Source organism: Dermacentor variabilis, chromosome 6, assembly GCF_050947875.1.
Source record: "Dermacentor variabilis isolate Ectoservices chromosome 6, ASM5094787v1, whole genome shotgun sequence".
NCBI classification, from domain to species: Eukaryota; Metazoa; Arthropoda; class Arachnida; order Ixodida; family Ixodidae; genus Dermacentor; species Dermacentor variabilis.
The window spans coordinates 173161658-173437139 of record NC_134573.1 but is presented as its reverse complement, the minus strand read 5'-3'; the positions used below and the strand labels follow the sequence as shown (position 1 = coordinate 173437139).

General features: G+C 45.4%; 4 protein-coding genes and 2 long non-coding RNA genes across 12 annotated transcripts; 3 read left to right on the top strand and 3 right to left on the bottom strand.

Annotated features, from left to right (window-relative positions):
• Positions 1-3184: 3184 nt before the first annotated feature.
• LOC142585819 (uncharacterized) lies at positions 3185-27290 on the bottom strand. Of its 2 annotated transcripts, XM_075696840.1 has the most exons (8): positions 27156-27290; positions 26119-26292; positions 23601-23689; positions 16650-16857; positions 12972-13103; positions 11802-11893; positions 4587-4794; positions 3185-3335 (listed from the first exon to the last, which is right to left on the bottom strand). In XM_075696840.1, the coding sequence occupies exons 2-8, from the start codon at positions 26215-26217 to the stop codon at positions 3237-3239; spliced, it is 927 nt and encodes a 308-aa protein (XP_075552955.1). In that variant the 5' UTR covers positions 26218-26292; positions 27156-27290; the 3' UTR covers positions 3185-3236. The 2 variants fall into 2 exon arrangements, with proteins under 2 accessions (XP_075552955.1, XP_075552956.1); XM_075696841.1 differs by lacking the exon at positions 4587-4794 and having other exon boundaries at positions 27156-27289.
• A 36635-nt stretch (positions 27291-63925) lies between these two features.
• LOC142586367 (uncharacterized) lies at positions 63926-92341 on the top strand. The gene is made up of 21 exons (XM_075697617.1): positions 63926-64158; positions 65593-65714; positions 67069-67183; positions 67755-67925; positions 68793-68909; positions 69889-70018; positions 70122-70163; positions 70256-70300; positions 72019-72156; positions 74366-74607; positions 77646-77764; positions 79192-79306; positions 80216-80371; positions 81986-82105; positions 84507-84636; positions 85633-85680; positions 88704-88838; positions 89565-89800; positions 90719-90840; positions 90950-91064; positions 92153-92341. The coding sequence occupies exons 1-21, from the start codon at positions 63937-63939 to the stop codon at positions 92339-92341; spliced, it is 2829 nt and encodes a 942-aa protein (XP_075553732.1). The 5' UTR covers positions 63926-63936.
• A 27644-nt stretch (positions 92342-119985) lies between these two features.
• LOC142585813 (uncharacterized) lies at positions 119986-201731 on the top strand. Of its 6 annotated transcripts, none has more exons than XM_075696836.1 (26): positions 119986-120007; positions 139687-140067; positions 147679-147826; positions 154104-154170; positions 154816-154897; positions 158483-158578; positions 160903-160974; positions 166573-166650; positions 166765-166827; positions 169457-169594; positions 170294-170392; positions 171671-171728; positions 172003-172089; positions 172367-172426; positions 174105-174173; positions 174274-174339; positions 174930-175058; positions 180509-180571; positions 183045-183188; positions 184292-184417; positions 185526-185588; positions 187718-187780; positions 189635-189779; positions 192515-192698; positions 193773-193907; positions 198009-201731. In XM_075696836.1, exons 2-26 carry the CDS (start codon positions 139765-139767, stop codon positions 198111-198113), a joined length of 2643 nt encoding a protein of 880 aa, XP_075552951.1. In that variant the 5' UTR covers positions 119986-120007; positions 139687-139764; the 3' UTR covers positions 198114-201731. The 6 variants fall into 6 exon arrangements, with proteins under 6 accessions (XP_075552951.1, XP_075552946.1, XP_075552947.1 ...); XM_075696831.1 differs by lacking the exon at positions 119986-120007 and adding an exon at positions 132068-132298; XM_075696832.1 differs by lacking the exon at positions 119986-120007 and adding an exon at positions 132072-132298 and having other exon boundaries at positions 174930-175046.
• On the top strand, positions 147839-150094 carry LOC142585818 (uncharacterized). The gene is made up of 3 exons (XR_012829131.1): positions 147839-148934; positions 149038-149090; positions 149407-150094. It is a non-coding gene; the product is annotated as an uncharacterized LOC142585818 (long non-coding RNA).
• On the bottom strand, positions 183053-260508 carry LOC142585817 (uncharacterized). The gene is made up of 3 exons (XR_012829130.1): positions 260238-260508; positions 192471-192665; positions 183053-183181 (listed from the first exon to the last, which is right to left on the bottom strand). It is a non-coding gene; the product is annotated as an uncharacterized LOC142585817 (long non-coding RNA).
• LOC142585816 (uncharacterized) lies at positions 245260-246887 on the bottom strand. The gene has a single exon (XM_075696839.1). It carries the CDS (start codon positions 246625-246627, stop codon positions 245545-245547), a length of 1083 nt encoding a protein of 360 aa, XP_075552954.1. The 5' UTR covers positions 246628-246887; the 3' UTR covers positions 245260-245544.
• Positions 260509-275482: the final 14974 nt, after the last annotated feature.

Sequence of the window (275482 nt, the reverse complement as noted above, 5' to 3'; positions counted from 1 at the left end):
TATGAATCGGCGAAGCAGGAAGGAGGCAACATCGCGCGCTGTAGCCGATGGGAGAGCGGCACTTTCGGCGTATCGGGTGAGGTGGTCAACAGCAACCATGGCTCAGCGGTTATCAGCAGATGTCAGGGGAAGTGTCCCTTACAAATCGATGCCGGCGCGACCGAACGGTCGGGTAGGGCAAGGTAACGGATTCAGGCGGACTGGCGAGAGGCGCGGTGAAGATTTCCGGCGCTGACAATCGGAGCCCGAGCGAACGAACTTCTAAACGTAGCTGTGCATCCCGCGCCAGTAGCAACGCTGTTGTATGTCCTGGTAAGTTTTGAATACTCCCGAGTGTGCACATTTTGGGTCAGAGTGGAATGACGCGCATATTTCAGAACGCAGACTGCGGGTATTACTAGCAACCACTGGCGGTCATCGGCGGAGTAATTGGGTTGGTGGAGTAAGTCGTCGCGAATGGCGAAATGGTGGGCTTGACGACGTAACGCGCGAGTGGTTTGTTGTGCCGATGTATTGGAGGGCAAGTCTATGTGCGAGGCGATCTAACGATCATTGTGCAATTCGGAAGCGATGGTGCGAAGGTCGATGGAAGAAACGGCAAGCTGGGATATGGAGCAGCGGACATTGACGTCGAGCAAGGGAGAACGCGAGAGGGCGTCGGCGTCAGAGTACTGGCGGTAGAGCACGCGAATATCGTAGTCCTGCAAGCGATGTTCCCAAAGAGCGAGGCGGCCTGAGAGGTCCTTCAGTGACGACAACCAACAAAGTGCATGGTGGTCCGTGACGGCATCAAATGGGCAGCCATACAAATATGGCCGGAATTTATTAAGGGCCTAGATGAATGCCAAACGTTCTTTTTCTGTCACGGTGTAGTTACTTTCAGCTTTCGTAAGCGTGCGACTTGGCCCTCAAGGACTGGAAGAAGGCTTGGTTTGGAACAGCGGCTTCAACCTCGACGAAAGCACCCAGTCGTAAACGAAGAAATAGAAAGAATTCAGCAGAGGCAGTTAAGGCTGCTTACGTGTGGGAATACGAAACCATTATAATAGCTTAGCTTAAATGTTTTCGATTGATGTTTTCGATATCCATTAAAGTTCTTTCTGGTGAATCGGTGTGTGTGTTTGCGTACTTGTTGGCCAAAGGCTGTAAACATTCGGACCATTTTGCTGCAGAGCGTTGAACTATGTTGTCTTCTGTGTTCACTTCATCATCATCAACCACCAGTACGACCAAAACAAGGGCGCCAACGCGAGCGGCATCAACTTCGGCAACACGAGACACATGTAACGCTCCTCCCGCGACATCGAAAACGAAGGAAGATCCTCGCACTTTCTCTCACTCAGCAGTTCGCCTCGCCTTTACAAAAACGGGCGATTGCATCGGCGTTCACCATACCCTGTTCTCGCTCTGTCGTACAACGATCTCATCGCTACCCAATTCTTGACCAGTCGCAGGCCACCAAGTGATCAAAGGCGCGTTAATAATTTTCAACGTGCCGTACCAAATTTATTACCGAAGAGCGTCTCACTCAAGTGTAGACGCGTGGGATAAAATAGCTGACTTTCGAGGAAGTGAGAAAGAAAAAAACGCAAATAGTCTCCTTTTTTTTTTTTTGGTATCGTCAAACGTAACCAAATACAGCCCAAGACTTCATCATACTTCATATGTGTGCAGTGAGGAAAAGAATATTGAAAAAGCGGCACTAACATACGCAAATGTAGCCCGAAATAAAGGTGGCTCATTATAACAACATAAAATGCTTTTACTGTGACTTTGTGATGGTGTTACACTTCTTTTTGGACTACCTCACCGTGATAAGTTTGAAACGGAGTTTTCTCAGAAGCCTATATGTCCATCATTGCTACCAAATGGTGCGGAGAGCAATCCACCAACGCCTGTCATATATCGTTCTTGTCTTATTTATTTGCAGTTGACTATAGCCCTCTCTCATCGGCCTTCAATTAACCTGTCCGCCCTCAACCGACTACATTATGAAACACAATCCGCACAAAATATGCGCGCTTAACAGTGGACACCTTATAACCGACAATGAAGTCACGTGTGCTGTTACACTTTCAGACCCGTGCTTTTTCGTTTTGCCGGCACATTGCTTGCGACTTCGCTATGCTGCACTATTATAGTTCCTGCGTCTCCATGACAGCGTCCTGTTTAGAATTCTGTATATAATATAGCAGCACATTTCGTGTATGGTGCACCGGTTTTCGTTTCTTAGCATGGGCCGGGGAAGCAACCAAGTTGTAGAGACATGAATAGATCAATACAGGGAAAACTACGACAGGAAATGGGGTTGTGGGTATGAATGTTAATGCGCGGATGATACTGTCACCTAAGATTAAGGACTAATTGCGCTTTTGTGCATCCGCGTGAACATTCCGTGAACACCACGTGAACGATGTTCAGTTTTGTACCTTAACAATCTGCGAATAGAAGTAAAATTATGCCAGTTCCATGTCCAGACTAATTCAATAACCTTTCATGACGCTCAGACTTCAGACGCAACATTAAGTACGTCAGTCCACCCAAGCAGTAGCTTCACTGATAATGTCCTCACGTGCATCGCTTATCAGCCTATGTTGTATTCTACGGGCTGTTAAACGCCCGATGTTTAAAACTTGAAGCACATTTATGCGCTTCTTCTGAAAAGTTGAATTTTATTTACTTTAGCTTAGAATCGCCGATACCTCGTCACATACTTAAAGTGCGCTTCTCGAGGTTTTAGCTGGGAAATTAATGCCTCAAAAACCACGGCACTCTGGAAGGACGGTACACCATGCACTGCATGAACGAAAATCAACCCATTGGTTTCAGAGTGGATGCGTCTACAAATCGCTTAGTGGTTCAGCCGTCGATTTTAACGTCAGATCATGCCGAACGTCGCATTGTTGTTTCCCAGGGACACGCACGTTATATAACATTGGGCAGAGTCCGGAGCCCGTCATCTCAGCCTCAAAACTTCTACTCATCTTTTAGTGCCCTTTCCCTCTTCCGCAGTGACGGGTAGCCAACCTGGCCCTGTCTGGTTAATCTCCCTGCCTTTGTTTTATTACCTCTCTCTTGCTCTCGCAAAGCTACATTTTTCATAAGCTGAAGCGCATAATATTCTCGGAACAAATGCAAATGTCGCGTTTATTTTAGTGATTTAGACAGTTTGTTGATTCCAGCCCTAGTTTATTTTATTGAGGCAGATATGCCTTGCTGAAGCCGCAACTGTCGTGTTAGGCCTTGGAGTCTTCATCTTTCTCCTTGGTTTCCTCCTCTGCTGGATCCTTTTCTTTACTTTCTTCGATTGCTGCTTCAGGCCCGCCAGGTTTGGTCTGTTGAAAGACATATTTATTTAAAAGCAAGGCGCGGGAAGTTTCAAGCAAAGAAAAATGTATTTCATCATGAGTGCCATAACATGCTACAAAGGGACCCATTTCAATGTGTCCGAGAACTCAACTTCGCAGTTACAAAAATTTCATCCGGGCATCAAACCCGGGACCAATGCCTTTCCAGTGCGGTCGTTCTTTAGCTGATGGCTGAGCGAGGCCAGATTAATTGAAACTTCGAATCGTTAGAAGCTTGAACAAACCTTGAGTATTCCCGCAGTTTTTATTTCAATATAATTTACTTTTTCACGCTTCCATCGCTTGAAAAATACAGACAAATAGGTTGGGCTTATGCGTAGAAGCGCTCGATACTGACAAAATAGAAGCAATATTCCCAAGTGTCACTACATTTGGTGCCAAAATATTTACAAGTACACCGAGAAAACAGCCACGAGTTATACCGTGAAGCTTGTTGTCATACAACACCTAGTGGGAAAATGTAGAAGAGAGAGAAATTTATTTACCGAAAGGCAGAGAGCTCGGTCTGAGCTGTAACTTGCTCCGGCCTGCTACTCTACACTGGGGAAAAGGGACGGGGAGGGAAAGGGCTGATGAATGATGATGGTATAAGGACGAGATGCGTATATAAAGATTCACAAAGTTGTGGCATGTCTAAAGCCTTGCGTCCAGCCCAGTGGCTTGGAGAAAAGCTATAGCAGCACTTGTTACCAGGGCTGCGCTGTTTGCATTAGGCCAAAAACCTAAAAGAAACTCGTCTGATAGCGGTCTCTTATGGATCGCTGCAATGGAAGAGACAAGTTGCTTTCGTTCTTGCGCGTACGCGGTACACACGCAAAATATACGTTCAAGTGTTTCTGGCACCTCACAGTATTCACAGTTTGGGCTAATATAACTGGTACCTATCGTATGTCTATAACGGTTGGTGAATGCGACACCAAGGCGAATCCAGTGCACCATGCTCGTGTGGCTTCTTTTGAACTTGTGAGGCATACAAAATTTCATTTCTTGGTCCCATTTGTGTAATCGCTTGTGTCGTCGATCAGGTTAGGCCCAGTGTTCCAACGTACGGTTGCGTATTACGCGACGAAAACGTAGAATCTCATAGCTTCGTTCTTATACGCCATCCATCTTTTGATCGCAACGAAAACATGATATTTCGCGGTATTCAGGTACATTTTACCAGAGCGCAAAAGCCAGGAGACAAGTTTCAAAGCAAGCTTCGCGAAGCTTCCTTACAATGATGACCCAGTGGAAGTCCACGTCGCCCTCCAACACCATTCTGTCTGCGAGGAAGGGACCCTTGCTGATGACGCCCGGCAGTTCGACACCGTTAAGTTCTGCCGTGCAAAGGCCATCTTCTTCGCCCTTAACTTCCAGGACGAAATCCTCGTGCTCGGCGCCGAGAGGAACCTGCAGCGACTGGTCACCGAACACGAGCCGAAACCTGGTGTAGGATAGACAGCGCAATGAAACTGAGTTGGTGTTCGTCCAAAGACAGATTTCCATAGGAAGATGGACATTTGAGGTGACCAACAGTATCGTACAAAAGATGGCATGGAGCCAACTCGTTTTATACTCAAGTCACCGCAGGCACTTTTGATCGCAATCAAGTTCGATTAGAATTGAATTTTTCCATTGCATTTGGCTCCCTTCATTAGCTTGCAAAGAGGTGGCAATCGCGATAGAAAGTGTCTCGCGCCACTGAAGCACGGGTCAGACAAGTTCGTTTCGTCGAAACGTCTGCTCCGTCCTCAAGCATTTCTTGTTCGACTGCACTATAAAAACGCTTACACCCTTCGGAGCTTGTTTCCATACGAGAATCGCGTCATCTGTCCTGCTTGTGCTTTCTTGAAAACTCTGTGATCATTTACAAATTATGGAGCCTTACGTGCCAAAACCACTTTCTGATTATGAGGCACGCCGTAAGGGGGGCACCGGAAATTTCGACCACCTGAGGTTCTTTAATGTGCACCGAAATCGAAGTACACGGGTGCCATGGCCGGGATTCGATACCGCGACCTCGTGCTTAGCAGCCCAACACCATAGCTACTAGGCAACCGCGGTGGATCTGTGATCTTTGCTTTCCTGTCAAAAATGCTATGTTACGCTGATAACGCGAGTGCCGCTCGTGACCTGTAAGTGCCAGGCCTTCAGCGCTAAAGAAATAAAGGTACGCTAGATAAGCGACGAATACTATTCGTGGACAAGATAAGCTCCGAAGAGTGCAAACTTTCCTCAAAGTGCATTGTTGATCATTGCATGAGTGTTTGTGAAACAAAATTGTTCTACACGTGCACAGTGGAGGAGTCCATAGGCTAACCAGCTTAGCTGCATGGCTGTGCTAAACACGCATTCCCGGGTCTTGAAATAGTTCGTTCAACTTGACTGAACACACTAATGCATTCACGCAACGGACCGTGCATCCAACCGATATTTCTGTTGCTCTCGTTTTCATGATGCAGTTCGGCGCGATTCAATCGACGAACTGCTGCTTCAGAGGCGCCTTGAAAGCAGCGTCCTTGCAACACTGTGCGATGAAAAATTTTGTTCGTGCAGCCCTTCACTAACACACATCAACCAGGTTTTATAGCGATTGGTGCTCAATTCCGTGAAAAGCGTCGAGTTTGTCGAAACTTCATACAGTAATGTCCGCACAAGATGGAAGCTCGAAGTTACAATTAAGCCGGACTGCGGCTAGAAGTCCGAATTGTGACCGCATTTGTTAACAGCGTTAACAAAAGCGGATTGCAAAGCAAGGCGCAATGCCAGTGTATTCCTCGCTTCTCGTCTGTCATCGCCGAGCGGTTTTCAGCAAGCAAAATTGCCAAAGGACGTTTGTCGCCGTTACTAGGTTAGCATTACGGCGTTATTGCGTCAGAGATTTTCGCTTCAGTGTTTGCGCCATGCATCATGCAGTTTCCAAGACTGCGGTGTTGCTGTTATATAGGTACTCCTGACCACGCAGATGACGCAACCACTCTGAAAACCACTGTCTCTGCCACAAGCCGCCAGAGAGAGGGTGATACAAGCTTCAATAATGTGGCGGAGTTCTTAGCCTGGCTGATCACCTGACATGCTACTCAAGGTGTTGGGTGGTGCTTGTGATGTATACAGTGATAAACACTAGGCTGCGAGTAAATGCATCGGCATTCGAAACGACAAGAGATGCGGCCATATTTCACAGCTTGTCTGAGTTTTACTTGACAAGATAGAAGTCCAATAATATTGATTTAGCGGCAAAAAGAAGATGACAGAGAGGGGAGAACATAAGGACATCGTGTCTTTGGCACCAACTAGCGCAACATCAAGTACTATTTAAATCGAAGCTTGGAAATGTTCGTGCTTCAGCGCTCGATAGCAGCCATGCCAAGTCATCGCATTTAGCGCGTATCTGGAAATTTGCCGGTGGAGGGCACTCTTGCCTTGCGATAAGCAATCGCAGTTGCAATCGCGAATGTGAATCGCGTCTTTCTCATCTTTCTTTTTTATTTCAAGGTGGGCAGCCTTAACGCATAGTAAAAAAAAATGAAATTATAAAAATGAATGTAATCCCGCATCGTTCGGAAAGTTCAGTGACGCGCTGCAATGACCGTCATCCGGAATACGCCTGCTGCAGTGAGCGCGCCGGTCACGGTGGAGACCAGACCGTCTGCTTGAGAAAAGGCACCCGGATGCGCCGTTCTAACTTCCACCACGAGCAAGGGTACGTGTCCTAGATCTTCTGTCGACTGTGAAAAGCTTCAGTGCAAGGTGCGTATATCATTCTGGAGAATATGGGGCCCTGTGTTCGTTCATTCGAACAGTAGTTTTGAAGTCAATTGCTGAGCATATTCGCAAGGCCAGTAGGCGGTAGCGCCCTGTAGTGATGAGGGAGAGAAACGGCTCGAGGAGGACGAGCCGTCGACAACACGGTATGGCCAAGTTCTCACCTGGCTATAGTTCGGGCTGTGCCAACACCTGCCGTCCAGGCACAGGCCTTTGTTTACCTCTTTCGCACGTACGATGGTCAAGAAGTACAGTAGGAAGCGCATGTGCTGCGAGCCCCAGTGCACAAAGCGAGTTTTCCCCAGCGAGATGAGTCTTCTTTCTGGCAAAATCCGGAGAGAAATATGTCGCGATGCTATCGAGAGCCAAGCTTGGGGCGGATTATATGCCGTTCCAGGAATTGGCGGCCGGAGCTTCCTTTGAGAACGATAAAGAAGGTCGAACTGAACAGAGAGTATAAAGAGACCGACGCGGGCTCACAGGGCTGTGTCTATACTTCCTTTAGTGTTTTTTCTTGTGTTTGTCGGCGCACTGGTTGTATGATCCTGGGCAGTCAAATTAGGCGAATAATATTTTAGAGCGCAGCTCTTTGGCGTCCGTTCCTGGGTTTCGCGTCGTCGTCGGCGTTGTCGTCGGCCTCGTAACCAGCTCCGCCCCCCTTTCATCCCCCCAGCGCTAGCAGCGACCGACTGATACCGCTGGATGCCGCTGACGCCGCTAGAGAGTCAAGATAACGTGACTGCATAGAGCACCGTCGCCGCCATGCAGAAAGAGGAGGAAAGGGTCCCCCCCCTGTTCTTGTGTGGCGGATAGGGTGCTCTTCAGTTGCCGACGCGCCGGTTATTTCACGTAGGCCCCGGCACGTCGACGAATACGTGACCACCTTCCCACGGCTAGACCTGGTTCTTAGCGCTGCGGAAGCGAGGGTATCATATTGTTTGTGTCGGCATCGGCGGCGTTGTCCCTGAAACCAACTCCGCAGCTGGGGTTGACTCACTATCGGCGTCAGCGGCATCAGTCAGTCGCTGCTATCTCTTCCCTCCTCCCTTTATCGTGTTGTCCGCTTGCTGCGCGCGCTTCTGCCCCCATCGTTTGCCGCTGGGTGTACACGCCGCCCCCCTCCCCCCTCTTCCTGCGAGTCTCCGGTTGTCAAAGCGCCGGCTCGAACTTAATTCCTTTCTTCGCTCCTCCTCCAATGCAACCCCTGTGCGGTGGCAATCAGAGAGCCAGATCGGTGGCGGCGGATCTGTATATGTGCACCGCCCGAGCCGAAATTGCCGCTGCCGTTCGCCCTGTGCGGTGGCAATCAGAGAGCCAGATCGGTGGCGGCTTGACATAAAGACAAACAGCAATTTCCTAACACTTATGCGGGAGAACATCCCGTTCCTCTCGCTCGTAACGCGTCCCACGGCTGTGACAACCTCGCGAGGCACTTGTATACATCTCGTCTTTGAGAATCAAGCATTGGTGTACCAAGTCGAACATATATCAGTCTATTTCTCCGACCACAAAGCTTCCTTCATGACTGTCAAGAACTGTTAGTGGAGTCTTTGTTAAAGGAATACGTGTGAAAAATAAAAAAAAAATTCTGTGATAGCGCATACATGTGTTGCTCGATTTCTTTGCCTCAATCTATCGAAAAGGTGAAACAGCTTATTTGCTGCGCTCAAATTTCGCATTAGGAAGTAGCGTAATCGTCGGCAATTTTTTTCTAGTGTGCTTAATACGCTTATACATGTTAGCATATGCTCAACTCATTCTAATTTATGCGGCATAAGAAAAGTTGCATGCATTAGGTTGAAAGCTGCTTGTTTCCTGATAGCCTTGCATGAACTCGAAGCAATATGCCTTCCTGTACGCTGCAGTTCTTTCTTTAATTAGTAACAGTCACATTGTGCGTGAGTTGCACTACATTTGCCCGGAGTACAAGCGTACAATAATGAAATATGTGAAATAATGATTGTTCAGAAAACAAACATTACTGAGAACACCGGTTAATGACTTTCCTCACCTGCGTAATCTTCACAAAGCTCACATATGCAAGTGTTTGAATAACCACTTCATGCTTAAAGGGCGTTTGAAATAGCTGAGATATGAAAAGGTATTACTTGTCACGTATTGCAGCTTACAGCGTTTTTTTTTTTCTCTGAGTGACAAAGCGCGAAGTACGGGACGGACGGTGGTTGTTAAGCCACTACCCTTAATATCCTCCCGATGTACCGTCATACACACCACTAGTAGCAAATGTGTTAGCCAGTATTTATTGTTGCACTTCTTGATGCGAAAGCGTCAAATGACCGAGTGAGCGAAAAAAGCCGGCGTCTCTAGTCTGCAGCAGCGGAACGGCGCCTAAAAATTGCGTTGCCGTAAGCTGCGACGCAACGCCACGAGTGCGCCTCGACGGATCAGAGCGGGCGAGAGGGAGCCGCGATAGCGCGCCAGGGCCCGCTTGCACAAAAGCGAGCCTCTAAGTCCAGACTTAAATCCGAATCTTGTCTTAGTGTGACCTAAAATAAGACTGGACTCAGGTGTCGTGCGAGGGGAGAGGGCATCGCCACGACGCCGTGTCGCCTTCGCTCTCGGAAGCCCGTTTTATCCTCGCAAGCTCTCGCTTGCGTTTTAACTGCGCCTCGCTAAAGCCAAATCGGAACGCACCGAGCGCTTCATCGCGCTCGCTTGCGCGCGAGGAGTTCATAACTCTAAGGAACACTCAGCGGCATTCAATTGGACATTAATGCTTGCGCGTTCACAACTCACAAGTGCTTACGTGTCCTCGGATTTCTCACTCTTAATTAGGTATATGATCGCGGTTCCGTTTCGAAAAAGCTCATAGGGTCACGCAGTGAAAGCGGCATGCTGTAGTAGTAGTAGTAGTAGTAGTAGAAAACTTTTAATGAGATCGTTTAAGAGATTCGCGGATTCGAAGCCTCCGTCGTCTTTCTTGGCGCCGGCGACTTGAGGCTTCTCGTCAGCAAGGTTGGGCCCCTAGTCCAGGGCTCCACTGAGTCGCGCTGCATCAGCAGCGTGCCGCACTAAGGCCCTTTGGGCCGCGAGCTCGCTGCTGGTGAGCCGGCTCTCCCATTGCTCCGCACTCGGGAATTCGTGTTGGTGGAATGCTTTATTTCGTTCGCACTCCCATGTGATGTGGTATAGTGTGGGTGTGTCGCCGCACCAGGGGCAGTTTGCTCTGTATTGTGTTGGTGACATCTTGTTATAGATGTACAAGTTGGGGAAGGAGTTCGTTTGTAGCCTACGCCAGCCGACTGCTTCCTCCCTCGTGAGGGCTTTGTGTGGTGGTGGGTACTTGAATCTAGTCCCCCTGTATAGTTGTAATGTCTCTGTGTATCCCCCCTCGCATGCCAGTAGCTGAAGCTCCAGAACATCTGACATGCCTGCTCGGTATGTAAGCCCTCGAGCTAGGCTGTCTGCTCTTTCGTTCCCCGCTACGCCTGCGTGGCCTGGGACCCAGATTATGTGTTGTATGGGTGTCTGCGCAGCAGAGGCTGCTGCCCCACTGATTATCCTGAGGGCCATGCCGCTAATTCTGCCCTTTGTATAGTTTTTACACGTGTCTTTCGAGTCTGTTAAGATGTTTAGGGATCGGCCTTGCCTATAGCCTTCTGCTACCGCCAGCGCGACGGCAATTTCCTCGGCCTCCGTTATGCCCACGACCTCCACTGAGGCGCATGTGGCCATGTCTCCTGTGCTATTAGCTACCACCGTAGCGGCTAAGCGCTTCCCTGCATGTACGTACATGGAGGCGTCCGTATAGACTGTGTTCTCTGACCGGCCTAGCCTCCTTTCTAGCTGCTCGGCCCTTGCTGTTCGTCTGTCCTCGTGTAGGTTAGGATCCATGTTTTTAGGCAGGGGTCCTACATTAAAGGTCTTTCTAAGGTCGTCCGGTACGTCCGCGTATCTGTCTACCAGTCCGCACGTGTTCCGACCCAACCTTCTCAGGAGCGCCCTTCCCGTAGAGGAGCCTCTGAGTCTGATGAGTTGTGCCCCCAATCGAGCCTCGGCAAGCTCATCGAAGGTATTGCTGATTCCGAGTTGGAGTAGCTTCTCGTTTGATGCGTTTCTGGGTAGGTGTTGTAACAAATTCGTCACAGCGTGCTATACAAAACACTCCCGTGCCCTCACCCTCACTCGTGATCCTCCTCCGAACAGCCATCTTGGCTTACCACGCGCGCCACCTACAGGTTGCGGACATTGCGAATTCACATATGTAAAGTTTTGGAATAACCACACTAATGTCTAAATCATGCCTCAACAGATGGGTGCAGACACCTGACTTCTGTACTGCATCGCTTTCAGTTCGTTCGGCGATCTAGTCACTTTTGACCATACAGGAAAGCAATTTATCATTCGCAGAGCCTCAGACCGGACTAAGTGAGAACGCAGTAAGTTATTGTGCATGCTGTGTGCTTATTGTATGCACAGACCACGCAGCCAATATCCGATAACACGCCTGCCATCTAGTCTATATTGTCTACTAGCTGCAGCTCGCAAGCACGTCTCGCATGCTTAGAACCTACCTCAAACCATCCAAGCACCAGAAAAAGACTAAGTAATATGTCACCAGAAAAAAAAGAAAGAAAAAGAACAGGATCTTGAAATGGGGTAATGGGTGGGGGCTAACAGATCCTTGTGGCAGCCACCGTGTATTATGTTGTCAGTGTACTCAACTCTTCGGCGTTCCTTGGATTCTTCCCTTTTATCTCGTAAAGGTCACCTTTCAGTATTCCCGCTGAGGTGAGAGGCAGGGACAGAGGCACCGGCTGCGAAGAAATGCACAAGAATGAAAAAGCGTATTCGCAAACAACGCGGACACGTGGGGCTGCGGTAATGACACTGACGTGTGCAGCTCCGCCCAGCAGTCTGGTCATCGCTAGTTTATGCCATGCACCATGCTCATCAAGGAATCTCGTCAACTGGATGCAGAGATACAGCTAGGGTCCTGTTTGATTACTGCTTAAATGTTGATGGTTCGGATAAAGAATCGTTTTAAAATATAAGTGTAATATAATGAAGTCCCTTTCTTTCTTTTGACAAGGCTGACGATCTTTTCACGCAAAAGCCCGCAAAGTCACTACCATATGTGTCAACCTGCAAAGGAGCTTGTTTCGAGGCATTCCCGCATTTCGATCACTTGATCTTTTCGACTCTAATGTACATTTTGTATTTTGCGCTGTTGATTTATGCTCCCTAGAAGCGCAGTGTTCGTCGAGGCTTACAGGCCCTCATCACATGCACGCGCATACAACTTTTTCTTGTATTAGTCTACCAACGCACGTACTGGTGGAAATGTTAACTGAGTGCTGAACTACACATAACACTAAACTCTCTCCTTTCTTCTTTCTCCACATACACCATGGGAGAAAGACGCGAAGCAATGCCCTTCCAAATAACCTGCAAATCAAAATTGTTTTCTGTTACCATCAAGCCCACCCGAAAGCCATAATTAGCCCAACGTGGTATGCCACTTTGGGCCTCATTTGTCATGTCAGACCATACCACCCCTTATCTTTTTCTAAATCATCATTCTTTCATCATCGACTGGTCAAGACAAGGTAGCGCACATCTCATTTGCGAAGGTGCAGGACAGTAGCAAACAATTCTCACAAAGAAAAATGTTTAAGTGTTCGTCGCATCTGTTGTTTTGATTCAATGTGATTAAGGCGCCTGAAATGGAAATAAACATTTTCGACCACGTGTCATCTGTACAATCATTCGCAGCCAAGGTGAATAAACGTCAGAGCGTTTTATTATTTGCGATACAGTTACAAATATCTCCAACAAAAGCACAGAAAACAGTCAAACATGTGGCAAATAGTACTGGGATTCCGTTATACTTACCAGAGGGTCTTCGTAAGGAATTCTGATCGTTTTTATGTCGAGGCCACCTTTTATGTAGAAGCGGTCGTAGGGTGAGGCATCAGGGTACCTTTCGAGGAGCTCAAACAGAGAATACCTGCCGTCGATTCTTACCTAGAAATACAGTAACTAATTAGGTTGCGAGAAAAAAAGTAGGATCCACTAACCACTAAGGACAAGTTAATTTCAACCAACGTGACGCCAATGTCATAACTTTTCCTCAGCAAATAACACAAAAAAACGAATAACGCACACATTACCCTACGCGTTTTTGCCTTACATGCGGAATACTACTATAAAACGGCACAGCGTATAACAGACTGTCATAAACTGCCTCGCTTCCTTCGTACTCAGTGGAACCAGAATCAAATTGTGTTGAAATCTGGCCTCGTACCCACAAAACATCTCTCACGTGACGTGTAGTGCAAACCGCGCACGCAAGACGACCGAGACGTTGAAAACATTACGCACCCTCCTTTCATGAACAAACAAAGGCGAAAGCCCACCAAGCATCAGCAGCACATCGTGCGAGCAGTCTGGTTCGTGTGCGAATAAAGGATAGCGAATGCGAGCGCGGCACACCGAGGGCGGCAAACGAGATGAGAATTCTTGGATCAACAGAAAGAGCTGTCGGTATATTCTAAAAATGTTTACACCTTTAAGAGCGTTCTCTTGTCGCACTGGTAACACAATGACCGTTAGGGCCTTACGAAAATTTATAGAGCCCGACAGCGGAGCTGTAACTAGACTTGCGATGTCAAGCACGTAGTTAAAAACTATGTATTCATTCTGGCAGCCTTGGGAGCACATAAATATCAGACAAGAGAATTTCACAGGGAGAGATATGTAACTCTCCTGTTGGATATTTATATGCACCCGAGGCTGTCAGAAAGATGTCAACCATATGTTTCGTCATCGCACGTCTAGTTAAAGCTTCGTTGTCGTCCTCTATAAATTTCAGGGAGGTCCTAATGGGAAAGGTGTTGCCAGTGCGACAAGAAAACACCCTTAAGGGTGTAAGCATTTTGACAGTGTAGGGGCCGTCGAACTAGAAGCAGTTCCAAAGGACGTACTATTTAGCTAGTTGGTACTGAATTATGTGATGCAATACTACATCACACAATAGAGCGCCAACTCACCTAACAACAGCCTGTCCTTTTAAAGTTTGTTGCTCTCACGTGCGTGAGAGGATCACTAGGTGTTCGGGCACCCACCCCTAAAGGCAACGACTGACATGACAGCGTGGCGACCGCCGCGGCGGTGGTCAATCGTGCACATAACGTACGTGAGAGAAAGTTTAGGAATATGGCAAATCCTGTGAAAAAAAAATCTTCATGGAAGGTCTTCAGTGTTCAATCACTGGTGAAAAGCACAAAATGATGTCCTTATGCAGCCACGGCACCCACTTGAATCGAATTCGTCCATTTAAAGGCAAATGCTGAATGCGCTCACTATGGTTAGTTTGGAATATTAAGTATTTTTATAAAAGTGGGTGCACAGTCTTGACATCTCAAAAATAATGAAAGTAGAAGTTAGCGCATCTAAAACGGACAAAAATGACATATCAAACGTGACTGAAGATGACAGTTGCGCAAAGTCTGTTGATACACCCTTGTTAAAAATTTATAAGAAGCTCAGGTGGAACAATTGCCGGCTAAGCATGCCAAGCCATTCCCGCCTGCTGCTGCTTCGTCACCCCCCCCCCCCCCACCTCCACAACATCGCTTTTTCTGTCGATAGAAATAGCTTAAAAATCAAGTAACTGCAAAGCGGCCGTCTCAATGCATTTTTGTCAACTTTTATGCGCTCTGTGTGGACATCACTTCACATGAAGCGAGACAAATTGCTAGCAAATTGTTCCTACAATATTATATGTGCTTTCGAAGCCTCTAAGTCACGCTGCGATCCAATCTCCTACGGCCAGTCAATGACCTGATCGGGAGGCAATCGCCAATCATCATTATGGAGTTGATAGCAGCTATGGAAGCAGAGAAATACCACACAGCGCCATGGCTGGAGGTTTTGCCTTATGAACTATTCTGGAACTTTATGAAGACGTCGCTAGGATATTTTCTTGATATCACCAAATCACACTTGCATGGGAGTCACTATGCCAGCGTCATACATGTGCACATGCTGAATTTATACCTTATAAAAGCGTCGGCACTCACATCACTGCTTTTAATATTGGCGTCACGTTTTAACCTTAACTTTATCTAGAGCGTCATAACCACCTGCAGCGGCAGGCACCTACGTCACAGGAAACGCTCGATATAGCCCACGCATGGTGTCAATAGGTAGGTTTGACACTTTCACCAGAGAAGACGTATTGCATGCCGCTTGCGAGCAACAGCTCGGGCCGTCGACTGTTTCTTAGCACGCCTGCCTACCTGCACCTATTTAAATAGGCTTTCCCGCTGTGCATTATCTGTGCCACGGTCACGGCAAATGTAAATTGGGCAGCTAACGCACCATGCGTGTACATTATATTACACGACAATCTTCCTCAAGGTGAGGACTCGCCGCACCAAAGTTGACCAGTTACTTGGCTATTCCGCTAAATCCTAGCACTTCGCAGTCAGAGATTTTGCCTGCATTGAGTGTACCAACGAGGAAGCAGTGAGCATTGCTTCCTCAACAGAAATATCCTGTTACCAGGCTTCTACGATAAACACCAGTTTCTTAACTCTAATAGGCTTTACTCAACACGCTGTGAAGCTGCGGACCTTAAGCCATTCTTTATGCAACCTGCAGCAGCCGGTAAGCTTTCACGTAGTTGACTAGGGGTCCGTCTCGACCCCTTCGGTATAGAACTCCCACGATCGTGGGGCCGAGTAAATCACACTCACGGACAATATATTCTTCAGCTTCTCTGGATATCCGATCCCTGGTTCATAGACGCTCTTCAGGCGAAACTTAGGAGCAGTAGATTCTGTGTCCTCGGAAAGCTCTACAGGCTCTTCAGGCTCTTCAGGTTTTCCATGCTCTTCAGGCTGTTCAGGCTCTTCAGACTCTTCATGCTCTTCAGAATCTAGCGGCTCGAGCTGCACGTACAAGTGAGTGGTTAAGGCTTTCTTGCGCGCCTTGGAACCTAACCTAACCTAACCTAACCTAACCCAACATACGTGTTTATGAGATACCAGACATCCACTTTGATAGGGCAGTTTTTTAGTGCTAGATCTCTCGAAAGTAAGAGTAGCATACAGGGTAAGCACGTAATCCTGCAAGATACTTTGATAGCACTTTCTTTGTTCATAAAGTGTGTTCGAAGCAGGCCTGCTTCATTTCATTTAATGACCGTATTATTCCGCGTGGAAGCCTGTAATAATTAACGTAAAAACAATATTTTAGCAGTGTGCAAATGTTCTACAGTGTCCAGAGGAATCGCCTGGTAGCCTCGTTTAATTAAGGGTATTCCTTCAGTACCTTTTTGTTGAGCTCAATAATTGGACCATTGAACAATTCATCTGGTCTTGCACCCATTAGAATGAAAAGCTGCCAGCCGATTCTTGCTGCATGCTAGTCATTAACGTGCACCGAAACAACTGCCTTTGTGCCACAAACGCATTTCCCTCGGATGAAAGTACAGCCTATCGGACACCACACGTGGAAGAGCGAGCGTTTCCCTTCTAGACAACGCAACATATATTGTGTACTGACCACGAGGTAGCGGTCCTTGACGTCGTAATAGAACTTGGTGCGCGTTTCCTGCCCAATGACGTAGTAGAAGTCGCTGTTGCCTACGTCCTTGGATTTGGTGTTGTAGTCCTCGATGTAGTACTGGAGCTTGTTCTCCCTGTACTGTTCGCTCGTCACTTCGAACAGCGGGAAGTCCATCGTCTTACTCCACCACCACTCGTACACGACGCTGAAACGTTTCGGGTTCTTAAACGAGGTAGCACTTTGAACATACGTGTTCACGGGCGATCGGGTGTCGTTTGCTTGAAACTCCAACACGTGATGTGCGCGAAGCGTCAACATGAAAACTGTTAACAAACACAAAGAATGGCGTGTACTGGTAGAATATATAGGAGATGACACTGAACGCTACACCCTTCACCTCCGTAAAGCTAACAAAAGTAGGACTGGAGTCAACGAAACCACGTGTCAGTTCCACGAAGCTGTTTGCAACAAGAAAAGACGACTAGCCATCTCCACGTAGCGCCTTACTAACGAGGCTAATGCTGTTTGCTTGACGCCACCCGTGGCAAGCCGAGCGTCGTTTTTTCTATTGCCTTCTAGATCGCGCCAGTCAAGAACTGCAAAAGATGGTCCGCCGTGAATTCTACGCTGTCTACTGCAATTAATGTCATTACAAATCTTTCGCTATTCAGTCAGTACGGTTTGAGATTCTCATCTTCATTTTTCCTCTCTCTCTTCAATGACTCTTCTTCATCTGCACGCTGTTCCCGACAAATCTATAGTCGTACGAGAGCGCAGGTAAGCGGCGCATGGGTCGCGATTCGTGTTGACGCACCGGTGGCGAAACAGGTAAACGCCTCAATATTATTTCGATTACAGCAGCCTGTGGCTTCGCTTTACAATGAGCTTCGTTGAGACTGAACAACTTTAGCCATCAATCACCGCTAAAACCTACAAGAACACAAGTAATCAAACTGCATCATCGAGTATTGTTATATGTACTGTTTAACCGTGTGGTAGACCTTCCATGCTTCAGCCCGTTTATTTCGGAAACAGAAGTGTATCCTCACTATGTAACTTCGCTTTAGGGATTATTTTTTTTCGCTGTGTTGTTGCTAAGGTTACGTGTCCTTTTCAGTATCATAACACAGACTATAGGTAAACATAGCACTTTTTGTATATGCCCATAAATCTTGTGCGTGATTCATGAGCACAATATTTCTGCCTATTTTTCTTCTTTATGCTGATAATTCAACTAAAGAATGTGTCTTCAATGTATTGTCTATTGCCTCTTCCAGGCAAGGTAACCTAATGCCTTACTTGGATGTCCAAAGGGGGCTCATATTAGGTTCACCGACCTCTTGACATAAATACGTGTCCTGAAGAAACACCCCTTGACTGCGAACAGAAAAGCGTTCCAGCAGCTTTTTTTACAAGTGGTGAGGGTGCGATGCCATAGAAGACGTTGGAAGCATCTGACGCATGAAATGAGAGGTAAGTAATCAGAAAACAAGTGCAGGGTTGGCGTGAAAATCGCCGATGTAAGCTGGGGGCAATCATTTCATATAAGAACTGAGACAGAAAAAAAAGCGGATTCAACAATTATCATTTCTTTTTTTTTTTTGCTGCAATGACGACAGTACTTCACCAAGTTCACTACATTTCATAGCCACAAAGTTTCCAGCAAAGGATTGGCAGAAGCATAACGTTGGATAATTGGAATCTTGTCTGCAGATGATGGAGACGTACAGCGATTTCATGCTAGGACGTTGACTAATCTCCACTGCGTGCTGCATCACAAATGGCAGTTTTCTGCTGTGATCTTGATGTGCCACATCATCTGTTTATTTCAGAATACAGACATGTCACAATTTCTGGGACTTAGAGCGCACAGCAGTGTTTAATTGAAACGATGTCGAGGAAGGAGCCCTTGACTGCGCTCATGGAATTTAATGCAGCAACGCCAGAGCAGACGGGCCGACGCCTCTTGTTGCTAATATTGATTTACCCTGTCGAGCGAATCTCTAGTGTTCTGGTTGTTCGTCAATAACAATGTTGTTGTTGTTCTCTCTTTTAATTAAGATGTGAAAACGTCGATATATACAACAAAAAAAGATCACTCAATACCGACCTCAATGTCCTTAAGTCTACCGTCAAGATCTATTGAACCCTACTGTCAAGAACTGGCTCTTTGCGCAAGAGTCCTAGAGTCACGCCAAAGCATAGTAGACTGACTGATCCTTCAATGAACACAAAATCCGACTAGAACGCTTGGTTTTTACCACAGCAGCTTCTTCACTTTTCGTAAGTCACATAGTTACAGGGATCAGAGTTGCGCTAAGAGCGAGCCCATTTCTTTACAGCACGTGCCATATTGCATGCAGAGTTTAGCACAGTGCGGTGGTGTCAAAGCCTCGCAGTTCGGCTACAGCAATGTTTCGGTGCACGTAAATGAACAGCAGGCCGTGCCAAGGTTACGTCCATGAATCGAAATGTGCTCTCTAAACAGAAGGCACCAGCGTATTATTACAGATGATATAGTTACACATTTACACGAGCCTACTTCATCTGCTGCACTTTACGAACCAAGAGAAACGTAGCAGTGTATAGAGATAATTACTTTCACCATAATAACTATTTGAACATGTTAATTCCAGGAACAAAAGACATAAACGCGCACCTCCTAACTGCTGCGAGCTTAAACAAGCATGACTTCTATGGTAGTATTCAACGCAGAAGTTTGGGAAAGTTAGGGATAACTGAACGCGGACAGCATAACAAGCGCTAGGGAACGCGAACACAAGGAAGAGACATATAGACAAGACATGTGCTAGATATCAACTGAAAGTTTAATTACGAAAAAACAGCGACATACATACTTGCGCATAAACCTACAAAAAGTAGGAGAAGGCGTACTTGTCAATCGAAATAATTCGTGTGCCGCTTGAGATACTCTTTTTCTTGCGCATTCAAGCCCAGTGAAGGTGTCCTCACGCATTTATGAGTTTGTTGTTAATGCTGTTAGGTCATTGGCGGGGAGGGGTGGGGCGGATATTTGGCCGTTCATCGCCGGCGGTGCTCGTGCATGCATGCCAGACTTTCAGGCCATCCGTGTCCAGCGCAGCTTCGCTATGCAGCAAGCTAGGGAAATCTTCGAGGCCTTGTGCGTTAACAACGAAACTGATAAATGTGTGAGTATATATACATGTACCTTCACTGGCCTTTCATGCAAAAGAAAGAATATATCAAATGGCACAGGAATCCTTTAGTGATTTGTAGGTTTCTGCGTAAGCGCGTATGTTCTGTTTTTTCGTCATTAAACCATAAAGAAATCAATTATTAAACCTTCATTTGATGTCTAGCGCTCGTCCCGTCTATATGTGTGTCCCTTGTGTTCGCGCTGCTTAGCGCTTGATATGATGTCGAAGTTCTATGGGACGGCTTTGTTTTTCTTTTGCATATATGTTTAGTAAATAGAATATACGTGATTAACTGCCACATGATGCACGAATGGTGCTACCTTTATTTTTTCTCGGCCCAATACATGCTTTAAGTTGCATGATTAGTCTTTAAGCACATCTGAGTCTGCGAAAGCAGTCAATTATGGAGGCATTTTTATGCAGATGACAAGGATTTGCGGTCAAACTAAAGCGTCAATTGTAATTTAGCCCGGAAGTTATAAGACTCCGCTTTGCGTTCGCGACAACGGGGCGCGCTGAGACGACAAGTAATTTCCTCGAACTTGAATTATCTATAGAAGAAGCCTCAAAAATCAAACGTGAAGTTATGATCAGTAAGTACATGGTGGAGCGCAACCTGGAACACGGATAAAGAAAGAGGTCTGGACGAGCTACTGCTTCGCCGTCCTCTTTCTGCGCACGTCTTCCAGTGAATGTGTAACAAACAGCCCAGTGACAAGTATACTGCTGACTGAAATTATAAGCCTGCCCATGGAACCGGCGCGTCCGTTCGATAGATGCGAACGAATGGCCTCACTGCGACCAAACTCACTGTTAAACTCGAAACGTAAGTTCGCCGATTCGATTCCGTTGCGCGGAGTTTTGACTTTCCGTAGTTACTCGCCGCAGTTCAGTCATTGACCGTACGTAATAATTGCGTCACTGCTTGCGTCATTGCGGGAATACTTAAAATGAGAGCTCGCGGTATCGCCGCCTCGTGGTGGAGCGGCTAAATTCCTCTGTAACGACGCTAATTTCTCACATTATAATAATAAGCATTACTAAAAAATGCAATTCGTTGGTATACTGCCCTGCAAAAAAAAGCAGTATCTTATAAAGAGAAAATCTTTTTTTAGGAGTGGCACGTTACCGTTCTTATAAGCATAGTGGTTTGGGTTTGAGTGGGTCGGTATGGCGAACCAGGGCTGGCCAGAGGGCGCTACAGCAGCCTTGAGTGTGCAACTGAAGTATGCCTACGACGCCTGGTAGGGATGGCACGGAAAATGATACGACACTTTGACCAATAACAGACGCGTACCTCATTCAACGTTTGCTTATATAGGGCATATATATGCATATTCTAACCGTAGTTTAACTCTGTCCACAGCCATGTGCGTTGCCAGAAGCGCAGGCGCTTCTGCGGTCTAGCACGCCGTTTCCCAGTCAGGTGAAGAGCTGGGCACGTGCGCGTTCGGATAAACGGCGAATTCGTTGACGCGAACTCGGAGCTTTTGCTGTACTGAAAACGCTTTCCTTCGCTCACTGTGCGGCGTGTTACGGCGCTGCTGTTGACATGCGAAGTCAGTTCCGCTGGTTGCCCGTTGTTATAATTGAAGTTATTTTGCCCTGGATGAGTTTCTGCTTGCCGAAACAAGGCAGTATTATTAGCTGGAACCCAGTCGTTGATGATAAGGTTGCAAAAGTTCTACTAAGGCACAATTGCTCATGCCTACTTGCAAGCAGACAATAACAACTGTAATCCCGCTTATATGGGCGATGTTCTTGCGTAGCATGGGCGGACACCTTATAAATTCCCTACATGATTGCCTGCTTTTTTTATCATTGAGCTGGTACAGTGTTCACGCGCCTTTCTTTCTTTTATTTTTCTCGGGTAGAATTGATTTTTTTCCCTTGGTTGCACTGTTATTAATGCATTACATTTTGTGCCCGAACGCTATGGCTGTGGTATGTGAAAGGAATGGGCATAGAATTTTGACCTTATACGCTGAATTGTTTTCAGGCTATCCTTGTCGATTAAGTACGAGCGCTTTGGCAGAGACACGAACCAACGACTTCGCGTGCAGCAACAGGACGCCACTTAATAGGCACTACTTCGGTACACTATACCTACCAGGGTAACATAAACTACTCAAAATTTCACATCCCAAGGAGTGGAATGTTCTTAATCTGAGTACCCTGCATCGTTTCTCTAACACGATTCTGATTGATTGATTTTAACGTCCAAAAGCAAATAGGGGGACTGCGAAAGGAGTGTATAATAGTGAAAGCTTCGAATGAATTTTGCCTCTTCCCCGCCGAGGTATTTTGATATGCCCCAGAATCTCAGATACCGACATGCGAGCCGCTTTGCATTTGACTTTTGACTCTTGACCCCTTCAGGTACTTTGACATGCGCCGAGATCTTGGATGTCGGTGCGCGAGCACCTTCGCATTCCACCCCGCACGTGAATGCAACGGTCGATGCCGAGAATCCAGCAGGTTGGGACGCCACAGTGACTGACAAAGCCATGCATGCTGCTAACACACACGTCTGTAGGACGACCGACTGACCGAGTACACTGGGAGTCCTTCCTTCATCCCGAGGTGGAACTGCAGCTCGTGCCTCTTGCCGAGCTCGAACTTGTAGCTGACCTCAGGTATCATGTAGCGCCTGATGTCGTAGTCGTCCAGCGTGTTGTTCAAGACCCCCGGCCTGATCTGCTCCGTGATCAGCTCCAACAGCGGCATGTCCATCCGCGCACTCCACCAGTACTCGAAGGACACGCTGCGCAATGGGCGCCGCCGCGATGCCTTCTAGCATACGTTCCGATGTGCCCCCACTTCAGGCATCGCTGTTACAGTTCTACAAGCCGAGATAACGACTCGAAAAAACCTCGAGAACAAGTGAAAATAATGACCTCTAGAACGCATCGAATACATCTTGGGACACTAATTGGTTCTACATGTTCTCCAATGTTAATACGAGTCAAGTGCTTTAGAAAAAAAAAGAGTTGCAAGGCAGATATAGATTTTGGGGTAATATCACTGTGTCGTCACATGATGGGTTATCTTCTATTGTTGTTTTGACATTCACTGGGCAAATTTATGAAGTGACTCATTGTTCGCTAAGCGCAGGTTCACAAGTTATGGTCGATATTGTTGCCGCACCTCAAGTATTCTTGATAGTTCCTGCGTGCACATATGCAGGCACATCCAAACACTCTTAAAGTGAAAATTCTTTGTTTTGCTGCTGTATATTTTCATACACGCTGAGGCGCAAAACCGTAACAGACGTGATGCATACGGCCAGTGACGCGTATTTTACCTGCATGCATGTACCGATAATCAGATAAAACAAAAGAAGGAACGACGGCACCACTGATGAACGAATGACGCAGACTTTAGGTATCGTCGAATTTGTGCTGCCAATTTTTCTTCCGGGATAGAAGGGGCATGTCGGAATAAGAAAGAATACACCCTGTCCTGTCCTTTAAAGAAGAAACGTTAGTGAAAGAACTGTAATAATTGAGATCGTGAAATGACGTCTGGTATATACAGCGATAACGAAAATTAAGTCCTGAGTGAGAAGCCGGTGAACCTAATATCACCCCTCTACAACGCAGCAGGTTCGTAAAGTAAAAGCATTTTGCCTGCCACACTAAGCACTTCGCTAAATGCACGAATGTCCTTTTAGTGCTCTGCAAAAGCGTAGTGTAACGTGCATGGTGGGTTAAATAAGTCGCACATATTAAGCGAAAAAGAAAGACTGAAACAAATGTTGCCAGTATACGTCTTCATATCCTTCCGAAAGGTGCATTCCATGAAGACGTCGTTGAACTTCTGTATTCCTCCTGGAAGATGCAGTTCTACCGGTGTTTTCTGAAAAAGAAAGAATGAAGGAATGACATCTTTATTGCAAGGGCCTGTGACCAATGGTAAGGGGCTTAGAGAATTCAGGTATGGGAATCGGTGGAAAGGGGGCGGGGGATGGATGGCGACGTTCAATCGCGTGTCTTCTTACGCATCACAAAAGAAAGAAAAGAAAGAAAAAAAGTCGGTGCTCGGGCACTTCTCAGGTGACCGAGGACAGGTAATAATAAAAGGTGATAAAGCGACTTGTCGCCTGGATTGCTTCAACACGACTGCACAAATTCGATTTTTCTGGTTTTCTTTGACGCAGGAGTTCTCAGTAACTTGGTTCGCTACTTGTCCTTTCGCTGTCGGTAATCTGATCAGCTTCTTGCCGTGCGCGGCCGCAGTTAGGCTTCTGTGCTGAGCAATTATTTATAGTGCGCATGAATGGCCGCATTTTATAGGGCTCTGGTTCTGTCTTGGCGGAAAAGCTACAGGAAGCGCGCTTAGCAGGTGTGTTCATTTCCTACGCTATCAAAGTGGATACGGAGGTCGCACCGTAAGAGGCGTTTGCAGTGTTTCATCCATCGTGTGCGTTTCTCGCTGCCATCTTGTCGGCTCACAGTTTCCTATCCCTAATACGTGTGGGCGCACTGCAATGAGCCTTCTAGGGGCCTAGTATGCTGCAATGCCAGAAATCTAGTGCATGGTTCCCTTTACCTCGCACCTCCGGAAGCAACAGCAGTCCAGCCTGGTATACACGCTCACGCCCACTGTGAGCTGATCTAGGCTCGCCGCTTTGGGCAAAACCACTTTGCTGGGTAGTTGCGCATGCGGATTTGTTTTACCGATCATCGTCCCATCAGCTGTGATATTTTCCTTGCGCTCTTCAACTTCCATCGCGGACAGGCAAGTTATAGGGCACGCAAGCACTGTCAACATCTTCCGTATCACATAATACTAGGAAGGAAGGAAGAAAATCAACTTTCTTCAAGGTCCTGCAGGCCACGAGAGCTTTGGGCTCTCATGGAGTGGGCGTCTCCCACGACGGAACCGGGAGGTTGAGTTTCCTGGCTGCGTCGTGGACCTGCTGGACGGCCCAGAATTGAGGAGCGAGTTCTTCGCTCCGGATTGCTTCTTCAAACTTGCACTTGCCCGGTTCGGAGTTTATGTGTGCTTGCGAGCCCTGCCAGAGAAGTGATAGACGCTAAGTGAGGTATTGCAATTAGTGCAGTTATACTTGTAGAGCTCCGGTGTGTAGTGGTGTAGTCTGTTTTGCGTGGGGTATGTGTCTGTTTGTAGCATTATGAGTGTAACCGCTTGAGCTCGAGTGAGCGTGCGGTGTGGCGTGCTATACTCTCTACGTTGTAGGTAGTAGTGTTTAGTGATTTCATTCTATGTAGTGGGGGCGTTCTTGCTCTCCGAGTGGTCGGGTGAAGCCGCGTTGTCTGTAAGTGCGCGCGCAGCCTCGTGTGCTGCTTCGTTAAGGTTGGGGACGTCGCCCATCTTTGGTCCTAAGTGTGCCGGGAACCAGTATATGACGTGGTTCTATATGCTCAGCGTATGACGTCATCCAGAGAGGTTTAAAATCTGACTGAAAACCGTCACTTGGGAAAATGACGATCGCTCTAGCAATCCCTGACTGAATTGTGTGACCTTCCCCACAAATAGAAGCATGCACGGTCTCACCCCTTGTAGGCGTGATGCTTATCACTTTATCCTTGAGCGAGTCCACGTACACCGCCATATTTATCGCGCGTCTGATACGAGTCGTTCTTAATTGTAATTCTGAGCGCGCCTGCATGGGATTTCACGACGTTTTATACATTTTAGTGATACTCTGCTGACAAAACAAAGGCACCTCACCGCAGATAAATAAAATTGCCTTCATTTTACCTAATTGTCAACGTCCAAGGCTGGTTTTCTTTTCCCTGGGCAATCCACTGTAATGCTCTAATTATTCCACCGCTTAACTCCCCTGTGCATCACAAGACTTGCCCTACTCTTTCCTCCTAATTCTGACTACACTATCATCTGCACCTGTTTGTTCTCCAAATCATTGTTAGCTTTTGAAGTTTATTATTTTATGTCATTTATTCAATTTAGCTTCTCCAAATTCTTTCTTGCTTTCTTTCTTTCTTTCTTTCTTTCTATCCGCGATGGTTGCTCAGTGGCTATGGTGTTGTGCTGCTGAGCACGAGGTTGCGGAATCAAATCCCGGCCACGGCGGCCGCATTTTGATGTTCACGTTCAAGAACCCCAGGTGGTCAAAATTTACAGAGTCCTCCACTATGGTGTGCCTCATAATCACAAAGTGGTTTTGGCATGTAAAACCCCATAATTTAATTTGATGTTCTTTCTTTCTTTCTTTCTTTCCTTTTTGTCAAGCCCCAAGTTGCAACCCTAGAGGTGGGGTGCTGGTGTAGCACTGGTCGTGTATGTTCAATTCTACTTACGGGATTGTAGATATGAATGCCGGGCTTGTCCTTGGCACTTTGAAACTCTTTCTTGCTCTCCTCGTTGTGATACGCGGCATCCCCGAGCACGTGACTCATTTTTCAAGATGAAGATGCGCAGCCGTCGACAATGACGCTGTTAACTGTCCACACGCAGGGACAAGCCGCTGGCACCTGGTGGTGGAGATGAGACTCAGTGTTTGTGACCATGCGCGAAAATCCCGCGAAATCTTTTAGCGTATATCTTCAACTCAAGGTGCTCGCTTCAGCTGCGCATAGAACGAGTCATATTTCTCCGAGAATCTCCTTAATATAGGAATGTGTGACGCTCTGAAAGCGGCAAGCATCGGATGCACCTTGAGGTTTCGGAGATGGCACGCTTATGCGGGATCGCGAGGAGTAGGACCTATGCGATGTGTTCGATAGTATTTATTATAATAATTCATTAGAATGTTTTAGGAATATATGCGTAATATTATTACGGTTGCCAACTATTGTAAGAGGAAAGCCATGATTGGCGTAAGTGGTGTGGCAGGGCACATAAAATAAAACTACCTCTGAACTCACGAGACAGTATTTCGAGTAAGACGCATGCCTGTATCATAAAACACCCAAGAACTCTCGTCCTAAGTACAGCCGTAACGTACAGGCGGCTTTCGTACGGACCCGCTTTCTAAAATTCTGAATTCCCACGAGACATATTCATGATTTGAATGCACTGCCTGAAAACGTTGTTCTGTCATCACTACCTTTTCAATTTTCTTATCTATTCTTCACTGTTTCATGTGTTCTCCCTGTGGCTATTTTTAGGAAGCCAGCACTCCGCCGATTTTCTTTTGTCCATGATCACTACTTTCCTGAAATGTGCTAAGCGAAAAGGAGTAAATAGTAAAGCAAAATTTTGTCCGTGATCGCTACTTTTCTGAAACGTGATAACAAAAAAGGAAAGAATGGTAAAGCAAAATAACTTAGCAGATAGCACTTCTCGTTTCTTTATGTCGAACTTCCACGGCACAGATTTCTTTGGCAACACTCACAGTTTCCCTCTGCAATTCTTGAAATAGCGGTCCCGCTATGCCCGATATTGAACAAATCTTAACCAGTCTGCTCCAAGGAACCGCTCTTTCTTTCCATTCGAACTTTCTGGAAGCAACCAAGGAAAGATAAATGTTGGTCTCCTTTCACAGCTGCTGAGGAAAGAAACGAGCAATACGTCGGCCTGTCATCCAGTCAAATAGGCTCGCTTTGGGAGGAAGAAGCGCAGATAAGTCATTACGAACTCCATGTCTGGTTTTATACGACACGAAATAGTGAGAGGTTTTAGGCCGCAACTCGTAGGGAAAAATGGAAAGTTGATTAACAATCACTCAGTCAGGAGAAATGCACCTTTAAGCAGACCTTCCACGCAGCTAACAATTCATTACCTCGAATTATTAAGGTACATGTTTGAGGGTTGTGTACTAAATGTCACCGTTGGTCGGCGCCAGTCAATCACGACACAGACGCCGACTAAAGGCTGTTTCACATGCTGCGACTGGAACGACGAAAATCAGTGGAGTCGCACGCGTCGCAATGCGATTTTGAGAGGGCCCCTTTCACGTGATTGCGATTTCAACAATGCGACTGGTGCGACGCCCAGGGTTGCTTACTGCAAGGTTTCGTTGCACACGCTGCATAATTATTTTATTGTAATGAATAAAATGATTGCATTATAGTATTGTTGAGTTTTCTTTGTTAGGAGCAAATAATATGCGTGTTTTGTAATTTAAAAACGTGTTGAGGTTAAGATTTGTTTTGGAGTGCGCAACGGCGGTTTCTTAAGTTCAGTGCGACACGGGCACGTAAACAGCTGTTCGCGGCTGCGGCATGCTTTGGTTCATGATCTATCAGATGACCTATCAACAAGTTCCTATCAACAAGTTCATGTAGCTACCCTCACTGCATATATGCAGTATTTGCATATATGCAGTACATATGCAGTATTTGGAATTCGGCTGCCACGAAGTCGTCGTGTCAGCCCCTACAAGATCCACGTGCTACCCGTGCTCAGCGTCAGCTTCTGAAGAAATGATGTGTGCATATTGTTCGTAATTGTGCATATTGAGCATATGCATATTGAGCAATTGTGCAATTGAGCATATGGCCTGCTCCTAGCCATATTCTTGCACCAGACACAACAACAAGCACCAACCCGAAAGCCTGCGTCTGCGCCTGGACGAAGCCGCAAATTATCTGTATGAATACTGGACGTGGAATGAAAATTGCGTTGCGAAATTCAACCTTAGCGCTAGTATCGTTAGTCCATAACGGTGCGTGTGCTGTGAATATATATATGGGAGTCCTCTCTGCATATTTCTAAAGACGCAAAAGCCGACGCATCAAATTTGTTGAGCAGTTACCGTCACTTTTGTAGAAACCTGTACGTGGTATCATGACATTCTAAAAGACACGCTTCTCGTCCACTTTGTTGTCCTCTGTCTCGTGGCTAAGCGCTTTTAGCAGGCTAACCACTCACGGTTAGCCTGTTTTGTGGAAATAGGTCACAACCTTAATGTCATGTAATGTTTATGCAACACCTGTTCACAAACTATACCAAAATGCAAACGGCAGTTAATGTAGATGCACACTGCGAGACATCAACACAATTGCGTTTGTTGAGGAAGGGATGGTGCGAGGTTTATGTAGATGAATTAATGACATGTGCTTATTTACTTGTCTATTTCTATACATCGCAGGCTGCAAGGTTGGAGTATTAGGTGCGGTGGAATAAAAAGTAGTTACAAAAGGAAAAAAGCACAACATTAAGAAAAAACGAAAAAGAACTAAAAAGCAGCACTAATACATTGCACGAACTAGCCCAGCAACATCTTTTACTGACATAACATTACACAATACTTAACAAACAATGACAGAAAAAATGACCGCCCATGCACCCTGTACAGATGGTAAACCGGTGAAGCTGAAATATGCTCCCCCGGTGGTTATCACTGGGTTAATTTTGACAGTTTATTAAAGTCTTTCTGAATTATTGGTTATGTCTGTGTTTCTTTATGAGGTTCCGCACACGTTTGGCTTGGGTTTATCACATTGTTTATTTGAAATGCCACACATTGCGCTTCATACTATCACCATAATGGAGAGTGCAATGAGTGGTTCCTCGTGTTAATCGAACCGGTCCATCAAAGTCTTCCTGAATTATACTGCACATTTGTGTTTTGTAATGCGTTAATCATAGCATTTATGACTCGGTTATGCACTGTAGTTACCGAGTGACACACAGGGGCTGCACAATTCTTTTAATGAAATACAGGGACACATTTTTGAACCTATTGCAAAGCCTGAGAGAGACCGATGCATGTGCGCTCTGCTGCGAGAAAGAAACGACTTCACTATCGGTGTAGCCAATGGCCGGCCGCACCTTTGCTGCGAGATAATTATGTCATCATGATCTTGTCTCAACCCCGCCCCCCTCTGTGTCCTTTCCCTGCAGTAATACGTACATAAATGTATATGTTTTAAATGCATAAGCATATCTATGCCTACCTAATGAGAGAGAGAAGTTTAATGATACGAAATGCTGAGAGGTCGGCCTGAGGTATATTCCTCTAGCCAGCTACTCGGCATTGGGGAAGGGGAAGAGGGAAAGAAAGAGGGAAGAAATAGGTGCATGATTGGTGACGATGACGATATAAGGAAGATGTAGAAGATGTGGCAAGCAATTTGGCATGCTCAAAGTCTGCAATCCAGGCCAGTAATTTTTAAAAAGTTCAGTAATGCCTGGATGGCCTTCAACCTCAATTGAGCATCTGGCCAAGTGCCTAAAATAACATTCTCCGACAACGGTGCGCTGTCGAGACGCGTAAGGTCATTGTCCAACCTTTCACACTCTTCCACGTACTTAGGGCAGTCACAAAGCACATGTCCTATAGTCTCAATCACATTGCACACCTCACAGTGTGGAGACTCGGTGCGTCACATGAGGTGCACGTATCCGCGCGTAAACGCTACCCCCAGCCTTAGTCTGTGCAGAAAACTGGCACAGCTTCGTTGAATTTTCGGTGGTACCCTAAAATTCAGGGTAGGGTCCAATCTCTGGAGTCGTCTGTGGCGATTATCCGGATTGTCCCAGTGCTTTGCTGTCAATTTTCGGATGACACTGGAGAGGAGACAGTTGGCGTCCGCTCTTGAAAAAGGAATTGAAAGCAGTGACTCTCGTTCTTCGAGTGCTTTCTTCGCTTCAGCGTCGGCCAGTTCGTTGCCCTGTATACCACACTGACTGGGAATCCACTGAAATGTGATGTGGTGGCCGTTTTCTTGCGCTAAAGTGTAGAGCTCGGCAGTTTGAAGAGCCAACACTCTGTAAGCGCTTTCTTTCAACTCCACTCTAAGTAGTTGAAGAGCCGATTTTGCGTCAACTGAAGACTGTCCATATTTGAGGAGGCTGTCGCGAAATATACTGAACGGCCTCTCTGATTGCCACTAGTTCCGTAGATGTTGTAGTCGTCTTGTTATACAGACGAAACCGTCGAATGACTTGATGCGCAGGCACGACGAAAGCCGCACCAGACGCATACGACGAGACCGATCCGTCTGTATACACGCTCACCGAGGAGCCATATTCTTTCGACATATATTCAAGTGTTAAATGTCTGAGGCCGACGGTAGGTATTCGCCATTTTCGACATATATTCAAGTGTTAAATGTTTGAGGCCGACGGTAGGTATTCGCCATTTTTTAGAAATTCCGGGAATGGATAGACCTTCCCGTATTTTGGACATTACCCATGGGGGCATATGTGGAAGGTCAGCCGGGGCAAAGTATGCTGGTATCGCAGATTCTTGGCATTTAACGGCTCTTGAAAAAGTGGAGTCCGGCCGTATATCGGGTAATGTCGGTGAGGGATGGCGTCCATGAAGGCAAAGCAGTCGCAGGAATACTCGAAGAGGTTCGCATCGTAGATAGACAGGTAAAGGGGTGACGCGAGCCTCCTCAATTGTTCCGTGGGTTGAGGTGCAATGTGGAACACCGAGACATGTTTTCAGCATCTGTGCCTGGGCCCTTTCCAGCGTACGCAAACATGAAGGGCTCATACTTGACAAAACTGGCAGACTATACCGAATGTATCCAACGTAGAGAGCCTGGTACAGCCGGAGTAGCGAATGCTCAGATGGACCCCACTTCATATCGGCAAGAAAGCGAAAAACTTGAGCAAGCCCAGTTAATTTTTTCTTTAACATTTCCACATGTTTCGACCATGAAACACCGCGGTCAATGACAACGCCTAGGTATTTGTGGTGGGTGACATATGGGATGGCATTTCCATTGATCATAATTGGATACCAATGCATAAGCTTCCGTGTGAACGCTATCGCAGCGCACTTGTCTGGGGCCAGTTGCAGTCCTTGGCACTGCAGGTACTGAGACGTTAAAGAAACACCTCGCTGCAACCTGGCACGAATTTGCGGTCGCGTGACTGCGGATACCCATATGCATATGTCGTCTGCGTAGGTACTGATGCGTACTGTATCTGGAATTATTTCCGCAAGGCCAATAAGGGTAACATTGAAAAGAGTCGGGCTGAGAACTCCTCCTTGAGGCACTCCACGGACCACAGCGTGTCTTGTCGTTTCGCCATCATTCGTGGACATGAAGACTGTACGACCATCTAGGTAATTTTCAATCCACATGTAGAGACGGCCGCCGATGCCTAAATTACTGAGGGCATCAAGAATGGCTTCGTGCAGTACAGTGTCATAAGCTTATTTTATGTCTAAGAAAACTGCTCCTACAAGTTGGTGTCGCTTTTTTTCGTGTTCGATCATGGACACGAGATCAATGACCCCATTTATTGCAGACCGGCCACGTCTAAATCCGGTCATCATTTCAGGATAAAGCTCATTCTTTTCCATGAACCATTCTAATCTAGTGAGCACCAGCCGTTCCATCACCTTACTGACACAGCTAGCTAAAGCTACTGGCCGTTTGGTGGCCGTCCTAAAGCCAGGAAAATCGCCCTACCTAATGATGATGATGATGATGATGATGAAAAACTTTATTTATCCCTCTTTAAAGGGAAGGGGGCAATGGAGTAGAGGGTGGGAGGAGGAACTACTTCAAGTAGGCCTCCTTTATCCTCTCAGCCCACTCGAGGATGGCCTCCTGAAGATCGGGCCTGGAGCTGCGCAAGGCAGCCTCCCACTGCTCCTCACTAGATAATAATTGCTTAAGGAAAGGGGGTGCTTAGGGCACCCCCCCCCCCCATGATGTGGTTTAAGTCTGCTCTGGGAGAGATACAGAATTTACAAGAGGGAGAAAGGTAAATGGCGGGATGAATGCGGTGGATGAGGTAAGGGGACGGAAAGGTGCGAGTCTGCAGCTGTCGCCACAGAACTTCACACCTACGCGGGGATTTGCCCATGAGTGGCGGAAAGGTTAAGCGGTCTAATCGGTAGTGTGTGCAGATGTCGTGGTAAGTAATAAGTCGATCGCGCGCTGTAAACGGCGCCTCCTCCGTGGCGAGGTCCGACACATCTGATGCCTGAGCCCGGACTGTAAATCCTCGGGCACTGGCATGAGCCGCCTCGTTTCCGGCAAGGCCCGCATGCGCGGGAGCCCAGATTAATGCCACAGTTTGATGGAAAGGATGGGCCAAGAGGAGAGAAAGGGCTAGCTTAGAGACCCTACCCGCTCCGAAGTTATGTATGGCTGCTTTGGAGTCGCTAACGATAACTGATGAATTTGGAATTGTGAGGGCCAGGGCTATGGCCGCTTCCTCCGCCTCCTCCGAGGAAGAGCCAGGAAGGGAGGCGGCCACAGCGACCTGGCCGTGAGAGTCAATGACTGATATTGCTTAATGATTTCTGTTCCCATATTCGGCGGCATCAACATAGAGCACGTCTTTAGAGGTGGAGAATTGTTTTTGGAGAGCCTTTGCTCGCTGCCTCCTGCGCTGTTTCTGATGCACAGGGTGCATGTTTTTAGGAAGTGGGGGGATGCAGAAGTTCTCGTGTATGTGAGATGGAATGGTGTATTTAGTCTTGATGATGGGTGCCGGAGTGATAGAAAGAGTGATAGAAAGAGTTTGTAGAATGTGTCGACCTGTTGCGGTGTTAGAAAGTCTGCTATATTGGGATGTGAGGTGGGCTTCTGGTAGTTCAGTAAGTGTGTTGAAAGTTACAGTAAGCATTAGCCGTTCAGTGGAGGTACGTATGGGGACCCCCAGAGCGAATTTATATATTTTGCGTAAAAGAGTGTCGATCTTATCTGATTCTGATTTAAGGAAATGTAGATATGGTGTTGCGAATGTAATCTTACTGATAACGAAGGCCTGAATCAAGCGGAGAAGTTCGGCCTCCTTTAGTCCGCCATGTTTATTGGAGACTCGCCCTAGAAGACGCAGGTTGTGATCGACAGTGGTGTGGAATGTATGTAGGGTATATGTGTTGAGCCGGTTGCTTTGAATGTGTAAACCGAGCACCCGGAGTCTGTCCACTCTAGTAACGGGGATGTGGTTTAGGATTACCTCTATACTAGACGTGTTTTCCGGCCCCCCGGTGGGATGGCAGAAGAAGTAGCTCGGATTTTTGAGGGGAGCACGTGAGATTCATAGCCCCGGCATGAGCCACGACGGCGTCTGCTGCGGCCTGTAGAGTGTCTTGAATCTCTCCATCGGAGCCGCCAGTCGTCCAAAGAGTAATGTCATCGGCGTAGAGTGAAAACTTGAGATCAGGAATAGACCGCAATGCTTGCGCCATCGGCATCATAGAAAGATTAAAAAGAAAAGGGGACAGCACTGAGCCTTGGGGCGTGCCGTAGCTACCTAAACCGTATGAAGTGGATTGCTCTGTGCCTATGTGTATCGTTGCGGTACGGTTGGATAAGAAGGTACATATGTAGTCATATGTCTTTCCGCCAACCCCAATGAGATTAAGCTCTCGGAGGATGGCGGAATCTGAAACGTTATTGAAGGCTCCGTGGAGGTCCAGACTGAGAATTGCTTGCGTATCTAGACTGCAATTGGGTGTAATGATGCCATGCTTCATTCGAAGCATGATACCTTGTCATGAGAGAGATTTTCGAAAGCCTACCATTTCTGATGGATAAAGGTTGTTGTCCTCCATGTATTTACTGAGTCGGTTGAGGATCACGTGTTCGAGTGTTTTACCTAGACAAGAGGTTAGTGATATAGGCCTGAGATTAGAAGTGTTGAGTGGTTTGTTTGGCTTTGGGATAAAAATTACCCTGGCATCTTTCCACGAACTAGGGAGGGTGCCAGAGTCAAAGCAGTGATTGAAGTACGCCGTGATGGCTGTGACAGAGTTGTCGTCTAGATTGCGGAGTATTTTATTGTTAATAAGATCGGGGCCTGGTGCTGACATTGTGCGCAGGGTGGCGAAGGCATGGCGAACCTCTGCTTTCGTGATAGCGGCGCGAAATAGGTCGTTGGGTTCGCCAGTATATTTCGGCATGTCATACTTCTGAGCGGGAGGCAGATGTTTATGGCGGAGGTCATCGAAGAATCCGTTGAGATTGTTTTTGTGTGCATGTAACAGCTTGTTTATGCTATGGTTGTGGTGTGTGGTGCGCGATGTGGTAGGGTCTAATAAGTGTCGCAAGAGCTGCCATGTGCGCTTGTTATCGAGGTTGTCAAGCATGGTTTCACATATCTGGCCCCACTGCTGGCAGGCCAGTTGTGTGGCGTACTCCTGGATCTGCAGGTCTAACTTGGCAATTCTCAGCCTTAGTTTTCAGTTGAACCGTTGCCTCTTCCACCGTTTGAGAAGGGACTGTTTGGCTTCCCACATGTGTAGAAGCTTGGAATCAACCGTAGTGAGAGCGGTTTCGGGGGGCAGAGTGGTAGTGTGCGTCTGGGCGTCTGAGTGTAGTTGCTGAACCCATTCTGAAATGTCTTGAATGTTTGTGGGAGCTGATATCTGGCGGGCCTCTCGAAAATTGTCCCAATTGGTAAGGCTGAGGCGTTTGGGTGCAAAGGGTTCGTGTTTTAATTGTAGTGTGATGGCAATGATGTAATGGTCGCTGCCGAGGTTAACGTGTGAGTTGTGCCATGTGACGTGTTGGATTCTGTGTGTAAGCGTAAGATCGGGGGAGGTGCCCTTAGCTACGCTATTGCCTAGCCTGGTTGGTGCATCGGTGTCGTTATGTAATGTGAGTCTGTGGTCTTGTTTGTGTATCCATAGGGATCTGCCCTTAGGAGTAGAAACGGAGTGACCCCACAAATGGTTGGGTGCGTTGAAATCTCCAAGGATTAGGAGGGGGTGGTGGGTGGCAGCGGCAATAGCTTGAGCGAAAAGGGAGTCAAAGCGGTGATGTTTCTCTTGTGGACGACTATAGATATTGAGAATGTAAAGGCCAGGTGCATTATTTTTGCGAGGAATAATTTCTAGAAAATCGTGCTCTATATCGACGCTGTCGAATTGGGAGTGATTGGCAGTGAGGTGCTTTTGCATAAGAATTGCCGTATCGAGCCGGGAGGCCTTATTGTTCTGATAGACATTATAACCTGGGAAGCTGATTAGTCCGTGAGTTTCCTGAAGCGCAATGACAGCTGGGAGATTAGAAGAGGAGGCTAGAAACTGCTGGAGGTGTGATTTCTTTTTTCGAAACCCCCTACAGTTCCACTGCCACACTTCAAACTCGGAGCGGGTCGGGTTATTGGCCGTTGTTAAGCGTAGCTGGTGGGGAGGCGGATCGAGCAGGTGCAACTATGTTAGGATGATTCGCGGTGACTCCAGCTATCCAACTTGTAGTTTGTTGGATGTGTACTTGTACGAATTCAATAAATTTGTCGAGCTTTTCATTCCTGGCTGTGTAATTTGTATTCATTTTTTCTATTGCAGTGAGTATATTATGGAATTTAGTCTCCAGAGCGGTTAGCCTGTCGTTATAATTTAAGATTGTCTCGTCCAGGGTGTCCTCTGATCGCGGAGTGCTCGGAGTTTTACGTTTGCTGGGGGGAGGGTGAAGCGGTTCCCGTTCAGTGGAGGGGCTAGTGTCCATGGGGCGGTGTGAAGAGGTTTCAGGTAGGGCTGATCGATGATGAGTCGAAAGGGTCGTGTTAGAGAGAGGGGCTTCAGAGATTGAAGTAGAGGGGTGACGAGATTGGAGTTCTAATTCAAGTCTTTGAATTTCGGCTTTTAGAATTGTATTTTCTTCAAGGAGGGATTCATTATTAGCAGTCTGGTTTGAGGAGCAGCTGGAAGAGGCTACCTTAGCCCAGCTTACCTGGGGTGGGTTGCGCGAGGAGTTGGCGAGAGTAGGGCTTGATGATAGAGCTAGCCAGGCGACGTCTTGGGTTGCATAGCCAAGCCCACGGTCCTTGCTTTTGCTGCGACTTCTTCGACGGCTTGAGTCGCGAGTACGGTCGAGACTGGGAGTTCGGTTGGTGGGTGAAGTGTCTTGTTTATGCCTGGGACGGGTGGGGCGCTGTTTGAACCTTTGTTTGCACAGTGAGGAGCCGGTTTGATGGTTTCCGTTGCACACAACACATATCGGGTCACATTCGTGGTCCATGGGTGCGTCTTTCATTCCACACTTGGGGCAGAGTGTGTCGTTGGCATTTGTGCAGACGTCCTGGCGATGACCAATCCCGCGGCATCGGGTGCAGGCTTCTACCTTCTGCCTGAAGGGGTGGCATCGAAGTGAACAGCCGTCGTAGTTGACGTAGAAAGGGATGATTTTGCCTTGCAATATGACCATGATGGTTTCAGTATTGCCCAGGCGTCGTTCACCCCCAATAATCAATGTTGGGTTGCATCTGCGGAGGGTTGAAGCGATGTCATCTTCTGAGTAATCTGGGGGCAAGTGAATGCATCCTCTGCAGGTATCGATGGGATCGGCCACATGGGTGGCGACTTCGTAAGGGTTACCATTGAATTGCAGACTCTGGATGTTGTGGTAGAGATCTGCACGTCCCATGTCTGGTGTGCTGATTAGAACGGTATTGTTGATGGTGTTGACACGAATTTGGTCAGAACTGGTGCGGTCGGTGATGGGGAGCCCCGCAGCCTTGAGGATGACTTGTCTGAGGATGCATGCATGGATTCCAGCGCAGTTGAGGCCCCCACGAACTCTTAGGATGATTTTATAATCGCTGGGCGGCAGCGGCGGCGGCTTCGGTTCAGCTCTTAATTGAGTCTTATGAGCCACTGTGGGGTATTCTGGTGGCGAAGGATGCTGACGCTGTTTCGAGAGGTTATTGTGGATCTCGCGCCAGGTGCGCGCGCCATCGCGCTCCGTTCCTGCGCCCATTCTAGGCGAAGCTAGACCCAGCAGCGAGACGGTCAGCCGAGAGCCCTAAAAAGGGCTGCGGCTCGCGTAAGGGACGTCGGAGTTGCTAAAAGAACTGTCAAGAAGTGCCGATAACACTCACATAGGTGCAGGCAGGAAATCAGGCTCTTGAAGCGATTGGGTAGGCACAAAAAGAAAAAAATGCAGGAGCCGAGGCAACATGCGACCGCTCGCACCATCATCGTCTTCCCCCTACCTAATGAGAAATTTGTCTGTTCGTCATGTAAGACGAATGCAATGGCTCATAACCCCCTAAACAATGGCTCATACCCCTGCAGTAGGATTTCTGTAGTCGGACTATGAGTGTTTCGCCTAGGCATAAACAACTTTGCTATAAAAAGAATCCGAAACATCTTTCTGCTAGAGACCAAGACGATCATAAGATGCACTAAAAAATGAAAGTTTATTGAACATGCCAAGTAAATGCTCGTTGACAAGCAATTAATCGACGTTACACAAAAAGGAAAAGCAAAAACAGGTGTCTGTCCACACAGATCCCAACAGGAAACGCATCCATCTGAAAGTTTAACACAGGCCATGCTGACACAAGATTCTCTGATTGTCCTTTTTAGATCTACAGCTTCCATAATTTCTCTGGGCAGCAGATCTCCACAGAATGCTAGCTTCTTCCTCTACAACCCACTCTCGACATCTGAATATGCATTGTAGAGGAAGAAGCTAGCATTCTGTGCTGATCTGCTGCCTAGAGAAATTATGAAGCTGTAGATCTAAAAACGCTGGGAGAATCTTATCAGCATGGCCTCCGTCAGAAATGGATGCATTTCCCGTCAGGAAACACACATTAATTTTTGCTTCTCCTTTTTGTGTATGTTCGGTTTATTGCTTGTCAGCCAGCATTTACTCGGCGTGTACGTTAAACTTTTGGTTGTTAGATCATCTCGGTTTTCTTGTTTCTCCTATGTGTTCTCTGGTGCCGTTCGCAGCCAGGCAATTCTTTATTTTTTTAGACTGCAAAAAGTCACTTTAATAGCCCTTATGATGCTTCTGTGTACCTTACATAATTTTTTTTTATTTTTGCAATGTTGCAAGAGGGTACAGTGTGAAGCAGTAAGAACAGGGTACGCTAACTTCTAATTGAAAGGCCTATTGTTAAAATGCAGTGACTTATAAAGGTTACCAGAAAGTAGTACAGCAAGAAAACTTGATAAAAACTAATGCTTTATGAAACCAAACATAATCAAAAACAGGAAAGAGAGAAAATACAAATAAACATACAAGTCCAGAAAAGAAATGTGATCACTAAGTGCGCATGCGGCTACCTTCTAAGAAACTCGTTCTGTTTTTTTTTTCCAGTGGCATGAAACTGGAAACGTGTGCTTGCATAAGCAAGCTGTCAGTCTGTCTATTGGAATAAGAACAGTGTTTCTAGAAATGTGCTGGTATGCACAATTGGCGATTGTAATGCTTTATTTCCTGCACTTGCAATTTTTCTGTATTTTCTTTCTGTAGCGTTTTTATTTCTGTTTGGTTGCATCAAGCACCAATATTTATCTTGCTTTCAAAGCTGTCTTTTTTTCTGGTAAACTGTGCAAATCGCCATGTTTTTACAAGGAACCTTAGTTGTAAGTTAGCTCTCATCTGTCTCTAGTGCCATCCTGTTGATACTGCTTGTGTGTGTGCGTGCGTGCGCGCGCGCGCGCGCGTAGATTTCGATGGGAAATCGGACCTTGGGTGGGTGTATCCTTTGTCTCCTGTGCAGCCTCACGAATTCATTAACTATAGTGCAACAGAAGCACAATGGGTCAAGAATGAAGTGAACGCACAGAGTGCTTTGTTCTTGTCCGTTGAATATGTGTTGCGCTTTAGTTATTAATGAATACATACTAACTCGTCCAGTTTTCAGTTTTTATGCCGGGATCGTAAGCCTGCTTGTGTCCTGGAATATCTGCATGGCTATGTTTCCTGTAATTTAATTTTTGGCCATGTGCTTGCAAGCCACGTGTCAATCTCCTGATTTTTCTGACAATATTGTGTGATGTGCAGGCCCAGAAAGTTTCTGGTAAATCCATGCAGGTGTACAGGGTGTTGCAGTCTAAACTTTGCACTAAAGTGCTGCTTTGATTGCTTTCAGTTCAGCTTTCTAGGTGTAGGATGACCTGGAATGGTGCTCACTTGTATGGGCTTTATTTTATGTAGTGTCGTACTACTGTTACGCTGCTATTACCACATAAGTGAAACTATATGTGCCTGATGTTTGCTTACATCTTCATAATTAGAAACTTCCTCTGTGTATTTGGCAGTTGCATATAGTCTCCTGGCCTAATTGTTTAATCCAATATTGCATGGTATGGGCCTGTTGTGTTTCAAGTTCAGGTGATTCTGAGGTTGTGTTTCTGAAGGGAGGGGTAGTTGCCTTTGCATCTCATATGCTAGCTGTCATAGTACCTTGGGACCAGGCTCTGAGCTCTTGAGGCAAAGAATTTGTGCAGCAGGCTGCAACTCTACTCTGTCTAGGTGCTTGTTCGTTTTCTCTTTCTCATAGAGGTCTTCAGCCATGGTAAAGTTGGAAAGACCTGTTGTTATACCCGATGCCTGTATTCAATGAGTTGTCTGTTTTGTGCGCTGCTGGTAATTCATACCGCACAATACCTTGGACACAAGCATAGCATGTGCAATTTTCCATAGTATGCGCTCCCCCCCCCCCCCCCCCCCCCATGATTTCGAGATTATTCTTTTCACCAGCTGTAGAATTTGCGTCGAGGCATGGCATAATTGTTTCACCCACGTGTTGGCTCTGCCGTCATGGTCCCACACTAGCTCAGGATTTGCGGACGTTGACTTGCGGATATATTTGCCCAGCTATGTGGAGTACAATGTGCAATCTGGGGTATTTCTTGACTCTAGTCATTTTTCCGAAGGGGGTGTAAGCTTACTTATCAGAATGCGAGAGGCCAGACTGGCCAAGAAAATGTGCAGTGTTGTGGAGAGCTTGTTGCATCGCTCTTGATTTCTGTATAATATAGCTTTCCCATAGACTCTAGTACTTCTTTCAGTATGCCTGTGCTGTTGGTGTGGCTGGACTAAATATACGTACAACTCTTACCTGGAATTTTCTGTCTCAAAACGTCACTGTTGAGGTGAAGTGCTCTACCAGAAATTTTCTTGCTCATCGTTCCTCTTATTAGAGTAGCATGAGGTACTACTGTTAAAAGCCTCTTCACTCTCTTCATGCTTTCATAAGCAGTATTGCACAATGCCCTGGTGTAAAGTTTCTGCTGCTTATGGCCCACTCATATCTGCCAGAAGGGAGAACTCTTGAAGAAGGTTTACTTTATGCTGCCTGCATAGTGTAGTACGAGCATTCATGTATTTTGACATTTATACATCTGTACAATCAGCTACCTGATAGATTACCGGAATACTGATCATGCTTATTTGGTAATTATGGGGTTCTCCGTGCCAAAACCACTTTCTGATTATGAGGCACGCCGTAGTGGAGGATTCCGGAAATTTCGACCACCTGAGGTTCTTTAACGTGCACCTAAATATAATACACGGGTGTTTTCGCATTTCGCCCGCATCGAAACGTACTTATTTGTGCAGTGCTGTTGAACAATACATATTCATGTAATGAATGTTTCCACATTCGAAGTATCAGAAAAAATTCTTGTTTTACAATTGTGCCCATTGCTTTCGGTTGGTGTTGCTATTGCTTGTTAGATTTTGCATATGCATGCCCTAATTATGCAATGACCTTTAGGTTCAATAAAGGATGAAATAAATCTAAGTGCAAGAGCTTTCTTTTTACTTGTGACTCCCATCGAAAGGTGACTGCCACGGCTAGCAACTTAACCCCTCACCTTGTGTTAGCAGCAGAATGCCATAGCCACAGTGGCAAGTGAACAAATTGAAGAACAAGACAGATTTGTGTTTTTTCTTGCCTGCGTATAGGTAAGAAGTGCAATAAATGAGTGCGTCAGAGCAAAAAAGCTGTTTGTGGCCCTTTATTGCATAAACTGCATATTGCTTATAGTTGAAATGCCGAAATTTCTTTTAAAACCCCAGTTCTTGCAAGTAGAATGGTACTTCAATACTTATAAAGTTGTAATCACAGTGGACATCGTTACATGGGTTTACACACTTATATATGTGATCACAAACTTTTTAGAAAATGCTATTAGAAACATGTAAGACATGGATGTTTCTGCACACTTGATCAGCTGTGAACGTGCAAGAACCACTTGTACTTAAATTCAGATTCACAGGAAGGGATGCAACTGGCTGTCTTCACTGCATGGTTTCGATTTACTTTTCTTTAGCACTTTTCTTTAGCACTTTAGCACTTTTCTTTAGCACTTTAGCATTTTTGCACGAGTTTTACTTGACGCTACGTTGTCACTGTGTCACTATACCAAGCGAATAATTCACTTAATTTACTAACTGTAGAGGTGATTACCGTTCAAAGCAAATGTTTATACAGGTGCAGTAAGGATACAAAGTCCGCAACATATTCAATGTTTATTGGTTTTTGTGCAACGAAAAATATTCTCCAGAGATGTAGCTTAACGTGCATGAAATATTCAAAAACAAATTAACGACGCTGTTTATTCAAGCCACAGAGTTAATGCTATCGTTGAAAATTCATTACGATAGCCTACATGTTTGCTCTCTTACATTTAATAAGTAAGTGAGGTAAGATAACCTTCCAAGATGCATAGGGAAATTCACGCTTGAAAACCGACAAGAAAATGCAACTGGACGGTACCGCGTTGAGCACAATGTTCAAACTTGGGCACTTTGCTGTCTTGTCATTTGCCCTGCCGAGGTTGAAATTACTTGAGCTGCTCCGTACGCGCGATTTTTGTATGCTGTTCAACAAGAGAAAATTGTTAAGACCTCAAAAGGCCATGTCGTCTCGTGGCAACTCGCAAAGGTGTAGGAAGCAAACGTGAAAATGCACTTCATTTGCTGCGTAGCGTGTCACCGGACGCGTAGAAATGGGAGAATGGAATCTGCGGTACAAGTCTTTTATTCTCCCTTCGCGTACGTACCGAATTCAGTAATCCACGTCTCCACACATTGCCCTTGTCGTGCTAGACGCCATTTTCCAAAACAAACGGGCGAAATAGCTCCACGACAGCTCTCCGCGCAGTTTCGACAGAATATCGCAGCGACGGTGCGACGGTGCGACTGTGCGACCAACCGGTTGGTCGCAGCCGAAAATTGGTCGTCGGCACTGCGACTGCGATTTTCATCGCAAATGACGGAAAGCGCATTTCCGGTGCGACGAAAATCGCAGTATGTGAAACAGTCTTAACAGGTAAACCTCGAGGAAAGCAGCGGGCCCACCTGCTTGTATACTATCACATTGTGTGACGTGTTTGCAACACATGTCGCGAGAGGGAGCTGCCTGTCGCTTGAACGGGGTGATTGAAAGCGCAAATAGGGGACAACCTGGAGTCATTAAAACGAAACTGAGAGAAACAGGGACGGTAAATTGGATGTAAAGGTGAAAAAAAATACTCCATGGAGATCTACAAATAAGCAAGGGGAAGAAGGAGAGAAAGTTCGCAGGATAACTCAAAGAGAAGTGCCTCGCCTGCCACCGCAGTCTCCTCGACCACAATTTTACTCGTCCCCGTATGATATCTTTTGCTTTTTATGCGCCGTGACAGTCGAGTATACATAGTATACATGTACGTCATTCAAGGATTCTCCGCGACTTCCGGTTTACGGCGGTGCCATGTTGGGGAACCTATAGGCCTATGCGCGCGCCAGTTGATAAGGTTCCCCAAGATGGCGGAAGCAGACGACATCAGAGGATGTGACGTCACGTGCATACTATGTATATATGGCGTTCTACTAACAACTCCTTTAAAGCTAGCATGCATTGTGCCCCTCTGGGTGACAGGTGCCCAGCTAGCTCTCTTCCTCTTCTCTGTGATTGTTTTTACGTGTGCAAACCAAACATTAAAGAAAAGTAAGGACAACAAGTACGAGTCCATGGGTTGAATTCGCAGCTGCTGCTGTCTCACTTCTACGAGAACGGAGTGCCAAGGCATTAATATGATTATATTCAGCCGGACATTTAAAATAAACCCAAGATGGTTAGAACTATCAGTGCTGTGGTTGAGGAATGCGGTGGCCCGGGCTAGGCGGCTGCCTCGATTGTGTTCCGGATGTACGTTTCGCGGAATGGGTGCGATCGTGATCAGGTCGCGGAGCTCGCGGAAAACCGGCGGAAACTTCGGTGGATCCTGGGTGTTTGGTGGGAAGTAGCCGAGCTCGCGCAAGGTGTGACGGCCGGTCTTGGTCATCGTAAGTCGTATCATCTGCGCTCTCTCCTGAGCCTCAGCGATCTCTTCGAGCGTATTGTGCACCCCGAGCTCGAGTTGTCGATAGGTCGGCGTGGTGATCGGAAGCCCATAGACAAGAAAGCAGACGACGTCTCTTTCATGGACGCCGCCGCCTACCGATGCAACCGAGCATTCGCCGCGGTAGCGGTCTCGTCCCCGCAACAGACTTTAAGCGCCGCCACGGTACGCAAACGTGACCCCAAGGTGGCGGAGCAAAATGCCATAGCCCTAGCAATGCTCGATGAAAAGCGAAAGACAATATTCGGCGACTCGAGACCGGCCATCAAAGCGTTCGAGAGAGGAGTCGTCTCCGACCAGGCGTTGCGCGCCCTCCGCGGCGCTGATCCGAGCACCCTCAAACACCACACCGTCATCTGGTTTCCCGCCTACCTGGGTCGGATCACGGGCGCCCGGCCCAGCCTTACCGACCGCGCCGTCGCCCCCGGGCAACCGCGTCTCGATGAGCTGGAGGCGAACAGGGGCGCCCCAGTAACGTATAATGAAATCACCAAACACTTTTGCTTGGGACGACGTCTCTTTCCACCCCCGCTCTCCAAACTGAACAGGCTGCTACCAAAAGGCCGCTAACTGAACGCTACGCTTGTTACAGACACATACTTATACAAACCCCGTCACTTTACACCTCATCTACCCGGACGTCTACCCCGACGATGCGTGCCCCTCGTGCGGGGTCACGGCGACACTCGCACACGTGCTCTGGGAGTGCAGAAACGCTCCGCCCGACTCTACCTCCGACAAGTGGGAGAAGACCATACGAAGCCCGCTCCTACAAGACCAGCAATGAGCCGTCCAGCCGGCTCGCGTAGTGGCCGCCAAGTACTCCCTGTCCGTCCCGGCGTGGGAGACGCCCACTGCGCGCTGACGTACGTCCTGCAGGACATCTATTAAAGTTTTTCCAATCCAATCCAATTAGTGGTGCGGGCTCACTGTAAACGCTCGAGAGGTGAATGCAAAGATCATGCATGCAACGCTTCCATAGCGCACGCGCCATCCAGTGGCATGCAACTACTCTCCCAACTGCGTAAACTATGCACTGTGGGTTCGATTCATGGTGGTGTTTCATCATCTCGCACCCTCCTTGTATCTTCCTTTTCCTCCTCACTCTAACGAGGAGCAGGGCAACAATAATATCTCTTCGGCTGACCTCTCCAGACTTCCTTTTCATTCTTTCTGCGGAAGCTTAACGCTATACATCATCGTCGTCGCCGCCATTTTCCTTTCTCCTGACTTACTTAACAGGTGTGCACCACTCCAGATCAGCAGCTGATTTTACTCCCCTTTTTCCTAGTGGGTCTTACCAAGCACACTAAGCTTACACCCTCGCCGCACCCAGGAGTCCAACAAAACACACCGAACGACTCTCTGGACGTGACGTCTTCATTGAAAATAGTGGCGAAACCTTGGCTGGGGTCGAAGGTAATTCAGGCATGGGAGCGGATAGAACTTTGAGGACGGTCGGCCCGGTGTGCGTGTGGGAGTCTCACAGTTACAGAATAGCGGATCGGACTCGACGATGAAGGCCAGGAGCACGTCACACGTAAACGCTTGTGGAGCCCGTCCTCCAATCGGGGGGAGGCACTGTAGTGCGTGATGGTCGTCCTGTTTCCTGCGTGTCTCTTTATGATTCGACACTCTCAGAACACGTGCTTGGCCGTGGGACGATGTGACTTGCGGAAAACTAGACACTGGCAGTGGAACTGCATGGAAGTCTTTTCATCTTCACCGTTCAGTTCCTTTTCTTTCCTTCAAGATACAGCACCTGCAGTGATCAGTGACGTCAGAATTAAGAGCAAAGTTTGCAGATGATGGTGAAATACCAAGGCGGCGTCGCGTATTAAGACGCTTTCACATACGCACCGCCACTACACGTGCCCTCTCGAACATTCCAGTTTTTCTGCTTGTTGACGACGTAGATGTATAGGCATATGTATCAATTGCACGTACCCACTTTGGGAGATTGGTCAAGCAGCGGCTAACTCCCAAGATAATATATAAAATTACATTTAGAAACACTTAAACCACTCAAATTAGATAGTTTAGAAACAAAAGATCCAGAACTTGTCGTACGTATATTTATAGAAAGGAAGGATATCTGAACAAATAAATACAACACAAACCAAAACTAATTTTGGCAAAACGAAAATTAACATACTGAGGTCAGAATTTAGACCTATAGATAGATTTTATTTGTCTCAAAACAAAGTACAGAAATGAGACGACGGAAGGGAAAAAGCTGCCGAATGCAGCTTGAGGACCCCCTGTGCCCCACAGAGCAGCAGTGTGGCGAAAATCAAAGGCAATGCGACAGTTTGCAATGTATACACAGAAACAGAAATCAAAATCACAATAGCTGTAATCTATTGCATAATTGTAATTTTACACGTAAGCTATTACATTGTCACGATTTTAAACAATTGACGCAATTACACAATTTTTCGCCAATTCCCATTAAACAGTTCTAACGCCAACGTAGACAAAAATACAGATAAATAGAATTTATTCAAGTCCCCTACAATGCACTGTCATAGAGTTACACAGGTGAGTTATTCGATCGAAGGCTCGGAAAGATTTATCAATTCCATGAAGGTTTGTGTAGAAAGCAACCTAAGAGAAAAACGATTATCTTCGAGAACACTTAGGTAGCTATAGGCAGATTGTACGATAAAGATTGTGTGCGGTATTTGGTGCAACTTAACGGTAGGATCCATGGTCCACGGTCCAAAAGGCGCAGGTCTTCTGTATATAGCGATTCAAAGTCGGCCGTTAGGGCCTTTGAGAAGGGCTCGGTGGTTAAGGTTGCTTTTAAAATTATGCAGACATGTGAGATCTCTCAACACTACTTATGTTGGTTCCCTGCTCACCTTGGGATGATTGGGGGAGCCCCTCCGAATCTCAATGAGTCCGCTCATGAGGCAGCGCGAGATCTTACCCTCCGCTCTACCCCGCGCCGCGACGTGGCGGTACTCCCCGAGGACAGAGACTCCCCTTCCACATACAATGATATCACGAAGTATTACCTTCTTAATCGCAGGGTTTGCGGTTTGCCGCGTACTAAACTAAACAGGGCTCAGGCACTTACATTACGCTTACTACAGACTGGTACTCATCCTTGCCCACGGAGACTGAACATGTTTTATCTGGAGACGTATACAGAGCCTTACTGCCAAGATTGTGGTGCTCTAACCACGTTCGAACGCATGCTCTGGTCTTGCGAAAGACTTGAAGACTCAGCGATCAAGGATGCGTCCAGGTTGGAGACTGAACTTCGTAGCCCGGACCTGGATGAACAATACTGGGCTGTCCAGCAGGCTCACGACGTGGCCATGAGGATTGGCTTTCCGGTCCCGACGTGGGAGCGGCCCGCTTAGTGGTGAATTATCACTACTTGCAGGACCAAATAAAGTTTTCCATCCGTCCATCCATCCATCCATCCATGGTCCACGGTAGGGTCCATCCAATTTAGCAAACATAAATAGCGTGGAACCTAAAAGAACGAACTTAATTGCAGCGCAAGTTTACTCATCCCTGTGTCGGCGAGTCGAGGCACCCAACAAAATAAAACCAACGCTCGTTTTAAGCCCGTGGTAAACTTCGTGCGCCGTACAGTTCTTCCTCTTCGCCTACTTCCGGCATCGGCTTCGTGCTTCCTCCTCTTCGCCAACGGTGACCGCGCGGGAGGCGAGGAAGTAAAAGTTTCCGGGCTGCCCGCGTCGTATCCGCATCGCCATAGCCGGGTCGTCCGCCAGCGCAGCCATGTCCACGCAGAGAGCCCCCGGCTACCACAAGGGCAAGTGTCGCGCTTCCCCTCCGTGCGCCGCTCTCTCCCCTAGGGCGCAACCGAGGCGGCTGTCGGGCTCCGCGGTGCACGCCGCAGCGTTGCCCCATCGCGCGCACCGCGAGCCGCCAACTGCATTTGGGACCCGGCACACGTCGGTGGCGAACTCGGATCGCGGGTCCCTCGGCCAGGCACCGGAGCCCGGAACATGGAGCGCATCGTGGGCAAAGTTCGCCGGAGCAGCTCGTCTCTCATGGAAGTCGCGCAGCGAACACTTTTCGGATCGAGTCAGTCTCTGCGGTATTCTTTGCGACGGGAGTAGCGAAGTTGTCGGTGTGTAGGTGGTGCTTGATAAGCGAGTATATGTCTGCCGCTAAACAGAAAAAAGAGCTCACGGAGAAGCGAGAACACTTGTCATTCATGTTCGGTGTCCTCGCGCTGATCATTCTTAGCGGTGAGCAGGTTATTCGGGAAGGGATGCGAGTACACCTACGCCTGGCATAATGAGAGCTAGATTGTGAAGGAATCATTGTAGAACCATGTAATATAGCGACGTCGTTTCTTTTTCTTTATTCCTTTTTTTTTTCTTTTTGGTAAACGAGAACATCGACCAGTATGCCTGCGACCTGCGGGGCCCAGTCGATCGGTGCCTTTCATAGGGTGTTGAGTTACGCACTACAGTTATACTGACTCGCTAAATACAGATTTTATGAAATTCTCCGTACTTACCATGATCGCTTCAGCAGGCCCTTCGCACTGTTCCACTACGCGTTTGATTTCAATTTATCGCTTCGAGTAACGCCGTGACAACGTGCTACCACGAGATTAAATGTTGATAGTATACACGGTTACGTCGCAAAAAAAGAAAGCAATGCAGAGAGCGGGCTAATAAATTTCTTTGAGAAGTTTATACAGACAGTACCTTTGCATTTTGTTTACGAAGGTCTTTCTTGCCCATGGACAACGCAATCTCTCCGTCCACCCGTACCAAGCCATTGTTTTTCTGATTTCCGCACCCGTTTACATAAACTCATAAGTCCGCCCCTAATTAGGACTTCACAAGTCGAAAAAAGTGTTGAAATTTACGGCTCTTCATCCATACATTGCTTCCTTTCCGAATATTTCGCGCACTTTTTTTTTTCTTCCGATGGCACTTACTGTGTATTTTACCAAATGATCACATTTCAAAATGTACGATCACGTTGTTAACACGAAATGAAATAAAATAAAATAAAAATAAAAGAAGAGAATGGGTGAGAATATTTGCTCAAGTTCACTGGCCGAACAGTACTATATTTGGTAGTTTCTTTTTTTTAATTTCAGCCTTCGATGAAAGACCGTAAGTATTCTCACGATGACTATTAAATGTATACTAGCGTCCGCAACGGTCTCTTAGTAAATTGGAAACCATATTTAACAGCTAACCTAAATTGTGAAGCTCAGAACGTCGCTAAAGTTCGCATGGACGTGTCCGAAAAATATCTACACCGTTGTACCAATTACATATGTGAAAGTAAGTATACGTCAATACCATTTCTCTGAACACTCACATGTTTTGGCATAGAAACGGAACAATCCAAGTAGCTTCGATATTGATTCCATGAACGGTTCCATATGTTCTGTCACACTATGATTAACGCACTCCAACAAAATGAAATATGCAGCTCACGGTGCATTGCTGTCTACGTTTTTATTCTCCCTAAAGGTCCTCTTCCTTTATTTTCTAAATGTCTACATGCTTGCGTTAGCGCTATAACATTTTTGCACCAATATGTTCGAATGCCTAAAAACATTGACCTATTAGCAGAGGCACAACACTGTCCAACTCACTCAAATAAATCCAACGCAATCCAATTTAAGATTCCAGAGGAATCGTGAGTGAATCGTGCATCACGCAGTTCCGCATTGCAAGTTACCGACGTGGCGTCAATCTATCGCAGGTCTTCGCTCCGCCACTTGGTCACGTGGGAGAGCACGGTGGTGGTGTTGTGCTCCCTCGTGCTGTCCGTCATATTTGGATTCTTAATTCACCAGAGTTTCCACTCCAGAATGTCAAGTATGCCAGATCGTCGCGGCTTCTTATGTCCTTCTTTCATAGTGCTAGAGGTGGTACCAATGAGTCAACAGAACCAGAAGACGTAATTTAAGAAGCTGCGAAACACACGTAGGGCGGACATGAGTTGCAAGTAAACATTCATTGTTAGCTGTTTGGAGGAACTCTTAACAAAGGGACAAAGAAAAAGAATGCACCAACCAGTTCAATTTACAACCTTTCTGCATTTGGTAAGGCGCAACGTCCACAAAAGACGAGGGTCTCAATTAGGTCAACAAACGCGCTTTCTCTCATCTGTGTTTGTAAGACGCAAAACGGGTGTGGTGTAGTACATGTTGCCATTAACTAGCAGTAAAGTACACATCGACAAAACTGGTCGGTGTGTTAAAACCCGGCCAACGAGCATCTCCGATCACTTGGTAAAGATGATTACTCAAACTTAGCCAACCACTGTAAACGCTTCAACTGTGAACCTATTTCTTGTGACACCTTTGTTCTGTTAGCACGCGAAATAACAGGTATATTTAAACACCACGTGACGTCCGCGCTATCTGTTGCTGTTTTTAACTTTCTATTCATTGTTCTACACGTGTTTATTGCATTTAGCTGGGCTATGTATATATCACGTTTTCGAAAAATAAGAATAAACTGAGTTGTGAGTCAGCACCTGCGTGTGAACTCTAACTGTGAACTCTCTATTTTGTGCGCACTGCAGATTAACAATGAATAATTGCCAGCTCGCGCCCAACTTTCAGTTCTGTTGCACGTAAGCGGCCACGTGTGTTTAGTCTTTTCTTTTATCGCCTCTTCTAGCACTGTTTGATTATGTCCCGCCATCAACTATGGTCCAAGCAGCCACTGTTGCAGCAAGTGCGTGTTGTCACAAGAACGTTCCAGGGAGTTCTGTCGCTAAAGGCTTCAAAAGCTTTTCCGGCTCTTCGTGATGAAAACCTTCGGAACTTAATCGCAAAGCGTTACTTATGCCACTGAGGGCCGCAAACATACATCCTAGTAGACGCAAAGAAGACGCAGAGAAGTCCCCTATAGTGCGTGTGTGTCCACGTTCCTCAGGTGGCACAAACAGCGCGCTTTGCCATGAAGCATGGCCTCCGAGATTACAACGGCCACCTTTTACGCCATTATGATCTCGGAGACCACGCGTGATCTATCGCCAACGAGTCCCGCTTAAAACCTAGCCCGACGCAGTTCGCACCTGTGGTTTAGGACACACGCCCAGCACGAGATTGATTGCGATGAGCCTAGCGTCTGACGTGAAAAGGAGCTCATGCACCATGTTCTGACAGTGCTCGTAAGCCTTTTTCTTTCTGTAGTAACTGCATGACCTAAATTAAACTCCATATATGTTAGCGTGCTCGTACAAATTAGTAAATTACATTTACTTCAATTTAAAACAGAATGACGATGGTAACCGACACGCCACTGTTCTTAAGGAGATGTCCCTCTTGTCTGAAGAGTGACTATGACCAAACCTAATAGCACATTGAATGTTGCAGTATTTTTTTTTAACAATTGAACACCCCATTCGCATACCGGTCGACCACTGCACAGCTTTGCAATGGTCACGATTCCTCTTTTGGCGAACTGTATATCCGTCTCTGAGCGGCGATCGACACTACAACGCTTTATTTGGACTAGAGTGAGCTATCGACAGGCATACCTGATACGAACCTTGGACAAGCGTTCGTTATTGACAAAACCATTGCATTCATTCCAGGCGGACTCATGGCTGACAACGACGGGCATGAAATGCAAGACAACGTCGATGTCCCTAATTGTAAGCAATGTCCACACTATTTGCATAATTTTCGCGGTACCTGTACGGCCAGTGCTGTTTTATATAGAAATGACGGTATTCCACTTGTCGTTCCAGTGCCCTCTGGTAGCACCGTAATGATTGCATAAAGGCAGCAATTAATGTGCGCTGCGATCGTAAGCCAGCTTCAATGGCGATGAAGAACTGTAATCATCACTGGTGGAACTCAAACGGCGCATGCAGTCGCCCCCAGTACTTGCGCACTTCGACGAGGACGCCGATACCGAAATCCACACTAATGCCAGTAGCCTAGGCCTCGGTGCCGTCCTAGTCCAGGGAAAAGACGGACTTGAACGCCTGATAGCTTATGCTAGCCGGTCGTTATCAAAAGCGGAAGGCAATTATTGTACAACCGAAAATAAATGCCTCGCCATCGTTTGGGCTACAGCAAAATTTCGGTCTCACCTACATGGCAGGCCATTCAAAGACATCAGCGACCATCACGCCTTGTGTTGGCTAGCGAATTTAAAGGACCCTTCAGGGCGGCTCGCGCGGTGAAGCCTAAGACTGCAAGAATATGATATCACTGTAACCTACAAGTCCGGACGAAAACACTCAGATGCCGATTGCCTATCAAGCGTTCCCGATTGACTCGCCGCCGCAAGATTACGAGGATGACGACGCCTTCCTTGGAATATTAACCGCGGAAGACTTCACTGAACAGCAACGAGTAGACCCGGAGTTGAAAAACTCCGTCGAGTATTTGAAAGGGCACACTGACGTTGTCCCTAGGGCATTTAAGTGAGGATTGTCTTCGTTCTCGCTTCAAAACAACCTACCTACTCGTAAAGAAGAACTTCTCACCAGTCCGCGCAAACTACCTTCTTGTTGTTCCGTCAGGGCTGCGTCCGGAAGTATTGCATGCCCTACATGTCGATCCCACCGCTGGACACCTCGGATTCTCCCGGACACTATCGAGGATACAGGAAAGGTATTATTGGCCGCGCCTGACGGCCGACGTCGCCCGTTAAGTCAGGACATACCGAGACAGTCAGCAACGCGACACCAACGACAAGGCCAGCGGGATTTACAGCCGATCGAGCCTCCTTGACGACCATTCCAGCAGATCGCGATGGACTTGTTGGGACCCTTTCCGACGTCAACAACCGGAAATAAGTGGATCGTCGCAGCAACGGACTATCACACCAGCTTCGCTGAAACGAAAGCTTTGCCGAAAGGTAGCGCAGCCGAAGTGTTGAAATTCTTTGTCAAGAACATCCTGCTGCGACATGGCGCCCCAGAAGTCCTCATCAGCGATAGAATAACGGCCTTTACAGCGGAGTTCACCCAAGCGATTCTGCACTACAGCCAGACAAACCACAGGAGGACAACTGCCTACCACCCGAAGACGAATTGTCTCACGGAGCGCCTGAACAAGACCCTCGCCGACATGCTAGCATTGTACGTCGACGTCGAGCACAAGACGTGGGATCGCTTACAACACGTCGGTGCAAGAAACAACACAGATCACGCCGTTTAAGCTGGTTTATAGCCGGAACAAATCAGGCTGGAGACAAGTCAGTGGGGGAATATGGCATAGGCTCTAGAAATAGCAGAGGAGAGTTATTAGTAGAGTTTGCAGAACAGAATGATGTGCGGATAATGAACACCTTCTTCGACAAGCGGGATAGGCGCAAGTGGACATGGAGGTGCCAGAATGGCGAGACTAGAAATAAAATAGACTTAATACTCTGCGCTAACCCTGGCATCATACAAGATGTGGACGTGCTTGGCAAAGTGCGCTGCAGTGACCATAGGATGGTTAGAACTCGAATTAGCCTAGATTTGAGGATGGAACGGAAGAAACTGGTACATAAGAAGCTGATGAATGAGTTCGCGGTAAGAGGGAAAATAGAGTAATTCCGGATCAAGCTACAGAATACGTATTCGGCTTTAACTCCGGAAGAGGACCTTAGTGTTGAAGCAATGAACGACAATCTTGTGGGCATCATTAAGGAGTGTGCAATGGAAGTCGGTGGTAACTCCGTTAGGAAGGATACCAGCAAACTATCGTAGGAGACGAAAGATCTGGTCAAGAAACGCCAATGTATGAAAGCATCTAACCCTACAGCTAGAATAGAACTCGCAGAACTTTCGAAGTTAATCAACCAGCAAGACAGCTGACATGGAAGTATAATATGGATAGAATTTAACGTGCTCTCAGGAACGGAGTAAGCTTAAAAGCAGTGAAGAATAAACTAGGAATAGGCAAGACTCAGATGTATGCGTTAAGAGACAAAGCCGGCGATATCATTACTAATATGGATGAGATAGTTAAAGTGGCTGGGTAGTTCTCTAGAGATTTGTACAGTACCAATGGCACCCACGACGATAACGGAAGAGGGAATATTCTAGAGGAATTTGAAATCCTATAAGTAACGCCGAAACAAGTGAAGAAGGCCTTGGGAGCTATGCAAAGGGGGAAAGCAGCTGGGGAGAATCAGGTAACAGCGGATTTGTTGAAGGATGGTGGGCAGATTGTTCTAGAAAAACTGGCCACCCTCTATACGCAATGCCTCATGACTTCGAGCGTACCGGAATCTTGGAAGAACGCTAACATAATCCTAATCCATAAGAAAAGGGACGCCAAAGACTTGAAAAATTATAGACCGATCAGCTTACTGTCCATTGCCTACAAAGTATCTATTAAGGTACTCGCAAATAGAATCAGGAACACCTTAGACTTCTGTCAACCAAAGGACCAGGCAGGATGCCGTAAAGGCTACAGAACAGTAGACCTTATTCACACTATCAATCAGGTGATCGAGAAATGTGCGGAATATAACCAACCCTTATATATAGCTTTCATTAATTACGAGAAAGCGTTTGATTCAATCGAAACCTTACCAGTCATGGAGGCATTACGGAATCAGGGTGCAGACGAGCAGTATGTAAAAATAGTTAAAGATATATATAGCGGCTCCACAGCCACCGTAGTCCTCCATAAAGAAAGCAACAAAATCCCAATAAGAAAAGGCGTCAGGCAGGAAGATACGATCGCTCCAATGCTATTCACAGCGTGTTTACAGGAGGTATTCAGTGACCTGGATTGGGAAGAATTGGGGATAAGAGTTAATGGAGAATACCTTATAAACTTGCGATTTGCTGATGATATTGCCTTGCTTAGTAACTCATGGGACCAACTGCAATGCATGCTCACTGACCTGGAGAGGCAAAGCCGAAGAATGGGTCTAAAAATTAATCTGCAGAAAACTAAAGTATTGTTTAACAGTTTCGGAAGAGAACAGCAGTTTACGATAGGTAGCGAGGCACTGGAAGTGGGAAGGAAATACTTAGGACAGGTAGTGACCGCAGATCCGGATCATGAGACTGAAATAATCAGAAGAATAAGAATGGGCTGGGGTGCTTTTGGCACGCATTATCAGATCATGAACAGCAGGTTGTCATTATCCCTCAAGAGAAAAGTGTATAACAGCTGTGTCTTACCAGTACTCACGTACGGGGCAGAAACCTGGAGGATTACGAAAAGGGTTCTACTTAAATTGAGGACGACGCAACGAGCTATGGAAAGAAGAATGATAGGTGTAACGTTAAGGGATAAGAAAAGAGCAGATTGGGTGAGGGAACAAACGCGAGTTAATGACATCTTAGTTGAAATCAAGAAAAAGAAATGGGCATGGGCAGGACATGTAATGAGGAGGGAAGATAACCGATGGTCATTAAGGGTTACGGACTGGATTCCAAGTGAAGGGAAGCGTAGCAGGGGACGGCAGAGAGTTAGGTGGGCGGATGAGATTAAGAAGTTTGCAGGGACAACATGGCCACAATCAGTACATGACCGGGGTAGTTGGAGAAGTATGGGAGAGGCCTTTGCCCTGCAGTGGGCGTAACCAGGCTGCTGCTGCGGCTGCGGCTGCTGCTGCTGCTGCTGCTGATGATGATGATGAAGGCAGGAACCCGACAACGACGCTCGCCGCCATGCTGCCGCACTTCACTGACGAAGAGAATCTTGGCTCGCCGAAGAAGCCCGACAGCTCGCCCGCCTACGGATCAAGAACCAGCAGCGTACCGACAGCCAACACTACAACCTCCGACGACGCTTCGTCGAGTACCAGCTCGGCGACCGTTTTTGGGTTTGGACCCCGATACGCCGACGAGGACTCAGTGAGAAACTATTGCGACGCTATTTCAGACCCTACAAGGTCATCCGACCTTGTAGGGCACTGGACTATGAGGTCGTGCAAGACGGCGTTTCGCATTCAGAGCGGAGCCGCGCATGATCTGAAGCGGTCCACGTGGTGCGTCCTAAATACTTTTACGCTCGCTGACGAACTTCCTTACTTTGTTGTTTCTTTGCTACGGGTGTTTTTCTTTATTACTTTCGTTCGTTGGCAGCATTTTAAGAGGGGTGTATTGACACGTGTACTTGCTTATCTTTATCTGGCGACCATGTTTCACCGCCTAACGATTGTTATCGCACAGCGCAGGACGCACCTGCATGTATCAGGTGTCTCTGGAATGTTATCGATGGTTGCATCTGATGTCTGTCACCGAACCTTGTGTAATCTGATTGCATGTATGCGCGACGCGAATAGTGTAGAACTCTGTGGAAGACTCGTGGGTCCCAGGGATTACTCTGGAACATTCGATGAGTGATGTATAAAAGCCGACGCGCTTGGCCCGCTGCTCAGATTTTCGACGATCGCCGACCGTGTTCGCCGTTTTTGTTGATCATTAAGTGTAGCCGGTTTTTTTCTGGGCACAGGTTCGCCCAATAAAGTTGGTTTCGCCATCCACAGTTTTGTTGCTGTGTCCTCACCCGCCACTATATATATATATATTGCAACTTTTCTATACGAAAACTGTCACGGGTGGTTGTCATCATCTGCAGATCTTGACGTAGTTCCTTGGAATCGATATTGATGATAATATTAGCTGAGAGGCACAGCGGTGGCACTATGTCAGTCCATCTCAAAATCATTGTCTGTTGTAGAAATATAGGTATTACCTGTCGCTACTGCTTAAAATTGATGTAGTTTCTTGGAGTCGATATTGATGATAATATTAGCTGAGAGGCACAGCGATGGCACTATGTCAATCCATCTCAAAATCATTGTCTGTTGTAGAAATATAGGTATTACTTGTCGTTACTGCTTAAGATTGTGTTATACCAGTGGCTTCACTATAGGGAGGGAGGGGTGAAATGGCAGATTTTTTCCCCAATGAAGCAAAAAAGGCGCGGGGCGCCTTTCGCTGAATGGAACCATGGCGCTATGGGATGACTACAGAAAAGAAAGAATGGGAATTTGTAGGAGGGTGCCCTTAGCAAAGCTTAAATTACTTAGAATGCTGTAGAACGTGGAGTTGGAATGTACATTAGAAATGCCAGCCCTGAAAAAAGATACATAATATGTTTTTACAGATATAGCCGCGCAGCGCTCGTTGTAACTACTGTAGGAATACTTTAACACCCGGGCCGAGTGCACTAGCGGATAGCGCGAGATCAGCATACATGTGTGCTATAATTTTCTTACGAAAGCCTCTTTAAAATACCACACGGTCTGCATAGACTGTATTCTTCTTCACCAAGTCACCTACCATTTCTGTCTCGTCTTCATTTTGCTTTCCTTATTTCCGTTTTTTTCATCATCTCTCCAAACCAGGGCCACATAAGGACGGAGAGGCCGTGGGCATGCAAGGAAGTCTCGACATACGACGCTTAAGTACGTTTTCAAAAGCTGAATGCCTACACAGAAAGATGTATGCGAACTCGGCTGTTCCGAGTTGTAGGGATGGCTTGCAGTCAGTATGAACATCGGTGACACTGAAAAAGATCACCCTCAGAAAAGACGACGACCTAAGAAAAAAGAAAAGGACAGGAACGACTATAACTGGATTAAAGACTCGTACATTTTTATTCACAAAGCCGGCTCTTCTGTCTGAGATTCACAACAGAACAAGATATATCCGGCCGTGAATGCATGACTACATGTAGCATGACCACTTATAAGATGCAAGGGTCTCGAGATTCAAAGGTCCGAATTCACATCGAGCGGTAAAAACTTATCGGCATGAGAACTCCTACAAGCGGTTGTCATCATCTGCCGGTTTAGGAACTTCTCTACTTGATGCAAAAGAGCCAGTGTTACCATCTGTTTCGTAGCTGTCCTTCTGGCTCGTTTACATCCCTCCAGCATACCTACGTACCAACCTGTGGGCTGGAAGATTCGTAAAATTCACCTGCCAGAAAATTAAGAAGACTGAAGGAGGGGGAGGGGGATAGCACGCGCGTGATTTCTGTTTGTTTGTTTGCACTGAGCACTTGCGCACACTTGCTCGCTCGCGTCACGTACATCGCTAGTGGTGGTGGTGCTTGTGTAGCGCCTGCAGCAGGTTCGCTGTGCATCCACTTCAAAAAAATGAAATGGAGGCGGAATTTTTTTTTGCATACTGTTTCAAGCTTCCCGTGAAAGCACTGTGTTGCTTGGACCTAGAACTTCGCAGTGGTACAAAATTGATATTGTAATGGTTAGTTACGTTATGAATAGGATCATTTATCTTATGACTACATAATTAAAATACTTTAGCAAGACTTGAGAGCGGACTAGTTATTATTCCATGATAATAAACTTCAAACACTTGAAGTGTTCGTTCTGTTGATACTGTTGTGTCTTTTGCGCTACAAGGTTTATTATTCTTAAAATGCTTCGTTTCAAACTCTGCACTATACGTTACCACGTTTATGTGCGTTTAGAAATAGCTAACCACGTGGTCTGCACGCCTAAAAATGGTAGGCTGTACGCTAAACCTTGGTAGACATGGCATATGCGTACTGACGCCATTCTGCCGCCAAGATGACCATCGACTACCTCAACGTTCTATTGTTCTCATAATCTCTGCTACTTACTTTCTGCCCCTTAGCACTAGCACATCATTCTTGTTAGCGCTGCTTCACCTTCGTTCAGAAGACCTAGCGAAACGAGGCTTCCACTGTGCTCGCACAGATTCCCCCTTGACGACTTCTGGTAGCATATCATGCGGCACTGGTATACTAATGCTATTTTAGTCTAAAGGCGCGTAAACAAGCTAGTGTTAAAAAAAAACAATGCGAAATGCCTACGTTATTGTTATTAGCGAAACATACCTATACTAATTTTGAGCCACATACGTACGACGTTCCCGGCACAGGCTCCGTGCAGCTGTATTTTGCCTCAGTACAAGCCATTTCACTAACCCAGCCAAGTATTTTTTTTTTTTCAGATTCCTAAGCTCAGCCTCTATTGCCGAGCGCGGATTAATTTTTTTCATATTAAAATAATATCTCTTTATTGGCTTTTATTTCTTTAGAAGCTCCAACCTTCAAGCCCAGGATGTCAAGGACTCGTAAGCGGTCTCTTTCACACGATTCTTTTGCGATTTTGAATGGACCTGCATGGATGTAAGCATTGTTCCCTTCGCCCGTACCGCTTGCCTGTTCCCCATGTGAAACACACTGCCGACGTTTTCACGACACGGGATCGACGAAAAAGACGAGTATCCCCGCAGCCTAAGCATCCAGCAAAAAATCGAAAGCGTCCTTGCGAGTGCTACCTAAGCAGTGCAGTGCACTTCACCGAATGTATGCTTAATCATTTGAGGCTGTCGTGACTGAAATCTCCCGTGCATCAGTGGGCATGCTCATGTGCGCGCGCGTACGTGTGTGCATGCGGATCTAGTTTGTGAGCGTGACGCGTGCGCCATCGACAAGTTTTCGTATGCGCGCATTGCAGAGTATATACGTGTGCGTTTGCATGCGTGCGTGTGTACGTGGGTCGATTTGCCCGCATACCACTCCTACTGTATTTATCGAAAATTTATGTTCAATAATCCAGTCTCCTTTAGAGACGCAGCAGTCTCTTCATAGGGACGTAATATCAATAATTTTGCCAGGAAAGAAAGGCAACCCTTCGTTAACACTCTTGAAGTGCAGCGTTCTTCCGGTAGGTTTCATGTTAATCACAAAAGTGCTTTTACAGGGAAGCCCAAGTCTTCAAACGAACATGCAACAAAGACTACGAAGAAAGACACAAGGACACGTAAGTCATTTTGTGTAACGAAGCATTTCTTCAATACTTTAGCCAATCTCCCGAGGCGATATCCTTATTTTTTTAGGAGATAAATGTAAGACACCATATACATTACGCTCACGAAGTAAAGCGCATATCGTACTATTCTCGTTTCGAGATTCTCATATACATTATGCTCATGATGTAACGCGCATATCGTACTATTCCCGTTCCGAGATTCTCATATACATTACGCTCATGATGTAACGCGCATATCCTACTATTGCCGTTTCGAGATTCTCATATACATTATGCTCATGATGCAACGTGCAAACCGTACTATTCCCGTTTCGAGATTCTCATATACATTGCTCATGATGTAACGTGCATATCGTACTATTCCCGTTTCGAGATTCTCATATACATTATGTTCATGATGTAAGGCGCATATCGTACTATTCCCGTTTCGTGATTCTCAAATACATTATGCTCATGATGTAAGGTGCATATCGTACTATTCGCGTTTCGAGATTCTCATATACATTATGCTCATGATGTAACGTGCATACCGTACTATTCCCGTTTCGATTTTCTCATATACATTATGCTCATGATGCAACGTGCATATCGTACTATTCCCGTTTCGAGATTCTCATATACATTATGCTCATGATGTAACGCACATATCGTACTATTCCCGTTTCGAGATTCTCATATACATTATGCTCATGATGTAACGCGCATATCATACTATTCCCGTTTCGAGATTCTCATATACATTATGCTCATGCTGTAACGCGCATATTGTACAATCCAGTTTCGATATTCCATATACATTGTGCTCATGATGTCACGTGCAAACCGTACTATTCCCGTTTCGAGATTCTCATATACATTATGTTCATGATGTAGCGTGCATATCGTACTATTCCCGTTTCGAGATTCTCATATACATTATGCTCATGATGCAACGTGCAAACCGTACTATTCCCGTTTCGAGATTCTCATATACATTGCTCATGATGTAACGTGCATACCGTACTATTCCCGTTTCGAGATTCTCATATACATTATGCTCATGATGTAACGTGCATATCGTACTATTCCCGTTTCGAGATTCTCATATACATTATGCTCATGATGTAGCGTGCATACCGTACTATTCCCGTTTCGATTTTCTCATATACATTATGCTCATGATGCAACGTGCATATCGTACTATTCCCGTTTCGAGATTCTCATATACATTATGCTCATTATGTAACGCACATATCGTACTATTCCCGTTTCGAGATTCTCATATACATTATGCTCATGATGTAACGCGCATATCATACTATTCCCGTTTCGAGATTCTCATATACATTATGCTCATGCTGTAACGCGCATATTGTACAATCCAGTTTCGATATTCCATATACATTGTGCTCATGATGTCACGTGCAAACCGTACTATTCCCGTTTCGAGATTCTCATATACATTATGCTCATGATGTAACGTGCATATCGTACTATTCCCGTTTCGAGATTCTCATATACATTATGCTCATGATGCAACGTGCAAACCGTACTATTCCCGTTTCGAGATTCTCATATACATTGCTCATGATGTAACGTGCATACCGTACTATTCCCGTTTCGAGATTCTCATATACATTATGCTCACGATGTAACGTGCATATCGTACTATTCCCGTTTCGAGATTCTCATAAACATTATGCTCATGATGTAAGGCGCATATCGTACTATTCCCGTTTCGAGATTCTCATATACATTATGCTCATGATGCAACGTGCAAACCGTACTATTCCCGTTTCGAGATTCTCATATACATTGCTCATGATGTAACGTGCATACCGTACTATTCCCGTTTCGAGATTCTCATATACATTATGCTCATGATGTAACGTGCATATCGTACTATTCCCGTTTCGAGATTCTCATAAACATTATGCTCATGATGTAAGGCGCATATCGTACTAATCCCGTTTCGAGATTCTCATACACATTATGCTCATGATGTAACGTGCATACCGTACTACGTAATATGACACGTTTTCGTTACGTGCGGTTTCGACAAGCGACCCCCTATGCTGATCAAACTGAAATACGTTTCCCGTCAAAAAGATTACGCTTTTCAGTATGGACATAGCAAATGTCTTCAGATTTCGCAACTCAGTCTGCAACACGAACCCATGGATATGCTGAAGGAAGCTGCACATTCGACCATGCTCATGTGTAAGGAATAAAAGCAGCGTGTACTTTGGCAAGCTTAACGATATGGTCACTTTATTCATCGTGCTTTTTTTAATGAAAACTTCCCATCTATAAAGAAACCAGGAGATTTTATCAGATTCGTAGCAGCCCTGCCATGCAGCAGAAACTGATTTCTCAGTGTTCCGCGCATTGGGGGCACGTTAAATATCCCCTGGTGGTCAAAATTAATCAGGAGACCCCCACTATGGTGTGCCTCATAATCAAATCTTTGTTTACCTCGTAAAACCTCAGAATTCATTCATTCATTCATTCATTCATTCACAAACTGACTTGACAAGGTGTTGTGTGTCTGAACTTTTGTCGAGTCTCAGCTTGGAATAAATGCAAACCTGCAGCCGACGTAGACGTCTTGCTTAGTCAATCGACAGCGCGAATGTGCATAACTTGTACAACATTTTCAGGATACTAGCGCTCGCTGTCTCAATTGCTCCCTAATACATTATCATTATTATTTTTTTGCGCACGTAGATGGCTCTCGTGCCCAACAGCGCGTCCCCGAGAAGCAGAAGTGTAAGTGTTCGAATACGGGCTTGAAATTTCAGTGGAACGGGACATGCGTGGCCATTTGAATGTCTAAGGAATCACGTTCGCAATTTGACATGACGTCGTCTTTGCAGCTCTCAACGAGAAGCTCAAGAATACAAAGAAGAAAAACAATTACGCAAAGGCCCTCAAGCCTAAAACGATTCCAAGCAATACCGAAGAGTCGAACGAGCCTGCAAAGGGTTTGAAACCAAGCGGTAAGAGAGATGTGGTCAGTCTAAGGTCTATGACTCAACAACGTACACTTCTCCACGTACATAAAAAGGAGGACTGTTGCCTAAACGAAAGCAAAGTTTAGAAATTCACTGCACCTGCGAGCGCAGGTCACTTGTATCTAGACGGATCAAAACTGCCCTGAAGTGGCCAATGAGTCGTATTCGAGATCTTATTTTCGTATTTATCGCTGCGATTGAATGCACGAAGTAAAGGCTTCGCGCACAGCAATATCAGACCCAATCTCCTCATCCTTCACAACATCCGCTTCACTCCACTCTCCTTCTGCGAGGAAAAAGAAAACATGACATTATACTTCTCTTTGTTTGCAGCAGATGACTTAAGCACGTGATTTTGGGTAACACGTGAGTAATTACGTGCTTGCTTTCCTGTGTCAGACAGTTCCAAAACTAAATCTTGTGTGTGTGACACGCCCAACGGCACTCATATACTTACGGAACACTTACACAACAAAGCAGCACGCATTGGTGATATTGTTCAGGGCTGAAACTGTTTTACGCGATTTCATTTATATTTTCGTTGCACGTAAGACAAAGTAACTTCACAAAGAATACTTATAAACTTGAGATCGCTTGCTTGGGAAAGCAGAACGCATTCTGCCTCTATGATACGCTGGAACTTCGCATTTCGTCCTTTATATTAGCGGGTTTCGTTATGATGCTTATCGTGCAGCAGAGCACTGAAATGGCCGCGCTTTCAACTCTGCGTGCAGGCATTTCCAATCACCTGCTGTGTTTCATGTCGGACAACGCCACGAACAAACTACAGATGCCGGCCGAGTACTGTACCCATCTCGTCTACAGAGACATGACCCTGAGCAAGCAGAGTCATACCTTTGTGCCTGCCAAGAACGGTGAGTCTGTTTCACCCGGAGACTTCATGTTTGTTTGTCTGAAAATGAACGCTACCTAATCAACGCTAGCCTATTTTCTAGAGCTCCTCGATTACATGTGGCCAGCGCCCTATAGACGCGTAAGCAACAACTGGATATGTTTCAAGACGCATGATGTCTTTAATCCATCATCATGAATCCATATATTAAAAACAACGAACTTAATCAATGATCAACGTTCTTACGGAGCAGTTAAAGCTAGGCTGATCGCCTTTGTAAGGAGAAGCAATGTGCGTGGTAGCGCCGTACCTTCTAACTCCATTAATTAAACAAAAATAGTTAACGCAATAAAATTGGCCTTAATACACACAGTCACTAAACACGTCGAAGTCATTGCGATATTCTCTACTAAAGCTTAAGACTCTGCAAGATCACAATGCCTGTTTTTAGCTGAGTCGATATTTTCATTTGATCTGTGGTGGTGGCGTTTATTATTATTATTATTATTATTATTATTATTATTATTATTATTATTATTATTATTATTATTATTATTATTATTATTATTATTATTATTAAACTCTACATTGTCCACGTAGGCACCGGCTTCGACGAGTTCATGTCCCTGCGCGAGCGCTTCGTGACGACCAAGTTCGTGGTGTCCCTGAACCCGGCGATGGTGCGCGAGCTGCTGGACTACGCGGACAGAGACGAACGCAACCTTGCGGCCGTGTGCACCCAGCTGGCCAAGTGGATCTCGCAGAACGAGCTCAACGGCGTCGCCTTCACGGGACAGCTCATCACGAGCACGCGACACAAGAGCATGCTGGCAGTGCTCAAGGTGCGGCCCGCGCGGCCTTTGTTCTACAGCAGCCGCGGTGGCGGTTTGCCCTGACCGCATGCAGACTCTGCCGCTCTAGCTCTCTGGTAAAACGTTTCCGTGGGTTCGTGTTGCGTATTAAGAGGTGTGAGCACCGATCAATGCGCACTCGGTCAAAACGCTTAGCAAAGTTGGATGAGTTTGTTCAGCAACGCAGCACTCCGGGTGCGTGTGTGCAACAACACGAGCATGAACACGCCAGCCGTGGTGGTTCAGTAATTATAGTATTATTTTGCTGGGAACGAGGTCGGGGGCATGATTCTCGACTGCGGTGGCCTCACTTCGATGGGGGCGAAGCGCAAGAAGTCTAGTGTGCTTACATATATATGCAGGTTAAGGAGCCCCATGTGGTCAAAATTAATCCGTAGCCCTCCAGTGTGGCCTCTCTCGCAGCCCCGGAGTTGCTTTAGGACGTTAAACCCCATGAATCAATTAATCAACAAGCTTGAACAACGACGTCCCAGGTTCTCGATCTGATGCACGCAATCAATTAAAAAAAGAAAGTGCCTCTGTTGGTGCTGGTGAACAAACACTAAAGTTATCGTTCTGCGTTTTTTATCCTTACGACATGAGAGTGCGAGTTCAGATAGGGCGCAGGGGAGAGCGAGAGCTGTTATTAATTTATCCACTCCTTGCTTATGGGAGACACCGCAGAAGAGTGTTCTGGGGTAGCTTCTGGCATCCCGGCAAAGACTCTAATACCTAACTATATACGGACTTTTCTCTATTTCAGCCTCTTCAAAATACGGCTGCAGTATCTGAGAATCGAACCCATGTTTGATGCTCAACAACATCATCGCCACTAAGTTTTGATTGCACTGTATTGAACGCGGCTAGTGTGACCATTATTGCGACAGTAATTACACACTCCAGATGAAATTTCCCAGTCGTCGTCAGGATCCGTATGAAGCCTGTGTGCGATCAGATGTGGGGGGTAAGGAAACTGTGCGAGGATGAGCTGAGAACGATGGTGGGATCGTGGCTTGATGCACGCCGTCTTGCCTTGCACCCATTGTTGCATTTCACGTGATCAAGCACGCGCTAGGGGGCGGGGGATACGCGGCCCACGCGCCATATCTTGGAGGTAATCTGCAGCGGGCACAGAGTCTAAGGGCGAGCCTAGACGGCTGGTGGCTTCATGCGTGCTGCGTTCCCGCGCGCCTATTGTTGGAGGTCGCGTCATCACTAGCTTCCGAGAGGCAGTGAAGCGAGAGGCAACATGAAACGTTCACTCGCCTTTGTCGACACTCTTTTTTTTGTTCACTCGCGTAAGCTATAGCTGGATCTATGCCAATGTTACTCCTTTCTGTAAACGACAAGATTCTAGTCCAGCAACATGTGGCGTTTATTGGTTAATCTATCCTTCGCCGCTCTCCCTCTCTGTGGCTCGAGCAGAACGTCCAGGATGCCTTGAAGCAGTTGGGAGAACCTAAACCTGCCCTTATCTATTCTGGCTACGCATCACATGACCCGTACACGCAGAAGAGTATCGTGGGCAGGATTAAGGATTACCTCCGGTAAGCACTTCTTCACAGCCCGTTTCGATGTGATGCGCGTAGGCACTGGTGTAAACAGCGCGAGTAGTTTGGTGACGTTGTTGTTAGCCGCCCGTTGTTGCATCTAAGTCAAAGAGACGGTGGGACATACCCCATTGAATGGTTGTTCCCTGCAGTCACAAGTAGATAACGAAAGCAAAGATTGGAGAATCATTGCTAGCGACAATACGCAAGAAAAGTCTGGTGAATCGAGGGAGAAAGGCGATAAAATAAATTTGTCAGTGCATGAATAAAAATTTAGGTCATAGATATTTCCATTTATAGCAAGATGACACATGTCACTATGCCTATACGAAAAGCTGATCTTCCTAATATCTCTTAGTTCCTATAACTGTTTCTGTATCTACCATCCCAACTACATATATAGCTTGAAGCCGCAGTGATGATAGCAACCTCTGGAGGTCTCAGCCAAAGTCTCCTTGAAGCTGTCATTCAGATGCGCGAATCTGCATTGCGGATTCATGATTGGAAAATGTGTCAGTCATCCAACTGTAGCGCCTTGCTAAATGCATGGAAAACCCGCAGGGGCTCCTCCTAAAGAAACCTTTCGGAATCGAACCTGCAGCCATTGCCTGACCACGGCTGTCGCTCTTCTGTCGGAGCTAATAAGGAGCCTAGCAAATGCCAATATGACACTCAATCAATCAACGACTATCGGTGCCGAAAGCTTTCTTGGTAGCGGAATGAAGTGACACTACAAGGATTGCATCGGGGGCAAAACATTCACGTCGCCAAACAATATAGATAAGCAGGACAGCTGGTCTCGTTACCTGCTATTGCATGTCACCATTGCGACTAGCTTCAAATGGGTTAAAATAAGTATAGTCGCATGATGGGTGTTTGCGTGGCACACGATGGGATTAAATTCTCAAGGAGCAGAAAGGCACTGTGGGCCCGCGGCGTGTTGATACAAGAATGCACGATGCAGAGGAAGAAGCGCTGCAGTAATTGGCAAAGCTGGAAGCAGGCTCACTCCTCCCATGAACAGCATCAGCACACATTCAGCAGCATCAGCACACGACTGGCGTTCTGGTTGGCTCCTGTTGAGACAAGTGCCGGCGAATACAGCCTGACATGGCTGGTGGTCGATAGAGAATGGTTGCGTTCAAGCGTCAAGAAAAAGAGCATGCCTCAAGGGCAGCGTCATTTTGTAGTTCCACGTAACTTCACTTCGAGATTGAGACTTTCGCTGCGAAGCCTACACTTGAGCTGCATACATTGCCAGCTGCAAAGAAAACACGGGACAATTACCGAAGGATTTGCGTAAATCGCGGCATGACACATTTTATACCTCTTTTTCACTCGCATGCCTCAGCGCCGCAGACATCTTCGTGATAGAGACCCACTATCACGAAGAGGAGCAGTTCTGCAAGCTCGTCTATCCGTCCATCTTCGTTCGGATCGACGACACACCCAGCAGCATTCCTGTGGTAAGTGCCACGTGCATGCAGGTAAGGCCGGACGTTGTCGTGGAACCTATGTACAATCGGTTTCAATGGTTTACAGATATGGGACCTGAGGAAACGTTGAAATACTTAGCAATTCATGACCATAGCCAGTGAAACAGTGCACCATTATGCTGTTCGCGTTTACTGCTATACGTTTGAAATCTGGATTTCACTTTGCCAGCCCAGACTGCGGAATTATTCAGCTTTTTCTCAGGTCCCGCGGTCCGTAAAATTTCGGCACCGACCGTATACTTTGATTCGCTATCACAAATGCGCAATTTTAGAGTGACCCGGCAACACGCCTCTAGAAAGCGGCCATTTGCTTACCCCTGAATCATGTACGTGGCTCTTGCATCTACTCGTACCTTCTCGGTTGTTGTTCAGATAGACTGGTGTTTACTGTTGTCACGTCACGTTTCTTCGTAAGCTCCTATTTACGACAGTTGTCACGTGACTTTTCGTTGAAAACTGCCCGTCCTTCCTCGTCGACTGCACTGGCGTCTCCCAATTCAAGTTAACAGACTTCCTCGCCCAATGTCCGCGCGTACCGCAGAAATCGGCCCTACTCTGGATGGAGATAGTCAAAGAAGACGGCGGCCTGAATGGGACGCACAACATGTGCTTCTCGCTCGACATGTCCACCATGTCGTTCGACGTAGCAGCCAACAGCCGGCCGACCGTTGGCGGATGGTGCACGGGCCGCAAGTGGATCAATTACGGACAGGTGAGCAACAAGTACCCGCGCAGTCAATAAAAACGCATTTCTGGCATCTTCACACCCGAAGAGAGCTAACACACGCAATCGCTTTCAAAGTCGCAAGTGGCTGGAATGTTACAAACGTGAAAAAATCCCATCTTTTGCTTAAACACACTGGTAAAATCCTGACAGCAGCATCCCCGTGTACGTGGTGAAAGTAAGCGTCTGCTCATATTTAAGAAAAAAATTACACTTTTTTGTTTTTCTTTCCCCACCCTCCCCCTTCTTCTTTTTGCTTAAACAACGATCATGTGGTACCTTCGCCTGTTGATCGTATATCCTGGAATGTCGTGTCATCTCGCGGGTGTTTCCTACTTCACGGGTACTTTTCTTTGTTTGAGACGACACACTGAAAAATAGTAATTTTTTCCCAAGTCTGAACATAACAATACGATTAAAATAATATCCATGCACAGCTCCATGTGCATCTGGCTTCATATCTTTAATAAATATTTTAGGTAATCGAGACGAACGTGCAGTATAACTTCCCACGGACCGAGGTTAAAGGGACGCCAAGCACCAATACTGAATCGCTTAACGCTGGTGGAGCATTCATTCAAGAGTGTATTTCCATTTCTTTCGCGGAAAAGGGCTAGCTACTGCAATGGAGAAAACGAAGCTCAAAGCTACTTATCAAAATTCTTTTCGTCCGAACCGCAGCGCCACACTTTCTGCAAATGTATTAACAGGATGTATATGGCATGCAGATAGCAAACAGTTGTCCGCTTCTGAAGATGTCTGTTCGTGCGGGCTGACTTTTCGGGACGCGTCATATGTTCGCGCATGCTCGATGCACGCACAGAAGGCCCACTATAGCTTTTCGTTTACTCCCAGATGTGCGGCACGAATGTCTGGGTGACGCCCGACGAGGACCGCGTAGCGCTGTCGACTTCCAGGCGCAAGCCGCAGACGTGGCTCGCCTATGACAGCGAGGACGCCATCAAGAAAAAGGCACGTCTTTTTTCAGACACTTTGACATCAACTTGGTTTAACTACACGAGTGAAGGTGCAGCCCGGCAATATCTCAACATTGCTCGAGTCCACTTGCAGAAAATCATCCCTCTTATTCCTGCCGGTAACTTTGACAAAATTTGGCGACGTAAGATTACAAAAATTTAGAATTCGCCAGATGTTCAGCAACTCTTGTTCAAGCAGCACAGGTACACCAACAATTATATGTATACGAAGGAAGATACCAGTAGGGGTTGCGAACTCCCCATATAGAGTGGATTCGAGAGTGCGTACGGATGATAAGCAAAATTCTGCAATGCCTCAACTGGAATGTTTATGGAATTGAAAACTGTCTCCTTCCTTAAAGTAGTGGCATGCTACAAGATAAGCTCATGCGGCTTTCTCGGAAAAAGGGCTTCGTACTTCAAAGGTAAACTTGTTTCAACGCCTTTGCATGGTCAAGAGCATCGGTCCCGGGTTCAGTTAGGCCAGGATGAATTCCTTATGACTGCGAAGCTTTCTTCCTGAATAAACTGCATTGGTTTCCTATGCGGCTTGGTTCTGCCGTAGGGTGGATGACAATTTTCTTTTAAGGAAACCGTATACGTCCATATTGTAAATTTTTGCAGGGCTGATTTTATTTTTCCACCATATGTTTACTTTGCTGCCAACCTTATGAGGAAAAAACAGTTTTACCACTCTTTCAGTTGAATTGTGCAACTTTCCCTGAGAATGGAATTTCTGAACTACGTCGCTTCTAAAAGTAACATTCTCAGTTACACGAGAAGGACCGCGGATTCATTAGAAGAATGCAAGAGTTCGCCCGGCTGCGCACCGCAGTATAGCAGCAGCAGCTTGCTCACGCTGTACACTAATTCATTGCGAAGCATTTTGCGTTGACACCAACTCTCGATAAGAATCTGGAAGAGCACATTTTTTTTCTATTGCTTTACACCGCCTCCCCTTTTCGCGTCATTAGGTGGGCCGTGCGATGGACGTGTTCCACGGCGTCTGTGTAGCCGTCTTCCATGTGGACCACGACGACAGTGCCGCCATCTGTGACGGCATCAACCGCTTCCCCAGGCTGCAGGCCATTCGGGAAGTTCAGAGTACGCCATATTGTCCTCCTAGTTCTCTCTTGTTTAAACTATGACACAAGAAAGTACGAAAATTTTTCTAAGACTTCTCTCCTGCTCTGCTTTATAATTTCAGAGCACCACGTGGAAAAGGAATTCTACGGAGTTGAAAACAAAGGTAAGAAAAATTTGATCGGCACATTGGTGTCGAGATGCTCAGCTTATGGAGATACAGCTCCTGAATAAAAGCTGCTTCTTTGCTGTTCATAGCGCCACCCCGCTCTCAAGATCGGGAAAGGTCCAAAAGTTTGCCGAGTAAGTACGCTATTTTTATGCTGGCGTGCGTATTCCCAGTCTTCTAAGAAATGCCTTTTGAGGGTTCACTGAGGCGGAATATGAAGTTAAACCCCGACAGCAAGCTATGCTTCGGCAATTGCAAAGCGTGCACTGTTACCATGGTAGGAGGCGTGAAAGCAAAAAAGAATTCTGGCAGAAGTCATCGAAGATGATAGTGAATGTAAGTGATAGCTATCTTGTGTAACCTGCTTTATATCCCTATGTCATCTGTGATTGACGAAACGTAATGTGCACATCAACAAGACACACGAAGTAGCTATCTCACTGCCGAAAACAATGCCACGTGATATCAAGACACGGTATATCTCGTTGCAATCACAGCACCCAAGTCAAAACTCCTTAGCAACCAACCCCTACTATCCGTAGTATCGATGGTTGTAAATTCGTTGCGATGGCTGTGCATCAAGCGGCAGAGCTCGACACGCATTACCTGTTGCTGATGGAACGCTATCGCTTTAATATGCTTATAAGTATATGACCCTTGTGTCCCCTTGGCACATTCATTCTGGTGGATTGCAAAGAATGGACACATCCAATGTCACATACGCCATTCCAAAGACTGTTCGAGCACATTAAAAAAGTGTTAATTCTAGAATTTTACTTGTCCAAACCAGGAAACGATTATGAGCTACGCCATAGCGGGGGACTCCGAGTTAATTGTGACCACCTGATGTGTTTGGCCCCCCTAAATATACTGCCGCTGCGGCCGGGACTCGATACCGTACCCTCGGGCTTAGAAGCGCAAAGCCCAGGCGACTACGCCACCACAGCGAGTGGAGCCCACTCCCAGTGACCCATGTTGTCTGCTCGAAAAAACAGCAACCAGCAAATACGTAAAGGTTCAAGCTAGTAGACAACTTGGGTCATAGGGCATGTGCCACTATTGTTTATGCGAGATCGTCCAACCATCCAAGGTGGCCGAACTAGCTAGCTTAAGAAATGTATGTGTCGCTTTATAATTGAAAGCGGGTGGCAACGCCTCACCGACAGAATGTCACAGATTTTGACAGCGTTCGCTGAAGTCCAATTGCTTATCGCTAAGGTAGGTCTGCATTGCATTGTAAACGATCCAAAGGCCCAACCAATAAGTTTCAAAAGCTTTTCCTAAATGTGGCTGAAATCTGAAAGTGCGCTGAAATGCGTGATGTCACGGTGGCGCACCACCACAGTGGTTTCGATGCGAAATTCAACTAACCGAACTTTAGCCCCCATTAGTTTTTCTATTAGTAATGAACTATTTACTACGAAACTATTTAAAGTATACTTTTTAATTAATAGCGTATCAGTATAATAAACTTACTGTTGCTCTTTAGTGTACATTCATAGGATGGCCAGCAATTAAAGGCCACCTTCTATGTTCTTCAGATGTATGGACGCAATGACTAATGCGTTTCATTTACAGGCAATTACTTACACAAAAGTAGGTACAAGCACTACCTTTATTTTTAATGCAAAAATATGCAATTAGGAAATTACCGGGATTTAACAAAATTTCTAGAAGATCCCAACCCTCTAGCAGCATTACTAGATGTTTTTTGGTACGTTCCAAACTCAGTACGCCTATTCGTTTGGCCGTTTACGTGACTCGGTTTCACGAGTTTGTTGTCTCGGCTGGAATGCTTTGCGAACGAAGGCGTTGCCCGATGTGTGCGCGTAACAGGCGACCGGCGGTGCAGGTGAACCGGCGGTGTTGTGCGTCGCGGGCGATCTGCTCTCTGACATGGACCACTATCCGACCGAATACTGCACGCACCTCATCTACCGGGACATGGTGTTCTTCTCGGAGCACAAGTGGTTCATGCCGAAGGAGGACGGTGAGTGTTTCCAAGAAAACTACGTTAATAAAATGATGTCACTGTTGGCGGGCCATTTGGTGGTAATAAAAACTCGAGATTCGTGAGCATGTGCCGCCTATCTATAGTCCGTTTAAACCGAGCTAAGTGAACACGGACGATGTTGTGGTGGTTAGGCGAACGAATTCGAGAATGCGTTACAGGTTCTTGTTGTGTATGTGACTAGACCTGTGTCTACGGCAGTTGTTATGGGGTTGGGATAGCACCCTAATTTACTATTAACCTAATATTCCGGTTGTTTTGTTATGCCTGGTGTTCCAAGAAATATTTGCTTCATATATATAAACCACAAACAAGTATAATGGGCCTATTGATTTCTCAGAGTTGTCGCTATCGTGACAAAATTCGCGTAGCATGTAGCCCTTCAATATGGCCGCCATAGGCTTGAAAAACAGCAGCCACCACGCCCACCCTACTGCCTCCGCTGAAAAGGATTTCTGGGTACATACCTGTAAATGACTAAAATCAGTGCCTCACATGCAGTGTGTTGAACGTAACCTCAACCCAAAGAACAGTTTTGGCGGTATACTGTACCCGAACACGAACGAATATTTTTTGACACGTGCCAGAAGCCGAACCGAACCTGAACCGAAAAAAAATATTCATGCTTACCGGTTCGGAAGGAAATGGTTCAGGAATATAATTCAACAGTGGGCGCTCAATAGTTTGCACGATTCTGCGAGAACTACTACTTCAGTCGGAGCACCCTATACTAGCCGATTGTTACGACTTACGACTTGCATTGCGTGCGAGAATGGGTATAGACGATGGGTGCGCACCGATAACCTCGACAGAGACGCTTGCACTTCTGAAGTCTATCTACCATGCCAATTATGTCATGCGGCCGAAAATCTGTCACAGGGGCTCCACAGAATCAACATTTCTGGTGGCGCTCCCAATTCGGCACTTACGTCAACTTGTTACTAAAACTAAATGTACGAGACAAACACGAAGAGTCACAAAGACGACCTCCTCGACAAGAGATATCTACGAGTTCAGCTGCGTGACTTACTGTAACCGTAACACTGCGCGGTCGCTAAAGAATGCCGCAACCTCTTCTAAACGGCATGAAAAATCTGCTTTTGTTAAGTGCCATGGCCCAACGCACGTTTGGTGCTTAGCTAAGCAGACTACAACGCTCTTAATGTAGTAGGAATTATTCGTGGGCCACATCGTGCGTTCTTGTGACTTCTTTGTACGCCCTTGGCCAGCGCAAGAGGACGCACTACGGGCAGATGCGCAAGAAAAATCTACGCATGATTTAGCACTAACCATCCTCGTTCATCTGTCAGAAGGATCAGTGTCCCCACCAGTTTCTAAATAAACACCAAGCTTAGCAAAATGTTAGATGCTAGCTTCTGTTTATGCTGTAGACTAGAAGCTTGAAGTTATAGTTTATGTAGTACAATGTGAATTCGCTCTTTCTTCGGCACCATAGATGATGCCACAGTTCGCTCACCATCAGTCCTGCAGTAAACACCTGAAGCAAACCAAAAATTAACTTACTGTGCTGCTGTCAAAGTAGCGAGTGTTGGAGCTACGCAAGCAGGGATTCTCACTAATTATCTCCGTCTTTGAAGTGTACGTGAAAATTTCCACGCATCTTTATAACTCCTTCATAAATTTCTGCCTCCTGTTGATGAAACTTGCACATGTGCCCAGCGGACAAGTCGATAGTACATCATTGGGCAGGATAGAATGGACTGCGCCGAACCGGTTTTCGAACACGTTCGCTAACCGTTATAAATTTGTATTTCTTCGAAACGGAACTGAACCAGAACAAGAACGGGGAGCGTTGAACCCGAACCGAACCGGTATATTTTTTACACAATGCTCATATCAGTTATATGCTATGTTGATATTCACCTTGGTTTGCGATCTCAAGCTGAGGAGAGAAGGAAAACGTTGAAGGGAAGCAATGATGAACGAGGAATGAGGAAAGAAGGAAAACAGGCAGAGTGATTTAGGATGGCTGGCTGCATATAGAAAAAGACGCCAGTCTCTAAAAGCTCATTTATCTATGCCTCGGCTTGTTAGACCTCGGCATCGCGACCACGCGGAGTTTTACTCAATTCGGAATTACGTTGTAGCGGTGCCTCTCGATGTAGTTCTGGATTCCTGGCTGCGGTTCTTCTCAGTTCTCGATACCGGCGGCTGGCGCGTTTTGCAGAGCAAAGCTTCAAGCAGTTCAAGGAGCTGCGCGCAAAGACATCGCTTCCCCTTCTCGTGGGCGTGTCGGCCGAGCAGCTGTCGGACTTCTACGCGCGGCTGTGGCGAAACCCGCCCAAGATGGGCCACTTCGCGCGCAGCGCCATCGAGTGGCTGAACCTGCAAGGTTTCGACGGCATCGCGCTGCTCGACCAGGAGGTCAAGGCGGCCGACGTCGGCAGGCGCTACTTCCACATCGTCAAGGTGCGCCCGCGTATGCGCTGAAGGTGCAGAGGCAGCGCATCGTTGCACCATTTCACGCAACGTTATTCCTATTTAGTATACCCTCTGAGTGCCCGCTCCCCTAATCTCGGAGGTCATGATTTTCACTGCGAATAACTAAAAGTCACTCACACACACACACACACACACACACGACGCTGGTACACTCCGCTTGAGCGAGCCTCGATCTCTATGGGTTTCGCTTGTAGCTTAGTACACGGCTATAATTGAAGCGCGAACACAGAACGGTAAAATCGTACAACCTTCCTCCCAACAATTTATTTCGGCCCATACTTTAATTATGGGCTCAGGGAACATCAGTACAATGTAATAAAAACGGACCAAGGGCGGATTTCGTCCCTTGGAAAACGTGTGGATGCTCCCCATCACTCCACGAAGCTGTCATTCTGCGCAGAGATAAGAATCGCCTCACGTGCAACCTGAGGCCGAATAAAAGATAGCCCGTAAGCGGCACGTGTGTATCAGTGCCCTTGTGTAGCCATCATGGAGAAAAAAGTCGGGTGTAGACGCTTCTCGTAAAATACGCTGGTCTTTACCGAATACCCCTTTCGCATGCTTCTTGTAGCCTATAGTTTTTATTATAGGTAATTATCAAGTGCGAGATGCCCTTCGCATGTGTTGTACTAACAGTTGAGATTTTTTCGCTCGTTTTTGATACCACTCGCTAACTTTATTGCGGATGTGGGATGACTGCGGCATGTGGCTTGATTATGTGGCATACTTATTTTCTGAAATAATATTGGCACGTGTACATGTTGATCTTTCTCGGATTACCACGTTTCACTGCTTAACAAATTTATCGCACAGCGCAGGACGCGCCTGCATGTATAGGAAGTTTCTGGAATGTTATCGATGCTTCTATCCGCTGTTTGTTGTCACCGAACCTTGTGGTATCTGATTTCATCGCGTGACGCAAATGGTATAGAACTTTGTGGAAGACACGCGGGTCCCAGCGATTAGTCTGGAACATTCGACGACTGGTGTATATAAGCCGACGCGCTTGACCCGCTGATAAGATTTTTCGGCGATCGACAACTGTTTTCGCCGCTCTCGTTGTACTTTAAGTGTAGCCTATTTTTTGAGCACAGGTTCGCCCAATAAAAGCTAGTTTTGTTTTTCACAGTATTGCTATTGTATTCTTTGACGTCACTACCACGTGACAATATTGTTGATCGTACAGCGGACTGCGGTATCCTATCCTGTCACTTCGTCATTGTTTGTTAGTGCTTGATTAAAATAATGCAGTGCCAATGAGCCCAATTCCCCACAGTACTATGAACTTGGTGCTGCTTCAATGTGGCTGCCGATTTTCCATGTATATGCGCTTCATCCATAGCGGAGTCATGGTGGAAAAATCATTAACAAAGAAAGCCCCGTCTTTCTTACTGCGGTTTCGGACATGGCTGAGTGCTGTATTCATGGAAAACTAAGGCAAGGCTGAGACTAAAAGATTAGGCTGGCAAACATAGACTAAACAAACAAATGAATGCAAGACTGAATGCATGATGAATCCAAAAAGGAAAAAAGAAATGCACAACAAGGTATGGGAACGCCCGAGACAAAAAGCGCGCGTGACAAGCTAACGACTCTAACGACTCTAACGACTCTAACGACTCTAACGACCGAAGCTTATTCGTCACATCATAATCTCATCTCAAGCATCAAGCTCATGATCCAGCACAGAAGCAATCCCACATTCACATACTTATACCAAAACCAGGAAGCCTCTTATACATTAGCGTGTTTTACAGCAAGGTGTTTTGGTGCACCGTTTCGTATAAAATGCGAATGTTAATTAACTGTTAATGAATATACAGTGTATAAGCAAGTTTTGAATCATTGAAACTGCGTACTGCAGACTTCAACATCCACCCCTCATTATCAGAATCGTGAATATGCTGCGCCTATTGAGATGACTGAAGATACGAAGATAAACGTATCATTGCTTCTTCTTTTATATAGAGTGTTCTATAACGGCGCTATGCGGAGTTACATACGATCGTGATTACCGTACGAGTGCGTTTGTGATGGCGATAGCACTTGGTGCTATTTTTACAGGCTTTTGTGATCAATATACGCTTCAGTTAGTTCAGTTGTGGCCATGTGTACATTTATCTCTCATATGTCTGCAACGGTTTTCTTTGGCTTTTGTCTTAGTCCTTCCGTTTCAATTTGTGTCAGAAACAAAACGCAATGAAATAAAGACTAGGGAGAAAATGTTGGACACATTTCACAGCCACATTGACAAATAAATGCAAGACTGAATGCATGATGAATTCAAAAGAAAAAAAGAAATGCAAAAGAAAGGATCGATACGCCTGAGACAAAAACCGCTAATGACAAGCGCTGGTCTAACGACTGAAGTTTATTCATCACATCATAATTCCGCGCGGTCTCAAGCACCAAGCTCACGCTCCAGCACAGAAGCAATCCTGCATTCACACACTTATACCAAAACCAGGAAGCCTCTTATACATTAGCGTGTTTTACAGCAGTGTGTTTTGGTGCACCGTTTGGTATAAAATGTGAATGTTCATTAACTGCTAATGAATATACATTGTATAAACAAGCTTTGAATCATTGAAACTGCGTACTGCAGGCTTCAACATCCACCCCTAATTATCAGAATCGTGAATACGCTACGCCAATTGATATGATTGAATACATGAAGATGCACGTATCATTGCTTCTTTTATACAGAGTGTTTTAGAACGGCGCTATGCGGTGTTACATGCGATCGTGATTACCGTGAGATTGCTTTTGTGATGACGAAAGCACTTGGTGCTGTTCTTGCAGTCTTATGTGACCAAAATAAGTTTCATTTAGTTCATCTGTGGCCGTGAGTACACTAGTTCTTCCGTTTCAATTTGTGTCAGAAACAAAACGCAAATAATTAAAGACTACGGAGAATATGTTCGACACATTTCACAGCCACATGCACGAGTACATCGTACTCTAAAGTCCTCGTTTAGTAATGCTACCATCATGTTTGCTTGCAGAGACTGCACGATGAGTTCGCGAGGGTTGAGCGCAAGCTCCTCATTGTGGTGGGCCTCAGCATCACGGACCACGAAAAGACGGCGGAGGACGTGGCCGAGCAACTCGAAGACATCGCGAGGTATGTATACCACCAATCTGTGTCGTAATCGTAGCGAGTTTTCCGCTATGTTCGTGTCGGCATAAGTGCGATTTTGGCGGATCTATAGATCTATAGATCAATATATATGGGGATTTCAGAATGAAGCTTTCCTTAGCATTTTAGCAGATTTGTGGAAACTTTGAGCACAAGATATTTTTGCAGCGATGTGAGAGTAAGCTCTTGATATCATCTTTCGGACACACCGCATTTCTTGTAAACATGGATCATGCGCTGGTAAGACGCATCACCTGCGAGCCATAGGTATAGCTTGAGTGGGTGAAGTCGACTCTAGCGCATTCGCGTCAATGGCTAGTTTGTTAGATCAAGGAAGTGAGCGCGGCAGAGGAACACTTGGCGTTTGCTCGCGTCCGCTCACGGGCGAGGCGCACTCTGCCGAAACAAGCTGTAGCCCGCTGTAGCCCGCATCAAGCGTCGCATCAAGGTTGATGCGCTACGTGTATATAGTAAACGGCGTGGCGTTGGCACTGTGCTGACGACCTAGAAGAAACGATGCGCCGCTGTCCAATTCGTGGCCTGATTGTATCGAGTTTCGAATGTGTCTTTAGCAGAATTCCCACACACAAAAAAAAAAAAACAATTGCAACGCTGTTAAAAACAGCGCGCGGAAAAAGACCATACGCCATCTGGTATCGAAAGCCGTAAACCGAGCAGAATGCATATCAGCTCTGTGTTAAGAGATTACTCATAGAAGAGCGGACGCAAGCCTTGTTTTAGATTGCATGATTGCCTGATAACTGGATAATTGGTTTGTTTCATCGTTTGTTATCACAAATACGAGTGTTGTCCTTATCCACGCTAAATTGAATCATTTGGGTATGATTATGTAACCTACGTTTATTTCATTTTGAAAAATTTAAAGGAACAATGAAAACGAATAGTAAGTTAGGCCGTGTTTGTGAATTATGGTTGCGCTACAGAAGAACGGCCACTGACCCCGCGAGAGGGCACCGCGTATGTCAGAGAAGACGCAAAAACAAAAAGCAGGCAACGACGTCGCCCCGACGTTCCCGCACCTTGCCGTGGCGTCACGAATTTTCACAGCGTGCCTACGGTTGTTAATAGGTAAATAAGTATATTGACATTTTATGCTGGAACCAGATATTCAACCTAGCACGTTTCCTGCTGCAAAAATGCCAAAATGCGCGTAAACTTTTTGAAATCCTTGAGGTCGTATTGGTGTACATCCGCTGACATATCGCACGAAATTAAAAAAGAAGGAAAGAAAAGAAGTAGCTAGGCTATGTTCGTCTTCTTTTGCAATCAACCGCTGCCCATCGAATTAATGAATATGTACTTTTTAAGTGCCATCTCTACTAATACGAACTGATCTAAATTGGTGCGCGCTCTGTAGCGCGTTTAGCGGCAGCCGTTGCCCGGCCTCGCAGGTACTCGGACTACCTGATCCTCGAGACGCACCGTGTCAAGCGCCAGGGTCAGTGCAAGCTGTCGCTGCCTTCGTCTTTCCTCGAGGACAGCACACTCACATCTTCCGTTCCAATCGTAAGAGTTCCGCTGTCTGTATGCCCCTTTTCACAAAATACAACGATGGGCGCCGTCCTAAAAAATAAAAGAAAAAGAAAGCCTTAATTAGACAGCCTATAGACATACTACAGATGTCTCCCGGCGAGTTCTATAGATTGTTTATAGACAGCATGGGTAATCTTTAATGTAGACCTCACATGACAAACTTTATCCCATTTATGGAACAAACTTTATCCCGTTTATGATGCTGCCCATCATTGAATTGTAGACAGGATAAAAGCGTTGTTGCGGCAAAGTTTTCTTTTTTCTCAAGGATTGTCCATGGTGAATTACGAAGGGCAACACCATCCGATAAGTAAACCTCAGTTGAATGGAAGCGTACGCGTCCCTCTCGTACTTTTGTATTTGCATTTTTGTTGTTCTGCGAAGTGTTGGCTAATAAAGTCGCTGCTTGGGTTGTTAGCCCTAATAATAGCCGTCGTCATATTCAACCCGAACAATCATGACACATTCTTAGTGGCCCATTTCTCGCCAACGCAGGCTTCAAAGTTAAACAATACTGAAACCCTTGCAAGGAATACGCAACAAGTTATCAGTTTCAAGTCACTCCAGTCAGGAATATCCAGAAGCGAGAAACGAAAGAAGTGCTGCAGGCTTTTTCAGAAGTGTTCCTGCTGTGTTGGCTGGCTTTTAGAAAGACCTCCTAGGTATCTATGTCATGCCGTGTCGCGAATGTTGATTTGGGATGGGTTCTCCCTTGGCGTTTTTGGCGAGTATCGAAGTGACCTGAGATGCGAGCTTGTTTTTCTGTAGATCCTTACAAAGTCACGAACAAGGGTGTTTCAGAGAACGTTCGGGATTTCTTGAGTGAATTTATTTTCTGCTGTTGTTTTCTCTCTCTCTCTCTTTCTCTGTCTCTGACCTCAGCGAACGGCCCTTGCCTGGATGCGAATCCTGCATGTGGAGAACGACACGTCAGCGCACCTCTGCATTTCCTTCAACATGGCCACCCTGAACTTCAAGACGAGAAAAGGAGACACAAACCTGACCTGCAAGAATGAGCGGTGGTCCAACTATCGTGACGTATGTTTCCGATCCTTGAAGAAGGATGATTCTCTGTGGAGAGAGCTTTTTCTAAAATTACTAGAGAGAACCCCAGTGCAAGCTATGGGTACTACATGGATTTCGTCTTATCTTCACGCTTGTCGCTCCATTTTTTTTTACTTTATTCATTACGCTATATTTGACCTAATATTGGCATAACTTGTTTCTATACTATTTTCCTAAACGCATTGAAGCAATACGTTCTGCGCAGACTCATAATTAGTGCGAATTGTTGCATTTATAACACAGTAGTTTGTCGAATATGATCAAGTGCAATGCGGCAAAGTCGTTTGAAGCAGGAAAGACGTAGTTTGGGCAACTACGTATAGCACCCCTCATTCTCAGGTGGGTAAAACCGCGATGATTGCAACTCCCGCAGACCACGAGCGCCACATTTTCGTGCGTACAGACTCCCACAACTGTGTTAAAATAGTAAATGTTTATTTATTTATTTATTTATTTATTTATTTATTTATTTATTTATTTATTTATTTATTTATTTATTTATTTATTTATTTATTTCATATACCTCACCGGCTCCAGAAGGAGTATGCGTGAGGGGGGCGGTACAGATAACAATTGTGGAGCAAAAATATAGTTTTTGTTACATAACTATGAGCACAACGAGAATCAAATAATAAACAAAGAACGCGGAATAAACAAAGATAAAAACTGCCATCATAAATCCCATCGTAAAATCGTAAACGTTGTTGATTATAACAACGATGATTATGGGATGGCTGAGTCTATTGGGACCCCGCAATAGCATTGAAGACCAGCGCGACAATTGACTTCGGAATGCGGCCCCCAACAAACACACCGTGCGCAGGCCCGCCACTGGGAGGACGGTTAGGGGGTCCTGAAACCTCCCGAAATTATCGCCTCGGCGTCATACTGTCCAGCACAATTTACATATACGTCACTGTATTTCCGTCTCAATGTACGCATTGTACGTTATTGTCTTATGTATGTCAGCGATGTTCTTGGTTTACACGTAAAAATAAGTGAATAGAAATCTTGCCCGCCGCTACGCGTACCCCGCGAAACCCCTCCTGAAAATAATTCCTGGGTACGGCCTTGGCAGTTTGCGATTCGCTTTACTGGTGCTTCTTTGGTCACGCACCACATTTGTCGTTCTATAATGCGTCGCTTTACTATATTTTGGATATTTGTCGGCTACCTGCTTGCGTAGAGCAAGAACCCATCTCCGGAATTGACGAACGCTTTGTGTCATTTTGAACCACATAGCACACTATAGTGCTAGCGAGTGGATCTTTGTTCTTCGTTATCAAGCAGTAAATACGACACAATATCCGTATATCTTGCACGAAGTCGGCATTTGGGTACCTCTGGAGCACACAGATGTGTTAATCTAAGACCCCATGATATCGAAAAGCTTTATCATCAAGACGTAAAGCCTAATTTGTTGCAGCACCATAGGTGCAACATAACGAACTTGTATAAATTCGCAGAGGATAGACAAATAAGCGCTCATGTTACGGGTTTATGGCACTGATATTATAACGAGACTAGCACATTATGACGCTAGAATACTCGTTGACGCAGATTAAGGGCAATGCGTGCCCCTCGTAGGTATGCTCGGGCAAGGACGGCTACGAAGTTCCCGTGCACGTGGACGGGGCGCTGGGCATTTATCGAAACAACCAGAACGCCTGGCAGACGTTCGACGAAGAGGGCACACTTCGCGAAAAGGTGAAAGCACAACCTTGTACCATATAGCAGTTTTCTTTTGCAGAGCGGATTTATTAGGTGGCGTAGTGGACGGCGCCTACAAATACATAGCGCTTTCCGGACCTCGCGCCAACCCCCGAAATGTTTAGTCAGTGTACTGAGTTCTTACGTGGTGCAATCTGTTAAGAGGAAACTTTAGCTGGAGACCAACTCCTGTTTAGCTATTCAAATATATGTCAAACGCAGAACTGCTTTTTTAAACAATCGCTTGACCAATTTGATTGAAATTTCTTGCATTTAAGAAGCGCCTGAATTTCAGTGATGATAGAAGCACAATATTGAATTAAGACTAAGAATGTTTCACTAAAATTGCTGAAAATCTATGTTCCAAAAAACTATAGGAACGACGTTTACAAATCTGTAACTCTCTACAAAAAAAAACAGGTATCGTATTTCTGTAAGCTGCATCAGTTAGGGCACCTAAATCGGACAAATTTGATATACGAATCGACAGCCTACGCAAAATTGTTACAATGTTTACGTGGGTTTTGCAGAAGTCCTATTCACAAATTAGGGATATATTTTAGAGCACTCTATAAGAAATCAAATTTGACCGCTTTAGATATGTCATTAGGTGCCTTTAACAGAATTGCGCTAGCGTTTTGTCTTTGTTTTCTTTTGCTTGGTAGTCGAGTCTTCTTCTTATATTGCAATTCTCAACAATTCTTGTAACAAAGAATGAACGCCTAAATAAGTTTCCCACAGACACAAAATTTTTTGCCTAAGTGTAGCAAACCTCATCAAAAATCAGTGGATTCGTTGCTGCGAAAAACGGTTTGAGGTATTCCAATGTATCTAAATCAGAGCGGTGCTAAAGCTTGCTCTTAAACTGTGCTTCCGAAGTTGGCCACTCTATATCCCCATGTGTGTGTGTGTGTATATATATATATATATATATATATATATATATATATATATATATATCTTAACAGGCTAGTGATTTGGGAAAGTAGGTATTATAACGTTATGACAGACAGGTACCACGATAATAGGCGCAGGAATTACAGGACAGAAGGATCGCAAACACAGCGATGTCTAGCTGCTGGAAGACACGGTAGGAAACTACCAAACCTCAGATGGTCAAAATTAATCCTGAATCCCCCATTACGGCGTGCCTCATAGTCAGATTGTGGTTTCGGCACGTAGAACGCCAGAATTTATTATTTTTTTCGTGATAGGAAATACGTGATCGCATTCACCCGCCACCATTCCCGTACCTTGTCGTACTGTCCACGTGTCAAACGGACAACATCGTGTCTCGTTCGTCGCTGCTGTCGTTTCAGCGTCAATTCTGCTCAGATGTACCGAACGTTGGGTGTACTGGTATGCTGGTACGCATTCAAGACAGTTCCAAGCAGGGCAAGAAAGCGCAGGTAAAGGGCAGAGAAAACACACCGGATCACGTGTTGTTTCAAAAAGATCACGTGTTGCTTCAAAACACTTGTGCAGCGTTTGTCCGGTTTTTTTTCCTCTGTCCTTTGTTTCTCCTTGAGCTGCAAAGAACTCACTTATATATGAAGGACAACTCTGCGTTCACTGACCGATTTGAAGACTTCCGATACGGGAAAATATAAGTGCATTTTTATAGCAAGAGACAAGAAGCAATCATCTGCTGCCCCGGCAGTCATTGGTGACGGATAATTATCTTTCAGTGCAGAAGCGTTGTTCTATGGTCACGTTTCCAAGTAAATACCAGTAAAAATAACACTTAGTTCTCGCCTCCCCTAGAAGACGCTGAATCAGCAATAAAGATGCAAAGAAAAAAGGCTGTGCGAGAGTTGAGCCTATAGAGCCGACTGGCTGCTTTGTTGCCGCGGTGTATCGTGTGGCTAGGTTGGCTTGGTCGCCAAGACACTTTCCGCCCAACATCTGTAACGGAACTGTCGTCCGCAGCTGGCGTACAATTGCGCCGTTGTGTAGTCAACAGGTGGGACGCTCAAACGATGTCCACGGCGTCGTGAAAGCGCTCATGAAGTCTACATCCGGCTAATCTAACCAATTAGAAAGATTACGCATGAGCCAAACGTTTGGATTAGCCACCTGCCTTAATCCACCCACCGACACTCTCTCTCTCTCTCTATTTCTCTCTCTCACACACACACGCGCACGCGCACATATGCGAGCACGTTGCCGCTTATACGCCGCCTCTGAAATGGATGCCTGTAAGCAGATTTCTCCCTACAATTGCCCTTTTTGTGGAGAAACCGACCTCGGCGAGTGCTTTCTACGAACTGCGCCCACATTGAGCGACCACTTTCGAGTTGCATGGAAAGTCTACACGTACGAGTTATTTTTTGCCTGTTAAAAAACAAAAAGAAGAAAACAAGACGTGCTTGACTGTTAATGGGAACTTTTCACGCAGGTGGAAAGGGCTGTAACCCTGTACCCTCGTCTGTGCGTGGCTGCATTCTACCTTGAATACGAAGACTCCATGGGCCTCTGCCGGCCCAAGTTCTCACGGCTATCCGAAATAGCCCAAACACTAAACAGAGGCGAGCACTCTTGCACTGTTGTAGCGTAATGCACACAGAACGTTGTCCGATTAGTTGGTGCATATGCCGAAATTTTAGGCGACTTGGCGAACGACTAAGGCAAAGCGATATTTCTATAAGAATTAGCGCCGTACATGGATATTTACCCAGCCACTTGGTACACATTTACATGTACAATGCCGCTTCTTGGACGCGCGAAGACGTTGATGAGAGAAAGGGCGTAATTTGCGCTCGTGCTGACAGAAACCTACCAGGCTGATATAAATAGTGCGTAACGTAATACTGATAGTAGTTCCATTGCAGTGTATCGTGGGAAGTTCATGACTGACAATAAAAATTCCTGGACGGTATGTTTATTATCTAAAGCTGGGCTTCTCGCGTCTGTTGCGTGTGCGCTAATTGGCCCTGCGCATGCGTACTTACTTTGTGGTAGATTTTCACGAAGATAGCTTTAGCTCTGTTCCGGTTCCGTGTGTCCTCCTCGCGCCGTATTTCGGCATAAAGCTTCCGTAATAAGCATCATTTGCTGTCCAAGAACAATGACATTGAAAATGCTTTGTATAGTTTGTAGAGAAAAAAGAAAAGGACCTCGATCTCTTGCACAACAAACTTTGTCAAGCGCCTCACAGCGTTACGCTTGCCGTCAAGTTATTGATTTCTTTTTCGTTACATTTGAAATGCTGCAAGATACTCGAATCATTAGCCCTAAAAGTTTATCTTTATTAATTTTTTGAAGGGGGAGGGGGTTTAACGTGGTATACAAAAAAGTGTTTAGATGTACAGAGGAACGAAGAGCATTTACAATTGTTCTTTCTTTCCTCCAGCCTATTTCCAGCACTCCTTAACAACAATGATTGCCCCCCTAGTATCACTGCAAATGTTGGTGTCTAGAGTATCCAAACACGCAGCGGTACGAAAGTACGCGTATAAGCGGAAATACTACGCAACCATGTCATGTGGTGCAACGTTTAGTCTAATAGCAAATGCTTTGTGCAGGTCCTGTGGAAAACTTGGTCGAACTGAAACCACCGATCAACAACGGAGGTAAACAAATCCTTCGATACCTTTTGCATGCCTGTGTACTCCGCTAAAAAGAAAAAAAAAGTAGTCCGTACGACGAGACATGCTCTTTTTCTCAATTTTATTAAGTTTCGCAACTGCGAATTATCACTTCAGCTGGTTTCGCACTCTAGCCTGTAGCTTGGTTTGTCCAAAAAGAAATGACCGTTGTCACCATTTTAAGTGCATCTACAGATTGGTCACCGTTCGGTAACACATCCAGAGCTTTTATTGAGACGGCGGAAAAGATGGGGTGAGGTAGAGGGGAGTGGGGGGGGGGGGGCAACCTCGCTCCTATTAGGTGACTAACTTGTCGTTCCACAGTACTCAGGACCAATCGATGCGTTAATTCAAAAAAGAAAATTAATTTTGGGTTTTATTTACTTGCCAAAATCACGATCTGATTTTGAGCCAGGCCGTACTGGAGGACGTCGGATTAATTTTGACCATCTAACATGTGCGTTAATCTAAACATTGCTTTTTTTTTTTTTTTTGCCTTCCGCTCACGTCGGAATGCGGCCACCTGGATGATCGAACCCCGGATCTCGAAGCTCCGCTTTCAGCCGATGCCGGTTTGGGCCTGTTAGGTTGGATCGGTTTGGCCAACATCAATGCGACCACACTGTGAGACTGAGTAATGAAACACACCATCGGCACAATCTATAAATTGTTTATGGTTATTTGTCAGGGAGGAGACGTGTTTCCCTCGGCTATTGTCGTCTCGTTCACTCTTACAGGAGAAAAGTGTCGCCGTAATGTTTCCTTGCAGTATGTACTGGTAAAAGCGTAAAAATCTGTGGAGATAAAGCTTATAAAGTATAATACTGCAATGTACTAGATCTAGACCGGTCCGCTACGTGCACATCAATGGAAGGAGAGAAAGACTGCACTTAAAAACAAAGGTAGCGGCACACAACATACCACTAAGAACGCCTTGCATTTCGTTTGCAGATTTTCGTGCTCGGCATGGAGCAGGTAAGGAACTATCGATGTCGTTTTACGTACCGAAAAGGGAACCGCGTCATGCTCTCGTAGTAGTATGCAAAGCACGTGTAGTTGGCTTCAGAATTCACGTTCCGCCCCTTTGATTTACACTCGCGCGGGTATTCACAGCATCTATACTAAAGGACTCCACACCAGGTTTGAGCATTTTAAACGGGCGAGCGCGGTGCCTAGATCATGCGGTGACGATCGTGGTTTCAAAAGTACTGCACCCAAGTAAGCCCCTGAAACAGCTGAAAATCCAAGCAAAAGCCCACGCGTGCTCTCATTCTCAAAGCAGCATCCCTCCCTTTCGGAAGAAACGACGTCAAGGCAGTTGCCTCCGCGTCACACGAACAGCCTGCATAGAGTGCAGAAATAGCCAGCAGCAATGCGAACTTTGGATTTCCCGCGAAACCCCGCCAAGTGCGCGACACCGCCGCTGGAAATGTTACCTTAAGCAAGTGCACATATAAAGTGGGAGGGGGGGTGCAACGATCGTGACATGAATGTCACGTGAACCATCTTCTGCAATATGGAGAAAGGCTTGGGAGGATTGGGAAAGGTAGGTCGCCTCCTCGCACAAGGTTTTTCAGATTTCACTTGCAGCTATCTCGGCTACTATTAAACCTTTTATAGTTTGTTTGTTTGTTTTTTTGTTTGTTTGTTTGTTTGTTTGTTTAATGCTTGCAGCAGAAAGCTCCCATGACGCCGCTTTACGATTTCTAGTGAATAACCATTCTTTATGTCCATGTCTGGTTCGGGACGCTTAAAGTGCGAGAAAGCCATCAAATCAGTCATTATCTCTGGCTCGGTATTTTACGACAGCACTTTAGTGTCTGCGGTAGTGCGATATTAGAAGTGTGTCGTATCAACGTACCTCAACTGAAAAAGCGGTGATGGTGCGAGGCAAGAAGATGCTAACAAAAAGAGAACCATAGTGCTGATCTTGTCAACCAATTCGTCTCGCATCTTCCTGTTACCGCTTTGGTTTGCTTGGACCTCTCAGCACTGCCTCATCATTCTCTAATGTATCCTTATATATCGGTTGCTCGGCGCTGCAGTGATGAGTTGCCCTGAAGGTTAGGTCGTGGAAAAGTGAAAGTATGCCTGAAAGTGATCAGCTATATGGAAATGCAGCCGCGTAGTTAGATCATTAGTAAGCGCCGTGTTTTCCAATGCACTTCCAGAGGCGACAACTGACAAGCCTGAAGAGCGAACGGGGCGCCGTAAGTACATCCGACTGAAAGGAAGGCGATGCTCGCGATTTAAGAAGTTTTGTACCTCGGAAGCTTGTATCTAAATACATGGTAATTGAGAAATTGTATTTCTCCGCATTCAATGCACTATATTCGATATGGTTTGTTATGTTCAAAGGAAGAAGTTATAATCTACCTATTCTATGAAGCAGATCTCTTATTGAGACAATCTATTTTTTAATGCATTTAAATTAGGAGTGCCAAAGTGGAAAAAAGTATGTTTGTGAAGCGTGGAAAGGCGGTCACCTGGTACAGGTAAAGAATGGATGGGAGAAGTTGGAGGATCTCGGAGTTAGGCGCCTCGACGTGTCAACACCACTGCGAAACAAAACATACACGACCAAAGTATAGGACTGTCTAAACTGTAGATTCGCATGTCAAACACAAAACAATATGCGCAGGAGTGAACAAAATATCACCCAATGTATTTCATCTGTTTCATCGTTCATGTATTTTTTCAGTCGGCACAATATTGCTTAATTGACAACGAAGTGGCTGCTCGTTGTGATTGTTGCTGTTGTTAATTGTTAAACAATTTGCGATGATGCCAGCTTGTACCAATCCTCAACTCGCATGTTACCTTTTCGGTAGCTTAGCGCGGAAACTTGGGGCAGAACAGACAGAAGTCGAGACACGCACAGACAAGTTCCTTCGCGCTAAGCACTAGAAAAGATGTCGTACCAACGAGTTCGAAAGAGAAGTATCTTAGAACGTTCTTCCCATCTCGCTCGCTGACTGACGTCAAGCCCGCCCACACGTGTTTTGCAGCGCATAACCTCATTTGCGTGATGACGGAGAAGACGAGCGTGCAGCAGCAGTTCCCGAATGAAGCTTGCGACTTCGTGGTCTTCATGGACCTCACGTACAATGGTCAGGAGGACAAACTTGTGCCAAAGACCAACGGTTCGTGGTAATCTTTCCCAACCGCAGCCTCTGCCTAAAACGTCGCTAAACCGCTGCATCGAAGTCCCGTTGCATGCAAGCTGATCACTCATCACGGTGGCTCAGCGGCCATGGCGCTGCGCTGATGACCACGAGGTAGATGGCTCGATTCCCGGACGTGGCGGACGCATTGTAAAGGGGGTGCAATGCAAAATCGTTCGTGTGTCGTGTTTTGTGTTAGATTAAGGGAACCCCGGATGCCACTGTAAGGGGACAGGAATCAGCACAGGAATCGGACAAAGGGAAGCACAAGGAAGACATACTAACCATTTCGTCAGATTCCTGCACCGTTCCCCTGAAACGATGAACAACCAACAGGACCAAATCGCAACGCTTTCGCGTACCGTGAATTGGGTGCAAGTTAAAGAGCCTCAAGTGGTCAATATAACTCCGGAGCCCTCCACCACGGCAAACCACTCCGCAAATTCGGTACATTAATGTCCATAGTTAATAATTAGACAAACTGATCGCGCGTCGCTACCATCTCTTCGAGACACGCATCGAAAAATGCAAAATCAACGTCATGCTCTGCAGTGGCTTAGCGTGCGAAATCCTAGCTGTGTGGACCGCATGAGCAACACTCAGCTGAATCTGTCCTCCATAACCCCCATACCAGTTCACGGAAATAAACTTAAGGAGTTCGTTCACACGAATGAGGTCACTCTATCTTCTCACGGTGCCTTTCAGGCTCGGGCTTCGAGCTGTTCAGCGCGATGGCGGCCAATGGCTCTGGCAACCACCTGGTGGCCGTCAGCCAGGAGGACATCCGCGAGTGCGTGGACAAGTGGAAGGACCCGCTCCCGCTGTCACACTTCGTCATCACTACCTCGTCGTGGATCACGAAGAACAATTTCAACGGGCTCGCCTTCCTCGGGGTGCATGTCCCCAACGACCGCTTACCTACGCTGCACAAGATGCTTCAGGTGAGGCTCGCATGAGTAAAGCAGGGATAAAATGCCCTGGCCCGCAGTTAAGGGTGGCAGAGATCCACTGATTGAGGAATTAGAGCGAGCTTAAATGTTGCTGGAGCCTAGTACTGTGGTTTCAATGCTCTTGGAAAACTCCATTATTGTGATGGTTGGAAAGCAAGGACGATGAAAATTGCAAGCACGTGCTTGCGGCCTGTAGAAACACAACCGTTTACTCTAAGTGCTCGGAGGAAGCCTGGTAGGAACGCTAGAAAAGTCAGACTTATATATAGCTGCTCATTCAGGTAGTACTTGGTGACATTCGTGTTAGCGCAACTATAGCACATCTATGTGGCTGTTGTCTTTACTTTGTTCTGTCTGAAGCGCTGTTCGATTGCCTTCTAAGATTGCACTAACCAGCCCAGTTCAGCACACTCTTTGATACCATAACGTACGTTTGTATGTTCCGGAAGCGTCTCAGAAGAGATGAGTATAATGCTGATGAAGTATTTCGACATGTCATTATACCGCTGCCACCGTCTGTAAGGGAGGCATTCTGTAAGAGTCCACCTAGTGGACTCGTCCATTTCTTCTGCTGTTGAAGCTCTGATTAGCTGGGGATGGGCTGCCCGACCGCAGCAACAAGACGCCACAGCCAATCAGCACTTGATCAGCAGACGAAATGGACATGTCCACAGGTGGACTCTTACAGAATACATCCACAGTTGTTAGCGGGTATGAAAAAGAAAAAAGAAAAATTTTCGCATATACGCGAGGGACTCTTCGTGGTATATATGAATCTAAGATCGTTAATGTGACTCCTCAACTCGGCGCCTCAACAATCAGGTCTTAGCATACGAAACGTTTATTGCACTGAATAATAGCAATCAATCTTTTTAATAGAAACAGCGCTGACTGCCACTTTCAATGCAGAAATTCCACGAGGCGTTTAAGGAGAACCAGCCGCGGTCGCTTTTGCTGATGTTCGCCATCCAGGTGAAGAACTACAAGTCAGCTTCCGTCGAAGTGCTTCAGAATCTGCAGAAGATCGTCAAGTAAGATTTCTTCACTACACAAACGCGGAGCAAAGTGGGGCACAGGTACCTAAGCCTGCGTACATAACTTCCTGAGGCACCGGGTTGACGAAATGGCTTCTCTTTGCAGGGTGGTCGACTACACCATCCTCGAGACGCACCACTCGAGGCCTTTGACCACGTGCAGTGCTCTTCTACCTACGTCATTTAGAGAGTACAGCGACCTGTCCGACAGTGTGCCCGTGGTAAGTATCCGAATAGTGACGACCGTCACGACCAGCGCAGCGAAGGCCACATCGGGGCTAACGGAATCGTGGCCTCCGAGATTGCAATGGCGAACCGTGGCTCCCGTGCACTCTCGGAGGCCACGACATAATATTAGTGGAAATAGCGAATCTAGGAAATAAAACCAGAGCAAGCCCGATACTAACCACGTTGAAAAGAGGCGCATATTGTCACGTTGTGCTGACGGTTAATAACCCCAGTGATACAACGCAAGCCACAAAACTAACCGTTCATTGTACGAAACTGTGCCCAGCAAAACAAGCTACAGTCGGCGCAACGATAGCGGTGAGCACACTCGTCGATCGTCGAGCTCTGATGTGCGGATCAGACGCGCCGGCTATTTACGCGTGGTTCAATGAACCTTCCAGCGCAATCGCTGGTGCTCGCGTAAGTGCTAGAATGTGCATAAATATTCACGTCGCGCACACAATCTGGTTACACACGGCTTGGCGACGACACAAGCAGTAGATAGAGCCAGCGATAACATTTGAGAAGCTTCCTATACAGAAAGGTGCGTCTTGCGCTGAGCGCTAACGTTGGCAGTTAATGTGTTAGGACGTGAAATGTGGTTCCAGGAAAAAGGACAAACGAGCACGCGTGTCAATATACGCAGCGCGGTATCTAATTTCGTTTTACTTTAATCATGCACACATGCATAACGTTGAAGGTAAATACCATCAGGTAGCAAAGAAAGAAGAGAGGCAAGAAAAAGAGAGAGAGAATGCACCAGCGCGTGTAAAAAGGGATATGGTACAGAAAATCACCTATTGTACCCTCATTACCTAGAACAACATCGAGCTCCTCGACGCCAAGTCGCACTGACACCATGCCTACGAACAAGCAGCCCAGCCGCACTATTGCTGGTTCTTCAATAATTTAACTAGTAGCTTGATCGGCGCTTTTCTCCGAAACGATACACGCTCCTGCAACACCGCTCCGCAGAACTGTCCGAAATGAAGTTGAATGTAGCACAAGCAGCTTCGAACGCTCCGTTGCCTTATAGAGTGATAAGGCACGCTGTAGTGTCGTGTAACGATAATGCGCGCAGGTGACGGCGCTCGAGTGGACCAAGCAGCTGCAGAACGGCGTGGAGCCACTGCCCAACCTGTGTTTCTCGCTCAACCTGGCTTCACTGCATTACACGCTCAAGACAACCACCAACAACGTGGGCGCGCCCTGTGACAGCGAGACGCTCATTCCCTACAACCAGGCACGTGCTCTACGACGCATGCCTTGACTTTCAGACTAAACAACGAAGCGAGGCTTTAAATTTTATTCTAAGACCAGGCAAACCGAAAAGCGGCTGTATTCGAGCCGTGTGCCGTTTAGTGCATTGAAACATACATTTACAATATATATATATATATATATATATATATATATATAATTAAGAATAGACAATAAGAATATAAGTTGAGTGCAGAAGTTCTCACAAACCATTAAACACGAAAGAGTTGAAGAATTGGTTGTGCTTAACATGAAGAATTGGTTGTGCTTAACATGCAACCAAGTGCTTTACATATCATGTATATTAAATTTGCAGTGCATAGCTTGGTTCATGCAGAAATCGCACGCGCTGGTTTGTAACAGTCATTTGCGCGAACTCGAATACCTTGCGCTCGCTGAGGCATTACGTCAACAATACGTAAACACTTGAAAAGCGTTCTACAGCGCCGAAGAGGTTTACTCTATGCGCTAGAAGTGCGAATGACAACGTATATAGAGACGTCACTGTCTTCTGAGAACACGTATTAAAAATCGTAGTCACCATCCCTTTTGCCACGCGTGCTGTTCAACTTATTTTTACAGGTAGACTGACAAATGGAAATGTTTACAGGCTGTTTGCAGGTTGTATGCAACTGTGAAGTCAAAATGAATTAAGACCCCTTTGTTGTATTCGTCGTCACAATGCATAACGTTCTATTATCGCAATGCTGTACTATGACAGCAGTATGATATGATTGCACGTCGAGAATCTTGAGTTTACGAAATCGCTACGGATACGACGCAACGGAAATGCATATTAACAATAAGTTACATGTTCTCAGATATTAGGTTATATGTCCCAAATCAGCGCTATCTTGCCTTGGTTAGTTCTATAAGTACAAAAAAAAAATGAGACGGATATTGAGACGTGTGTCCATCATCAAAGGCCATCAACCGTGTGATCACTTAATCTAAGCAGGTTTGTGCTTCGTTGGTGAAGCCGTCAGTTTGACGGCAGAAAATATGTGTGCGCTTCCGCAAGAGGAAGGCCTTATCTTTACACGACGCCACTTTGCGTGCAGACATGTTCCAGAGACGACTGGGTGGGCCCCATTCAGGACGAGCGGGCCATCGCGGCGTACCACTACCGAAACAACCAGTGGCAGTCTTTCCTCACGCCGGACAGCATCACCAAGATGGTAAGATCGATTAACGCGTGCGGGGTAAAAAAAATCTGAGTACAACAAGAATAGGAGGGGTAGCAGTAAACGGAGTTACTCTTATATGCTAACAAATTAATGAAAGGGTTCTCTATCTCCGTCTCTCTACCAAATGAATAATTAAAGTAAATCATAGGGTTTTACGTGCCAAAACCACCATCTGATTATGAGGCACGCCGTAGTGGGGCACTCCGGATTAATTTTGACCACCAGGGGTTCTTTGACGTGCACTAAGTACACGGGTGTTTTTGCATTTCGCCTCCATCGTAATGCGGCCGCCGTGGTTGGGATGTGATCCCGCGACCTCGTGCTTAGCAGCGCAACACCAAAGCCACTAAGCAACCACGGTCCATCATATGCTACTAAAAACCTTACAATAAATATACAGTAACTGTAGGAGTAAACGGAGCCCCAAGTTACTGCATAGGCTCGAGCTTAAGTGTCGATTACGGGACTGCACCACCGAATGCACCTTTCAGACAAAAATTCGCAAGAGCAGCTCGAAGAAGAAAAGAGCTTAATTGCCTGTTGCCAGTGCGTGTTCTTGAACTTGCTAATGGATCGTACTTTTTCTTTTGGTATTCTTATGGGTGAAATGCTTTAGAAAGTAAGTAATAAGCTGCAGCGCATAAGTAAGGGGAAACGAAGGACCGAATGTATATTTTAGATCGTGGTTGTGTGTTGTTATCGAATGTTACAAGGAGATTCTTTTTCTACAAAGGAATTGAATCACGCGTAAACAAACTTGAAAATGTTGACCACAACAATCAGTGGTTTATTTTATGCGCCTCCCTCAATGCACTGTTAAGTCGAATTCCACACTAACCTCTCCTCCTCCCCCCAACCAACTCCCCCCCCCCCCTTTTAAAGACGACCCAGGCGGTTTCGCCAGGGGATTATGACATATCGAGTCAAGTGTACCAAAAGCTATACGTTGGGCTTTGTCTGCTTGACGTAAATTCTTCGCAAATTGTCTGCAAATTTACTTAACTGAAGTCGCTCTTTCTTAGCTTTAGTTTTTCTTTTTTTTTTATTTTAACCAGATGCGACTTGCCCTGAAGGTGAACCCGAGCGTATGCGTAGCGGCCTACTACGTGGACTACGAGGATTACCAGGGCCTGTGCAAGAAGAACGAGACGTTTCCGCGACTTACGGCTCTGCGACACGTCCTCGATCAAGTCAGGACGCGCTGAACGGCATCCGTCACCCAACCGCATCAGTGGCAGTCCTTGAAATGAAAATGCTGACATGTCTCTCCATGCACGACACTGTCTTTCTTTCTTTTTTTCGCACTTGTTGGTGCACAGCTGCAAAAGAGCGGGCAGTTCGAGAACAGTACACCGTAAATATTGTACTAAAGTTACTAGGGGGAATTATGGCGCTGGGATCGCTCGGCTACCATGGGAATAATATATAATGATGATCAGTGCATGAACATGCGTCTGGTCTTTGTGCCTGTAGCTTCGTACGTACTTGTAGATTTACTTACAGCACAGTATCTGCCTTTATCGTTACAGCGCGGTATCTGCCTTTGTCGGCCCATATTTCGAAGCCATACTTTTATATGCAGAAAATAACACTGCGCGCACATGCAGAATTATGGCGAAATGTAGCATTTATAACGCAACAAAGCTACAGGGTCTCAAAGCCGTTCGAAACCAGAAGGACGAGAAGTTTGGGAAAGCCAATGTACTAACCATCATTCCCATACCACCAGGCTTGCAGTTCCCGAATAGACAGTAGTTGCCTCTAGTAATTATTGTATAGGAAACTTGCAGTACTCGAGGAAGGTGGCACTAGAGGAACTGATCGGACGGCCCCCACACGCACCATGGAAGCCCATTAAAGTCAACCAAACCCTTCCTGTTGACGAAATAAAACTGTTACCACCACCACCACCTACACATTCGAGGGAGACGCCCTTAATAATTGGCAAGCCGACGGCGTTTCAAGGAATATTTTGAGTAACATTCTATGGACGCGCGCAGAAAGAAAAGGGAAAAGATGCGTTATTACATCGGCACCCATCTCAAAGGTACTCCAACGCATGTTCACTGTAGTATGAATTCTATACAAATTGGAAACATCTTCCTATATTGGTGACCTTATCACTCTTTGGTCATCTCGTGCATCTTTACTTCAGGGGACTTAGAACCGTGGGGAGGGGGAAATGCCCCTACATGCTCAATTTTAGGGTGTCAGCGCCCCCCCCTAGCGCTGACGGCCCTTCGATACAATAACATACGAAAAACAGAAAGAATAAGCAAAGAAGGTCGTGGCCGCACGCACCCGCGAGGCGTAGAAGAAGAAGAATTGACCCAGCTGCGAACGCTCTTACAAGGCTCCTCGGACCTGTCTGCGGTTCCCGTTGCTTGGCCAGGTTTTTGGTGGTATTAGGCTTTTCTAGGCTTATTGGTTAATCTTCGAATTATTGTTGCGCATGCTTAATCGTAGGATGATGTCCAAAAATTACCCCAGTAGGGTTTTTCCCCTTGGACAACACCTATTCCTACAGACGAATTACCCTTGAATTTGTTTACCCGCAGTGGCGTGAGCAGCATCCCTGTGGCTCTGGTTCCTTCCAATGAAGGCTCTACACGGTTGACCAACCCCCAGGCTATCCAGAAATCTCTCCATGCGGCTACCTCTGCATGCCGGACCATCACAGAAGTGAGAAAGTTCGGCTGCGGAGGTATCGTGTGCCGATCACCAGGCCAGACCTGTGTCGCGGATTTGCTTAGGTGTTCATCATTCGCGTCACTGCCGGTTAGTGCCTTCGTCCCTGCTCACCTCGCATGCACTAAGGGAATAGTCAGAGGTGTCGATGCTGATCTATTTCCATCAGAAACATTAGAGAGATTGTCTAAGAATGTAGTGATTACTGTTTATCGCTGCAATCGAGTGGTAGACAATAACAGAGTCCCAGAAGAATCGGTGATTGCAACATTCGCAGGAACTTCCTGTCCATCAGAATTAACGGTGTGGCCTCTTGTGTTAAGAGTAGAACCTCTGGCATCGCGTCCGCTACAATGCCGTAATTGCTGGTGATAAAGCCATAGTAGTGCAGGATGCAAATCCAGTCACCGTTGTTGCAAATGTGGGGAACGGCACTATCAAAGTGATGGTAGTGCCTAAGACGAGCGATGCTGCCTCTGTGGTGAAAGTCACCCAGCCAATTATTCTAACTGCCCAGTTAGGTCTCAGGAGTTGCAAGTGGTAGAAATAATTGACAGGCGAAGTTGCTCTAGGAAGGAGGCTGTATGCATCGGGAAAGAAAGGTTAATGACGGTGTTGAACCTTCGACTTCCCCTTCCATAGGGTCTGGTAATGTTAATTTGGTTAACAAAGATTTGAAAATGACAGATGTGAAACAAAACGCTCGAGCATATAAAAGAACAATGTCATCAATCAATGATTCTGCCTCCGCTCCTCACTCAAAAGCCCCCCCAAAAAAATCAGCCCAGTGCTACACCAAAAGCAAGCGTTCAAAAAAGGTAGTTTCGGCTTGCGGCACTTTCTAAACCATAGGGTCGCTGAAGGTGCTTCAGTGGAACCGTCGCTCTTGATATTCTGCTTCAGTATATTTAACTTGTCTAACTACTCAACTTAACCATGATTTAATTCTATTCTTTTACAAGAAACTTGGTTCAATTCTGCAAAACATTTTCAGATAAAATTTTACAAATCATTTCGTCTCGAGCGTCCTATTGGAGGTGGCGTATTGCATTTATTTCGTCTCACATTTGCCATAAGGCCAAAATTTAATTTGAGCTTTCCACTCCTGAGTGTGAAATCCTAGCCATACAGCTGAATCTCCCTGGATGTTGCCCCTTTACCGTAGTAAATGCATATTTTCCTTTTGGCGTACAGGACACACGCACACTGGATAGGCTTCTTAGTTCTTGTGGACGGGACATCCTACTGTCAAGTGACTTCACATCTCACCATATATAATGGGGATTAAAGACAGATTTGTGCGGTACCACATTATGGAACTGGTCATTGGACAATGGGTCAACGTGTGTAAACTCGAGATCTATTGCGTTTATGCGGGGTAGATCTTACAATACAATAGAGCTTACAATCTGTGGTCTCCTTATTTTCTTGGTTCTGTTTAGTATGCGACAAGCAGTGATCACCTTCCAGTAATTTTTGAAGTAGCACACCCTGTAACGCTTGAGTGATAGGTGCGAACTTTTATTAATTACAATATTTTTAGAAAATGCTTACGAAATGCTCTTTCATCTCTGTGTGACGCGTGCACTGAGGAAAAACTACGATTATCTGTTCCGCTCCAAGAAGGCTGAATTTGAGATTAATCTAAATAAGAAATTCATACAGCCCTTGGTTGAATGATGAATGCGCTCGTGATTATAGAAAGATAAAGGTCGCTTGGAACAAATGATTACATAGCCAGAATCCCAAAAAGTGGAGTGATTAAAATTTTTTTTTGAGCCGTCTTTAAATGCACAGTTACAAAAGCCAAAGACGAGTACGACAGCAAGCTTTTTGACTGCCTAACAATAAAAATAAACGCGTTTTGTTCAGTTTTCTCCCCCGTAGTAAAGTTCTTCCGAGTCCAAAAATTATATACTCTATAGTCTTAAATAGTGATGAAATGACACAGTGACTAGAAGAAATCGCGAAGGGATCAGAAATAACATTTTCTTCTGTTTTGCCAAATTGTTCTAGCCTACGAAGGGCATCAGATGATTTTATAGAAATTACCATGTTAGAATTCACTGAAATCGTGGAGCGACTGCCAGATTCAGCTCCCGCTGCAAATGGGGTAACCTCTTTCATGATCAAAATTTTATTTAAGGAAGCTCCTGCTGGACCTTTAAGCTATTATAAATCACTCAGTTAGATTTTCATGGATTCCGTATGCATGAAAAATTGCTAAGATAATTCCAGTTCTTAAAAATCATGTGGAACGATATGCAATAGATTACATTAGACCAATCGCGGTAACCTCAAGTTTGGTGAAATAAATTGAAAGAATACTATATGCCGGTATGCTTAAACTTGTAGAGACTAAAGACTTGCTTAATTCCTGCCAAATTGGATTCCGACCATCATGTACAATCAGGTATGCTCACGTGGGCTTAGGAAGTAGAATGAAATTAGCAGGGTGCCAAGAGCAGATAGGTAATATTGTGACACTAGACATCTCCAAAGCCTACGACAGTGTATAATACGTAATTTTATTGGATATATATTACAAAGCTAGAGTTTCCAAATTACCTTCTAAACTGGACATGTCAATTTTTAAATGGGAAGAAATTATACTGCTCTCTAGGAGCCTTTTCTTCGAGCATACATAATCAATTGCTTGTTTTCCTCAAGGACCTACCACTTCTCCATTATTATTTACCGTTTGATCAGTTCCATTCCTCGGCATCCAGATGTACAAACATATGTACATGCAGAGGACATTGCTTTCTAGGCATCAAACAGTAATATTCACTCCCTATAATATCGACTACAGAACTATCTCTACGCCATAGAAAGCTGGTTAAACAAGATTTCCCTTTCACTCATAGCGAGAAAATGCTACGTATTGGTTTTCCACCTTAATAATCCCGTTACCATATCGTTTCCTACCGTCTCGAGACTATACCTCAATTGGAGTCAATGAAGTATACTTTGGTGTAGTCTATGACGACTCACTCAGTTGGCTTGGCCATATTGACCACATAGTTAAAAAAAGGAGTGAGAGCAGTTGGCACGTTGCGTAAGCTATGCAACAGTCGGTCGGAGATGCGGAGAGGCCCACTACTAATGATTTATAAAATGTACCTGCGGCCTATCTTAGAATTTTGATGTGTGCCATTTTCTGGTGCGCCAGCTTATAAAAATACGCCCCCTTGTTCTGATTGAGCGGGAAGCACTGCGATTGTGCTGCGGATTACCGAAATTCGTGGCTAATAGCGTCTTACATCAAGATGTCAGATTGCCCTCAATATTGTGAAAATTTCGGTTGCTGACGGTGCAACCATTCTTAAATATGTACGAATCCCCTATTAGAAGATAGGAAAACATATTCATTTCCCAGCCTCCATTATTCTTTCGGAGTACAGTGGCCCCGGTTTCATACATAACAGTATTTGTACAAACATTGGTTAACCCATTAAATGTATGTATTTGCTAGGTTCCACCTATTTGTGATGTACGAGAGAGTCTACAAATCATCTATGATGACATCTACGCAAACAATGCAAAATTTCTCTCTCAAGATATATTAAATGAATTATTGCAAGATCATTTATTGAACTTAGGTATAAGTACGGTCATGGCAACAAACGCCTCACAGTATGGAGAGAAATCTGGAATTGGCATTTTCGCTCCTGCTCTAGACTGGTTATTCTCAATTAGGATTCCGCACTACTTCTCCGTATTTCTGGCTGAATTTCTAGCTGTAGTGTTAGCCTTACGTAAGTTAAACTCATCAAGATCGACGGTAGTCATAATAACGGATTCTGTATCTCTATGTACATCGCTCGCAATAAATAGTAGCGCTAGTCTTTTACGTACACTTCATTTTCCTGTGCCTGTGTTACATAAATGTAATTAAATTACTTGACTGCCTGGTCACAGAGGATTATACATGAGCGAAATGGCCGACAGTCTCACGAGAGCAGCCCTCAATGACCCTGTACTATCAGTACATCCAGCATCAGTTTACCTAACTGCTACTAGATTCAGTAAATATGCAATTGCTCTAGACTTTTTGAATGCTACGATAGCAAATTTTTCGGCATATCGACACCTCATATTTCCTTGGCACAAAAATGCCGGACACCATTATTAAACTTTTGTCGTCACAGGACTGGTCTGGCACCCTCCCCTCTATGCCCATTCTGCGCAGAAGATGAAACCATCGATAATTTCTTTTTATTCTGTCGCCGTATTCCCGTTTTGAGGAAAAACATATTAGAACCAACTTTCACGCAACTTGGTAAATTTCTCCATTTTAAATATCCTTTCTCGAGGAGCCTCCTGTCTTGGGAACAAACACAGGGATGCCTGCTCTCCCGTGGAGGAATTCATAGTTGTTTCAAGACGTTTTTCTTAAGTTCTTCATGCATTATCTTTATCCGTTTCCACGTGACACTTTTACTAGTTTTTGTAAGACCAACATCTTCCTAATATTGGCCAATCCCCCGCAGTGGATACGCGCCATCGAAGAAGGATGTATCGTATCCTACGCATGAGCAAAATGAGCCGGCTGAATTAGCTCGGTAGAGTCGACCCAGGTTTGGTTCCCGGTATACTTTAATCGACGCGTACATGTTGGATTTGATTGTGTTCATATGGGAGGTTGTGGCCAGGTACTGCGCCAGGGTGGCCAATCCTGCTCTGGTGAGGGAGTGCGTTAACGGTTGTTGGTCACCGGGATCAGGCCGCACTCCAGGCCTGTTTGTGCAATTTTATCAACACGTGGATTCCTTTTAATCCGGTGGAAAATTGCGCGGCACCGGGATTCGAACCACGGTCCTCTTGCACGCGAGGCGGATGCTCTACCTCTACACCACGCTTTGGTTGACTTCCGTCAACCAAAGGACCAGGCAGCATTCCGTAAAGGCTACTCAACAAAAGAGCATATTCACACTATCAACCAGGTGACAGACAAATGTGCGGAATACAACCAACCCTTATATAAGCGTTTGATTCAGTCGAAACCTCAGCCGTCACGGAGGCATTGCGGAATCAGGGTGTAGACGAGCCGTATGTAAAAATACTGAAAGCTGAAAGAAGTAAAGAAAGCCTTGGGAGATATGCAAAGGGAGAAGGCAGCTGGGGAGGATCAGGTAACAACAGATTTGTTGAAGGATGGTGGACAGATTGTTCTAGAGAAACTGGCCTCCCTGTATACGCAATGCCTCATGACCTCGAGCGTACCGGAATCTTGGAAGAACGCTAACATAATCCTAATCCATAAGAACGGGGACGCCAAAGACTTGAAAAATTATAGACCGATCAGCTTACTGTCCGTTGCCTACAAAGTATTTACTAAGGTAATCGCAAGTAGAATCAGGAACACCTTAGACTTTTGTCAAGCAAAGGACCAGGCAGGATTCTGTAAAGGCTACTCAACAATAGATCATATTCACACTATCAATCAGGTGATAGAGAAACGTGCGGAATAAAACCAACCATTATATATAGCTTTCATTGATTACGAGAAAGCATTTGATTCAGTCGAAACCTCAGCAGTCATGGAGGCATTACGGAATCAGGGTGTAGACGAGCCGTATGTAAAGATAGTGAAAGATATATATAGCGGCTCCACAGCCACCTTAGTCCTCCATAAAGAAAGCAACAAAATCCAATAAAGAAAGGCGTCAGGCAGGGAGATACGATCTCTCCAATGCTATTCACAGCGTGTTTACAGGAGGTATTTAGAGACCTGAATTGGCAAGAATTGGGGATAAGAGTTAATGGAGAATACCTTAGTAACTTGAGATTCGCTGATGATATTGCCTTGCTTAGCAACTCGGGGGACCCTCTGCAATGCATGCTCACTGACCTGGAGAAGCAAAGCCGAAGGGTGGGTCTAAAAATTAATCTGCAGAAAACTAAAGTAATGTTTAACAGTCTCGGAAGAGAACAGCAGTTTACGATAGATAGCGAGGCACTGGAAGTGGTAAGGGAATACATCTACTTAGGACAGGTAGTGACTGCGGATCCAGATCATGAGATTGAAATAATCAGAAGAATAAGACTTGGCTGAGGTGCGTTTGGCAGGCATTCTCAAATCGTGAACAGCAGGTTGTCATTATCCCTCAAGAGAAGTATAACAGCTGTGTCTTACCAGTACTCACGTACGGGGCTGAAACCTGGAGGCTTACGAAAAGGGTTCTACTTAAATTGAGGACGATGCAACGAGCTATGGAAAGAAGAATGATAGGTGTAACGTTAAGGTATAAGAAAAGAGCAGATTAGGTGAGGGAACAAACTCGAGTTAATGATATCTTAGTCGAAATCAAGAAAAAGAAATGGGCATGGGCAGGACATGTAATGAGGAGGGAAGATAACCGATGGTCATTAAGGGTTACGGACTGGATTCCAAGGGAAGGGAAGCGTAGCAGGGGGTGGCAGAAAGTTAGGTGGGCGGATGAGATTAAGAAGTTTGCAGGGACAAAATGTCCAAAATTAGTACATGACCGGGGTAGTTGGAGAAGTATGGGAGAGGCCTTTGCCCTGCAGTGGGCGTAACCAGGCTGATGATGACTTGATTGTTTTGCCAATTTCAAACCGTGTGAGCCCATTTTCTCCCGATGTGCTTTTGCAACGTTGGTCGTTTCGTGCAACGCGTACATTTATTTTCTTCGCTCGGCAGCCTCACCCATTGTACTTGCGGAAGGAGGCGATGGCGGGAGGCACTATAACACTTATCGAAACGTGATCCCGTACATGGGCTGTAGTGAACAACAGACAGGGTTACAGGGTATTTCACGTAGCTTGAACCAAGTATTTAAAAAAAAAGAGTGGTTAGCCGGAGCTGGGTGAAATCAATGATGTATGCTTTGCCGTCAAGTGGCGCTATTGAAAGTAGTTTTATATTCCGCCTAATTAATTAACTGAGCTCAACTGTCCGTATCTTTAATATTCCCTTGAGGGCTAAGTGGTTTTCTTTACGTTGTAGAGGGGTCTCAGAAACGACCGATACACTTATTTTGTGGCAGCGTGCAGGCTGCGTGGTGATTTTTTTTCTTTTTTTGCCTTTAAGGAAAGCCTTTGAAATATGAAAAACCACGTGACTGCAATCATGTGCTATCGTATTGCAGTGCCCTCAACCGTGCTTCGAGCCTATCGCGACGGCGCTTCTTTTCTGTGTGCCACCGCCAAAGATGCTGACTCACTGCGAAGCCGATGCCTAGAGCCGCACCCGCTCACTACGCCACGGTCTGCGCGCACGGTTCTTTCGCTCGAAGCAGGGTTGAGACCACAGCAATACGATAGCGCATGAGCGCAGTCACGTGCTTTTACGACATATTTCGCGGGCTTTCTTTAAAGCATATTTAGCGCCAGCGAACAAGGACAGAAGGGAGACTACACTACAGTGCGCTAACTAAGGGTGTCGTCTCCATCCTGTCCTTGTTCGCTGGCGCTAAATATGCTTTCCAAGTCGGTTTACCAACACGCCCAACAAATGGCAATGCTTTCTTTGAACGCCGAAAAACATCATCACACTGCATGTAAATTGCCACAAAAAATGGGTTCCGTCGTTTCTTAATCCACTCTACAGCGAAACGAAACGCACTTGGCGCTGAAGTGAACAATAAAACATTTGCATTATTAATCGCAATTAAAAAATTAATCGGAATATAAAATGATGATTATGACGAAGTTGTGCCATTCCCGTAGAAGTGGGTGACCATTAATTACTATGACGTCGGGGCAAAAAAAAAAAAGAAAAGAAGACTACGTCCAGCATGCCAAGGACCAGTCCTCCGTCATACCTATTTCGGCACATTGGGCAATTACAAAGAAGATGTCCTCAAGCATCGCCCTCATCTAAAACAGCTCTGTAACTCCGTGAGACAACGATCAAATTATTTTCTGCGTTCTTGGTCAGAAAAGGATCATTCACTGCTAGCAATTTCAACTTGCGTTGAAGAAAAAGGCCTACAGAATTTTGCCAAGTTCCACCTTCCGACACTGAGCGCTGTGTCCGCGTCCTGCCTCTGTCTCTCGTCCCTTTTCGTACGCTAAAAACCTCAGTTATGGAATACCAACACGCCCTAACCTACAATCTTTCATGTCTTTTTCTGTACTCTGTTAATTTATTAAGCATAAATAAACAACTTGCCCTACAAGTACTTCTTGGTGATACGTTCAACCCTCATTATAAGAAAATGTGTTTGTGATATCTGATATTCGTTATGAGCATATGAATCCCATGCTTTTATCGGCTAGGAACATTTTAGATTTACTTTGTTATACCTGATAATTTTTTTACCTAGGTTCCGTACAGTTGAACCCGGATATATTGAACCAACATATAAAGAATTATATTGAAGAATGAACAGCTTCAAAATCCCCTCAAATGTTTGTACAATATATTTATTTTATATATCAACTTGCCTATATATCGTAATTTATTTATCTCCTTCAGATACAATATATCTGGGTACGACTGCGTATTGAGGCTCAACTGTACACACTTGCGAATTTCAATGAATGGTATCGCAAGCAGTTTGCTCAACAGGAAATGATGGGAACAATATCAGTGGTGTACAGGATGAAGGAGAAAATGTTTATAACAAAAAATATAAAGATCACATCAGCAGCTTTGTCTTCTTGCTTCAAATTTGCGCCAGTTGGGGACCTCCCTAATCCAGGATCCCTACGGACTTCGTTGCTTGCTGGTCCCGTGACACCACCTGTTGCTGGTGCAAAGTAAAGCCATGTTATGGGTTCTATCACACAGGTGGAGACCGAGATCGCAGCCACCACGGCTAACCCGGCTGAAAACGAATCGGTGACGGCATCGGATGAAGCCGATACCATGAAGGCTGGTGTCCTGCCCGGGGACGTGACTCCGCCCACTGTAGTAGGGGGCGGGGCACCCCCGCAGCAGGCACTAGTGTTCTCACCGGCTGACGTGCCACTGCCGAAGTCCGGGGTGCCGCGAGCCATTCTGACTTGTCGGCCTAACTCGCACCCATTTCCGGAGCGAGTGCTCAACCTCGACCAGCCCGCCAAGGTTGGCCGTTCAGTGGCCCGGTGCCGGCAGGCACCCAACAACGCCATTTTCGATTGCAAGGTGCTCTCGCGAAACCATGCCTGTCTTTGGTATGAAAATGGGAATGTGAGTGCCTCAACTTTTCATCTTGCTACTGTCTTGAAAAGGTGTAAATGGCGCACATTTAAATATTTTTCCACTTTAATGCTTACACAGATTACTGGGCATTAAATTGTTGTGTTGTTCCTTTATTCATCCCCTTTCTGAAGTGCACCATACATTTTCCTTGTGGGGGAGCTGAACTTTGCCATGTGGTATTTGTAACCATCCAAACGGAAAACATCTAATCTTGTGTGACAACATTCTGAATGTTAAGTGTGAACAATATCGCATCCCATACCACCCTCCTGCACAACTAACAAAATCAGAGAATCATGTCATTTTCAGCCACCTCGAGTAAAATCCTGTCGCCATCCTATGTGCACAGCGTGTTTCAACAGGCAGCCTTCTCTGCTGTTGCACAGTAAAAGCTTCTTTGCGTTCTTCTCAGTGAGACACATAGGACGTAGTCACAAGTGGCAGTGGAGTACAGGAAAACAAGGAGCAAGCAGGACTATGTATATTGTCAGGGTCACCGCAATTTCAGTTTGCGAGGCCTCCATGTTTTGTCACAGAGCAGCCGGCACTTGCCACTGCCACTGCTTTAGTAAATTGGTTTATGCCACTTAGAATCTTTTCGAAGTGAAAGTGTATATTGGCTTTGGCACCTTTTATTACGTTTAGTGGCATTGACATTTGTTGCTTGGAATGAATGACTTGGTAAGGATGATTTTTGGTGAAAGATATTAATGTTAAATATTCACTTGTCTTTACGTCTTCACCATTTTTAATTGTGCTTATTCTGACCATATTACAGTTCACAGAATTGATTGGTAAAGCTTGTACTTGGTTTCGAACCTTAGTCTTTCCCCTAGTTAATGAAACACGATGATTTTGCACCACTAGCTTTAACGGAAACTGGCACACTGATAATGACAATGTTTTTTTACTCAGCTCATTTCCTCACAATACCACCAAGTGTGCTGGTGAATGGTATTCATAAAATATGCTGTTTAATTTTGTTGTCATGATTGCAGCCCTGTACTGCTTTTAAATAATTTTGAGAAATATGGAATTGATGCTGGTTATTTCTCTAAAAAAATTGTTTAACCCTTGAACCACCAAATTAGCTGTTCTCAGCCTGGGTAGCTGCTTCTACTAGTGTTGCCAATGGCAAGCTTTACTTGTCCAGGCCCTTCTGCTTAGTTTGCCGGATATGAATAGCACTTGTCAACTCGGTACCCATGTGCATTTGAGTTTCAGCAGCTTAACAAATTTTTTGATACTTTCTATTCCTTTTCTTACCGTATGCTGTGATAACTACGCGTAAACCTTGAACATGTGCTAAAGGAACATTCTTTCGTTGTCTTTTTTAGGAGAAGAAGCTTTTGATTAATATTTTGAATGAACATGAAGGAGAAAGTGCAGATGTAAAATACTTTTCTAAAATCTAGATGTAGAGTAGCGTATATTGCTGCAATAAAGAAATAATAGATTTGTCGTACCTCCTTACGAAAGAACTTTGACATATAAAGGATTGAGGGTCTCCTTGCTACAATCAAATGTGGCCTTAATGTGTTTCTGGTTTCGCACTAAATAGAATTTGATGTTCTGAACCCCGCAGGAGCACCTGCGTCAGCAGGCGTTTGATGTGTTGCGAGACCACGTACCCAAGAACATGAGGCTTGCACCCTCACGCGTGTAGCCATGGGTGGCTTAGCCATGTCCAGGGAAAGTGGGACCCGGGGTTTGAGCCGATGACGAGTGTTCGGACCGTTAATGCAGAGGCAACATACCTCTTTGGTCTCTGCTTCAACTTGACGGCACCCCCGGACTGACCCACCCCGGGGAAAGGAGTACTTGCCTTTTCCTATCTCTCTCTCCCTCCAACATGCATCTTTCTCTCACCTTCCATCTTTCCTGCCTCCTCCTGACTTCCCTTTAATTCTAGTTTTTCCAGGCATCGAGGGTTAACCTTGTGTGAATAGCCAACCTAGGTTATTTCATATATGGTTATAGTGATAACGTACAGCTGGCATTTGCAGAACCTGTTTTTACAGTCCGTGTAGCATTCACTTGTAGGGCTCCACAGGGGGTGGGTGGCTTTATTGCAGAAAACTGCGCATTCCTCTATGGTTAGTTCCTTCCCCCTACTCGCTGATTGCTCTAAGAAAAGAGGGTGCACCGAAGATGTATTCAAGTTCTTCGGACGTCAAAAACCCAACTTCCCAAGATTCCACGTCATTAGCTCGAAAAAAATCAGATAAACAAGTACAAACAATCTCCCCATTTCTAGTTTCCAAGTCTCTAACTGAGGCTCTTGGACCAGGCTACAAGGCATCAGGGATGGCAAGTGGTCATCTCCTCTTGAACCTCCATGATCAGAAACAGTACGAAAAGTTGCCCAGTCTAGTGTCATCTGTGGAAATTCAAGGGACAGTAACCACTTTTCCCCCCCCCCGCTCTGCACTATGAACAACACCCGTGGCATTGTCTCGGATGATGATTTGCTCAAGCTTACTGAGGCTTAATTTTCGGAGGGCTTTATAGGGCAGAATGTTATCAATGTCAAAATAATTAAGATGAGATGGAAGAAATCCAGACTAACCACCTTATACTCGCCTTCGGCTCAAGTGTGCTGCGCGAGTCCATCGAGGCCAGGTACATCAAACTTCGTGTCAGGCCATACGTGCCAACTCCCGTCCGATGTTTCAAATGGCAGTGTTTCAGCCACAGTTCGCAGAGTTGCCGAGGCCCCTAAACGTCTGCGAAATGATGTGTGCACGAACACACCTCAGAATCTTGTGAGAACTTTCTCCACTGTGTAAATTGGGATGGCAAGCAAGCCGTGTACTCGCAATCCTTTCCATCCTGAAAAAAAAGAAATTGTGATGAAAAAAATAAAAGAGAATACTTAATTTAAAGAAGCATGCAGGCGGGTATCCTACCTGCCAAAGAACACATGTGCCGATGTGATTTGTCTGGGCGGGGCGACACAACGGCTTCTGCCGGCGACGCCATCAAGCCCCCAGGCAGCTACAGCTACCGCTGTTCCGCCACTCCAGAAGAAGGCACCGTCGACCTCCGGGCCGGTGGCCTCAAAGGGCTCATCTGATGTGCGAGGCCTTCACGTCAAACGCAGCGCTCAGAAGAGCGCGTGTCCATCTCCTCTTGCGAGGCACTGAACACGACCAGCCAAATTGCGCAACCAGCGCCTAAGGAGCAACAAGATTCTCGCGATCGCTCCAGAAAAAGAACCTCGCGTCACGGCGCCTGAAAAGGCCCCATGAGCAAATTCCCGTCACTTAAACACACAGCGTAAAACCCTTTTATCAATGTAGACACAATTACTACAATGGAATGTTAGAGGACTTCTTCACAATCTTGAGGATATTAGAGATCTACACAAACACAATGCGAAGTTGCTGTTGGTTCTAGAGATGCGTCTTAAATCTACCAACACTAACTTCCTTTGCAACTGCACCATCTTCGGAAAAAACGCAACAAGGCTGACGCCTCAGGCGGTGTAGAAATAGTTGCCGACAAGTCTGTAGCTTCTCAACACGTCACCCTTCAGACGCCCTTTGAGGCGGTGCCGGTTCGGGAAGTCCTTTTTAATCAGTGTGTGTTTCCTGCATACATACCCTCTATCATCTCGGAAAACTCGATTTCTATAACCTCAGTGATCAGCTTCCAGACCCCTACGTAGCCGTGATTTTAATGCCCATAACATGTATGTGGGGAGACTCGCGATGTGACGCGAGAGGCCGATTCATTGGAAATTTTCTTCTCACCTCTAGCGCCTGCCTGTTTACTAAGATGGAGACGACCTATTACAATGTCCAACACAACAGTTATTCATCTAGAAATAGGCTCTTTTTCTCTTGTGCCTCACTTGGAAAGGAATGTCATCAATAAACTGTGTGGAAGTAACCACATTGCTGTAACCTAAAATGTGATACCTCTGCATGAAACCGCCTCCCCATATTCCTCGATGACATATAACATCGGCGGACTGGGCACATATTAAATAATCAGCTTATCTGCCACGAGATACTATAAACCACTTTACTATAGATGATGCCGTTGTACATATTACTGTTTCTATTATGGATGCAGCCGAAATGTTTATCCCGCAAACGAATAATGGTTCACTTACAAGATGTGTTCCCAGCTGGAACGAAGACCGTAGAGAGGCACGAAAGAGGCAGAATAACGCATGGGGCGTATTGCGCAGATCACCAAATGCCGAAGGTCTAATTCAATTTAAGAACATTAAATCACAGGGAACGTGGACACGACGACAAGCAAAGAGAAAGCTGGGCGAGGTTCCTCTCGATTCATTCATACACTCAGGAGGTGAGTGTGGAATGGCTTAAGAAAGCTAAAAGGCCAGCAAATCCATCCATTCCCTCTGGTGGACGACCAAGGGAATACCTTGCAAGACCAGGCAGACTCTGTTGGGGAGCACTTTCAGCGTGTGTCGAGCTCAATCCATTATCCTCGATCCTTCTTTAAATACAAAAAATAGAAGAACGTAAGCCAGCCGTGCATAAATGCAGACAGAACGAACTGTAAAACTTGCCTTTCAGCATGGCCGAGTTGAGGGCTGCCTTGATCGCATGCAAGAGCTCTGCACCGGGGCCTGACAGAGTCATGTGTGACATGATGACAAACTTACACACTGGTACACAAATTGCACTACTCGCACTTTTCAACACTATTTGTACTGCTGGATAGGATCCACATGGAAATAAGCGATTGTGGTCCCTGTTTTGAAGCAGAGTAAAGACCTTTCCTTGGTGGCAAGTTATTGTTCAATAGCTCTTACAAATTGCCTGTGTAAGATGTTTAAAAAAGGTGATTAATTATAGAATCATTTTCTTGAACTCAACAGTATGCTTGATCCCTATGAGTGTGGCTTCAGACAAGGGCAGTCCACAACCGATCATCTTGTGTTCATTGAAGGATATATTCGCGCTTCATTTGTACATAGACAGTTTTCCTCAATATGGAGAAGGCGTATGACACAACATGGCGTTACGGGATATTTCGAGACTTGGTGGGAATGGGCATCCTTAGAAATATGCTAAACATCATAAAAACTATTTGTCGAATCGTATCTTCCGCATGAAAATCGGCAACCTATTGTCGCCACCTTTAATACAAGAAACTGGTGTACAACTGGGAGGCGTGCTTGGCTGCCTGCTCTTTATGATGAAGATGAACACGCCTCATGCTTCATTACCACCAGCCATTTTTATACCGTCTACGTGGACGACATTCAAATAAGCTTCAAATCCTGTAACCTCGCAGTATGCGAGAGACAGGTACAGCAGGGCTTGTCCAAGTGGGCAGAGAAAAATGAATGTAAAATAGACCCCCACAAAAGTTATTGTGTTCCTTTCACAAGAAAATATGATCTAATTCCAGATCCTTATATAGAACGGGGTGGACAACAAATACCTCTCAACAAAGAGCACAGATTTCTAGGTATTATACATGACTTCAAGCTTACTTTCATTCCACATATAAAAAATCTTAAAACAAAATGTCTAAAAACAATGAAGTTACTGAAAATTCTAAATTCTATCCCACACAACATGGGGTAGTTACAGGAAGTGTTTGATGAATCTTTATAAGAGCCTAACTCGATCACGATTGGACTATGCCATCGTATACAGCTGTGCCGCCCCGAGCACGCTGAAGACGCTAGATCCCGTCCACCATCTAGGTATCCACTTAGCAACTGGCGCTTTTAGAACAAGCCCTATTGAAACCTTATACATCTAATCAAATGAGTGGTCACTCCATTTGCAGAGAAAATACATCAGCCTCACATATTTTCTCAAAATACTATAATCATGAACATCCATGTTTTAATAGCGTTAACGATATGACGTGTGCTACACGTTTCCGTAATCGTGCCTCTGTAAGGCAGCCTTTCTCGCTGCGTGTGAGAGAGCTTAGCTATAAAATAGATGTCCCACTCCTTGAACATTGTTCAATGCATCCAGCCAAGCTGCTACCTCCTTGGGAGTGGCTGGTGATAGAATGTGACGTATCCTTTCTATAAGTTACAAAGCACGCTCCAGAGATCGAAATCCGAATGTGTTTCCTATAACACCAGTACAAGCACTCCTGCGCGGAGTTTTACACACACGTGCCGAAGTGGCATGCCTGGGTGTCCTATGCAGCCGTCGGTCCATTCTTCAAATCCGATGTACTGCATTCGGGAACAAGTATCTTTACGGCTGAGGCCTATCCACTATTGTCGGCTGTGAAGCATATAAGAAAATCAACTCCAAAAAGCAGTTATATATACAGACTTCCTAAGTGTCGCGAAGCCCTTGATGTCACTTCGTACGCACAAAAATCCCGTAGTAATTCAGCTCCTTCCGACCTCTGTAAAGCGTATCTATCAAACCATCATGTCATTCTATGCTTCGTGCCTGGCGATAGGGGCATCGAGGGTAACGTTCTGGCAGACGAGATGGCCATGTCAATTGCATCGCATGCTGTTAATCCTAATCCTGCTGTCCCTGTCTCAGATCTGAAGCCCTTCTTACGAAAGAAACTGCAAAACCACTGGCAAAGCATGTGGGATGCAGAAACAAATAAGCTGCACGTGATAAAGCCACAGTTAGGTTTTTGGCCTTCCTTAACCAAATCATGGCGAACAGATGTCCTATTCTGTCACCTCAGAATAGGACGCACGTTTGGCACACATAATTTCTACTTACTAGAAATTACCTCCAACCTGTTGTAGATGTGGTGAGAGGCTGACCATCCCCCACATCCTCCTGGAGTGTCGGGAAGCCAAAGCTGAAAGAGAGAAACATTTTGCTCCTGTATACCACTATTGTGTCCCTCTTCACCCAGCTATGTTTCTTGCTAAAGAACTGCTTTTTAACACTAAAGCAGTCCTCGGCTTCATTAGTGATGTTGTCCTACATGTTATAAGCCCATTAAATTCGTAGTGCGTCCTCTTTCCTGAGGACGATGCTGTGATAGTTTTGTATAGCACATGGCTCTCGGCCATTGTGTTTCATGGCCTTTAATGAGGCCGTAGCACTCTAGCCAATTTTGGAATCTGACATACTTTGTATATTGTAACATTCTTTTGCAATGCATCTTAATGCTCATTGTATCCGTCATTTGTCATTGCCATATTCTTACTACGCATAGGTTTTATGCACTTTAGAACGACTATTTTTAAGGCCCCTTTACAGCCATGTCACGTCAACCTAACAGAAATCTTAACTCCACCAGGAACTCGTTTACACTGGCATGGAACTCTTTGGCCATACCTGTCCCTTGCACCACTAAACACCACATATTCATTCATTCATTCATTCATTCATTCATTCATTCATTCATTCATTCATTCATTCAATTTCGAACTATGATCTCTTGTCTTTTAGTAGTTCATTTCTTCTGCTTGAAAAATTCTGTATCTGAAAAAGTTTCATGAATACGTATCCCATGTGTGTTGTCTTATTCTACCACATACTGTTCAGTCAACCACCTTGTCAAGTTACGAATATCAGAGGCTTTGTTTTAGAAACTTCCTCCTCCTTTCGGGAAAATAAACTGATTTAATTTCATTTGATTTGAGACAAGGAGCCTCCAGGAGACACATACAGCCTTTCCTGTATAGCTCTTTTTTTTCTGGCCTTTGTAATCTTTCTAAAATAAATGCTACTTTATTTGTCATATTTTCAGTTTTATCTGCAAGACTCCAAAAGCAGCAATGGTACCTTCGTCAACAACCAGCACCTAAGCAAAGGTTCTGAGGAGTCGCCGGCCCAGGAAGTCTGCTCCGGCGACATTGTACAGTTCGGTGTTGATGTGGTGGAAAACTCTAGGAAAGGTGAGGTTTCTTTCGAAACGAGTTTCTGAAGAAAAAAACTTTTTATGTTCTAATACTTGAACATCATCTTCCACATATGAATGCCTGGTAATTGCAAGTAACAAGACTTGTGAAGCTTATTATGTTTGTTCCAGTGACACACATATTATATTTTACATGTGATACAACTCTCATCAGTCCTGCTAGTGTTGCAGCGGCTCTTATTCTGTGGTTCCCCCCTTTTACGCACTTTACTTGATATCTCAAATGGCTTAGTGGTGCATGCATTGAAGGGACTTCGTATGACACTGTGTGCACATTAGTGAAACAAAGATCATTTGAACGAGGATTATTTGGCACTGATACATATAGGCCCTTTCACTGCGTGCCACTTCAGGATGTACGGCTGCATGAAAAAGCTATGGCGAGACAAAAACTATACTTAAGGAAGACATTCATGCTGGCTAGTTGGTTCATACTTGGATAAAGGTTATAACTGCGCAAAAAAAAACGAGGACAAGCGGAAGCAATGCGCGTTCATGGTGTTTTGTGTTCCTTCCGCATGTCCTCGTTTTTCGCTTAGTTTAACCTTCCTTCAAGAGCGTGATAACATAAGACTATTCCAAACTGAGATTATTCCGAGGTCTGGACGTCAATAAGACGTGGCTGTTTATGCAAATGGGGCATGAACCGAGTGTTTTAGATATATGTATATCAAATTCGCAGTGCATGGCTTGGTTCAGGCAGAAATTACGTGCGCCGGTTTGCAACGCTTGAAATTTTTCTACAGCGCCTAAGAGGTTCACTCAATGCGGCTTGAAGTGCGAATGACAACGTATATCGAGACGTCACTGTCTTCTGAAAACACGTATTAAAAATAGTAGTCACCATCGCTTCTGCCGCGCGTGCTTTTCAACGTATTTTTACAGATAGAAAAATATTTACGGGCTGTTTGCAGGTTGTATGCAACTGCGAAGATGAAGTCCGAATGAATTACGTCCCCTATATTGTATTCTTCGTCGCAATACATAACGTTGTTTTATCGCAGTGCTGTACAATATGACAGCTGTATGATATGATGGCACGTCGAGAATCTGATTTCACGAAATCCCGACGGGTACGACGCAACGTAAACTGCGTGTTAGCAATACGATACATGTTATAAGATTTTAGATTATATGTCCCGTAATCCGCGGTATCTTGCTTTGGTTAGTTGTATAAGCACGAAAAATAAAATGGGAAACCGATATTGAGACGCGTGACTATCATCTCAAAGCATCAACCGTGTTGTCGCCTAAGCTAAGTAGGTTTGTGCTTTGTCGATGAAGCAGTCATTTCGACGACACAAAATATGTGTGCACTGCACACGACGCCACTTTGCGTGCAGACATGTTCCAGAGACGACAGGGTGGGCCCCATACAGGACTAGTGGGCCATCGAGGCGTACCACTACCGCAACAACCAGTGGCAGTCCTTCCTTACGCCCGACAGCATCACCAAGATGGTAAGATCGATTCACCAGTGCAGGGGAAAAGTCTGAATAAGACAAGAATAGGAGGGGTAGCAGTAAACGGAGTTACTTGTATAAGCTAACAAATTATAAAAGGGTTCTCTATCTCCCTCTCTCTACCAAATGAATAAATAAAATAAATCATGGAGTTTTACATACCAAAATAACAGTCTGATTATGAGGCACGCCGTAGTGTGGGACTACGGATTAATTTTGACCGCCTGGGGTTCTTTCATGCGCACTCAAATCTAAGTACAAAGGTGTTTTCGCATTTCACCTCCATCGTTACGCGGCCGCCGTGGCCGCCGTGGCTGGGATGTGATCCCGCGACCTCGTGCTTAACAGCGCAACACCAAAGCCACTAAGCAACCACGGTGGATCATATGCAACCAAATGTATATTTGGTTGCATATGTATGTATGTGCATATGCATATGTGTATGTATATGTATATGTATATGTATATGTAAATGTATATTACTGTATATTTACCTTACAGTAAATGCACAGTAAATCTAGGAGTTACTAGTAAATCCCAAGTTACTGTATAAGCTGGAGCATGAGTGTCGATTACGGGGACTGCACCACCTAATGCACCTTTCAGAAAAAAATTCGCAAGAACAGCTGAAAGCAAAGAGTTTAATATCGTACTTTTCCTTTTGGTATTCTTGTGGGTGAAGTGCTTTAGAAAGTAACAAGGAGGAAGCAAGGACCGAATGTATCTTTTAGATCTTTTGTGGTTACGTATTGTTACCGTATGTTACAATGAGATTCTTTTCGTACAAGTGAATTGAACCATGCGTAAATAAACTTGAAGATGTTGATCACAACAGTAACTAGTTTCTTTAAGCCCCTCCCTCAATGCGCAGTTAGGTCGAATTCCACGCGAACGTCCTCCTCCTCCTCCCAACCAACTCCCCCCCCCTCTTTAAGGTTGACCCAGACGGCTTCGCTGGGTCGGATTATGACATTAGGATTATGACATACGGAACTAAGTGTACCAAAAGCTATACGTTGGACTTTGTCAGGTTGACGCAAATTCTTCGCAAAGTGTCTAAACATACACTTAAATAAAATCGCTCTTTCTTTCCTTTCGTTTTTCTTTTTTTTTTAACCAGATGCGACTTGCCCTCAAGGTAAACCCGAGCGTGTGCGTAGCGGCCTACTGAGTGGACTACGAGGATTATCAGGGCCTGTGCAAGAAGAACGAGACGTTCCCGCGACTTACGGCTGTGCGACACGTACTCGATCAAGTCAGGAAGCGCTGACCGCTATCCGTTACCCAACCACACCATATCATTCATCACTGGCAATCCTTGAAATTATATTACATTAAATCGATCTCGTGTTTTGCCAAATGGCTACAAATCACGTCCAACCTTTTCTTTCTTTCTTTCTTTCTTTCTTTTTTCTTTCTTTTTTAATGCACAGCAAGGTTATGGCCTTGCTTACCAGGTCAGGGCTGAAGAAGCCGACAGTGGCCACGCAGGAGAAGCAATGCATCTCGAACTGAGGTTTTTATAGTGAAAATGCTTTTCTTTTTCTTTATGACTGGCGGGGGGCGGGGAATTGAAGGAAGGAAACAGAATGAAAGTAAAGAGATAGAAAACTGAGCACCGCCGTTGGGCGTCGAAGCAACGGTGATACTAACGTGTCGATGGTCACTCATCAGCATCACGCCCATAAACTTAGTGTATCTTCCTTTCCAACGAGAACCTACGACCCTCAAGAGATCTTTAATGACAGAAAGGTGGAGAGGTCGGACTGAGTGAAGCGCCTGTAGCCTGATAATCGATCCTCTCCTGGAGAAGGGGTTCGGGGTAGCAACGGAGAAAGGATGTGGAACCGAAGAAGAGTGATGGTACGGTGAAGTTGATGATGATGAGAGCTGCGCAGTACAGTGTTTCTGGGTGAAGCGCATAAGCACAATTCACAGCATATGCGTCTTCGCGTGCAGATGTCGAGGTTTCTGCAGTTTAGCCAAGAGACTGTCTGTAGCCTAAATAAATAGTGTTCGCACCTGTTAGCACCACTGGTGTACTTAAGCCAGGGAGCAGCAGGTACAGGGCGTTGATTATTCGCCGCAACATGGCCTTGATGATATAGTCGATCAATTAGGGAAGCATTAATAGCCAGCGCTGTGTTAAAGGTTGCGCTGGCGGGCGGCGGCCGTATCTCGACGACCATGACCAAGGCGCCATGACCTGCTGAACTTTCCATGTGAGACGGGATTAGACGCTCGTCCCTAGAGCATGTGTGGTGTGAAGATCGCGCGAGGACGTTTTGCGAGGACATATTACTCCGGCATGTAGTGCACCAATAGCGCATATGCGCATATCGGACAACGTGCATATAGCGGCTCGTTGTACTATTGCATAGTCACGTGTTTATTACGTCCTCCTTTGTCCTTAGCACAATCAGGTGTCGAGGACTAGCGACGTCCTCTCCTGGCCAACTTATCTTTTCTACTGATTAAAATCGCTTCATCCTTGATAGGGGCGAGATGCAAAAACGCTCGTGTTCTTAGACTTAGGTGCGCGTTAAAGAACTGAGGTGGTCAAATAATCTGGATCCCTCCACTATGGCGTTCCTCATAACCCAATGTGCCATTTCGGGACATTAAAACACACAGCTTACTCACTCTTCGGCATGTCTGGCTGTGGCAGAAATAGACGCACATTGAGATTCATCCGGCTTGTACGGAAGGATTGTGTTGATTGTGTGCCATGGGTGCCGACCGTACAATAAGAAAAAGGGTGAAAAGCCAGTGGTGTACTGAGTCGCGGTATTATAGGCGTAGGTTGCGAAGGGCAGAACAATAGCATCCCTATTTGTTTGGTCGGAGGCTACGCACATTACGGGCATGTCGCCAAGCGTATGGTTAAAGCGTTCTGTGAGGCCATTGGTGTGCAGATGGTAAACAGTAGTTGTGCGGTGGACAACGTGGCACTCTTTCAGGATGGCTTCGATGACTTCAGACCAGAAGACACGTCCGCGATCGCTGAGCAACTCGTGTGGTGGACCATCACGAAGTATGAATCGGCGAAGCAGGAAGGAAGCAACATCGCGCGCTGTAGCCGATGGGAGAGCGGCAGTTTCGGCGTATCGGGTGAGGTGGTCAACAGCAACCATGGCTCAGCGGTTATCAGCAGATGTCAGGGGAAGTGTCACTTACAAATCGATGCCAACGCGCTCGAACGGCCGGGTAGGGCAAGGTAACTGTTTCAGGCGGACTGACGAGAGGCGCGGTGAAGATTTCCGGCGCTGACAATCGGTGCCCGAGCGAACGAACTTCTAAACGCAGCTGTGCATCCCGCGTGAGTAGCAACGCTGTTGAATATCCTGGTAAGTTTTGAATACTCCCGAGTGTGCACACTGGTTCAGAGTGGAATGACGCGCATATTTCAGAACGCAGACTGCGCGGTATTACTAGCAACCACTGGCGGCCATCGGCGGGGTAATTGCGTCGCTGGAGTAAGTCGTCGCGAATGGCGAAATGGTGGGCTTGACGACGTAACGTGCGAGTGGATGGTTGTGCCGATGTATTGGAGGGCAAGTCTATGTGCGAGGCGATCCAACGATCTTTGCGCTGTTCTGAAGCGATGGTGCGAAGTTCGATGGAAGAAACGACAGGCTGGTATATGGAGCAGCGGGTATTGTCGTCAGGCAAGGAAGAACGCGAGAGCGTGAGAGAGTCGGCGTCAGAGTGCTGGCAGTAGAGCACGCGAATATCGTAGTCCTGCAAGTGAAGTGCCTAACGAGCAAGGCGGCCTGAGGGGTCTTTCAGTGACGACAACCAACAAAGTGCGTGGTGGTCCGTGACGACGTCAAATGGGCGGCCATACAAGATGACTGCCAAACATTCTTTTTCGGTCACGGTGTAGTTACTTTCGGCATTCGTAAGCGTGCGACTTGCATAAGCCACAGCGTACCACATCTGTGCCGCTGTTCGCGGGGCCCCTCCCACCTGGCCCTCAAGGAATGGAAGAAGGCTTGCTTTGGAACAGCGGCTTCAACCTCGACGAAAGCACCCAGTCGTAAATGAAGAAATAGAAAGAATTCAGCAGATACAGTTAAGGCTGCTTACGTGTGGGAATACGAACGCATTATAATCGCTTAGGTTAACTGTTTTAGATTGATGTTTTCAATATGCATTAATGTTCTTTCGGTTGAATCGGTGTGTGTGTTTGCGTATGCGCTGGCCACAGGCTGAAAACATTCGGACCATTTCGCTGCAGAACGTTGAACTACGTCGTCTTCTTTTGTGTTCACTTGCTGCGTCTTCTGAGGCGTGCTTCCGTGGGCGACCAGATTTCACAGCTGCCGCTGAAGTAAACGCTTCGGAGTGCATCGCAGAAGACACAGCACCGATGAAATCCGAAGAGAAAGTGACGTGCGGGCAGGAGCGACGTGACGAGTGCAATGATGCAAGCACTAGGCACACCTCACTTTTTACACTCATGGTTTTACACACATGAGGGATTACACTCGTGAGTCGAGAGTGCAAAGCAGTAGACACAACACCGATTAAATCCGAAGAGCAAGTGACACATAGGAGGCAGTTACGTGGCGTGTGCAGTGACGCACGTACTAGGCACAACTTTAGTCTAGCGTAACCGTGGAGCCACCATGGCGTCGGGGAAGCGTGCTCATCTCGCCCACAGGAGGCCCGGGCTCGATTCCCTCACAATCCAAAATTTGCCTAGTCTTCTTTTCCAAGGGATTAATTTACTTTGTTTACAGAAACCTGCCTGATGAATTTGACGTCAATCCGAGCATTTTTTGACGCGTTTTTACTCTTCGCGCCATCGGCCATTTTTGTATCATCTTTCAGACATGCTGCCGATGACAACACCGAATTTTTGCGTAATGGGGCATATAAGGCTTTCTCATTAAAAACCTGCGCTGCAGACGACGCGTCACTTCCTTCTTTGTGTACTCGCACGCGCACACATGACCAGGTGCCAAGGCCATAACAACAAGAACGACTGGTGAAGACCGAGCCAGAGAAGGGAAAGCTGGGACGTCACAGAATGTGTTATCTCATCTGCAAGCATCGACCGTCTAAACAAGCGAAGTTGAGGGGCTCCCTCTCTCGAAAGTCGAGTGCTATGCAGAACAACAGAACGCGTCCACACTTCCCTTTCTTTCGGCGTATACGATACCAGTCTCCGTACGATGCCTCCCACCACAAGCATGGCGCTCCTTTCGAACGCGCAGTCTGTCTACTCGTGGTACCCGTGCTGACAGCGACGAAAAGACGAAGAGCGTCCATCTTCCCGTCCTGAATGACTGTACTGCATTTCTGGAGCTGACTCAAGTTCTGTAAGTCAATCTGCTCTTTCTTTCTTCCGTTCGTACTATTTTTTTATTGCGACAGCAATGATATGGACACTCCAAGCGCATTTCTGCCGTCGCCATGAGGTTTCATATGAGTGAAAGCGTGTGAGGGTGAGCCGGCGAACACGGCTCAATCTCGCTTGCGCGAGCAAGGAACGTGGCCCGTATGCGTGCCCTTTCCTGTGGCGCGCGAGGCAGGGGGTGAGGCAAGGGAGGAGGGGCTTTCTTCTCCCGCAGCTGCTACGGTGCCAAGAATCTTCAAGAATCTCCTTCTCGATGTCCTTCTCTCCCGCCACTACGTTGAGAGTGGAGACAACTGCGACGTCTACTACAGCGTTGGCGAGGCGAATCGCGGACGCCGTAGTCATTGTTGCCGTAGTGGACGCCTTTGGCGGGCGCCGTAGGAATGCGTTGCCGCCGCTCGTGTGGCTTGAAAGTGAGACGTGGCTAAAATGCGCGCCAGTGCGGGCCTCATCTTCAAAGCAAAGCGCGATGTTTGCATAGTGCGCGTAGTGCCGGTATCTTCGTATGCGCTGTCCTTTTGGCGTTTCGTACGCGTTGAAGCGACAAATGCACGGACGTCAAATAACTCGCGGCTGCTGCCACAATTCCTAACTCGTGTTTTCACACAGTTCCCGCTGTCATCGAGCGATGTGTGTTCACGTTTACCTGTGCGCGCGTGACACGGTGCTGGTTAATTTAGTTAAAGCACGTTGACGGGTTAGTTGGTTTGAATCTATGATAGAGTGTGTAAGCGCGACTGAACAAGGACGTAGAAAAAAAACAGGCACACAAGACAGCGCTGTCTATGTGTGTGTGTGTTTCGTTCTACGTCCTCGTTGAGCCACGCTTACATATTCTATCATTGTTAATTTAATTAGTAAGCGAATGTTTACAAGTTTATACGGCCGATAAAGCTGCTATCCTTACTTTATGCAGCTATCTATTAATTTGCTATCGCAATCGGTGCTTCGCCTTTCCGCGGGAACTGCGGATTATCTTTTTAGCGTGAAGCATTCTTTGGCTCAGTCCAGGCACACCGCTGTGGGCAGAAAGCTATGTAGGTTCGCCTCACTAATTCAAGCGTCCTATGGCGGGATCGAACCCTCTGACGCCGAGCACGGCAGCCGGATGCACCAACCGCTAGAGCACGATCGCTCTTTTTTCTTTATTTATTTTTAGAGATTAGGCACTTGCATTTGAAGTGAATAGCCCTTAAATCGAATAGTTTTATTTACTTCTTTCGGCTATTTGCGAGGTAGGTCAGTGGTTCAACTGTGGTTGGATTTGGGCGAGGGAAGGGTAGGAAACGCGCCAAGGGGAAGGAAGCGTGCTCTCGGGCAACCGAGTTGCGAAAATGGGCAGGGCGATAAGCTGAAGGGGTATGGGGGGGGGCGTTGCGCGTGACCTCTCGCGCAACCTGAATGGCGGAGAGGGATGAAAAGAAGGGAGAGGGGAGGCACAGCGTAGGAGCACCAGCCGCAGCCCTGCAGCAAGCGGCAGCCTGCGAGCTCCAGGAGGAGTTGGAAGGACACCTGCTGGTGTTCACGGATGGTTCAGTCCTCTCCAACGGGTCGGCAGAAGCAGCGTGCACAGTTCCAGCTCTCACCTGTAAACGGCAATGTAGACTCCCGTTTACAGCAAGTTCTACTGCAGCTCCGCGTGGCTGCCGACCTCCTTGCTGAGCATCCTTCCCAGCAGCCGGTGGCGGTGGTGTGCGACTCTAAGCCAGCGCTCCAGGCCCTCGTCAACCCACGGCGGGCAGGACTTACAGGGGTGCTGTTGCTTGCCAAGTTAACGGCTCTAGCCACCGCCGGAATCCCAGTACCCTTCCACTGGTTGCCCTCACATGTCGAGGTAGCCGGTAACGATGAGGCGGATACCTACGCCAAAGCCGCCTCCCATGACGTAGTCCCAGTTACCAGAGCGGTAGCAGCTTCAGACTACACGAGATGTCGGACGGTGCCTGCTCACCTCCTTTCACCCGGACCCCCGAGTTGCTAGTGGCAGGGCCCCCAAGCCGCTTCCAGAGAATGGCCTCTCCAGAAGAGACCGCTCCACATTCCTGCGCTTGCGGACTGGCTGTACCTAGATTACGGCTCGGCTGTACGCCAAGGGCCGCGCCACGTCACCTGCCTGCAATAGGTGCGGGGACCCCGAGAGTCTGGAGCACCTTTTCTGTACCTGCCCATCCATGGCGCAGGAACGCTCCATAGTGATCAACACTTACAGACGCCACGGCTTTCCAGCGGCCACAGAGACTGACCTGCTGTTCCCGGTGTGTTCCCAGCTCCCTGCACTGCGAAGTCTGCTGGAGTTTATCAATACCACTGGAATAGACTGTAAGCGCCCGCTACACTGTAAGCGCCTGCTACAACGCTGGCAACTTTACTGAGGACTGCCACCTGTCGCGCGCATAGTGGAGTCTATTAGGCCACATCTTCCCTCTTTCTCTATCATCTTTCACTTCCCGCTCCCTCTCCCCTGACGACGCTTCGTCGTGCTCCCTCACGGGTTGCAGAATCAAGCGTCTTTCCTTTCTTTAGATCACTGTCATCATCAGCCACTCGTCAGCGTCTGTTCCGAGCCACCAGAACCAGTGTCAAGCACTGCCGGACTACTTGGCGCGGTAACACACGTGCAGCAGCCACGCGCCCGTAGCTTTGCCTTCATAGCCACAGAAAGTTGTCCGCGAGTACAGCTCTTTGAGACAACTGGCGCGCACGTCAGATCGCATAGCACGAGCGAGAACACGTGCGCGCGCTCTAGTTTCCATTCAATCACAGACTTACCACTCTATCTACCTTGCATCGCGAGCGGGATCGTGTCAGTTTCTTCGATCCTTACCTCCTGGCACGCTTGGAGACATTGTGAGCGTGTGCACCGCCTACTGGTTCGGCCTAAGTCGTAACAGTATATGCTGTAACGTTTCCTCCCGGAGTTAAAAAATAACTGTCGTTCCGCCATCGCCGTCAGAATGTCGCCGTCGTCTTGCTTCTGTAGCCAGACACAGCCTCGCGTCAAACACAACTGCTCGTTTTCCACAAAAACGTTGGCCCATCCGGCAACTCATCGAAGAACCCCGAATAGTGCTTAACGTCCAGCTACCTGCAGAATGATTTGCATAACATATCCTTGATTCCCATAGTGCCGTGGGATCCGCATACTTTTCGTTCGTTATTTTAATGCGACAGCATCATAGGCGAACTTGACCCACTTTCATCATCATCATCATCATCAGCCTGGTTACCCACACTGCAGGGCAAAGGCCTCTCCCATACTTCTCCAACAACCCCGGTCATGTACTAATTGTGGCCATGCCATGCCTGCAAACTTCTTAATCTCATCCGCTCCCCTAACTTTCTGCCGCGCCCTGCTACGCTTCCCTTCCCTTGGGATCCAGTCCGTAACCCTTAATGATCATCGGTTACCTTCCCTCCTCATTACATGTCCTGCCCATGCCCATTTCTTTTTCTTGATTTCAACTAAGATGTCATTAACTCGCGTTTGTTCCCTCACCCAATCTGCTCTTTTCTTATCCCTTAACGTTAAACCTATCATTCTTCTTTCCATAGCTCGTTGCATCGTCCTCAATTTGAGTAGAACCCTTTTCGTAAGCCTCCAGGTTTCTGCCCCGTAGGTGAGTACTGATAAGACACAGCTATTATATACTTTTCTCTTGAGGGATAATGGCAACCTGCTGTTCATGATCTGAGAATGCCTGCCAAACGCACCCCAGCCCATTCTTATTCTTCTGATTATTTCCGTCTCATGATCCGGATCCGCCGTCACTACCTGCCCTAAGTAGATGTATTCCCTTACGACTTCCAGTGCCTCGCTGCCTATGGTAAATTGCTGTTCTCTTCCGAGACTGTTAAGCATTACTTTAGTTTTCTGCAGATTAATTTTTAGACCCACTCTTCTGCTTTGCCTCTCCAGGTCAGTGAGCATGCATTGCAATTGGTCCCCTGAGTTACTAAGCAAGGCAATATCATCAGCGAATCGCAAGTTACTAAGGTATTCTCCATTAACTTTTATCCCCAATACTTCCCAATCCAGGTTTCTGAATACCTCCTGTAAACACGCTGTGAATAGCATTGGAGATATCGTATCTCCCTGCCTGACGCCTTTCTTTATTGGGATTTTGTTGCTTGCTTTATGGAGGACTACGGTGGCTGTGGAGCCGCTATAGACATCTTTCAGTATTTTTACATACGGCTCGTCTACACCCTGATTCCGTAATGCCTCCATGACTGCTGAGGTTTCGACAGAATCAAACGCTTTCCCGTAATCAATGAAAGATATATATAAGGGTTGGTTATATTCCGCACATTTCTCTATCACCTGATTGATAGTGTGAATATGATCTATTGTTGAGTAGCCTTTACGGAATCCTGCCTGGTCCTTTGCTTGACAGAAGTCTAAGGTGTTCCTGATTCTATTTGCGATTTAAGCGGAACGACAGTGCATATGTACCGCAAGTTCGATGGCGCATATCTCAAATGTGGTATCGTCCTCAAAATTATTTTCAAGTGCACATGCCTTGCAATCTCGCCTGCTACGCTTTGCAAATTTCGATGTGTGTCGTAAGAGAATTAGTTAAAAATGTTACTAGTGCATTTTCGTTAATTAGTCGATTACGCGTTTCGATTGCCCGCGCAACTAATGTCCGTCTCTTCGAGGAAACCAGCTCAAGGACTATAATTTTGCTACCTGATACAGGTTACAGTCCTCGCAGAAGCACCTGTATACCATGCGCACATAAAGTGGAGACTGCTCCTTTCAGGCACACTTTCTTAGGCCAACACGATGAGTGCTGTGTAAGTGTGTCCAAGAGCAACTAGCTTAAGGATGAGATAAAACCAAAGTAAAGGGACTCACGGCTTCCTACTTCTTCTTTTCTTTCTTACCGTTTATACCGTTTACTACCGTTTATCAACGGGCTGCTATGTTCGAAGAGGCACTGATATTTATTTATTACAATACCCTCAGGGCCAACAAGGGCGTTACAGAGAGCTCAAGATAGATAGATAGATAGATAGATAGATAGATAGATAGATAGATAGATAGATAGATAGATAGATAGATAGATAGATAGATAGATAGATAGATAGATAGATAGATAGATAGATAGATAGATAGATAGATAGATAGATAGATAGATAGATAGATAGATAGATAGATAGATAGATAGATAGATAGATAGATAGATAGATAGATAGATAGATAGATAGATAGATAGATAGATAGATAGATAGATAGATAGATAGATAGATAGATAGATAGATAGATAGATAGATAGATAGATCAAGATAGTATCGCACATTTTATTTTGTCGGCTCTGGGCTTGTTGGCAGTAGGAGACAGGAAGAAGATTGCCAAGCGGAAGGCCGCATTTTCTGTATGCATGCAGTTTTCCAAATCACGGCGCAGCGTCTCACGCGAAACCACCACAATAGCTGGTGATAGCGCCTGTAAACATGAGTGGACCCATAGATGCTTCCATATTTACTATCTTGCTAACCTCGTAATCTCAGTGAAAAGGGAGTTTGGCCACAAACTTTCTTTCCCACTACCGTCTCCCTTGACCAAGCAGGAAAAAAATACGCACAATTTAAACTGAACCAAATGAACACGATATCTTTCCAGTTATATGCACTTGTTGCCTCTCATGCTCGAACGCCGGGCTCGGGCAGCAGGCGGCACGACAGACGGAGGCGGCGTTCCGGCCGGCCAGCTGGCGTAGAACACGGGCCCGTAGCCCGACTGTTCTCGTGCTGCCCACGGGCGCAGAAGCTCACCGGCCTTGAGGAGCTGGCGGCACGCTCAGGTAGACGGGCGATGCACAGGAACAGGTTGGCAGGAGGGCGAAGTCCTGGTGGCTCGGGTCCGGAACCCGACGGCCCGTCTTCAACGCCCGCTCCGGTGGTTGACCTCCTCCTGTCGTCGCTTCCTGGGACTCTCCTGGCGTCTCCCCTGCGTCTCCTCTGCATCTCCTTGCGTGTCCTCTCGTTCTGCCAGCGCACCACGCTTTTTCTTCTGATCTGGCCGATTTGGCATTCTCGGATTGGCTGCCTGATGCCCCGTGATCTTTTCTAATTGGTTTGCTTTTCTTTTTGTTGTTTTTCATGCGCCGCGCGTTCTGGTGCCGGACGCTCTTCGGCGTCGTTGTTTTCCTTCTTCCGGCATGGAATCCGCCTCGGCGCGCGCACTCCTTGTCGTCTGCTCCTGACCGTCCCGATCACCGCACCATGTCGCACACCACACATCACATAAGCCCCTTTTTTAACAAGTTTTTCTGAAGAAAAACTGCCGCTCAGTTCGCGACGTAATTCACAACACTACAGTCATGGTCCGTTCACAAGGACGCACTGCATGGTTCCATGGCACAGTTCACTGGGCATACAGATAAAAATACATACATCTATCTATACCGCTGCAGATCTATACATCTGCAGTGGTGGCGTAGAGGTAGAACACCCGCCTCGCGTGCAAGAGGTCCGTGGTTCGAATCCCGGTGCGGCAATTTTCCACCAGATTAAAAAAAATCCGCGTGTTGATAAAATTGCACAAACAGGCCTGGAGTGTGGCCTGATCCCGGTGACCAGAACCGGTAACGCACTCCCTCACCAGAGCAGGATTAGCCACCCTGGTACAGTTCATGGCCACAACCTCCTATATGAGGTCCCCAGCAGCTGCGAAGCAACTGACCACGGCGGCGGTCAGACCTGCGACGCAGCAGAGGGTGCTAAGAATCACTGGCTCCGGACAGGCCGCCAGTGGAATATGAACCTGGCAACGTTTAACGCTAGAACGTTATCTAGTGAGGCGAGTCTAGCAGTGCTATTGGAGGAATTAGAGGGCAGTAAATGGGATATAATAGGGCTCAGTGAAGTTAGGAGGCCAAAAGAAGCATATACAGTGCTAAAAAGCGGGCACGTCCTGTGCTACCGGGGCTTAGCGGAGAGAAGAGAACTAGGAGTCGGATTCCTGATTAATAAGAATATAGCTGGTAACATACAGGAATTCTATAGCATTAACGAGAGGGTGGCAGGTCGTGTTGTGAAACTTAATAAGAGGTACAAAATGAAGATTGTACAGGTCTACGCCCCTACATCCAGTCATGATGACCAGGAAGTCGTAAGCTTCTATGAAGACGTGGAATCGGCGATGGGTAGAGTGAAAACTAAATACACTCTACTAATGGGCGACTTTAATGCCAAGGTAGGCAAGAAGCAGGCTGGACACAAGGCAGTGGGGGAATATGGCATAGTCACTAGGAATAGCAGGGGAGAGTTATTAGTAGAGTTTGCGGAACAGAATAATATGCGGATAATGAATACCTTCTTCCGCAAGCGGGACAGGCGAAAGTGGACGTGGAGGAGCCCGAACAGAGAGACTAGAAATGAAATAGACCTCATACTCTGCGCTAACCCTGGCATCATACAAGATGTGGACGTGCTCGGCAAGGTGAGCTGCAGTGACCACAGGATGGTAAGAACTCGAATTAGCCTAGACCTGAGGAGGGAACGGAAGAAACTGGTACATAAGAAGCCGATCAATGAGTAAGCGGTAAGAGGGAAAATAGAGGAATTCAAGATCAAGCTACAGAACAGGTATTCCGCTTTAACTCCGGAAGAGGACCTTAGTGTTGAAGCAATGAACGACAATCTTGTGGGCATCATTAAGGAGTGTGCAATGGAAGTCGGTGGTAACTCCGTTAGGCAGGATACCAGCAAACTATCGCAGGAGACGAAAGATCTGGTCAAGAAACGCCAATGTATGAAAGCATCTAACCCTACAGCTAGAATAGAACTGGCAGAACTTTCGAAGTTAATCAACAAGCGTAAGACAGCTTACATAAGGAAGTATAATATGGATAGAATTGAACATGCTCTCAGGATCGGAGGAAGCCTAAAAACAGTGAAGAAGAAACTAGGAATTGGCAAGAATCAGATGTATGCGTTAAGAGGCAAAGCCGGCAATATCATTACTAATATGGATGAGATAGTTCAAGTGGCTGAGGATTTCTATAGAGATTTATACAGTACCAGTGGCACCCTCGACGATAATGGAAGAGAAATTAGTCCAGAGGAATTCGAAATCACAAAGGTAACGCCGGAAGAAGTAAAGAAAGCCTTGGGAGATATGCAAAGCGGGAAGGCAGCTGGGGAGGATCAGGTAACAACAGATTTGTTGAAGGATGGTGGACAGATTGTTCTAGAGAAACTGGCCACCCTGTATACGCAATTCCTCATGACCTCGAGCGTACCGGAATCTTGGAAGAACGCTAACATAATCCTAATCCATAAGAAAGGGGACGCCAAAGACTTGAAAAATTATGGACCGATCAGCTTACTGTCCGTCGCCTACAAACTATTTACTAAGGTAATCACAAATAGAATCAGGAACACCTTAGACTTCTGTCAAGCAAAGGACCAGGCAGGATTCCGTAAAGGCTACTCAACAATAGATCATATTCACACTATCAATCAGGTGATAGAGAAATGTGCGGAATGTAACCAACCCTTATATATAGCTTTCATTGATTACGAGAAAGCGTTTGATTCAGTCGAAACCTCAGCAGTCATGGAGGCATTACGGAATCAGGGTGTAGACGAGCCGTATGTAAAGATAGTGAAAGATATATATAGCGGCTCCACAGCCACCGTAGTCCTCCATAAAGCAAGCAACAAAATCCCAATAAAGAAAGGCGTCAGGCAGGGAGATACGATATCTCCAATGCTATTCACAGCGTGTTTACAGGAGGTATTCAGAGACCTGAATTGGCAAGAATTGGGGATAAGAGTTAATGGAGAATACCTTAGTAACTTGAGATTCGCTGATGATATTGCCTTGCTTAGCAACTCGGGGGACCCATTGCAATGCATGCTCACTGACCTGGAGAGGCAAAGCAGAAGAGTGGGTCTAAAAATTAATCTGCAGAAAACTAAAGTAATGCTTAACAGTCTCGGAAGAGAACAGCAATTTACCATAGGCAGCGAGGCACTGGAAGTCGTAAGGGAATACATCTACTTAGGGCAGGTAGTGACGGCGGATCCGGATCATGAGACGGAAATAATCAGAAGAATAAGAATGGGCTGGGGTGCGTTTGGCAGGCATTCTCAGATCATGAACAGCAAGTTGCCATTATCCCTCAAGAGAAAAGTATGTAATAGCTGTGTCTTACCTGTACTCACCTACGGGGCAGAAACCTGGAGGCTTACGAAAAGGGTTCTACTCAAATTGAGGACGATGCAACGAGCTATGGAAAGAAGAATGATAGGTTTAACGTTAAGGGATAAGAAAAGAGCAGATTGGGTGAGGGAATAAACGCGAGTTAATGACATCTTAGTTGAAATCAAGAAAAAGAAATGGGCATGGGCAGGACATGTAATGAGGAGGGAAGATAACCGATGGTCATTAAGGGTTACGGACTGGATCCCAAGGAAGGGAAGCGTAGCAGGGGGCGGCAGAAAGTTAGCTGGGCGAATGAGATTAAGAAGTTTGCAGGCATGGCATGGCCACAATTAGTACACGACCGGGGTTGTTGGAGAAGTATGGGAGAGGCCTTTGCCCTGCAGTGGGCGTAACCAGGCTGATGATGATGATTACAGATAAAAACATTAAAGGAAAACACTAATTCAAAGAAACCACAACAACTGAAAAGAAAGAAATGGTAGCATCACAGGCTATCACGACACACTCTAGAAACAATCAAGTTGAAGTCACCAAGTCCGAGGTCAAAAGTCCGTGAAGAGCCATAAGCGAAGCATCGGCTCCTTTAGGTGACCCTTTCCCTTATCAACCGGACTAGACACCTATCTTCTCGTTTAGAGTACACTGGCAAGTCCGAGGCCATAACGCTCCAGGCATTGATGTCTTTGCATGGCGTCGACCAAGTCACTGCCTGCGTTCTCAGGTAGTGAACATTGTAATGTGTGGTTGCAGCATCAGTGTCAATGGTCGAACCACACATGAGTGCATGAGAACACAAAGGATGTTCTGAATCTTCAAAGCCATGTGTTGATTTGGTACACAGGCCTGAGCCCTTCCAAGTGCCCATAGTGTCACAAACAGTTTTTGTCTGATTCGAGGGACGCAGTAAAGACCCCTCATTACTTTTTGTGGAAACCAAACACGGTTCCACAGGAGCCCTGATATTTTCATGTTCATCCTGCCCATGGTGCGAACCCTCAGACGTGCTATCTTTAGCCTGTAGGAGGTCCTCGGTTCCAACTTTTTGAACCAGGCCCATGCACGGCAGCTCCGAACCCTGTACGAACCAGTCATCGCCTGCGCTGTGCTCACGCGGCACTAGTTGAGGTATGGAAGCAGTATGCTCCTTGTCTTGCGACCATACCTCAGTATCTTTGCCTACAATGGCATCATTACAAGGTGTCTCTCCTTGAGACACTTTTTGGTCGCCAAGGCCTGACGTCATGTCGGAGGGAACCCTCGGGTCACCACTGCACTGCTGTGCTGCATCCTCAACAATGGACCTCGTCCCTTCGGAGCAAGCATCCGCGAGTGCCTTGATGTGAACGCGCACCCTGCGAAGCTCTTCCTCCAGGCGTTCCCTCTCAGCTGCCTGTTCTGCCACTCGCCTGTCATGCTCTTTCTGAACTTTTTCGCATATTATTACCCATCTCTCTTGAACCCACCTGTTCAAGTCTGCCCCATGCAAACCCAATCGCTGGGCGACGGTGGCTAAGTCAGACAAACTAATTCCTGGCTGTTTCTTGCCCAGATATGCGCCCTCAGCCTCTGCGTCTTTAAGCCGCAATTGTAAATTTCTCTCCTCTAATACAAGCTCCTGCTTCTTGGCTTCGCGCTCCGCTGCCCGCTCTTCTCGCGCCCGCGCTTCCTGCTCGTTCAACCATGCCCTCAACTCCGCACCTTCTAGCCCCATGCGCTCGGCTAAGGCTAACAGATCTCGTGTGCTAGCCGTAGTTCCTAGCCTTCAGAAAAAAAAATCCGAACGAACGGCTTTGTCCTGTCGCGGACGCCAATTTGTGATGACCCCAATACGGGGGCAACGGTTCGTATACTCAAAAGGTTCTGATGGTTCTCTTAGGCGGAGCCTCCAAGAAACCAATTGAGGACAAAGCCGTTCGTTTCGAACACACACACACACGTTTAATGGAACTTAAGAAGGCTTAAAATTAAATAGAAGAAAATAGCAAACATAAAAGAAACACTCAAATACGCATCAAGACACACATTTGGGGCTAGTGTGGAGCTAAGTAGTGCGCGAGTCCGGGCTTGCCACGGCGGCAGGGACACACAACAGTCTCGACGCGGCGACGCGGCGACAAGCTGACGAAAGGAGTGGCGCCGGTCTCACTAAAGGTCGTGGTGTACGTTGGTTGACCGGGCGACCGGGGCTGGCCAGCTCTGGCTCGGAGAGGTAAACCAGGCGGCTTGGTGGCACGAGCAGACGGCGGCGGCGTTCTGGCCGGGCAGTTGGGTGTAGAGCTCGGGCCCGTAGCCCCACTGCTCTTGTCCTGCCCACGGCCACAGAAGCTCGAACGCCGGCCTCGGGCAGCAGGCGGCACGACAGACGGAGGCGGCGTTCCGGCCGGGCAGCTGGCGTAGAACTCGCGCCCGTAGCCCGACTGTTCTCGTGCTGCCCACAGGCGCAGAAGCTCACCGGCCTTGAGGAGCTGGCGGCACGCTCAGGTAGACGGGCGATGCACAGGAACAGGTTGGCAGGAGGCCCCGGTCGGGTGAAGTCCTGGTGGCTCGGGTCCGGAACCCGACGGCCCGTCTTCAACGCCCGCTCCGGTGGTTGACCTCCTCCTGCCGTCGCTTCCTGGGACTCTCCTGGCGTCTCCCCTGCGTCTCCTTGCGTGTCCTCTCGTTCTGCCAGCGCACCACGCTTTTTCTTCTGATCTGGCCGATTTGGCATCCTCGGTTTGGCTGCCTGACGCCCCGTGGTCTTTTCTAATTGGTTTGCTTTTCTTTTTGTTGTTTTTCATGCGCCGCGCGTTCTCGTGCCGGACGCTCTTCGGAGTCGTTGTTTTCCTTCTTCCAGCATGGAATCCGCCTCGGCGCGCGCGCTCCTTGTCGTCTGCTCCTGACCGTCCCGATCACCGCACCATGTCGCGCACCACATATCATAACGTCACAGTGCCCGTCATCACGGACAGCCAATTGGAGTGCTACACGCCAGAAATGCAGGCGCTTCTGTCGGAGAAGTACGGCGGTTTCATCCGATAGCAGAAACAAATGGAGCACTTAGTGAAGAACGCCGCAGGTGGGCCGCCACCGCAGGTAAGAACTTTTTAATGTTTTGTTTGCTTCTGTTGCACCTGTGGGTCCGCAACATGCATTCGCAATTGACCGAGGTCGACGCGTTGTAGCTCTTTAAGCTGGTGGGAAGGCAGGTCTTCTGGTAGACTCGATGGCAAGGTGTTTTGCTAGGAGAATTCGACTGAGACCTCTCCGAGTCTATGAACAATATAGTTAACGCCCATAAGTTGGTGTGCCTTAGCCTAGTGGGAAATGCTATTGGAGTTCACCGAACACGTGATATACCAGATAATCAAACCGAACAAACGCACACCTTCATCAGCAGAACAACAACAACAAAACTTACGGATTGACCAGGAGGATTCATATTTAATATGGTGTGAGTGCATGGTGCCGCGAACATTCACGGCACATTTACGCGATTGGCTGCGGGAATTGCATGGTATTGTTCATTTTTTGGCTTGTTTTCAGTTCTCCAAAGGCAACATAGTGACTGTGTGGTGCACATACAAATTCGCTTTTCACTTCTGCTTGAATGGGAACTGGGGGGAAAAGGCTTTTTATACTTTGTCAAGATATCGCGCAGCATAAGGTCACGCATTCGTACGGCGCTGAACTTTCGCATGCCGCAATATGTACAGCAGCTTTGGCCTTGGACGCGAGGACGCTTCTGGCTGAGTGTCACCAACAAAGAATTCCCATGCCTCTCTCTTTTCTTTCTTTCATTTTGCGAGCATGCTTTCTTCAAACAGCTTTATTTTTTCTGTTTTGTCGCGACCTGTCAGACATGCGTCCTTTTGCGTGCGAGCGGGCAGTAGTGCGTCACTTTTGAAACGACGGTCAGCCTTTTGATTAGAACGCAGGTGCAAGCTATCCGCCCAGCTATTCCTTGTTTCGTCAGGATGAATCAAATAACTTGTCAAATATCTCTACGCGCAGTCCTCTAATTTTATTGTTTGTTTTTTATCCGTCGCGGTAGGTGCTGTGGTGTAATTCATCCGACTGAAACTATGTGCCCCCTCCGCCCCCCCCCCCTTTTTTTCGCTCACGCGTTGTAGTTGCTCAAATTCCGCGCAAACATCAGACTAATTCGACATGTGTTTGTAGTTACTTTCTAAGGTAGCCGCACATAACGTTATAGATCTGCGACAAAAAAAAAAAAAGAAGTGATTGGCGCTTCAGATATCAGCGTAAATTCGTATACATGGCAGGATGACACACGTCCAAACCCCGAGATTGCATAACAGTAGATTGCCGATACGGCTTAATAATAGCAGCGCATATCATACAGCGCAATGTGTTTTACTGCACTGAGGTATGCGTATAGCACCGCGCAATTTATTTATATCACCCTTCGCTCTAGTAGTACAATGGGTCACTACAAAGGCACGTCTGCATAAATATCGATGCTCGCTCAAGAGCATGAACGTTTAATTTTTTTTAATATGGTGCAGAGAAGCGACACCTAAAGTGCGTCGAAATTTATAGACTAGAAAGGAAAAGTGTAACTTGAACAAACACCAATGTACTTGAGGACCCCTATCGTAAAATTGTAAAATTTCGTTCGAGGGAAAAGCACATCAACTATTCGTTCAAGCGGTTTCGCTCGACTGGTATTTCACTATGCTGAAACTTGTCAGAGGTGTCCAGAGCTATAACATTCTGCATGACCATCATTACCTTGTCAGTTGGACTTATCGACAAGTCTACGAGCACGTGTTCTAGGAAATGCTGCAACGAAAACGGAATAAGCTTCAAGAAGTAAAAAGAATTCCGACACGTGAATTTTGCGATATGCATGCCTCCTGCTTCGTACGAAGTGGCCGACTGAAGCTAGACGCAAAGCTCATTTATAAGCATTGCAGCGTTACGACACCTTGAATTGAGGACGTCTGTGAATTCGCTTTGAAACAATCAAGACCACGCAATTTCGACTACCCCAATCGTTCGCTTATTAAATTTAGACGCTGATTATTATGGCGGTGTATTCCTCCACAGTGATAACGATGACTTTCACGACTCTATGCTTTCGCGCGAATGTCTTGCCCGCTGTAATTTTGCTGCGCCCAACAGCCACGAGGATGTAAAAAAAAAAAAAAAAAAAAAGGGGGGGGGGGTGCCGATCTCGGAAGACGCACACTTTCAGACATTCAGCAGATGACGCTCTCTTCGCTAGCGCTGCTTCCCGCTTTGCTCCCGGCACGCCCGGCGGGCGAGAGTACCCAAGCGAGCACCTTTGGCAAGCACTCTCATCGGGTTTCCGCAGAGGTTTTTCGACTTTGGTCTTGTTTTACTCCTTCCTTCTCCGCCTTTTTAGCCCCGATTATCGGATCTCAGCGAAACCTGTGCGTGTATGCGGTTCGCTGGCCGCCCGTCCCGCCGCCAAGTCCGTTCGTATGCTTTCAGCTTTCTACCTGTTCTTTTTCTGCTCTTGTGCGTCTGCCTATTCTCGAACCGGGCAAATGTTTTACGCTGGGCGCTACCGTCCGATTCTCCCAGATGACTGCTTTATATAGAAAGTGCTGGGCCCTACGTGAACGAGGTAGGCCTGGCTCGCCGACTCTCATGTGCTACTGTGCGTGAAACACTACGTACCCGGCCCCGTCTACTACTAGTGTGTCGCGATCGTGAGTGCCCGACCCCGACGTTCGCCCTCGGAAACGATCGTCCAGCAAGCGAAAGACCGCTGCACTCCTCGGTGGGCTCCGAAGAATTCTACTGGCTCGTCGCAATGGAAACTAGCCGGACGGAGCTGTTCATGTGCTTCGCTTGAACTCCACCTTTCCTGTGGGATTTTCGAAGTGCAGCCGCTGCAGTTTCTGCGGCAGGATTTTCACAAGATGTCTTTCGTTCGTGTCGTGACCATGGCTTTGCCGTGCGTGTGCACATTTACTCGCTGCTGTGCAGTCTGCAAATGACTTTGCGTGTGTCGCAGGGTTAATGGTTGTCTACCGAAAGGATTCCGCCAAGGTAAGCAAATTAACTGGCCTTTGAGTGCTGCGACAAAATGCGACTTCGGAGAATTTGGAAAGATCTTGCTTCGAGATAGGCCGTCGTGAACTGCGTCAGCACGAATTCGCTTCTGCAGATGGCCTAAATGGAAGCGCAATGCAAGATTTTTCTTTGGTTCTTCTTTTTTAACTTCAAAGTTTCTTTCGTAGCAGCCACGATGGCAGAACCGATTCTGGTTGCTTGGGCGGAGCGCTGTCAAAGTCGATGTGCAAATAGAGCCGAACCGGGCAATGAACCGTGTCTTGCGGAAGGCTTGACAGTCTGCGGCCATCGAGTGCGTAGCCCGGTGCGGTTTCGTAAATTCTTCCATCTCAACATGTATTACGTTTTAGTGAATTCGGTGAGCTTGTATCATTGCGAACTGGAACCGATCTCTGGTTCGCGGTTGCGAAGCGTCTTGCTTCAAGGGCGTGTGGTATGTGCTTGCAGCCTTGACGTGCGTTTGACTCCGTTTGGCGTCACTACTTGTGTTGGGACAAGCAGTGATGCACGTATCCGCCCAACCACTGCTTGGAGACCATAATACGGATGTGCTGAGCCGTCTTCAGCCGGCTTCGTGCAGCGGACCGAATCCCAGTGGTGGTTGGCCGGCTACGTAGCTTGCTTTATATAGTGTCGTTGACATTCGATTTCCGGAAACGATGTGTATTTAAAACGCGTATGACTCAAATCAAACATTTTCATTGACGGCTTCAGCGCAGGGCGTATCATGCACATCAAGGTGGGACCGGCTTTCACATATCGGCGATTTTCTATTTCCAATCATCTGATTTCCATTTCGATGTTGATCATTGGCGACAGTGCTTCATTTTCTGTGCGATGTGCTTTTAGTTGTCGACACGACACTCTGTGTTGTCACTCTTCTGCACATTGTGGTAATGGTCGTTGCATCAAGTGAAGGAACTGCATGTATAATGACTGTACTGTAATCATGCCAGCAGCAGTGCAACATTACACAGCAAGCATATTTACTTATCGGTCCCATCATGGCTGAAGCCAAACCTTTTCTGTAGTGTAAAGCAATGGGGGAATCTTGTTCTCATCAGTGCATCTATCAGGAAGCCATAAAAACTAGATGAAGGAAGGGAGCAGGTGGTTTATTTTTCCTGGTATCAACCTTGAAGTCTGACAGGGGCTCGATAATATGTACATCATGAGCACTAGCTACGCTTGTGATATGCTCTTGGAAGTTTGTCAAACCTTTTATTGTTTGAGATTGAAGTGTGTAATTTAAATGATGGCTTGATATTTCTCTTAGCAGTGTTGCCTCCAAGCAGTTATTAATCATGGTGGCAAGTGATACGCTGCAGGGCAGCACCTATTTCGACGCTGCCTTACATAGTAATATGCAATTCCCTTTGTAATCTCACAAATACGTCTTTCTGATGTACTGGTTTAGACTGTTTTCTTGGCTTGTAATAACTCACTTTGATGGAAAAAGAAGAGGGGTAAAACACGCACACAGACCCACACAGACCAGTGCTTCACTTGCATCAAATATTTCTATTCGAATGGCAAGAAATATGAATGAAACCATAATCCTGTGTACTACAGCAAGAAATAACTTTCCGACATAAACTTTGGAATGTGAGTATAAGAAACAATACACCGAAGGTGGCTCGCATTGCGATTAATCAAAGTTTTGTTCAAATGACTATTCCAATATTTTTCGGAAAGAATGCTATGGAGCGTGCTGGTGCTACTGTAGGTCATGCTTGCCATGCTTTTTTGATCGCATCTTGTTTAAGTATAGTTCCTTCCCAAATCTTGCTGGCATGCACTCCTGTGTGCACTCTACAATTATGTACAAATAGGCGCACCTTTATAAAAGTTCAGAAAAAAAAAGAAAGAAGGATACACAGGCACGACTGAAAACAGCAAAGCCTCTGCGCTGTTCTCAGTCTTTTTCTTTAACTGAGGTTTTTAGCGCACGAAAAGGGACAAGAGACAAAGAAAAGACGCGGACACAGCGCTAACTTCTAACAATTGTTTTATTCTACGAAGCGGTACACATATATATACGTAACAGACAACAGTGTACGCATGCGCATATGTACTGGCTTCTAATCAAATGAGACGGCAACGAGACATGTGTAATGGAAAGTTAAGATTATATGGAAGATTAAAAAACGACCATTCATAGCCAAAAATTTTTTAGTAATTGCAAGATTAAAATGTTATCTCCATCAGCCCACCCTCTGTCACGTTTGAAAAATTTTTTTTGAAAGATTGATTGAAGGCGCACTAACACAAGCGTTCCCCAAACTACCGATCTTCACTGCTTCAATAATCTCACGTGTTGTTTGCGTTGGGCTTCTTCCTATGAGAGTGCACTGTTTATAAATGGGACTGCACCCATGCTTCCTGCAGTGAAAAGCCAGATGCCCCACTTCTCCAGTTCGCACATTATTTACGTGTTCACGCAACCTATCATTTACGCACCTTCCCATTTGGCCAATATATTTTTGCCGCACGACAGGGGCAGTTTATACACGATATTGTTCTCACAAAGAACGTAGCATTCCTTGTGATTTGTCCAGCAACCGGGCTTCTCAGAACCACAGTAGCTGGCCTTGCACAAGTTGGACAGCTTGATTGGCGCTGAAAATATGACACTTACATTTGCGTTATTGCCAATCTTCTTCAGTCTGTGCGAGATATCGTGGACGTATGTATTATTGCGCGTTTCTGCTTCACTCGCGCAATTTCCGGTGAAGTAAACTGCTCATCCTGTCGCCCAAGTTTTACGGTCTTAAGGAGACCTTCGGCCACAGCTGTGATGATATGCTTGGGAAAACCGGCCTGTTTCAGGCGATCCACTTGCGCCAGAAAACTGGACAAACACTTGTGAGGACACGAGCGGCGAAGCGCATTCATTAGGGTTGACTTTGCGATGCCCCTCTTAACCAACTTAGAGTGGCCCAATGAAAATGGCAGTAGCGGCATGTTCGCCCTTGGTTCATGCCCAGCACACCTGGGGTCCCTCAAAAAACATTCTTATATCGAGGAATCGCAAAGTGCCATCCTGTGGCATTTCATGAGTAACAGTGAGCGGTTGTAAACACTTGTTGAAAAGATCTAGCACTTGCGTGACATCAAGACAAACCTCCCCGCTAGGACTTGGATCGAGAAGCACAAGGTAGTCGTCAACGTACCTATACACCTTTTCTACATTCGAGTTTTCTAATCTGGCTTCCAGTATCATGTTTACACGAGCAAAATAAAGGTCACATAAGACTGGCGTAATATAGGAACCAATGCATATTCCTTGTTTTTGAAGATAAACACTTCCATCCCACTTGGAGAACGTCGAGCGCAGATACATGGACAATAGTTCAAGAAAACACTGTGTAGATATGCAGATGGTGTTTACAAACTTCAGTTCATCATAAGCATCAATAGCCTCTTGAACACATACTATTAACTCATCATGTGGCAGTGAATAATATAGATCTTTTACATCTATAGAGAAAGCTTTCAAATTACTGCCTACATGCGTCTTCAGGTAACCTATTACTATTTCCTAGTTCTTGGTCAGAAAAGGATCATTCACTGCTAGCAATTTCAACTTGCGTTGAAAAAAAAGGCCTACGGACTTTTGCCAAGTTGCACCTTCCAACACTGAGCGCTGTGTCCGTGTCTTGCCTCTGTCTCTCCTCCCTTTTCGTACACTAAAAACCTCAGTTATGGAATACCAACACGCCCTAACCTACAATGTTTCATGTCTTTTTCTGTACTCTCTTAATTTATTAAGCATAAGTATACAACTTGCCCTGCAAGTACTTCTTGGTGATACGTTCAACCCTCATTATAAGAAAATGTGTTTGTGATATCTGATATTCGTTATGAGCATATGTGTTCCATGCTTTTATTGGCAAGGAACATCTTAGATTTACTTTGTTATACCTGATAATGTTTTTTACCTATGTTCACTACAGTTGAACCCAGATATATTGAACCCACATATAACGAACTATAGTGAAGAATGAACAGCCTCAAAATCTCCCTAAATGTTTGTACAATATTTTTATTTTATATATCAACTTGCTTATATATTGAACTTTATTGTGATCCCCTTCAGATTCAATATGTCTGGGTATGTCTGTGTACTGAGTCTCAACTGTACGCACTTGTGAATTTCAATGAATGGTATTGCAAGCAGTTTGCTCAACAGAAAAGAATGGGAACAATATCGCTGGGGTACAGGAGGAGGAAGAAAATGTTTATAACAAAATATATAAAGATCACATCAGCAGCTTTGTCTTCTTGCTTCAAATTTGTGCCACTTGTGGACCTCCCTAATCCAGGATCCCTACGGACTTCGTTGCTTGCTGGTCCCGCGACACCACCTTTTGCTGGTGCAAACGTAAAGCCATGTTATGGGCTCTCTCACACAGGTGGAGACCGAGATCGCAGCCACCACGGCTACCCCGGCTGAAAACGAATCGGTGACGGCGTCGGATGAAGCCGATACCATGAAGGCTGGTGTCCTGCCCGGGGACGTGACTCCGCCCACTGTAGTAGGGGGCGGGGCACCCCCGCAGCAGGCACTAGTGTTCTCACCGGCTGACGTGCCACTGCCGAAGTCCGGGGTGCCGCGAGCCATTCTGACTTGTCGGCCTAACTCGCACCCATTTCCGGAGCGAGTGCTCAACCTCGACCAGCCTGCCAAGGTTGGCCGTTCAGTGGCACGGTGCCGGCAGGCACCCAACAATGCCATTTTCGACTGCAAGGTGCTCTCGCGAAACCATGCCCTTCTTTGGTATGAAAATGGAAAAGTGAGTGCCTCAACTTCTCATCTTGCTACTGTCTTGAAAAGGTGTAAATGGCAGAAATTTAAATATTTTTGCAACTTTAATGCTTACACAGATTTCTGGACATTAAATGTTTGTGTTGTTCATTTGTTCATCCACTTCCTGAAGTGCACTATTCATTTATGAGAGAGATTTGAACTTTTCCATGTGGTATTGAAAACATCTCATCTTGTGTGACAACATTCTGAATGTTAACTGTGAACAATATTGCATCCCATACCACCCTCCTGCACACCTAACAGTATCAGAATCATGCCATCTTCAACCACCTGGAGAAAAATACTGTCACCATCCTATGTGCACAGCGTGTTTCAACAGGCAGCCTTCTCTGTTGTTGCGCAGTAAAAGCTTGTTTGCATTCTTGTCAGTGAGACACTTAGGACGTAGTCACAAGAGGCAGTGGAGTACAGGAAAACAAGGAGCAAGCAGGGCTATGTATATTGTCAGGGTCACTGCAGTCTTAGTTTGCTAGGCCTCCATGTTTTGTCAGAGAAGCCAGCACATACCCCTGCCATTTCTTTAGCAAATTAGTTTATGCCACTTAGAAATAATCTTTTCAAAGTGAAAGTGTATATTGGCTTTGGCACCTTTTATTATGTTAAGTGGCATTGACATTTGTTGCTTGGAATGAATGACTTGGTAAGGATGATTTTTGTTGAAAGGTATTAATGTCAAACATTCACTTGTGTTTATGCCTCCACCATGTTTAATTGTGCTTATTCTGACCATGTTACAGTTAGCATAATTGATTGATAAAGTTTGTAACTGGTTAAGAACATTAGTCTTTCCCCTAGTTAATGAAACACGATTTTGCACCACCAGCTTTAACAAACTGGAACACTGATAATGGCAATGCATTTTGGCTCAGCTCATTTCCTCACACAACCACCAAGTGTGCTGGTGAAAGTTATTCATGAAGCATGCTTTTTAATTTTGTTGTTATGGTTGCAGTCCTGTGCTGCTTTTAAATAATTTTAAGAAATATGGAATTGATGTTGGTCGTCTCCCTAAAAAATAGTTTAACCCTTAAACTACCAAGTCAGCTGTACTCATCCTGGGTAGATATTTCTACCAGTGTTGCCAATGGCAAGTTCTACTTGTCCAGGTCCTTCGGCTTGGTTTGCCAGATATGAATAGCACTTGTCAAATCGGTACACATGTGCATTTGAGTTTCAGCAGCTTAACAAATTCTTTGATACTTTCGATTCCTTTTGTTACCATATGCTGTGATAATTACACGTGAACCTTGCACATGTGCTAAAGGAACATCCTTTTGAGTTCTTTTTGTTTTAAGAGAAGTCTTTGATTAATATTTTGAATGAGCATGAGGGAGAAACTGCATATGTAAAATATTTTTCTAAAATCTGGATGTAGTGTACCATAAATTGCTGCAATAAAGAAATAATAGACTTGTCGTACCTTCTTACAAAAGAACTTTGAAATATAATGGATTGAGGGTCTCCTTGCTATAATCAAATGTGGCCTTAATGTGTTTCTAGTTTTGCACTAAATAGCATTTGCAGTTTCGAACCCCACAGGGGCATCTGTGTCAGCAGGTGTTTGGTGTGTTGCGACACCACGTACCCAAGCACATGAGGGTTGCACCCTCATGCCTGTAGTCGTGTGTGGCTTAGTCATGTCCACGGAAAGTGGGAACCTGGAGGTTGAGCCTATGCCTGGTGTTCGGACCGTTAATGCCGAGGCAACATACCTCTTTGGCCTCTGCTTCACCTTGACGGCACCCCAAGACTGACCCACCCTGGGGAAAGTAGTTGCCTTTCTCTCTCTCTCTCTCTCTCTCTCCAACATTCGTCTTTCTCTCACTTTCAATCTTTCCTGGCTTCCCTTTACTTCTGGGTTTTCCAGGCAGCAAGGGTTAACCTAGTGTGAATAGCCAACATAGGTTATTTCATATTTGGTTATAGTGATAATGTACAGCTGGCATTTGCAGAACCTGTTTTTACAGTCCCTGTAGCATCCCCTTGTAGGGCTCCACGGTTGGTGGGTGGCATTATTGGCGACAACTGCGCATTCCTCTATGGTTAGTTCCTTCGCCCGACTCCCTGATTGCTCTAAGAGGGTGCACCGAAGATGTACTCCAAGTTCCTCACACATCAAAAACCCAACTTCCCATGATTCCACGTCATTCGCTCGGATAAATCAGATAAACAAGTACAAACAATCTCCCCATTTCTAGTTTCCAAGTCTCTAACTGAGGCTCTTGGACCAGGCTGCAAGGCATCAGGGATGGCAAGTGGTCATCGCCTCTTGGACCTCCATGATCAGAAACAGTACGAAAAGTTGCCCAGTCTAGTGTCATCTGGGGACATTCAAGGGAGAGTACACCCCCCCCCCCCCCTGCACTGCACTATGAACAACACCCGTGGCATTGTCTCGAATGATGATTTGCTCAAGCTGACTGAATCTTAATTCTCGGAGGGCTTTATTGAGCAGAATGTTATCAATGTCAAAATAATTAAGATGAGACGGGAGAAATCCAGACTAACCACCTTATACTCGCCTTTGGTTCAAGTGTGCTGCGCGAGTCCATCGAGGCCAGGTACATCAAACTTCGTGTCAGGCCATACGTGCCAACTCCCGTCCGATGTTTCAAATGGCAGTGTTTCAGCCACAGTTCGCAGAGTTGCCGAGGCCCCTAAACGTCTGAGAAATGCAGTGTACATGAACACCTCAGAATCTTGCGAGAATTTTCTCCTCTGTGTAAACTGGGATGGCAAGCAAGCCGTGTACTCGCAATCCTTTTCATCCTGAAAAAAAAGAAAAGAAATTGTGATAATAAAAATAAACGAGAATATTTAATTTAAAGAAGCATGCGGGCGGGTATCCTGCCTGCCAAAGAACACATTTGCCGATGTGATTTGTCTGGGCGCGGAGACACAACGGCTTCTGCCGGCGACGCCATCAAGCCCCCAGGCAGCTACAGCTAGCGCTGTTCCGCCACTCCAGAAGAAGGCACCGTCGACCTCCGGGCCGGTGGCCTCAAAGGTCTCATCTGATGTGCGAGGCCTTAGTAAACAGGACACGCGCGCAGAAGAGCGCGTGTCCATCTCCTCTTGCGAGGCGCTGAAAACGGCCAGCCAAATAGCGCAACCAGCACCTAAGGAGCAACAAGATTCTCGTGATCGCTCCAGAAAAAAAAACTCGCGTCACGGCGCCTGAAAAGGCCCCATGAGCAAATTCCTGTCACTTAAACACACAGCGTAAAACCCTTTTATCATAATGTAGACACAATTACTACAACGGAATGTTAGAGGACTTCTTCACAATCTTGAGGATATTGGAGAACTACACAAACATAATACAAAGTTGCTGTTGGTTCAAGAGATGCGTCTTAAACCTACAAACACTAACTTCCTTTTCAACTGCACCATCTTCCGAAAAGAACGCGACAAGGCTAACGCCTCAGGTGGTGTAGTAATAGTTGCCGACAAGTCTGTAGCTTGTCAATACTACGTCACCCTTCAGATGCCCTTTGAGGCGGTGCCGGTTCCTGCATACATATACCATCTATCATCTCGGAAAACTCGATTTCTATAACCTCATTGATCAGCTTCCGGACCCCTACGTAGTCGTGATCTTAATGCCCATAACACATATGTGGGGAGACTCGCGATGTGACGCGAGAGGCCGATTCATTTGAAATTTTCTTCTCACCTCTAGTGCCTGCCTGTTTACTAAGATGGAGCCGACCTATTACAATGTCCAACACAAGTTATTCATCTGGCAATTGGCTCTTCTCTTGTGCCTCACTTGGAATGGAATGTCATCAATAAACTGTATGGAAGTAACAACATTGCTGTAACTTTAAATGTGACACCTCTGCATGAAACCACCTCCCCATATTCCTCGATGGAATATAGCATCGGTGGACTGGGCACATATTAAATAATCAGGTTATCTACCACGAGATACTATAAACCACTTTACTATAGATGATGCCGTTGTACATATTACTGTTTCTATTATTGATGTAGCCGAAAAGTTTATCCCGCAAACGAATGGTGGTTCACTTACAAGATGTTCCCTGGTGGAACGAAGACCGTAGAGAGGCACGAAAGAGGCAGAATAACGCATGGGGCGTACTGCGCAGATCAACAAATTCTGAAGGTCTAATTCAATTTAAAAACATTAAATCACAGGGAACGTGGACACGACGACAAGCAAAGAGAAAGCTGGGCGAGATTCCTCTCGGGTATTCATTCATACACTCAGGAGGTGAGTGTGGAATGGGTTAAGAAAGCTAAAAGGCCAGCAAATCCATTCATTCCCTCTGGTGGAATACCTTGCAAGACCAGGCAGACTCTGTTGGGGAGCACTTTGACCGTGTGTCGAGCTCAATCCATTATCCTGGATCTTTCTTTAAATACAAACAAATAGAAGAATGTAAGCCAGTCGTGCATAAATGCAGACAGAACGAACTGTAAAACTTGCGTTTCAGCATGGCCGAGTTGAGAGCTGCCTTGATCGCATGCAACATCTCTGCACCGGGACCTGACAGAGTCGTGTGACATGATGAGAAACTTACACACTGGCACACAAATTACACTAGTCGCACTTTTCAACACTATTTGTAATGCTGGATAGGATCCACATGAAAATAAGCGATTGTGGTCCCTGTTTTGAAGCAGAGTAAAGACCGTTCCTTGGTGGCAAGTTATCATCCAATAGCTCTTACAATTTGCCTGTGTAAGGTTTTTAAAAAAGATTATTAATCGTAGAATCATGTTTTAAACTCAACAATATGCTTGATCCCTATGAGTGTGGCTTCAGACAAGGGCAGTCCACAACCGATCATCTTGTATGCATTGAAGGATATATTCGCAATGCATTTGTACATACATTTTTTCTTATCCCTATTCCTCAACATGGAGAAGTCATATGACACTACATGGCGTTACGGGATCTATCGAGATTTGTGGGGAATAAGCATCCTTGGAGATATGCTATACGTAATAAAAATCAATTTGTCAAATTGTATCTTTCGCGTGAAAATCGGCAACATATTGTGGCGACCTCTTATACAAGAAGCTGGTATACCCCAGGGAGGCATGCTTAGCTGCATGCTCTTTATCTTGAAGAAGAACACGCTTCATGCTTCATTACCACCAGCCATCTTTTTATTCCGTTACATGGATGACATTCAAATAGGCTTTAAATCCTGTAACCTCGCGGTATCGGAGAGACAGGTACAGCAGGGCTTGAACGAAGTGTCCTAGTGGACAGACAGAAATGGATGTAAAACCAATCCCCACCAAAGTTCTTGTGTTCTTTTCACAAGAAAGAATGGCCTGGTGCCAGATCCTTGTATAGAACTATGTGGACAACAAATACCTCTCAACAAAGAGCACAGATTTCTAGGTATTATACATGACTTCAAGCTTACTTTCATTCCACATATAAAAAATCTTAAAGCAAAATGTCTAAAAACATTGAAGTTACTGAAAATTCTAAATTCTATCCCACACAACATGGGGTAGTGACAGGAAGTGTTTGATGAATCTTTATAAGAGCCTAACTCGATCACGATTGGACTATGCCATCGTATATAGCTGTGCCGCCCCGAGCACGCTGAAGACGCTAGATCCCGTCCACCATCTAGGTATCCACTTAGCAACTGGCGCTTTTAGAACAAGCCCTATTGAAACCTTATACATCTAATCAAATGAGTGGTCACTCCATTTGCAGAGAAAATACATCAGCCTCACATATTTTCTCAAAATACTATAATCATGAACATCCATGTTTTAATAGCGTTAACGATATGACGTGTGCTACACGTTTCTGTAATCGTGCCTCTGTAAGGCAGCCTTTCTCGCTGCGTGTGAGAGAGCTTAGCTATAAAATAGATGTCCCACTCCTTGAACATCGTTCAATGCATCCAGCCAAGCTGCTACCTCCTTGGGAGTGGCTGGTGATAGAATGTGACGTATTCTTTCTATAAGTTACAAAGCACGCTCCAGAGATCGAAATCCGAATGTGTTTCCTATGACTTCAGTACAAGCACTCCTGCATGAAGTTTTACACAGACGTGTCGAAGTGGCATGCCGGGGTGTCCTATGCAGCCGTCAATCCGGTCTTCAAATCCAATGTACTGCCTTCGGGAGCAAGTATCTTTATGGCTGAGGCCTATCCACTATTGTCGGCTGTGAAGCATATAAGAAAATCAACTCCAAAAAGCAGTTATATATATACAGACTCCCTAAATATCGCGAAGACCTTGATGTGACTTCGTAAGCACAAAAATCCCGTACTAATTCAGCTCCTTCTGACCTCTGTAAAGTGCATCTATCAAACCATCATGTCATTCTATTCTTTGTGCCTGGCGATAGGGGCATCGAGGGTAACGTTCTGGTGGACCAGATGGCCATGTCAATTGCATCGCATGCTGTTAATCCTAATCCTGCCGTCCCTGTCACAGATTTCAAGCCCTCCTTACGAAAGAAACTGCAAAACCATTGGCAATGCATGTGGGATGCAGAAACAAATAAGCTGCACGTGATAAAGCCACAGTTAGGTTTTTGGCCTTCCTTAACCAAATCATGGCGAACAGATGTCCTATTGTGTCACCTCAGAATAGGACGCACGTTTGGCATACATAATTTTCTACTTACTGGAAATTACCTCCAACCTGTTGTAGAGGCGGTGAGAGGCTGACCATCCCCCACATCCTCCTGTAGTGTCGGGAAGCCAAAGCTGAAAGAGAGAAACATTTTGCTCCTGTATACCACTCTTGTGTCCCTCTTCACCCAGCTATGTTTCTTGCTAAAGAACTGCTTTTTAACACTAAAGCAGTCCTCGGCTTCATGAGTGATGTTGTCCTACATGTTATAAGCCCATTAAATTCGTAGTGCGTCCTCTTTCCTGAGGACGATGCTGTGATAGTTTTGTATAGCACATGGCTCTCGGCCATTGTGTTTCATGGCCTTTAATGAGGCCGTAGCACTCTAGCCAATTTTGGAATCTGACATACTTTGTATATCGTAACATTCTTTTGCAGTGCATCTTAATGCTCATTGTATCCGTCATTTGTCATTGCCATATTCTTACTACGCATAGGTTTTATGCACTTTAGAACGACTATTTTTAAGGCCCCTTTACAGCCATGTCACATCAACCTAACAGAAATCTTAATTCCACCACGAACTCGTTTACACTGGCATGGAACTCTTTGGCCATACCTGTCCCTTGCACCACTAAACACCACATATTCATTCATTCATTCAATTTCGAACTATGATCTCTTGTCTTTTAATAGTTCATTTCTTCTGCTTGAAAAATTCTGTATCTGAAAAAGTTTCATGAATACGTATCCCATGTGTGTTGTCTTATTCCACCACATACTGTTCAGTCAACCACTTTGTCAAGTTACAAATATCAGAGGCTTTGTTTTAGCAACTTCCTTCTCCATTAGGGAAAATAAACTGATTTAATTTCATTGGATTTGAGACAAGGAGCGTCCAGGAGAGAAATACAGCCTTTCCTGTATAGCTCTTCTTTTTTCTGGCCTTTGTAGTCTTTCTAGAATAAATGCTACTTTATTTGTCATATTTGCAGTTTTATCTGCAAGACACCAAAAGCAGCAATGGTACTTTCGTCAACAACCAGCGCCTAAGCAAAGGTTCTGAGGAGTCGCCGGCCCAGGAAGTCTGCTCCGGCGACATTGTACAGTTCGGTGTTGATGTGGTGGAGAACTCTAGGAAAGGTGAGGTTTCTTTTGAAACGAGTTTCTGAAGAAAAAAAAACTTTTTATATTTTAATACTTGAACATCATCTTCCGCATATTAATGCCTGATAATTGCATGTAACAAGACTTGCGAAGCCAATTATGTTTGTTCCAGTGACACACTTATGTTTTACATGTGATACAACTCTCATCAGTCCTGCTTGTGTTGCAGCAGCTGTTACTCTGTGGTTCATCTCTTTTACACACATAACTTGATATCTCAAATGGCTTATTGGTGCATGCATTGAAGGGACCTCGAATGACACTGTGTGCACATTAGTGAAACAAAGATCATTTGAACGAGGATTATTTGGCACTGATACATATAGGCCCTTTCACTATGCGCCACTTCAGGATGGACAGCTGCATGAAAAAGCTATGGTGAGACAAAAATTATACTTAAGGAGGCCATTCTTGCTGGCTAGTTGGTTCATACCTGAATAAAGGTTATAACTGCACAAAAAAGAGGACAAGCGGAAGCAATGCGCGTTAATGGTGTTTTATGTGTTCCTTCCGCATGTCCTCATTTCTTTGCGCAGTTGAACCTTCCTTCAAGAGCGCGATAACACAAGACTATTCCCAACTGAAATTATTCCGAGGTCCGGACGTCAATATGGCGTGGCTGTTTGTGAAAATGAGGCGGGAACTCACAGCGTTCTTCAATCAGCCAAATCAGCAGCCTTCATCTTTATCGGAAGCATCTTTTGCTTCCTAAGGGCGCTGTATAGCAACTTCACTTTAGATAAAAGCACTTGATGAAGAGGCAATTGTGTGCTATTGAAATCAACATTGTTTTGTAATATTTTGACACAAAAATTGTTGATGTGCACTGCAAAGTAAATGCAAGTATTAGCATTTTTCTAGCCATAGCCCCACGTGTCAGTTCAGCATCCAATCCAGTTCGCTGTGTGCACATAAGATTGCAGCTACATGAAAACATCTGATCGGTCATGTGGCCCGCATTTAGTGTACATGTACCCGTGGCGTTGCCCAATTAGATGAAATCTCTGCATCTGAAATGTACTTTTGCCCAAGAAGAATTTTGGAAGCTGTGGACATCATGGAAACCATGAAAGCGTAGTGGACGGTGAGTAAAACTCATAATTATCTCTTCTGCTTAATGCTTGGACAGTAGCATCTGAACATCTGTAATTATCGCGGGATGCTTACTTTTCCTTCTATTCAAATAGGATACTCAAGAATCAATGAAGATTGGAAAGCAGTACATCTCAACAAATAGCTGGTAAGCAAACATTCTTTGTGAATTATCATAATTATCTCCGAATGTTAGGTAAACTGTGCAGTGATAAATTCCCCTTGCGCGCTTTAAAAATGTTTCTGCTGGATTTAACTTGCATGGGAATATGTTGCAGTGTCTAACTTGCATGGGAAAATGTTGCAGTGTCCTTTTTTATTTATCCTGATTTAGTATTTGCTTTTTCAATGGTTTGTGGCCAAGATTATTTTTCTGAGCTTCTACCTTTGGTAATGATTAGATAAATTTTTTGCATGGGAGAGCGCAAAAATTCTTTATCCTGTTTCTTGATTTTATTTTTAAGGACCATCAACGGGCAACAGCCCCACAGGCCACCTCACCAACAGCAGCTGGAGGTTGCAGCCTGCGTGGCAGCAGCAGAGTACGCATGACAGGGGCAGCTGGCGTAGAAGATGCAGTACTTGCGGGAGGCGACTGCACTCATCCCAGGCACCCTGCACCAGGTCCTGGCTGCCATTGTGCATGGCCTTTGCGAGCCGCCTCAACTGTGATGGACTTGTGCTTTTTTTTTTTTTACATGTAATCTTTTAGTGCAGTCTGCCTACAAGTGTAGCTTATCTTTCCATTCAGATTGATGCTGCGTTATTTGATGGTGGTGCGAGCCTTGTAAAATATATGCAGGGCATGCATGACAGTGGCAATAAAAATCTGAGTGCCATGATGTCACTTAAAACACACATGCACATGACGTTTTTTTTTTTTTTGCATGAAGGGTTGGTATGACTGTTTGCTGCGCACAGGCACAGCCATACCAGTGGATTCACAATCCGATTACTGGGCCTACAGTAACACACAATAGGTTGAACAAATGTGTATTGCTACTTCATAACTTTTTAAAATATCATGTTCGTGTGTAGTTTAACTAGTTTTATTTGCTTTACAAGATCGTCCCAGTGAGATAGTTATTATAAACTGCATGTCTAATTTTTTCACCCTTTTGGTTTGGTGTGCTTTTACTCTTCTGTTACTGTTCTGTTACTACTCTTCTGTTACTGCTTTTCAGGGAACATACAGTGGAATCTCGGTAAATGAAAATTGCTTAAACGGAACTGCCCCTTAGATGGAACACCATCCTCATGGTTGGTTGGTTTTGTATTCATGCAATTGTATTCAGCTTTGCCTCTCAGTAAATGGTACTCCTGATAAACAGAACCAATTTTCCTGGTCCCTTGAGGTTCCGTTTAGAGTCCACTCTGTACACTGTGCGATTGTTTTTACTTTGTAATTTAACTATAGCAGTTTTCCGCACACATCTACTATAGAAGCATTTAAATAGCTTGCTGTGATAACTGCTATTGAAATTCCCCATTAGGATTTTCGTACTGTATTTGTCAAGTTTGCATTTTCACATCTTTAGTGCCTATCTTTAGCCACATGGGGCCGTATTATCAACTTCTTGTTAACAGCAAGGGCCTGTTACTTGTGATAGTTATTGTGATATTTGAGGTGTCCTTACCAGTGATAGCAATATAGTCTAGTCCCCATTGTAGTTAAGAACAGTCTGTGATATACCTAGCGTAGCCATATACGTGGCCGCTATTTTACATTTAAACTGCCAGGTTGTTCTAGTAGTCGTTGTTACAAGAAAGATATGTAAAGTGCGAAGTATTTTCTCACTTGTGTTCTTTAAAAGCATGTGGCTGCTGTTTCGTGCTGGTGGTCCATCATATGGCAGTCATTGAACATGCTACCAACATGTTTAAGGCATAACAATCAAGACTCTCAACGTCTTTTGTACTGTGAAGTTGCTGGGTGAAGGTGAATGGTTGTGCCCAAATTTCAAAAAATAATTATGCTCATGTCAGATATTTGTGTGATTTCATATTTGCCAACTGTCCGTTTACAGTGAATAGGATCCTATGTAGTGCGATATCACGCTGCACTTTTGTCAGCATGAAATCGTGCCCTGTGTACGTACAGCTGTGCATCGGTATGACCATCGTTTACTTTTATTAAAGATGATGCTGATGACGTGTTACTTGCTTTTATTTACACTGGGTACATGAATAAAGGATTTTTGACAAGGTTACAGCACTTTACATGAATATCTACAAGTACATGTACAATTCTACAACTATCTACAAATGAAGTCTCTTCCAAGGAAGAATAATTGGTCTTTCAAAAAGGAGCTGTGCGGTGGCTGTATGACAGAACTGCGCAGGTGTGTGTGAACAGCACATATGGTGAAGCGAAAAGTGTTGTTCTTTGCTACAGCCCAAACAGGTAGCGAGGAGACGAAGACCGACATCCTCTCATACACAGGGCAGATGTAGTCCATAAACATAGTAAGTCATCTGTCGCCACAAGGTTGAGTGAGGGAAGCATGGGTTATGTAATATATGCCTACCATAGCGACAGTATAATAGAAGAATATAGTACGGGCTGAGCACCTGACACTGCTGTGATCTGTACAGAACACAATAGCTGGTACATAGTAATATGCCAGTTTGTAGCATCCAGCAAAGTGGTTGCTTGGGAAAGTTGGTACTGCATTCTTTAGCGAATATTAGCACAAAAAATTTGCTGAAGGCTTAGCTTGGTTAAGCCTGGAAGATTGCGAAAGCAATACCCTTGGCTGCGCCTTGGTTCGGCTGATGGTGTGGACATGGTTGCCCTTTGTTAAACTTATGGCTATACATCATCCGACTTAGCGCAAGGCAGCGCGCCGACCACTGCAAGGAGCCAAGCTGTAGCCCCATTTATCTTCTTAGCGTGACGTCACACCAGCGAGCGCCCTCTCTCGGTAGCGCCGCAGCAGCGGCGCGCAAGGCTTCGCCTCCACCATCGATGCCGCGAGCTGGGCTCTTGTCTCTCGGTCTGGCGTGACGTCACACAGTCACGTGACGCGCAGCTGTGTAAGGAGGCGCCACGACCACCGATGGGCCGAAAGTGCGAGCAGTATTGCTTTCACAATAAAAAGAAAGTGGCAAGACACATGTGCTGTACTTCAAACTGCATATGCATAATAAATATTAATTTTGGGCACAGCACTTGTGTGTTGTCACTTTCTGTTCCGCACTAATATTCATTCAAAAATTTTAACGTCCCTTGAAGGGCTTATGTCACCTATGCAGTTCAACCATAACATAAGCGGTTTGGGCTTCAACATTCTGTGACGGTGCAAGCACACTTTAATGTATGCAGCCAAAATTGCAACTGTATCAAATTTTCCCTATGCTCACCGAGAAGATGCTCACCAGTCTTGGCAATGTGTCCCTCCTGGAAACAACACACATCCGATGATGCCAGGAATGGCGCCGTGTCGAAGGAACTCTTCTTTCATGGTCGCCTTTTCCTCCGACATCCTCGAGAAGTGGACCCACTTGTTGTGGGTCCCGGCGTCGATGATTGTCTCTGCCATGCGTCACGCGCATTTGCTGACTGAAGGTTGGTTCATGTAAATGGTCTCCTCACTTCCTACCAAGGCCTGAGAACTTCCCATGGCAAAGAACTGCAATGCGCACAACACTTGTCGCTCCACTGACAGCTCTGTTGCTCGCACGCCTCCAAGTCCCTCTGCCACTTCGCCGCACAGCCACCGCACAGTTTCTTTATTCAGGCAAAAGTTCCGCCAAAACAGGTCCTCTGGCATGTCAAACATGTCCTCGGGCTCATTTCTCCCGCACTTGAGCTGCCGAGCCGCCACCGCTAGCACCAACAAGAAGGCGGCCATTTTTTATTCCGAACGGAACAGAGCAGTCAAGTTATTCCAAGATATTGCCAGGTTCGTTCGGCATAATTAAGCATAATTAGTGCGTAAATGGCATTTCGTCGTGTCCGAGGATTCCTGACATCACTTGACAGACAGGCAAAAGAGGTGCAGCCTAAAAAATTTGGGCCAATCAGCGATGGGTAATGGCGGATTTGAAATAAACGGATTGGAATAGTTTTGCACTAAACCGGCCCAACGTGTGCTTTAACAGGTGGGAAGTTGTTCACGCTGGTATTGTCTTATATTCATTGCACTAAGCCTGTATTTGACTTCATTGCGTTGGTATTAATTTCTGCTGCTCAGAATGAATATTACGCAACTTTGCAGCATGCATTTACACAATTCTGCATTTTAGAGCACAGTTTCTAGACGCCCGTTCCTTCAGTGTGTGACGGCGGCATAACTGAGTAAATGAGCACAGCGAAAGATGAAAGAGCGAACTCTGAGCGGGATTTGACAAATGTGAGCCGCGAACAGCAGAGACCAACAAGAGTGGTCCCTTCAGTGACCTGTGTGAGGGAAACTGGTTTTATGTGGACCCACCCAACCGCTCGATGCGTACTCGTAACTGGTCTCAGCCGGACCACTCATTTCGTACTATCGTCTGCTCATGTCAGCTCTTGCTCATACTTGTTTGGTTTGCTTGGTTTGGTCTTGTTTGCGCTCATAACTATTGTCATGGTTTGCGATTGTTTTGTAATCTGATTGCATACGTAACATGAATTGCATAGTACTTTCTGGAAGCCAAGTGGCACCAGTAATTGCACTGGGACGTTCAACGAGTCATGTATAAAAGCTGACGCGCTTGACCTTTTGATCAGATTTTCGACGATCGCCGACACTGCTACATGTCTCTCAAACTCTGCCTCAATATATCACGAAATTAAAATGCGTATAGAGCTGCGCTGAAATTTGGCATTAGGGAGTACTGTGATCATTGGTAGATGTTTACCCGCCGTGGTTGCTCAGTGGCTATGGTGTTGGGCTGCTGAGCACGAGGTCGCGGGATCGAATCCCGGCCACGGCGGCCGCATTTCGATGCGGGCGAAATGCGAAAACACCCGTGTGCTTAGATTTAGGTGCACGTTAAAGAACCCCAGGTGGTCGAAATTTCCGGAGTCCTCCACTACGGCGTGCCTCATAATCAGAAAGTGGTTTTGGCACGTAAAACCCCAAATATTATATTATTATTGGTAGATGTTTTTCTTCTTGTTGTTAACACAGTGCTTCATGCAAAGTGTCTTCTCTCTTTCTTTCTTGCTTTCCAGTGACTCATGGGTGCATTGTGGCCACACTGCGGCTTTTCCTGCCTGATGGGAAAGAAGCCAAAGCAAGGTACAGCCACACTCTTCATGTACATAGTAACATCTTTTTTTCATGTAATGCCTATGGCTTGGTTTCCTCTGAAACAGATTTGTTTCAATCTCAAGAACAAGAAACACTTCATGCATAATCTTTGTCTGCATTTCTCGGCAGGTTCCGTAAGATACCTTCTGCGTGCTGATCTTTTAAAGAGCACTGGTTTGGACTGAGGGTTTTGAGACTCGCTCATCTGCTTTGCCTCTTCTTTCTGTCCTCTGCGTTGCCAAACATGTTTCTCTTTCTCTCCCTCCTTCCTCTTCTCCCAGTGCAAAGTACCTAGCTAGATGTATGCATCTCAAACCAACCTGTCCACCTTTCTCTTAATCAGCCCCTTTCTCCGGCTGATATCTACCTACTCTAATACACAATGTCCTCGCCCACATTGGTTACTGCTTAGTTTGTGTTGTGCCCAATTGTCTTGGTACGACAGTAGATTGCATTTTCCATACTGCTTTCATAGCTTTGCATCTTCAAAGTGAACTCTTATAAAAGTTCACCATGTCAGTTAGAGAAGCTGCAGCCTTGTTGGAATGTTTATCCATCTGGCTCATGTGTCTCCAACTGAATATCCTAGAGGTAGCAATTGTAATATCTTCTGAGCCTTTCTTTTCTTGCCAGCCCTTCCACGGCACTTATTCCTGCTGGACCAGGGTCTTCAATCACTACTCAGGAACTCTATCAGCTGTCTCAGTGCATCCAGGTATGTTTGTTAATGTAGAACAGGCTTTTGGGATAATTGGTCTAAGCAACTCTCTACTTTCAAAAGTTAAAGTAGCACCGCATTCGTGTCAGTGTGTCTCTTGTTGTGTCCATTGCTTAAGGGCCAAATGCAACGAAATTTTGGACCACGTAAGAAAAGCCTAGTTTCAGATAGAGCAGCCACCGTGCAAAATTTTACTTAATGCTAGTGGATGTTTCGTGAAAAGCTAGCAAAGTAGAAGTTTCTGATACAAAAACTCGAGGAAATGGTTCACTGGAGCATAGAACCCAGAACATTGAGAACCAGTGTGGCATCTGTGCTTCACCTCCGGGACTGGTTGATGCCTGCAGCTGGCTGAAAATTTCGGAGGCATTGTTCTGGGATAGGCGTTATATCCACTAATAGCCAGGTGCCTGCTTCATTTGCTGAGGTGCTGAACAAAAATTGTTCATTAGAAAACTTAGATCCACCTAACCTAGGTTACAACTTTTCAGTCTCAATAGTTCATACAACTGAACATTCTACTTTTCGTTGATACGAAAGTAAGGAATGTTAAAAATAACATTATATTTTAAGTAGGGGTATGTAAATTTTCAAGACTTTTGAACAACAAATCGAATAGTGTTCTATCAGTTCGGTCTTTGAATTGAATAGTCACTGTTCGTAAATGCAAATATTCTTCAAAAATTTTTAGAATATTTCAAAACATCAGCTGCACCCAAATAAACAAAATATCGGCGCAAGAGTATAGTAAACTTTTAACTCCCACAAAGTGCAGGCATAAAACATGAAAACTTGCGCTATGGATCAGGCTACATCACTTAGGTAGCTGTACTCTCTGGAGAGCCCTGCGCATGTGAAGCAACTACTTGGTTGCTCCTAATGCTCCATTTGTGCTTTTAACAAACAACACTTCATAATGTAGAAGGATTGGCATTTGGGCGTGTTGGTACTGGTTGAACATCTCGAATGTCCTGCGTGTTCCCGCCTTCCGTCTTTGTCATCTTGCGCTGCCCCTTCAAGATGTTCAACTTCATAATGCACTATATAAATACAAAAATTTGCTTGTTTTAAGAATACTGGGATGTGAACATTGCTTTATGTTGTCATAATGGCTATTCATTATTCGAAAAGTAGGTATTCGATTTGATTTGCTTATGGCACTATTCAATTTGTATATGATTCATTCTCAATAATCACTATTTGCTCACCCCTAATTTTAAGACCCAATTTCGTTTGCTTGTGTTTACTTTTCAAGAAGGAACACTGAGGTGTGGGAAATGTAGCAGGCACTTTTTGCTTGTGGCTGTTCTTACATCCAGCAAGTTGATACTGGCATGCAGTAGCTGCATGGTGACCTGGAATAGCGTGGCCCTGGTGTTTCTTGGTGTAAAGGAATTGGTGTAGACCCCTTGGTGTAGACCCCTATAGCGAAGCTGAGGCGCTCGCAAAGGTACCTCACGAGAGTGCTCGTAACTTGCATGTGGAGAGCTCTCTGTGGCAATATATGCAAGGTTTAAACATTTATGAGTTTGTATTTAAAGCAAGTTTCAGCTCATATGTAAGAAAGGTGTTATGTAAATAAGTAACGTCAGGTAATTAAGTAATAGCAGAACATCTTGAAAATGAGACTGCTATTTACATTATTACCGAGTGTGTGCTAAAAATGTGGTATCATAGTAAATGTGCAGCACTAATTAAGGTAAACTTTGTTAAATATTGCATTTTGGTAGCCCTGCAAGCATAGTTTCTTACGATATTACCTAGAGGGAAGACTGGCGCTGCGCCGCTGTTGTGTGCATGGGAAGAGTGGTTATGGTGGCTTCAGATCGTCATTGCTCTTGCAGAGCCAGGACACCTTGAAGGCACGCCTGGCTAGCACCGTTCAGTCTGTCACGATGGTTAATATTTTATTCAGTTATGAGGACTATGCTTAGATTTACAATTATATGAAACAAAGAATACCAGCGGGCTGTTAAAGTTTTAGAACAGGCAACAAGGTTCGTGCTCGCTTTGTGATAGTTTTGTCATCTTTTCTTGTTTGTCAGCACTTGCTTGTGCACTGAGGTGCATAAACTTTATTGAAGGACATAATGCCCTTGAATGAGAAAATATTACAAATATTTTATTTTGAAAAAGCTTTATCTGTGCAGCCATGGCCATATATTAGACCACCTAGTGTTCGTGACAAAGCCACAGACGTCCATATCCCAGCATTCCCAAGGAGGCACAACACCCACTCGCATAGGTGGTGGCACCAGATTTCCCTTTGGGTAATGCCATGAGAAACTCTATGCCTGCAAGAGCCTTGTTTACAGTGGCCACAAACAGTTGTTTCAGAGTTGTTTCCAGTTGTTACAGCACTGGAAGTCAGCCAACTGACCTCTTTATGTTATCTTCTATCTTAGCAGCCCACATTTCTTATTGTCAAGTAAAGCAATAAATAAATGTACCATAAATGGCTTCTTCTTGTGTGCGAGTCTTTGTTCTTCGTATTCTTTAATGATCCTTCTGTCATTTGCTCAAACAAAGCCAAGCCATCGTTACTGCTGTAATCGACTCTTCGGCAAAGTGGATATGAAAGGCACAATGTGAACTGATTGGTTAGCCCTTTGAGGGTCAATGACGTAAATATATGGTGCCGTGAACAAGTCCAAAAATGGTCGATGCCGTATATTTACGGCCCCATCTGTACGTTTGAAAAGCGCGACTATCCTAACTTTTTTTTTTTTTTCTGTCATGTGCTGCCACTATATGGTAATACAGAGAATTTTTTTCGCGCGCCTCCCTCTCTGTTTTCGTTGCATGGTTTGTTTTAGCGCTAGCTCGCTCCTGTGCGTCAATATACTACCGCTCGCGAATTTGTGCGCGCGGGGGGGGGGGGGGGGTGGCGGTTTAGGCTTTGTTCCGCGGACGGTTTTGGCTTTTTGCACCTGCAAAACTGATGGCTATCTCGTTCCTAATTGCTCAAAGGGTGACCGCCTCTTTCTCGCTCATTTAGTGCTCACAGGGGTGTGCATAGGAAGGATGCCGCCGTGCATGCATTTCCTTTGCCTTTCTTTTTTTCTTTTACACTCGCGAAAACTTATTGCCCCTGGTTAGTGATAAGATGAGATTAGCGGAAGTTTGTCACACATGCCTTTTTGACGGGCACACAACCACACAGTTTTCTTGAGTGCGTGCACCTACACAGTTCGATTACACTATGGATGTACGTATTAGCTATTAGTTTAAGAGCAGGAACATTTGAGTCCTGCGAAATATTCTTGTGTGCACATTTTCAAGGCCTTCAACTATATGTATAAAAATGCATCAAATTTTTAATTCTTATAAGTTTATTTCCTTTTTTATTGTTGTTATTCATGAATGAAGAGTGCATGTATAGCAATGCAAAATATTTTTTTCTCACTTTACGGTCACCCTAGAAAAATTGTGGTAAATTTTTTTCAAAATAGGTCCCTGAGAAGTATTGAAACCTGCAATAAAAAAATCGACCCTCAAAAGGTTAAAGATGTGGACCTTGATGATGGCAGTCTGTAGAGGTGCTTATTTCACCTTTGTGGTTCTTGTCTATTCAAATTTTAGGAGGCATTGCACAGGGAGCAGGTTATCCAGAACAAGATGGCCACACTTGAGCGTGTTGTCAGCAGCACCCAAGAAGCCAGCGAGAACAACTGGAAGGTGGGGTGTCTTCCTCCACATGCATGTGCACATGCATGTGTGCGAGTGCTTGATTCTCTTCAGTTTACTCTAACAGTGGGTTTATGAAGGTTTACATCAGAAGAAATCAATTTATTTGCTTCCACAGCAGGCGATTCTACGGCCGCTCAAGGAACAGCTGTTTCTGACTATTTTTCGTAGATGGCAGCACATTGTGGAGTATTTTCTAGTTGTTTTGGGTTTCACACACTAGATGGACATATTTCTCTACCCTTTTAGCTGGAGTTTGTTTGTAAAACAATGTAAATATTCCTGCTCATCTGAGCTCTGTTGTAGCTGTTGCAACCAAGAGTACCAGGCTTGAAAAAATGCCTACAGGCTACCAAGTGGGCTCTTTTTCTTTTCTTTCTTTAAGCACATACCACCGAAAACTGTAAACCAGAACCATTCAATACTTAGCTTATATTTTGAGGGCCAAAATCTAAAGCCTGTGAGGTGTTCCGATTACAAAAAAAAAAAAAAAAAAACTCGAAGGTGCACTCCACGTTCCTACTGGTTTAAACTTTTATTGTGCTCACTTTCTAGTTTCCTACTGTATCTGACGTGGAAGCATTTAGGAAACAAAATAAATCGGTCTATTTGTAAATGGGACATCTGTAGCAGATTTTAGAGCAATCATCTCGTAATGCGAAACACCAGGTTTGGTGGAGCGCCGCTCGGGCATATGCGAAGGGCTTAACACTTTTGCGCTTTAAATATACTTCCAGTGTTTGATTCTAAACGTAATAGTTCTTCCTCTGGGTTACACAGTTTTGAGCGGCAATGTTGAGCCAGTTGCTTAAAGCAGCAATTCTGAAGTTTAATTCACTTCTGAAAGAAGTGTTCCAAAGGATCTGACAGCACTTCCGAAAGTTTTCCTTGGCACGTGCAATACACCCACACAGCTGTTCCTCCAAATTCACATAATTTTATTCCTGCTTAAATTTGTTCTCAGAATGTGTAATAGTTTGCAAGTGCAAAGATTTTAGTCAACTCCCAAGCAGAGTTAACATAAATTTGATCACTCCCTGTGGCGCTGCCAAGGCTTTTACAACTTCTAAGTTTGCTTAGCATGTTGCTCTCAAGTAGTATTCCTACCAGGTTTCATCTTCATGATTCTGAGAGTTCCGACTGATGCACTTTTGAGTACTCTGCAAAGCTACAGAAAAGCGATTAACAGAAGTTTTGTCATTTTTCACAGTGAATCTAATTATTCCACACATTTTTAACTTTTCCCATGCATCACCCTGAATGTGCTTTGATCTCCTCCAAAATTTTTTTTTTTCTAGCTTGCTCTACTGGATTCCTTAATGAATTTTTATTAACATTACGAGTAGATGTTTTGGAGTGCGAATTGTCTATTGCATCTAGTCATAATAGAGTAGGATCTCGATAATTAGAACTCCAAGGGGTCTGGAAATTTATTAGAATAAAATGGATTTTGAACTAAGGAGAGGCCCTGTAAATACAGTGCCCAATCAATTGTGCAGTACAGCGCATAAAACTAAAACCGTATTAAGCTCGCATTGAAAAAGTCTTCTCTCCTCTCTCAGCACATGACATGTGCCGGGAGAAGCCTAGGTTCCATATTAAGTCCAAGTATCATAAGATTGCGCGTTGCACGCCATTTGGTATGGGTGCGATGGAAAACATGCGAGGATGCGCAGAGGTTTCCCGCGTGTCCAATGTTGGAGATGACGTGATTGAGTGTGCGCTAGGAGGAGGAGGAGAGTAGGGGAGCATGCAGTAAAGGGGTCAGGTGCACTGAGGGCTCCTTCCTGTGCCTTTTAAGCTGATGAAAAAAATGGCGCATGCTTCTCTACGCTCTGGTTGCTTCAGTTCAGTCTGCTTCCACCGGGTCTTTCCTCATCATTCCTATGGCATGCAACATTATGGTAGCGAGTGATGCATTGAACCTTCGCCTTTGGCTTGGGTTTGTCCAAAAAGCAGTACATGGGAGTGAGAAATTTTGTTAGAAGTAACCAATGCATGTTTTTTGGAGTTCAAATTTGCGGGAGTTTTTCTCTTTTCAATTATGTAGGACTTGCTAGGACCAACTGAGTATTTCGAATTATCTGGTAATTCAAATTTTAAAAAAAATTTATTATTTGGATTTCACTGCACAACAGCTTCCCTGTAGAAACAACAGTGAAGGGCGCAGGTAAAAAAAAGATAATGTAGAGGCTTCTTAACTCAGTGTTGCAGGTCAGAGCTTATCTCATTTGCCTTCATTGAAGTGCATATTTAAATGAGTAGCTTTGCAGACAAGTTTACTGGGAGCTGGAAATTTCTCTTCAATGTTGCAGGCCATGATCGAAGAAGATCGCCTGCTCAACCGGATTGAAACGCTTGAAGCACAGCTACAAACATGTGCTAAGGTGAGACATTAACACTTTTGCTGTGCTATAGGGCATAACTCAGGCACTCCATATTAGCAGTTTGGTAGCAAATATTTACTTAGTGTGCATGTTTGTGTGAGAGTTTTACACGCTGCATAGTCCAAAGCAGAAGTGTAATGGCTGCATGCATTGTTTACAAACTTGAAAGTGGTACCGTATAGTGCGGAATATAGGTCGAGGTTTTTTCCAAAAAATATTAATAAAAGGTCACCCCTCGACTTATTACCGGCCCTTGGCACAACATGAATAGTCGTCTGGCAACATGTAGGAGCGCAGACCTTTCGGCATCCGCATCGTCATCGCCCCCTTGGTGTACGACGCCGAAAGAGGCTTTCCCACGGGATGTCGTCGTTCGCGTGAATGAAAAGGGCTATATGGACGAGGCCCTCATGCTCAATTGGATTAAGACCGTCTATAATCAGTGACCCGGCGCACTCCTGCGGTGTCCGAGCATGCTCGTCTTGGATGCCTTTCGCGGGCACTTGACCACAGGTGTGAAGCACGTACTCCATGATGGGAGGACGGAACTCGCCGTCATTCCAGGAGGCATGACCTCAACACTTCAGCCACTGGACATTGTGCTCAACAAGCCCTTTAAAGACCATGTCTGTGACCAATATAATCAGTAGATGGCCGGCGACGACCTGACGACCTCAACCGGCCGGCTGCGCAGGCCGCCTCTCGCCACTGTGGCCACATGGGTGTCACAGGCTTGGCGCTCGCTGCTCGATGATATGGTGGTGCGGGCATTCAAGAAGTGTTGCATTAGCAACTCCTTGGATGGCACTGAGGATGACGTTGTGGGACGCAGCCAGCGAAAAGCAGTTGTCTTCGGACGAGAGTTCAGACAGCTCAGACGAATGTGCAGGTGACGAGTCTGGCGGCACCACTAAATAAAACAAAGTTTTGTGCCTTATAATTTTTATGTTGACTTCATTGCTTCAATATAAGGGGGTCGACCTATATTCCGCATTATACGGTAACTGCTAGCCAGGACAGCATGTCCTTAAATATTACTTAATACTATATTAAATATGCTGTAAACCATTTTATTACGATAGCAACATATGAACACCATAGATGAATTTCTGGCATTTGTGTCGCTTTGGTGTTCTGTATAAAGTTCAAGTGAGATATGATTGCAGCTGTGCATCGAATACTGTAGGTGCGAGGGAAAGCGTGTGAGGGTAAATCGAGGAGCATCTCTGCTTACTGCAGCGACATTTTCTTGTGTGCACAGGGAGGGTTGTTGGGGAAGATTGGGGGGGTCGCACCCGTGCTCTTGGGACAATGGATCGACAACACTGTAGTGCAAACAACCGCAAGGGCATTTATTGCACCTTTCATAGACTAATACCTGCTAACCCAGTTGCTATCCACAAAACATGCCAATGTGTGCGCGACAAATCAAGGAAGTCCGACTCACCGCGACCAGATAGCGAGCGAATATGGTCGCCCCATGCTGGACACCACCTGGATATTTGCGTGTATGGTCAGGCAAACGGTGGTGCGTTCGAACAATCGTGTTTGTCCATTCCGGTGTCCTGCTCTTAGGCCACGTAAGGCAGTCTCGCAGAAGCATGGATCGGTGCACGCGCAGAACATCCGCATTGCTTGCCGACCCCGAGCCAAAGAGGAAGAGCCTACTTCCTGTCACACCCGACCAACCCCACCGTTAGGTGGCGCTAGCAACACCACACTCGCGCTACTCTCGTAATGCTCTGCAGCCCGACCAACTGCCGCCGGCACTAAGCTACGCAGAGAAGCCGGATTACAGGAGACGCGAGACATGCGGAGAAAACAACATATCTGGGGACGTGCGAGTGTCGCACATCTCCACATCCCTCCAACCTTAGATCACTACATATTCTGGCTAAACATGTCACATGGTCTAACATCAATGCATGCATCGTGCACAAGTGGTAGGACATGCAGTAGTGGCTGCACCGAGGAAATGTCTACGCGTTGTGCGAGCACAAATGCGAGCTGACATTGTCCTTGGGGTACACTGCTGGCGTCCACTGGTCACAGCAGCAGCTCTGCACACTTGACGGCACGACTCCAGGTCAGGACTCCAGAAACGGCGACACCGTAGTCGGCACGAGCAAGCGTCGCTCGCACCAATGCGCCCTGCTGGCGAGAGCTGCAGTCGTTGTTGGTGATTGCCGGCTGTTTTCCCTGTCATCGAGGGTTGCGAGCTGGACGCAGGCGGTCGCTGAAGTCGCTGCAGCAAACTGGCCACAGCATCTTCATTGCCCAGGGTGGCTCGATCGTAGTCTGGGGCAGCAGCGCAGACGATGTTCAGGTGACAGCAAATCAGGGGTGACTCCACTCACGCTGTGTGCACTCAGTGCACTCGGCAAACACTAGAGTTGTGCAAGGGAGCGGAATTCTGCATGCACATCACCCACGGGGTACAATGTTCAATTCGGCTAGCAAAATTGCAGGCGGCTTTAAGATACAAAGTTCATGTGAACAAAGCTTGCTTTCTTCAGTCAAACTAGTAATTTCAATTCATGCGACGCTAAATAGAATGAGAGAAGGAAAGTGCAACACCTAAATGCTACGGTCTACCAGGTTGTGTCCCTTCACATGCGACAGGCAGCTTCGTTACGCCTTAGGCCTAAATCATCACTACCTTAACAACCGGCATCCAAAAAACAACACCCAAAATGGGCGGAATACAGGCAGCTGCGAAAAGATGTCGGCTCTGTGAGGTGGTCCTACCCAGCTCAGTGCACACAGCCACCGATTTCACAGCGACCACCGTCCCAGACGGTGTCGGAGCACCTGGTGCCAGGCCACAATACCAGTCAGCCCGTAGCGGCCACCCGGCTCAAAGCCACAGCTTCATCAGAGCCAAAGAGATAGAAGAAGCTACCGTATTTACCGAAATGTAATGCGAGTTTTTTTACTAAAAATAGAAGTGAAAAGTGACCCCTCGCATTACCTACGAATACTAGGTATAAAAATGCTAAGAAAGGCACCAAACACTCATTATTAAGCTTGCTTAATGTGCTGCATTTACGTGCATGTCGATTGACCTGCTCTTTCAAAGTCGCGCACTCCAAATTCAGCAGTCAACCAATATGCGAACAACGGCCAATCGGATAACAGTTATGCTCGCATGTTTGGCTGATGGTTGCAAGCTCCCTCCCTTCATAATTTTTTGCCGGAAGACTATCCCGAAAGAAACATTTCCGAACAGTGTTGTCGTACGCTGCCACGAAAAAGGCTGAATGGACTCGGAACTCATCATAGATTGGATTTCCAGCGTTTGGGACTGAAGGCCAGGTGCATTGCTGCATCCAGAATCAATATTGGTGCTGGATTCTTTTCGAGGTCACCTCACACCCGGCGTGAAAGAAAAGCTGCATCGTGACCTAACGCATTTAGTTGTTATACTGGGTGGAATGACGTCCATTCTTCAGCCCTTGGATATTTGCTTGAACAAGCCGTTCAAGGATCACTTGCGGCAGCTGTACTGGTACTGGATTGAATGTGGATCTACATCAACACCGGCTGGGAGACTGAAACACCCGAGTGCATCTACTGTTGCCCAGTGGGTTTCAGCTGCTTGGTGGGGGCTGTCTCATGAAGCAGTCTACTGCGCATTGAAGAAATGTCTATTTTAAATGCCCTCGACAGAAGTGAGGACGATCTGCTGTGGGAAACAACTAGTGACAAAGAGGAGTCCAGCTGTGATGACGACGGCGACATCAATGGCAAGGATGAAGATTAGGCATAGTTTGCAGGTACTTCAATAAAGCTGCTCTCGACTTTTCCTACAGTTAGTTTCCTGCGTTACATTCATGTTCTATAGTTTCGGTTTCTCGGGTTATATTTGCATTTTTTCGTCTTTAATCTTGCGCATTTGCAAAGTCGACCCTCGCGTTACAATTGGGGTCGCGTTACATTCGGGTAAATATGGTATTTGCATAAGACATTCAGACCACCCACAAGGCTTCCACACTCACTCGCCACAGGCTTGTCAATGCTCTGCTGGCGCTAAGCCTTGCTCTCCCAGGATGTAGACCATGTGGCTCTCGTACTGACGAATGTCATTAAATAAAGAGAGCACTTGCAAAAAGGCTTGACATGCTGAAAAGTTCAAACACACTGCAGCCACCGTCGCCTTGCTCAAGAAAGCATGCCGCCAACGCTAACAACCAATATCCGCTCTGGCCCTACGCTTCAGTTCAAACAAAGGTCTCGAACGAAGCAAAGCTGTTAAAACTATCAATCGATGCCCCAAGCGGCCCCACGTTGGGCTCCAGATGTGGGGTTCTCACCCGTGCTCTTGGGACAAAGGAACGACAGTATAGTAGTGCAAACAACCACAAGGGCATTTATTGCACCTTTCATAGACCTGCTAGCCAAGTTGTTATCCACAAAACATGCCGATGGGAGCACGTCAAATCGAGGAAGTCGACTCACCGCAACCAGATAGCGAGTGAATATGTTCGCCCCATGCTATACACCAACGCCTGGTCGTTCACATGTACGGTCATGCAAACGGTGGCGCGTTTGAATGATCGGGCTCATCCATTCTGGTGTCCTGCTCCTAGGCTAAGCGAGACGGTCTCACAGAAGCATGGATTGGCTCACACGTGCAACGTCAGTGCCGCTTGCCGACCCCAAGCCAAAGAGGAAGAGCCTGCTCCCTGTCGTGCCCGAACAACCCCACCGTTAGGTGGCGCTAGCCGCGCCACACTCGCACTATCTCTCATAATGCGCTGCAGTCTGACCGACAGCTGCCTGCACTAAGCTACGCGGGGAGATGTGAGACACGTGGGGAAAACAACATGTCAGGGGACGTGCGAGAGTCACGCATCCCCAGGAGATGCATACCAACTAATTGTGTGCGCAAGGGCGCAAGCTCCTCAGAGAGATAAACGAATGCTAAGAGGGGGAGGAAGGGGGGCATGTTAGTGCGCGTCTCCTCTTGTCCGGCTGCGAATGGCACAGCAGAGTGCAGCCTTATCTTAGAGTTAGAGGTAATCTGCAACGGGTACAAAGGCTTGGCGCATGGATGGCTGATGGCTTCATGTGTGCGTTGCTCTCATGTGCCTAGTTCGCATTGAATCGAGAGGCAGCATGGAGGGCAATTCGCTTGCCACTGCTGCCACTCACTCTTCATCACGCCAGTGTTTTGCCAGTGAGTGCCCATGGTCATAGAGTCAGATCTGTTTGTTTACCTATGTAGGCATGGCACCATGCTTGTTAAATGAATTAGTAGGGGAATGTTTACTGCAATTTATACACCCAATAAAGCCATGAACCTTGCTATGTATAGTTGTCTAATACTTTGATATTCCTATCAATGCTGCTTCGCCTTTTGGATGCAACTGCGACATTTGGTTTTCTTTAGTGTAATATATGAGTGATGAAATGAACTGCAAGTCTTGCGGAGGGCGCTAATAAGGACCACACATGATCTGCAGCATCAATAAAATCATTTTCATCCTTACTGTATATGCTTCTTGACTGAAAAAAGATAATGTACACTTAGGAGCAATTAATTTCAGTGTGTATTGTTTCTTAGTTTCTAATGCTCTTCCTTTATTACCTTTTTAGTCAAGCACTGATGACAAGTTGAGAGAAGAAATAACTCGACTACAGAAGGAGCGGGAGAGGTACGAAGATACTGCAAAGGTAAGCCCTCCTTTGTCATTCACAAAAAGGGAGGGAGGTTCTTTCTTTGTGTTTCTTTTTGTGCATAGACTTCAACCCTGAAAGGTCAAGCTTAACTGAAATGCATTTTTGCAGGAGTCCTTGAAGAAAGCGTTACAGGAAAAGCTGGAAGCTCTTCGACGTGTGCAGGAGCTAGAGGTATGCAGCTACTCTACAGCCCAAGCCTACTTTCTTGGCATTTGCAGCTCGACCTTTTTCTTATAGTAAAACTAAGGAATTCCAAAACAATAGTTGTTTTTAGTGATAAGTTTAACACTGCAGGTCCTCGTTGAGTTCAGTGAAATGTTTGAAAATGTGATTAAGTGAATTTCTTGTGCTAACTGTGGAAGATGTAGACTTTTTTGTTGATGTAAAGAGGAGGTTTACCATGAAACATTGAAAGCCCTTCCTGATGTTTGGAAGTCTCCATTCTTTTATCGCTCACTAACTTTCACCATTTTCTTTGCAGAAGTTGTCAGTGAATTAGTAGAGCCGCTATGTACTGAGAGCATTACTATTGTGATCAGTGTGTATTTGAGTAGAATAGCTCATTGCTCCCCATAGATAAAGGTTGCTATTTGTACTTCAGTGACAGAGCTGCTTCCATGATGGGATTGTGCAACACATCTTGGTATCTGCTTATATAGTAGCCTCCCTTTCGGATAATTTTTATAGGGTGTTTAAATATGTTTACCATCAGATGCTTGCCTCTTCAGAAGTCCACTGAATCTATGGGAAATAAAACAAAGTGTTTCAGCTCTGTTCAGATTACCAGAAAAATCTTATAGACAGGTGCTCTATTGCCTTAAAAGGAGTCTACTCTACTTCTCGGGTAGTGTAGTAGCATTGTGCATTAAAACAAGGACACAAGAAAGAAACATAGGATACACTCACAGTGATGCGCCTTTATCATATTGTTACGAATATAAAACTATTTCCAATATATTTACAAAGAGTGAATGTTCACGGAGACGAAAGGGAGCCCAGCCCGGCTATGTCCACTTTCCATCGTCTTCAGGGCCGTCATCGTCCTCTTCTTCTCCTCATCGTAACGATTTGTGTACCACTGAATAGGAATACTCCTACAGTTGCAAAGCCCATCGTCCAAGCCTCCCCGTGGGGTCTTTAAGGATGTAAGCCAACAGAGAGTGAGATGGTCAGTGACAATACAAAAGGACTGACCATATACCTAGGTAGGGAAGAAATTTTGCAACCGCCCAGACAAGAGCCAGACACTCTCCTTAGATAATGGAGTAGCTTCTCTCCAAAGGTGACAAAAGGTGGCAGGCACAAGCAATAACCCGGTCATGACCACACTGAACTTGCACCAAGACAGCACTGATTCCATGGCCACTTGAATCTGTGTGCACCTGTGTCGGGGCTGAAACGTCAGAAGTGGCTGAGGACAGGTGGGGTGGCGAGTAAGGTCGTGAGACAAGAGAAAGCGGCAGCTTGGGAGGAGCCCCATGAAAAAGGCAGACCTTTCTTTAGGAGGTCTATGAGAGGTGTGTTATGGTAGCAAAATCTTTAACAAAGTGGCAGAAGTAAGAGCAAAGACCTATGAAGCTGCAGACATCTTTTGCCGATTGTGGTACAGGAAATTCTTTGACAGCGCAAATTTTCCCCGGGTCAGGTCGGGTACCAGAAGCATCAACCAGCTGTCCAAGTACGGTTATCTGGTGATGGCCAAAATGGAATTTTCGGGGGGTTTGAGCTGCAGGCCAACCTCGTCAAAAATACCAAGAATGGCTTAGAGTCGCTGAAGGTGTATGCCAAACGTAGGTGAAAACACTAACATCATCCAGGTAGCGAAGACAAGTCCACTTAAACCCTTGACGTATACAGTCCATCATGCACTCAAAGATGGCTGGAGCGTTACATAAGCCAAAAGGCATAACCTTAGATTGATAAAGTCCATCTGGTGTTATAAAAGCTGTCTTTTCACGATCTAGATCATCCACAGCAATTTGCCAACACCCAGACTAAAGGTCGATGGATGAAAAGTACTGAGCACTGTAAAGACAATCACGGGCGTCATCTATACAGGGCGAAGTGGAGGGTTACCGAAAGGGGTTTCAGGGCAGAGGGTCAACGACTGTGGCAGTGACGGGAAATGTGACCAATTCGGCTGCAGCAGAAACAGATCGGCTTGTCGTCAGTTTTGCACCATTCAGATGAATTCTGATAATGGGAAGGAAAGGGCGGGCTGTGGTAGGGCATGGTCACAGGAGGAGTCATTCTGGCATCAGGGTGATTAACGAATAGGCAGTGGGGAAGACCAGGTGAGCAACTTCCTGGTGAACCATGAACTGGATTAAGGATATTGGGGCGGTGAAGTTGTCCCAAAGTGTTTGCTGGGGCAAGGTGGGAAAGGCAGCTTTGAGTTTGCGACACACAGAATGAGTTGTATTGTCACATGAGGGTAGCGGGCTGTCTTGATCGATACAAGGCACCAGCAACTCCACCAAATGTTAACGGGTATAAAACTATTTGCAATATATTTACAAAGAGTGAACATTCGTGGAGATGGAAGAAAGCCTAGCGCAGCTGTGTTCACTTTTCATCTTCTCCAGAACTGTTGTCATTCTCTTCTTCGCCTCGTCGTAACAGTATGTTCTGTCCTTGTGTCCTTGTGTCCTTGTCTGTAATGCACTACGCTAGCTTTACCAGTGGCACATCAACAGGCCCAAATAACAATCTCAAATAGCAGTGGTGCCATCTTGCTTTCCTTCCCTGTATGTCCCCTTGTAAACAAGCACATGAAGAAGCATCCACTTCTGCTTTGCAGTACACAGCCTCCAATAGTGAGGACGAGTGTGCTCGACTGCGAGAAGTCTACGAAGCAGCTCAGAAAGAAATTGGTGCTCTGGCAAACCGTGCTGATAAGCATCAAAAGGAAATAGTGCAGCTGCAGACCCAGCTCAAGGTTAGTCATCAAAGGTGCACAGTCTTTGTTTCTAATCCTCTGCACACGTGTGAAGGGAAATCGAGGGGCAAGACCATTTTTCTGCAGATGTCAGCCACTGTGGTGAGCTGCTGGTTTTTGTAACAGCCTTGCACCCTGCCATTTTTGGAAGCCTCTTTGCCCTTTGACCTGTTATCTTCTTCAGCATATTAACATACTTGTTCATGTAGTTCTCAGGATTCGCTAGAGGGCATAAATTTGATTAAACTAAATGAGTAGACAACTAAAAACATTCTTGCCACACGGCTGTGGAATGTCTGTACTGTAAGAACTCCGTAATACATGTTGATTGTTGCATAGTGCATTCCATGGGTCAGTGCAAGTGCTGTGCCATTTCTAATTGGATTTAGCAGCCTTTGTTGTCTTTTATTATTTATGCTATATCCATGGAGTCAAGAAGGCATTGCAGTTGAGTGGGGGTTACAATTCGCATAACAATCATAATATCAGCAGTACTTCTTTAGAAAATACTTCAAATTACATTCTTCAAATATACATAGTACATACACCAAAGTGTAGTGACAAGACATTCATTTCTCATTTAAAAGCTGTGTTGTGCTTCTTTCATAGTTTCCATCTTTCCTACATTCTACTTGTCTTATTCAGTGTGCTTTGCAGTGAGTTTACATGGGGAAAAATCTGAGTCGAGTGTTTATGCAGGAAGCCGAGGAGTTAAATCAGACAATGACTGAGGAGAAAACTGCTCTGGAGAATCAAATCCAGGAACTTCAGAAAGCTGATCAGGTTCTTGCAGCAAAAGTGAGTTTGCTGCTACAAAGTTTCTTAAAAATGATAACCAAAAGAAATGTGTGCATGCGTGCAGTTAGTGCAGGAGCACTGTTTCAGCTTTCATACAAGAGACATTTCTCACTATGAACAGTGAAACATAAGGCTCGTTGGTTCATCTTCTATCCTTAGGCTAGAAACAGCGTGAAATATTTGTTTAAGAAAACAAAGAGGAAAATAGCAGTGCTGCTATCTATCCTCCTCCTTTTTCATAACAAATTCTTTTATGCTCTTTCTACCATAAAGTAGGTTTGTTCACATACTGTTGAATGTATGGCGCAGGCAGCAAATGTAGATTGATGAGGATTGCCACCATTGTTCAGCATATAAGCGTTCGTCTGAATTGCTTGTGCTTTAAAACAAAGCTTTAGATTCTGCTCAGCAGCAATTATGTATCTTTGTCTCCTGTTGCCTGTACTTGCATAATAGTAGTAAGGCTGCTCTATTATACCCGATCAGACACCAATTAATCATGTCCATTGATAATTTTGTTTCATCACATTTCTGCTTCAGAACAAATTAGCAGTTTTCAATTCCATAGTAAGTTTTCTCAAGTTGTCAGGACTCCTTGCAATAACTCTTTATAGAAACATCAGATATGAGAATCTAAACTAATTCAAGCTAGTATACTTGGAAGGCACCTATCCAGACACTTGAAACATATGACTGATATAAAACATTGTAAAAACATTGGAAGAAGTGAACCTGCTACATGAAGGCATTTCAGCAGTGCAAGGGCAAACATTCAGCTGTCTACCTTCTAAATATTTTTACTAAAACATTTTGCACTTATTATTCAATCTTGTAGCACTGGTCTAATGAGAAGTGCTTCAAAATGTTTGCAACATAGTATTTCTTTAAATTTTATAATTTCGACGCAATAGCTTCATGTGTACAATTGGGCTCAAATTCATCATTAATTCAAAAACTTTGCTCCTATGACACTTGAGAATGCTGAAATTTTTTCTCTTTTGCATTTTCTTTCTGTTCTTTTTATTACAGTAACTTACATAACCTCACATGGTATGAAGTATTTTACTTAATCAATAATTCACTTACACGGTTGTTCTCACTTGTGAAGTATAATTGCACATTGCTTGCTGTTAGCTGCGTTAAGCAAGTCAACATGTAATGTACTGTATATCTGGATCTGGCCTACTTACGTAGCTGTCACGTCACAGCCAAATTAGTAGCTGACATACATCTTCGATTTACCACTGACAGCCTGTCCTATGTTCTTTTTATTTCCAGATCGAGTCTCTTCGAGCAGACAATGATTTTGCTAAGGAACAGTTATCAGCCATGAAAGGTTCGTTCTCAAAGGTTACTTCACCAGCTTGCACATATGCATTATTTTGTGTTGGGAACACTAGCAAGAAGCGTTTGATATTCAAGGCATATCCTATTCTGCCTAAAGTAACTCTTAAGGAAAGTGAATAGTTTTCCTAAACCCTTGTAAAGTTAGCACAGTCGAATCATCTATTCAAGCCAGGATATTGAATTGATGATACCAAGACCTGTGCCTTTTCATTGTTTTGTTAAGTGCACTTCATAAAACTAATTGCGCTCTTTCTTTGTTGCAGCTCGCTTTGATCAAGTGAAGAAAGCGCAGTACATTGAAGATGGCTTGGAAACATTGAATTCTAAGGAAAACATGCCAAACCATGATGGTGCGTTCCTGGAGACTCCAGCTATTGTGGAGCTTTGTGTATATTGTTTTAAGCCTACATTTTAAAGTAAATGATGTTCTTGATTGTATATATTCAGTTTCGCAAAACTTTGGAAAAGTAGTCCTTTCTGAAATAGGAGATTTGGGGTCATATTTAAGAGCTTGGAACTTTATTTCTTGTAAAGCATGTTCTATCTCTTCAGGCTTCATTTATTTTGTGACCTTACGTGCATGTGGATTCACAACGTATCTTCATGAGATCTGCTTTTTTTTTTCAGACTCAAAAGATTCTGAAGATGTGCTCTTTGAAAAGAGCCTTGCTGATGAAAGTATGAAAGGTGACTGCTTTATCAACTTTCATGTTGAACCATGGAACAGTTTTAGAACATAAGAGAACGTTGGCAATTTTTAGATGAGGCTCCTGCGAGCATGTGGGACAGATGATATTACACTGCATGCAACAGAGAATTTGCAATTGCTTGTCAAAAACAACAAAAGCTTGCTGGTTCTCTGGTTCACAGTCAATGATGCAGTTATATTGCAATTTATTGGCTGATTTCGTGATTGTGAGAACATTCTCAGTAATCTAATACTATAATTGCTAGTCTTGAGGTAAATAAAAAATGCACATGTCTCCGTTCTCAATAAGACAAAAAAGAAAGCATTTCATCTTCGCACATCTTGTCTACACGTGCCAGTTGCGCATAGCATAGATAGCACAGCCACCACGAGTGCCTTGGTGAGACTATCAGACACTCACGTTTGCTGATAGGTCTCTCTAAGTCACATAACTCCAGGTGCCCAAGCACCCATCTCACTTCAAGAGAGATGGTACACCCTAGAACCGGATGTAGTGTCAAACTTTTGTGTGGCTTCCAGCGTGCTAGCGGAGACGAAAAGAGAGAGAAAGGCACACGTCAGTGCGATAACTACCTCTAACTCCAAGGTAAAGGATTCAAAAAATTTTTGCAGTGGGAGGCTTGTAAGGTGATGTCCTTTCACCCTTTGAGGGTAAATGACGTAAATATACGGTGCCCCGAACAAGCCCAAAAATGGTCGATGCAGTATATTTATGGCGCCGTCTGTACGTTTAAGAAGCGTGACAATTTCCTATCTTATTATTTTCTGTCATCTGCTGCCACTATGTGGGAATACAGGCAATTTTTTTTTGCGCGCCTCTCTCTCTCTGTTTTGTTGCATGGTTTGTTTTAGAGCTAGTTGCTCCCGCGCGTCTATATGCTGCCGCTGGCGCTGGCAGCGGCTTGGGTTTTGTTCCGCGGGCAGTTTCGGCTTCTTGCGCTTGCAAAATACCCGCTTGCATATATACCTATGCAAAATATTTTTTTCTCGCTTTACGGTCACCATAGAAAAATTTCGGTAATTTTTTTTAGAAATGAGTCCCTAAAAAGAATTGGAATCTGCAATAAAAAAAAATCGACCCTGGGCGTTCGTATATGGCAAAAAAAAATCTACCCTCAAAGGATTAATAATAAGGACATTCTATGATTAATTAGACAAGTGTTTTAGGGCCCCTTCAAAATCTAATGAGCTAGTCTAAAAAAGACATGTCTCTTAGTTTCAGCATAGGCATAGATAATGTTCATAGAAAATTTCTGTGAATCCTAATTACTAGCTCATGCCACTAGCCAACTGTTATTCTTTCATTTATTTACCATAGTACATTGGCAAAATTCATCTGCACTGCATTCATCAATAATTGGCACAATATTATGCCTCTCTGGTAATTGATTATTGAAACATTATTCATGTGGATTAGTTTTGAAGTGAGGATACCTATTTTCAGAGAACTGATAATCGCAAAAATTGTGGTGCAAATCTCTTCTTGCATTAAAACAACTATGGCTAGGTCATTTTCCCACAGGCAAATACTAATTAGTGTTCGGTTCTTTCCCAAATTTGATAGCATTTTGTACGATGCTAGCTTTGGCTCGGGCCATTCTCTAGAGTAATTGCCTAGCCAATAGTCATTTACAACAGTTGACATTTGCATTTCAGAGTCTCCAACACAACCAGAGAAAGAATCAGAGCTGTCGGAAAGCAAGGAGCTGGAAATCAGCCTGAACTGTAAGTATTATGCCTTCAGTGTACAAATTTTAATAATCTTTTACAGTGAATTCATGTTCATTGAAATTTACACGCAGCATTTTCTCTTGTTTTCTGCTAGCCACTATGGAGACAACTCTAATAGAGAAAGAAATGACGCAGCGTGTGCTGTCGAATGAACTCCAAGGTACATTTCAACTTCACATAGATTACAGAGCCCTCGTGAGCATGTGTTAGTGCATATATGTTGTGCATGGGCAGGTAGCTTAAATGCTTAGTCAACTTCGTACAGTCTGACATATCAGACATCATTAAGAATGGCTACTCTGCAATGAGCAAATGTGATTTAAAAGATTAGCTGTATTGAACAGGAAGGACAGGTGTTAGGTGCATTGAACATATCACAATACCAAATTACCCTGGAGGCTGGATTCTTTTTTTCATTAGAGCTTTTACAATGAACTCAAAGATACTTACAATATACCTGTTTGTTATAACATAGCAACCAGTGCGAGGAAATTATGATGACCTTGTCTTCTTGCAGTCAAGCTTGAGGGGTGCAATTGAATGTTCTGCAACTTTTTCTATGATAGCATATTGGAGGTCACTTATTCATCGTAATAGTTATCTTGGGAACATCATTTTGATGTTCACCTTCACTTTGACTGCAAAGCTCTTGACCTTCTAATTGGCTTTCTAGCTGAGCATACAGACCCAGCTATAAGTAGACCTACTTGTAGTGGATTTACATGAGAATTTTTGTTGTTGTTGTTTCAGCTAAGGTCTGTGAACTGGAGGAGCAGCTGGAACAGCTAATTGGCTTGGAGGATAAAGGAAGGGATGAGAATCAACGTAATGTTGAAGAACTACAGGCCGAAATTGCTCAACTTCGGGGTGAGTTCTTCGGTCTGTATGCCTCTCTTCGCATGCCTCGCATGACATTTTGCAGAATTGTTCTGTTGCACGATTGTCATTGGGATGGTGGTAGATGTGATTGCTTGCACAATTGTCTGCTTCGGGGAAGTACGTGCCTGCTGCCACATAGCAGACTTTTGTGTACAGGCTGCCACACCTTGCAACTTGCAGCTATTGCAAGCTCTTGCCTTTGAAGAGGCATGTGAGGTTGAAAAGATATTATTTGCAATAGTATTTTGCTATACTACTAGTATACGTACCTGTTTATGAAGTATCTCATCATCGCACTTTCCACGACTGTGGAGTGCAAGGCTAGGGGACACATGAGAAATAGCATTGGACTTTGTGCATGGTTGGGAAGCAACTCAAGAGTCTTGAGTAAATAAACAGCGAATGAGTGCAGCATTGAGGAGAAAAATATATCACCGCTTCATGTCAAGCTAAAAATGGAAAATTTCATGTCCAAACTCTGCTTTGCAAAATAGTACTCTGATAAGCTTTGGTCAACCTGACGATGTTTTTTGCTGCTTTATAAAAACCTCCCTTTTATGTAATGCCCCTGTAGGGCACTTTCAAGGTAATAAACTGAACTGTATTAATTGTCCAAACCATGTTTTAATCTCCATGTTTTCTTTAATTTATTATTATTTTTTATTACTATTGAGATCTACATGTCCTTGAACATATATTGAGATTTGAAAATGTCTGGGATCCCAAAATTCCAGAACAAGGAGAGGGTTGTGTTGCAGTGCTAGTTGTAAGGCAGTTGGACTTGTGGCGAATTGTAGTTGGGAAGTTAGATTGTTATCACAACAACCTCGTGTCCATTGTTTTATAACATTGCAAGCTTTTCCATACCACTGCATATGCAGTAACAGGGTTGATGTTTAATTTTACTTAACAATTTATAGTCAATGAACAAGGTGGGCTTGGTACCTCTGCTAAAAACAAACCCAAATGGAGATACTTCAATAGTGACATGTAAGCCTGCTCATTAGAGTATGGTTATTCTGAAGATAGGCAGAGCTTGAATGTCACCCTGGAACGAAGCTGGAGAATTGAGGAAGGCATAGCATTTGAAACAGTTCTATTCATGAGATATACTTTGAAAGACTGCCTTGTGGCACCCTGCTCAACCTCTCAGAATGGGATAAGGGTGTTGTGATTCACAATTTGGGGGCAGTCACAAGTTTGTATACTGTGCAAGTTGCTAGTCAGTGTTAATTTCTCTAAGCACTGTGTGCTTACTTCGGCACCTAGTTTGCTATCATCAACAGTTGTGCTGTGTTTCTGCCTGCATGGCTATTGTCTTGTTTACTTGCCGAGTATGCCCTGTAAAACTCAAGCTGTTTTTTTTTCTTCTTTTTAATCTGCCATGACCTGTTCACTTGTGTGTTGTGTTCACTGTTAGGGATTGAGCTTGATCTTGCATGTGTACTTTGTGTTTTCCAAACATTATCACAAGCACCATTGTGGGCACACTTTTATGATGTGCAACCAGCAACTGAGGCATATCACTGCACAATTCGCTAGTGGCTTGTATGATTTTGAGACTGCAGGAGAGTGCATGTGTGCTATGCAGACTTCTTTGCATCTGGCGCTTGTGTGACAAACACTTGCCTGAAAGTTCGACATGATTTGCTAATTCAGTGTTCATAGCAGATGCCACTTAAGCCCATGGGCCAGTCATATGTTGTCAGATTCTTAGAAAAGCATTATCATATCACAGAAGAGCAAGGAAACATGCATTTCTCTGCTACAGTTGAACCCACTTATAACGACCCCAGATATAATGATCTATCAGTTATAACGACCTTATTTCAATGCATTTACGATTTTGCAACCCCGCCTATTGAAATTGCTTGCAGATATAACAAACGTCTTTTAAATCGGCGTACTGTTACAATGAACACTTCAAACCTGGTCACAGTAAAGAGGGCTCAGGTGAAGGACCAAAGCACACAAGCTCAACCAAACTGGGCGCATGGCAGCGCATGCCTCGTTCCAGTCCAACTGCGACAATTATATGGCCTTCAAGATGAGCAAGCAACCATCATGCGTGGGTATCGGAAGCCACGAAGGTCATTCACTTTTAAAATTGAGTCGTACCGCATGGCGCAGGGCGTGCACTGGCGAGTGCACCGGTGCAATATCAGATGCCATGACAGTGGCACTCTCGTTCTTGCACAATTGGCTGTGCAGGCACCAAGCACATTATGCCTATTTCAACTATTTGAAATGACTATCCATGTCCTTCATGGAAACTACTGCTGAAGCCTTTTCCTGTCTGTATACATGCGGCATGAGTCGGCGAGAACGCTGCATCACGTGCTGCCGCCACGCAGTGTTGCAAAGGATTGGCGATTACTATGTCATTATCAGTAAATCGCAGTTCCGCGGTACTGCGTTTATGCATTGCCGATCGCTGATAACAGTTTGCAGTGGCGTTATACCTTTTGAGTATTGCATTCTTTTTTCTCATGAAATGACATAGATAACGTAATTTTATGGCTCTTGTATGGCTGACACAGTTGTAATGCCGAGGCCACAATGTCAGAGACCCTTGCTGAATGGTGGCATGCCACAGTAGTTTCCGAAATTTACGCTTCCAGCCAAGTAGAATGCGTTGCTCTCTTGTGCAAAATATAGTCATGTTTCACTGGTAGTAAAATATATCGCAACCTTTCGAATAAGAAATGGCGAGTGTGCTTGCAGTTTCAAAATGACAGGGGATTGGAAACAGGCGCATTTTGAAAGAGCTATACGATGCCACATTTTGTTCTTTAAATGGGCATCCTTAACTGACATTTGCAGCTGGGTGTGGCAGCGCACTGGGGACAAAAATAACACTGAAAATATGGTTTTTGTGCTAAAGTTCTGCCAAATTGTAACTGCTGATGCCAGATTCAGTGCGGTTCATTTTTGAATTTTTTAAGGGTTATTATAACAAACTACTCATATAACCACCTCTTTTTTTTTTTTTTTTTTTGAAACTATCGAGTTCATTATAAATGGGTTCGACTGTAGCACATCTTGGCACATGCATGTGCGCTTCAGCAGTCTCATTACTAGATGAGCCATCAGTAGATAACGCTGACATTGGTCATTACTCAAGAGACTTCTACTCACAACAGCGTGGAACTGTGATCATGCAACTTGAAGGAAATAGGAAAATTTACAATCTGGAGGTCTTATAACCTTTTAATGAGTAATCATACCATCATTGTGTCATTATGCAGTGCTGAACTACCAACTATAGCTGAGCCTGGATATTCAAAGTGGTGCAAAGTAGCTGGATGTAATAGTAATATACCAATCACCAAAGATTTCAATCTGCCCAATCCTCATTTTGCTGGTCCTTAGTGCAGCTGCACTTTTGCATTGCCCACTACTCAGTTTGCCTTCAGTTACCACAAGCAGGTGAAAAGTAGGTTATTTAGTCAGATGTCATACACTATAGAATTTTAATGCATTATTTGTAAGAAATTATTGCTAAGCCTTCACTGGTCCATAAGAAAAGTTTGGGCCATTTATTATGTATCTAGCACTTTTAAAACTACCATAACAATATTAAACACAAGAAAGGAGTTTGCAGAAGACATTTACAAATCCTGTGTGATCTTTTCTTCTTGTACTTCATTTCTTTTGCACTTTTCTAAACATGCTTCAGCATTATCTCATCAAATGCAGTTTGCCACGTGATTGAGGTGTGCTTAATTATGGTTCCTCTTAAAATGCACTAATCTTTATGAGCTTACATAACACATTCACTTCTGCATTGTTTTATAACTACTAACAGTTGTGTTTTTGTTTGTGTTTTGCATGGATAGTGTGTGTCATTAACCTTGTGCCTGTTTAACCCATACTTGGCCCCTCTCTCGTTGTGATATGTGACACGACCTTGCACCACTGGCACTGCTGCTGATGCTGTTGTGGGTGGTGGGAATGCCCTGTGCTGCACTGTGTGCCAACCCCTTCCTCCCCCTGTAGACACTCGTGAACTCACAAGCCTCTACGAAAGACAGCAGTCATGCATGTTGATTCTCATGCAAGGTTAGGCTGACGATGACTGGTACACGTTTTCTGCTTGACTTGGCACTCTCCTTGCCTGGCTTTCTCACTGCAATGTCTTGCTCCAAGTATGGCTGCCTCGTTGTCAAAACACTAACTGGGTGCCTTGATGTGGCCAGCTTGTAATCCGTGATATGGCTGACATCATGGACTATAGAAGTGCACATTGAGAGTCATTGCAGGAATGTAGTATTGAACTAGTCTGTCAGCTTTGGCCAATCAAGCAAGAACACTTTCATTTTGCACATTGTTTATGCATGCAACTACCATCTCTGTTGAGGTTACCATAATGCACTTTATGTTGCAAAAAATGACACAGTACTCTAGAAGCTGATACACTGGACACACTTCTCACACAGCCATTTTAAAAACTCTTTCTCGTGGCAGTGGTTTATTATTGACAAGTAGCTGAACACTTTGAACCAAACTTATAAACAACTAATGAGCACATAGTTGAAGTATGGGTGATAAATCATTAATAAAAAGTCCTAGTGCATATTTGGGATTAGCTTTCTAGGTGACACTGTAGATGCATACGTCTGGAAATAATGGTAAACAGTATAGCACATCTGCTTTGTTGTTTTATCAATGTACATCACTGCAAAATCTCAGTGTAATTGGTGAAAGTTTTTCTCAGCAAAAAGCAATGCGTGCCTGAATAGCCCTGGTAACCTCATGGAAAATAAAGTGCCACTTTTCTCCACACATATTAAAATGCTTAGAAAAAAGATAATGTGCAAAACAGACAGTGGTGAGAAGGCAGAGGCACTGACTGGTGTAAGCATTAGGACCTAAGTATTTGAATTGGAACCAACCCAGTAACAAGTACATTGAGCATTTTCAAGTGTCAAGCTGCATTCCCAACTTGCATGAGTTGGTCCTTTTGTACATTGTGCATTAGAGAGACATATTAGCATATTGCAAATTTGCACTTCATGCCTGGAATTTTATTTACATTCAGGCATGCAAAGCCATTTCCACATTGAGGCTCTGGACCTGCACTTTTCTTTTTTCATTTAGGAAAATTTTTCATTTAGGAATCACTTATGAGCACTGCCTTAACTATATCTTAACTTATGGAGGTCTTCACAATTGCCAAATGCAATTTCTGAATTAATTTTACATGTAGATGTGCATTTCATTTGTGTGTGTGCACTGTTGAGCAAGCCATATTCTATAATACCTTAGAAGTCTTGCTGAAGTTAGTTCCACATTGCCAAGTACATTTATGTAAATGCATTTATCTTGCTTCGTGAATTTTTGGTTGAATGCTTTCTGTGCTTCAGCTTTTCAAGCACTGCATGTTATTTTGTTCATTTTGCTGAACTTGTTTTCTAAAACGTCTTTTTATGGCTTTCTGCAATGTACAGAACTATTGACTGAATCTCGTGAGAAGATAAATGCTGCACAGCTTGAGCTCGCTGCTATGAAAGGTGTGTACAATTGTGAGGCTGCCTTGTCTGCGACTTTGTTGTGAACGATTGCATTGAGACCCAGTGTGATGCCACCAGATGATATTCACTTCCTAGACACACTAGTTTAATTTTCTTGTCTGGCAGCATGCTTTTAACACTTGCTAAAAGCAAAACAGCATGTGCTGACACGAAAGTTGCACATGTAAGGTGCGTTTGAATACTGTCACATAGTAGTGATGAAGAAAGCAGCAAAACTGTGAATGACCAAACTACCATTTTGTTGGGTAAACTTGTGCCCTCAAAAAGAGGCTGCACTCAAAGAACAACGATAGCGACGAACACGGTTGGCGATCCTTGAAAATCTGATCAGCAGGTCAAGTGCGTTGGCTTTTATATATGAGTCATCGAAGGTTCCAGAGTAATCGCTGGTGTTCGCATGTCTTCCAGAAAGTTCGCGTCGTGCATACATGCACTCAAATTACACAAGGTTCGGTGACAACAGACAGCAGATAGAACTATCGATGACATTCAAGAAACTTCCGATACATGCAAGTGCATCCCGCACTGAGCGATAATTTTTGTTAGACGGTGAAACGCGGTCACCCGATAAACAAGTACATGTTAATGCTCACCACTGATGGCTGGAAAAGACAGCAAAAGCAAGTAGTTACCATAGTAAAGGCCAACTGCAACAAAATTTTTGATCGCATAAAAAGCCAATTTTAAGATAGTGCATATAAATATAAAGGAGCTTCCGTGCAAAACTTTTGAAATACGACATACGAGCAGAGGCATTATGAAAAGCTATCAAAGATAGCCATTTTTATACCATTTTGAAATAAAAACAAATGGTACCTTGATGACAAAAAACATTGTGGCTGAGGAGCTTACCTGAACGCTCAAGCATGTATCTTAGGTTCACACGTGCTGTGTTAAAATGTAGTGGTAAAATTCTTGTTTCTCTTTCCTTAGGTGGTCATTTGTTTTCCCAGCAATAAGTGTCATCATGTCATGGATACATGTTCCAATGCTTGGGTTCAAAGCTGGCCTTTTTGCAATCAGGCTGGCTTCAGCGCTGGCAAGAATGGCAACACACCCATAGTACACTGTGAAATGATTGAGCTAGTCATCAAAACATGGCTAGTTGCAAAGATAAGAAGTGTAATGGAATAGATGTCATGAAGATAGCATTTGTTTCTATCAATCCTTTTTCTCGGGCACTGTTGCGAATAGTCACATATGTGTTGACCAGGGGTGCATGAACATGCAAAAAGTTAGAATATATTAGCGAATATTATATTTTTAATATTTGTATTGGATTCCAAAATAGATATTTCAAAATGTTAGACTATTGGGTTGGATACGAATATTCGAATCAGATGGAATGTATTGCTGGCTGTGTGGGAGCAAACACAGTTCTTAGCATTTGTTTCTATCTAAAAATATTGGGGCAGTTTTGTGCTGAATTTTGCGACGATTTTGTGCTGCTAGCAAAATTTTGTCTGTAAAGCACACTTAGCCACTAAACGTCTAAACATTGTGGAAAATTCAATCTCTCAGTAGCAAGGGCCGTGCAGATGAGAATGCACCCCCCCCCCTCCCCGTCCTTTTTTCTTTTTTTCCAGCGCCATTCGCAATATTGAATTTATGAATGCCTCCAATTTTACAGGCATTTGATGTGGTATAATAAGGCACAGGCTGGCGAGGACAGCTAGTGGGAATTACTAAATTTTCCAAGTTAACGTGAACCAAGTGCACAATGTTTTAGCATAAAGACTTACTAGTCTAGTTTTTTAACATTCACAATCTAATTGCAATGTTCCAAAATAACAATTTAACTCAACTTGCTAATAAATGCATGTGCATATTATTATTCGCCATTCGATTCAATATTCAAATTTAAGTATTTGTATTCGATTCACATACAAAAATATTGATATTTGCACACCGCTAGTGTTGACCTATAAAAAGGAAAGGGAACTGCTCGTAGGTGTAAGAAATATCCAGCCCAGTTAGAGAGGGGAGTAGGAAAGGTGTGATATTGTAAGTTGCAAATGCTGCTGCTGTTTTGGGAATAAAAAAAGAAGGAATGAGCTAAGAAATTTTGCCCTCAGAGGCAATTGTCTCTCCTAATTGGCTATAATTTTACACCTTACAACTAGCAACAAAATTACAAATGACCCTTGTACCAGAGTTGACTGACCTACTGCATGCGTTTGATTTGCATTTAACATAACATGCAACACCACACAGTCAGTTTATGGTGTTTAACCCTTCCTTAATTGGCTGTAATTTTATACTTTACAACTAGCAACAAAATTACAAATGTCCTATGTACCAGAGTAGACTGACCTACTGCTTGTGTTTGATTTGCATTTAACATAACATGAAACTCCACACAGCCAGTTTATGGTGTTTAATCCTTCCTTAAAAAAATTTTTTGGATAATGATACCAGCACTGAATTGAGTGTGTTATCACTTCGGGAGCAGAAGCACAGCAGATGGCAAGGCAGGCTGGCACGGAGGAGCTGCAACCTCCAGAGCTCTCTGAAGATACATCTGCACTGATGGCTCAGCTGTCTGCAGCATCCAAGCAGGTTCAGGACCAGGTGTGCCAGATCGTCAGGCTGCAAGGTACGCAACACGTTTATGAATCTTTAGTCATGCAACCCACTGCAGTGGTCCACTGCTTATGGCATTATACTGCAGAGCTCGAAGTCGTGGATTCGATTTTCAGCCGCTAGGGTTGCACTTTGATGGGGGTGGAATGCAACAACGCTTGTGTATGGTGTTGAGAGTGTACATTAAAGAACCCCAGGTGGGGAAGATTAATCCAGAGCCCTCCACTACAGCAACCCTCATAAACTACTCTGCAGATTCACAACGCAAACCCCAAAATTCTTATTAAATAATGTAATTTTTATGCAATCAGCATTTTATGTGATTAGCAATAGAAAAGGCAATTTCTTTCGGTGAAAGGTTTTGTTTTCACAATTTTTTACAGTACTAGATACCTGTAAATCTACATCTTGCAGATTTTTTCTTTTTTAATCAGTGCCTTCAATGCAAGCAGAACAGACAAAATCAATTCTGACATCATCCTCCTCATCATCACTTGAGTCAATGTTTGAAATGTTTCTCAATGCATTTCCTCTGGCAGCATGTCCGTACATTGCTTGTTCGCATTGTCAAGATTCTTTGCTTGAAGAAGGCAGCACAACAAACTGTTGAGATACGAACAGTTCTCTAGCTAGACAAATCAAACAGTTCGCATTTTACCCCACTTCATGTAGAGCATTGTACACGTGTCCACCATGACACTTTGTACGCCTGGTGAGTGTGGGTGTTGTAATTATAACTTGTGACACTCACATGATCATTATATTAGTGGGTAATTTTTTTTAAAGCCACGGACAATGGTGATGACACAGAAAATAATTTATCAGATAGCTAATCTGGTGACGCCAAACTGTTCGTTGCCATGCTGAATATTTTCCACATTAGGTTTATCCGTGTTTGCCATATGGGCGCCGTAAACTCCAAAGTTGCAAGACGAAGAGTGGAGAATTCGGCTGAAACTATGAAATTGGCAGTGCTGTTACATGTTTGGAGGAAAGGGGGCCAGTTCAGAATGTACACAGTTTATGTACACAGCGTCTGAAAGGACTAAGGGATAGAGTGATGCCAGTAGTTGATGCCCAATACTCAATGACACTTTTTTGTTGGTGACTCTGCAGGGGAGCTGTCACAGTCTGAACAGTCGCTGAGTGAGCTACGAGAACAGTTCAATGCACAGCGTCAACAGCTGGCTGAACATGAGCGGCACAGGCGTTTTGGTGAAGAAGAGCTTAGCAGCTTAGAGAGTGAGTTTGTGTGTGTAAATTACTTTCCTGCGTCATGGGCACTTATTTGGCTTGGGTGCATTTTTTTATGACTGAAAGCCTGTGTCCTCGCTTTGTAGTAATTCATTTTGTTTTGGATTCCTTTGTCATGATCTGGCCAGCCAAGTGACTGGCCTTGGCAGTAACTATCACAGTAGGGCTTGAGCCAGTGCCAAAGCATGAGAAATAAAGAATCTTGAAATGGATTGTTACAAGGTATGCTCTGGAGCTGGCCTTGCTGGATATCTCGAACTAGCAATGGATGGGCTTTAGTTCCACAGGAGTGGAAATACTTGAACTAACACTAGGAAAAATGTCAGGCGAAAATCAAGTGGAACATAACATATAATGGAAGGTTACATCTATTTGGTGAGAACAGGTCTGGTAATCCAAAAGAAGGCATCAAAGTGAAAAATGTATGGTGCAATCTTCAAACTTCTGTGGTGGCTTTCTGCGATGTCACATTTGGATGTGAAAAAAACCCTCAAAACTGCAAAAAGAGAGAGTGAAGTGTTAGGCATTGCACATTGGTGTCTTAAATAGTACAGTTTGTGTGCAAAAGAAATTTCCATTAAAAGAGGTCAGCCCTGAATCCTTTTTGAGACTGTTTAACAGCAAACAGAAAAGTATAAAATTGTCCATTTTTCTGTGGTGAATGTCTTGCATGCATATGAGTTGCCGACAGCACCCATTATACAATTTGGAAAATGTACGGTCAGATCTATGTACTGTTAGATCTATGAGTGGCAAGTGACTGTCATCTGTGCCTCAACCTCCCATAAAAAAACATCTTATCATTATTTTTCTGTGTTGTATGTGCAGGTAGCCATAAAAGTGCAACATAATAAGGAGTACTGAAAGTATTCATGCCAAGACTTCCTGGACAGCAAAGAGTTGTCAGTTTTAGTTGTGCCTTGTCACAATTTGGCTACTAGTTTCCTTGCATTTTGTGAGGTGAAATTATAGCAGCTACACTTTTCTTTTTGTCCACGGCGATGTTGCATCGACCGTTGCCAACACCTGGCCCCTGCTTTGTCTTTCTGAGTTTTGCTCTTCCTTTGGTTCATTTTGCGAATGCTTTTGCATACAGATCTCCTCGAAGAGGAAAGGAAAGCCCGGAGTCGGACAGAAGCCGCGTCAGAGGCTGTAAAGAGTATGTTTTGGTTTGCGCATCGCTCATCATTTGCAACGTTGAATTGCTTTCTGCCTGCTTTTTGCACAATTTAGTTTGCGTTTTCTCATTACAAGTATGCTACAGGCCTTTCTTTAATTGCTTTCTCTCACTACATTTCTTGTTATTTGATTGTGCAACTGTCCTGCTATGTTGTCACTCATGTGCATGGACGCACTGGATATCATTTTCTAAAATTGAAAAAATTATGCAGTTCCCCCACACTGTGGGAATCGATGTAAGCGAAGCTCTCTGTGCTGGTTGCTTCGATAGACTATAATTAGCTGTGATATTGATGGCGAAAGGTTATTTTCTTCAAAGTTTAGTCTAATACGAGAGTGGTGAGTTTATCTTAAACGTTACCTTTCCTGCACCACTTCTGTTGGTCTGTGTAGTAGACAGAACGCACAGGGAGAAGTGTTTGCTGGAGGCAATATTGTGCACCATATTTCATAACCTCCGAGAGGGTTAAGCATTGTCACTGCCTCACATGGTAGCTCTCATCGTGACAAAAGTATTACAGTTGAAATGGATTATGGGGCTGTACGTGTCAAAACCACAATCGGATTATGAGGCACGCAGTAGTGGCGGACTCAGGATTAATTTTGACACCATGATGTTCTTTAACTTGTCCCAAAACCTAAGTGCACGTGCATTTTGTATTTCCCCCCTTCGTAATATGGCTACCACTGTTGGGATCAAATCTGTGACCTCTAGCAATGCCATAGCCGCAAAGCTAGCACGACAGGCACAGCAGTGTTGATTTGGCAGTCAACCGCTTCCATACTATTGCCTGGACCCTGCGGTGTGCTTTAATTAATGCAGCTCTGCTTCTGCATGCCCTGCGTAATTTGTTCGCTTGACATATTTTCATGGTGTTTATTTTTCAGAAATAGTAGGAATGTTCTGTACCCTACCTTAAACTTAAGCTTATCCAGTTTTCCCACTACGGTTGTGCCATGGTAGTTGGGTTTCCTCTGGATTCGCACATTTGTAGAAAGGAAAGCGCTGCAGTTGCTACAATGCTTTTGAGGTAGTTATGGATAATTACAGCTGTCAAGAGGCTAAAGTGACGATGCCCAGGGAGCTCTAGAGGGCATTATGCACATTCGACGTGGTGGGGTCCAAACGGGCGAGTCTGTTACATCGCCTTTCTTCTATGACTCGCTCCTGTCATGTATACACACACTCTAAGCCCCCCCCCCCCCCCCCCACGTGGTGTACCAGACACCAGCAGCAGCACCGAGAAAGTTGAAGGAAGAGGCAAAGAAAGCGTCGCCTATCTAGGTATCAGCCTATCTTGCCAGTGGTAGAGAGGAGCAACGATACAAGGGCAGCAGTTACTTGGTTGCTCATTATTTTGGTAAATTGCACTTTTACTAAATGCTGACATGGCATGCAGAAGAAAAAGCAGTACCTACACAAGTGTTTATCAATATGCACTTCCCCCACACACATCTTGTTTAACTCGAACAAGATGACAGATGACGATTGTAGAATGTGCTCATTGCATGAATCACAGTCACCATACGTGCTGCCCTTCATTCTTTGCTCCATGCAAGCTTTTTGAACTTTATCAGAACTGAAAAGTAGACCATATTTGTTAGATGCAACCTAGATGTGCAGGAAAGCTTGCTTATGGAATTCTGCACATTCCCTATTGGCAATGCTGAAAAGCATGCATTGAACATTGTGCAGTGTGCATGTGGCCAAAATGCTCTCGATGCAGGGTGCCCACATGCATTGTGCATAGTTCCTTCGGAGGTCTTCATTGTAAAGTCACCTGACATAAGTCAAAATAGGGAATCCAAGATTAGGGGACTCTATTGGCCAGGTGTGCAAAAGAACGCAAGCTGAGCATGCAGCTTCGGGTCTTTAAAGCTACTTGGGGACAATTCTTTAACTCCAAATTCTCTGCACTTGTCAGGCACATTGCAGAATTCCTTTTTGTGCTCTTAGTAACTAAGCGCATTTCACCTACAGAGACATTTAAAAAAAAATCACAACACTCGTACTATTACTGTACTGGCATAAATTTTCTTATTGGGTAGAACAGTGTAGTGTTTGTGAACAGTGTTTGGAATTCTGTTTTTCTTACTTTCTTGCAACAGAGCAACTTCATGAGGCCCAGAACAGTGCCAAGCAGCACCAGAATGAAGCGGAGCATCTAAGGAGTGAGTGCTATATTTAATTGTAATGTGTTTTTTTTTTTTTCGTAAAGCAAGGCATGGCACCCAATTAGTTTTTTATGAAAGTCTCTTGGTGTGGTGGTTCTTGAAAATAAATAATTGCGACACCTCAAGTTCATTCACTACTGGCAGCAAATTAAATCCATGCAGAAACAATGCACTACAAACGCAGGTAAACACTATGCAGGTCGAATGTAGCTTCATCATTCCCTTATTGTTGCACAAGATTGGAATTCAGATTGTTTATTTGGATGACAGTGCAGAAGACAGTTATCTCAGAGGCTGATAAAGAAGCAATGACTAGCTGTGTATTGAAACAGAGCAGATAAAGTCAATGACCAATTTCACAGCTATAATTTTTTCGATATTACCGATAATTCGGACGCCTTCGTGGCACCGCCACAAACCCCATAGAGCCAACATATATTTATTTTATTTTATTTTACCCTCAAGACCGAAGTATTACAGAGGGGAGTGGGTAAAAAAACATGCACAAGTCAACAAACAAAGCAGCAAAAAATGGTTAGTTATTACAGCAAAATTGATTACTTAATTGTATCCGGGAGTGGATGATGTCTGATAAGGCCGAACGAAACTTTGAGTTGTCCTTGATTGGCGACAACTGCGCCGGGAAGGTGGTTCCATTCCTGAGAGGTCCTAGGAATAAATTATTCGTTACAGGTTCTGGTGTGGCATTGATTGATTCCAGCCTTATGGCTATGATCAATGCGAGAGGAAATGTAGGTAGGAGATGACATAAGATTATTGCGCAGGTAGGAATTGTGGAACTTTAGTTTATGAAATAAAGCAAGGTGAAAGCATTTACGCCGGGCTGAGTGAGGAGCAAGCGGCAAAGAATTTTTCATGGCAGTTACACTTGATGTGCGGCTGTAATTGCTATGAATCAAATGTGCGGCATTGTTTTGGATGAGTTCAAGTGATTGAATAAGGGTTTCGAGGTGCGGGTCCTAGATGGATGAGGCTTACTCCATTTTACTCCTAATAAGCTTTTTGTATAGGATTAATTCGGATATTAATATTGGATATTTCGGCGGCTGAAACACTTCGTCGTCCGATTTTCCGCTCTTTTTACCGTGAATGCAGGTTCGAAACGGCAGTAATTTGAGCTGCCACCACCACCATTTTAATTATCTCGTAGTATCGAACAAGCGCTCTCGCACGCTGATCCGCTGGCAGCCGTAGCTCTCGTGACAACACTAGGCCTAGCTGCTGCGACATTCTCTGCCGAGCTTCCTGCTGTTTGGTGCTGTGCTTTTCATTTAGAGAATCTGCTGCTGGCTGCAATGGCGCCGGCTCCGCTTTTAAAGCGCGGGAAAAAGAATGCCAGGGGTTAAGGATTGCACAACGCCGGTTTCTAAAAGTCTGCTTCACCGCAATACAGCTGAAGTATGCATTGAAGCATACGAAATGCATTGCAGGGAAGCATATCAAGAATGGAAAAGGGCTACTGTCACGGGGCACAGTATGTATTCTTTAATTACAAATGCATGCACCCACATAACTCCTGTCACAGTGCGAGCACCAATAGGCCTAATAAGTAATTCTACTTGCAGGTCTTTGGAGCTATTTCACAGATGCTTGTGGTGATTTGCGCCTCTGGGGGCAGTTGAGGACATGCATTCATTTTGTTTGTGTTCATAGAGCGTATAGAGAACCACAATTATGAGATTTTCTTAAATTCACAATTCTTGGTAATTGAAGTTCAAAAATTTGAGTAACACTCTGAGCGACACCACTTGCAGGAAAGCACTTGGTGATTCTCAAGATTGAAGGATTCAGCAGAATTCTGAACGTTGTGTTTTACTTCCGCGTTTACAGAGAAAGTGCGGACTCTCACCGAAGAACTGCGCAACCGAGCCAATGTGGAGCGGTCTCTGACTCCTAACCACACTCAGGAATCCCTTCAGGAGGAATGTGAAGTGCTCCGTGTTCGCCTTAGAACAGCTGAAGAGGAGGCTACCATGTGAGCAGCTCTTCCTACGCTCTGCTTAACATCTGGCTTGTACCTGCCCACCTCTTAGGCATAGTCGCCATGGCATTCCGATACTGACCATGAGGCTGAGCATTTGACTCCACTACTTGGCACTACTACATTTCAGTGAGGGTTAATTGCAAAAGCACTCATGTTCTGCGCTTTTAGTGCATTTTAGAAGAATCCTAGGTGGCTGAAAATAATCCTGAGCCATGCACTACAGCCTCCCCCAAAACTCACTGTGCAATTAGTTACGTAAAACACAATAGTTTTTTTATTTTTTAGGGAGCGCTAAACCACCTCTGACTTTTCTTTTTTACTTATTTTAGATAAACATGCACATTCTGTACAGCATACCGTGGTGATCCATCTTTTGTGACCATGGCAGCACTAAGTGCCGTAAATAAGCCGCAAATTAAAAACCCGATACCATGTTTCATGACTGTAGCCCCTTTACACTATTTAATATGCTTCACGCATAACACAAATTAACTGCGGCAAATCTGGCTTTAGGGGCCCGGCAAGAATTACAATTGCACGGAGACACATTTATCAGGAGTGACGATCGTGTATTTCCAGCATTACAGGACGATACCACGGGTGGGGCTTGACGGGCTCTACTGCAAGTGTACATCTATCGTCCTTGTAGCAACCTGCAAGGGCAAATTTGCTATTGCACTGCTAAATTTACATGACCACTGCAGTCTAACGCAGCATAATATGCGGGAACATTGTAAAACATTGAAATGCCTAATGAGAACGTAATATGTAGGAGTCAGTGTGCTTTAGGTCACAACCACGAAAACGCGACATAGCAGCCGGGAAAACCCAACAGCAAGGAATGTATCAAAGGCCACAGGACTATTTCGAAAGGAACACAACCAGACCCTCACGACATAAACATAGTCATAGCATCAAGCCAATATTTGCCCGCACGAATTTCTTCAAACATTCATTTTTCCCTAAAACAATATCCGACTGGAATTCCCTGCCTCATGACTCACTACTCCTTTCTTCAACTTCTTGAGAGCCTGTAAATTAGTATGTATATGTATGGTTAGAAATGATGATTACTTATTAACTGTGCATAGGGTGCTTCTTTGTCTATGTACCTGTGTTTGGGGCACGTACTCTCACAAATTGTATTTGCTTTGTAACCTTGCTTAGTTTTGTTATTATATTTTCTGGATGTAAATTGTAACTTCGCCATTGTTGCTGATCCTAAGGCATAGTGCTTACTAACAAATGTATGTACCCTCTCCTGCTTGGACCGATCCGGTCTGCAGTATTTTGTAAATAAAAGGGGTTCCATTGTATGAAGCTTCCATTCAGTCTGCATGGTGTGGAGGGTACCTAGGGATAGACAGTGGAGGAGCCTTTGTTTTGGTGTATTGAAAAGACTCGAAGCTTTCGCTGGTGTACGTAGAGTTGGTGAGTGTGTGCTGCGAGGAGAAGAGTGCCAGTGGGGAGGGAAGCGACAGCAAGTGAGAAACCACGGTGGCTGTCTGATCGTTTATCAAACATATTTATATTTGCTACTGCAGCATCATTTAAATACAATCCTGAAACTGTATGTTTATTGTAAACTAGTACATAGTTGCTATAATGTAAAAAATTTTTTGTGCTTTGATAACATTCTTGCTTGTGCTTTCAGTTCAGAGTCGTCCATCATGGCTGAAGAACACGGGAAAAAGTTTGTTTAGTGGATATTCAGATTACGCATGACAAATTCAGTGATATTTTATGTAAATCCTAAGAGTTGCCGACCTGATTTCCCTAATTTTCAACATAATCCTTCTTTCTGTTAGAAGTAAAAGAGTGAAAAAGAGTATCAGCCAAATGTTTCACTTGAAGCTGGAATATCATTCAAAATTGATGGCTAAGATGATTCACAGCTGAACAGACATGTTCTCTCAATATGTTGAAGTTATTAAATTACGCTTGCTTCAGTATGAATATGGTATCTTTACCCAAAAATTAATGAAAACAGTCAGCATGGATTTCACTTATAAGCAAAGCTGCCATATCACAGCTAAATGTTAGGCTGCAGCTTACCATATTTACTCAAGTGTAATAAGTTCTTTTTTCATGATTTTCGTTGTTGCAGCTCGACCCTTGCATTACTTTCGAATAACAGCAAAATTGACCATTTTAAAGCATGTATTTTAAATCTCACGATTTTGAGCGTTACATTGGCAATCTGTATGTACCTTTACGTCCTGATCCAATCTATAGACAAGTTAGGTGGAGTCAAAACTTGAGCAGAATCATAATGGTTCGGAAAGCAAATGGCTCACAAGCAAATGGCGCCCAGGAAGTAGTTAAATGAGTGAACACAATCAGTAGCTGGATGGAGGAAGGTGGTGGGGTGGGGCACTGGCCTCCCCGCCATTATTGTTTTCTCACAATAGCTCTGCCATCCCTTTATTTTGACATTTTCCTACGACCTGGCTACAGTAATTATTGGTTATAACAGTGGAATTTTTGTGGCACTTGAATGTTTTTATAAGTGGGTTCGACAGTATTTTGACAGCTAAAATAGTAACAATGACAGAATTTTTTAGTGTGCTTTATCACGCACTGTGATGGAACAATTTAAATGCATGCAGACAGTGATGAAAATAAACCATAAACTGAAGGGTGTCAAAATCAGTTCAACACAGGTCAGCATGGTCAAAGTACCTCGGGTTGCTCATCAGGTTGTTGCACCTTCTTGCATCCTTCAGGCAGCGGGAAGAGAACGCCAAGCTCCTCGCTGAGTGTGAGCGATTGCGAACAAGTTGCAGCATGCTCGGAATGCAGTCATCCCTGCCGGCTGTACCGGGTGACCAAGGTGACAGGGGTGATCGGGGTGACTGGCCAGATCAGCTGGAGAAACTGCACCAAGAGGCCCAAAGTACAAGGCACCAGGTGAGTTGGAACAGAGCACTGCTCATTGTGCATTGAGCAGAGCGCAGCAGCCATTCGGGAACATTCATGCACTGCTCAAGGGTAAGTAACAGCAATGTAAAGTCAAGCAAAATTAGTAGATTCAGAGTCTGTACCAGTCCTTAAACAACATATAAATGCCAAAATTGAGTTTTCAAAGCCTTATTCAAAGCCCTTAAGTTTCATGAAGTGCTTAAAAATCCTTGGAATTCTGTGTTTGGCTACATTTACACTTATACTATTGGGAAATCCGGCCCCCCAAGGTTGGTGCAATCTGAATTCAAGCCAGTATAATTTGGTTAGCAGCTTTGTGGTAGTTTGTTACATTATATATTTAATGGGATAATTTCTGTAGTATTTAATTCATCCCAAATTTGTGTTGTATTCTTGCTTGCTTGAAGCATTGGGAAGGACGTTGTCGAAACCTCTCGAGTAGCAACTTTTTTTTTTACACCTTCCCGTCACACTTTGTGCACTGCGTTAGTCTGATCCACTGTTAAAGAGAACAGGCATTTAGTGTTTAGCTATCATTTGCTGCTGAATTAGGGCATGGAGGCTTGTATTACTAATGCATAGATGCCAGCCTAATGCGTCCTGTAAGCTATGTTTTTGTATGCAGCCTTACCTTGCTACAATGCAGTCACATGCTACACGAACATATTTCCGTGATATCCAAGTTTATTCATCACTTATAAACATAGATTCATTACACACTGATATCGGAAGAAACATTCTTTATTTACTTTGTTACATATTCGATAATTCATTATGTACGTGTTTGTTATGTTGTGGTTCAACTTTATTGGCTTTATTACCAGCTAGGCATTCTCTTTAACTGTGGATAGCACTGTAAATTTTATGTGAAATAAACTTCAGTTCGAGCTCATTTGCTCGTCATTTTCATTTAATTTGTCTACAATAATTAACAGCATGAAAGCTTGGTAATTGTTGACGTCACAGTCTTGTTGTTTTCTCACTATTAATCAGAGCATTGCTTTAGTCTTCCAACATGCTCACTGTTGCCCATCTTTCATGTTTCTCTGTCTCTCGAACCAGCTCCAGGAGTCGGCTGAGGAGCTGGCCCTGCTCAAAGAAAAGTACTCAGTCTGTGCCCTGGAGAAAGCACAGCTTCATCAGGAGCTGAAGGCCGTCAGTGACGAGCGCCAGCTGCTGCTGTACCAGTCTAAGGCGGTCAGTCATAAACCCTTTAAACCATTTGCATATGAGTCTGTGCATGCTGGCCTCCACCACTGCAGCTAGGAGTGACAATAAGGACACCAAGGGGCTTGATCATTTAGCAACAACTGTATGAAACTAAGGGACACCAAAGCCAACCTGTCGCCCTAGCCAAAATGGTATTGCGTGCATCATGCCTTCCTAGTTTTGTGCTCCCTTTGGTTGATTTTGCAAATGCTCCTTCTGTCTAGAATGATAGCGTAGTTCTTGTCGCTCAGACGTGTCAAGAGTTCATAAGGTCCAAAGTACTTGCTCGGAATTTCCTTTTTATCTAAGACTCAGCTCCCCCATGGTTCTATAGTAGTTGTATAATAGTAAATTATCTACACTATACTTTCCTTGCCTTTATTGTTCGTTAGCTTCATGTGGTTGTCAGTAAAAAAATTTTGCACCTTGGTGGACCCTATTTTCTCATGAATTGCATAGAGATGGTCTCTACTCTGTCAATCCTTGATATTTTGTCAAGAAACCTAAAATGGAATGTTTTTGATACACTGAAAATTTTGCTAGCTACACTCCATTAATTTTCTTCATTGTCAAATTGGCTTCTAAACTGAGCGGTCACTTTTTCTGGTATAAATATTTTTGCAAATTAATCATAAAAATCTGTAAGCCAAATTTGTGAGTTTTGGTTACTTCTTTTTGTGCAGAAGAGAGGTCAACATTGCTCAACAACAAACCTCTACTAGTAAGTAGTATGATACAGTGTAAAGAGGAGCCTGTAATGCAGAGAAAAGTTGCAGGACCTCACTGCAAGTGCATGATACATGAGCACGCAGAATGGTTCCTTAAACTGAACACCCGCATAGGAAAGTGAGTTAGTCATGTAGTTTCATCAATGCCCACAAGGTTGTCATAACTTTTGTCCACACCCGTGTACTCAAGAGTATCGACATAACCAACAGCTACCATTATTTGCACAAAGCTAGCTCTTTGAAGGCCAATTACAACAAAATTTTAGACTGTGTAAAAAGCCTAGCTTAAGATAATGTAGATATATTGAGGAGCCTCCATGCAAAATTTCACATTTTATATATGAGCAGAAAGCTCTGTGAAAAGCTCTAAAAAGTACTGCCATTACTGCTCACTGCATTAACGCATGGCTTCTTGGCATCACCTCCAAGATTGCAATGGCATACCTGTGCCAACGCAGAGGCCCCGCCGCTGAATAGTGCAGATACTGTGGCTGCCACTTTGTGCTGCGAACAAGCCTTCTCACCATCGAGACAGGTGTACTCTGATTGGTCTCTGATTCTCAAGGCATAGCAACACAAGCCAGCCCGAGCGTCCGGCACCCATGGCACACAGAAAAGCGTTGAACACGGTGTGCTGGGGCTCGCGTCATAGTGACATCACCAGGTTCACACATCGTTCGCTTAGGTGCTGTTTAAAGGCTGCAAGCAAAGAAATATACAATTACTAGCTCTGCAGCTTTGCCAAGTTTGGTTTGGGGGTATATTCTACTCATTTATAACAAATGGACCCAAAGTGAAGTTTCATTGCAGTTGGCCTTTAAAGAGATGCAGAATCTATTTTAACGATTCTATGCAAACATGCTGAGTCGGTCAGGTAGGTCCTTCTAATCATTAAGGGGTAGATTTAAGCACTCTGCATAAAGCATGTACTAATTTATTATAACTATTTAAAAATGTGCACAGCGTGGTGCATAGCATAGTGTGGTGACGCTTCCCTGTATTTTTAGCTGCTGCTTCCCACACTACATAGCGTGGTTATGTCACTTGAGCATGCGATCCAATTGGCTAAACATTTTAAGTTGTCGGAAATGCTTAAAACATGCTTCTACAATAAACATATTAATGCGAAAGCTTTATTTGGCTGATGAGGTGGAAAATCTGACGTATTGTAGTTGTTGGCGTTGGTGTGACCAGTGATGGTCCAAAAAGTCATCAAGCCTTCGACCTTTGGTGGGAGTCGGACCCACAACCTTTACTGTTAATCAAGGTGAAGTTAATTAGACACAGTTAAGACGGAGTTAATTAAGGCACTCAAGCCCAGTACCATTCGTGGGAGTCAAACCCACGACCTTTGGTGTTCAGTAAAGCGAAGTTAATGAAGGTACAGTTAACATAGAATTAAGGCACTCAAACCCACAACCTTGGGTGGGAGTCATACCCATGCCCTTTGGTGTTAATTAATGCACATTTAATTAAGGTAGAGCTAATTAAGTTACTCATATCCACCACCAGTGGTAGGAGTCGAACCGACAACCTTGCGCTGTGCACACCTTGTGATGAAAACTGTTCATCAAGGCGCTTCTGCTGACATTGCCGCTCGAGTCATTTGACTAGGCCAATGGCGCCACCACATGTTGCCACACTTCTGCTGGCGTGGCCGCAATGCTTTCGCATTCATCCACATAGGGATAACTAAGTGTTTCTTGAGTCTTTTAATAGCATACGTATGTGTAGTAATTTGTGTACCCTTAAGAACAAGTACACAAATGCAATAAATCTAGATGTTTCTTCAAACCAATGGCCCACTTCTGCCTGAGAAAGCAGATTGTCTGCTACAGTTCTGGAAATAGCAGCTAATTTGATATGGAGGGGTTCTCACATACAAAAAAGGAGGTAGACCTTGGTGTATTGGTACTGTCCCCGCCTCCCACACAGAAAGTGTAGATTTGATTCCACATGCTGCTGTACATTCTTTTATTTCTTTTTCCACTTCTTTTTTCCCCCTTTAACATTTTAGAGGAGCAAAAATACTATGAATAGCCCATTTCCCCATATTCACAAGTGAGCGGCAGCGCTTTTTTTTTCATATGACTGCAAAAAAATCTTACGCGCATAATATAAAGAATTGTAAGCGTTATTATTAGGTATTTTCATGAAATTTGCAGTTTTCAAACTGAAACAATACCAGGAAAAGCTAATTTGTAGTTTGGACGTTGCATATGTGCTTGCAGCAATGCGCTGAATCTCATTTTGCTTCATTTACCATTAAAAAAATAATTATTAAATTACAGTCAGCAAACATTGTGCATAGTGCCGCCACATCTCCATTCGCCACACGGAGTTCTCCTGCAGAAGCCAGAATAATTAGGTTCTGCATTTCGCTCCACGTAGCCCAGGCTTGTGAAGCTTTTCTTCCCCTCTTTTTCTTTCCCTCCTCCCCAATTTGGCACAGAAGGCTATTTTGCTGAGTAAACATTGGTTGGTCCCTGAGAAAGTGTAATCAAAGGCAATGACTTGGTTGGCCAATCCTGATACTAGTGCGCTGTATGTGTAGTTTTAAGGGTTTTAACCCTTTAAGAATGCTAAAAAGGTTAATAATACTTGCAAAGAAGACTTCAACTTTAGTGTGTGCAGATGATTCTGTTGATCATAGAAAGTTCAAGCAAAATGTTTGTGTCAGAAATGCAGTTTATTAGGAGAAACATATTTTTACGCTGTAACGTAGGTTGGCTTCACTGCACACAATAGTGTTTCACTGCACATTTTTTACTTTCCTTTTTTTACATGTCTCAGCACAGTGCACTGTACTGCGAGATCGCTCTCACTTGAAGAAAAAGCTGAGCTCTCCAAATCGCCACATTTTCTTTTCTTTTCAACATGACAGCGTTCAGTAATCACACAGTGGCTCGTGACACAAGAGTGAAACGAAAAACAAAAGTCTATGTTCTAATTCTAGTATTTAAATGAAACGCAAAGCAGCGGATGAGCTGAAATCGTCTTCAAGGCTGCATGAAAAATAAGCGCTGGATGAGTTGAGCTCGTCGTTCGCCATTTTTACAAGTAAGCTCTTAACAAGGTCAGCTCATCTCCGACATGGAAAGGGTTAATGTGGTTTGTAACATGTGCTAATGGGCTGGAGGCAGTGCAACGTCAAAGCAACTTCCCGATTAACATGCCCAGCAGCACAACTCAACAGGTATACCAGGAACCTATTGCTTTACTTTGACAGTCATACTGCAACAGCTTCTGCAATAGCCCCCCCCCCCCCTGCCCTTTCTTTTTTGCAGTAGTTGCCACTTGAAAAGTGCACATAGTGTTTCAGTCGGGAGTGTTTGACGAGATTTACGGCTCTTCTTTTCAGACATCGGCCTGCTCAATAATCCCACTGTGCATCCTTGTGCTGGCCATTCTGTTGGGCTTTTACCCAACGCTCTCCTACTTCACAGCCACGGCCGAGGCTCCTTGAGGGCATCGGCTACTGGTGCCAGGGCTTTCTCAAGCAATGTTCGCGTGTGCTTCTGCCTGCCTACGTCATTGCCATAAGGCAACAGACAGCATGAAGCATCTTGAGCCTGAGTCAGCACTTTTTTTTTTCTTTTTTTTTTTTTGTTCTTCTGGTTGTGACCTTGCACAGTGAAGACACAGCTTTGAGGACATGCTTCCCCACGGGTCCATAGGCAGCTTCGACGTGCTCTGGTGGTGTGTGTATGTGCGTGTGCAGGCACATATGTGTGCTAGTGATTTTTGAAGCATGCACTGACATTGGTTGCTTTCAAAACGCTTGTCCATCGTGCAGAATTGGCTTGCCTACCCTACCCCTCTCCATTGTAAGTACAAACCCTTTACTTAGGTCTCGCGCTATTAGGTTGTCCCGGCTAATTTTTCTGTTGTGTGGCCATTTTCAAGCACCTTAGCGAGGCCACCAGGCGAGTTTTCATTTGTGTATGACACATTGGTGTGACTTGCTGCCGGAGTGGAGACTGATCTGTTTGTGAGGTCAGGAGGCAACGCATTAGGCTTGAAGACCTTGATTATACTGCGCTGGCGCATCATGTGAAACATCGTATCGCTTATGGAATGGACTCACCACGCCTTAGAGGGGCCTCCAGCTTTGCTTACTTGCCTTGTGTATATGTACGGGCACTCTATGTGCAAGTTTAAATACAGTTCATCTCTCCATCAGGGCTGCTACCACTATTTTGTAGGGCATAATTCTTGTGTTTTAAGCATTTAAAAAGAAGCTCCTATTTTTGTGTTGTCTAGATGTAGGCTGCTGCAAAGAGTCTGAAGCGAACAAAATTGCCAAATACAATGCTGTTAACCTGTCTCAGCCTTAAAATTTTGTTTAATGCATACAAAATAATTCCTTCTGAGATATGTTTATTCAAGCGCATTGAATGTTAGTGCCCTGGAACCTTATTGACGAAATGGGACCCACTTTGTTGTCGAGGTGCTGATGTGTTTTGTTTATGGCATTACAGTTTGCTGTGTCCAGAGATATAGATTTACTAGTGTTTACAAAACAACTGGTGCTGTTTATCACTTATGTGCATAGATATTTGCACAATCTGGCCTGAATGGAGTATGTGCTCGTGCAGGAATTTCAGTTTGGCAGCCATGTTTAGGGTAGATTGTAAATTTGCAGAAGAAACTGCATTCACGACTAACAGTTTACTGCCCTCTCCATCGTGCTGTCTTAACTTTTGTTTGTAATATTTGCTAACAGTGTTCTGTGGCCTCGCAACAATGCACAAAGCTCACGCTTTGAAATAGGGCTCAGATTTGCTTGTGCTTTCAATCAACAGGCACATTGCATTCAGCATGTGATACTTGTGTTCTCAGTGGGTTAACTTTTCCTGCGCTAAAAATGTGAACTTACTGAATGTACTTCACTTGCAATTTGCAAATTTATATAGGGGTTTTAAAGTCTTGCTGTAAATTTTGCAAGCTAAGAACTGTTCATTTCTTTATAGTTATAACAGAACAAGAATGTTGCCAGCAGTCTTTGTGGTTTTTTTTTCTTTTCTTTTTTTATTTAAACCATGCCTCAATTTCTGGCCTTCATTCTGGTTGACATATGCCAGGTGCCTAAACAGCCTTCAGGCGTTCGGCCCCTCGCAAGTCCCTTTTCTCTCGCATAATTAAGCAGTGCTATTTCATGGATAGGTCACACCCGTATGTAGATACAGATTTGACTCCCTAATGTGCCTGTACATAGTATATTGATCTGTAGAGACGGAAAAGGACTGTCAAGTGCCATCATATTTCTCAGTGCTATCAGTTTTTGTACAGAAAAGAATACAATGCACACACAGACATGCAGTCTTGTAACATAGAATAACAAAGCTTTAGTACTAGCTGTGTCCTTTTTTTTTTTTTTTTTAAACTGCAGCATTGCTTTGTACCTGGACTTGGAGGTGCAACCATTCTCTTAGGCATTGTGTAGTAGCAGTGTCTGTGTATATTGTCTGAAAGAAGCCGCCTGCTTTGGCTTAGTAGAAGCAAGCCCACCCTACTCTGCGTGCTTACAGCTTCACTTGTCTCGTTAGGTTGGTTAAGTTGGTTGAGGCGGTTAAGGTTCAGTTAAGGCTTATAGCTGTCCTGACTTTGTCATTACAGCAATACCTCATTGATTCAAAGTATTTCAGGCCATAACGATTGTAATACTTTCTAAGCTTTAAGATTATCTGCGAGGAAAAGCAAAATGGTAGTGGCATCAAACCATTATAGGAAGTGTAATGTTGAGTGAATTCTAAGGTCTCCACTAGAGCACCCATAATAGTGAAGTAATACTGTTCAAATGCTACGTCAACCACAAGTACTTAGTTCTAAACCAAGCCAAAGTGGCATCAGTGCTAACCACATGTATCTTATACATTTATATTGCAATGCAATATTTGTTCGAGTGCATGATCAGGTTAGCAATCTTGGCATAAAAGGCCTTCGAAGGAGTTACACTAGTAATCTCATTGGGACGTCTGAACTGTGGGTCATTTGAACAGAGCAAGTAGACCAGACTCCAATTCCAAGGAGCTGTCAGATGTACTGTCACTTTTCCTTTGCTAGAGAATAGATAGCATCTATGTGTGCACAAAAATTTAGTATAATATTTCAGTCATGGGAAATCACTGTTTTTCTCTTTTCATAAACATAGAATGTGCAGTTTAACAAACAATTACAAACAGCACTAGTCTAAACAGTGCAATAACTTGTTTCTATCTCTGCTGGAAAATGAAGTGCAAAGCCAGTGAACTGCATTCGAGAGAACCATTGCAATTAGTGAGTGGCTTACACCAAATAGTTCTGGTCTTGCCGAGCTAAATGTGCTCATCTGTGCTGAAGCACCTTGACGTGAAGTGTAGTTGGCAAGGCTCGGCAGGTTGGGTGGGCTTGATGCACGCCAAAGGTGAGAATGGAAAAAAAGTTTGTGTAACACCACTGCTGGGCTCCCTTAGTCACAGAAAGGGGGGACGCCTGTAGCAAATACTGTAGACTTACTGGTTGTCATTCCCACTACTACTTCTAGCTTCACTGCTGAATGCAGTAGTCAGTATGCTTTTGTTGAGATGACCTGCTACAGGAGCTTTCAATTATTGCTAATTTATGCAAGTTAACCGATCATTGCCCAGTTGCAATTTATAATGTTGTTGCCAAGGTTGTGTTGTTTAAGAGTGTGTTCCGTTTTGTTCCGTTCTTGCCACCTCCCTCACCCTGGCATTAGAGCTAACTTGGCCATAGGTTGGTTAGGTAACATAGCTCGATGTCTGCGAAGAGGTAACTTAGCTGACACATTTTGCTGTTTCTTTTTTGTGCGTGTGTGTCTGTGATTTCAATGCTTTGAAGTTGTTGTTAGTCCATGTATGTTGCACATATGTATTTGTATATTCTTTCTTTTTTTTTGGAACAAGAGCAGTATTTGTGTTCCCGTTTTTGTTTTACGTTGCCTCTTGTAATATAATGTTCATTTTCCTTCCTTTTAAAAGATCTGCACTTAAGAGCTCAGTCTGCTTTAAATGAAAATTGAAGCATTACGCTATGATACAGCCAGCAGAAAAACTGAATAAAGTTGTGTGACGAACCTGCACCAGTGTCTTAAGTGGCAAGAACTGTGGAAACTTCCAAAATTCTCTTATCAGGCGAGGTATGTAGGAAGTCCGTATTATCTCACCAACGCGACAGATATGATGAGTGAGCTGGCAATGGGACTGCAACACTCAGCTGTTGAAACTAGTTGGGAATTGTATCTGTGTAGTGCAACTGGACCAGACTAGACAATGGAAGTCTTGCAAGCTGTAGGCAAAAGTCTTGGGAGGTTGATCCCCCTTCATCATACTTGGAAGCTTTCCAGACACTACACGCATGTAGAAAAAGTAAAATGTAATTGTACTAATCTTTAAAGCTCTCTCCACTTGCCTTATAAATCATGTGTATTGACTGCAGGTCACATGTAGGGAAAAACCATTAAGAGAAAGCTTTAGGTCGAGGCCAACTTCGAGTTCCCTATTGAAATACACATATGTAAGATCTAGAAATGCTTTCATTGTGTAGACCGTGGGAGTAACACACGCTGGATTTGAGACCACCCGCTGAGAAGACATCAGGGCCCGTGACGCGGCGCCATTTAGTCATGGTGTCGTTCAGCAGGCGACTAATTAAAAGTTGTTTCTCTCTCTCTATATCTATCTCTCTCTCTCTCTCTCATTGTGTAGCTGCATGTCATCATCTATTTGGCACTACATCTGCAGGCTTGTAGTGGTGCCTGACACCAGCAAAAGATGCCAAGAGTGAGTGGGGCTATACTAATCCAGGTAGAACCAAATTAGGAAGGCCCGCTAAGCTTGAACAATGACACTCCCTCACCAAAACAGCATTTGAGAGATTGCATTTGAGAGACAAAGGTAAATTCTAGCAGGACCTTGAATTTTTTTATCGAATTGTGGAAAATCGATACGTCTAAAAAAAATAATGAAGCACTGTGTATTATCATCGGATTATTTTTATGTCCACTGCAGGGTGAAGGCCCTTCCCAGTGATCTCCAATTACCCCTGTCTTGCACTAGCTGATTCCAAGTTGTGCCTGCAAATTTTCTCATTTCACCACCTTGCCTAAGCCTCCTTTCTCTTGGCACCAATTCTATAACTCTAAGGGTCAACCGGTCATCTGCCCTACACATTACATGGCCTGCCCAGCTACATTTCTTTCCCTTAATGTCAAACACAATGTTTACAAATCCGTAACTTTGCACCAAATACAGGTACCACAGAATTGCACCGGTTAGGGCATCTGTAGCAGACAAACCTGATATATCAGTTTACAGCCTACGTGAAATTGTTGCTTACGAGTATTGTGCAAAAGTCCTACTCACACTATAGGGGCATATTTTAGAGGGGTGTACAGTGCTTCAATTCTGTCTGCTTTAGATGCATCATTTGGTGCAGTTCACTATGGTATTGCATTACATTGCTGAATTAGTTGTAAGCTTGTTACTTGAATTATTGAAATTCTGCAATTTTAAGAATTCTTCGAAAATAATTTGACATTGAAAATAAACTTCTACAGTTATTAGAATTTACATTCTATTAAATGCAACAAGCCTCAGCAAAGTGCTGCTGTTGTTGCCAAGAAAAACAATTTCTCCATTTCCATGTATTTGAACACCAGCTCCTATGCTAAATGTCTCACTCCAGACTATAGGCTGATTGGAAGCTAATATCACCTGACATATATTTTCAGTTCCACTACTTATCAAAAGTTGTGGTCCTCCATATGCACTATGTATATGCTCTTCAACCACCAATTAATTACGTTCACAGAATATTGTTTGACCACATTTCTTACATCTTCAGAATCATGAAAAGTGTACAGCTGCAGGATGGATTAGAAATTTTCAAACCTTCAGTGAGTTTTGTCAAGTTTACAGTGTATAGACACCATGTGAGAACTCTATACAGCAATGTCAAATGTAAGATCATCAACTGTCTTATGTCTAGCATACTTTCTTACCACCTATCCAGCCACTTGAAAGATATGTCTAAAGTGAAACATTCTGAAAGACGATGATAGAAGCCTTAACCTGACACAAAAGACACCCAGCCCACTCTACCTACCAATTTCAGCTGCCTCAGTAGCCCAGTGGCTGTGGTGTTGCACTGCTGAGCGCGAAGTCGCGAGTTCGACCCTCTACTTCGGCAGCCATATTCCGATGGAGGCAGAACCTAAAAGTGCTCGTGTACCAGGCATTGTATGTACACTAAAGAGCTGCAGGTGGTCAAACAATATGGAGCCCCCACTACAGCATGCCTCGTGATCTTATCGTGGTTTCGGCATGTAAAACTCCAGAGTTTAAATTTGTACCTTCAAACTTACTTTACTAAAATTGTTTACACATATCATTCATACGTCCAACACCAGTCGGGAGTGTTTCAAGATGTATGTGGAGTTTCAAATATTTTCCTCGGTGCTCTTCCTTTTGATGCTGTATTTTGGCATGCACAATTGTGCACACAGCACGTGAAAGGCAGCTATATACATATGCAAGAACAGTGACACATAGCATTCCTTGATGGGCCACTTTACGAAGCCTACATTAATAATAATAATATTTGGGGTTTTACGTGCCAAAACCACTTTCTGATTATGAGGCACGCCGTAGTGGAGGACTCCGGAAATTTCGACCACCTGGGGTTCTTTAACGTGCACCTAAACCTAAGCACACGGGTGTTTTCGCATTTCGCCCCCATCGAAATGCGGCTGCCGTGGCCGGGATTTGATCCCGCGACCTCGTGCTCAGCAGCCCAACACCATAGCCACTGAGCAACCACGGCGGGTAAGTCTACATTAAACATGTCCTTAATTGAGCATGCTACCATATACAGCTATTTATTGCACTCTATTCATGGGTACATCAGAGTGTGTTTAGGCCAACGCAATTAGAGTACTCTCACATCAAGCACAAGCAACTTTGATATAACCATATTGCATCTCTTTTTTTTTTTTTTTTTTTTTTGACAGAGTTCAATGCAGGTTGGGACTTCAGTGAGGGTTTAGACTACCCGTATAATGACCAAAAAGAGCTTAGCTGAGCCTCAGTACTCAATCCATTTGTCAGTGGTTCACAGTTGTAGCGGTCATGATCACTATGACCAGCTGACAAGTTATTCAGAGACCTCTATGTGTACGCTTCTTTTAGGAAAGATTAAGTGACACCGGAAATGGCTTGTTTAGGCTGCAGTAACTAGAAAAAGCCTGTTGCAGATTAAGTGCAAGCATTACCTTTCAGGAACATTATGTGTTACTAACAATTCAAGATCAATTCACCCTTTTTCAACACACAAAACAATCAAAGCCACAAGTCTTCTGCAGCATCAACCCTGTTACTTGTTTTTAAATTGAATATGAATCATTCGAGGTGCATGAGGCAATTTCACAGAAATAAGGCGACACAAATGCTTTGCCAGGCATTGGCTCGTTTCTCTTAATAAATAGCGCTTGTCTGTGATAAACTGTGCTCGGTCTAGAGTGCCCTAGAAATCTCCTCAGCAGCGTAATTTCAGAAAGGCTGTTATAGATTGCTTTAGCGTTGCCACCTCTGCAAGGGCAACTGCTGATGGCTGTGCTTTTTGTCGTCTAGAGGACATTGCATACAATGCTAGAACATATTAGGGTTTGCGCTCTGAAAGTGCTTAGATTGCAAACACGTGTATATAAATATTTTTGCAGATGCAGTGCTCAGCATTATATAAATGATTTTCATTACTGTAAGTAAATGATTGCAATAGCAGCCCACCGTGGCAGTTAAGAGGAAGCTATATCTCGGGTGCTCCTATCTAAATACATATAAAAGAATTCTTTTTTCTTGGCAACCACTGCAATAAATCTGGCAATGTTTGTTGCATTTAAAAGAAAAACTTAAAATCTAGTTACTGTTAATTTCAAAATTTTGTTTAGGTTATTCTTTTATTAAAAATCTACAAAAATTGAACATTTTCAGAGGACGAAACTATGAAGCTTACAATTATGTAACTCAGCAATGAAAAATATCACAATTATGGGAATTGCATCTAATAGTATATCTAAAGCGGAAAACACAATTGATATGTTACACATGAATGTCAAAAATCTTAGTAATATGAAAATACAGGTTTTGCGGAACCCTTGTACACAATGTAACAAATTCACGTAAGATATAAAATAACATATTGAATTTGTCCGCTTTCAATAATATAATGGGTGCCGTTTACGGAACTGCGATATCTGTTCTTGATGCAGAGCTATTTGTAAACATTGTGCTTCTTTTTTTTCCAACTTTCGAATTTACGAAAATCTTTTAAACAAAGCTCAGGCCCTAAATCGAAATTCTACTTCCAGCAGTCACTACAATGTAACTTTCTCTCTCAAATGCAACAAATTTCATTAATATCAGTCCAGGGGTTATCTCTGAAAAGCGTTTTTGCGTTTTACGTGTAGTTGAATAGGCAGCGTGGGAGTTATGCCCGAGCTAAAGCTCCCTCTTAAATGCTTCTCTGAAAAATAATTCCATGAACTTCAACATGTCTGTGTGCATGTGTGCATTCGTGTTTCTGTATACACACACATTACACAAAGCTTTCACAAATGTGCAAGTTCATACGTAGTTAGACATAGGCTCGCAATAAATACACAGAAGGAGGTAATCATTTGTGTACTTCGGCCTTTATTTGTCAACCAGGGATTATCTCTGATATAAGCAGCAGTCGATCGCTCCTTTATAAACCTGCGCATTTCGTTTAGTTATTGCTGATGCAGATATGTAAGGGAAGAAATGCGATTTCATTAGTTCTCGTTCTTCGGGACGCATATTTCCCAGATTTACCGCTGAGTGCGCGACATTCCACCGTGTTTCCTCGGCACTTGCACGCAGCCAAGCGGTGTTTATTTCGGGGATAAATAAGCGAGCGTGACGATCGAGCCGAGCTGCGCTATCGTCGCGCCCTGACCGGATTGCGGAGAGCTCTCTGCCGGAGGGGCTACAAACGGCCGCGCTACACGGCAAGCAGCAGCTGCCGACGGCGGCGACGACATCGTCGCGTAGTCTCTCTTGTTTTCTCGTTCATGCGTGCGGTCTCGGTCAAGCGCGCGTGATTGTTCCGTCAGTGCCGATAGCGCGTCCCACCGGCGCCGCGTTGATGGGGCAAAATCGATGGCTGATTGCTAATCGGCCGCACTCTCATTGTCTCGGCCGGCGCGTCCTTATCGGCGCGTTACGCTCGCGGCTTGCAACCGAAAGCTGGCATCGCCGGCCGCGCTCATGCCGGCACCGCTCTCTGATCATGCAGCTACCGGGGATCACGTAGGCATCCGGCCCGGCGGCGAGAACGATTTCCCGCTGACCGCGCGGGGGGGCTCGTCTGGAAAGGCACGCGGTATCACGTTGCACGGCCGTTTAATAAATATGCTCGTGGCAAATATTTCAGAGGTGCGCCTTCGCTCTTTCGGTACATCGCCTTGTCGTCTCCACAGCAGAACTACAGGAAACTTAAATCGCCGAAGTGGCTGTGGCGTTTCCACTGCTGAGCACGAGGTCGTTGGTTCGGCCCTCGGCCTCTTCGGTCGCATTTCAGTGGAAGCAGTGGCGTAGCTAGGTCGTCTGGCACCCGGGGCCCATAGGTCTTCTGTCACCCCCCTCCGCGGGTGTAGCTGGCGGAAAGAGGGGTGTCTTCAGACGCATATGACACCCCCCCCCCTCTCTGGCCCCTTGCACCCGGGGCCCACGGCCCCCCGGCCCCCCCTGTTGCTACGCCACTGAGTGGAAGCAAGATGCAAAACTTCTTATCTACCGACATTTTGGTTCACTGTGGAGCTTTCATACGGAGTTCTACACTGCAGCGTCTAAATAGTTCTGTTGCTATGGGACGTTAATACTTCCGCCAATGGCTCAATCATACGAGTGTCGTTCAAGTCAATCCGGGACTTCTTTTTTTTAACAAATAGAACAAATTTCAAAGTGTGGAAAGTGGATTTATTTTTCCACATAACATTCAGGCACAGTTATACACTTATCCCAGCGTTTAGGCAGCTGCTGTATGTAAGCCCGCGTAAATATCTTGGACTACCATCGTTGAGGCAGTAAAGGTCGTGCTGTTTGGCAAAGGGTGCTAGTCTCCTTCCCCTGGAGTCCATCTTCAAGCTCTCCCTAACAAATGCTTGAAATGCTTCGGCATTGAAAGATTTATTATTACGATGGAGCCATTGTAGGACACCATTTTTCACTTCATCATCAGTGTTGAAATATTTTCCTCCAAGGAATTTCTTCAGGGGCCCAAACAGGTGGAAATCACTTGGTGCTAAGTCAGGACTGTAGGTGTGTGTGTGTGGTAATATCTGCCAGCCAAGTTCCTGGATTTTGATTGTTGTGTTCATAGGAGGTTGTGGCCAAGTACTGCACCAGTGTGGCCAATCCTGCTCTGGTGAGGACACTCCAGGCCTGTTTGTGCAATTTTATCAACACGCGGATTTTTTTTTATCCGGTGGAAAATTGCCGGCACCGGGATTCGAACCACGGACCTCTTGCACGCGAGGCGGGTGTTCTACGTCACCTCTACGCACCTCTACCTCTACTTCTACGTCACCTCTACGGCAACCTCTACGCCACCGCTGGTGGCGTAGAGGTTGCCGTTATCCTCAAGCAGCAGGATAACAGCAGGTTGCCGTTATCCCTCAAGAGAAAAGTATATAATAGCTGTGTCTTACCAGTACTCACCTACGGGGCAGAAACCTGGAGGCTTACGAAAAGGGTTCTACTCAAATTGAGGACGACACAACGAGCTATGGAAAGAAGAATGATAGGTGTAACGTTAAGGGATAAGAAAAGAGCAGATTGGGTGAGGGAACAAACGCGAGTTAATGACATCTTAGTTGAAATCAAGAAAAAGAAATGGGCATAGGCAGGACATGTAATGCGGAGGGAAGATAACCGATGGTCATTAAGGGTTACGGACTGGATCCCAAGGGAAGGGAAGCGTAGCAGGGGGCGGCAGAAAGTTAGGTGGGTGGATGAGATTAAGAAGTTTGCAGGGACGGCATGGCCACAATTAGTACATGACCGGGGTTGTTGGAGAAGTATGGGAGAGGCCTTTGCCCTGCAGTGGGCGTAACCAGGCTGATGATGATGATGATGATGAAGTTCCGGGATTGTTTGGAATGTGCGTTGAGCGATATGCGGTCGTTCATTGTCTTGCATAAAGACCGCACCCTTTGTGATCAAACCCGGACGTTTCTTCCGTAAACTCTTGTGCACATCGCGCAGAACACGGCAGTAATACTCGTTGTTGATAGTGACACCATGGAGTAAAAAATCAACGTGAATGATTCCCCGTTTATCCCAGAATACACTTCCTATCACATTACCAGCAGACGCAGCTGTTCGAAATTTCTTGGGAGGTGGTGATTCCGTATACTTCCACTGCATCGATGCTCTTTTGGATTCTGTGGGGAAATGGTGAACCCATGTTTCGTCACATGTCATGATGCGATTCAGAAAATCCTGGCCTTCCCTTTCATAGCGTTCCTTCAGTTCTCTACAGACTTCAACTCTTCTCGGTCTGTCAAAAGCAGACAGCTGCTTTGGGACCCAGCGTGCACTCATTTTTCGGAACAACAAATGATCATGAATTATTGTGTTTACTGTTCCTAGCGACAGATTACACACCCTTGCCATTTTACGACAGGTTATGCGACGATTGTCCACGATCAGCTGCTCCACGCGCTGAATGTTCTCAGGAATGACTATTGTGGGCTGTGATCCTCCACGATCGGGATCGTCAGTAATAGAGATACGACCATCTTTGAAAGGCTTACACCATTCAAATGTCTTACTGCGACTGAGTGTCACATCACCGTACTGAGCCTGGGGTCTTCTGTAAAATTCAGCAGGTTTTACGCCCTCGTTCACTAAAAACTTCATCACAACACGCTGTTCCACGTAGACGTTCACACTATTGTCCGCCATCTTGAATAACAGTCTATCCAGAAGCGCGGGAAATGAGCGCCGTCTACCAGTAACAGGACACAGGTGCCAGTTTCTACTGCATACAAAACCTCCAGCCTAGGCGTCCATTTAAACTGGGAAAGAAAAAAGCACCGGATTGAGTTGGACGACCCTCGTATATATTGTTTCGGTGGCGTCGATCGAAGCTGTTCTGAATGCGTAGCAAAAAAGCTACATTTCGAAACTATTGCGAACAAGCAATCTATGTGCTCTAATTCGAGAACCGTTGAAGGTTGATGACTTAGCACTTTACGAATTTCGCGCTGAAACCGTTGCCGATGGCATCATGAGTGACGCACGTGGTTTTCGCGACCAAACCGCTTCTTTTCCTTCTTTGTCGGGGAAAAGGAGCAAGAAAAAAATCTCGCAGATACCACGCACTATGGGTGGTAGCGAAGCTTTGCTGAGCCGTCAGCACGAAAAGGTGCATCACGATAAGATACGCGCGGCTGATTTCGGCGAACATCGACAAGTCCCGCAACCGTCCCATGGATGAATCTTCAGCACCATTGGTGGGCACAACGTTTGCAAGAACTTCAGATCTGCCCAGTGACTCCATAGAAGAAACCGCTCTGCAAAGCGCGACACAACGCTACCACGGAACAAAACGTGTATAAGCCTCCGGACGCCACAAAGCAAACTTGAATAAACACGTTTGCGATGCTATGCTTGGCAGTGTTTCTGCCATGTTGGCGTTTTGAAGCAATTAGTGATGCAGTATAGCAGCTCCTTGAATCAATCAGATGACGAATTTGACGACGTCCAGACCCCAACACCAGTATTGGCCCACCGAAACTGTAGATTTAGGTTTCAGCGAATGGATGATGGGCCGGCTGCATATAGGCTTCTTCTTCAGGCGAGAACCACAACATCTTAACTCCCAGACGTCACAAAGAAAGCATCATGGAACATATAGTTTCCCTGAATGCATTCCGCCATGTCTGGAGTTTGGAGCCAATTAGGGACGTCTAGCAATCCGAAGTCATGCAGCTTCATGTCAGCTAGCAGAGTGTGCTCTCTCATTTTATGTTTGAATTATTATGTGACGCGAGTAACGCACCAACTATCCCACAGCACTAGCTTTACGAGAGGAGCTGGTAGGGTGTGTCTTAATTTGAATGTGGCCGTCTCCTAATGGATAGAGCGTCGGCATGCTGCGCGCTGGGGGACCGTACGTTATCTTCGTTATTGTGAGTCTTTAGTCGGCAAGACAGATGACGAAACGCCAAACCCCAGGGGAAAGGGTAGGTAAAGAAAGTATATCTCTTTAATATGTCGCCAGGCTGAGTACTGGTTTGTTTTCTAATGTATTGTAATGTAGTGTATCGTATCTGTTGTCTTCTATGTAATGTAACGGATATACCTGGTGCGCGGGAATTTCGAGGTAGGGTCGCCAATGGGGTCTTTCGCGTCTCCCCCCCCCCCTTTTTTTTTCAGCTTTAAAACGCTGCTGTCACCAAGTCACAGGGCGTCCATATTTGAGCGAGAAGAATAATAAGGAGATCCGAGCGGATCTCTTCTCAAAGATACAAGGCCTCAACCATACGGTATACGCGGACGACATCACCATCTGGTGCTCCGTGGAGTCGGACGGCTTTATCGAACCCGCTCTTCCCAGGAGGCAGTCGAAACCGCCGAGTCCTACCTCAACCACATGGGCCTCAAGTGCTCCTCCGCCAAATCGGAGTTGTTGTTGTACTGTCCAAAACGACAAAGCAAAAGGCCTAAGGGGCGGAAACCCTTGACCGAGCGCAACATCACCGTCCGCACCAGAGACGGTCGCCCAGTCCCCAAGGTCGAGTCCATCCGAGTACTGGGAATGATAATCGAGGCGGGCGGATCAAACATCCAAATGGTCCACAAGCTGACGACAAAGACAGGCAACGCGATACGACTCGTACGCAGAGTGGCCAACCGTCAGCACGGCCTCAAAGAAGACAATCTGCTGCGTCTCGTACACGCGTTCATCCTATGCCACTTTGCCTACGTCGCAGCAATGCACAAGTGGAAACAATCGGAGTGTGACAAGCTCAATACACTCATCCGAAAGGTAGTGAAGCGGGCCCTCGGGCTCCCGATCACCGCGCCGACGTATCGACTCCTCGAGCTCGGGGTGCACAATACGCTCGAAGACATCGCTGAGGTTCAGGAGAAAGCGCACATGATACGACTGACGATGACCAAGACGGGCCGTCACACCTTGCGCGAGCTCGGCTACTTCCCACCGAACACCCAGGATCCACCGAAGTTTACGCCGGTTCCCCGCGAGCTCCGCCTCCTGATCACGATCGCACCCATTCCGCGGAACGTACATCCGGAACACAATCGAGGCAGGCGCCTAGCCCGGGCGACCGCATTCCTCAAACGCATAAACAAAAAAGCGGACAACGTCGCTTTCGTGGACGCCGGCCACTTACCGATGCAACCGAGCTTTCGCCGCGGTAGCGGTATCGTCCTCGCAGCGGACCCCAAACGCCGCCACGGTGCTCACACGCGACCCCGAGGTGGCGGAGCAAGTGGCCATAGCCTTGGCAATGCTCGACGACAAGCGAAAGACAATAATCAGCGACTCGAGACCGGCCATGAAAGCGTTCAAGAGAGGAGTCGTCTCCGACCAGGCGTTACGCATTTTCCGCGGCGCTGATCCGAGCACCCTCAAACACCACACCGTCATCTGGTTTCCCGCCCACCTGGGTCTGATCCCGGGCGCCCCGCCCAACCTCAACGAGACAGCCCACGATGCTGCGCGCGCGCTTACCGACCGCGCCATCACCCTCGGACAACCGCGTCTCGATAAATTGGAGGCGAACAGGGACGCCCCAGTAACATACAAGGAAATCGCTAAACACTTTTACTTGGGACGAGCTCTCTTTCCGCCCCCACACCCCAAACTAAACAAGCCGTAGGCGCTAACGTTACGCTTGTTACAAAAACATACCTGTCCCAAGCCCGCTACCTTACACATCATCTCGTCTACCCGTCTACGCCTACCCCGACGATGCGTGCCCCTCAATGCGTGCCAGCTACTCCCTGTCGGTCCCTGCGTGGGAGACGCCCACTGCGCGCTGACGTGCATCCTGCAGGACCTTTATTAAAGTTTGTCCAATCCAATCCAATCCGAGTGGCTATGTTGTTAGCCAGAGCCATATACGAAGAAACGGACAACGAAATCACATAAGCGCGCCGTTTTCCTATCTTCGGGATCGGCCCACGCATGGGGAGTGCTTAACGCCTGCTTCACCTCCGCCGCGGGTCGGCCGGCATGGTACTATCTTCGGTATCGGCCCGCGCATGGGGAGTGCTTAACGCCTGCTTCACCTCCGCCGCGGGTCGGGCCGGCATTGCACTATTTTCGGGATCGGCCCACACGTATGGGGAGCGCTTAACGCCTGCTTCACCTCCGCCGCGGGACGGCCCGGCATTGCACTATCTTCAGGATCGGCCGACGTATGGCCTGTTTCACCTCCGCTGCGGGTCGACCCGGCATTGCATTATCTTCCGGATCGGCCCACGTATGGGGAGTGCTTAACGCCTGCTTGACCTCCTCCGCAGGTCGACCCGCCATTGAATTATCTTCGGGATCGGCCCACGTATGGGAGTGCTTAACGCCTGCTTCAACTCCGCGCGGGTTGGCCCGGCATCGCACTATCTTCGGGATCGGCCTACGTATGAGGAGTGTTTAACGCCTGCTTGACCTCCACCGCAGGTCGGGCCGGTATTGCACTATCTCCGGGATCGGCCCACGTATGTGGAGTGTTTGCTTACTACACGAAAATTTCCTTGCAGGGTAGAAGTATACAGCTTCGCTGTAAAAGCCGGACATATCCAAATGCATCCCAGGTTGCGTTCGGTAGTTTCATGCGCTGGCAACACTCGTCAAGCAAACAAAGATGACTGCCGACATTGGCGGTATTGTCGTTTCGTTAGCTCAGTTTGGTGCTGTGGGCTGAAATTTCTTGCACTGCGACGTTGTGTCGATGCGTTTCGTCAAAGCCGGGAGGGTTTATAGCAGTGGACCGCCTTATCTTGAGCGGCTAATACCGAAGATAAGGAGCACCGAGGTCTTCTCATGATTGTTTTTTTTTACTTGACGCGCGTCTGCTGCACAGCGTTCACCAGACTAATTTGGTAACGAGCAGCGGTGCGCTGTGCTGTTGCCTGCTGCATATTCCATAATAATATATTATTGAAGTGAAAGATATCTATAGCGGCTCCACAGCCACCGTAGTCCTCCATAAAGAAAGCAACAAAATCCCAATAAAGAAAGGCGTAAGACAGGAAGATACGATCTCTCCAATGCTATTCACAGCGTGTTTACAGGAGGTATTCAGAGACCTGGATTGGGAAGAATTGGGGATAGGAGTTAATGGAGAATACCTTAGTAACTTGCGATTCGCTGATGATATTGCCTTGCTTAGTAACTCAAGGGACCAATTGCAATGCATGCTCACTGACCTGGAGAGGCAAAGCAGAAGGGTGGGTCTAAAAATGAATCTGCAGAAAACTAAAGTAATGTTTAACAGTCTCGGAAGAGAACAGCAGTTTACGATAGGTAGCGAGGCACTGGAAGTGGTAAGGGAATACATCTACTTAGGGCAGGTAGTGACCGCGGATCCGCATCATGAGTCTGAAATAATGAGAAGAACAAGAATGGGCTGGGGGGGGGGGTGCGTTTGGCAGGCATTCTCAGATCATGAACAGCAGGTTGCCATTATCCCTCAAGAGAAAAGTGTATAAAAGCTGTGTCTTACCAGTACTCACGTACGGGGCAGAAACCTGGAGGCTTACGAAAAGGGTTCTGCTTAAATTGAGGACGACGCAACGAGCTATGGAAAGAAGAATTATAAGTGTAACGTTAATGGATAAGAAAAGAGCAGATTGGATGAGGGAACAAACGCGAGTTAATGAAATCTTAGTTGAAATCAAGAAAAATAAATGGGCATGGGCAGGACATGGAATGAGGAGGGAAGATAACCGATGGTCATTAGGGGTTACGGACTGGATTCCAAAGGAAGGGAAGCGTAGCAGGGGGTGGCAGAAAGTTAGGTGGGCGGATGAGATTAAGAAGTTTGCAGGGACGATATGGCCGCAATTAGTACATCACCGGGGTAGTTAGAGAAGTATGGAAGATGCCTTTGCCCTGCAGTGGGCGTAACGAGGATGATGATGATGATGATGATGATGGCGGTGGTGGTGGTGGTGGTGGTGGTGGTGGTGGTGGTGGTGGCGATGATGATGATGATGAAGTGACCACGGAGAAAAGAAAGTTGATGCCTTTTTCGTGTTCTTCAAAGCCTGCCCAGACGCTCCGCAATGCATGGGAGCCATGGGAGCCAGTGGTTCATTGCGGCGCCAGCACATTCCGAGTCATACATACGTCTTTCCAGCGCATGAACAACTTTCGTCGGGCCTGCTGCTGCTCCATGCTCGCTCCTTTGCTTCCGCTCACGGTGCTTCCGCGTGATGTACGATAAAAGAAAGCTGTGGCAGTGCCTCATAAACTGTGACCGATCACCATGCAACTACTGGGACAGTGGTGGCCTCTCAGTGGCTCCCAGTTCTGGCGTCAGTGGGCTGGCATTGAAAAAGTGCAGGACAATATATATGGCGTAAAGTATTTATCGACCACGTGTGGTTGTAGAAAGTCGTGCTGTGACGCCCAGATGGCTTACCGTTTCCGTCGGACCTCGGCGTTGTCATGACGTTGTGTTGCATAATGCAGAGTAGTCCACGATATAATCAATTCGGAGCTAATAATTTAGGAACTTTAAACGCAGAACAGATGCATCTGTTTGATGGGATGAAGACAGCAAAATTAAGGGACTTCCGTCTCGTGTAAATGGCAGGCGTCGCTGAACGGATGCCTCGTGCCAAAGAGGAAGCGAAGACAGCAGCGTGGCTGTGGATACAGACGTTGTGCAGAATCCGCGTGCAGACATGGTGCCTCGCGAGCTGTGCTTACAATGCGCTAGTCTGCGCGGAGTCGCTAACCGCTATAGTCGGATAAAACTTAAATCTGCAGTCCACACCTTCATAAGCGCCAGCCACTGTTCCTCCGCGAAGCTGCAAATAGTTCGTATTCAAGCTTTCCCTGTTACCAAATAAGGCCGGTAACCACAAAATTAAAATTATTAGCGCATAGTTTTACAGGTTTTCACTCTTCAGTTATAGTGGGGCGGTGGACGCCAAATTTTTTATTGAACTGAGGTAAAACGCTTGCTTTGCTACAAGTACTTATTTTCACGTTTCACTTCAGTTGGCAGTGTAGTTTCATGAGTAAGACGTGTTCAGCAGTGAAATGAACTGTATTGTGGACTTTTGAAGAATGAAATGCTCAGACTCCACGCACTTTGTCCATGTTTCTTGCACACCTCGTCGCTTCCGCTGAGGAAAAGACTCTTCAAAACAGCAGACGCTCTGGAGGTATCAAGTACGACGCCATTTTGAAAAGGTCGCATGACGATTTTGTTTGCTTCTGTGATTGGCTGGCGGAGTAACACAACCTTGTGCGGTCCGTGGGCCTTGGTTGCTAACTGGTTTTTCTTAAGTTGTATCCTACTATAGCAACATTTCATTTCGAAGCGCCATTGGAAACTTATCGATGCATTCCGTAGAGAAGTCATTCATGCAGGCACGGAGAAGACGAAGTAGGGCTTGTATAATTTGCGCAGGGCTAGAACAACATTTATGAGCGATCGTTATGCAGTCAAACGCCTTTATAAGGAAGTGCTGGGGCCTCCGAAATCATTCGTTATACAGGTCACTTCGTTTTAAAGGTAGCGCACCGCACAGCTCACAATAGGACCGGGACAGGATTATTCGCTCGTGACACAGGCAATTTCGTTGTAGAGGCGTTCATTGTAGAGGCGCTGGACTGTGGTTCCTGATTTACGCGACGAAGAATACAGAAAAGTTCTTGTCTGCGCGCCTCAAGGATAATAATAATAATATTTGGGGTTTTACGTGCCAAAACCACTTTCTGATTATGAGGCACGCCGTAGTGGAGGACTCCGGAAATTTTGACCACCTGGGGTTCTTTAACGTGCACCTAAATCTAAGCACACGGGTGTTTTCGCATTTCGCCCCCATCGAAATGCAGCCGCCGTGGCCGGGATTCGATCCCGCGACCTCGTGCTCATGAGCACGAGGTCGCAGGATCACGAGCACGAGGTCGCGGTGTTGGGCTGCTGCAGCAGCCCAACACCATAGCCACTGAGCAACCACGGCGGGTCCGCCTCAAGGAAGCAAAGTAATACGTGCAATGGAGAGAGTATTTCCTCGACGAGATGTATATACGCGACAGAGTCTCTCTCTTCGGTCCTCAAATCAAGCATAATTCACAGTTACGTTGTTTGGTTCATACCTTCTCTCGACCGTTGCCTTGACGTGGGCAAGAATAAAGCACATGGGTTTTCCCACTGCTTGAGGCGTAATATAAGGAAACTCGGGCACATCAGTATCGCAGTGCGAAACATTTAAGGACAAGGTGAACTTTGCGGCTCGCACGAACGCGCATGTTGCGCGCATTGGAAGACGCCCGCACTTCACAAATAGTACCTGCGTGCTTGCTGGAGAAAAAAAAAGAAGAGAGAGAGAGATAAATATTTTTTTTATTGAAAAGCTCTGAGGAAACAGCGATGGTGCCTATCACTTTTATTGCGATTCGGGTGCATTCTGCCCGCGAAACTCTCAGAGCGGCCTTGGATGACTGTCTGAAATTTCTGCTGTACTCGTAAAACCAAACGGAGAACCAAGATCAGAATGCTAACAGTGTATGAGACAACTACATCACGGAAGACGTCAGGGAAATTGTCGCCGCGCGCTCTCCTGCCCGTAAAACTTTTTGCAAATAACGTGGTTTTCTGTAGCCATATTCTGGCAGTTTGGTATTGTCTGAATGTTGCGTACTTCTCAAATTGCCCTTCTTGTTCTCTTAGCACAGTCATCTGCTTCCCTTCGGAAACGAAACTGCACTTCGGGGCGCTTTTACCATAAAAACAAGCAGAAGGATACGCAGAACTACATTGCTGTTCGACGTTTTTTTCTTGTTCGAGCGCCCGTATGAAGATATTGCGACTTTTTGTGAAATGCACAGGTGTAACAAAAAAATTGGTACCTCAAGGCCGTACCGCCACAAATGCAACCTGTATCGACGGGTTGGAGATGGAGCATGCATAGCTCCATTTTCGACATCTCAATTGTCGAGACGCACTCTGAAAAACGTGGACTTTTGTCGCATTTCGCAGGGAAGGCTTCTTGGGAAAACAATAAGCGGTACGCTAAAGCACCTGCGCGGATATTGAGACATGACCACCTTAAGAGTGGTACTAGATTCAGCACCAGACTAGAAAATTGTAAAGCTTTTAAAAGTTTGGAACCCCCGCAGGGGCGTCTGCGTCAGCAGGCGTTTGGTGTGTTGCGACACCACGTACCCGAGCACACGAGGGTTGGACCCTCCCGCGTGTAACCGTGCGCGGCTTAGCCGTGTCCGGGGAAAGGGGGATCCTGGGGGTTGAGCCGATGCTGGGTGTTTGGACCTTTAAGGCCCCCCGGCGGAGGCAACACACCTCTTTGGCCTCTGCTTCACGTAGACGGCACCCCCGGACTGACCCACCCGGGGGAAATCGGTAGTTGCCTTTTCCTGTCTCTTTCTCCCTCCAATCTTCGTCTTTCTCTCACTTTCAATCTTTCCTGTCCTCTCTTTATTTTCGTGTTACTTCCGGCTTCGTAGGCAGCAAGGGTTAACCTTGTGCATTATATCCAGTCTTGGGTATATGTATTCGGTTATAGCGGGGTTGTACCGCTGGCGTGCGCAGAACTGAATATTTTCCGTCCTGTGTCGTCCCCTGGTTGGGCTCCATGGTGGGTGGCGGCCATCCCTGCCGAAAACACCATTCTACTAATGGCCACTTCTTTTCCCCGACTACCTGATCGCCCTCAGAAACGAGGGCGCACCGAAGATATTTTCCAATTTCTTGGAAACAAACTGCCAAACTTTCCCAGATTCCATGTAGTTCATTCAAACAAACCTGAAAAGACCATGAGAATGATTTCTCCTTTCCTAGTCTCAAAGAATCTCACTGAAACTCTTGGTGCAGGCTATAAAGCAACGAAAATGGCTAGCGGCGATCTCCTTCTGGAACTCCGCGATCCAAAACAGCTTGAAAATATTCCTAAAGTTCAGTCATTTGGGGAAATCCCAGTAACAATAACGCCACACCGAACTATGAACACCAGTCGTGGTGTTGTTTCTGACGACGATTTGATGGGGTTAACAGAAGTAGAACTGCTTGAAGGCTGGAGTGAGCAAAACGTGATCAATGTCAAAAGAATCATGCTAAGGCGTGACGGGAAGGAAACAAAAACCAAGCATCTTGTACTGACTTTCTCCTCAAGCATTCTGCCTGAGACACTCGAGGCCGGCTATGTAAAGCTACGAGTCAGGCCGTATGTTCCGAATCCCCTCCGCTGCTTCAAATGCCAGCGTTTCATCCACAGTTCCCAGAACTGCCGAGGCCGGCCAACATGTGCAAAATGTAGTTCCCGTGACCATGCCTCTGAAACATGCGAAAACGCTCCACACTGCGTGAACTGTGATGGCGAGCATGCCGCATACTCGCGGTCATGCCCGTCTTGGAAGAAAGAAAAAGAAATAGTCACAATCAAAGTAAAGGAAAACATATCATACAAAGAGGCATGCAGGCGGGTTGCATACCTTCCTAAGACCACCTTTGCCGAAGTGGCGCGTCAGGGGGCAGCGTCACAACGGCCTCCGGCGGCTGTTCGACCCACAAGCAGTGAGTCGGCAGTTACGCCATCTGCCCCCGCGACGGTTGCAGCTAGCGCTGCTCTGTCAACCCAGCAGAAGGGACCATCGAACCCGAAGGTGGGCGCAGCCGAGGCTGCCCCAACATCCCCGGCCCCTTCCAGCGCTGGCAACAGCCGGCGCAGCCAAATCCCTCAGGGAGCCCCATCGACCTCCGGGCTGGTGGGCGCAAGGGTCTTGCCTTCCGAGGCAGGACTCACTCGGAAAACTTCACGCTCTCAAGAGCACGTGTCCGGTGCCTCGCTAGAGGCAATGGACACTACACCTGTCCTGAAGGCGCACCAAACGCCTAAGGAGCGGCGGGGCTCCCTCAAACGCTTCAAAAAGGGCAAAACCCCGATTACAGGGCCTCGAAAGAGCTCTGTAATCTAAGGCATAACTTCTATTTCCGTACACACAGCACCAAATTAACTTCATTATGGACACGCTAATTATGCAGTGGAACGTCAGAGGTCTCCTCAGAAACCTTGATGATGTTCAAGAACTTCTCTACGAACTCACTCCAAAAGTGCTGTGTGTACAGGAAACCCATCTTAAATCTAAACACACTAACTTTCTTCGTCATTATGTTATTTTTCGTAAAGATCGTGATGATGCCATCGCATCATCTGGTGGCGTAGCCGTTATACTCGATAAAGGTATGGCGTGTCAACATCTACAACTACAAACGCCCCTAGAGGCAGTGGCCGTTCGAGCCATACTTCTAAACAAACTTATTACCGTCTGCTCTGTGTATATACCCCCGCACTATCATCTCCATAAACATGAATTCCATGCATTAATAGATCAATTACCCCAACCCTATTTGGTTCTAGGAGATTTTAATGCACACAGCAACCTATGGGGTGACTCTCATTGCGATGTGCGAGGTCGACTGATTGAACAGTTTCTCTTTTCATCTGGTGCATGCCTTTTGAATAGTAAGGCACCTACATATTATAATACTGCACATAAGACCTATTCCTCTATAGACCTCAGTATTGCATCTCCCACCCTTTTACCTGATCTTAAATGGAACGTTATTAGAAATCCATACGGGAGCGACCATTTCCCGATAGTACTGTCTGCACCGAAGGCGAATGAATGTCCCCCACAGTTTCCTCGGTGGAAAACTGATTCAGCCGACTGGGAACAGTTCCGAAAAATTACTCTCATATCGTGGGCTGACGTTTCTGCTCTAAGCCTGGAAGCCGCGGTTGAATACTTCACCTTTTTTCTGATTGATGCCGCGACCAAATGTATCCCAGAAACAAAGGGATCATCTAACAAGCGCCGTGTTCCATGGTGGAACGAGGAATGTCGTAACGCACGTAAAAAGCAGAACAAAGCATGGGGGCTGCTCCGCGATTCTCCGACTGCAGAAAACCTTGTTAATTTCAAGCATGTCAAATCTCAGGGAAGGAGAACGCGCCGCCAAGCTAGAAGAGAGAGTTGGCAAAATTATATATCAGGAATTAACTCTTACACGGATGAGACAAAGGTCTGGAATAGAGTGCACAGAATAAAAGGTCGACAACCTTACTCGCTACCCTTAGTAAATACACAGGGAGATAGTATGGAAGACCAGGCTAACTTTCTAGGCGCACACTTTGAACGCATATCCAGTTCGTCGCACTATTCGGAAACATTTCAAAGACATAAAGCACGAATAGAACGACAGCCATTAGTACGAAAAACTGCAAAATGTGAGGTATATAATAGACCATTTGGCATAGCAGAGCTTCAAGCAGCACTAAATGGCTGCAACAAATCTGCCCCAGGCTCTGACCGCATAATATATGAAATGCTAAAGCGCTTGCCATCTGAAACACAAAAAACCCTTCTTTCTCTTTACAATGGTATATGGTCTTCCGGCCAGATTCCCTCTGTTTGGAAAGAGGCCATTATAATTCCCATTTTGAAACAGGGTAAGGACCCATCTTTGGCAAATAGTTATAGACCGATAGCGTTGACAAGCTGCCTATGCAAACTCTTTGAAAAGATGGTGAATGAACGCTTGCTCCACTATCTTGAAACCAACAAAATATCAGACCCATACCAATGCGGTTTCAGGGAAGGTAGGTCGACGACAGACCAGCTTGTCCGCATGGAAATGTACATCTGTGAAGCCTTTATCCGCAAACAGCTTGTCGTATCTGTATTCCTTGATATGGAAAAGGCGTATGACACTACGTGGCGCTTTGGGATCCTTCGGGATCTTTCTGGAATGGGTATACGTGGCAACCTGCTGACCATTATTGAAAGCTACCTGTCTGACAGAACGTTTCGTGTTAGAGTTGGCAATGTACAGTCACGATCATTCGTACAGGAGACAGGTGTACCGCAGGGTGGAGTGCTGAGCTGTACACTCTTTATTGTGAAAATGAACTCCTTACATACCATCATACCTCGCACACTCTTTTACTCGGTTTATGTGGACGATGTGCAGATAGCTTTTAGATCGTGCAATCTTAGCATCTGCGAGAGACAGCTACAGCTCGGCCTAAACAAACTCTCAAAGTGGTCAGAAGAAAATGGTTTTAAATTTAACCCTCAAAAAAGCACATGTGTTCTCTTCTCAAACAAGAGAGGCAAATCACCAGGACCGACTATTGACCTTAATGGAGAACGACTGTCGGTCAGCCTTGAACACAAATTTTTAGGTATTATCTTGGACACAAAACTTAATTTCATTCCACATTTGAAATATCTCAAAGCGAAGTGCCTGAAGACAATGAACCTGCTGAAGCTACTTTCTCGAACAAACTGGGGCAGTGACAGGAGGTGTTTGCTTAGCCTATTGTGCGATCACGCCTCGACTATGGAGCCGTGGTGTACCAATCCGCATCGGATAGTGCTCTCAGAATCCTCGACCCAGTCCACAATCTAGGCATACGGTTGGCAACAGGCGCATTTAGGACAAGTCCTGTGGAAAGTCTGTATGTGGAGGCGAACGAATGGTCGTTACATCTGCGCAGAACGTATTTAAACTTCTCCTACTTTTTAAAATGTCAATCGAATAATGAACATCCGTGTTACTCAATCGTACTTGTCTTCTGCAAGACTTCACCACAACCGCCCATCTGTTCGAGCTCCTCTGTCTGTGCGCTTAGAACAACTGGCTCACGAAACTGGTATTAAACATCGAGAAACAGTCCTAATGACTCCCACTAACCTTGCACCACCTTGGGAATGGCAGTCTATCCAATGTGATATGTCTTTCGTCGCAATAACAAAACATGCGCTTGAGGTGCATATACATTCACACTTCCTCGAACTCCAAGCTAAGTACTCCTGCGCAGAGTTTTATACAGACGCTTCAAAGTCTACTCATGGTGTAGCTTATGCAGCGCTGGGACCTTCATTTTCAACGTCCGGTGCATTAAATCCAAACACCAGCATTTTCACAGCGGAGGCATACGCGATCCTCTCTGCTGTGAAACATATAAAACAAACAGGTACAACAAACGCTGTCATATTCACAGACTCATTAAGCGTTGTTAGTTGCATATCAAGTCTACGAAAACACAAAAACCCCATCCTTAATGAACTGTATAACCTTCTCTGTTCAGCATACATGTCTAACCAAATGATTGTTCTTTGTTGGGTGCCTGGCCATAGAGGCCTAGAGGGCAACGTAGCTGCTGACGAAAGGGCTACATCCGTACCTTTTTGTGATGCAAACATTAATATACCTGTACCCTACACAGACCTTAAGCCATTTTTACAGCATAAACTACGGAAATATTGGCAACGGCAATGGGACACACAGGTATCCAACAAACTGCACCTAATCAAACCGAAAATAGGAAACTGGATCTCCGAGAAAACAACGAGACAACAGGAAGTACTGCTCTGTAGGTTAAGAATTGGACACACCTATAGCACTCACTCGTATATTCTAACTGGAACTAACCCTCCGACATGCACTAGGTGTGGAAGTAGACTTGCAGTCCTTCATGTTCTCATTCAGTGCCCATTATTAGAAATGGAGAGAAAAAAGTTCTTCCCTTCCTTATACAGTCATAATATACCTCTGCACCCAGTCTTCTTTTTAGGCAATGACCCTCTATTTAATTTTAAATCAGTGCTCAAGTTCTTAGAAGAAACTAATACCATAGCAATCATTTGGCCAGGCTATTTGTAGCACAGCCTCTGCTTAGAGGCTGTAGCTGCAATGAAATCACTCACACAGCACATGCCTCGCAGCCCTTGCACTGAAGGGCTCTGCAGAGGCACTGGTGCTGCTATAAATTAACATGTTTTAGTATCTTATTGATCTCAACGTACTTTTACAGCCATAGGACTCACTTTTCATTGACATTATTTTAATAGATACATATTTTACACCATTTTAGGCTAATATACAGCCACTCGATTGCCGCCATATCCATCGATACTCATTGCCATTCATCATCAAATGTCATGGCGCTCTTTGGCCATTTCTGGCCCTTGCGCCAAGAAACGATATCCATCATCAAAAGTTTGGAACGTCAAGTTCTCTACCCTGCAACTCTGTAAACAGGATTTCTCACTTCTCTGAACGGAACCACGTACCCTTTTCTTTCTTTTTTCTTTAGGCCTCTAATGTGGGCAAAATGAATGCATTGTCCAGAAGTGGAGCAAATAGCAGCATTCTGAGACTAACGCTTTTGGAGGACAGACTTAAACTTAGCAAGTATTTAATATGGTTTTTGTTTCTAAGTGTCCTAAAAGTTTTCCTTTGCATTTCCTTTTCTCTTTCTCTTTTTTAAGGAAGGCAGGCATTAAGCAGCTGCTTCAAGAGAACCTTTCGCAAAGCCTTCGTTCGTATTTTTCTCTACGGAAACCAGAAATCAACCATGTCGTAAACCCTAAATTAATGGAACCAATTTTCATGCTTTATGCGAGCGTTAACAGAAGCCTTTTAAAGAACGCAGACTCAATAACATGACGTTTATATTTTCTCGAAGTTTCTCATTTCAAGAAATCGCTATGCCCAAATAATCTGCTACTAACAATGACAAGAACATTTCTTATTTTAGCTGTCCCTGGTTCCATTCAAATCACCCTCAGTGATTAACTAAGGAAGGAGTATTGTATCACTTCACATGTATACAGCGTATCGCAAAATCAGTAAAGGCCAGTCGGTCATTGACGGCCTTCGCTGTTTTGCGATAGGCTGTGATATTTGAATGGGAAATGTATGGACTAAAGCTTCCTCTTAATGAGAAGACGACGTACGATTCAAATGTATGCCAGTGGTGACTTCAGAATTGTACTTCGCAGAAGCATCTTCACGTCAGGCACTGGGCGCTGTGTTAAATGCACTCGGCGCGTTACAAAAAGGCATAATGACTCCTCTCGGCGCTGACGGTAACGCGAAGAATCCGTGCGCTTGTTTTGAAACTCGTGCGGGATCACGTTTTGCGCGGCGCGTTCTGAAATTTCAGGCGAGCTCGCGGCTTCCGGTTTTCTCACCTCGCCTGTCAGCAGCATCGTCTGTTCGGAAGCCATTTGCCAACGTCAGACGAGGCGCATTCATCGGCATACTCCAGCTCACCAAAGAAGGGTGCAGTGCCAGCGAAAGCTGTTGCGGGGACGAATACTGCGCAATAGAAAACAGCGCCTTGCTTCCGTGCTGCTTGTATGCGACGTAAAACGGTAGAAAGGGAAGGTAATCATTAGGGCCGCATGCAGTACACGACACCCGTTCCCATTTTTTCTGCAGATGCTGCAGCTCCTTCAGCTGGCGCTTAAATTAAATTATGGTATTTAACGTAATGAAACTGCACAGTTAATTATGATGGACGCCAGACTGGAAGAGGCTCTGGATTAATGTCGACCACCTTGGGTTCTTTAACGTGCCCCTAAGTGTAAGTATACACGAGCACTTTTTCATATTCCTATAAAGAAACGAGGCCGCCGAGGCCGGTAAGCGAACCCGCTACCTAAAAAGCACTGCGCCATAGCAACTGAGCGACTATGACGGGTATCAGCTGGTGAATATATAGGTGAACATGACAATGCTGGAGGAGATGTTTGTCCCAAATTCGCGATTCGCGATTCGAAGTGCGATTCGCGAAGTGCAGTGCGGAATTATGCAAAGGGCAAAGTGTGTGGTGAGGCTGTGCGCGTTCTGTGCTCGGCTGACCTGCAAAAAGAGAATCGGTATGTTAGAATCAGGTGGTTCCCGGCGCACGCGGGCTACGATGCGTCGGAGAAGCACGATAACCACGAGACGGCACACGCAGTGGCGCGAGCGCTAACCAACCGCGCCGCTGCAACCGACCGTCCAACGTGGTGTAGTGCCAAGGACCGCATGACGACGCTCAACGAACTTGCACAGTTCCACCGCCTGGCTCGAAGGACTTTCCCACCCCCGCACCCGGGGCTGAGCCGAGCGGAGGCGGTGCTGTTCAGACAGTTGCAAACTGGTTCTTTACCCACCCCAGCGTTAATGACTCGTCTATACCCGAAATTATATGTGAGTGATGTGTGCCGCGTGTGCCAGCGGGAGAGGGCCACCCTGACGCACATCCTATGGGATTGCACCAAGTTCCCCGATGAAGCTTCGACAAGTACAACGATTCCGCCGCGACTCGCGGCTGCGGCGGAATGCTACGACCACGAAAGCCAAACCTGGGCCGTCCAGCAGGTCTCGGCGGCTCTTGAAAGACAAAGGCCGAGCGAAACCGACGGAACGTTGCCCCTCAGGGCGACCGACCGCGGGAGTAACACGCGCTGGAGTTGAGTAGAGACCACCCGTTGAGAAGACGTCAGGGCCCGCGTCACGGCGCCATTTACTCATGGTGTCGTTCTGCAGGCGACTACATGAAGTTGTTTCTCTCTCTCTCTCTCTCTCGCTCTCCCAAATAATATTCGCAGTTAAGACCACAGACAGACGGAAGGGACCCTCTGACGTTATCTTATGCCGCTCCTGTGTGTCCAGCTTTGTCTTTGCTCTATATTCGCAAATTGTCGCGAAACAAGAACAGCGTTCTTCGCAAACACCAATGAAAACTTCGCTTAAACCGATTCCCACAGTGCATGAGATCCGCACATTTTTTATTAAGGTATATAAGGCCTAGCTCAACATATTTCGGAACTGGAAAACGACAAAAACAAAACAAACGAACAAATAAAAAACGTGACAATTAACCGTCAGTGAAACCGCCTTCTGAAAAAGGCGCAGTGGATGCCTGTCCGCAAAACAACTTCAGTGTTCAATCGTGATTTTCCAGCTGAGTGGCAAAATCTCGGCGACATTTCGCTACTTTTTCGTGACTTTCGCACAGTTCTACTTTGGTATTGCTGAAAGCCGCCTTTCGCATAGTATCACTTTCTATTTACAGATTCAAAATCACCGGGCAATTAGTGAACGCAGGATAGAGCAAGCACCGAATACGCCTCGCCTCTTTTAACAACGCCGTACGACCTGTAAGCGGCCGTTAGGGCAAGGGCGAGGGATCGCGCGGCTATTCACGACCATCGTGGTCGTAAATCAAGTCGTGAGTACGAGCGGGCCAGACAGACTGACTCATCCAACCTCCGCGAACGATGTCAACAACGAAGGTATACGGTGGGCATCACTTACATAGCTGCAAGGTCTCCAACAGGGACAGGCGACGACGCTCGTTCGCCGAGACCAGGCGCCGCGCGCGGAGCGAATGTGCGTTACGGTTTCGTCCTCCGGTGATCAGAGGTCCGTTTTGGCACCAACGCATTTGGCGGCACATTGTGTTTATTCATTGAAGGTCCTTCCTTGTCGTTCATCCCCGCTTCTGATAGTAGACTGGAGCCCTGCCATACGTATGCGTGTTTGGGCGGCTGCATGCAGTAAATCAAACAGAACGCCGTGCTACGGAAGAAGAGGGTCAAACGCAGAGCCAGCAGAGCCTACAGAAGCAGATGCCGGGAGGGAGTGTCCTTGTTTCGGCTTAGACAACGGCTTCGATGACTCTCTGCGTTCGCAAAAATGGAGAATATAGAATACGCTCACTGACAATGATTTACTATACTATTACGCGACGTTTGAGACTGTAAACGTTTTGGCCACGCGCGGACTTTTCGGCAGCGCCACCAGAAGGCGCAACGAGTCCGTAAAGAAGCGCGAGAGATGAGACTGGTTGCCGCATGACGCGTTTATATAAGCGTTCGCACGCACCGGTGCGCCATGCATTTCGGAGGCTCGCGCAGGCGTTGCGGTGACGGCGCTAGATGACGTCGAGTGTTTTAGATAAGCGATGTAAAAGAGTCCCGCGGCAGTAAACGCCTTATACGTAACTCGTTTCGACGGTGGCAATACGTTGTGTTCTATGCTAAACGCATTACCGTCGGCAGTCATCGTGAGACGCGCCCTACGGAATTTTTTGTCTTTTCTTTTATCTTGTCTGTAGTTCTGACGTACTTAAGCAAGCGTGTGCACCCTTATGTCAACCGTTTACTAACAATTTTTTGATTTCCTACGTATTCTTTCTTTTTCATTCACAGTTAATTACGGAGGATGTTGGAACATCGCGCTCGCCCTTAAAAAAATTATGCATGGCATTTTCCATCTTAACAGAAAGTCCCTACTGTGTGCAACAAAAACCCAATACAAATGCAACACAGTTTCTGTAGCGATATTTGTATAAGGATCTTCAGTAGCTTAATTTTCCAAACTTCCGTTACTCAATTAACAATAGCACATCTTCTGCTGGGGATACCTCTCTGCCTTCTTTCAATTAAATTATCTCTCTCTCTCTGCTGGGGATGACGATTCGAAAACCGCAAGGAGAATTTGTTGTTCATACGAACCGGAGAAGTTCCTGTAGAAGTCTCAGGCGAGGTCGAAGTGGCGTCCTAAGTTGTCTCAAAATGACAGTTTTGAAACAGACTGAAGTTTTGAATCAAGATAAATGGCACTGGTGAAGCTAGGATCATCTTATTAAGACTGTATCACATGCGTCCTTTTCCCTCTTGCCCTGAAGAAAAGGAAATGAAGAGGACAAAAGGAAGCTAGAGAACTTGAAGTGGGGACGCCGAGCTTGGTAGCGCACGCTTACTTTGCAAAAACACGCTGACAAAAAAATTTTGAAGTGTTCTTGAAGGAAGTCACATAATATTATGCACACGATAGCCTGCCAACAGAACCTCAGTGCAATTTCGGATGTATCTACGCGTACATCCCCATAATCCCCAGTGGCGCAATTGGTTTGGTTAGCGCACTGTACTTATACGCGTAAATCCCCAAAGAACATTCGTCGAAGTTGGCTTCGCCGCAGTAAGACTACTTGTGCGGCGAAGCCCACTTTCGCCACTGCGAATAACCGCGCAGCGAGCGATGGAACTGGAAATGATAAGTGTAACGTTAAGGAGACGTGAAGACGACAGTATGGACTGATGAGCGAACGGTTGTTGTTGATGCGAGTTGAGCTTAACAAGAACAAGTGAAGTTTGACAGGTCATGTAATGCTTAGAGAAGATAACCGGCAATGTATTCGAGTAACAGAATAGTGTACTAAGGGAAGGTAAACGCAGTAAAGGATGGCCTATTATTACGTAAAGTAGTAGAGTGGAGTAGCAAATTGGCACCCACTTTATAGGTGTCGGCTGGTACAAAATTGCAGATCCTTTGGGGAGGCCTGCTTCCTGCAGTAGACATAAAAGATGGAGGGGACAATGATGATGATGTATGCGAAACCGAGCTTATCGAAGACCGTACGAGCGAAGTGAATGAGGTAAGTGCGGAGGTTGCCGCGAAAATAGAGGTAAATATCGAGCATTTCGTAAGCTGTCCGATGCCTGTCAAAGATAGGCGCTAAAGGCAGCCGGAGGCGAGCAGGATATCGAAGGCTTTGGAAGGAAGTGCTATGACTGGGCGCACTTTGTTACGAAAGGTCATATGCCGTCAGCTGCCAATTCCTCGCACAGTACTCACTAAGCAAATTTCCGCCTTTGAAGCAGACAGGCGCTTCTTTTACGGCAAACGCCATTGAAAGGTGCTGCTTCACCTCAAGTTGGGACATCCAAAGGCATTATAGTGTTGTACTTGTACGGTGCGAAGTCGCAGAATTTCTAATTAAAACAAAGAAATGAACATGTGCTGCGTGCTTGCGTAATTCGAAGATAGCGTAATTGAAGGATGTCCCAATAGCTATTATTTTGCCTTTGATACCAACTCGCATTTCATTTCTTCTTCCATTTAAAGTGCGTACAATATCTTATATTGTTGCTGCTCGATTCTTGGCCAATCACCCATAGAATCTATGTACCAGTGCCGCATAAGGGGCTACTGCTACTACTGTCCCAGAAAAGCTCAAACACGAACCCTACCGCGGGCCTTCGAGGACACAAAGGAGCGGGGTTTAGTTTACTTGGTATGGACAACGCATTAATTTCTATCCGACTGCTTAGCCCGCTTGAACAACCGCTGTTCTTTTCAAGGTTGAGATGCACCATCTCTTATGCACCATCTCTGAGAGAGTTTGCTACCAGCGGTCCCGTTCTCTACCCGCGTGTACCTTGAAAGCTCGCGAGCCCGACACAAACTCGGTCGACCCACGGGATGGTGCACTTAAACGATATCTGAGGTGTGGCTCAAACGCGGCGCAGGCGTCAGCATATGATACGGACACACGTGTCGAAAGCAAAGGTCAGAGCATTAAAGGGGCACTAAAGAGAAGCGACAAGTCATCTTAGACTGATAAAGTATCTGTTCAAAACTCTATTTTCGCGGATTTCGCGCTAACGTGGTTTATTGTTAACGTGGTTTATTTAATTTCTTTAATTTAGCGCGGAGACGCGAGTGCCTGTGCTTCAGTCTGACGTCACGAATTCCTATGTCTCTCTTTCATTATTTTTTCTCGTATTTGTGCCGTTGTGGCTCAATAAAAGCTATGTAAACTTGCTAAGTTAATTCTGCGGCACTTCTAAAATACCATGCATATCACTTTTTCAGATTAAAAGAAGGTTGCCCGAGCCCGTGCAGACGACGTCAAAATCGACGATGTGACAACGAGCAGGTACGGGAACTTCACGGCGGCGTCGCGACCCGTCTTCTCTGGTTCACCAAGCCTCTTATCGAGGTAAGCGTGGCTTTTGTTTCTATCGTACAATGGCACTTTAGTAATACAGAAGAAATTATTCTCACTCTAGTGCGATTGGGCACAAGATCTGTGCCCAATCGCAAAACACCCTACGACTTCTTAAACGTATATCTAACCGTCGAGGAGGACTCAAAGAAGAAAGCCTTCTCCGACTCGTCCAATCCTTTGTCATATGCCACATTACGTACGTTGCTGCGTACCTCAACTGGTACCGGGCTGAGCAAAACAAGCTTGACACCCTCATACGAGGGGTCTACAAGCAAGCACTTGGGCTCCCGCATTGCACCAGCACTGAACTCTTCAACCAACTGGGAGTTCACAACAACCTTACCGAACTCATTGAAGCCCAACAACGCTCCCAGCTTGAACGGCTCACCCTTACTGAAACGGGGCGCTTTATTCTGTCCACGCTTGGCTTCACCTACCATCAGCAACAGGGCCCCAAACAACCGATCCCGACCGACATACGTAGCTGGATCTACATAGACCCTATCCCTAGAAATATGCACCCAGAATACAACAGGGCCCGGCGCCAAGCTCGGGCCGGAGCTATCATAAAAGCCCTTGCCCACGTACCTGGCGTCACATTTGTTGATGCAGCCCAATACTCCCATGGCACACGATTTGTGGCCGTCGCCACACGCGATGGAGCCCTACGCCACGCCTGCAGCGTCACTACCCCCACTTCCGAGACGGCTGAAGAAGTGGCCATCGCCCTGGCCACTTTAGATCCCACCTGTCACACCATAGTGTGTGACTCTCGCTCAGCCGTTACTAACTTCAGCAAAGGCCGTATTTCTCCCCAAGCTCTTCGCATCCTCTGCCAGGCACCACACTCTAAAGACAGCATAATCTCCCTAACATGGATCCCGGCCCATGCGGGCCCTGTCCACCCACACCTCCCCAATCTCAACGAGGTCACCCACTCCATTGCGCGAGGTCTAGTCAACCGCGCCGGAGTCACTGGAGATGAGTTGGACACCAGGGAAAGTCTGACAACTTATAACGATCTCGTTAAGGCATTTCACCTCAGTCGCCGAATCTTCCCCCCGCCTCACCCAAAGTTCAGCCGGGCGCAGGCTACCACCCTGCGTCTACTACAAACAAACACGTACCCTTCACCCGCCCGCCTCCACCTTATATTTCCGGACGTCTACACTACCCCCAACTGCCGGTGCTGTGGAATTCACCCGGCTACGCTTCCGCATATGCTATGGGAGTGCCCAGCACAGTACACCCAGACTAACACCACGACTCTCTCGTCGATGTTGCATGAGGCTCTGCGGAGCTCCGCCCTCGACGACCAAACCTGGACGACCAAACCTGGGTGGGAGGCTTAGGCCCGGCCATCATAAAGTGCTGGTTCTAGAATAAAAGTTTATTCCTCCTCCTCCTCCTCCTCCTCTAGTGTCCCGTGAAGGACACAGTGCGATCTAGCCGAACAGCGCAGCCAGATAACTTAGTATGTGGCCTGGTACCGACGCTTGAGTCTGGGATACCGCTGCGCTAAACTGTATCGTTCAAAGCGAATGCCTTAACGTTCTCCGCGAGCAGGGTGATCAAAAGCACTGGTAGTGGCCGCAGGTGCGAGCGAAATATCCCGTGACGTTGACGTAAAGCATGCGGGCCGCTTCACTGTCGCGACGCTGTAATCCTTGAAAAGTTACAGACGGTTTAGCTCGCACTCCTTTATTTTTTTTCGTCCTCGGGACGGTTTGATGGCGGCTACCCTCACGTGGAAGTGATGGCGCTCAAGAGAATAGGTCAAGGAAACAGGAAGCGATGATAGCCTGTAGCGTTTATTGGTCGTTTCCTTCGCAATAGAACAATTTTTCGGCATCTGCTAATGACTTTGAACAGAAGATTTGAGTGTACGCTCTATCCTATTCTCGTCATAACGTTATTTCCTATCGCATTGTCTTAACCTTTAGTTTATGTTAACGTAATGAGAAAGGCACTATGTACTCGTTTCCAATGTTCGAAAAGCACTGGGTTTGCCGTTTCTTTCACGTTAATTCAGTTTGCTTGCTCTTACAGATCTGTGGTAAATGAAACTCAGAAGGAGTTGGTGAGAAGGGGGTAGGAAAGGGGAGAGTCGGTATTCTTCACTGTACGTGAAGAGGCGCTGGGCAATGAACCTGAGGTGTGCACCCGACAATGCACCCGATGGCGAGTTCCCAAATATCGGTGTATATTTGTGTGTTTGAAAACGTCATTATTACGTTTTTTTTTTTAGGGATACTTTCGCCGATTCGTCCTCCGCCAGAAGGAAATAGAAAGTGGGTTGTCAGGGTACCTAGGCGGTGGGAGACTGATCATGCAATAGTTTGGCGTATCTGCTGTTGCCATTATGATGATTGAACTATCTTCTCCACTCGAAAGCAGTTTGGTGCGTTCCTTCGTTGCCAGGAGTAGACATTTCGTAAGTCGCCTTCAGTTGTCAAACCACACTTTTGAAGCACGAAGTACAATTTGAGTTAGTACTTCGAAGTCAGATCAAGACGTAAAGATGTCAAACAGGAGTGATATTTTAGATTCTAAGAATGCTACAGACGTGAGAGAAGAGTTCCACTATTATAGCCCTAGGCATAGATAGGGCCCGTTGTAATTAAGTATTTGTCCTTGGTGGTACAGACCAAAAGAAAACTGCCCTTAGCGACTCACCTCAATTGAAAAGGGCGAGGGCATATGACAGCGTGCAACGAGTCGAGTAGTGCTGACACAATTTCATGCCGCTATGATATCTCGCAACACGCAATCAGTGTAGAATGATTTCACGGTTACACCTGATTGTGTCGGACACGTGTTATCGTGTACAACCACGACCGATAAACGGAACGGTGACATGGGTAATCACAGACTCGACTCTTGTTCTTATAGCCATGTATAAAAAAAAAGGAACAATGTAGAACATTGAGGACAGGAGGACACTCAGGATCTAAAAAAAGAAAAAAAAAAGAAAGGCAGAAAGATGTGGGTCAGATGCTTGATTTAGCGCGCGCTTATGCAACAATGAACACATCAGCAAGATTGCCGCTGCAGGTTTATATTGCAGAAGTAAGAGCCAAGTGAGGGTGGTTTTCCCGTCATTGAACTTCAGCACAGCGTTTTCGTCTTGCACAGAATCGGACATAATAGGCGTACACGACTCAGTAATAGCCAGGTATACGTGGCTTAATGCGGATTTGCAACCTTCTTAAAAGTCTCTTAAGAGGAACACTGTCAAGCTGGTTTGTGCATTGCATGCATTGTGAAATGCTAGAGAGGTCAGCCTTTAAAAATGAAATTATGGGCTTTTACGTGTCAAAACCACGATATGATTATGAGGCACGCTGTAGTGGGGGACTCCGAAAATTTGGACCACCTGCGGTTCTTTAACATGCACCTAAATCTAAGTACACGGGTATTTTCCTATTTCGCCCCCATCGAAATACGGCCGCCGTGGCCGGGATTCGATCCCGCCACCTTCTGCTTAGCAGCCCAACACCATAGCCACTAAGCAGCCACGGCGGGTAGAGGTCAAGCTTGCTGTCAGCCAGAGTTTGGGAAGCCAAAAAAAAAAGGAAGAAGGACGCGAGCACGAGATCTAGAGGGCGATGCCATCTTGAAGTTTCTGCTATAGCTTTCGTGGCGTCATGAGTTTGGTACGCTTAAAGATCAGTTTATGTCCGGTGCCTCACCTGTACACCACGACGTCCCTGGTATCCTAGCAAGCAGCGTCGGGCGCTCAACCTCTGATATTGACTAAATACTAGAACAACGGACGCACACAAAGGCTTAGTCATCCAAGGGCCATTGACTCTTAATACTATTGAGCTTGTTTACTAACGTTATTGGGACCATAGCGCTTAGACGACGCGGATAAGGAAAAACGACAAGGATGGGCGTTAACTTTCAACTGATCTTTATTTCCAGAAATGACATATTTTTATCGACAAAATACCATCGAACGTATAGCGATGTTAACAATCACCCCCCGTGCACACTTGCATTGTCGAGATAGGCCAATCGCTTCCACTCAGAGCTGAGAGCGCCGATTGGTAACCGTTTGGTGTTATTTTTGCGATAGAAATGTGTCACTTTTGGAAATAAAAATCAGTCGAATGGTCGGAGCCCGTCCTTGGCGTTATCCCTTATACGCGTCACCGAAGCGCCATGGTCCCAGTAGCTGTATCAACCAACTAGACCCAAAATCTGTACTCCTCGTTCAATAACGTCGCGGAACGACAAGTCGTGTTCTCTTCAGACCCCTTGTCAACACCCTCCCGGACAGTGGAGTTTATCCTTTTCAGAACTGATCTAGAAACGACTAACTGAAGAAAAAAGAAAAAGAAACTGACATGTATTCGCATAATACTGCGACTGAAAGGACTTACGATTGCACGCTCAAGTCAATTTGCACACCGTACCGCTTACGTATATCATCAGGAGAAGTTGAAACTCGCACAGGAAATAACTGATCAGAACGCTCGTTACGCGTAATTGCATAGAAGCGCGACGTTTAAATCGCTCTGTTGCCATTTTCTAAGCATGGGCTAGTTACTAGGGGTCATTCTGGAGTCTGAAATAAGCCCCCGTTACAAATGCAGGTTAACCTGAAAACAGAGCAGTGCACTTGAGTAGCTTCGCGGAATCGTTCGCGCTCGAATTCATGCTGATATAGCACGTGTTCGTGCTCGTCAGTCTCCATATTTACTAACCTGCGCTAGTTGCGCAGAAACTGCACGCCTTATTGGTGGAACCGGTACGCTACGTTGTGCTGCTGTGGCGTCCTGTTGCATGCGCACCACAAATCCAAATCATGGCTGTTGTCTCCGAGATTTCGGTGTGCACGTTCTCGGTTTCTCACGCTGTTGTTGTTGTTGTTGTTGTTGTTTTTGTTGCTGTTGTTGTCGTCGTCGTCGTTGTCGTCGTCGTCGTCGTTTTTATTTCGTGATGACATATATGGCACACAAGAGGCTTCGCGCAGGATGACACGTATCAATGCACGGATTATGTACAACTTGTTATACCGAGCATAGTTTCGCGCTATCAGACGTCTCGGAGGCACATATCCAGGCGCACGAGAGGCGTCAGAGAAGAGGCTTTACGAACTAATTCAAATGCTAAATGTAACTTCAAGTACAAATTCCTCTTTGACGTGAAGCTGTATGCGTGCGGCACCATATATCAGGGGGTTTGGTCATTTCGTAGCAACCGGCTTCGGCGAAAATCGACGTTAACTTAGGAGAGACTGTTATAGAGCGTCACCAAAGACGAGAAGCGCCCGTGAAGTATGTTTAAAATGTCGCGAGATAACGCCACGATCGATAACGCAGCAGTTTTGCCCAACGCACTGAGACTATATCGTTTGCCTGTCCTCTATTAGATATTTTAACCCCCCGTTGAATAGTAACATTAAATTCGTTTCAGCATTGCAGTTATTACGCACAAATTTCTAAAGAAAAAAAGAACATTCAAACTCCGCCAGTTCAATTTCATCAACACGTAACACAGCATCCAACACGATCCTCATTATCAACGTTAATAGTTTCACGTACACGCACAAATTATGGAAAATTTTCCGTTACAGATACTGCAGCCAGTCTTTGGAATACCCGTCCTAAAGACATATAATTTCATCATCATTGAGTGATTATTTTTAAAACTTACTGCGCCAGTACTTCCTGTACAATTCAGTTAGTTTCATTTTGTGTATTGTATAACGTTCTACCTTTCTTTAAATGTATACACCCATCTATATGATCTTGTTATATATATATATATATATATATATATATATATATATATATATATATATATATATATATTAAACAGCAGTTATTATAGGGACCCCTTCCACAACTCACTTCTGGGGTCCCAACTGTATAAATATGATGCACTGTATTCTATATTGTTATGAATGATAAATTGATTGATTGATTGATTGATTGATTGATTGATTGATTGATTGATTGATTGATTGATTGATTGAAATAACAGACAGCCACACGATGATACGCCTTCGCCTGTGAGTTTAGGTATAAACGAACGCGGTTGCTTACGTGAACGGACTTCAGGCGCTGATAACTTTGTCCATGTGCAAATGGACATGCTGCTGTGTGAATTGTGACATTTGACAAAACAATTGGCGTTTCAGGTTTGCACGCACCATTCAATAGTGAGAACTTAATTGAATATAAGTTTGGCGTCACTTGCTCTGAGGAGGGCTCAGTTACTTCTTAGTTACAGTACAGCCTTCTGCATTCTAAATCCTTCAAATGCTTTGAAGTAAAGGCATGTTTACGAAGCAACACTTTGTCAATATTAACAAACGAGGGACGTTACTGACGCCCCTTTGTGTTCGTCACTCGTAAGGGGGCGCTGTATTGGACTCAGTGGAGACGAGGAAGTGCTTCGAGTCTAAGCTAGTTTGTGCATAGAATTCCCCACAAAAGTTGCTAGAAGAAACTCTGACGTGGCGATTGTTTTGCTACCATGCGAATGATGACTAGTAGATGGATTTGTGTGATCTTCGTGCTTGGGGTTTCAGGTGCTTTGCTGCATTATGTAATGCGCTTTACCTTCCCAAGTTTCTCATCAATCGTGATTTTCTAAACACAGCAAAGCAATATGTTATGGCCCACTCGCATAACAATCGCTAACAGATGGATTTATAACGCCGTATTTTTTATTTAAAGGTATCAACTTGCAAAGTTACAACGCCGTTTGAAGCCAGAAGGACGAGGTTTAGGTAAATTCACCATTCCCAGGCTGACTGAACTGCCACACTTTGCAGCTTCCGTATAGCCACTGGCGCCGTAATTGCCTCTAGTAGCTTTCTTAGGGAACTCTTTGGTCTCGTGAATGCCCGAGTGGGGTCATGTGCTTCTTTCTCCGCTGTTTTCGGCAGAGAACATTTTCGTTTCATCTGTAACGGGTTGGGGATTGTGGTGCTTAATTTCTCACGACTGCAGATCGCAGAGAGAGAGAGAGAGAGAGAGAGAGCAGTCATAAGGGATAGGTAGGGAGGTTAACCAGGCTGAGCCCTGTATGCTACTCTGCACCAGGGAAGCGGGAAAGGAGATCGAGAGAGGAGAAGGAAGAAAGAAGGTCACAGTATCCACTGTTACACGAGCGTGCACCACTCAGTCAGTCACAGGTGGTCATACAGGCTGGTGCATTTCAAGAAACGCACCAGCACTTTCGTGGCCTTGCACATAGCAGACGCGCGAGGCCACGGGCCCAAGGTATTCTCCTCTGTGAAAGGACGGTCGTCTAACTGCTCCAGAGCTGTTTGAAGGGCACTCCTCTCGTATTCGTATGTAGGGCAGTCACAGAGGATATGTTTGGGCGTTTCTTCGACACCACATCTGCTGCAATTGGCACTGTCCGACATTCCAGTTAGGAATGAGTAGGCGTTTTTGAAAGAAACACCTACTCGCAAGCGGCACAGTAGCGTTTCTTCCCCTCGGTTATAACCAGGTAAAGGTTGCAATGTCATACGCGGGTCCATGTCATATAGGCGCCGGGTGGTGAACTCCAGTGTCTTCCATTTTCTTACAGTAATAATAAGGGCAAGACCTCTGATGTGCAGCGCTGCATCCGTTCTCGACAATGGTATCGAGGTGCTTTCACATATACGGCATGTGCCTCAGGGGCCGCTTTGTTGGCACTTTCATTGCCAGCAATGTTACAGTGCCCGGGTTGTAGTAGTGCGTAGCGCCGCGCCTTATTCGGCTTTTTATTGAAGACATTTCCAGCGCCAGCGACGCAGCTAGCGTGTCTGCAGCTCTTCTCCAGAGCATCCAGAGGTTCCTGCGCAAGGCAATGATCGACACGCAACCGCAAAGCGCGTCTCTCGTGAAGCACGACCTTGCGACGACAAACTCGGTCACGCACTCCGCCGCACGCACTTAGAGCAGCATCGTTCCCTCTTGCTCGTCGCGTGCACTTGCCTTGCACGAGCTAAATAACTCGTGGTCATAAAGGGCCATTCAGTAGGAGCTGGTTCGGCAGGGAAATTTGCAGTATGTTCCAGAAGGGCGCGCTCTGCGTATCCTCTGACCGGCCACGTGTGGCCTAGCAACAGAGAGGCGCCTCTTCTCTATATATGCACATCATTTTCCCACTGTGGCTTCTGCAGGGCGAGTTCTTTATTCCCCAATTCTTCACCGCAAGACCTGGCAGACAGGGTTCTTGCCAGGGGAACGGAGTGACCCGGCACACAATTTGAGGGAGGTGGTTAGGTAGATGCCACTTTAGCAGCCGCAGACCAATGAACAATGACACGCAATAACTTACTTTTATTGTAACATATCCATCTGAAAGGTTACATGGAAGTTCACGTTCACGGCTGCTGGGCGGAGGACACGCAAAGCGCACCCTTCTGGTATGTGCTGGAGATCGCCTCGCGGTTCGGCGAGAGCGACGACAACAGTGGCAACGACTCGTGTATAACTACGACTACATGACAAGTGCCTAAACGCGTACAAGGACTTAAACACGGGGGGCCCCCGCACATAGAGATTTGGCCGTAGTTCATCAGATGTCATGGGCGCGCTTAGCGATCGTTGCACGTGTGACGCAGGCGCATCTTCAATCTTTAGCGTAACGTTTTTAGAGATCGACCCACCCTGCAATCGCCCCCGCCTACTTGGTCAATTTTATTTCAAGTTTCTCGTTAAAGTTTACACACGTCAAAGATAGCAACAAATCCGCCGTGCAGCAGAACGCTGACAAAACACGGCAATGCATGCGTGACTAACGGCGAAGGTCGAGTTTCGCTGTCGACAGCGCCTCGCAGCTGCAGTCACGCGCGCTCTGTACACCGCGCGGTTTCGGCTGAGCCGCAAAACGCGCTTCTTGAGAAGGATATTTTTTTTATCGGCTTATTTCCCAGCAACGCGTTCCAACGCAGATCGTTTGTCGAAGCGAACTGAGTTTTGTTCTTGCTTTTTTTTTCTTGTTCATTCTAGGTATGCTCTAGCATTCCTGAAGTCAGGCGTAACAGAAATAGTCGCCGTATGTTCTTGTTGCAACAGTTGTCGTTATGATTGGGACCGGGAGATACGATATCTCCAACGATACGTATATACTTTTAAGGATGGATCGAAATATTATTATTTTTTCATTACTTTGAAGGCATTACTGATATAATCATTTTGCTGGCATATTTATATTCCTCCATACCTTTCAATGTGTGTCTGTGCGCGCTTTTGTGTTTATGTGGCTTCCTATTTTTGCGCGTTCTCCATAATATATATTGTGGATATGAAGCCCACCGTGTGGAATACTAGTTGAAGCGTTTCATTCTTATCCTGCTTGCGCGTGGCGCCAGTTCAGCCACTGATATATACGCGGCTGAGCCGCGTAGCATTGCGCTTATGTTCGTATGTCTCTCGATGAAGCCGCGCTGCCCGCACGATGAGTCTAGATCACTGTCGCACTTATGCAAAAAAGGTTCTTCTTTGAAAGCCATGGTATATATATCTAATACGTCTTTCTTTTTCCTTAGTGCGGTATTTTCCAGAGCTCGAGTTCCCGTGGGGTGTTTATTCTTTTTAGTTTTTTCATCCTTTGTAAAAGTATTTCGGTGATTCCGTGGGGTGCTCCTGCGGATCAGTTATTTTTGCAAATACGCCGAGAACGAGTGTAATGCAACCTACGCACCTTGATAATTTGTCGGCCCTCTGCTAAACGTTTTATTTTTCTCTCCTATCTTTTGTTCTTTCTCTCGATTTTCCCGTCGTGAGAAGGGCAGCCCGCTGGCATCCGTTAAACACCGTACGTAGCTACATCTCTCGATAATTCGCAACCTGCCCTGTCAGTACCTTTCGATAACCAGCGGCGGAGGGAGCAGCCACTTTTTTTTATGCATATCTGCATCGTAAGCATTTTAGCAGCGTTAAGGGCATAAATGTATTTGTCGTCAGGGGAGTACCCTTAACGTGTCCATACAAGCAACCTTACGAGTCCAATATATTTCAGCAAGGAAATACTCGGCGGAACTAGGACAGAAATAATAGATGCCCTCTTGAATCACAGGCGTTTACGGACACTCAAGAAACGTGTCAAAGTTATATATTTTTACTCTAAGACGCTGCAGACTGCGTGGAGTGAAAAAAAAGGTATACGTAGCAGGACTACTCTTCGTGCATATTCAATGGCTCTTCGTAACTACAGAGTAACTGACTATCGATTTAGCGCATACAGTCAGTAATGTCGCCCCATCTAGGGCTCCGTTGAGCTGCAGTTCCACTGCGTGGTGTTTTCCATGCCACTGCAGGACAGGAGTGGCAAAACACGGATCACCTGCACCGTAACTTAGTGGGATAGGTTTTGCACAGGCACGTCATCCTCTCTCTAGCTCAGCTCGGAAAATTATTGTACATATTGAATGAAAGGACGAATGATCTAACCGTAAACAGGTCGTGGAAGTAGTGCACTACAGTTTTATTCGAGCTTAGGTGGCAGCCGAACACACTATCCACTGCATGGCACGACAGCTTTCACGCATTGGTAATTATCGTAGTTGGTACAGAAACTTGTGGGAAGCTTGCTTGCCCCTCTTGCACCGTCCAAGCCAACAATGTGTTTCGGGTATTCTAGAGTTGCTGGTGCGGCCAGTAACGAAACGTCATTGACCCAGAGCGAAAGTATTGTGACGACTTGATTGAACCGGACGCATCGCGACTGATAATTTGTTGTAACGCTGTCGTATAAGACAACGTGGAAGCTTTGATGTGTCTCTAATAGATGTACTGGCGAAAAATGTTTTGGGATATTATTGTTACCTAAGCTAACTTATTCCTAAATTTTAAGCTTTCTGTCGTCAAGGTGCTTCATTTCGCCAGAAATCTTGAAACGGTCGTCGAGAGTACGTATACGTACCAGTATGGCAAATCAGTTCTGCGGAATTCCGCAAGGTGGAGGATGGTGCATGAAAGGAAAAAATTGACATCCACCCGTATGTAGCACGAAGCTACAAAGGAACCAGCATATGTACACGGTGTCCCTGCTAATTTTAACCAGTGTTTAAAGATATGCAAGTGCCACGTAGCTGGACAGAACAAAGGTAGTGTTGTTTGCCGTCGTTCGGAGATACTGAAACTATATATATATATATATATATATATATATATATATATATATATATATATATATATATATATATATATATTCATTCCTCCTAATTAGATAGTTCGTATTAATTAATTAATCAACTTATCAGATATTATGAGCGGATGAAAAGTGTCAATGAGAAAATTGTGGAGCGACACGAAAAGCTCATGATACAGCTTTCTCTTGTTCAATACGTGCTACATGCAAGTGCTTTTCCGAGCGTGAAAGAAGCTCGAAAATGCACGCAAAATTGCCGCGCGACTGGCAGCTCGAGGCACTTTTCGTGTATACGCGGGCTTCTTTCACGCTTGGAAAAACACTTGTATGCAGCACGTATTGAACAAGAGAAAGCTGTATCACGAGTTTTTCGTGTCGCTCCACAATTTTCTCATTGACACTTTGCATGTAACTATAACATTTGAGAAGTTGATTAATTAATTAAAACTAATTACCTAATTAGGTGGACTGAAAAAGTAATTTCAGTACGTCCAAGCGGCGGCAAACAACATTACCTTGCATGGTCCTGTCCAACTATACGAGGCATTCGCATATTTTTAAACTCTGGCTAAAGTTAGCTGGGACACTCTGTATACACCAGTATTTAATAAGTTCGTCGTCGTATATAAGTTCGTCACACTTGAAACCTATTCTAAACACCCTTACGGGTGCAAACACAGGTATCAGGGGTGACGAACGCCCTTATGGGTATGATGACGCCAATTTTGTAGGGTGTATATAAAACATCTGGCATATAAAGTGATTCAAGGATGCGACAATCTGTGTACATTCAGACACCCATTTAACACCCTTAAGGGTGCCAGTATGGATATTTAGAAATAGCGCAACCAAGCGTCTTTGAGTATCCAAAGCCCTGCGCCCTGCTTGCGTTCTTTTGTACGCGCGGTGGTTTGCTTCCCCTAACTTTTGGTTCGCAAAACCTTTCCAGTGCGCCTGCAATCGTCCGCGTTTTAACAACTTTCCGTACGTGGTCCGTTAACATACCTTCAAGATTAGGATGTAAGACAAGTAGAAACGTCTAGGTTTAAGCACGTTGCTTCTTAAAATCGAACATGCTTGCCCACTGTAGCTCATGTTAACACGAAGTTGTAGTCCACGGAAGTAGACTACCAATGGCGATGAGGCAGTAAGCTGTAGGTCTTGTGTTCGATTGCTGGCTTCAGAGGCAGCGCTTCCTTCTCGACAAAATGCAAAACCTACAGTACACACAGCCTTTTCAGGGACTACAAATATACCGGCAGGGTTAAAATCTTACGGGACGCGGGCTGCGCGAAAAAAGTCGAATGTCGGCAAAGTTTTTATCGCGCTCATTTAAACAGTACAACATTATGTTGGTCGCGTGCACTTGTACACGTTGCACAATTGAAATTCCGTCGGCGGGCCCAGGCTCGGGAAATACTCAGCTTTTTCTTTCTTTTAGTCGCACGAACGCCGAGTGACACTCCTGTTCCTTGCGCAGAACTTCCCTTCCTGTTCACCTACTGAGACGGTCGGGGACGAAATTCAAAATCAGAAAAAGAAATAGAAAAAGAATGATAACGTACAAAATTCATGGGTTTCATTATAGATATATCAGAATATAAGTTTCGAGACAAGTTGAATTACTGAGGTGTCTGGAATAATTAAGATTAATTAGAAATGACTGATTACCGCACACCGAAGCACAGGGTCGTATACTTTAGAGACCCGCCACGTGAACACAACTTTGGGGAAATTCCTGAAAAGCCGGATGTAGAAAGTGGAAGTAATGACGTCACGCACAAGAAGGTGACGTGATATTTGACCGGCTAATTAATGGAAAACAGTCGCCTGGCATAGACTGAACATCTGCCTATCAGAGCGGATGTGACGTCACTCCCTCCTCTCTCGCTTCTCCTCTCCCGGCGCCCACCTGATCGCTCGCTCACTTGCTCGCAACAGCTACGCGCGCTCGTATAATGCTCTGACGTCAGCACCGGAGAGAGCGCGTAAGGTGCGCTTCGTGCGCAGCTCGCTAGGGGGCTCCGCCTCACCAGGTGGCGCGCGCTGCGCTTCCTCCTCGCCCACATATCGTGCCAGTTGCCTAAACAATAGTATGCAAGTCTATGGAAGAAAGAAGACGCCGACAAGCGCTATATACAGTGTCAACTGTCCATATATGTCTTCCGCGTATGGAGCGCACAATTTGTTTGCATACCTGGAGTGCGCCTCGATATAGCTTAGTAGCTATGGTGTTGCGATGCTGAGCTCGATTGTTGAATCCCGGCCGCGGTACCCTCACTTCGATGGAGGCGAAATGTAGAAACGCTTGCCGTGCTTAGATTTAGGCGCGTTAAATAACTCCAGGTGGTTAAAATTAATTCAGATTCTCCCACAACGGCGTGCCTCATAAACAGATCATGGTTCTGACACGTAAAACCACTTTCTTTTTTAATCCTCAAATAGGTCGCCGAGGTTGGGCCGCTGATGTCGCAATAAATCTAACTGAAAATCTGTTCCGCTGACGTCGTCGGTGCAACTAATTTCTGCAAAAGTAAATTTCAAATGAACAGAATCAATCACCAACGCAATGGGATACATAAGCTTTACTGTGCTTTTAATGAAGGTCTCTTAATTTGGTTTCACGAGAAGATCTGTTCGAGACACTCATGCTCGAAATTAGAGAGTACAAATTGTGCACGTATTTACAGTTAAGCGCCGATAGTTTTCTTTGTTCCAGACAATTAACATACACGTTGCACATATACTTACGGGGTGGAAGACGAAATATACGTGCACCGAAAAAAAAAAATATGCATTCTGACCAGAGGTCCCCCTTCAACCAGCCACAATAATGCATCAACCGCAGCACGGGCTTTCGAGCATGCACTACCGGCCATACGGATTGAAGTAGGAACTATCGCGTTACTGTTCTCGAGACAGCCGCTTACACTAACGCGCATTGAAATGTAACATGAAAAGTGCCTCGATATTGGAATTGCTGAAAAGAAACGAGAACTGAAAGCGTCGGCACCGCACTACTGTCTCACCGAACAAGCGCTCTAGATAAGCACGATCGGGTGCTGTGTGCGCATTACCGCAAACTGCACGAAAACAGTGCTTACGAAGGCACTATACCGCGACACACCGAAATGTTTTGAACGCAGAGCCGGTTTGCGGCAACGCGTTCTCTTCTATTCGAACGCACAGAAGTGCGCGACGTGAGCATCGCGGCGTACGTGTTTCTAGAAGCCCAAGGAAATACATGCGCCGCTTGGATGGGAACGAAAATGCGCGGTGACTTAACCGCGCTTCTGCAACCGGGACTAATCTGAGTCAAAGCAAGCAATGACCGCACTCAGGGCCACCGCGCGCGTGATTATGCGACTCTTCGCTTCCGGATATCCTGGTTGAGTGCGCGGCATGGCGCTCGCACAGCAGAGCGTTCTAGACAACGGCATCCGCGCGGAAGTTGGGCAGCGGCGGAGGGAAAATTCCGGGCCCTCTGACTAATGGCACGGATAGCGCGACGACCGAACTGACGGCCGATAATGAGCACGCGCACTCCGACAAACCGCGTGAACGATACGCGGCGTCCGCGACAGCGACCAAGACAAAGCCACAAGTCCAATGTGCAGAGGGGGAAAAATATGAACGGCGCTTTATTAGACAGGCCCGAGTCCCTATGGGAAAGCAAGGGATGTCACAAAGAAGAAAAGTTCGTGGGTCTCACGGCACCAGCACAAAGCGCACCCGTCTTCTATCCAGCGGGAATCCGCCACGCAAGTAATGGGGTCCTGAGATTGGCACTGGGCACGAATGGCAACGAAGACAACGGCGTAGACGCGCGGTTCGGCCGCGCTGTCACTTCAGGTCCAAGAGTATTAACGGCAGGTGACGATGGCGATGAGAGAGGGGTCAGGCGCGAGCAACGCCGGATGACCGCGACCGGCCGGCGGTCAGTGGTCCCGCGTTCACCTTGTCCCTCCGGTGCACCTTGAGGTGCTTGGCGAGGTGGTCGGACCGGGAGAAGCGCTTGTCGCAGATCTGGCAGCGGTACGGCTTGATGCCCGAGTGGGAGCGCTTGTGACGCGCCAGCTCGTCGGAGCGCGAGAAGCGCCAGCCGCATCCGGGCCACTGGCACGCGAACGGCTTCTCGCCCGTGTGCCGCCGCAGGTGGGCCTTCAGGTGCGAACTCTTGGAGTACACCTTGCTGCAGCCCGGGTAGGAACAGCAGAAGAGCTTTTCTTCCTCGTTGGCGGCAACGGGCGTCGGCGGCGGAGCGCGACCGCCCGGCCGCCGCTGCTGCGGCGCGCTCGCACAGCCGGCGACGACGTTGGAAGACTTTGGCTTGCGTCCGGAACCCGTCGCTCGTTGCCGCTGCGGTAGCCAGTTCTGGTTAGGCTTTCGCGTCAGAGGCGGCGGCGGTGGGGGAGGAGGCTGCGGAACGGACAACACGGGACTAGACGAGGACAGCAGGTTGCAGCTGAACGAGTCACCTTCGCTGAGGCTGGACATGAGCGTCTTGAGACCGACGCCGAGGACGACGAAGTCGTCCAAACCGTCGGCGGGGAACTCGTCGCACCAGTCAACCTCGAGACACCCTTCGGGCGTCGGCGAAGGAGACGTAGCCGAGGTGGCGTCCTCGTAGCCCGAGTCCGGGCTGAAGTCCGCCGCCTTCTGGTGGTAGTCGTGGCCTGTGGCGGTCCACACGCTCTGGGCGGCCGACGGCTCGGCGCAGAACAGCGGGTAGCACGGCTCGGTGAAGATGCCGAACTCTGGCAGCTGCAGCATCGCGGCGTCCGTACCGACGGCCTGGTGGCAGGCTGACGTCGAAGCACTGTCGTCGTCCTGTAGGCTGTCGCTGGAGAAGAGCGAGTCCAGGTCGGTTCCCAGTTCGTCCAGGGACAGGTCATCGAAAGAGAAAGCCGCCGTGCCGGCAGCGGCTAGCGTTGAAATACCGCCGTCCATCGCAAAATCAGCAGCCGCAGCGGCTGGCATTGCGCGACAGGTTTCTTTAATTCTCCTTACACGTCGCTCGTTAACATCACTTGCAGAAAACACCGGCGGCGGAAAGCGACTGAGCGCGGCGCGAGAGCGTTGCCGTTTCTTCCGCGAATCGACGGGGTGTCCGTAACGCCGGACGGTTGGCACGGCTTCTGGCCGTCCCCGCTCGGTGCCTACTCTTCTCCTCTGCGTCGCCGGTCACGTCACGTCGCACGCGAACACTCTCGCCGCCTCGATTGGCGCTCGCGGGCGCACGTGATAAAGGCGATAGGTTTTGAAGCGCCGCCTTTCCACCGCTTCAATGCAACCTCCCCCACCCCCCTCCTCGTAATCGCTCCACAGAGCGAGTAATACGCGCGCCTGCGTCTTTGCGCACTCGCAAGCGTGAATGGAGCGAGCGCTCGCCGGGGATTACTGCGAAGCCGTGCACGTGTGATACGATACTACGGCAGCAACGGCTGTAGCTGCGGTTGCCTGAAGGAGATAAAAAAAATCGCATGTCGATACGTATTATCGGCACTGTGCAAAGCTGTCGCCGTTTACGAGCTACCTTTTGTCTGTCTTTTTATTTGTTTTTGTTTGTTTTATGCAGGTAGGGGAGGGTGTGCGACAACGCAAGCAACATTTCCATTCTGTACCGATTAATAAAATATTGCTGCATGTTACCGCGAAACGAACCGGCGTATTGATTTAATCGACAGGATATAGGTATTGCCTATGCTGAAAGTTTCTCTACCTGCGATTTCGTTCAAATGTGCCTGCAAAAAAAATTTAAAAAAAACATTTAGCTAGTACTTAGCTCTGCGCCGCACCAACACTGGCGAGATGCTTTAAGTTGTAAGTTAACTGTCGTGGCGCGTTTTAGCTTCATGTTCGCATTATCTTGTTATGTATGAGAAGTTTTTAGCAAGCGTTTTCGCTGGGCGAATAACTCGCGCCCCTCATTCTGTATTAAGTGGGATACCGCCACTAATCTAGCATCGCAGCAGGCGCTCTTTAGGTTCCCTTTGGCTGCCGGCTGGCGTGGCACAGTATTTCCCAACGAAATGGGCACACCGTTCAGAAAGTAGCGGAAGCATCTGCGAGTAAGCGACTAAACACTGATTGCTGCGATCGTTGTATCATTGCTGACAGTATTTTGCTACTTTGAACAATATTATTCAAACGACTTTTGAAGTAAGCAATGACCGTGATGTCAGTTGCAGATTTTAAGAGTCGGCTTAAAACAGTGTAAGAAATCGTTCCCAGGAAGCGTAGCTTTGCGTAGCCATTTCTTTTTATCTGGAGAGTAAGCTACAGAAACGAAATTCAAAAAGAAAGGAGACCGTCTGCCCTGCATTAAAAGGTATCGACCAACGCTATATTGGTGTTATTACGTCATCAACGTTTATTAATTGATTAATATCATTTATTCTCGTCACGGTCATCTTCTGCACTGTTACCAGAAAAAAACACGGCAGATCCCACGTCCATTGGAATCGATGGTATGAGAAGCAGTGTGCGGGGAGCCTACCAAATTAACGAAATGACCATGAGAGCACCAAGACGTAGGCAGCTGTTTCATGACCTACATGACACGCATCTCGTGTCATTCATGTCATGACCTATCATTTATGTTCGCCATACACTCTTGACATACTATGCCACTTTTGGTAGATACCAACTAAACCACCATGAGAGTACCAAGACGTAGGCGGCTGTTTCATGACCTACATGACACACATGTCATGATATTCATGTCATGACCGATCATTATGTCCGTCATACACTCCTGCCATATTATGCCAATTTTGGTACATACCATGGCGTAGGTGGCGGTTACATGACCTACATGATACGCATGTCATGGGATTCATGTTATCACCTATGATTTATGCTCGCCATACAATCTTGACATACTATGCCAACTTTGGTACATACCAAGTTAACGAAACGACCATGAGAGCACCAAGACGTAGGCGGCTAGATAGATAGATAGATAGATAGATAGATAGATAGATAGATAGATAGGTAGATAGATAGATAGATAGATAGATAGATAGATAGATAGATAGATAGATAGATAGATAGATAGATAGATAGATAGATAGATAGATAGATAGATAGATAGATAGATAGATAGATAGATAGATAGATAGATTGATTGATTGATTTATGGCTATACAATAACCATCGGGGCCATCCTTTTCGATACTTTTGTGTTCAGTGTGAAGTCGTATTGTTTGTAAAGTGCCGATTTCTCCGACGCGTCATGATCGCTTTTCTTTCGTTCCAGAAAGATTTACGCGACGAGGCGCCTATCGAGAAAGCCTCATTAGCGCGTTTCTCGATGCTGCTCACACAATATTATAATTATACCTTGATCTCTAAGTAGGTGCTTGTAAACCCTATGCCCACAAATACACGAATACGTATTAACTCGCCCACCTTTCAGTGTTTTTGGACACAACGCAATAGGTATAACAGTGCGGCAAAGAATTATCAGAAATGAAAAACGAGACGTAAAACGCGACAAGTAATAATAATAATAATATTTGGGGTTTTACGTGCCAAAACCATTTTCTGATTATGAGGCACGCCGTAGTGGAGGACTCCGGAAATTTTGACCACCTGGGGTTCTTTAACGTGCACCTAAATCTAAGCACACGGGTGTTTTCGCATTTCGCCCCCATCGAAATGCGGCCGCCGTGGCCGGGATTCGATCCCGCGACCTCGTGCTCAGCAGCCCAACACCATAGCCACTGAGCAACCACGGCGGGTAAAACGCGACAAGATCCTGCTTTACGACAGAAATTTTGTCTCCGAGTTTTACTCGAATGTCGTAATGAAAAGTTCGCTGAATAACGTGAGTGTGTAGAAATGCCGCGCCAGTTTGCCACAACGGAAAGCCCGTCGTAAGACGTCATAAATTTGGGCTAGCTGGTGATGGTACATGGTTTTAGCTGTTGTCGTTTTTGCATAGGGCACTCACGAACGGCCGTCGACAGGTGAAACTCCCGTCTAACCTTTCGTTGTGCTGTCGCGAATGTCGGCCTCAAAAGCTTTCGTGAGACGGGTTTTGCAAAGAAAGCCGAATTTCCGCCGAAGCTTGGGCACGAAACCTCGAATTTATATGTGAATTTGAGGCTACGAATTAAACTATGAATGCAATAAAACTACATATGAAACTGGGAGTGACACTATAAAAGCTACGACGAAAACCATAATTTAAGTCGTATAGCTTTTTCGACTTATACGGAGTGATACAGCAAGTTAAAAGCGCCACGCGTTAACTAAGCAGAAAGTGACATTTGTTGTGGAACCCCTGCTCCGTAACCTTTATTTGGCGCCTGTATTCTCAAATTTGAATGTGGAGACGTTCTATTCGGACACAGGAATGAAGTGCTGCGTCTTGCTGTCGAGGCACGCCGTATCACTAATTGCGGTAGCGCGTGAGTAAGCCAGTTTTTGCTTATCCTTCGTAAAGAATACTCATACCTCAACCGATATGTGTTTAGAGTTCGCGTGCGGGCTCTTGGTTGAAGGATTTGCGCTGCTTTCCTCGGAGTATGTGCAAGTTGTTTCTCATGTGTTATAGGAATGGCAAAGCAGCGCCAAAGGACATGGACGAAACGAAAACGTAAGACGCACACACAGGCGCCGCGTTAATTAGCTTGTAGAGCAATACAAAATTGAATTGAATTGAAAAAGGACTCTTCTTCTTGGGCAAGTTAATTGGTGCTTAGATTTCCTAGGTATACTTTGTGGCACAAAATACATTTCTTGAAAAGGGACAGAAGAATTCACCGTCTTCCTTTCTTCTGTACCTTTTCAAGAAATGTATGTTGCGCCACAAAGTATACCTAGGAATCGAATTGAATTTAGTTTATTTGCTGGTCAAACAGCTTGCGTGGCCGAATTGGGATGCAACAGCGCCGGGAACTCGCTCATTTTGTTTTAACCTTGTTCCTTTTCATATTTTTTTTGTTTGTCTTTCTTCTTTTTTATTATTATTCTTTCCTTATGCCTTGTTGTTGTTTTGTCGCTTGTATGCACGCGTTGCAACAAAAGGCTTTCGCTCGCACATTCTATAGTGCATACGCAAAGCGGGAATGCCCGGCAGCGCGTTCATGCAAATCGCTTTACCCGGCGTCTATGCTCCGCAGCCCTTGACCGGTCTCTCCCGCTTGCAATGACGCAACCGTCGTAACCTCTTGTGTCATTACCGCTAACAGTATCAACCCGCAGAAACGAGGAAATGATGTGCCTTGCATGCTTCGCAGAAAGCGTCTTGCAATTTGAGCCAGCCTGCGCCGTCTCTGGGTTTTACTTCAGCGATTCTTGGTGTTTTTTTCTTTCTGTCCTCTTTATTTTTAAACGTCTGAATCATCCCTGTTCCTGTTAGATGCCAATCTTCCTTGGAAAAGACTGTGACCTTACTACCTGTATCAAAGAGAGGCAGAAAGAAGAAGAGGAAGAAAGCAGATGACACGATTGAAACGACTTCTGCTGAATACGATAGGGCGATAGAAGTTAGGAGATAGCATAGACGGTTCTTATCGTCCGTACAGGTGATTGAACGTACGGTTAATATTATCTGTTCCGAGCAGTTGTACTTATCGAGGCGCATTAAATAAGACTGGATGGTCGAGATTAATTCGGAGGGATCAATCAATCAATCAATCAATCAATCAATCAATCAATCAATCAATCAATCAATCAATTAACCACTTCTAACCATTGCTCCGAAATGAGTACTCTCTCGTTTTATTTTATTATTCCAGATTGTCATGAGTTTCATCGTAAACAAAAACAGACAAAACGAAAATACAAACAAATGGGGCGGGGAAACAGTGCACTGCTGTAGTCACATGAGCCTGCCTCTGCCGTGGGTATTTCTTAACCCGTAATTGATTTTCAGCGTTAGGATTTTTTCGCCTTCCCCACCTCTACCGCTATTTTTTTTTCCCCCGGGCAGTTATCGATATTAAAGGAAATTAACAAACTGGTTGCTTAGAACGGGATCCGTGTACAGCGTTATCCGCGGCTGTTTTGCTATTCTCGCCTCGCAACGGAGCCCACTCCTGCAACTCCGTTAGGTATCACGAAAAGAAAGCTGCTGGAATATCGCGCAACAAGCGGTGCTCGTGCCGGATGCTCTCGCGCATCCGTCGACGGCAGCGACTCATCTCCGATCACTCGCATTTCTTTTCCGCGTCGCGCGCTTGCGAAATCGAAAGAACGGCATTCCGCTCTCAAGAGAAGCAAAATAAGTAAGAGCGAGAGAGAGAGCGAAAGAAAACAAAGAAACGCTGGACAGCCTTCCCCCTTATAATAGTGTGTCACAGTTCCGCTTCGAGGCACTTCTCGCGGTGCGCGCAATACGCTATAACGACCGATCGGGTGGTGCGGCGATGATCAAGCGCGAGTGCGCGCGCGCCGATCGACTCGATCGAGCCGAATAGCAAAGCGTGCGCCTGCGGCTGTTTACACGTGCCAGGGAGGGGGGCGAGCATTATTAGCATGGCCGCGCTCCTCCGTCGGCTTTCAACTCCGGCGCGTGCGCAGAATGCTGACGCCGCGGCTGGAACCAAATGACCGGCGGGGTCACTATTTTCTTCCCCGACGAGACAAAACACCTGCGGGCGCCGTGCCAGAAAAAGAGACAACGGAAAAAAAAAAGGAGAAGGATGAGCGAAAGAGGGAAACGCAGATATACGCGTCGTCGTCGTCGTCGTGTCGCTCGTATACTGACTCCCTGCGGCGCAGTACCGGTGGCGATGGCAGGGTCAAATGCATCCCTCCCTCTCGCTCCCGATCTATATATATATATATATATATATATATATATATATATATGTGTGTGTGTGTGTGTGTGTGTGTGTGTGTGTGTGTGTGTGTGTGTGTGTGTGTGTGTGTGTGTGTGTGTGTGTGTGTGTGTGTTGCTCATTTTCTTCTTTATTCTGAAAAACGGGCTCGCGAGTATCGAGGCTGACGCAATCTCGACTGCTGGCCGTAACGGCTAATTGGCTATAGGCAGTACAAGGGGAACGCGCACACGCGTTATGGGAACGGACGGGGTCTTGGCGATGCCCTGTTACGAAGCGAAAGCGGCCACGTCGGCGATTATAGCGTCAGTGTGCGTGGCTCGATTCTGACAACGTGATGGTTAGCTGTCATTACTATATGAGCGCGTGAGGCGAGCTGCCTCACCCCATTAGTGTGTGACCTCGTTGAGGTGGGGGGCTGGGGGAGGGGTAGTTGTAATCTGTTCGCGAGAACTGAGAGAAAGGAAATCGAAAGCAAGAATGCGGGTTGGAGGACGCCGAAGCTCGTTATAATATATGTCGTGCTATAAGGCGGATTGCAGATTGAATACATCTCTCTCCGTCACACCCGTCACGTGTTCTGAAATAATGCGCAAAGTTTGTAGCAGTTAAGTCACCAGCTATAAGTTCCTGCGGCGAGAAGTTAAAATATCGAGTGTGTTTCAAGTTCAGCATTGTTTATTATTTTTCGTCAATTCCACTTGTTTTCTTTTTTAATCTTTTATGTGTGAGGACGATATGTTTTATCACTTCTATTTATTTTATTTTTTTGGTGAGAAACTCCGGTGAGCTTTCATTTGTATAAAGGCATAATGACTTTTTTTTTTTGTATATTCGAGAAAAAGTTCCAAAATTTTCTTTCTGTTATGTGTAAGGTAGTTCGAGCCAGCTTAAAGTGCTATTGCCTGCGTCCTGATTTCTTTCTTTTACTTTTGTTGTTGTTGTTACTGCAAATGCTACAGCTGATGGGAAGTACAGGTTGCAACTGCCAGGCGGAGGATGGTCCATCGGTCATAACGTGGCATATAGAAGTACCGTTAGTATCGAACATGCCACCTAGTGAATTCTCCCAGAAAATTAAAGACATTGTGTGAGTAGCGATGACTACACTCTATTAATGAGCGTGCTTGTAAAAGTGACCGACACGCTAAGATAAAAGGATTGGCACGCGCAAAGGAACTTTTAGTGTTTTTATATGTAACGGGCAAGGATTCTTTAAATTTATACGGTCTCCGCACACGCATAAAACTTAAATGTTGTAATATTTTTGAGCTACCGCGTGGGAGGCTGCAATACATAATTAGTATATAATATGTTAAGCCATTTTTTTACTTGCGAAATCGCAAGCAAGAACCAGAACACTAGAGAAATAAAATATCAAGGATAATGTTGGCAGCTTTCTTAGAGTATAAGCGGATCGCAGAAAACTAAAGTACGGAATATGTTCGATTGAGTCAATATGTCCAGGAATATTTTATCGAAAGCAATAAGGACCAGTTTTTCATGAAGTCTTCTATCTTGCAACAAACATAATCCTTTCGACAGTGCTGGGAGTATTATGTACCGCGGGCTTATTGTTTGTTTGCTTCTACGCAAATTTGCTGCCAGGCACCTAAATTATTATTATTATTATTATTATTATTATTATTATTATTATTATTATTATTATTATTATTATTATTATTATTATTATTATTATTATTATTATTATTATTATTATTATTATTATTATTGGCATCCCCTATGAAGCGGGGCGGCGCAAACAGTCAGCAGCCTACTTGTGTCACTCAGGTTTGCCATACACGCCTTTCAATCTAGCATCCTTGTATACATCTCTTCAACCTTTCTTCCCTTCATCAACGCTCCTCCATCTACCTTGTACCGCTACCTATGCTTGTAACGGGTCCGGTCGTATCAATCTCTCCCTGCTTTTTTTTCCACAAATACTCTAAACGTCTCTTGCCTACGTCGACTGCTGACAGGTTGATGCTTCTGTCCACTTTAAATCGAAACGCTTCTGGAAGGAGCGCTTTACCTATATGGGTATCACTGGGGGAATCCCTTTGCATTCCATTAGGATGTGCTGACTGGTCTCCTGAGTTTTGCTGCAGCATACACGTGCCTCATATAGTTGCGAACTTTTGCTCCGGTATGTTCTTATCCTTAGGCAACCAGCTCGAGCCTCAGATAGCAAGGCACTTCCTTGCGTGTTCTCGTACACATTTTCCCTTTAAATTTCTTTCTTATTCTTACAACTATCCATTGTCTTTCTTGTTTCCATTATTTGCATCCAATTCACTGTCTCTGTTTCTTTCACTTGCTCTCTGATGACTCCTGGTTGTCTACTTACACTTTCAGTCACCCTGTACTTGGTTGCAAACATTCTTGACCTCTTCGTCCATTCTCTGTGCACGCTTTTCAGGTACGTACACTTGTGCACTTTAGCCGCCCATTTATTTTGATTCATGTTCCCGAGTCTTTCTTCAAAACTGATTTTGCTCTGCGCTTCTCTGACTTCAAACGAGGCCCAATCCATGTCACCCTGAGTTGCCTCATTTGTGGTTTTGCCGTGGGCTCCAAAACAAATACGCCTATACCTATCTTTGGTTAATTTACAGTCCCGACAAGACATCCGATTTTATACACATAATGGAATAAAATCATAGAATGCACAGAATGGCATAGAACAGAATGGCGTAGAACTCCCAGGTGGTCGAAACTAAGCCGGTGTCCCTAATTAACCACTGTGCACTCCAGGGACGCTGAACCCCACACTTTAATTTTTTTTTAGCCCTCCGATATGGCGTTCGTCATGACTCACTGTGCATTTTTGGGAACATTAAACCTCACGATCTACAGTATTTACTCGTGTAAGACCCACCCTTGTGTAAGGCCGGCACCCCCACATTGAAGTGAGAAAATCTGGAACAAAGGTTTCACTTAGAGTCCCGTGCATGGTTAATTTCCGCGAGCCGCTACGAGATGGCACCGGTCCGTGTCCGAAAAATCGGCTGGCGAATGTAAATGTGTTCACTGTCGGCCGCCACTTGTTGTATTCATTTGCATAGCGGCCTGAGCTACCTGAGTGCAGTTCGAGGCTTCAGTGAGTAGCCATGAGCCCTGTCTCGTGTAAGGCCAGCAGCCGGTAAAAACTGAGAAAAATATCACGGGTTTAATTCGAGTAAATACGGTAATTTAGTTTTTACAGGAAGCATGTTGTGCAGCCTACAGAATTTTGGCAGGCAGGACGGTAGAAAACTTTACTTGAGAAAGTATTGGAACAGTGAGTCGGCAGTAAGGCACAATGAGCGGTCAATGCATGTTAAGAGGGAACAACATAAAAGGAAAGTGAAATAAAAGTAGCCCACATGACTCACTCTGGCCGATTTCTGCGAAGATCAAAAACTTGAAGAGGTTGCTTCTCGCAAAATGCCGGCGTCATAAGCTGCATACGCTCGCTCTCGTTCTCAAATTTTCAGCCGTTTTGTACGTTCCCCGAAAACAGAAACGCATAAGAAAAAGAAAAAAAAAATAACGCGAAGCACCGATGACTTCACTGGCGAACGCGTGACGTCAGAGGCAACGCGCATTTGACACGACTAGCACGTCGTGCGGGAGGAAATGAACGGAAGAATAAAAACTCTAATCACGTGCTTTATCTCTTTCTTTTATTATAGTATTTTTTTTTCGTCTGTTGCAATCACCGGTGCAAACGGAGGTGCGTGCCGGCGTGGCCCCCGACCGACCGGTCTTGTTTCCTCTTCGACTTGCGCGCCCGTCGACTGGCCACAGGCAGGCGCTCACGTGCGAAGCGTGTTGTTCACTCAGCTGTTGAGCCACGCGTACTTCGCTCGCATGTTTTAGAGGGAAATAGTCGGCGCCGGCTTCCCGACTTCAGCCGAGAGGCCGGCCTTTGCTCCCCGTTGCGTGCGCTTCGAGCGTCCGCCTTGTGTCAACACTTCCCTAGATGGGTTCGAATGGGCCCCCATTGCACCGACGAGTTGTAGTAGTAGTAGTAGTAATCGGCTGTTTGTTTTGAATATAACGAGGGAAATGAGAATAAGGAAATTATTGCCGACCGCGCTGTAACTGTGTAACTATCTGCTGCTAACGTGACTTACAGCGCATACATAGACAAGGGGACAGAAAGAACGACGGAGACAAGCGCACTTTTGTCTTGGTCACATATGCTTGCGACTCGAAATAAAAATTCAATTGTAAGTTAGCGCTCGTCTTCGTCGTTATTTCTGTCCCCTTGTCTATGTATGTGCTGTAAGTCACGTTTGCAATGGCGTACCAACTAGCCCGTACGCAAATCCTGCTATAGCTACGCCTGCTGGCGCGGTGACACCTGAACAGTGGCCAGCAGTGGTGTTGGGGTTGGAGGCGGAGGAGAAAAGGGACAGGGAGAGAGTATTGATTAGGACGAACGGCGCATAATGCGCAGTTCGTTTTCTTCGTGTAAGCGCATGCGCAGTCTACACTGCTTCACATACATAAACCGTTTCAGGGTCACAATAAATTCAGATGGAAGTTTGCGTTTGGTGTGTGTTCTTCTCTTACGTCCGTGTCTTTTTTTTGTTGCGCAATGATACTTGCGTAATGGACAACCAAAACGTGCGGTTGTTTGATATATTTTTGTGTTCTATATTTTTTTCGCTGCGGGACTATTGCAGTAGACCCCTCTAAATTATTTCTAATGCGAAAGAATTATATGGCTCATGAAGCGGAAGATCCGGTGCCGTGGATGGAAATAGCAGAAAGAGTCACGTGGTCACAGAGACGCGTTCGTGCCACTGCTCGCGCGTTCATCGTCGTCCTCTTCCACAGCTGGCACCAATTCCGCTCACCACGCTCCCTCTGCGAAGGCGCCGACGGTACTGGTCCACTGCCAGTCGGTGCGGTGATTTCGGTGAGTTCTGTCGTGCGCTCCTATGGACGAACCTTCGAAGGAGATGGTACAAAAAGTGACGTGGTCACAGAGACAGACCGCGCCGGTGGCCAGTCTGTAAATAACGCCGCGCGTCGCGGCGAGTACTGTCGTGCGCTCGGATGGACTAACCGTCGACTTCGATTTCTCAGTCAGTAGCTTCGTCCGGTTCCTTTGGACGTCCACGCAAGTTCGCGAACGAGGCCGAGGCACGTGGTGCGAGAAATGATACAAGGCAACGTGAAAACAATACCATTACGTTTCGTAAAACGAGTCTTCATCGGGAAGACCACGCGATGCTTTCGCATTCATCGACGCAGGAATACCCGAGTGCCCTTGACTATCTTTCTTTCCTTTTGCCCCCCTTTTCCTGCATATGACTAGCATGGCACTTCCATAAATGCATTCTTAATAAATTATGTCAGTCTTGCGTCTTGCTTTCGCCCCATGTCGGCTTACCGCTACCCCTGCAACCATGTAAACACGTAAATTTTGTGTACGCGCACAATTCGCTTGTGTCGTTCCTTCGGTGATTTGTCTGCGACCGCACACCGGCACTGTTTAGCTTCACGGGCCAGAGGACGCTACGACGTCGCCAACACCGGCCGCTAAGGACGCGAAGAAAATGAGACGCCATTCCAAATGACAACGGCCTTAATGACTTCATCGAATGACTTCTTCGCGTCGTCAAATACACCTCGGTGCTTTAGCCGAGCTCAAGCTCACGAATGTTTGCGCTTCTTATCTCGATTGCAAACATGTCCAGTCATAAGCAGAGCATGCGCACTTCGACATTTTAGCATCTAGGACGCACTTGCCTTGTGATCGGAAGTGTCGCGACGAGTGTTGATATCGTACCCCCCCCCCCCCCCCCCCCCCGCATTTTGCTTCCATCGCTGGCAAGGCTTCTGGCGTTGCTGTCGACTGTGGAAAGCTTCATCGTAGGTGACCATAGTGGCATTCCGGAATGAAAACGAACGCGAATATTTGAGGGACAACCTTCGAATCGAATATATATATATTTTTCGTTTCTAATCAAACTGGAATATACAGCTTGTGTGAAGACCAGTTACAAAATGCACGAACCGTATCTACATCATTTGGGACATGAATTCCATTTCGTTGAGCTTGTAAATTATAAAGAGCAGTTATCTGGGGCTGTGCGATAATGAGTTATGAAACGTGCGAACAGCCCATCAGCAGGTGTACCTATTGTACTCTGTTCTTTGAAAGAGGTAAGTATTATAGCACTGATATAATTGAGGTTGGACAGCTTTACTGGGCTAGCCGAGAAGGAAAACAAACATAGAAGATACTTTCATGACGTAGCGAGTTTATTATTGCTCATGTCTGAAAGAATGGTTCAGGTTTTAAGGATTCATTTAATGTTACAATAAACTGCATGAAAAAAAAATGCGATTGCCAGGTAGAAGCTGTCAGGTTGGGGGCACTTTTAGCAAAACTAGCGTAGAAGATATGTAACAAAGATATGTACAGCGGACTTGGCAAATAACGTCAGTAAGTAACAACTGTTCAGTTTTATTACCTTAAAGGCCCCTTTCTGGGGGGCATTACATAAGGGGTAGGTTTTCTATTTATATAACGAACCAGCAAGGAAGGTTAATTAACATTTAGGATCACTACTACCACAATCTTGAAAAGTAGGTGTCGAAGCGATGATGGCGATGTTCCGGGGAAGGCCGTTCCAGTCTGTAGCTGCTCGACAAAAGAACGAGGCGGAAAAAGTAGTAGCACGAGATGATGGGCAGGCAACCTGAAATGGATGACTGGTGCGGTGAGATATGCGTGTTGCAGCTGTTGTATAAGGTGGCTGATTTAGTGAAGAATGAAATATATTATGATAAAGGGCGAGCCTGGCAATGCGCCGACGCAACGAAAGGGGCTGTAATTCAGATTTAGCTTTCAAAGATGAAATGGTGATGTCATACGAGCATGAAAAATGAATGAATCAAGCGGCGCGATTTTGAACTGCTTCTAATGCATTTATTAAATACGCTTGGTGCGGGCTCCAGAAAGCAGATGAATATTCTAATTTTGGGTCTTATGAGTGACTTATACGCGAGCAGTTTTACATACGGAGGGGGGGGGGGGGAGCAAGGTGGAGATGGCGCTTTAGGAAACCGAGCATTTTATTTGATGCTGAAATGATGTTACTAATGAGACTACGCCATGATAAATCATAAGACAAGGCTATTCCTAGATATTTATAACATGGTACTAATTCAATGGGGGTGTTAGCGATGGAATACTGGAAGCAATGCGGACTATGGCAACGAGAAAAGGACACAAGTTTGCGTTTAGTACGATTGAGAGACATTAGCCAGTTGTCACACCAATTAAGTACGCTGTTAATATTTTCCTGAAGGGTAAGTTGATCATGGAACGTTACTAATGTTGTGGTAATAGTGTTGCAGGCATTCTACACAGAGCTATACACCTGCAAAAAGAGCAAACCATTCGGAATTACAGTGTAGACAAGTTGCAAATATGCGGTGAAATTCATTGCCCAAACGGGGTGCCACTTTTTGCTATCAGTCTATCTTAATCCGCATCCTCGTAAAGTTTTCTTTCGCACTAAATATAGTTCGAATGCTTAAACGAAGCACAGATGATGTCAGCTCGCGTTGCAAAGTGCATGGTTTGCCACGTGACAAGCGGGCCGATTATATCGGTTAGATGTATTCGAGAATTTCTAAAGTAGATCGAGAAGGACCACATTAGAAACGAAGTAAGAAAGAACATCAATCAGCTGCTGTCTATCTACGGTAAGACCACAGACGCGGACGGGCGCATAGTCATTATGGCAAACGAGTAAAACGCAAGCAATAACTGTACGGAAAATTTACCGTGTCAGTGCGAGTGGACGATAATCGGGCTGTCTTGTGTCAGCAAGAGCAAAATGGTGGTGGACTTTGCAATGTGAGCCATGACCGCAGCGCGCCTCCGTCAAAGTTGCACAGTATTTCCGACACTAAGGTGTTTATCCTTAATCTCCTTCATCTATATAGATGCGCAGTATTCAGTCGTTAAAGCACGTTGCCCGTCTCGTCTCCGGCTTTTAATAGCGGCGCACACGCATTGGCATGCAACTCCAGTACGTTCGTCAGTTTAGAAAAAGACAGATAAGCTGTGTACTCGGAGTCCGAACTGTCAAGTTTCTGTTTGAAAAGCAAAGAAAGCGGAGAGGAACGGATCGCGTTTGTCATCCGTGACGCATCTATTGGCATTGTCAACACGTCGACGTCTGTCTGGCGTTGACGCAACTTCACCCCGCGTCTTCCATGGAACGTACACTCGTAGCTGTGGTAACGTTTTCCGTACTGCTCGGGAAGGGGGACCGGGGGGGAAGGGAATGTCGCAACGCTGTCGCGATGCACTGTGCATTCTAAACACGGCAACCGTGCACGTTTTTGACGTTTATTGGTAGCCGGCACCCTTTGCCCTTTAATTATGGCAATATGTCTTAAGCGATGTTAATTAGTGTTCAGCATCCGTCGCGGTATACAGTTCAATCACTGACTGTGGCGTTCTGCTGCAGAGCGCACGAGGAGTTGGGATCGATTTCCGCACCTGGCAGCCGCGTTTCGATGGAAGCGAAATGCAAGAACGTTCATGTACATCGACGTAAGTGCGCGTTAAAGAAGCAGTAAAAATTAATCCGTTGCTCTAACATCATACAGCGTCTTTCATGGCCTCGGTCCTGCCTTGGGACGCTAAACACTCACTCACTCACTCACTCAATCAATCAATCAATCAATCAATCAATCAATCAATCAATCAATCAATCAATCAATCAATCAATCAATCATAGAAGATGATAATTTGCCCAAAATAAAGCTGACGTAAGGCTCGAAGTAATATTAGGCCTAAAAGTTGACAGCATTCTTGAACGTTAAATTTTTTTAAGTTGACGTCAATCATAGTAAAGGCTACCGTCTACCCAACAACGCATGCAAAGAAAGGTTCGGTTTAACACACCCGCTATGTAGGGGCAGTTTAAAGTTCCTGCCTTTCACAGGATATACGATGATAGGTGCAGAACAGTCGCTATGTGAGAACAGTCGCTATAACAATCTGCAGCAGCCTCATTATAGAAGGAACGGTACAAAAAAGTTAAGCATGAACTGAAAGAAATCGAGTACAGTAAACGCACGCACACACGCACACACGCACACGCGCACGCGCGCACAAAAAGTAGATTCTGGTTTGGACACACTATAGCGCACCATCGCGGTATCGCGAGCTTATCATTATTCCATAAATTCTACACCAGTTCGCTTCTCCACGCACTTTGCATTTTGTCGCCTTCACGCATATCGCTGTTCACAAGCCACCCACTAAATACTGCTCGCCCTTGTGCACGCACTGTCATCATTTTTTCACCGCACAGCTAAAGACTGGAACGGCGTCCCCACCATGTCGCTGTCATTACCACCTAAGCTGCCTTCATGGAAGACGTAACAAGTGTTCTTCCTGTAAAATAACATAGTGGACAACCTCCTGTATTATTTTTGTACACCCACCTCTTATGTAATACATAAACTAAGCTATACCGAACGTTCGCGCTCGAAAGAAGTAATTCATACATTGTGCAACTTTGAAACGGTGTAACTGGTTCCAAATAATCAGTTACTCAGTTGTAACGCATTATGTATACGTAGGTGTTTGACAGGAAGAAATAATAACGCAAGTAATCAGTTTGTGTCGTGTTCGTTTTGGTATTCCTCCGTCTTGGTATTATGATATGGTATCAGGCATATTTAGAGACTTAGGTTCATGGTTTTCTATTCATAATAATTTTGCCCTACAGAGTAGAAAGGGTTTTATACCACATAAGTGTGGCGACAATCCAGGCGCTTTGACAGTAATGCGCATATTAGGTCCGTGGCACTCCCCATCAAAAAATGTCGCGGAACTGCCTGTTCGCCTGTCTTGAACTGGTCGGTTTCTTCTCAGGCTGCCAGTCGAGACCTAATTAAATTTTCATAGTATAATATACCTGCATGGAATCAAGATGACAAGTCGAACTCAAATGTTCTTCATTTAAGAAGTCAAAATTGCAATCAAGATAAAAAGTCACGTATCTTTCATTAGATTTTTTCCCCATTTTCTTCTGCCCACCTTCTTCTAGGGCTATTCTCTTCCATCTTCCCCTCCCTTGCAGATTAGCATGTAGGTGAATGCTTCTATATGATCTTCAATAACGAGCTATTTCTCTCTCTCTTCAAAGTTGAACACCTTCAACAAGGAAAAACAGACGGCTTGCTGCACCCCCTCCCCGGATGATGATAATTAATTTGCATCCCATTTGAAACGGGGTGATGACAAACATTCACATAGCCTGCTTGATTTAATTAGGTACACTGTACGTGCTTTTCATTCTAGCAAGAAAACCCCCCTTCCCCTCCCCCAACCTTACAGAGCCAGATGCCTCTAATTTTTAAATCATACCCGCGAGCACACTTTCTGAACAAGGTGGCGTGTTTTGTCGTGCCTGTTCCCGGATTGTTATGCTCAGTCCCTTCCTTGTTTTTGTCCTGTATGTCGTGGTTTCCGGAGTCCCGTCGCACTGGGCATCAAGTTGGCCAACACACTCTGCGAACAACGTGTTGGTAGTTGAGCAGCAGTTGTCAAGCCGGCTTGCGTGCTATGATTTGGCTTTTCCACTTCAGCCAGCGGCTTCTGGAAAGAAGCATAAAAAGGCGCGCAAACCTTGGGTCGACAAAGACTTGCACGAACGCATCAAAAAGAAAGACGCTATGTATCACACCTTCATCCGCACGCGGCAGCCTGACCTATTCGCGACGTACAAGAAATTTAGGAATGAAGTACAAGGTGATTTAAAGAAAGCAAAGTGTGGGTACTATGAGCACCTTTTCTCGAATATACGAAGCAATCCGAGAAAAATATGGGATGCCGTTAATGATATAACAGGAAAAAATCCAAACGTGCATCCGCAAGTGACACGCTTAAACGGACGGGAAATAGAACGTGCGGAAATGGTTAGCTGCATGAATACGCATTTTATTAACGCTGGTATGAACCCTGCACACGTTGCAATCGGAAACAATCACAGGTTTTCCACACCACGTGTATCGAACTCACTTTTTTTCAAACCGACATGTGTGAGTGAAGTACGTGATCTTACCAAGACATTAAAGCATGATGTTTCAGCTGGCGTAGACGGTGTCAGTCCTATTCCGGTTAAATGTCTGTCACACAAAATAGGGCCAGCGCTCGTGCATGTTATAAACTTGTCTCTTAGCAAAGGCCATTTACCAGACGAGCTTAAGATAGCGCGTGTCACACCTATTTATAAAGGGGGAAGTGCAGACCAAGTGTCGAACAACAGGCCAATTTCAGTTCTCACGGTATTTTCAAAACTTTTTGAGGGTGTTATCTATGCAAGATTACAAAATTTTTTTACAAAACACAACGTTATTGCGCAATGCCAATACGGTTTTCAAAAAAATAAGTCAACTGAGCAAGCTTTACTGGATATTAAAGATAGAATAATTGCTAACATCGAACAGAAGTTAACGCTTGGCCTGTTTTTGGACCTGAGAAAGGCGTTTGATTCGATTGACCACTATATCCTAACTGAAAATTTGGAAAGATACGGAGTACGAGGCGTTGCAAATGACTTGATAAAAAGTTATATATGTAATAGAAAACAGTTCGTGCAGCTGGGAACTACTGCATCTGACATGCTTACACTACATCAAGGTGTCCCACAAGGTTCAAAGTTAGGACCGTTACTATTTCTAATTTATGTTAATGATATTACAGGTTTATCAGGTTCACAAACATTGGCAATGTATGCAGATGATACAAATGTGTTCTTTACAGCTGATAACACAACAGAATTACAGCAGTGTGTAAATGAATATACAATTTTGTTATCTGACTGGTTGGCGACCAACAAACTCCAGCTGAACACAACTAAAACAACCTACATTATATTTAGGGCGCCTAATGAAAGAATTGATGGTAGAATACTAGTAAAATTTAACAACTACCTCATTAAACAGGTCAAACAACAAAAGTTTCTGGGAATACATTTCAGTGACGAATTGTCATGGAATACACATGTAAATTCCCTTTGCGGTGAATTATCAAAAAACATCGGTGTAATCTATAAAATTGCACACCTGATCCCTCTATGGCTGAAAAAACAACTGTATAATGTACTTATTTATTCAAAGCTTTGCTACGGGATATTGGTTTGGGGTACAACCACCAGAACAAATTACACGAAATTGATTACCTTACAAAAAAGAGTTATCCGCTTATATGCAAATTACTATGGCCGTTTTTCAGATCTAAGAACCGGTCCACTATTCGAAAAATATGATATGCTGCGTGCGGACAAGATATATTATATACAAATTCTACTAGAAATCCGAAAGAAAAATCCAAGCGCTCAATGTAGTGAATGTAACGTGTCCGGATACTCCTTGCGACACAGCTCACGACACACACCAAAAGCAAGGACCAATTACGGGAAACAAACATTTCTCAATCAGCCCACAAAAATAATGAACAGTTACAGTGCATCTGTATGCTTAAACACTTCTTAACAGACATTTAGAGAAAGAATAAGAGATTGGTTAGATAGGGAAGACATATACTTTAAAATTGAATAAATGCGTGTAATAAAATGAAAAATGTTTCTGCCATGAATTATATATATTTTTTTTGTTTTCAGGATTCACATATGATTTCATTTAATATCTATTGTTGGGTTTTGTATGAACACAAATGTGTTTGCATCTACGTATTGTTCCCAGTGTTTTATTACTTTCGGCACACAATTACGATGTTTTTTTTTATTTTCTTGCGCATGTTGTCGCTCTGCATTGCTCCATAAATTAGCTGACGTTTATTTCGTGTATAATTGCACAATTTTAGCATACCATTAGCATCTCAAATGCTTACTTGCACTTAGCCATTGTTGTACATTGTACTATACATTTGAAGAATCGAATGACCATGGACATTGCTACCATGAATTTTCACAGTAACCAACGCTGTTGTAACGCGCAAAATTGTGCATATGTGTGTGATCTGCTGTCAAACCTGTCGTTCGTGGGGGCTGAGACCTTTGTCAGGCTTTGTGGCTTTAGTCTCAGTCTACCCTCGTTTGAATGAACGAGAAATAAAATTCAATTCAATTCAAAAGATTGTGTTCTTGTCACGTATACCATAGATTGTTTTTATTTCGTTGATGCGTACTATACGACAATACGTAATGTTGCTCGTGTGATATGACCCTTAGTAGCAGAATAGCTGAAAACATTATCTTACTTGAACTAGGAAAGAACTAGGAAAGAATTTTTCCTAGTTCACACTACAAAACACGTCTTGAACCCGCTCGCTGACATCAGTAGACCGGTCACTGCGGAGGCCAGGCGCTTGGAGCAAGGGCTCCCAGATAAGTCTTTTTGAACAGATCTTGAAGCGCACACACAAATAGTTACAGAAAAGAAGAGAGGATCGACAGCGCTTCACTCACAACCTAAAAACTTCATTGGACCCAAAGACTATATCGGTAGTTACACGATTCCATGCGCCCACTCAGCAAAGGATAAATACAGGTTAAATCGACAGAACCACCCGTGATATAAAGTCTTGTGCCTAAGCAAGTCTACAGTAGGTTTTGGGCCATGATCGTTCGGTGGGTGCAGGTCGTGTCACTCTTGATGAGGCTGTTCCACTTGCTGGTGACAGCTTACAAAAAAATAAGAAATATAAAAAATACAGAGAGAGAGAGAGAGAGAGAGAGAGAGAGAGAGAGAGAGAGAGAGAGAGAGAGAGAGAGCAACTGTATTGCTTTGATGACCTAAGTGCACATCTCCAGGCAGGGGACGGGAAATGCTTAGTTAATATAAAGGTCCTGGATGTGAATGTGGGCCACAATAGTGCGGCGTGGTGTCAGGAGAGGGGTCCGCCGACAACTTTTTCAGGGTCTCCAAAGAAAGAAAGAAAGAAAGAAAGAAAGAAAGAAAGAAAGAAAGAAAGAAAGAAAGAAAGAAAGAAAGAAAGAAAGAAAGAAAGAAAGAAAGAAAGAAAGAAAGAAAGAAAGAAAGAAAGAAAGAAAGAAAGAAAGAAAGAAGAGGCAGGGAGATCAACAAAACGTGTCCCCGGTTTTCTACCCTATAGAAGGGGAAATGAAATTAAGGGGAGAAAATGAAGAGAAAGGAAATCGTGAAGGAGCAAGGGAGGGAGGCGATTGCAGTGCCCTCATGTGGGGCTCCCCATTACACCTACAATCGGTCATTGAGGCCAGTCGATTTCCGAAGTTGTAGCAAATAGGTGCAGAAATGTGAGCAAGGCTGTGCCGCACGGCCACTTCAAACAGTGAAGGCGTGTACGTTAATCATATTTCTGCAACGGAAATTAAGATACTTTAGTAGAGGAATTGCGAAAACTCCATTTGAGCGGTGAAACGAGCTAGAAGACCGCAAATAGACTAGCATCTCTGATGTTGCCCCGACTGGTCGCGGATGACAGAGCGATGCATGTGTATAGCACAGGGCTCGTGAACTGGTAGCTACGCGACCTTTCCTCTCGACTGGCCTTGTTTGCACTTGCTTCATGTTGCAGCTGTCACACTGATCCCGTCGCAAGCCTCGCACTTCGTCGAGTGGTTCGATGTTGCAATCTGGCTCAAACGAGGCATTCCCACCCAAAAAGGACAATGCGCGACCAATCGAATCGGCACTCGAGCGACTCGAGGGTTTCCCCCCGTGTTCTCCGTCCCGCAGATATCTTCGGGAAGGTCGACCGCCAGTTTATATTCTTTTCTTCGCCCGCCTATTCAGCGACACCAACGTACTTGAGCCGCGTGCGAATAAGGAGTGGATGACCCAGTGAGGCATTGTTTCTCGTAAGCAGCGCGTTCCTGCACTTCTTCAATAGCTGACGTTTTCGTTTCTCTTTTTATGTGTGTCACGGTGTCCTTATACCGTGGCTCCGATCACAACAGCAGTGTCTTCGCTGCTTTACCCGGTCCAAACGAAATTGTACAGTTATATAGCATAATTCAGCGAAGCAAACGTGCCAGTGACTGTTGATATTTCGGGTAGAAAGTTTGTAAATGAAGCAGGCATTCTATAACGATCTAATCGACAGACATGCGCCGATTCTGAGCCGCTTCTTCGCACTGTCCATGACCGTAAGCGTTAGCAATCGTCAGAGTATGCTGAAAACTTTCTCCCAAGATATTAATTTTGCCTTGCGAAATAATATAATAAAGAAGTGACACTGAGCTCTGTCGTAATTGCACCATTCAGACATTCAACGTTCGTTCGCATCACTGCCTAGAGGCATCGCTCCCCATCGTATCACTCTCCATCGCCTCGTTTTTCCTATACGCTGGTACTGAAGGCAGCACCAACGTGACGTCACGTTTTGTGGATGACAAATACAGTTGCAAGTAGTCTCAGGTTTTGTCAAATGGGCACTTTCGACCCTGGCATCTATCCTGGCTTGCGCCGTTTCTACAATTTGGCTTGTACCTTGAATTTCACGCTGAGACCACCGGGCGCATCATATGATATATTTTTTTCGTCAACTGTGCGCTTCGGCGGTAGCTGAGAAAAAAAGCTCTGACGCACCACAAGGCGCGTCTGTAGAACTATTTCACTATTCGCAGGATTGGCGTAACAACTTGTGTTTTGCAGCACCGTTAGAAGCCTTTCCTATAGTAAACAGCTCGAGGTAGAAGTGTAGAAATCCTTCTGTTGCAAATATTGTGCTTACATCCGCCAATTGTGTCCCCTATTCCATAGAACGGCAAGGTGTTGACGTCGCAAGAGAATCATGCCGCATATCAGTAATCTCGATAATTGGGCTAGTTTGTATCCGATCATCTTGAAACGTTTGTGTGACCAAGTCTCTTCATTGTGTTATGTTATTGTGTGCTGACTCCCCCCCCCTCTCCCCTCAAGTTTCAAAGTGATATTTTTCATAGGCGGGCTAGCGGCGGCGGTGAGTTGTGAGCCCATGACCTCCCCGACCTCATGGGCACACTCGTGCACGAAGCTACGGGAACGCTGACTGAACCGCGAGGTTCCGAGTTTCCAAGAATGCTCGCACACAAACGGCAGTCACGCTTAGAGTACTTTAGCCGGTAGTCAAGGGAGATCCGCCGCGGAATGCCCGTGGCTACAGCATTGCGCTGGCGAGCTCGAAGTTGAGGGTTCGGTACCGGCCGCATTTCTGTGGGGCCGAGAGGCGGGAATTCCCGTGGACCGTGCAGTGAGTGCGCGTTAAGGAACCCCAGGTGCTCAAAATTAATCCGGAGTCCATTACTACGGCGCGCCTCATAATCAAATCGTGGTTCTGGCACTTAAATCCTCGGAATTTAATCAATTTAGTCAAGCGTGGGCAGTAGCCATTTACTTCATTGACAATGTCGACGAGACAGATGCGAATCGGGATATAGCATTAAGGCAAAGCAAACGTGCGCAGACGTCAATTCAGTATGGCACTTATCGGCTTTGCGATGGAGGGTTATCGGTGCCGTGCAGTTCTCGGAACGAGGACAGGTCAGACAGTGGTCACGTCTGTCGAAACGGCTTGGCGCCTGCCTGCCATCGCCTGACGGTGACAAACCTGGCTGAAATACAGGCGACGCTGCAGAGGCGAAACAGGGCGCGATACTGTTCATCGAGCTGGCCCCTTCTGAACCGGTCGGGAGAGTGCTAAGGGTCGCCGCTCGATGGCTGCGGTAATATAGTATTACATAACATGTAGTTATCTTCGTCGTCGTCGTCATCATCACCAGCGTAATAATAATAATAATCATCATCGTCATAATCATCATCATCACCACCGGCCTATTTTTATGTCCAATGCAGGGTGAAGTCCTCCCCCAGCGAAGTGTCTTTCCGAGCGTGTAAGAAGCCCCCGAATACACGCAAAGTGCCTCGAGCCGGCCAGCCGCGCGGCAATTTTACTTGCATTTGCGGGCTTCTTTCACGCTCGGAAAAGTATGTATAGAAGTATGAAAAGAACAGTATGTAGCACGTATTGAGCGACAGAAAGCTGTATAGAGAGTTTTTCGTGTCGCTTTTCAATTTTCTCATTGACACTTTTAATCTAATTATAATATTTGAGAAGTTGATTAATTAAAACTAATTATCTGATTAGGCTGAATGAAAAAATAATAATTTCAGTATCTCCAAGCGATGGCAAAGAACATTACCTTGGTTCTGTCCAGCTACGCGGCATTCGCATATTATTAAACTCTGGCTAAAATTAGCTCGAACATATGCAGATATGTCCGAGCTATGTCCGAGCTATGTCCGAGATATGTCCGAGATATGTGCAGATCCAACACACACTTTGGAATCTATGTGAAGCGGTTAACCAAATAACAACCAACGACAATGCGCACTATATATAGTGAACTTTAATCCTATGCAACCTGTAATCCGATGCAGTATTTGTTTGTCCACCAACATAATATTTAATTTGTCCACCAACAAGCTCGCTTAATTACATAATTAGGCGAAATACGAAAGAGCCGCGCGACACTTTCCGCGTGCTCCTGCGGGCTTTCTTTAACGCTTCGAAAAAAAAACGTGTATGCAGCGCCGCGTATTGAGCGACAGAAAGACGAATCGGCACTTTTTCATGACGGCGTACGAGTTCCTGCTTGACAATTTGGTTTGATTACAATATTTGATAAGTTCATTATATAATAATGCATAATTATGTATTTAGGCGAAATAAAAAAAGTAGTATGACTTACTCCAAGCGAAGGAAAACAACATTACCTTGGTTCTGTCCAGCTACTTGTCACTTGCATATTTTAAAATTGTGGCATATGTTACGTGGTACAACCTGTATATTCGCAACCAGCTCCCCCAAAATGTGTTATTCTTGTCGCTTTGCAACCGGAACAACTGAGTCTGAATTGCCTGCGCACGTGGCCGAGAGCAAGAACATGCTATGGTATCATACGGAAAATCCTGCCTCACTAAGGAGCATACATACCTGTCCCATCGGTGTCGTATCAGAACAAAGGGTAAAAGCGCAGCATAAGCGACGGAAAGGAGCATCGCAGCTCTTTTTACAACTGCTGTTGCTGCGTTCGACCGTGAGCGAGTGAGAACAATCTGTATAGTACAAGCTTACTACACGTTATTGCAGTATACTGCAGTACCACAGGTTATGATTTCGCGACGCTTAGAAGGTCTTTCTGGAAGACAGGGTAATGTACAAGACAATAAAGATATATTGTGCTTGGTCAACGATTTCGCCCTAAATCATGCTTGAAACGCGCTAAAGAACTTTCTGGAAAACCCTGAGACTCTGGAAGAAATGACGAACGACGAAAAGAGACGACGAACCTACGTCTTCCAAAAGGTTCATCTTCTCTTTCCTGCCTACGTTACGTCGTGTCCTGCGTGCTGAACTTTGAATAACCCCCTATATATATATATATATATATATATATATATATATATATATATATATATATATATATATATATATATTTCTCACTGCGTGTTATCAGTATGTATATATCGTGATGTCTGTAGTGGTCCGTGAAGCAGATTACGCTTCTTACGCAAGCTATTACGATCTGCACTGATATCGTCTTTTGATAAAGGCTGAACGGTGCATGATGTGTGCAATCTGTTAATTGAATAATAATAATAATAATAATAATAATAATAAAGTAGCCAGTGTCAGTTAACGGTGCCAGGAAGTTCTTCCACTCATATTAAACATTTAAAAGGAAACGAGGGCACCATGCTATCAGCGTTTTCCTTCACTGATTCAACCGACCAATCAGCTATTCATTCATCTTGTCAGTAGATTGTTGTAAATTCTCGCACCAAAGCGGAATTTTTCTGATTAACCTTTCAGCCTTTTCTTTGTAACTCTCTCTCGCTTACAGGGTGGCATGCGCAAATATATAACTCAAGAACTCAGCTAGGAGTTAATTTCTTCCGCGCGTTGAAAATGGGTGACAATGGGTATCATTGATTTTATGTAATACTTATACGTATGTAGGAAGTGGAGTGTAGAGAAACGACAAAAGCCAGCAGAGTAAGAAAACGCATTCAAGTCATTAAAGCGCGCACTGCTGTTGTACTGTGCGATCCATGCATTGATTGGTCATTCATAAAATCGGACAACTGGTCAGTCAATCAATCAGACAAAGCAAGCAAGGAAGCAAACCTTGAATCTCTCCAAGGAAGGGGCATGGCAGATTTAGCGCCAGCCAGCTGCTTCGACGTAGCAGTATACATATTTTGTTCTCTGACACGGTTCCTGATATGTTACAAAATCACGTAGCTGACAAAAAGGGAGTAAGAAAATTCAGGCGTATTCGTGCTCATGAGTACGTCGTGATCATAACACGTGTATACGTATCAAAAATTGCCTACCTATGTCCCCTTGGTGACATGTGTTATAGAGCTCGAGGACGCGACCTACACCGGCGAGAAAAGGTGGTCCGAGCGCTGTTCCTCAGCACCTGACCTCTCTTCTTTTAGCCAACGGTAAAACTGCGTGATCTTGTAACATTGATGAACGATAAGCCGCTCTCCCCCTTGAAGGAAAAAGTCCAACGCGAGCAATACTGTACTCGCTCCTTTGTACAGCGTGCCCTTTTCTTTCTTCACCCCACCCGATCGTGTACGCCTTCATGTATGAGCGATAATGCAGTTGATGAACGCTCGGGGGCAATGTCGGGGGCCGTGGAAGGGGGAGCGGAACGTCGAACAGATAAGGCGAGCATTCTGAGTGGTTTCACTTGAAGGACAGCGAAATTCGGTTGTGTCGTTCCTTATCTATACGTGCCTGTTCATCAGGCAGCGTCGCGTTACCGGTCCTTACGGCGCATTTATGCAAGGTGAAGTCCGTGGGGTGATGTAGCCAATGAGAACGCGCTTCTTGATAATGTCAGCGAAGCCAGATTTTTTTAAAAGAAAGTTATTTACTGATTTATTTGCTTTAGGAGAACAGCAGTATCTGACCGATTGATTGATTGATTGATTGATTGATTGATTGATTGATTGATTGATTGATTGATTGATTGATTGATTGATTTCAATGTACTCGAGCTATACTTGAGCTACTACGTGTACCGAATCATCAATGCACTGATGCTTTTGCTGTTTGTCGTCATTTCCTGCGACTTCGGTGCGTGCCAAGTTGAACCAGTTCTGAACTCCTGGAATCTTCGTCATCAGATTTCACGTATGCGGAACGTGCATTATCTGGTCTTTGTTTCTTTCGTATCATCGTACCTGATAAAGAATTGGTCGTGGATATTTCTTAATTGTCGAGGATAGCGTGCTGTCCACAATGATGTAACAGCCTCCTGCAGCGTTTCCGCGATATTTAGCTTGGAACACGACATTTGGAACGTGGAGCTATGATATTTGTTGGAACGTAGTGTTAATAAAAAGAAATTGCGGCGCTTTACGTGCCAGAACCACGATCTGATTATGAGGCACGCCGTATAGGGAGGGACTCCGGAATAATTTTGACCACCTGCGGTTCTTTAACGTGCCCCAAAGTCTACGTACACCGATATTTTTTTTTTTCATTTCGCCCCGATCAAAATGCGGCCGCAGTGGCCGGAATTTGATCCCACGACCTCGTGCTTACCAGAGCAGTACCAAAGAGAGATAGAGAGAAATAGAAGAAAGGAGAGGTAGCGAGGCTAACCAGACGCACGTCCGGTTTGCTACCTTGCAGTGTAGGAAGGGGTATAGGCATGAAGGGAGAGGAGATAGAGAGAGCACAGTTTCGCGCACATTTGCAAAGCCACTAAACAACCACGGCGGGTAAGTGCAGCTTTAATGCGGAGCACGTTATCACGTATAATAACTAGAATTTTGCAGACATGGAAAGCATGAATGCAAACTAGCGATACCATGAGGTACAAGAAAAAGAGTGAGAGAAATGAAGAGGGAAAGGTAGGGAGGCTAACTAACGACGTGCCCGCTTGGCTACCCTACACTTTGGGAGGGGAAAAGGAGGAAGAATAGATAAGAATGACGCTATGATTGCATTAAGGAGTGGCTATACCATTTGGACAATGAAACGTGCATGATGAAGGCGATGCGTGAATACAAGTTCCAGCATTCTTATGGCAGTCATCCACAGCTCTATGCGAAAGAGCGAATATGTGGTTGCTTCATAAACGTAAATGCAAGACCTGATTGGTCTTCTTAAAGCCAACTACATCCATACGTCATCGATGTATGTGGGGTATAGTATATATATTAAGCGACGATTAGCAGTAATGATTGGAAGGTGCACGGGCTTTGGTGTTTGAGGGGAGTGGGCGATCTTGTTGCTGAAAACGAAACTATTAGATTAGATTTAGAGATGAAATTAGAGATTAGATTTAGAGATGAAACGATCTTATCAGTGGCGAATTCGAATTCACAGTGGTCTAATCGCAAAGCTTGAGCAGCAAGTGTCTATGATGTCTTTCTACTTGCTGATGAACTGAAAAAAACCCACCGCGATTGTCTAGTAGCTATCGCGTTGCGCTGCTGAGCTCGAGGCCGTGGGTTCGATCCCGGCCGCCCGGCCGCAAGAAAGCTCGTGTGTTTAGATTTAGGTACACGTTAAAGAACCCCGTGTGGTCATAATTAATCCGGAGTCCCCCATTGCGGCGTGCTTCATAATCCGATCGGGGTTGTGGCACGTAAAACGCCAGAACTTAATTTAACTTTGGTGAACAGAAGACGAGATGATGCAACGTTGCATTATCATGTACGTAGTCGTCAAAACGGAACTAGCGATAAAACAGAGGAAAATTACACGATATCGTGGCTGTAAGAGATACATTCACGGATCTCGGGAACCGCTGATACGTTTCCGAGCAATCGCTGCTTTGGCAAACGAAGACTTGGAGTGCCGCTGATAACGTGCTATCAGGCAAATGGAGCAGATCCATCGAACGAAAGTCGCAATACATTCCGAACAGCCGCGACAATAAGTGCGAATCACAGGTTTAGTTCATTCAGCTTCCATCATAATGGCGACGCAACAGAAGTGCCTGAAACATTTTTATACATGGCCGCAATGCAAAGCTTTGCGACAACACATTGCGTATATGTAGGTTCGCTGCAACACTAGACAAGCAATGCATTGCATCGTCTTATAATATAGTGACGTTTGAGGTGATTTCAGTTCAGTTTATTTTCCTTGGAGACCCCTTGTGGAGTTTTTACATAAGGGGTATGGTTTAATCGTAATTAGTGGAGCTGATAAGCCGTGGTCGGCGAGAGAAACTCCCGACACGGGTACTTGTATGTTTCTACTTTTTCAGTCACGAATTATGATAGCCTATCGATAAATGTATGAAATTTACATAATCTTATGCCAAGGTGCTAGGGACTCCATTAAAAGAGAATCAAGGTGGCAGAATAACTTTTAGTGAATTTTATGAGTCATCACAATTGCAGAGCAAATTATTATATAATTATTGTACAGTCAGTCATTCTATGTTTTGACATAAGAAGAATGCAATCACCCGCTCAAATTACATGCGTCAGTTAACTACTTATTGGCGGCGATCATTACTAGAAAGGGGAAAAGCAATATTTCGCAATTGCTACCAAGACGCCCCAGGTCAAACCTCATGTTAAACAGGAAGTGCCATCACCAAAGCGGTCTTCCGTAGCCATAGATTTCAAACAAGTAAAATTACGGTGCTTTCGGTAAGCGGAATGTTCCATTTACCCTACGCTTAAGGTTCGTGGTTCATTGCTTGCAACCACTGCACGGAAATGGCAAATATAAGCCGCGTGCACGAACGTGTACGCCATGACCGAAGGGGCGATAGGAAAAGCCCCGCGGAGAACATCAAATGTGCTCGTCACAACGACGACGATGATAATGACGGAGATCACGATGAAACCTGCAAGAATCTCATCTGCCGCATCTGCGACACGAATGCACATAAGTGACACGATGCTTTGAGGTCAATCCTGGGCACAAATTTTCCTACGCAGTGATCAGTCGAAAAACTATCGTAATTTCCAAGAGTTAGCCCTAAAGCGTTACTGCGACTCCCTTGCGCTACCTGGCACCTGTTGCGACGCAA

What these genes read in the sequence shown, in the direction of transcription:
- LOC142585819 (XM_075696840.1), bottom strand. Translation starts at nt 26,217, where the DNA reads ATGAGTCACGTGCTCGGGGATGCCGCGTATCACAACGAGGAGAGCAAG. An exon ending in GCATTCATATCTACAATCCC is followed by an intron (nt 23,690 to 26,118) that starts GTAAGTAGAATT and finishes TTTCTTTTTCAG; the next exon opens with AAAACACCGGTAGAACTGCA. An exon ending in ACTTCCACTGGGTCATCATT is followed by an intron (nt 3,336 to 4,586) that starts GTAAGGAAGCTT and finishes GTCTTTCAACAG; the next exon opens with ACCAAACCTGGCGGGCCTGA.
- LOC142586367 (XM_075697617.1), top strand. Translation starts at nt 63,937, where the DNA reads ATGTCCCTGCGCGAGCGCTTCGTGACGACCAAGTTCGTGGTGTCCCTG. An exon ending in AGGATTAAGGATTACCTCCG is followed by an intron (nt 65,715 to 67,068) that starts GTAAGCACTTCT and finishes CGCATGCCTCAG; the next exon opens with CGCCGCAGACATCTTCGTGA. An exon ending in CGCTGCACAAGATGCTTCAG is followed by an intron (nt 89,801 to 90,718) that starts GTGAGGCTCGCA and finishes CTTTCAATGCAG; the next exon opens with AAATTCCACGAGGCGTTTAA.
- LOC142585813 (XM_075696831.1), top strand. Translation starts at nt 132,254, where the DNA reads ATGGAGCACTTAGTGAAGAACGCCGCAGGTGGGCCGCCACCGCAG. An exon ending in GGTGGAGAACTCTAGGAAAG is followed by an intron (nt 147,827 to 154,103) that starts GTGAGGTTTCTT and finishes CTTGCTTTCCAG; the next exon opens with TGACTCATGGGTGCATTGTG. An exon ending in ATCAGGTTCTTGCAGCAAAA is followed by an intron (nt 170,393 to 171,670) that starts GTGAGTTTGCTG and finishes TTTTATTTCCAG; the next exon opens with ATCGAGTCTCTTCGAGCAGA.
- LOC142585816 (XM_075696839.1), bottom strand. Translation starts at nt 246,627, where the DNA reads ATGCCAGCCGCTGCGGCTGCTGATTTTGCGATGGACGGCGGTATTTCA.